At 32.6% G+C, this 288358-nt stretch overlaps 3 protein-coding genes and 3 long non-coding RNA genes across 19 annotated transcripts in view; 3 read left to right on the top strand and 3 right to left on the bottom strand.

The window, feature by feature from the left end:
- Positions 1–11477: 11477 nt before the first annotated feature.
- Positions 11478–185533, bottom strand: LOC143056552 (rap1 GTPase-activating protein 1-like). Of its 13 annotated transcripts, none has more exons than XM_076229645.1 (20): positions 185515–185533; positions 177945–178142; positions 158759–159095; positions 77622–77654; positions 31052–31136; positions 30074–30160; positions 25310–25393; positions 22929–22985; positions 22507–22686; positions 21965–22147; positions 21103–21471; positions 19940–20167; positions 19476–19562; positions 18224–18454; positions 17325–17410; positions 16724–16828; positions 16357–16474; positions 15763–15850; positions 14914–14990; positions 11478–13350 (listed from the first exon to the last, which is right to left on the bottom strand). In XM_076229645.1, the coding sequence occupies exons 2-20, from the start codon at positions 178123–178125 to the stop codon at positions 13213–13215; spliced, it is 2754 nt and encodes a 917-aa protein (XP_076085760.1). In that variant the 5' UTR covers positions 178126–178142; positions 185515–185533; the 3' UTR covers positions 11478–13212. The 13 variants fall into 13 exon arrangements, with proteins under 13 accessions (XP_076085760.1, XP_076085761.1, XP_076085762.1 ...); XM_076229646.1 differs by having other exon boundaries at positions 15763–15838; positions 185515–185531; XM_076229647.1 differs by lacking the exon at positions 77622–77654.
- On the top strand, positions 37486–38521 carry LOC143056554 (uncharacterized). The gene is made up of 2 exons (XR_012972398.1): positions 37486–37924; positions 38450–38521. It is a non-coding gene; the product is annotated as an uncharacterized LOC143056554 (long non-coding RNA).
- A 28569-nt stretch (positions 185534–214102) lies between the features above and the next one.
- LOC143055981 (uncharacterized) lies at positions 214103–217778 on the top strand. Its single transcript, XR_012972190.1, has 2 exons — positions 214103–214237; positions 215065–217778. It is a non-coding gene; the product is annotated as an uncharacterized LOC143055981 (long non-coding RNA).
- A 20111-nt stretch (positions 217779–237889) lies between these two features.
- Positions 237890–257295, top strand: LOC143056622 (uncharacterized). The gene is made up of 10 exons (XM_076229778.1): positions 237890–238043; positions 244012–244095; positions 245010–245155; positions 245926–246054; positions 251329–251509; positions 252389–252556; positions 253180–253299; positions 253736–253870; positions 255117–255266; positions 256892–257295. The coding sequence occupies exons 1-10, from the start codon at positions 238010–238012 to the stop codon at positions 257059–257061; spliced, it is 1317 nt and encodes a 438-aa protein (XP_076085893.1). The 5' UTR covers positions 237890–238009; the 3' UTR covers positions 257062–257295.
- Positions 257296–262223: 4928 nt separating this feature from the next.
- On the bottom strand, positions 262224–273795 carry LOC143056624 (cation-dependent mannose-6-phosphate receptor-like). Its single transcript, XM_076229780.1, has 6 exons — positions 273568–273795; positions 271023–271198; positions 269119–269231; positions 267684–267826; positions 265763–265889; positions 262224–264797 (listed from the first exon to the last, which is right to left on the bottom strand). Exons 1-6 carry the CDS (start codon positions 273726–273728, stop codon positions 264678–264680), a joined length of 840 nt encoding a protein of 279 aa, XP_076085895.1. The 5' UTR covers positions 273729–273795; the 3' UTR covers positions 262224–264677.
- Positions 273796–279746: 5951 nt separating this feature from the next.
- LOC143056625 (uncharacterized) overlaps positions 279747–288358 on the bottom strand; it is a 13040-nt gene continuing 4428 nt past the window's right edge. The window contains exons 3-5 of one of the 2 annotated variants that reach the window (XR_012972426.1): positions 282489–282603; positions 281648–281760; positions 279747–280706 (exon numbers count right to left, since the gene is read on the bottom strand). This is a non-coding gene — a long non-coding RNA (uncharacterized LOC143056625). The remainder of the gene's footprint in view (positions 280707–281647; positions 281761–282488; positions 282604–288358) is intronic. The other variant, XR_012972425.1, reaches the window with a different exon arrangement.

Consider the following 288358-nt stretch of genomic DNA (forward strand, 5'->3'; position numbering starts at 1 on the left):
ATGAAGAATTGATCAACTGTATCCTACATCCTTTTCAATGGTCAAGATTGTATTCTATCGTTACAATTAATTAATATTTGATAAACTCAATCAAATCTTTCATTTGTATTTCCAGTGTAACGCTTGTATCAATCGTATACAAAAGAGGGACGAAAGATACCAAAGGGACAATCAAACTCATAAATCTAGAATAAACTGCCAACGCCATGGCTAAAAATGAAAAAGACAAACAGACAAACAATAGTACACATGACACAACATACAAAACTAAAGAATAAACAACACGAACCCCACCAAAAACTAGGGGTGATCTCAGGTGCTCCGGAAGGGTAAGCAGATCCTGATCCACATGTGGCACCCGTCGTGTTGCTTATGTGATAATAAATCCGGTAAATAGTTTAATTCGGTAGGTCACATTCATGAAAGGGAAGGTGATTGTAGTTACGACGTAAGGAACATATCTGAAATCATTTGTGAAACGGTTATTCCATAACGGTCAACCAACTCGTGATGGCGTCCGTAAAATTTACGAAGGGATGAGTTCAACTTCACGATTTGGAACTCTTGGTTTAATAGCTACCTTGTGAGCAGCAACCCTCTATCAAGAAAATCATGATAGGAAATGCAAGCACGGGAATATCGTACCAATTGGTAGATATATACCCCGTATGCAGGTGCTGCTGGAATGTTGCTACTTAGAAATGGAAAGTTCACAATTGGAAAGCTGAAATCATCTCTTTTGTCGTAAAGTTTTGTTTTCAACCGACCCTCATTGTCAATTTCTAGATGTAAGTCAAGATATGAGGCCGACTTAACTGTATCTGTTGCTACTAGCAATTGTTACGATCGATTAAGAGTTGCAATATCATTTCCTTTTCAGGAGTCATGATCGTATCGATCATATTTAATCGTTATTATCGATTAGTAGTCAATCAATTCAATCAATATCTTTTGTATTCCAAGGGTCACGATCATATTAATCGTGTTCAATCGTTACGATCGAACTCAGTCAACTCTTTTTTTTTCAAGGGTCACTTTCATCAGTGATCGTATTCAATCGATACGATCGATTTAAAGTTTAACAACTCAATCAGCAACATTTGCAAGGGTAACGATCGATTACGTTAATTGTATACCAGAGGTCACAATCGTATCGATTGGGTTCAATTGTTACGATTGATAAAGAGTGACGAACTTAATCAACTCACAGTTTCAACTGTTTTGTAATTGTCATGATCTATTAATCGAGTTCAATCATTATGATCGATTGAGAGTTGATCAAACCAATCATTTTTACACATTTGTTTTACAGGGGTCGCGATCGTATCGCTCGTATTCAAATGTGTATGCATCTGTTCTTTGTTTAGACTTGCTACAATTCCCTTTCTATTATTTCACTCTTACTAATTTATATGTTTACTGATAAGTGCCAGCCTATTGATTGCCCTTGTCCTCCTGCAGATGTCAGTATAATTGTAATCTCCTAGTTATAGCAGTAAAATTATTAAAGGGGCAAAATTGAAAAAAAAAAGAAAAAAACATAATTAGGAAGGGACATGTAGCAAGCCTATCCTTTGTTAGAAACACGCAGTTTGTTGGTATGGTTCATAATTGTTTCTCATTTTTATTTTGTATATAGATTAGACCGTTGGTTTTTCTGTTTTAATTGTTTTACACACTATAAGTCATTTCTGGTCCCTTTATAGCTTACTGTTTAATGTGAATCAATTAAGGCTAAGTTTCGAAGGCCGTCTCATTGGCTCTAATACAACATCTTTTTATCTATATTTATACATTAAAACTAACAAATCCTTGAAAAAATGCGTACGCCTTATAAAAATGTGAAATAAATGAAACAGAATGCAGTAAGGTTTATTAAATCAATTGGTTTGAATCTGGTCTGGATTAAGCTCTCTTGACATAAACGGCGAGGACATCAGCTTGACCATACTCTGAAAGTAAAAATAATAGGTAATATCAAGGGCGGATCCAGTCATTTAAAAAGGGGGGTCCCAACCCAAGACAAAAAAAGGGGGGTTGGGGTTCCAACTATATGTCCCCATTAAATTGCATTGATCGGCAAAAATGGGGGTCCAACCACCGGACCCCTACTGGATCCGCCAATGAATATCAGCTTGACCATACTCTGCGGACAGTAAAAATGATAGGTGGTATACCGCCAAAGTTGACATTTATGTATATACCTGACTGCAGACTGATGTGTTTCGCTTTGGTAATTATTATTCATAAGAATCGATCTCTATTTGATTCCCATATTTAGCAAAAATAATCAAAATTTACTCTTTTTTTCATTTTAAAGGAAGGTGCGTTTGATAAAAATATCATGTATACTAACAAATACTTCAAGTAAAATTTAAACAAGAAAACATCATGATTTTTTCCGACCATTAAATATTACCCGTGACAAATTGTAAAAGTTGTTGCATTGTAGAGACACCATTTATATCATCATATCTTACAATATGTTAACCCAAACATGTCAGCTTTAAGGGTTTTTTGTTTTATTTGAATGTATTACATTAATGTATGTGTCCTACCGCTAAGGAACTTCGTGGTATTCCTCTTTTACTGAACCTATAGTATTGCAGCATACAGATATGTAATGGTTTATACATTTATGGATGTTTCATAATATATATTGAAAACTTACGTTTTTTATACCACCTTGTTTTGTGGTTGTTCTTAGCATACAAGAAGATTGGATAACTGCCTAGTCTCATTTGAGAACAGGTGCTTGCGTAGCTATAGGAACTACTGTAGAGTGCATCCGTGACTGAGAACCAACCACGTGCCGAGGTGTCACACGCGTGACCGTCTTGTTGGGTGATGAAGGAGTATTGGTACCAACTGTAAAAGTCAAGACATTGATGCTTATATACTCTCATTAAAATGTAGGATCACAAAAACGTTTTGTACTAAAACTTAAAGGTAAGGGTCGAAATTAATTTGCTCACACTAACGGTTTTACGAATTTGACTACATAACTATATAGTCTGGAAAATTAAATAAGACTAGCACAATTAAATACCATAAGAAACGAATAAAGTTGAAATATGAACCATATATAATCTATACGGAAAGATCACTAACAAAGCGATAAAGTACTCTTTTCCTCGATTAACCAAAATATCTGAGAAACCTTAATTTTCCCTAAACCATATGACAAATCTATGGCCTTTATAATAAATCCAAACGTCAAGCCTGCAAAGTAATTCTGTATGATATATAGTTGGATTTGGTTACAGACAAGTGCCTGTGTTTGGCTATTAATTGGAGGTCCTGATAGGAAGAAAAGCGATTCGGACGATGCCTATAAGTAAGTTAAAGGTCCCTTTGAACGTACTTGCTGAACTGGAACTTGTAGAAACAGCCATCAGTGTATAGATCATCATAGTTACTCTCTAGAAATTTTGAGTAAGAAAACCAGCTCAAATAGTTTGTGTTCTTTCCATCAAAGATCATATACATCACTGATTTACCATTGTCAAAGAGTTCCAGTTTTACCTGCAATGTAAGGAATCAAATTAATTGTGATAAAAAAATTCTTCTCCAAATTTTATTTCAAAGTATGCCACACTCCTAAACAGAAAATAAGTCATTCAGGTGTACTTTTGAAAAAATAAAATATACCATACAGACTTATGATATGGATTCTGAAATTGTGCACGTATGTAAAAATTATCGGACGATTCCAAAAACGGTGAACAGAATATGTTAAAGAATTCATTGAAAAAAATCATAATTCAAAGAAAAATGGACAACACTATGGCAAAATATGAATAGAAAAGCTTCATCCTGCATGGAAAACAGAATTTAGAAGAAAAAAAACATGAACCCCCACAAAACCGGATACTCCGGAAGAGTAAGCAGATATACAAATGTATGGCAAAGGTCGGGTTGATCACTGTAAGCAGGAACATATATATATTGACATACGCCAGCTGAAGGACGCCTCCGGGTTCGGGATTTTCTCGCTACATTGAAGACCCATTGGTGGCCTTTGGCTGCTGTCTGATCTATGGTCGGGTTGTTGTCGCTTTGACACATTCCCTATTTCTTTTCTCAATTTGTTATACTGTTTCCAGCTTTAAGTACACAAAGTCGATGTAAGTATCTTTCGGTTACGTCATAATTTTAATATTTCAAACTTTCAGAGCACTGCAGGCACTTGATAACAGAAAGATCCCAAATTCCGTCAGGAGAAATTTCACTGAACCAGATTCACATATGCAGCCAGTTCAAAAACGATCGATACTATATTATGGTACAATACCTGTTTTATATTTGAAGATGACCATTTGCCTATTATAGGGCTTCGGAGATGTTTATTGGTTGGTATTTTCATCATTGCGAGGTCGACATTTTCGGGAAGACATCCTGATGAGACCACACAGGTGCTTGGAGAGCTCCGCCGCCATTCGTTATATACACCCTGTCCATTTCCTTGCTGTGCTCGGAAAACTAACTGCCATTCTAAGAAAAAAAGCTGTGCGTTTAAATTTATACAATTAAAATCCTATATAACAAAATCGAAACAAACCATTTTTTCTATCCCTTTAGAGATCTTTATATAGAAACAAGTTTGTGTTCAAGAAACTTCGATTTAAACCGTGTTCATTTATCTAACCCGTAGTCCCCATCCCATAAAAAAGGTCACAGATTATAATGAAAAATTCTATCAATTAATTGTTGACTATGTTCCCCACCATGGAAACTTTTATTCAAAAATAAGTTAAATGCGCCAAGCTTTTCGAATCGAGAAAATAGATGCAAAAAAAAAAACGTTACCGTCATCACAATCCGCTGTGGCATTCCATGCGCCATTGACGCTGACTAAACCATGCGCCAACAGGAAAACAGAGATGATAAGGGACATCATTGTAGAATAGGTACAAGTCAGACAAGGCAAACAGCACCAACTGTTCACTATGACATTTATGTAATTTAAAACATAATATTAATGTAACGACCACATCGCATGACACATACATGTACATGTACTGTGATGGAATATATCAATACTCAAAATGGTCAGGTGCCAATTTTACTTTTTTCTGAATACATTTGAAGATGGATATACTGAATAATCTGACTCTAGCTCAAAATCACACAAATTTTAGCGACAGACATTTACTTGTGATCAACTCAATCAATTATATCCTTTCCTTTCCAGAATATGATCTTTTACATTTTAAATGATACACAAATAATAAAAGTATACTTATAATAATGATAATAATTATATTAAATATTAGAAAAAAAAACCGAGAAAGGGAAAGCATATCATGCTATCCTCTCTAAATTAATTAAATGTGAAGTTTTATGAATTCTATCTAATACTATTTATGGAAAAATTCGACAGAAAGAGGAGCACAACTGGTTTCCATACGAATTCCTACAGTCTTTTGAAAAACACGTCCACCAAACTTAACAAATACTTTGCCCATAAAAAAATCTAGCATCCTGATGGTCAATGTCAGAGAAAATGTTCTTTATGAAAGTTTTTTCTCAATAAAGTATGATGCATCTTTCCTACTGAGTTATTTGTATCTTCGTTATCTATTCATTTTCACACTCTGAGTTGTTATGTGTATATTGAAGAATGTTAAGGGATACGGAGACACATAGTGTTCATATAATAATAATAATCTTTATTTGTCATATAAGTAACATTATACTTGTGACATAAACAAAAGTAACAACAACAATAAAATAACTGAGTTGAACACACACATATCTATATATATACAAGTAAAACTAACTAAGAGTCCCCTGTCCTCAGCTCTAAAGACTGTTTTATAAAGGAACCTGTTTTTTTCACTTGGTTTATATTAGAAGGATTTAGTAGGACTACTAGTTTTTCAGTGTCAGATAGATTTGGAAACATAGGATTATCTATTGCCATGTCATTAAAAAGTTTTATACGTAAAACATAATTAATTTGACAGTGGAGGAGAAAGTGATTTTCATCTTCTAAGGTTTTACAAGTTGGACATGTTCTATTGTCTCGAGGTATTTTTAGATATCTGCCCTTCTCAATGAGCAAATTATGGTCACTAATTCTAATTTTTGTAAATAAACGTCTAGTTTCAAAATTGTGATATTTTAGATAAAATTCTTGGTCTTGTTTGACTTTAATATTTTTGTAAAGAAAAAGTTTGTTATTTTCGTTCAAACTATTAATTTTATTTTCCAGTAGTTCTGAATAAAATTTACTTGTAATATCCTTAATCCAAGTCTTTAGTTTGTTAACTTGTTCCATATTTTGACAGGACATTACTTTTTGTATATCAATATTCATTTCTTGTGTTGAATCTTTTATAAAAGTGGACCAAGTATAAACTCCTTGTGAATCAAGGTGTTTACTTAATGTATAACTTTCTTTTAGCAATGGGTTTATGTTTTCAGTATTTAATCTATATATAAATCATAATAATGACTTTATGTTACATATCAACATCTGATACAAACCACACTATTCACTGTTCATCTGAAGACCCATTTTGATTTCATAGAAGATTTTTGCAAACACAGTAATATAACGTCTGTGTTAAGATAGATAGTTATGTAAATTGCCTATACTGTATAATGAAAAAGACAGAGTTCTTTTCCTGGAATTTATAAAACAGACAATTTTACTCATCAGGATATTATTCCTTAGGATAAGTATAATGATCTATAATGTTGAAGTATTTTTTATGATGATGTCATCATAATAAATAAATTTTCATTTTTTATCACGGACGTATTATACAATCATTTTAAATATGTAAATAAATTAATCATAGATACCAGGACTAAATTTAGTATATACGCCAGACGCGTGTTTCGTCTACAAAAGACTCATCAGTGACGCTCGAATCCAAAAAAGTTAAAAAGGCCAAATAAAGTACGAAGTTGAAGAGCACAGAGAACCAAAATTCCTAAAAGTTTTGCCAAATACAGCTAAGGTTATCTATGCCTGATGTAGAAAAGCCTTAGTATTTCAAAAAATTCAAAAATTTGTAAACATTAAATTTATAAATATAACCTTATCAATGACAATTCATGTCAGCACAAAAAGTGCTGACTACTGGGCTTGTGATACCCTCGGGGAAATAAAATCTCCTCCAGGAATGGCATCGACCCAGTGGTTGTAAATAAACTCACCATAGATACCAGGACTAAAATTAGTATATACGCCAGACGCGCGTTTCGTCTACAAAAGACTCATAAGTGACGCTCGAATCCAAAAAAGTTAAAAAGGCCAAAATAAAGTACGAAGTTGAAGAGAATAGAGAACGAAAATTCCTAAAAGTTTTGCCAAATACAGCTTAGGTAATCTATGCCTGACGTAGAAAAGCCTTAGTATTTCAAAAAATTTGTAAACAGTAAATTTATAAATATAACCATATCAATGACAATTCACGTCAGCGCAAAAAGTGCTGTAAAAAAGAATCTATAGGTTTAAGAATTATGGAAAAAGTAAAATGATAAAAATACCGAACTCCCAGGAATATTCAATACGGAAAGTCAGTAATCAAATGGCAAAATCAAATGATAAAACAGATCAAACGAATCGACAACTGTCACATTCCTGACTTGGTACAGGCATTTTCAAAAGTAGAAAATGGTGGATTGAACCAGGTTTTATAGCGCCAAACCTCTCACTTGTACAACAGTCGCAAAAGATGCGTGAACAAAATGTCACAAATGTGGCACAACAACAAAGTTTTTGTGTTTTGTTTGTTTTCATTATACTGTATGAACTAGATCAACTATATTTAGTGTATGAAAATATTTTATGATGTATATGTCAGTCAGGCATGTTTTATTTAAAATTCGTGTTTTCATGATCCTTGCTAAAAAATGTAATTATTAAGTATTAAATGCTTCTTTTTGTAACTTTATTGGGGTGTAAAAGCGTTGACCGAAGTACATTTTGTATGAAGCGCGGAAGCGCTCCATTCTAGAAATGTGCGCACGGTCAACGCTTTTACAACCATATGAAGTTACAAAAAGAAGCATTTAATACTTAATAATTACATTTTTTTTAGCAAGGATCATGAAAACACGATTTACATCAAGTTTTTATTAAATTTACCTGTGCACTTTATTTAAGAATTGAATGCTTCTTTTTGTAACTTCATTGGGGTGTAAAAGCGTTGACCGAAGTACATTGAGCGCTTCATACTAAAAATGTGCGCACGGTCAACGCTTTTACAACCCTATGAAGTTACAAAAGAAAAAGCATTCAATACTTATAATTACATTTTTTAGCAATGATCATGAAAACACGAATTTTATTATTGTTTTATTTAATTCACCTGTGCACTTTATTGTGGGACCACGTGTTATCATGAATGAAAAGTTTTATTGAGCAATGCAATTGCTTACGGAATAACATGTGATGTGCAGTTAACCAATCATAATAAAGTATCATAATGAAACATACATCTAATGTAATTATTATGGGACCTCGTGTTATCATGAATGATAAGTTTTATTGAGAAATGCAACTTCTTACGGAATAACATGTGATGTGCAGTTAGCCAATCAGAATAACATATTATAATGAAACATACATCTAATGTAATTATATGACCTTGACCTCATGTTTACGGTTCATTGCCCAGTGTTAAGTTTGTGGGTTTTTAGAGATAGGAAGATATGGTATGAGTGCCAATGAGACAACTCTCCATCAATTAACAATTTATGAAAGTAAATCACTATAGGACAAGGTACGGCCTTCAACACGGAACCTTAATTGGCTCACAACGAACATCAAGCTATTATGTCTATTTTTCTAATACTCTAAGCAATAGGTTACCTATTTTTGGTGTATACAAATATTGTAAGGTATACAGGTCTGTTTGGCAGGATTCATCTGACCTTGACCTCATTTTCATAGATCATTGATCAATGTTAGGGTTTCCTGTTTAAGTTTGTTTCTTAGATATTCAACAGGTAAAATGTAAAATGTAAAGCATATTTGGTGTATGGAATGATTGTAGGTGTACACGTATTTCCAGTTTAATTCATCTGACTTTTGACCTAATATTTTTATTATGTTAAGTTTAAATGATAGTTGTAGTAGGTATGTTTTATGTGACCGTGGCCTTATTTTAACGGTTCATTGCCCAGTGTTAAGTTTGTGGATTTTTGTCTATTTTTCTAATACTTTAAGCAATAGGTCACCTATTTTTGGTGTATGGAATGATTGTAAGATATACATGTCTGTCTGGCAGGATTCATCTGACCTTGACCTCATTTTCATGGTTCATTGATCAATGTTAAGTTTAATTGATAGTTGTAGTAAAGCTTTATATTCATAACTACCAATATAATTTCAATGGTTAGTAAAGGAGGCAAGACATTTCAGCGTGTGCACTCATGTTCTTTTACAAATTGTGACTTGGGTGAAGAGTTGTCTCATTGGCACTCATACCACATCTTCTTATATCTATATACACACTGGGTATATAATATTGATTAATTGTTATTTCCTAAATGTCCAGTGGCAAATATTGCATGCATGTTAAGCACGAGACACTGTCTCAATATGCCTCTGGTTTACATAAAGTAATCATAGGATGTTCTCTTGGCATATTTTAATGAAATATCCCTGATTGATCCACGTCCTTATGTTTAAGATACTAGATAAAATTGAAGAAAAAAACGATTTTGACCCTTTACACATTACTAATTCTTACATGCATGTTTCCAAAGGAGGATAAACAAAAATTTAAAAATCACTAATAATTTTTGAGTCGAAGTATTTCCTAAATTTCTATCATGTCATTATTGATAATATCAAGGCCTCACCTACCATATCATTTAGGACAAGGTCAATTAACAACCTTAATCTGATAATGTGAAACCATTTTAATTGCCCAGATATAAATATCAAAACAATTATTTGTAGCTTCGAATTTACATTGGTTAAATGTGTGTGTGTGTGTGTGTGTGTGTGTGTGATGGAGGGGTGTTTTCAGGAGTAATTTACTATGTGATTGTTTCATAGTGTTCTGTTTATAGCATGGAGACAGATTGTGTACATATTTTCAGTCAATCCATAGTTGTCAGCATTTGTATAGAAATGTCAAGACACCAACATTGAAATAAATCTTGTGGTCCAAGAGAATATAAAATTTGACAACGATTACATCAACTGTCCATATTATTTAGCATCATGAAACCTGTATTCAATAGTATATATTTGCTAATTTGTTTGCTGGTATTTAATGCTACTTTTATCATATATGTGTAGTCTTCTTTTGGTGGGAATACCACTGTCACCCTAATTTAATTATTGTAAGTTTATTGTCTCATTTTTTTTCTATACTGTATGCCATAAACATTTAATGTAAATGTGTTTGTGCAAATAAACATTGTCTTTGATCTACTTTGGCCAGAGTTGAATGGTGGACGACCAGAGAAAACCAGAGTGGCCAGAGTTGAATGGTGGACGACCAGAGAAAACCAGAGACAACAACCATAACCTTAGAAGACACCAAGAGTGTGGCCAAAAGAGCACAACTTCAGAGTTGACAGTGATAGATGAACAACTGGTTCATAGAGAATTGGTATAACAATGCTGATGATCTTCCTTAACTCATACATACAACATGTTGAGGACTATACAACATTCCAGGAACAAATGATTTGGTGATCAAACTACTGAAAAATCTATATGATACAGATATATGTATCTGATATCAGAATTAGAGTTCTTATTGATGTGAATCTCACTTATTCTCGTTATTTTCTTCAATTAAATTGAAGAATTGAATGTCAATGGCAGATCTTTTTATTAAGGCCTATAATGTTTAATTTATTTACAACTTTTTTAGGCTCTAGATGATTTAGAGCTTGATACATTGTATAGACAGTCTATTATTGAGTACAATTAATTGACATCTCCTAGTTTATTTATCATTGATTTGCCATCTTAATCAGTTGCAATCCAGGATTTTGAAAATAAGGAGGAAGCAGCTTCACAATCCATAGCTTGGAGTGATAATTATAGGTCTATGCATTAATTCATTTTAAAATATGAAGCTCAACAAAAACAGGGGCATGCCCCCTTTCAATCTGCCTCTGTTAATGATGTGTCCACACACCTCCTTCTGTTCAGTTTAAACAAGAATGTGTTCCAAGTACACAGGTGCCCCATCCACACTATCATTTTCTATGTTTACTGGACCGTTAAAATGGGATAAAATCTCTAATTTGGCATTAAAATTAGTAAGATCATATCATAGGGAACATGTTTACTAAGTTTCAAGCTGATTGGACTTCAACTTCATCAAAAACTACCTCGACCAAAAACTTTAACCTGACAGTTGAATGGATGAACAGACGGAGGAATGAATGGACGAACTAACGGACGGATGCACGCATAGACCAGAAAACATAATGCCCATAAATGGGGCATAAAAATATATGGTAGTTGCTTATTTCAATAAAAATACACATTGTAAGAGACTAGATTTATTTATCATTGAGAAACAAATATAATAATAATATATACAACAATATTAAATTATTCAATACTATATACATATATATTGCACGGTCAGACAATATACATTGATATTGCACTTTCAGGCAGTCTTAGCACCTTCTACTCAAAATATCTGAGCAAACATAAAATCTGTACAAGCTGTTATATAAATATATTATATTACCAGTTTCCATAGAGATAGCCTTACTTCACATGACATGAAACCTTATATAGAATTGATTTCTTTTAAAAATTTGACAATTTTGAAATTTTTGAATCTGTAAGCAGGAATTAAGTCACCAAAGCTTTATATATTAGAAAATATTGTTTTTTTATAAATATATTAACGCAATGTGTTCATTGATTTAAATTACACATTATAAAATAAACAAATGTTAATCCTGCGATTAATTCAAGATATGTAAACCATCTTACACCAGATTTTGAAAAAATATGCAAATTTGAACATTTTTTAGACTTGCATTAACAACTGTCATTTTTTATTATTAACATCCAAGATACAGATGATATTTTGGTGCAGTGAAAAACAGCTTTGCAGATCATAAAATAGAAATATCTATTCTTGAAGATGTTATTTATTAATGATTTCAATTAGAAGTGTATTTATGATTTTATTGAAAAAGACTTGATTTGCGTTATTATTCTTTTCACTACTTTCAAGAATTATTTAGATTTCCATGATATTTTAGTAAAATATAAAAAATAGTACTGGCTACCATTTTCATCAATAACATTATTTTTTCCCCGGTTTTGGAAGTTGATTTTCCATAGAACTAATTATTCAGCAAAATTTATATGTTTGAAATTCTGAAACAATTAGATACATTGTACACATAAAACATAGCACTTATTTATAATAACAATCAGTATAAATGAAAACTTTCTTTAAAATTCACATCACTTGTCTTGTAAAACGAAGGACAAATGGAATTTTCCGAAATAGGAATGATAAAATAATATCAAATCTATGGATAAAAGAAGATTTTGACACAAAAACAATTTCATCATATTTGTATTTCACTGTGGAATTCCCACATTTGTCATGCTGTAACAAAGACACATACCTGCCAACATTTCAAAATGCCCATGGGGGTTTTACATGTAAGATGGTTGTAATAGTCCTACAAAACTTTTAAAGGGGCCTTCACATTTATTTTAATATTTCTTCCTACTTTTACAATACTATACCCATGGTAAAATTGTTTGTTTTGTTGTAAATTGTGGACAAAATTGCTCCTTCAAAATTGGGAGCCTCCATGGGAGAAATTAAAGGCAAATTAAGTGAGAATTGGCAGGTATGAAGACATGAACAAAGACGCAATCATATATATTTCACCATTCATTCATATGGAAGCATCTGGCAGGCAAGTTTTGTTGATCAGTTATTCCAACAGACAACAGAATCAGACATTTTGAAGCTGACAGTTTGGATTTCAAGAACAGAATCTTAGTAACCAATCAGATTGTATTTGACAAAATGGATGGAATTGTCACACTAAACAACATCTAATCAGAACACATTTAACAAATAAATGCTTTGGTGTCAGTATCGCCATGTTTCAGGGGAATGAAACATTTCATAGAAACAAAAATCTGATCTCTCTTCATAAGTTCTTGTTATTACAGATTCTGCCAATCAGAAAATGCCATTATATAAGCCAATCAGAAAAGATTTTACAGAAATGTTACACAGTAGCCTCTGAACTGATTTCAATGTTTGTTGTCTGTGTTGACAGTCGTCTGTTTTCCAGTTGAAATATCATGAGTTGTGACATTAAACCCTTCTCTCTGTCTTTATAATCTTTTAAATCTCTCTGTAATGCCTGGAAAAAAAATGTGTGATTATCATCTTAAGATTCATTATTATATACTTTAACATTTTAAAATGTTTCATTGGTAATGATGTAGTTCTCAAAAATGAAAATATATGGAGAATGCGTCCATAAGACACAGATTTGCATACAACTATATATAGGACATACCTCATGAACAGTATTGTCTATAGCATCTGAGAAACCGACATTAAATGTTGAGACCTGTATCTTGGTATTGCACAAGGTCATGTTTTTTCTCAGACTGTTTATAATGTCTTTACACCAAATCTATTGGATGTTGGATGTGTACTGATTGATCATTTAGTATTAAATGCATGATTTGTTTTTAGTTGTTATAAGTGACTTTGAACTAGCTGTCAGTAACTGTGAGTACTATCAGATCAGTACTTATTGTCTTTTTGTTGTTGGGATATACAAGTACCCGGCCACGTCCACTCTGTAGTATTTCTATTTGTATCCATCTGATGAGTTAAGCGTTTTTCAACTGATTTTTATAGTTTGTTCTTTACACCACTGTCCCAACTAGGAGTAGGGTTGGGATCCCGCTAACATGTTTTACCTTGCTACATTCTGTATGTACAATGTATGTACCTGTCCCAAGTCAGGAGCCTATAATTCAGTTGTTGATGTATTACATATTTTAATTTTTTTTAATTTTTTGTACATAAATTTGTTAGTTTTCTTGTTTTACATTTGTCATTTCAGGGCCTTTTATAGCTGACTATGCAGTATGGGCTTGGCTCATTGTTGAAGGCTGTACAGTGACCTATAGTTGTTACTTTCTGTGTCATGTGGTCTCCTGTGAAGAGTCGTCTCATTGGCAATTATACCACATCTTCTTTTTTATTATTACCTCGAAAAATGAGACATTAACAAATGGATTCATTGAGGTCAAGGTCAGTTGAAACCTATCAGTTCAGTTTTCATATTGCTCAATGTATCTCATACTTGTCTACGAAAAGTGATCCATGCTATAAGCTCAAAGTCAAGTGAACTCTGTATGATGACATGTAGACATGCAAGGATCCCATACACCAAATTCTATAACTCATACTACTTTGCTCATTGTTGAAGGCTGTACAGTGACCTATAGTTGTTACTTTCTGTGTCATTTGGTCTCTTGTGAAGAGTCGTCTCATTGGCAATTATACCACATCTTCTTTTTTATTATTACCTCGAAAAATGAAACATTGACAAATGGATTCATTGAGGTCAAGGTCAGTTGAAACCTATCAGTTCAGTTTTCATATTGCTCAATGTATCTCATACTTGTCTATGAAAAGTGATCCATGCTATAAGCTCAGTCAAGTGAACTCTGTATGATGACATGTAGACATGCAAGGATCCCATACACCAAATTCTATAACTCATACTACTTTGCTCATTGTTGAAGGCTGTACAGTGACCTATAGTTGTTACTTTCTGTGTCATTTGGTCTCTTGTGAAGAGTCGTCTCATTGGCAATCATACCACATCTTCGTTTTGTATATACACATCAGCAATTAATGTGATAACTAAACTATAGATAATACATGTATACAAAGTGTTTACCTTATTATGTTTCAATATTTCTAACCTCTCAGCTTTTAGTTTGTGTATTTCATATCGTAGGTTATGTTGAGTATTGCCTGAAATATAAATAAAAAATAAACTCCTCTGAAATTGAGCACAAGAATAGTTTCCTTTGACTACTAATGTGAATACAGAAGTATAAATCATGTATAAGATCAATTTAATGATTCAGATCTAATGCTTTCTGGGTAAAAAGTTTCAAAATATAATAATTGTCTACTAGGTTAAATCAAATAGAGCACAAAGATGCTCAAATGTAAACATCAGAGGATAAATATAAAATTTTTCGTTCTTCAGAAAAGGACCACTTTAGATATAAGGAAAACAGTGACTTCTAGATTTATTTCTTATGCAGCAAACATACTGCAATCTGATTGGTTAATTACCCCGGTGTAAATAACACCCTACCCTGGTTAACCCTGGGATAAATAAAATTTTGCCAAAAATTTCAGAAATTTTCACAAATTTTTTCTGATTTTTTCCAAAAATTAAGTAAAAAGTATTTTACAATGCGCAGCAACATGGACATTGAAAAAACGTTACACTGTAAATTTTTCATTATCATTTTTTTCAGTTTTACATCCTGGTTTCAAAATGAGTAAAGGAATTGTTCATAAGAAATAAATTCATTATCTTGGTGTAATCAGGGGTGTACGGAATTTTACACCGTTGTTGAAAATTTATACACCCTGAGGCGCACCCCTAATTACACCAAGATAACTAATATTATTTGACCAGCTCTATGTTATTTGGTTGATGTTAATTTGTAATGATCTGCTTTAATTTGAAGAACAAATGTAGAAAACAATATAATTTAAAAGTACTCACCATCTAAATCTGAGTACAGTCCATCTTCTGATCGAATATAATTATTGTTTGGGGTACCAGCAGACGACAGACTCTCCTGAAATAAACACTGTACATTATCCAGTGATGCAAAAGTTACTTCCCTTTCCCACACCATGTAGATAATAAACACTGTACCATAATCCAGTAATGCAATAGTTACTTCCCTTTCCCATGTCATGTAGACCAGACAATTGTCTAATTTTACATTATTAAATCACCTGACCTCTAAATGTAGCCCTGACCTCTGAATGTTTGTGCGAAAACCACAACCCTCTAAATATGTGTGAAAAGCCTTGACCTCTTAATGTCTGTGTGAAAGCCTTGACCTCTTAATGTCTGTGTGAAAGCCTTGACCTCTTAATGTCTGTGTGAAAGCCTTGACCTCTTAATGTCTGTGTGATAGCCTTGATCTCTAGATGTCTGTGTAAAAGCCTTGACCTCTAGATGTCTGTTTTTGTGTGGTTGGTATTATATTTTACTGATGAACCAGTATACCCCACAAATCATTTATTCAATTTGAACATTTAAAGTACATTTGTTTTCTGTGAAATTTTAAAATAATATAATATTTACCATTCCCGTGTCTGAGTCTTCATGGAAATGAGTGACATGGGTAGGAGCGTAGTCGTCTATACTGTTAAAGGAACTCTCAGAATTTGAAGGTGAGATCTGGATATTGTTACCACTGACTCTGAAAATATAACGTTATATCATTGGCATGTTTCCAAATAAATACAGGTACTCTGAAGTATCATAATGATTGTATTTGGCGAAGAAATCTTTGGAAAGCAATATTTTGGATTCATCTATTCTCTTGGGTACCAGTTTGTGTGGAAGAAAAGCTGTATTTTTGTTAACTGTTTGGTTGGCATTCAGTTTGATACTATTAGTTTATCATTACGTAGCCTTGACGACATAGCAGACATATTATGGACCTTACCTCTGAGCTGATGCTGTACTACTTGGACTAGATTGGGGACTAGATGGAGCACTACACGTTTTGTAGGAGGACTGTGTACTCTGACTGTCTATACTTCTTTGGACCCTGTAAAAAAATTAAAACATTTCTTACTGAAACTTCTGTCATCATCAGCATATATTATCAAACAACACACATATTGCAGGGGCAGATCCAGCTAAATTTGGAGGGGTGTTGGTGTTCCAACTATGTGTCCTCATTTAAATGCACTGATCATCCCAAAAAAAATGGGGGATTCCAATCCAAAGAATCCCCCTTCTAAATTAATATGTAAGCACACTTTGAAATTAATTCCTTTTAAATAAAAAAAAATATTAAATGCTCTTAATTATCGCTGTAATATGCGTAAAAATTGAAATTGTATAGATCATAAATTATGAACATTATTTTGAACACAAAGGGGATATGTTGATATCAAATTTAAGGTCTCCCTATATTAACAGGAAATACAAAAAGATAAGAAAAAAAGTAGATTGCAGAATTTTAGAAATTCAGTAGACAAAATGTTGAAAATGTGTAATTAAAATAATACATTTTGATAATATGATTGGTATAAACTTACACAGTGGTTTTGTCTCTTTGTTGCTTCTCTAAGCTATTACTTGTCTGTCGATTATATTTCTTTCTAGATGCTGGGGATCTCTTTGGCTGTAATAAACATTCCCAAAATATTAATCTATGAATTGTATATTAGATTTTTTTTTTATATAAAGGAGAGTGAACTAATAGCTATGTGGGTTCTAATTAGCTCAACAGATTGATAAGTATTTCTCTCAGATTTTAAAAACAGCCATTGAGGTAGGTGAGCAGAAAAAATCTTAAGTCCATACAAAAAATTATATATATATATATATATACAGTAATATAATCTGTGACTGGTATTAAACACATTTTTATTAAAAAAAACCTAACTAATAGCCCTAATTGATGAAACAAACAAAACCATAATGTTAGTGCCTTTTATAGCTTTATATACGGTTATTCTATGTTTTTATTATCATTATTGTTGAATGGATGTATAGTGGCCTATAATTTCTGACATAGATATTTTTTTTTTTAATTTTATCAATATTTTAATGTTTAAACCCTTTGTTATATGATATTTAGAAGTATTTATGTATCTATTTCATACATCATGTTAAATATCTGTGTAACAGATGTTTTCAGAAACAAACAGATTTTTCTCACAAAAACATCAAACATTATTTATTTTTATAGGATCAATTTATGATTTTTTTTTATCCAAAAGCTAAATCAGTAATAAATATCATTTTTTATGTTTCAAAATGAAATCAATTAAAAATATCTAGGTGAAAATATCTTATAGTATTCACATACAAAAACAGTTAAATGTTGATATTAAAAACTAGAATAAATTATTTCAAAATCAATTTCAAATTCCAGTCAATTTAAGTCTGAGCTACTGAGGTCCTACAGTTTTAAATTTGTCAATGAACTCACACTAGAAGATTTTTCTTCTTCTCCGACTGTTGTTAACGACGAACCATTAGACTTTCTATTTGCTGCTGCCTCATTCTGGGTACGACCCATACTTAATACCCGTTTAAACGAACCAATCAACTTGCTGCTCTCTTGTTTAAATCCTGGCATCATGGTCAGTCCAAATAATTCTATATTCTTTTTGTGTAGTTCTGTGTGTAGACATTCTAACAGAGCCCCTCGAGTTCTCTCCTGGAAACAAACAACAACATATAATATTTTTTACAGCTCTTCTGTAAAACCATGCAAAGCAATCCTTTGATCATCTTGTTTGCTATGTTTTTTGGATGTTTGCAAACAATAGGTAGGTGGAGTTTTAGTGTGTTATATATACAGTATATAGTAAACAAACTCATCATAGATAGCAGAACTAAATTTTGTATATACGCCAGACGCGAGTGTCGTCTACAAAAGTATCAGTGACATTCGAATCCACAAAAGTTAAAAAGGCCAAATAAAGTACGAAGATGAAGAGCGTTGAGGACCAAAATTCCTGAAAGTTTTGCCAAATCCAGCTAAGTTAATCTATGCCTGAGGTAGAAAAGCCTTAGTATTTCATAAATTCTAAACTTGTAAACAGTTAATTTATAAATATAACCATATCAATGATAATTCATGTCAGCACAAAATGTGCTGACTACTGGGCTGGTGATACCCTCGGGGAAATAAATCTCCACCAGTAACAGACTATCTACCTGTTGTTTACAAACATCCAAACAAACATAGCAAGCAAGTCAATCAAAGGTTTGCTTTGCATTATTTTGAGAAAAGCTGTAAATATATAGACTACTTTGACCATACTTTGATCTATAATTGTTTAATTTTACAAAATATGACTTTGATTGAGAGTTGTCTCATTGGCACTGCTCATACCACATCTTTTTATATCTAATATTTTTATCTATATTTTAACAAGCACTGATCACCAAAAATTGAAAAAAAAACTGTTTTACAAATTTTACGCCAGTTTTTCCCCTTTGCAACAAAACTTTTTAAAAGGTGTTTCTTTTTTCCCCTGTGTTCTAGTGTATTGAAGATGTCTATCACACACAAAAAATCTTTTAAAAAATCACAGTGTAACCATGGTTTCAGGTGTTGCATGAAATGTCTGTTTGTGCTTGAATATTTGAATGTTATACAACGGTTTCAGAAACTCAGTAAAAATTATATAATTCATGGTTGCTATGAAAGTATCCATGGTTTCTATTCTTACCTCCAGTTTTGAAAACTGATCACTTTTGTAACTAGCCTTTTCTGCATTAATTATCTTTGTCAACAGAAAGTCTCTAAACTCTGGTCCCTGAAAAAACAAAATAAAAGTAAAATAAATATCAAATATAAATTGAAGTATAAATTATTAGTCAAACTTTCAAATGAGAACTATAGATACAAGAATAAGAAGATGTGGTATGAATGTCATTGAGATAACTATCTAATAGAGATCAAAGAACAAGGATGTTAAATCTTTTTGTCCTTCTTTGTGTAATTGTCTCCCCTGATTTTCTTGATCAAGATTAGCACTTCATTGATCATTAAATACATGGTTCACATATTGCTCACAAAAAATTGGTATCCAACAAATTAAACTTTCTCAAATAATTGTTTTTCATTTGAAAGCATGATATTTCATATATTCATAAAAAATAAATAAAATACCAATAGTTCTAAATAACTTACCTTATCAAATATTGCTGAGTTAGGAATACTTGGTCCAAACTGTGGAACATCACTCCTTGCTGCTACGGACACTTTGTACTTGGTATGGTCCGTGTTAGGGTCAATGGGTTGTATTACTATGAAGGAATGGAGGAAGTGTGAGGCGATCATATTTGGCACAAATGGAGTATTTTCTTCTTGGAACACAATCACTACTATATCATTGCCTATGTGTCGTTTTCTTTGTAACTGTAAAATAAATATATTATAATTAGTAAGAGGATACAATAAACAATTTAGTAACATGTTATGAAGTTAACATGGTATTCAAAATGAAGAGTATGGCTTATCTTGATTCAAAGTTTTGTGCATCGGATATTTTTATTACTATCAGTTCTTGCAGACTTCATCATACCAAAGACCAAATACTGTGGATTCATTTATTTTGTGGTTATTAATTTTGGTTGATTGAGGAAACTTTGCAAATTCAAGGATATAAAATTTTGTGGTTTTGGCAAATTTTGGTTGATTGAGGAAACTTTGCAAATTCAAGGATATAAAATTTTGTGGTTTTGGCAAAGTTTACATACATCCCTTTAGAAAATTTGTGATTAGTTGAACATTTGAATTGGTGGTTCGCCTGTACCAAGAAAATCCACAAAAATTAGTATCCAATGAATATAAATGAATCCACAGTAACATATTTTTAGTAGCTGTATCTGTAAAGGTTCTAAGAAGTATTAAGGAGAGTTGTCTCATTAGCAATCATACCACATCTTCTTTTTCATATTTCCTCAAAGTGATGTGACTCACATTTTTAAGTGCAGATTTCAATGTCAAGGGGGATAACGAAAAGTTACTGGGTACATGAACATATGTTTTATTTTAACTAAGGAATACAGTCCTAAATTGTAATCTTTAATTCAAATAAGGTTTCACCTGTTTTCCTGTTTGAAGCTTTTTTCTGACTATGTTTTGTGATGATTAGTTTAAAAGCAACATAAAAGCAATTTTCATTTTTGGTTCATTAAAAAATTAACACCGACTAATTTATAGAATATTTGACTACACATGTGTGCGTTTTTTTTTATTGTTTTTAAGTGGTTGTATCTTTCAAAAAATTGAACCCCATACACACATTTCAGTCTACTATAATACCTCTGGCCTGTATACCTAATACATACCTGTTGTGGATCCCCGTCTGTGAAGGGTAACAGTGTTGACACATGAAACATAATTTCTCTTTCTTTGAATTGAGTATATACTGATTCCTCTCCTGTCTGGCTCTGAACATTGTCTAAACCTCCACGGAATCCTTGAAAGTCTTTTAATTTCACTCGATCACCGATTGTTAGTAAGAATTCTTCCATTGCAGGACTGTGATTTACATTACTAAATAATTCCTCCTCTTTTGTTTGGTGGAATTTTTGGTATATTATTCCAATTTTATAATTATTAGTTATATTATGTTCATCATAGCCCACTATTAACTGTGATCCTTTTGTAGAAAGAACTGGATTAAATCGTTCTGTGGAAATTTCTTCACACAAACACTGAAAGACAACAGTGCAACATTTAATTAATAAACTGTACTTTTATTATTTTTTCTCCGTGGCCATGTCAATATTTACGATATGGTTTGGGAAGGATTTTCAAAAATTTCTATTCTCGTAAATTTGTTCAGGTTGTAAATACTTCTCCTTTTAGACATAATGAATTCAACTGCATTCAGATTTCTTTCCTTTGATATGGATTTATTCAATATATCATTGATATAACCCCATAATAAACAATTTTATTTTTGGTGTTGAGAGTAATTCCCCCTAACTTTAACAACCTCATAATTGACCCCCTGTATTGAAACCATTGTTTGTTATTAAATGATTTATTTCCCCTTTATTTTGCTTTGGTTTATAATTGACCTCCTTCATGGAAATCAGTGTTTACCTCATTCATGGAAATCAGTGTTTACCTCCTTCATGGAAATCAGTGTTTACCTCATTCATAGAAATCAGTGTTTTTTCTGTACAGAGTTATTTCCCCTACCTTAGCAACTTTAACAGGATTTGGTATATAATCGACTTCCTCCATGGTAACTAGTTTTTGTTTTGTCCAAGCTTTAGTCCTCAAAATAACTCTAAGTTGTTCTTCGTCTGTTGTGCTTTCATCTTTAATCGACATAACAATTGGTCCAACGTTCTCATCAAGGTAAAAATAGTCAAAATGTTCCTGTAAAAGAAAATACAAAAATTTGTAATATCAAGTTAAAATTTTAAGTAATATTTATCTGGAGCTGTTGGAAATATACTTTTGGATTATCTTTCTGTACAACGTTTATAATTCTCAAACACAGATGATCTTGATTTAAACATTACAGTAACCCTGAATTTGTAAAATGACCATCACCTTAAACGTAGCAATATACATGTATTTGTCATCATTTTATTTGCACACATCACTTTACCATTCTCTTTTTTGGAAGGACTCAAATGTTTCTTTGATTCAATGGTGAATAAATTTCCTGATTCTAAACTTTCCATTTATATGTATGAACTAAGGTCTGAAAATGTTTCCTTGTATTGACTTACCTTTTTAAGAAAATGGTCCCTATAGCAATGAGCCACATCATTTTGTTCTATCAGGACTGCCGACAGATTTGGATCTGAGCCCATTTCATTGGTGGGACTCTTTTGATCATGGCCCTCAATCCAGTATCCCCCATTCTCTGGCAGGACTATCATTGGGTAAGGACCAGGCTTCCTTAGTACCTACAAAATAATCAGATTTAATTTGAAGGTCAAGGTTTCCTTATTACCTACACATTTAATTTTGCAAGTTCACATGTACTTGTAAGCAAAGCTAATAAGCTAAGAGTTTCCAGAGATGTCTTCAAAACATAAAGTAGAATAGAGCTTTTTAAGTTATGTATAAGCAAAGCTAATAAGCTAGAGTTTCAAAAGATTACAAAGAATGAAGAATAATTAATTCACAAATTATTGTAAAACCATACCTCTTCAAGAGTTTCAAAAGATTTCCTCTGTTCAGTTGGAGTCACACATGGTGTGGTCTGCAAGTAAAGAAACATTATTATCTTAAAAGTGAAAGAAAACTTAATCATAATTTTAACTCATTCAATATTTTTATTAGACTATGACATCCTGAGTCCTTTTAATCCCCACCCCTTGTCCTTGGTTTGTCCTTTTAATCCCCCACCCCTAGTCCTTGGTTTGTCCTTTAAACAGGAAAGGATTATCCTTCTATTACACCTAACAATGAGTATCCATTATTCTTCTAAAAGCTAGTTGTATGTAATAAATTAAACTTAGTTATTTCCCCTTGATACAAGAGTATTCCAATAAGACAATTGTAGCATTTCAGAATCAGATTTATAGCTCAGAAAACTTATTTAAATGGTCAGTAATCTATCTGTATAAAACAGCATTTAACTTACATTTGTGAACTTATGAGTTTTTTATAACATTTTTCTTCAGGCAGACTGTGATTGGTTATTAATTCATGAATAAAACATTTTGTTGGTGTTATTGACCTGTAGTATAAGACCAGGATTAATGTTTTACCTTATTTAATAGGTTTTGACAGGGTTCTGTACTTTAATTAATAAAGTAGTACAATATCAGAGAAATTACACCTTGTTGAAGACCTGAAGGTGACTTTAAGATGAAGAACAGTAATACAAGCACTATTCCTTTGCTCCTTGTTGAAGACCTTACTGTGACTTTGAGATAAAGAACAGCAATAAAAAGCAATGTTCCTTTGCTCCTTGTTGAAGACCTTAAGGTGACTTTAGGATGAAGAACAGTAATACAAGCACTATTCCTTTGCTCCTTGTTGAAGACCTTACTGTGACTTTGAGATAAAGAACAGCAATAAAAAGCAATGTTCCTTTGCTCCTTGTTGAAGACCTTAAGGTGACTTTAGGATGAAGAACAGTAATACAAGCACTATTCCTTTGCTCCTTGTTGAAGACCTTATTGTGACTTTGAGATGAAGAACATCAATAAAAGCACTGTTTGCGAGGGTATTTTACTTTCCAAGTGTGTGTAGGGATTTTTTAGTGTCATGAATGGAAACACCATACTTTATCTGTCCTATAATATCATTATTTAGTTTAAGTATCAGAGTGTAGGAGCTTAATAATCATTACAGATATCTGTTTTCACTTAGATTATCGTTCTGAAGATCTCTCGTACGAGATACAATTCTCTGAAGCATTATATAAATGGAGACAATGGTCTAAGATAGCTTTTGGTAATATATAAATAATGGGATTTTAATATGAGAAGATTTTAATAGACAATCAGATTTTGTTTTCAATGAATACTGATATTACCAACGGCAAGATCGACCAATGATAAAGGCTGATTTCGATAGCAAAGGATGATTAACCAATGATAAAGGCTGATTTGTATAGCAAGAGGCAAGATTAGCAAATGATCAAGGCTGATTCTGATAGCAAAGAATGATTATATTAATGTCCACATTATTGGAATAGTTCTGGAATAGAAATGTCCTGTAATTTTTTATTGTTTACCTAGAAAAATTAAATATGAAGAATAATTTAATCTTTGTTGATTTGACTGATAAGCATACATGTTCTTAACACCATTCATCTTTGAGGTAACTGTCCTGAAAACACCTCTGTACAACATTTTTACAAAATAAAACTAATAAAGACAGACCAAGTAATTTGAAGTTTTGTAATTATCGACTGAAGTTTTTTATCACTTGCTGTTTGGAATGTTATTGAAATTCAATTGAGTTCTATCTTTATTGCTTGAAACGTTCATTGAACTTGTTTGGGAACTTTGTGCTTGTTAAACTTGGTTGGAAATGAAACGCTCATTAAACTTGAGTTTTTGAAGAACAAAAACAACAACACACATAGTACTAAATAACAATATCAATTAAAACTACAGTATTTCTAGGCTAGGAAGGACAAAACATACTCCTGTTTCAACAAATAGAAAAAAAACTAAAAAACTTTCTTTTAATATATATAATGTTCATATTTACCAAACCTTATACTAAATTTGTAACAATATACTATCCACACAAACCTACCGTCACCAGAGTTTTCTCCATTTTAATTTAACAATGTGTTAAAAAAAATCTATTTCTGTGAAGTTATTGTCATACTCATACTAAAGTGTTAAAACCCGAGAAAAACAACAACATTAAACCAAACAACACAGGTGTAATCTACTACACTCCTCTCAATTAATAGTCGGCAAAAATTTAAATTAATTTGTCAAAAATACTTTAGGTTTTCACTGTTAAGGGGAGACAATAAATAAACATGCAATGAGTGAAGGGGAGATAACACTTAATCATGCTTTGAAGGGGAGATAACACACTTAATCATGCTCAGACCTGCAATGGTACTGGCAGAGCACAACGCTGGTCTTCAAGTCGACGACTCTGATATTTAAGTAGTAGTTCATAGAAATCAGCTCCCTAAAACAGTATGTATGTACATTCACAATTAACAAGCTTTAAAGGGAGGTAATCAACTGTCAGGGAAGGTAAGTCATGAAAGCTTAAGCAGTGAAAGTGTTGAAGGTGTGATAAAGCAGTGTTAACGGTATACTACACATATAAACCTGTCCTGAAAGTACTAAATTAGGTTCAAGTCTGCATTTTGATTCTGAATTTTATCCTGCAGTTCTTAATCTTTTTTATTTCATTATTATCAAATGAGGCCTTAAGTCATGTCATATAATTAAAAGAGAACACAATAAAATATTGATAGCTTTTTAAAGTATAAATCCTTACAAGATATCTATGTATAAAGGTTGTGCAGACAGATATAGCTACCAATGATCAAATCTTCAAGAAACTATAATAAAATCTTACAATTTCTGTCTGACCTTATGAAGTAAAGAACAAGAAAACCATCAACTTACAAGCTCAACATCTGAATCTGTACCATTATTACTTTACAGCTACATATATGAGGGTCTGAGTGGGGTCTTCATTTATTTAGTCATTATATTTAAGACATTTTTCTGTATTCATTGTCATTTTACGCTTCTTTTTTTTTCTTTAAATTTTTGTCCATAATTATTTATTACTTATATTTAAGCACTTGTTATTGTTCTTTTCTTATATTTATTGCTCCCTTTTCTTTTCTTTATGCACATTTATCAATAATTTAGTAAACCCCATTCAGACCTGCCTATATGGTAAAATGGAAACCTTAAAATATTCCTTGAAAAAAAGCCAATTTGGTATCTACATTTTTATAGATTTTCCTATTAATCAAAGCCACTGCTAAATTAAAGACACTTATATATCTGTTTGGATATAATGTCTACATACTCTGTCCTAATTTACTAACCAAAATTCATTTTTGATACAGACAATTTAAAATTTCACATAGATTTAATAGCTAGCATTAAAAGTACACATATATAAGGTATAATTTGATTTTTTGGGTCCAATTATTCAATCTTTTGGAAACCATGTGACAAAAACCCTCTCTAGCAATGCAAATTCATAGTGTCTCTGCATTGCAAAGAATTAAATTAAAGTTTCACAAATGATTTAGTCGGATGTTGGGGAAGTCAACAGAATTGCATTACAGCAAGTATTTCGTTAAGTGATGACAGGATTTCGCTGAGTTAGCATAAACAATTTTAAAAGTCAGTCTTTTGTGAAGTCTACAGGATTGCAATTACTGTAAGTTATTCCTAATGCGTCACACAGAATTTGATTAATTATGGTTAAAAGGGAAAATAGAAAAATTCAATTACCAAAGAATAATTCAAAGTGTAAACAAAATATCTATTTCTTCATTAATTTACTACAAATATTTTTGTTGAGGGTGGATTCCCAATAGAATCTTAATAACAGGCTATTCTTGGAGAGTTCTCAAATTAACCAAAGACTCAGAATATAAGATTAAAAACACTTCAAAACATGGGAAAATATCCTAGAAATAACACTCAAGTACGAAGGTAGGAAGAAACAAATTGATAAACAGACAGAAATAGTCGCAACAATTAAGGAGACCACTTCATTTTTTCTCATAACAGTTTTAAACCAAAACTTATTAAAATCTGTGTCCACTACCTCCAGGTAAACACTGGCCCTAGAGACAGGATAAGATAAACTCACTAAGGAGGAACTATGTTTTTATGTAATCTTATATGCCTACATCATGTAAATTTCCCTGAGGGGCCTGATGACCATCTAGTTCCTACTTTTTTAATGTAACAGGAAATTATTCATTGTTTTGATATATACTGTAAATTCAGATATTTATTCATTCAATTATTATTAAAAATCACTGATACTCAGGTAAAAATGTGATTGCAAAATTTTTGTGAAGGAAATTTTATGTAAATTTTTATATTATTGGCTGCACATGATTTGCATTTATAAAATATTGCAAAAATTTATGATCTTTTCTAAAACTTTAAAAAAAAAACCATTCACATTTTCAGTAATTATTATCTTGGGTTTTAATTCTTGAATTTCTATATGAAATCTGTAATTATAGACGTTTTCAGGCATAAAAAGACTCCACAGATAATTATATAATGAAAGTATTGAGCTTTGGCCTAGTTGTTGTCCTCAAAGGCAAGAAATTTAAAAGCAGTGGCAGATCCAGCCATTTTAAAGGGGGGTTCCAAACCCAGGATAAAAGGGGTGGGGTGGGGTGTTACAACCACATGTCCATATTCAAATGCATTGATCGTCCATAAAAGGGGGGTTCCAACTTTTGTAGTACATGTACTTGTATCTAATATTACAATAATTTTAGTTTAATTTAATACTTATACATGTAAAAAGATATTAAAATCTAATCTTGAATTAGAAACTATGACTGTATCACATTAATCATATGAGGTTAAATGGTATTTTGTTATTTTATAGATTAGTAAACTGTCAAACATTTAACTAGTCTGTAATCTGTCAAATCTTTCTGGTCCTTTAACAAGAAGCTCATTCACAAGTCATGATTCATGCACTATTACCAAAATATTTACATCGGAAGTTATGTCAATGGTTAGTCCTATTTCTACTTTGTGTCAATTTTTCCGTAAGACTTTCGTCCTTGAGAAAGAGACATTCATAATGATAACTTTATCTTGAGATAGTGTTTCCACTTACTATAGTCATCGGGCAGAATAAATTCTTTTCTAATTTAAAAAAAAAATCTTTAAAATTAAAAAAAAAATCTTTAAAATTTCTTAAATGTTTAAATCTACGAAATCTTTGAATGTGACATTTTTTTTTGCAAAACTAATTTTAGCATATTCAACATAATTTACACATTCTTCTTAATTTAACATTGGAAAACAATAATAATAATATAATAATAATAATAAATTCTTTATTTAAAGAGGGTAAACAAAAATGACAGCTAGATGCTGCTATCTGCACACCAATTGCAATAAGAGTTTGAACAAAAGTTGTAATCTGGTCAGAGATTTTGGAATAGATTTTATGATACCTTCAAAAGGTTAATTCAATAAAACAGAACATAGTAAACTCTTTTATTTTAAATTCTTAAAATCCAGATTTTTTTTTATGTATCAACACCTTGACACATTCTAATGACCCCCCTTAAATTTTCGATTTTAGTGAATCTTAAACTATTGATATTGATTGGTAAATAAATCAATAAACTTTTTTCTACAAGAAAAAAAAACCCACCCTAGAATGCATTAAGACACTTACCCTATTTTTAGATGTAGAAATCATTTTTGATTTTGTCCATTTAAGAGTTATATGAATGTACATGTTTAATGGTGATACATTAACTAATCATGCGTGTCCCTGATCTGGTGACATTTTTCAGCCTAGATCTACACTTTACTATAGTAACATTACATAGTGTGAACTTAGGTTACCTAATCCCAACACTTTAAACTGACCATGAACACACATGATGTGAGAAAATTATTCAATTTATTATTTAATCGTCTTCCCCTTAATTCACTTGCATTTAATTCAACCATTAAAAATTGTCTTTGTTATAAGCCTAACAATAAAAACAAAACAAAATTGAAATGACGTAATTTATTTTTCAAATAAAATTTCAAAGTTGAGATGCTGATCTTTCCCTTATTACATTATTTATTTTTATGTATTTCTGACATTTTTATGTGTAAAATATGTCACCTAAAACTGCCCAAGATAACTATGTCATATAAAACTTTAATAACAAATCAATTAATGAATTAATAATTTAACATCATTTCATATTCATATTCTCAAACAAACCATAAATTGACATTTTCATTTGAAATTTCAATAATAGGACCTATTTATAGAAAGGATATCAATAAATATTTGACAATTCAAGGCCAGGAAACCTCCACCCACTCGAAATTATGTCTCATAAATGTTACACAGAGAGTTTTACATTAAATTAAAACTGTTTGTTTAAAAAAATGAGCTTATAAACAAGGGGGAATTAATTTTATAACAAGTCAGAAATACGGGAAAAAGAGTATGTTGTCTTTAATATTGCAACTGCAGACAAATGAGGACAATCTAACAAGAACAAATTAGGGAGCTACCATTGATTTTTATGGGGGGGGGGGCTAGGATGAAAAATTTTGTCCTGCATTTTTTTTTAGCTGTAATCTCTATCCTGCCTTTTTATTTTTCACTCTGTTCGGTCCTGCCTTTTTTTTTTTATAGTTTATCCTGACTTTTTTTTACCTAAATTGTCGTCCTGACTTTTTTTTTTGCAAGTGTCTCATCCTGCCTTTTTTTTTAACTCAAAACTCCTGTCCTGCCTATTTTTTTCAAATTTCATCCTAGCCCCCCCTAAAAATCGAATGGTAGCTCCCTTATTACTACTGCAATTTAACTTCCAAGCCTCCTAGGGTAGAACTAATCAATTGTACTTTTAACCATATGGTCAATTTTACCTATTTCAAAAAATTTAGGTATTTCTAAACATAACTTAAACAGACTGTTAACATGAGAAATTCAAAAATGAGGAAATCTTTTTTATCTGCAGACATTTCTGTGGTTCTCTTGCAAAAAAGCCAAGCTGAAGTTGAATAAATTCGTTCCATATAATTAGAATAATGTAATAAATATATATATTCCAATATAAAGTTTATTTTTCCCATTCAAATGCAGCATGCTAATGTCCCAGGGGAGATAACTCACCTTTATTAAATTTGACATGTCACATCTTTGATCATCTATCCTGCCCTTCTCCTGAATCTGTATCAGCATCTCAAACAAGGCTTGAGTCTGTAATAAACAAATAACAAGGTTTTACACTACCATGTTATAATACAAAGACAGGTTTAATGTGATACAAATGTAGATGTCTCAGATAAGTATAAAAAATAAAGAAAAGAATCAGGTTTCCAACAAAAAGAGCTTATGTTCAGTAGTTTCATGTTTCTCTTTTTTTGTTTTTTATATAGATTAGATTGTTGGTTTTCCCGTTTGAATGGTTTTACACTTGTAATTATTTGGGCCCTAAATTATAGCTTACTGTTCAGTAAGAGCCAATGCTCTGCATTGAAGACTTTGACAAATTGTGACTTGGATGGAGAGTTGTCTTATTGGCACTCATACCATTACCACATCTTCTTATATCTATAAACACATAGGCTGAAAGATTCAGTACTCAAGTGATGTATTTGCTAATGAACTGCTAAAAGCTCTGTGATGCAAAGTAACTTGGTGGCTTCATATAACTGTATGATATTTTCATTAGATAAAAGAGCCTTAAGGGCCAAGTGGTCAAGGTAGTTCATTCACTGTGGTTACAAGTTGCTGTCACCTACGCGGTGGCAAGGTTCATTCTACTCTGATGATTGAGGACTGCCAGCTGTCATGCTGAAGGGTTTAGTTCTCCTTGGGTTCTTTGGCTTCCTCCACCAATAATAAACTGTGGTTCAAAAGTTTGTCATTTTTCATTTTTTATATAGATTGAACCGTTGGTTTTCTTTTTAAATTGTTTTACAAGGCCGTACTTTGAACTAAATATAATCGTTAACTTTTTTTTTGGATGGAGAGTTGTCTCATTGGTACTCCTACCACATCTTATTTATATTGATGCCATATATGGTATAGTTAAGTGTTCAATTTGTGGCCTTAAATACCATTTATCAATAAATAGTATATCGTTACCTTGTCATCTGTTTCTGGACTGAGTGGGGGCTTTGTGATGGGGACATGTGACTCACAGTACAACTGCCCGTCCATATTCTGCTTCCTGAAAAAAAAAAAAGTTTTTAACTTCAAGAAAATAAACTTTAGTGAAGATAAAATTAAATTCACATACATACATTTCTAATCTAAAAAAAAACATGTTGCTTTTACAAATACATGATTGACTTTAAGATTAAGTAGACACCAAAGATTGTATAGGTTTCTTTGTTTTTGCAGCTTTTTTCATTTGTGTAAATCGTCTGCTTGTGAATCTGTCACAAAGATCAATCTCAAATCTCCTCTTTACCAGATAAAATTTTGGAAAAACATGTTTTACAAATATTTATATAAGAATAAACTAACTTAAATCCCCAATAATCTCAAGTAGTTTGTCCAATTATAGATAAATGAAATAATATCCGATTAGGAAAGTACTTCAATATATTATACATATTAAACTGCATACGAATCTACTTAGATATGATAAGGAGTCAATTTTATACAAACAAATGTCTAGTTATTTATTCATATCTATTTACCAGGAAATGACATACATATCTAAAATTGTCCCCTCCCATTTGTATCAAATAGTCAATTTTCTTTTTTAGTTGCATCATTTCTATGTAAAATACTTTATGCATTAGGTGATTATATAATATGGCCACTGTGAGAAACGCCTCATTGTTTGTGGTTGTCTTTGGCCACATCAACGCCTAATTTGTAGTTGTTTTTAGCCACAACAACACATTTGTTTGTGGTTGTCTTTGACCACAACGCCTTTTTGTTTATGGTTTTTAAATAAGTAGCAGATGATCACAAAACAAACAGTCAGATCTTTATTATGTCATTTTTTATTAAGTCTGATTTCTTCGGTAAGTCTGAACATAAAAAATGACCACAAACAAAAACCCAAAACACTAATGCCAATTTAACTAAACAGACCTTACAAAATATGAAAAGGTATAAACCTCACACTCCTGTGTGTAACTCTTATGATAATGATGACAGCCTTGTCATCTTCCTGCCATAAAATACATAGCGTAATAAATAAACAAAATTCCTCGTTGTCAGGTTCCATCTTACATGATAAACATGGTGCTAATACTTCCTTATGTTAACTAAATACCATACATAAAGCTCTTATATAATCAGGTCAATACAAAAATGTCCAACATATCTGTTCAAAATTAAAAATTTCGGAATTTTCTACCAGCAAATGATTATTTCCTGAAAAATTATTCTTGCTTCTTGAAGTCACAGATCACAATATAGCATAGATCTCTTACATAATCACATCAATACATACAAGAATGTGCTACATATCTTTTCAAAATTAATGTGAATAAAATTTCTGAATTTTTTAACAGCAAAAGATTTTTCCTGAAAATTTATCCTTGCTGCCTTGTGAAGTCAGGGATCATGCAGTCTTCAAAAGATTTTTTCATATACAAGGGCTGAAAAAAGTATTTTCTGTTCACAGATTTTCCAGATAAAGCCCACGGTTTCCTGGTCCTCAGGATATGTCATACATATACCGCATGGATTTATCAGGTTAACCAAGTGTTTTATAGTCCAACATCTCAAGTACAGATGTGATGTAAATAATTCTCATGGGAACAATTAATAAATCACTACAAATTCCTGTTAATTTACAAGTATTTTACCAATTTCATACAAACTACAAGATTTCAGAGGAAAAATTCTGGGATTGTTTATATACAAATGAAAGGTCCATTTTTCCAAAATTGGTAGGTGAGGTGTTAAAATTGCCCTCTTGAGTTATCATCCCTGAGGCCTCAGACTTCTGAATTTATAAAATTAAAGGTCCAACTGAATTTGAAATTAAAGATCAGGACCTCAGAGTCTGACATCCATTCATTTGAACCTCTGATATTATTTATAAATTTTGTTTTCAATAATTCAACAATAAAGTATTAATTTCTTCCCAAGTTACCACTGTACCATTCAGGATGGCAGGAGTACCCTCAACTAGCACAGCTAATTTGAGAGTCACCCAGGAGTACTCCACTAGCACAGCTATAACTTTATAATTGAATAAAAAATGATAAAAAGCAAAAGTATAATTTTTTTTTTAAAATTTAATGCTATCATTTCTACCTATCCAACATTTTCAGTAATCATCTCTTAGAGAATAAGTTAAAAATAATCATGTTACGATCACAAGCTAATTAGTAAAATCATCTTACTTTCTCTGTTTCATGGCGGGATCAAAACAACGGTCAGATTTACTTAGTGTATCCTTCACTTTACTTTCCAAGTTTAAATGGGCTCTCACTTTTTGTAAATCAGTGTATCCTTCACAACTTTCAAGTTAAAATGATCACTCACTTTTTATGAATTACAAATTATATCCTTTTTATATAATTATCTAACAGCTTTGACTAATAATCATCTTATTGTTTAAAAATTTCCAAATCTTGTGATCTACTACAAAATGTTAACAGACCTCCACCCAAATTACTTGTAAATTAAAATACTATCTTTTTAAGTAGGCGGTACTTAAAATTCACATTAAATTTAGAATGTTAAAACTGATTGTCATTATTTGCCGACAGTGGTAGTATATCCGTTTACTTTTACGATTTCTCTCGCTGTATCTTTTACAATCGTAACGTTCTAGCTCGGAGGTATGATAAAGTCACCTGAGCGTTTGACAATAAACTGTTACTGTCCTTTACCATGTTGTCACACAAACAGAAAAGTTTAACCTAAGTGTTTATCATACACTGATCAACTTATACCCATCTTTATGACTTTAAAATGACCTTTAGTGGATCAAATCAAAGCTTTAGACATACTGACCGTGACAGGGCCTTTAGTGGATAAAATCAAAGCTTTAGACGTTCTGACCATGACATATTTGATATCCATCTTTAGGGATTAAACACATTTAGCCAATGTAGACATTAAAGTGAAACATTTAAAAATAGAAAACAAGATGTGAGGTAACTGTCCATTAGACAGCAACTCAACAACAAAAATAACCATAACATCTGTATACATGTGTACATGTATGTACAACAATATATCCTTTAAATTTAGGATTTAATATAAATATTGGATATATTTCAATGATTCCAAACACACCCCAAAACACAATAAAGTCAATGAGATATTTATAGTTTAAATAAGAAGATGTGGTATAAAAATGTGTGTTTCCTGGTTGTTTTTGTTTTTTTTTATTATTACACATGTTACACATCCATTGTCTGTGTATTGCATAGTCTATTTTTTATAATAATATTGTTAGAATGATGTAATGCACTCCTTTGATCCTAATTTGGTGAATAAAATTATTCTATTTTATTCTATTCTGTTTAATTGCAGATTGCATATGATTCATACAGCATTGTGCAACAATTAACAATCCAACTGAGTGGAAATGACATCGATTTAAGAAATTATAGATCACTGTACCTCTAAAAACCACTGCAACAATTAGCTAAACACATACCATATAGTCACCTATAAAAAGCCTATATGTGACAAAATGGGAAATTAAAAAAAACAAACTAAAGGCCTCAATAAACGAAAAAAACAAATGTGACATCCTACCAAAGACAACCACCAAATTACAGGCTCCTGACTAAATAGGACGGAATATAGCTGTTGAGTTTATTCCTTCCCGTACCTCAGGGGACGGACTTTAATAATACTCTGAATATATTTTATTTACCTCTAAAAGTCTTACTTATATTATCTCGGAGGCAAAAATGTTAACCAACAAATAATAACAAGCCTTGGAAATTTTATTAAATATTAACTTCAAGTAGTTTTTTAATTTTGTAAAAACATAACATTTTCTAAATATATTGGTATTGAAACTACAGATTTTTTTTCATATTAATAACCTAATTTGACAGTCTCTTGACCTTACACATCAAATTAGTAGCCATGTGAAAAATATGACATGACTTAACCACAAATTTTACATTTTTGTCATTTGAACAGAAAATTTTCTTTAATAAATGTCAGCGGAAATAAAAAATTTGGATGTCAGCGGAAATTTCAAAGTTTGGTTTTATTTGTCGTTGACAACGAGACTACATGAAAGTTGTGACCTCTGTAATTATTTTTATGTAAAAATTTTTCTTCATTTAAATTCGTGTCTAGTATCTAAGACTGTACCTTTGTTATACTTTTTTGCATCATGATTTTATAAGAACATGATATGATATGTCACTTCAGTATATATAAGTGGCCTTCAAATTGACATCTTATTGTGGGCCGCTTATTGTTTTATATTTGAAATAAAGGCAGACATTAGTTTATAAAGTTCAGTCTATTCAAAGTTTCTAAAAATTAAAAGTGCTTTTCAATTCATAGGAAAAAAAATTAATATCTAGGAAAAAGATATCTAAAAACCGTTTTTAAACTGTTTATTAAAGATTGACACAGAATGTTTCAAAGAAATCATCCTGGTTTTCATTTTTTTCCTTTTTTCCAAGAAATCATTTAAGTTTTCATAATCTCGTATTGTACCAATTTAAAAAACATACTTCAATCAAAATCTTTCCTTTTTTTTTTAAATGTAGCTATGGTATCACAATGACCCTTAATAATAATCTAAATGTCAGAGGTGGATTAAGAGGGTTTTTCCGGGGGCCAGGCCCCCTCTTTTCAGTTTTGTGAGAAAAATTTGGTTAATAATATAGGGATTCACTGAAGTGTCCCCCCCTCTTAGGCAGTCAGTTGGCTCCCTCTTATGAAAATTTCTGGATCTGCCACATGGTTGTACATGTATTGTAAAATATCTACTACATGTTGGACATTATAAGTACTTTTTGGTATTCTTCCAAAATCGAAAATATGACAAAAAGTATATACATACTATGCAAAATTTATAATAGTTTACTCATTAATTATACTCTTTAATTATTAATTCCAAGTGCGACACCACAGGTGTGTTGCATGTAATCTGTTGTTTCACTTTGATTAATATACAGTCATGTGACAGGGTTACGGTCAAATCTATAAGTCTTACTATAATTCAGGTCCAACACTCAAGCTAAGGTCACAGTTTACAAGCTAATTATCAAAACCAGCCAATTTTTCTTGCTTCTATATTCAAAAGTGCAAAAATTGACATAGTTTTATCACCATGTATACAGGTAGTTAAAAATCTTGGAAACATCATTGAGAACATTATTTTAAAACGTAATAATAACATAATAAATTTGTAGGTATATTCCACATATATCATAATTCTCTGTAACAAATAAACAGCCTGACATTTTATATATATTACAATGTGTGTTTTGAAGGTTTTAGAAAAAATATTAATATGTACTTTTGATTATATTTTGAAGTTAGTTTAACTGTCTTCAAACTTTCCACAAAAGCCTTCAACGAAAATAAAATTTTTCTAAAGACATAATGCTTTAATAAAGTTTGGTTGTTTTATTGATGCTTGTTTAATGTCACGTGGAAAATTTTTCATGTATATCTAGAACATAATTAGAGTGCTTAAACGATTTCAAGTCTTCTGTTAAACGTGACATAAGAATTAAGAAAATTATTTTTTTTCACTCTTCAGGGAAAATGGTGAATTTAAAAATATTTTGTAATGGTGAATTTGGTATCATCAATGACAAAATATCATGTTCATAACAATGATATACCTAGTCAACATACACATATGGGAGATAACTCTTGTAACAGGTATGGGAGATAACTCTAATAACAGAACCTTTCCATTATATAATTAGGACAAACGAAAAGAAAACTGTTAACTAATAATAAGCTTACTAAATCATTATACTCTATTTAAAAATATGATGACAACTACCGGTGTCCAACAGAGACCAAATGACACATAAAATATGAAGATGTGGTATAATTTCCAATAGGACCAAATAGCATTGCCAAATCTATAAAAGCAACTATAGGTTACTGTACTGCACTTCAACAATGAGCAAAACCAAACCATACAGTCAGCTATAAAAGACCCCCCCCCCCCACCCAACATAATATAATATAACAAAATTGAATAATTTAAATGAGAACTGTTTGTAAGATATGGTTTGCTGCATTTAAAACCACAAAAAAAAAATCATCATAAAATATTAAATCAAGAAGATTATATTAAATTTTCATGGAACTTATTTTGGACAATTTTTTTCAGAAAATTTGTGAATTTGAGACATACATGTATAATACATGTTGTATTATATGTCTCTGGTGAAAATAAGGTGTCTTGACTCTTTTGTAGACATGGCAAAATCAATGTTTTGTTTTAAATAGTGACAATGGACAAATTAATGGACTGACAAATTAATAAGAAAGTCTATAATTTTCTGTCATTGAGTATAAGTGGGGGGGTTGTGTGGTAGAGTGGATTTTCTGCCATTTACCCTGGATCGATGTGTAAATGTATGAAGTATGAATCCTGATTATGATATTTCATTAACATGCAAGGTAAAAGTAAGTTTCCCCAATGTCCAAGTGAGTGTGAGATTTTAGTTTGAGAGATGATTATGTGATTTGGTTGTTTTGAGAGCTTTTGTGTATTCGCTGTACGGGTGAGTTTGATTTATTTTAACAGTGACCTTGACCTATGTTATGGTATGGTATCGTCAATAATGACGTAGACATTTAAATGTAAACAAGTCAGATGATATTATGTTTGTTTATAATTGAAAGTACCTTTTTGTAAAGATTTATTTGTTTAATAGAATCTTGTACTTATAATTGTATTATTGATTTCAGATAATGATATTATGTATTGACCATAGATCCATGATATATTGATCTGTATGAGGACACTATGATAGAAGTTAAATAGTGTAGCTGTTGATGTTATATATTGTACAAACTCAGTTCCACAAATTGGTGAGTTTACTTAACTGTGTAAATCGATTGCATTTGTATTTTATTTATGTTTACCTGTATAACTTGACTATGACAAATATTTCATTGTCACTTTGGAAATATTACACTGGGATTATCTTCCCTGATTATGAACATTCAAGCTAGATTCACATGAAGTTAAATATTTATATTTGTATTGGTTATAAATGATTATTCATTTATATTATATTATAAAGACATTATATACGAAGCTCAAATTATCTGTAATGATAATTTGCATGAAGTTATTGTTTATTGTTTGTAAATTTACATTTTGATATTTCCAAACCGTATACCGTTTGTATAGAATTTATTATGTTTGTACGTACTCAGTCGGATCGATGAAGAGAAACGGTTAAGAGTTCAAAGGTTAAAATATAGGATGTTTTAACTATATAAGAACATGTGAACTGACATGATAATAGAAGTGTAATAGACTAGTACTTTAAGCTATTGAATTGTATCGTTTATTTTATCATCTTTACCATTGTTTAATTGTTATTCCAGGGTTAGTGTATGTAATTGTAAGATGAATGCATGTGATGTACAATTGATGAATAAAGAACCCTATGACTCAGATGACTTAGTTATATTTGATGAAGCAGAAAATTAGACTTTTACAGTTGTTCTATATAAGAGTTGTGATATATGGCATATTGTCACTTACCCCTTATTTTTGTTAATGGTATTCAACAATGCTACTAAGTTCTTCCATCTAAAACTAGATCTGCTTTTTTGTTTTGTAAATATCCTTTTGTTTTCCATCGTATTAACATTCATCGCACACTAGGTATATATCCTTTTCACTCAGATAAATTTTACTTTGAAATTTCATTCAATTAAAGAAAATTGTAAACTCTTCCAGACGATCTTTTTAAAACTCATAAATATTTAATTCACAATCCCTTTTTACTATCATAAAATATTTAACACTTGATTTTTTACATAAGATATAATCCTAGTCATGCACGTTTAATTTTTTTTCTTTATTTGAATGCAGCTATTAACATCCGGTGATAAGGTATGCTTTCATTTGACGATTAAACTATCAGTCATACCTTTATGCAAATAAAACTTCGTTGACAGACAATCCATTCATAAATTCATGTGACTTAATACAAGGCCTAACAATGGGGACTTAGGTCTTATAATAATAAAGTCTATTTTGAGTGGATTAAGTCAGAAGGAAGTGACAATAGCCATTTTACGATATTTGACCTTTATTTCCTGAAGATATTATTATAAGACAACGTAATCTAGCTGTATAAAGGTGTTATTATTCGTCCCTTCCAGGTGTTATAAACAAACAAATAACAGAATTAATTTGTTACTTTTTAAATATATGTAATTGTTTGTACGTGCCTCAAGTTAAAATCATCATTAGAAATGAAGAATTAAACGTTACTTATGTCTAGTGCCTCTGGTTATCTTACACACATGCATTCATTAGTTAATAATAAGTAATTATTGTTGGTATATTTAGTACACTGACTCTGTATAACTTACAACTGACCTACATGTATATATTGTCACTTAGGGAAGAAATCTTATAACTTTCCCTAGTTTAACAATTTTAATTTTGAATTTTGCTAAAATTATATATTTTCATATTGGACATTTATTTTAGTTATAAAAAAAGAAGTAATTCCTTTAGATTTAATTTAAAATCATGATATTTTAACACTCAAAAACCAATCCATGATCCTTTATTGTATGTAAATTTAAGCCTTATAAATAAACTGACAATGAATAAGAAACAGTCTATAATACACTGTCGATTCAGGATAAGTGACTTTGTGTGTATTTGATATAATATATGTAGTGCAATATATGGCATATTGACTTAAGTCAAACAAGCCAGGAATCTTGAGACTTCATATGATTCCAAAATCAGGTTATTTTTCTTCTATGTTACGAAAGTACATAAAATATACAATGAAGAAGTATCCAAGCCTGAGATCATCCTACATCTATAGGGGGTCTTTAATGACCTTGACTCCCGATGGGGGTTGTGTACAAATGGTAATTTCTTGGAGATCCTAGGAAACTCATTCAGGTTTTACTGGATAAATGACCATGACCCTGGATGGGGGTCATGTTCAATCAATAATGTTGGTGAGATCCTGGGAAATTCATTGGTCTTACTGGATAAATAACCTTGAATCCCCATGATATTCTGGCACTGTCAGTAAAGCCCAGATCCTGGGAAATTCATTGCTCTTACTGGATAAATAACCTTGAATCCCCATGATATTCTGGCACTGTCAGTAAAGCCCAGATCCTGGGAAATTCATTGGTCTTACTGGATAAATGCCCTTGACTAACCCATGAGGTTCTTGCACTGTCCGTAAAGCCTAGATCCTGGGAAATTCATTGGTCTTACTGGATAAATGACCTTAACTAACCCATGGGGTTCTTACTTGTAGATAGAGCCAAGATCCTGGGAAATTCATTTGTCTTACTGAATAAATGACCTTGACTCCCCATGATGTTCTGGCACTGTCAGTAAAGCCCAGATTCTGGAAAATTCATTGGTTTTACTGGATAAATGACCTTGACTCCCCATGATGTTCTGGCACTGTCAGTAAAGCCCAGATTCTGGAAAATTCATTGGTCTTACTGGATAAATGACCTTGACTAACCTATGAGGTTCTTGCACTGTCAGTAAAAGCCCAGATTCTGAGTAAATGACATTGAATAACCAATGAGGTTCTTTTACTGTTGGTCAAGTCCAGATCCTTGAGAATTCATTGTTTTTTCTGGGTAAATGACCTTGACTTAATTAACCCATGAGGTTCTTGCACTGTTGGTTAAAGCCCAGATCCTGGGAAATTATTGTTTTTCTGGGTATACAATATAATCAGTTTGCCACAAGTTTTACATTCTTGTATTAAAATATAATCCAGATAGAAAGCCATTAAATTGTAATTTCAATAAAGTTTTTCACTTTTTTTAATATCTTACATGTACCCTAAGGATTTTATAAAACCATTAACTGCCATCAGTAACCTTTTATACAAATTCTGATAAAAATAACAATCAGTTTCTAATTTCTTCCTTAGAGGCTAAAAAATTACAAATCTACTGGATTAATATCTGATTCTGGACCTATTAACATTTGTCATTTACAATCGTATGTTTCCCAGTAATATATGTTTCTGGAACTTATAGTACTATGTGAAAAATTTAATTAAATTTTATTATCATATGTTACAATTAGAGAGTCAATAACTTCTGATTTACATCCTGGTTATAGACCCTGAGCTACTAAAATTAAATTTGAAACAAATTAAAATATTTTGATGGAAAGATAATGGCCATTAGGGCAATGTAAGCCTAAAGATTCATATTTTATTACATATTCACAAGGTTTATGTAAGTATTCTGATAATCTATTTTGATTTGTTTTAAGCATTAAACAGATCTCAATGGCATTATATATGTATTTATTTATCAAAATAAGATTTTTTTTTTTTGAAGTTTACAATTATTTAAACAGATAATAAAACGTTACAAATCCCCTTTAACTTTCTTTGATTTTTAATCATTGATAAATTTGAAAAAAAATAAATGTGTATATATTTTGTCCTTTTGAATAAATACGTTTGAAAGTTAGGTAACTTTCTATAGTAAAGTATCTATTTACACAAGTATTTAAAAGGTAATATATATGACTTCAATACAAAGATATAATCACATTAGAGGGTAAACTCATATGTAATAATAATATTTTCTCAGGCTAAATTCCTGACACTTGAGGACAGCTATAGAAAAAATTTACCAATTTAAAATTCTTTTGTCATATAGATAACAGCTTTAATTAAATCTTAAAGACTTTTTGTATAAAGAACAACTACAAATGAATCATACATTTCAAATTCATTGCAAAATAGTCCACAGTTCTTATTAATATTCTTTTCCAACATGTGTTAACTGTGAAAACTAAAATTTAAAATGCAAAGCTTACGTATTTTTGTTCACGACTACTGCCATTTTGCAGACTGTGGATTCATTTATTTTCATGGGTACCAATTTTTTCCCCTTTATGCCAGTTGTTGCCAGAATAAAAACTGCCAAACTGTTATGTTTACTTTTTAACTCAGATCTCAAAAGCTATGAGTACACATTTCTTACAGAGCACAGGCCATGCAAATAGCTCGGTAACTCTTTGGACTATAATGGCACATTTGTAAATAAGAGATTAATTCTGTCTTAACTACACCACAGTGACCATGTTAATAGGTTCAATCGATTAACATATTTCATCAATGAACCTTCAATAAAATCTTGATTTCTTGGAACAGTAAGATATTTCCCTCTCACACCTAAATTCCTTGGGAATGATAATAAACCTAAGTAACATTTCCTACAGATTGATATCAATAAACAGATATACGGAATCAATAAGAAGCAATTATATATCAGATTTATATTGTTTATATAATTATCCTATGATTTGTCCGATTACCATATAAATATACATAATCATCAATGAAGGATCGTAAATGTCCGTCTGTTCACACGATTTATATATATACGTGACAATCTATGACATTCCACTTATTAATTGTAATCCCCATTCTCAGGATACAACTTGGTTTTTAAGACGACATGATACATGTATATGTAGGACATTTACTCATGTTGTTTATATATGACTATCGTGCTATTAACATGATAATCTTGTGAAATTAAAACTTAAAACCAAAAAAATATTTAGATTTATCAGATGTTTTACATCAGCCTCATTTTCATTTGTAAGACACTAGTATTTATAATAGTCACAGATATTGTGGGTATAGATATCATTAAAACCACACATTTAAATGTTCAAAAAATACATGTAGCACTTGCTAAATAGAACCAAATCATTTAAAACCTGGAAAAAGGGTCTTCCAATTTTATATTTCTATCGGACATTCAAAAGCAAAAGTTACAGCCAAAGAAACAATATTTCTTTAAAGGTTCTTATTTACATCTTTGTAAAAGAACAACATAATATACCTAGAAACATCATTTTCAAATGTCACAAATCATACTCAACCCACACAGAATCCAGAAATTCTGAGTTGAAATGTCACGGATAAGGGTGAAAATATCCTATACACCCATCTATTATACTTCATTCAGAAAGATTTCAATTATATACAACATATCAAGAGTATTTAACATGCTCATAAAAACTTTATTTCACTTTCTGTTTCAAAAGATAAAATTATATTTTCCCACAATTTAATCTCGGGACATTACAACCCTCCATTGATAAACGTAAGCATTATGCCATTCACAAATATGATAAATATTTTAAACGTTTCCTAAGTATACAATCTACATTGAGCTCATAATACTTCCATTATATTCACTGATTTTCTAAATTTGGTATGCAAAGTACTTGTACAATACTGTCAAACATGCATTTTATGAATTCCTGAACGTCTGTATTACTGGGAGGGAAAGTTATAACAAGAATGTGTTGATCCATAGTACACCGATATCTCACTTGCACTATCATTTTCTGTGTTCAGTGAAATTGGGGTCAACACTACCTTGACCAAAAACTGAAGTGAGACAGACAAACAGATGAACAAACAGATGCAAAGGGACAAACAAATGGACGCACACACAAAAAACATATTGCCCCTAAGTGGGGCATAAAAATAAGGGGATGTTGTATGACTCGATACACCAGAGACCAGATTATGTTTGGCTCTGAGAATGAGACAAGCACATAAAGAATGTGGCTGCTGGATAAGTTTGTTGCATTAATTATGCTTTACATGATTTGTATCTCTGATAGATATTTTTTTGTTCTTGGTGCTATTATTATCTATGGCAAAACTTGAAAGTTTTAAGTCTAGCAGTAAAATGTTTGCAATAGAAATGACTATAAGTTGAAGTGTTAAAATAAAGTATGCTACTTCTGAAAGAGAAGTCCATGCCTGGGCAGTGACTTATGGGTCAGCCCAAATTGTGATAGGCTTGTGTATGTAGCATGATGTCATAATGTGTGAATCATAGTAAATAAAATATGGATCCTGTATGATGAATTATGTAATTGTCTTACATAATGATATCACCCTGGAAATAATAATTATTTTTGTTGGTTATTTTTTTATTTTTTTACTTAACCTCAAATTTTCAACAAAGTACAAGTTTTCAATGGGCTTGAATGTAGATTTTGACTAAAACCACACAAATTAGTTCCCACAGTAATATTATACATTCAAATTATAAAACTAAAACTTCTGTGTAACAGTAATGATACAGAGGGGAACATAATCAATTCTGGTCTGATTAAAAACCACAATATTGATAGATACTGGATTTTATAAGCCAATGGAAAAATACAAGAAAAAGATAGTAAAGTTCCCATTATAAAACATCTTTCAGCCTAAAACACAATGATGGTGTTATTTCCATGTGACTTTGTGGTATTTAGGTGTTTCACGATTAACAAGTCCTGGGTGACCACTATAATTTAAACAGGACATCCGAGTGACAAATTTGTGACATATTTATAAGTTTACAATTGTTTTAAGAACTATTCTTTACCTTCACATTAATCAATGACAACAAATGTATTATATATTTGACTTTTTGAATATCTTTAAAAGGAAACTACGTTTACGTTTTTACACCTTTTTTTTCAGAAATCGTTATACAAAATGCTCATATAATTTGAATGATGAAATAGATGTAGTTCATCACAAGATTAATTTACAACATGTACCATTTACCTGGACCAGGTAATTATCAGATGTGAAGGAATGAAAATATTAATTGTAGCGAACCAAAGTTTATGGGGAGTCAAATTTCTCTTTCGATCCCCTCAAGGCAAACCAAATCTTATATTAAGTCGTCAACTATAAATAAAAGGCACTGACAGAACAAATTAAAACAAAAAACATTAAATGTACATGTATATATTTCCTTGCAGGGGATGAAATTCACAACTCATTACATCCGTTTTAAAATTCAAATCTATTTGTCACTCAGAACTAAATAATCTTTATTACTTCTTACGATTTAAATTTTTAATAGGTTTTTGCCAAATTCATTTTTTTCCAAAAATTTCGATATCAGGAAAATATAAAATTTTGAATAGAATTGAACTTTGATCTCTTCTGACACTCCCTCCCTTTTTCATGCTTGGTTGCTGTCAGGGAGCAGAGACAAAGGATGAAAGCCAGCAGTAGATCTAACTTTAATCAGAAGAAACAAGCTCATTTCTTACAGGAATTTCCTCAAGACTGATTTGTTTATTACTAAGGGGTGTTCCTCTTCAAGCTCATGTAGAACTGAGATAAAACATATAGTTAAAACAATATCTCTTTAAAGTTTTAAATTAACTGAAGATCGTGACATGACAACGAGTCGCCTCCCTTTTATATAAATACCGGATCCGTCTAGACCTCTGACAATAATTATCTTGAAATGAGCAGTGGAATCTCCAACATAAATGACCATTGAAACAGAATCAAGTTAATCTCCAAGCCAGATCTCCATTGAAATGGAATAAAGCAAAACTTCAAAAGCTTAGGCATGTACATACAAGTACATATAAACAATTACTTATATCACTAATACACCCCCTAGTTATGTTCGTTTCCTGTCCCAGATACTATGAATACATGCGGTTGGACTCACAGAATAAAAATGCTCCCATGTTTAACATAATTACAGTATATTTTTGTTAATTGATAACTGGACCAAATTGTTTATACTGTTTAAATGCTGATGATCAAGTAACACATCCCAAAATTAATTTAGTTCAATTTACATATCATATACTAATTTACATATTATATATCAATTTACATATTATGTATTAATAAACATATTGTAGAGTTAATCTTGCAAACACATTGAACGGAATTTAGTTATTCAGAACCAAAGTTTGGGGGAGTCAAGTTTCTCTGAACCCCTCAAAGACAATTATATCTTTGAACAAGAAAATAAATAGTAATAAAGAAAAAAATTTCTCTTTTCCTAATATTTGCATTTATTAACTGACCACAAATGAGGATAAACTTTACCAATGAAACCACAAGGCAAATAAACAAATAATGTAAAACAAAGTTTAAACCTCTTATTACCTGTCTTTAAAATAATTATCCCATTCAAAGTATCATATAAAACCTAGCAGGGGTTAAAATTCACAAACTGTGGGGTCTCAGAAACAATTTTGATATTTTTGGTATTTATACTTAAAATGATTTTTTATGTTACAAAGTAGGACCAAATTTAATTACCCTTGTCAGATAATCTTTAAACCTAGATTCTGCATCTTTGACTGAACTGTTTCAACTTATTCAAATTCTTTATTTGTTCTTATAGGACGCTTGGCTCCATGTAAATTTTCACTCTAAATATGATAACTTGGTGACAACGATAAAATTCACACCTAAATCATATGAGTAGTTGACTAAAAATATTGAATAGCCTAAACTAGATTATTTTTCACTAACTTTATTTACAACTATAGAAAAGCATTTACTGAGTGGAAACCTTGAAATTAAATCACAATGAAATCTTATATCCAGCAAATTTTAAAAGCAAGGGTTCCAACCATATGTCCACATTTAAAAGCATTGATTGTCAAAAACGGGTGAAATTCCAACTCTCCAGAAATCCCCTCTCCCCCCAGCCCCCTGGATCAGCCACTGTAACTCCTTTACCAACAAACCATCCAATTGTAAATATTTCATTGCATATTGGTGAGCAGGAAGGGTATTGCTCTCTCATGTTCAACCACTCCATATTGGTGAGCAGGAAGGGTATTGCTCTCTCATGTTCAACCACTCCATATAGGTGAGCAGGAAGGATATTGCTCTCTCATGTTCAACCCCTCCATATAGGTGAGCAGGAAGGGTATTGCTCTCTCATGTTCAACCACTCCATATAGGTGAGCAGGAAGGATATTGCTCTCTCATGTTCAACCACTCAATATAGGTGAGCAGGAAGGGTATTGCTCTCTCATGTTCAACCACTCCATATAGGTGAGCAGAAAGGGTATTGCTCTCTCATGTTCAACCACTCCATATAGGTGAGCAGAAAGGGTATTGCTCTCTCATGTTCAACCACTCTATATAGGTGAGCAGGAAGGGTATTGCTCTCTCATGTTTAACCACTCCATATAGGTGAGCACGAAGGGTATTGCTCTCTCATGTTCAACCACTCAATATAGGTGAGCAGGAAGGGTATTGCTCTCTCATGTTCAACCACTCCATATAGGTGAGCAGGAAGGGTATTGCTCTCTCATGTTCAACCACAGCTCTATATAGGTGAGCAGGAAGGGTATTACTTTCTCATGTTCAACCACTCCATATAGGTGAGCAGGAAAGGTATTGCTCTCTCATGTTCAACCACTCTATATAGGTGAGCAGGAAGGGTATTGCTCTCTCGTGTTCAACCACTCCATATAGGTGAGCAGGAAGGGTATTGCTCTCTCATGTTCAACCACTCCATATAGGTGAGCACGAAGGGTATTGCTCTCTCATGTTCAACCACTCCATATAAATGGTGCGTTTGAGTTCTTTCACCTTTAAATAGTTTTAATTACATGTTACGTGACCTTGCAGGGTCTATAGATGTGAATATAATAAAGTTGATCGAAGCAGGGAAAATGCAATGAGACAACCATTTGACAATGCATAAAAACCAAAGCAACATTTAAGTGTGTTTGATTTCTTAACTTTTATGTTTAAATTTACATCATGTCATAATTGCACATATTGTGACAAGTGTTACTGTGTAATTACATTTAATATTTAAGGTGTGTTTGACTTGTTTCCTTTAATAGTTTAATTTACATTATGCCATAATTGCATATATTATGACATGGGTATGCATGATTTCATTTAATATTTAAGGTGTGTTTGACTTATTATCTTTAATGGTTTAATTTACATCATATCCTAATAGCACATATTGAGAAGTTAAGGTGTGTTTGACTTATTATCTTTAATGGTTTAATATACATCATATCCTAATAGCACATATTGAGAAGTTAAGGTGTGTTTGACTTATTATCTTTAATGGTTTAATATACATCATATCCTAATTGCACATATTGAGAAGTTAAGGTGTGTTTGATTCCTTACCTTTTATGGTTAACTCCATTCATTAAACTTCTACACTTGGAAGATAAGTGAGCAGGTAGTCCCATTTTTATACTGTTATACATTGTACATTCGTGGGATTAACAAATCCAACAATCGGATGTTACTTTCTGTACAATTTGTACCATATATATTTATGAATATTGGAACAATATTAAATCATCTAAACTATTTACACTTCAGGATATACAACTGTTCCATCAAAACTATTGATTTCATGTAAAATTCTCCAACAAAACAAAGAGTCAAATTACACACTGCTGTTGTCAATTTCTCAATAACCACTAGATATCAATGTCCACTAAAACATACAAATCTTACTTAATGTCCACTTAAACATACAAATCTTCCTTATAATGGTCTAAGATTTCAATGTTTCTTAAAGAAAGATTGCTGCTTAGATTGTCAACACAATAACTAGACCAGATACTGATATTAATATCCACTAAAACATACAAATCTTCCTTATTTATGTAATTGTCTTAGATTTCAATGTTTCTTGAAGAAAGATAGCTGCATAGACAAATTAACTAAACAGTAAATGTAATAAATTCCATAGAAATTCAATACAGATAAATCTCTTTACTTCACACCATTTACGGCCAATATCTGATTAGTCTGCAGAATGAAATCTTTACCTTATTCACTGGACACAGACTATATATGTTTTCAATCACTGAGGACATCCATTTGTTATTATGCAACAATAAAACAGGGTAATCCAATCTATTCAAACAATGTTAGAATGTAACCTAAAAACTTGATGGCGGAAACCTTATAAGCAATATTGGTCTAGGTTTACTAAATTATGTATATGTATGAAACTTTATAGTTTCATCAACAGTTTTAAGAAGAACACCTAGATATCTATTCTCTTTGTGTTTAAACATCTACAACAGTATAATATCTAATTTCTCTTAGTATCCATTTATTTTTTTCGGGCCGATTGTTTTTTTCATCAATATATTTCAAAACTATTTTCCACGGTCATCAAATGTAGCGATTATCTTCCTATTCAGCTGACAGGCAATAATAAATTTATTAAATTTTGATTGTTTTTATATGTCCCATATGTTACACCACATATAAGGTTATAAATTCTTCAGCTTCAGGTTATACATGTACCATATCTATAGCACTAAAAACACATCCACACAGTCTTGTTTGTTCTATATGAAATATCTTGTTTCTCAAGAATATTAAATTAAATTCAGATCACATCTAAAATCTTCTAATATTCCTCAAACCATATCATGCAATTATGAAATCAAATCTGCGTTTTTTCGTTTCTTCTTTGCATTTAAAACTCGTAAAACTACATATTGCTCAAGTAAACAATAGCTAGCTAGAATTCTATAGTGCACAAGTCTTTAAAAGCCTGAAATCCAATCCTGTTGCGAACAGACGGAATAATTGTAGGGTTATATATACAATGACATTTATGTAGATTTCACAGATAATTTAAAGTTACAATATAAGTCTTCTGACATTTCACTTTCTGATAAATTTACTGAACAGAAGCAAAATTTATTTCAATAAATTTTACTCCTCTTTTGTTTAAAATAATTCCATATTTATTTTACGTCTAATTCTAATGATTATTTGAGGTATAAAATCATCACATATGAATTACTATTCTTAAAATCCTCAGTATTACATCCATCACAAAACTATTGTCTAATAAAATCTTGCTGTTATCTATCAAATTCTTCAAGATATCTTTCAAGTTTATAAAATTCAAACGATTTATGTCACCATACTACTTATCAATATTCCACGTTTTTTTTTAGGAGATAGATCAAGTTGCCGATTTGTTAAATATTTACACAGGTCACAGATCACACAGAACATATCTGACTTTGGTGGTCATGGTTCATTGATTTTGTGATCAGTAATATCTCAGGGATCATTGACCATGAAATTGATGAGGTAATTAAATTATAAACAGGTATTTTGCAGGTAAATAATTATCCTGATCTAGAGATAATTGTTTCTTTTATATTTATATTTGTATAAAAGGCTAGTGATAATAAGATATTAAGTATGAGATGATATATATTATATATATTTATTCAGAAACTCCAGAATTGCATTTTTACATTAATTCACTTCCTACTATGAGATAATAGGTAAAAACCATATCTCATATTCTCATCAATGTCCTTTATAAATTACAAACACAGTTTTATGATAGGCACATGCTGTTCAGACCAGCAAAATGATAATACATTATACTTTAGAGATTCTTCACTGTTTCCTCTTAAATCCACTCTAGCATAATCCACTTATATATAAATTGCTTTCTTTTTACTGCAGGCCATCCCCCTTTATCAAACCCCTCTCCCAAAAATAATTTAAAAAAGAAAAGAAATAAAACACCATTATAAGAAATTGTAATTTATCTAGGATCAAATATGGCTTAAATAAATAATGAATACACATAATGTACATAAACTTTAATCTACACTGAGTTAAGGGACCTTGGATTATTAGATAGATATATTTATTTACTTTGGGGACACATATTGTACATAAATTACTTATTTGATTATGATAAGCTTAACCTTCAATTCTATTGTAAATACTAAAGTTTGATAACAAAGTTTAGAAACATAAAAAAGACTGATTATAACTTGGAGTGAATCAGGTACAACAATCATGTAATGTTAGGTCAAAATGACAAGGATCAGATCAAAGGAAAACTTGACCCTGAAGTAGAAATCATTTGACTTTTTCATGTAGTGCAACATGTAGCAATCTTACACCTGCTTATATTAACATTACATAAACATCCAATCTAACATATTTAAAATGAAGAAAAACTACACAAGGTTAACATGTTACCCTTCTGTAATGCACAAGACATGAGTGACCTTCTCTGTGACCTTCTTTTATAGGGTTATCCACCCTATTTTCAGGGTCACCACATTAAAAATACATGTATATGTGTTTGTTTTTTTAAATAAATTACCTTGTTAAAATAAAGTTATAATCTAGTTTACATTTCAGTTTTTAAGTCATTGTTTTAGTCTTGTGAAGATTCTAGACTGTAGAAGGTTACGGACTGCAGACATAAGTTTTGAAGAATTATTTTAATGTAAATATGAACATTTCTATGAACAAAAAGTTTTTCTTATTCACAACCCTATGTTTATCTTTTACTCAGACTGAGTACAAAATAAACAAAATATTTCCCTTTCTCAAAAACCTGAATAACATGAATATGGAAAGTTTATATCATTCAACATAAATGTGATAGAGTTATCTCCCTTCTTACAGTTTTCCCCAAGAGACAAACATTACAATGTTTTTATATTACCACGCTAATTACATTGTCAATCAGATTTATAGTTTCCTTATAAAATAGATAACCAAAAATCCATTGGAAGTGTGAATGAATAGGATTCATTAATTGGAATATTTACTGAGGTGTATGGAGGAGGTTGATATTGACAGGTCAAGGTCTGAAGGTCAATCTTCTTGTCTGTGTTCTGACAGACTTCTTAAATTATTATACAACCTATATAACCTTCTATTGCAGTTAAGATTCTATATGCATATAATTGGAACAAAATGAGACCTATAATCCAACACAATAAAACTCTTAATGATTCTTCAAATGTTTTTAGACAAAGGTCAAATATTTATGAAATAATGTTAAAATTCATAAAAGTAACTTTTATTAATTTTTTTGCAAATTTGATAAAAAAATCAGATATATAGGAAGAATTTTAAAAATACATAAAAAATAATTGTTGATACAGAGAGATATTTCTTTAGTTGACTTTATGATTTTTTTTAACAAAGAATTAGTGGAATCTAAATTCTCAGCTGAGATATACATGACATCCTTTTCTTAATAACATTTTTATTATTGTAGATTCAAATGATTTTTTTTAATACCAATTTACATGGATAGAGGAAAAATGGTTATTTCCTGGATATGATCATGTGGTTTGTCACTGGATATGATCATGTGGTTTGCCACTGGATACGATCATGTGGTTTGCCACCGGATACGATCATGTGGTTTGCCACCGGATACGATCATGTGGTTTGCCACCGGATACGATCATGTGGTTTGCCACCGGATACGATCATGTGGTTTGCCACCGATACCATTATGTGGTTTGCCACCGGATACGATCATGTGGTTTGCCACCGATACGATCATGTGGTTTGCCACCGGATACGATCATGTGGTTTGCCACCGGATACGATCATGTGGTTTGCCACCGATACGATCATGTGGTTTGCCACCGGATACGATCATGTGGTTTGCCACCAGATACGATCATGTGGTTTGCCACCGATACGATCATGTGGTTTGCCACCGGATACGAGCATGTGGTTTGCCACCGGATACGATCATGTGGTTTGCCCCTGGATACGATCATGTGGTTTGCCACCGGATACGATCATGTGGTTTGCCACTGGATATGATCATGTGGTTTGCCAAAGTCTGCAATACAAGCCTAAAGAAAATGCATACTTTATTTAACATACAGTAAGTACCTGGTTCCCCTTTACCCATGAAATCAACAAAAATTTGGAACACACTTCTTATAACTTTTCTCAATAAAAACTGTACTTTACCTTTATATGTATACTGTCAACTGCATGATAACAGTTTTTGACGAAAACTTTAATTTTTTAAATACAACACATAATAAATAACATGATGAGATAACAAATTTCAACAATAGATTGCAAAGATTTTTTTTTTTTTTTTTTTATAAAAAAACTGTAACTTTACTCTTATAACAAAAAAGCTTATACAGGAAGTATTTAGCCAAACAGAATAAACCTTACATCTTAAATGAAATGGGTCAATATCTAAGTTCTTTGTTGAGACAATAAACAAAAGAACAAGGAAAAAAATAAGTATAAAAAACACACAAATAGAATCTGGATTCAGGAAGAATTAAGAAAAGAAGAATGTGTTATAACTTACGACAGAATCAAGAAGCCACAAAATATTCTGATATGGTTTTATTGCTAATGAGACAACTATTCACCTGAGACCATATGGGATCATTTACTGCCTTCAACCATGAGCAAAATAAATACTGAAATGCTTAAGAACAGCCTCTAAAGATTCAGGCCCTGGCATGACAAAATGTGGAACAATTTAAAAGAGAAAACATTAAAAGCCCTGTTTTCTGTCATTCCATACGCACAAATTGAATAAACAGTGGTGGATCTAGAAATTTACATAAGTCAGGGCCCACTGACTGCCTAAGAGGGTCCTGCTCCCGTGACGCATGCTTCAGTGATTCCCTATATAATCAACCAAAATTTTTTCAGAAAAGGGGGGGCCCAGGTCCGAATACCTTTGCCCGCCCCCTAAATCCGCCTCTGATAAAGTTTATCATATCTTAAAACGTGAATAAACTGTGTTAACTCTGATATTGAAAAAGTGTACAGATGTTTCAATTGTAACTTTAGTTAAAAACACCTACTGAATATCTCTTACAAGGCAAAACATAAATTGATAATTAATGGATAAAGCTGCATGTGTGCTGCACATTTTAATATCTTTACAAGAAAATCTTTCTAATTTATGACAAAAGTATGAAAGTTTGGCTTTAAACTTCACATACAATACAGATGAGGATATCTCTTGTTTTTTTCTGAACCTGATTGCTCTTCAAAAACTGAACCATTTGATATATTATTTTGTTAGTTCATTTCTTCTTATTTGTGGTAGAAAATGTGGCATTTGTTTAACTGTAAACAGGGATGAACACATTCACAAATTGCATTTCAAAATTTAAATCAATTTTACTAGATCTTTTTCTTATCATACTAATGAAACGTTTATTATTTTAAAAATATATAAGATAGGACTTAACTTCCAACAAGTCACATCACCCTCATAAAGTTGAAAATGGCTGACTTTCAACATCATATATTTTAACGGAAAATCTCTCTTAAACTCAAGTGTAGATAAACTCTAACAAAATAACCACTAGATTGGGAATGGAGCTGTCAACAGCACCCATCTTAATTATCTAGTATTAATAACTGTATATATCATGGTGGCAGGAGTATGTCAAATACAAAGATTTCACCAAATTAAATATTGTCATCAACACAATGAAGTCTATCTGTCTGGTACCTTATCTCAATCAAATAATGATGTCTTAACAGGGAACAAGTAGTAGTAGACACAGCACTGACTGAGATTTCAATAAAAGAAGACCTTTAATTTATGCCAAACGTTAGAATGTGATGCCAGGCTTACATTGACACTTAAAAGACTTGTCTGGAGTTACAAAACACGTTAGAATGTGATCCCAGGCTTACATTAACACTTAAAGACTTGTCTGGAGTTACAAATCACATTAGAATGTGATGCCAGGCTTACATTGACACTTAAAGACTTGTCTGGAGTTACAAATCACATTAGAATGTGATGCCAGGCTTACATTGACACTTAAAGACTTGTCTGGAGTTACAAAACACATTAGAATGTGATGCCAGGCTTACATTGACACTTAAAGAATTGTCTAGAGTTACAAATCACATTATAATGTGATGCCAGGCTTACATTGACACTTAAAGAATTGTCTGGAGTTACAAATCACATTAGAATGTGATGCCAGGCTTACATTGACACTTAAAGACTTGTCTGGAGTTACAAATCACATTAGAATGTGATGCCAGGCTTACATTGACACTTAAAGACTTGTCTGGAGTTACAAATCACATTAGAATGTGATGCCAGGCTTACATTGACACTTAAAGACTTGTCTGGAGTTACAAATCACATTAGAATGTGATGCCAGGCTTACATTGACACTCAATAAAGACTTGTCTGGAGTTACAAATCGTTAGAATGTGATGCCAGGCTTACATTGACACTTAAAGACTTGTCTGGAGTTACAAATCACATTAGAATGTGATGTCAACCTTACATTGACACTTAAAGACTTGTCTGGAGTTACAAATCACATTAGAATGTGATGCCAGGCTTACATTGACACTTAAAGACTAATGTCTGGAGTTACAAATCACATTAGAATGTGATGCCAGGCTTACATTGACACTCAATAAAGACTTGTCTGGAGTTACAAATCGTTAGAATGTGATGCCAGGCTTACATTGACACTTAAAGACTTGTCTGGAGTTACAAAACGTCAGAATGTGATGCCAGGCTTACATTTACACTTAAAGACTTGTCTGGAGTTACAAATCACATTAGAATGTGATGCCAGGCTTACATTGACACTTAAAGACTTGTCTGGAGTTACAAATCACATTAGAATGTGATGCCAGGCTTACATTGACACTTAAAGACTAATGTCTGGAGTTACAAATCACATTATAATGTGATGCCAGGCTTACATTGACACTTAATAAAGACTTGTCTGGAGTTACAAATAGTTAGAATGTGATGCCAGACTTACATTGACACTTAAAGACTTGTCTGGAGTTACAAATTGTTAGAATGTGATGCCAGGCGTACATTGACACTTAAAGACTTGTCTGGAGTTACAAATCTTGTTAATAGTGAATATATGATGAAGTGTTATAAAGTTCAACCGAACGGTCAACCTATGCAGACTATATTTTTAAGCACTAAAAACTTCAGGTTTCTTGTTTTAATTCGAACAAGTTACATATTCAAAACTTAAAGTACAATAGCTTTAAGTTCATAAATAAGATGACTAATTATACCAAGATAATTTTTCGGTAGTAGATTCTAATCATATACCTTTACCGACATGATCACGGTTGACTGTTATGGAATTTCCTTTTCACAGATGACATATCTGTTGTTTCTCTTTTATTATGCTTATTTTCCCTGTGTAACTAATTTACATGATGAACATTTATTGAGTCTGATCACATCTATTGACAGTCTTATATAGTTAATCTTTTTTTTTTTTTTAAGACTTGAAATACATTTATTGAAAATCACCTGAATACAATTTTCCTTGTGTAACCCAGGGAAGAATACACAATATAGTTAATCTTAAATATCTTTAATCAAACCAAATAAACAGAATTATGCAGCACTCCTACAGCTACAAGCAAATTCTAAAATTTCCACACACTCAATAATTAATTATTACATCAACAGCATACGAATTACAGCCATTAAATCTAAGGACAAGGGAACTTATTATCTTCATCTTAAAATAAAATGAAGTTTCATAGATTGCATCACAAAGTTATAACTCAGTGGGCAATATTTTCCTTGATAATATCCTAGTACAATACTCCCTTTTACACACAGAGACGGGCAAGATTTCTTGTATTATCACATAGTTCTTCTAAGCTTCATACACAAAGGGCAATATCCTTGTTAGTATCAAACAATATTTCAAGCTACATACAAAGATGGGTAATATCCTTGTTAGCATCACATAATATTTTGACTTAACACACACCAAGGGCAATGTAGTTACATTTTCTTTTTTTACTATTCTTTTTTCTTTTAGCTTAGTGTTTATATATTGATTTTTAAATTTATAATCATTGAGTGAAAAATTTTCGATACCTAATTAATAAATTTCAATTATCAATCTTCTAATAATCTGAACATGACTACTTATTACAATCTTGGTATCAAATAATGTACTTCTAAATATTTACATCTTATCAATCTATTAATTATGAGTTTGAAACTAACTTACAGTTACTAATGAATTTGTTCAAAATCTTTATTGAAAGACGACAGAAGGTTTAGCAATATCTCTGCACACAGAAACATTTCCAATATTCAATTAAGACAACCAATTTAGTATTTTGTCAAACCTTGGCTATATAATTACAGCGGTGAAGTATGGTTTGTCGTTAATCACTTCTGTAAATGACTTTCTATACTCATCAAGCTTGTTATTATTTGTTCATCATTGAAGGTTATGATGACCAGGAAAACAACAATTTACAATACCTCTATATTAAACAAAAATTATTCAATAAAATTACTAGGATATAAAATAAGAAGATGTTGTATGGATGCCAATGTGACATTCTCTCCACATTAAAATACCCTACGACATAGATTAGTTAACATCTGTAGGTCACCTTACCGTGAGCCTTCATCAATAAGCAAAATCCATACTCCATATTTAGTCAGCTATAAAAGGGCCAGAAATGACAAATGTTAAACAATTCAAATGAGAAAACTAACTGGCCTGAAGAATGTGTGCAAGTCAACAAAAGAAAACTTAAGTATTGATATACAGAAACAAGCAACAACCCCTGATGCTCCTGACTTAGGACAGACATTTAGTATATTACTGACTTATAAATGCATCATAAATAGTGTCATTAGGAGATTAGTGAATAGTCAAAATATTGTCTATGTACATACATCTCAAAGAATCTATAACCCAATAATAAATTTCTTATAAAAAGTAGAAAACTAGGAAAATATGAGTGTTTTAGTCTATCTAAAATTTTGGTGGAAAATATATGAGTGATTTCTCTATAGTCAGACATCTGAGTTATATCATCCATTTCAGAGTTAAACACGCAACTTAACTAACATCACAAATTCTACAGTTATAATTTAATTTAAACTTGAAGAAAATTGAATTTCTTTAAATGAACGATTCACTGATTGCAATTTGCATCCAAGCTGAGAACCGTCTTCCATCAATCAACTTGACAAATTGTTCCGTAATTCTGCAAAATTCTGCTCTCAACAAATCAATAGAGACCATAAACAAAGACACATGCAACACCAAACATGTAATGCTCCATGTTTAATGGCTACCATTAGTGTTATTCAGCAAGAGATACATGCAAATAAGAAATCAAGCTTCAGGGCTCTTATCATCTGTAAAGGAATAATATTGATAATGAGATAGAAGCTGGAATGACATTGACAAGGTCGCAGATCTAGGTCATAAAATGTTGTGGTGAATTTGATGTTAAATACATATCTATACTGTAAATTCAGAAATTACGGGGAGCATTTATTGTTACGATTTTGTCATTTTAGACTTAAATGCTATTTTAATTTTTGTGATAATGAGAAAAATCCTGTTTAATTCAAAACAAAAATTTCAAAATTAAACTTTTTTGCGATTATGATCCTGTCACATTTTTCAGTTATTAAAACAACCATTTTTTTAAAATTTTATCCACTATAAAAATTTGTAGTTGCAAAAAAACAAGATTCTTTACTCAAAGATATCATGGTCATTTTCATTTGTTACAAATAAAAAGTTAAAATTTCTTGGTGTTTAAACTTTATTGCAATTTTCTTGTGACTTTTTCATGTAAATGATCGAGGTAATTGACAGCTTTGCACTCTAAATGGTATTATAACCTATGATTATCAAATAGGTATAGATAGAACAGTGATTGCCCTCTTTGATTGATTGTTGGACAAATGACAAAGTACTATTTGTGATCCTAATTTTCCTAATATGTTAACTTATATGACCCAGATGTTCTACAAGACACAAACTTATCACATTAATTTACTCTGCTTATTAAGGTTAAACAGGAACCTAATTCACCGTTTTTTTTTGTATATTAAATCACACTTTATGCGGGGTTCACACATTGCCGATTATTGCTCCCGTTTGAGATCAGACAGCGATACGAAACGAAAAGTGAAAAAGTCGGATTACTATCCTCAATTATCTGGAATGTCCTATCATTGTCTGAACGCAGTCGTTTAAGTTCGTAACAGATTCCTACTGGTCGGGAAGGGTCCGAATAGTTCGGCGAAGCACCCTGACAGCTAGGTGCGTCCCGTAACATTCGGGGAAACTCAGCCAATTTAGTCTAGTCGGATTACAATCGTGCCTATGTCGTGACAGATTCTGCTGTATCGGATCACAATCCTAACAATGTTCTGTGTATTCTGGACGTTGTCCTGTGGAACGGGAATGATCTTGAGAAATTTTTCATTGTTGGTTTTCTGCCGTTTGAGTCCAGATTGCATCCAGATCTTGTCGATTGCGAACCGTTTTTGCCAAAACCGTTCCGGAACAGTCCCGTTATTAATACGAAATTCATCAATAATACCCACGTCAGAGTCCCGACTATTACAAAATACAATACGACTGAGACCAGACAAAGCCGTTTGCAATGCGATAGAGCGGACTGTGATAGGTTTACGTTCCGACAGTACCTGCTGATCCCAATTATGCCGACAATTTTCGAACGGATAACTGCCGTCAGCATCGGTTCACTGTCTGGTCACAGTCTGATCTCTGTCGGATTACATTCGGTAGAATCGGGACGCAGTCGTAACAGACTCGGTCGAAATTTACCTGGTGAAAGATAAAAAAAGATATGGAATTTCAGCCATAAATCTTTACTAAGTTCTCAGAGTACATTATTTGTGCTAAGACCTGGCCTTGCAGTCATAACAATTTTTACACGATTATTATACTCCTAGTACTGACATAAATCAACCAATCATAATACTGGATTTGTTGTTTCAAGCAAAGATTTTGTAATCCAAGTTAACTGAGCTAAGTTTTATGGCCATATATATGGTCATAAAACTTTCGAGCATGATAATCATATTCAGAGTCAGAAATCAACCAATCAAACTACAAGATTTATTGATTCCAGCACAAATTTTGTATGTTATATTATATAACAGTTTCAACATTACTTAAAAGTAAAAAAAATACAATTATGGATATTATATCAAATCAACAGACATTTTCTACAAAAATCCTTCAAGTTCTACACAACACCTTTTTATAACAGAACTAAATAATTTGAACCATTTTGAAAATGGATAAAAAAAACTTTTCTATAAAAAAGGTGATATTGGATACATTCTCAATATAAACTTGTTGAATTATAATGTCAGCAATAAGATTCAAGTCATAGGCAGATCCAGGGGTCCCTGAGGGTCCCAGGCCAACACTTTCGTGTGACAAAATTAGTTGAGTATATAGGGAATCACTGAAACATGACTGGAGGTCCCCCTTAGGTCAGTCAGCTGCCCCTCCCCTTATGAAAAGTTCTGGTTAAACAACATGATGTAAATTTCTAGGACAGTGCATGCTATAAGTTCAAAGAGTGATGTATATTTCATCCTATAACTGAAGGAAAGTAAAATCTGTCACCACTCTCGGAGATGTAAGTACGTTTGCCCTATAACCTAAGGCAATATGGATCAGGAATGTGTTTTCTGACATGTAATATTATAATCTGCACTTGAAACTTCCTCTTGAATCATAGTTCCCGTCATTTAACGGTCAAGGTTGTCATTTTTCATGAGTGTTGGTGTCCTAATTTTCTTCTCAGTACTGAATAGGATGTGCATAGGGGTTTGACAACTGTATGTCCTATTATCGCTAATTTGTGCATTTTCCTTTGATCTTTTTTTTTGTCATAATTTTTCATATCATGCTACTCGCTTGAGATGGAAAAATATCGAAATATAATAGCGATAAACAGATTATCATTGGTCATCTCAACTCAACTGCTTATCGGAGACAAACAAAATCATGATCTTAATATTTTCTGGACGAAAAACCAAAAAGGAATAAATAATAAAATATTGGAAGTAACAAAACCTCATAATTTTCCAAATTTTAGCATGTTTTAGACTCCATTAATTTTTTTTTATAGTCAGTTATACTATTTAATTTTAAATTCTGAACCAGTGAATGGTTTACTATTTTTTTTGTCTTAATCGGAATGATCTCCAATTATTACATTTGCCATAATTTTGATAACATTTGATTTTTCCTTGCGACATATTCATTGTTTTAATCCTATACCAATCTCTGTATGATGTTGCTTTTAAAACCACAAAAGTTCAATATTAAAAGAATGAAGGTTGTATAATCTGATTCCCCCCTCCCTAGGCTATAAATCACACTCCTCCCCCAACTTCCATTATCTGCGTTGATATCAGCTATAATGACTGATGCCTCTGTAGGTTTCTCAGTTATTGGCATAATTCTCATCAAATTAAAATGTAACAATTTAATCAAATTTCACAGTATGGTTAAAATGTCAGCTCAATATCACAGTCAAGTAGAATTGATTTATAACAAACAATATTCAATATTCTATGTGTGAAGACAACGAATCCATTGATATTTTTTAGAGAGATTTGAAATCTGTTGCTTAGACCTTTATAGTTTTTAATGTTTTTTTCTTTTACCATGAAATACATATGGAAGTCAACAATAATCATAAAATTATTAGAATCTGGAATAATTCTGAATTCTAGAAAATGGATAAAGAACACAATTGTCAACCAGAAGTTATTTAGTAATCATGGTCATATAGAAATACATGACTATATTGAATAACTTATAACTAGTACTTGCCTCAGATGGCCATATATCCTTTGCATTTCGACAATGTAGATGTAGAAATCAAAAGAGAAGATATCTACAATCTGATGAAATGTTGGTAAATGACCTTGTATTAACTATTGAAGTCTTATATAAAAAGATAAATTGGTTTATCAAATATTTTACCCTATAATGTAGGAAATAACTAAAGGAATGGCACACACACATTTTCTAGACCTGACCAAAGTACTGTAAATTTAGAAATTATTGCAATGTTTTTAAAAACATAATAGAAAGGGATATAATAGCAATTAATAAATTAAGTACTATTGTTTTTCTGTTTGTCTTTTTCATTTTTAGCCATGGCGTTGTCAGTTTGTTTTAGATTTATGAGTTTGACTGTCCCTTTGGTATCTTTCGTCCCTCTTTTAAACTCGTATTTTTAAAAAAAAATTTTTCTCAATCACAAAAAATAAACATTGCATTTTTGTCTAAGAAGACAAAATCGCAATAATAAATGCATGCAATACTTTGTGAATTTACAGTACATCCTTTAAAGGCAGCTTTATATATGACCTCAGAGTGTCATTGAACTCCAGATGTACTAATCTGATGTCATCAAACATTACAGTACATCCTTTAAAGGCAGCTTTATATACGACCTCAGAGTGTCATTGAACTCCAGATGTACTAATCTGATGTCATCAAACATTACAGTACATCCTTTAAAGGCAGCTTTATATACGACCTCAGAGTGTCATTGAACTCCAGATGTACTAATCTGATGTCATCAAACATTACAGTACATCCTTAAGGCAGCTTTATATACGACCTCAGAGTGTCATTGAACTCCAGATGTACTAATCTGATGTCATCAAACATTACAGTACATCCTTAAGGCAGCTTTATATACGACCTCAGAGTGTCATTGAACTCCAGATGTACTAATCTAATGTCATCAAACATTACAGTACATCCTTTAAGGGCAGCTTTATATACGACCTCAGAGTGTCATTGAACTCCAGATGTACTAATCTGATGTCATCAAACATTACAGTACATCCTTTAAGGGCAGCTTTATATATGACCTCAGAGTGTCATTGAACTCCAGATGTACTAATCTGATGTCATCAAACATTACAGTACATCCTTTAAGGGCAGCTTTATATACGACCTCAGAGTGTCATTGAACTCCAGATGTACTAATCTAATGTCATCAAACATTACAGTACATCCTTTAAGGGCAGCTTTATATACGACCTCAGAGTGTCATTGAACTCCAGATGTACTAATCTGATGTCATCAAACATTACAGTACATCCTTTAAGGGCAGCTTTATATACGACCTCAGAGTGTCATTGAACTCCAGATGTACTAATCTGATGTCATCAAACATTACAGTACATCCTTTAAGGGCAGCTTTATATACGACCTCAGAGTGTCATTGAACTCCAGATGTACTAATCTAATGTCATCAAACATTACAGTACATCCTTTAAGGGCAGCTTTATATACGACCTCAGAGTGTCATTGAACTCCAGATGTACTAATCTAATGTCATCAAACATTACAGTACATCCTTTAAGGGCAGCTTTATATACGACCTCAGAGTGTCATTGAACTCCAGATGTACTAATCTGATGTCATCAAACATTACAGTACATCCTTAAGGGCAGCTTTATATACGACCTCAGAGTGTCATTGAACTCCAGATGTACTAATCTAATGTCATCAAACATTACAGTACATCCTTTAAGGGCAGCTTTATATACGACCTCAGAGTGTCATTGAACTCCAGATGTACTAATCTGATGTCATCAAACATTACAGTACATCCTTTAAGGGCAGCTTTATATACGACCTCAGAGTGTCATTGAACTCCAGATGTACTAATCTGATGTCATCAAACATTACAGTACATCCTTTAAAGGCAGCTTTATATACGACCTCAGAGTGTCATTGAACTCCAGATGTACTAATCTGATGTCATCAAACATTACAGTACATCCTTAAGGCAGCTTTATATACGACCTCAGAGTGTCATTGAACTCCAGATGTACTAATCTAATGTCATCAAACATTACAGTACATCCTTTAAGGGCAGCTTTATATATGACCTCAGAGTGTCATTGAACTCCAGATGTACTAATCTGATGTCATCAAACATTACAGTACATCCTTTAAGGGCAGCTTTATATACGACCTCAGAGTGTCATTGAACTCCAGATGTACTAATCTGATGTCATCAAACATTACAGTACATCCTTTAAGGGCAGCTTTATATACGACCTCAGAGTGTCATTGAACTCCAGATGTACTAATCTAATGTCATCAAACATTACAGTACATCCTTTAAGGGCAGCTTTATATACGACCTCAGAGTGTCATTGAACTCCAGATGTACTAATCTAATGTCATCAAACATTACAGTACATCCTTTAAGGGCAGCTTTATATACGACCTCAGAGTGTCATTGAACTCCAGATGTACTAATCTGATGTCATCAAACATTACAGTACATCCTGAAGGCAGCTTTATATACGACCTCAGAGTGTCATTGAACTCCAGATGTACTAATCTGATGTCATCAAACATTACAGTACATCCTTTAAGGGCAGCTTTATATACGACCTCAGAGTGTCATTGAACTCCAGATGTACTAATCTGATGTCATCAAACATTACAGTACATCCTTAAGGCAGCTTTATATACGACCTCAGAGTGTCATTGAACTCCAGATGTACTAATCTGATGTCATCAAACATTACAGTACATCCTTTAAAGGCAGCTTTATATATGACCTCAGAGTGTCATTGAACTCCAGATGTACTAATCTGATGTCATCAAACATTACAGTACATCCTTTAAGGGCAGCTTTATATACGACCTCAGAGTGTCATTGAACTCCAGATGTACTAATCTGATGTCATCAAACATTACAGTACATCCTTTAAGGGCAGCTTTATATACGACCTCAGAGTGTCATTGAACTCCAGATGTACTAATCTGATGTCATCAAACATTACAGTACATCCTTTAAAGGCAGCTTTATATACGACCTCAGAGTGTCATTGAACTCCAGATGTACTAATCTGATGTCATCAAACATTACAGTACATCCTTTAAGGGCAGCTTTATATACGACCTCAGAGTGTCATTGAACTCCAGATGTACTAATCTGATGTCATCAAACATTACAGTACATCCTTTAAGGGCAGCTTTATATACGACCTCAGAGTGTCATTGAACTCCAGATGTACTAATCTAATGTCATCAAACATTACAGTACATCCTTTAAGGGCAGCTTTATATACGACCTCAGAGTGTCATTGAACTCCAGATGTACTAATCTGATGTCATCAAACATTACAGTACATCCTTTAAGGGCAGCTTTATATACGACCTCAGAGTGTCATTGAACTCCAGATGTACTAATCTGATGTCATCAAACATTACAGTACATCCTTTAAGGGCAGCTTTATATACGACCTCAGAGTGTCATTGAACTCCAGATGTACTAATCTGATGTCATCAAACATTACAGTACATCCTTTAAGGGCAGCTTTATATACGACCTCAGAGTGTCATTGAACTCCAGATGTACTAATCTGATGTCATCAAACATTACAGTACATCCTTTAAGGGCAGCTTTATATACGACCTCAGAGTGTCATTGAACTCCAGATGTACTAATCTGATGTCATCAAACATTACAGTACATCCTTTAAGGGCAGCTTTATATACGACCTCAGAGTGTCATTGAACTCCAGATGTACTAATCTGATGTCATCAAACATTACAGTACATCCTTTAAGGGCAGCTTTATATACGACCTCAGAGTGTCATTGAACTCCAGATGTACTAATCTGATGTCATCAAACATTACAGTACATCCTTTAAGGGCAGCTTTATATACGACCTCAGAGTGTCATTGAACTCCAGATGTACTAATCTGATGTCATCAAACATTACAGTACATCCTTTAAGGGCAGCTTTATATACGACCTCAGAGTGTCATTGAACTCCAGATGTACTAATCTGATGTCATCAAACATTACAGTACATCCTTTAAGGGCAGCTTTATATACGACCTCAGAGTGTCATTGAACTCCAGATGTACTAATCTGATGTCATCAAACATTACAGTACATCCTTTAAGGGCAGCTTTATATACGACCTCAGAGTGTCATTGAACTCCAGATGTACTAATCTAATGTCATCAAACATTACAGTACATCCTTTAAGGGCAGCTTTATATACGACCTCAGAGTGTCATTGAACTCCAGATGTACTAATCTGATGTCATCAAACATTACAGTACATCCTTAAGGCAGCTTTATATACGACCTCAGAGTGTCATTGAACTCCAGATGTACTAATCTGATGTCATCAAACATTACAGTACATCCTTTAAGGGCAGCTTTATATACGACCTCAGAGTGTCATTGAACTCCAGATGTACTAATCTGATGTCATCAAACATTACAGTACATCCTTTAAGGGCAGCTTTATATACGACCTCAGAGTGTCATTGAACTCCAGATGTACTAATCTGATGTCATCAAACATTACAGTACATCCTTTAAAGGCAGCTTTATATACGACCTCAGAGTGTCATTGAACTCCAGATGTACTAATCTGATGTCATCAAACATTACAGTACATCCTTTAAAGGCAGCTTTATATACGACCTCAGAGTGTCATTGAACTCCAGATGTACTAATCTGATGTCATCAAACATTACAGTACATCCTTTAAGGGCAGCTTTATATACGACCTCAGAGTGTCATTGAACTCCAGATGTACTAATCTGATGTCATCAAACATTACAGTACATCCTTAAAGGGCAGCTTTATATACGACCTCAGAGTGTCATTGAACTCCAGATGTACTAATCTGATGTCATCAAACATTACAGTACATCCTTTAAGGGCAGCTTTATATACGACCTCAGAGTGTCATTGAACTCCAGATGTACTAATCTAATGTCATCAAACATTACAGTACATCCTTTAAGGGCAGCTTTATATACGACCTCAGAGTGTCATTGAACTCCAGATGTACTAATCTGATGTCATCAAACATTACAGTACATCCTTTAAGGGCAGCTTTATATACGACCTCAGAGTGTCATTGAACTCCAGATGTACTAATCTGATGTCATCAAACATTACAGTACATCCTTTAAGGGCAGCTTTATATACGACCTCAGAGTGTCATTGAACTCCAGATGTACTAATCTGATGTCATCAAACATTACAGTACATCCTTTAAGGGCAGCTTTATATACGACCTCAGAGTGTCATTGAACTCCAGATGTACTAATCTGATGTCATCAAACATTACAGTACATCCTTTAAGGGCAGCTTTATATACGACCTCAGAGTGTCATTGAACTCCAGATGTACTAATCTGATGTCATCAAACATTACAGTACATCCTTTAAGGGCAGCTTTATATACGACCTCAGAGTGTCATTGAACTCCAGATGTACTAATCTGATGTCATCAAACATTACAGTACATCCTTTAAGGGCAGCTTTATATACGACCTCAGAGTGTCATTGAACTCCAGATGTACTAATCTGATGTCATCAAACATTACAGTACATCCTTTAAGGGCAGCTTTATATACGACCTCAGAGTGTCATTGAACTCCAGATGTACTAATCTGATGTCATCAAACATTACAGTACATCCTTTAAGGGCAGCTTTATATACGACCTCAGAGTGTCATTGAACTCCAGATGTACTAATCTAATGTCATCAAACATTACAGTACATCCTTTAAGGGCAGCTTTATATACGACCTCAGAGTGTCATTGAACTCCAGATGTACTAATCTGATGTCATCAAACATTACAGTACATCCTTTAAGGGCAGCTTTATATACGACCTCAGAGTGTCATTGAACTCCAGATGTACTAATCTGATGTCATCAAACATTACAGTACATCCTTTAAGGGCAGCTTTATATACGACCTCAGAGTGTCATTGAACTCCAGATGTACTAATCTAATGTCATCAAACATTACAGTACATCCTTTAAGGGCAGCTTTATATACGACCTCAGAGTGTCATTGAACTCCAGATGTACTAATCTGATGTCATCAAACATTACAGTACATCCTTAAGGCAGCTTTATATACGACCTCAGAGTGTCATTGAACTCCAGATGTACTAATCTGATGTCATCAAACATTACAGTACATCCTTTAAAGGCAGCTTTATATACGACCTCAGAGTGTCATTGAACTCCAGATGTACTAATCTGATGTCATCAAACATTACAGTACATCCTTTAAGGGCAGCTTTATATACGACCTCAGAGTGTCATTGAACTCCAGATGTACTAATCTGATGTCATCAAACATTACAGTACATCCTTTAAAGGCAGCTTTATATACGACCTCAGAGTGTCATTGAACTCCAGATGTACTAATCTGATGTCATCAAACATTACAGTACATCCTTTAAAGGCAGCTTTATATACGACCTCAGAGTGTCATTGAACTCCAGATGTACTAATCTGATGTCATCAAACATTACAGTACATCCTTTAAGGGCAGCTTTATATACGACCTCAGAGTGTCATTGAACTCCAGATGTACTAATCTGATGTCATCAAACATTACAGTACATCCTTAAAGGGCAGCTTTATATACGACCTCAGAGTGTCATTGAACTCCAGATGTACTAATCTGATGTCATCAAACATTACAGTACATCCTTTAAGGGCAGCTTTATATACGACCTCAGAGTGTCATTGAACTCCAGATGTACTAATCTAATGTCATCAAACATTACAGTACATCCTTTAAGGGCAGCTTTATATACGACCTCAGAGTGTCATTGAACTCCAGATGTACTAATCTGATGTCATCAAACATTACAGTACATCCTGAAGGCAGCTTTATATACGACCTCAGAGTGTCATTGAACTCCAGATGTACTAATCTGATGTCATCAAACATTACAGTACATCCTTTAAGGGCAGCTTTATATACGACCTCAGAGTGTCATTGAACTCCAGATGTACTAATCTGATGTCATCAAACATTACAGTACATCCTTTAAGGGCAGCTTTATATACGACCTCAGAGTGTCATTGAACTCCAGATGTACTAATCTGATGTCATCAAACATTACAGTACATCCTTTAAAGGCAGCTTTATATACGACCTCAGAGTGTCATTGAACTCCAGATGTACTAATCTGATGTCATCAAACATTACAGTACATCCTTTAAGGGCAGCTTTATATACGACCTCAGAGTGTCATTGAACTCCAGATGTACTAATCTGATGTCATCAAACATTACAGTACATCCTTTAAGGGCAGCTTTATATACGACCTCAGAGTGTCATTGAACTCCAGATGTACTAATCTGATGTCATCAAACATTACAGTACATCCTTTAAGGGCAGCTTTATATACGACCTCAGAGTGTCATTGAACTCCAGATGTACTAATCTGATGTCATCAAACATTACAGTACATCCTTTAAAGGCAGCTTTATATACGACCTCAGAGTGTCATTGAACTCCAGATGTACTAATCTAATGTCATCAAACATTACAGTACATCCTTTAAGGGCAGCTTTATATACGACCTCAGAGTGTCATTGAACTCCAGATGTACTAATCTGATGTCATCAAACATTACAGTACATCCTTTAAGGGCAGCTTTATATACGACCTCAGAGTGTCATTGAACTCCAGATGTACTAATCTAATGTCATCAAACATTACAGTACATCCTTTAAGGGCAGCTTTATATACGACCTCAGAGTGTCATTGAACTCCAGATGTACTAATCTGATGTCATCAAACATTACAGTACATCCTTTAAGGGCAGCTTTATATACGACCTCAGAGTGTCATTGAACTCCAGATGTACTAATCTGATGTCATCAAACATTACAGTACATCCTTTAAGGGCAGCTTTATATATGACCTCAGAGTGTCATTGAACTCCAGATGTACTAATCTGATGTCATCAAACATTACAGTACATCCTTTAAGGGCAGCTTTATATACGACCTCAGAGTGTCATTGAACTCCAGATGTACTAATCTAATGTCATCAAACATTACAGTACATCCTTTAAGAGCAGCTTTATATACGACCTCAGAGTGTCATTGAACTCCAGATGTACTAATCTGATGTCATCAAACATTACAGTACATCCTTTAAAGGCAGCTTTATATACGACCTCAGAGTGTCATTGAACTCCAGATGTACTAATCTGATGTCATCAAACATTACAGTACATCCTTTAAGGGCAGCTTTATATACGACCTCAGAGTGTCATTGAACTCCAGATGTACTAATCTGATGTCATCAAACATTACAGTACATCCTTAAAGGGCAGCTTTATATACGACCTCAGAGTGTCATTGAACTCCAGATGTACTAATCTGATGTCATCAAACATTACAGTACATCCTTTAAGGGCAGCTTTATATACGACCTCAGAGTGTCATTGAACTCCAGATGTACTAATCTAATGTCATCAAACATTACAGTACATCCTTTAAGGGCAGCTTTATATACGACCTCAGAGTGTCATTGAACTCCAGATGTACTAATCTGATGTCATCAAACATTACAGTACATCCTGAAGGCAGCTTTATATACGACCTCAGAGTGTCATTGAACTCCAGATGTACTAATCTGATGTCATCAAACATTACAGTACATCCTTTAAGGGCAGCTTTATATACGACCTCAGAGTGTCATTGAACTCCAGATGTACTAATCTGATGTCATCAAACATTACAGTACATCCTTTAAGGGCAGCTTTATATACGACCTCAGAGTGTCATTGAACTCCAGATGTACTAATCTGATGTCATCAAACATTACAGTACATCCTTTAAAGGCAGCTTTATATACGACCTCAGAGTGTCATTGAACTCCAGATGTACTAATCTGATGTCATCAAACATTACAGTACATCCTTTAAGGGCAGCTTTATATACGACCTCAGAGTGTCATTGAACTCCAGATGTACTAATCTGATGTCATCAAACATTACAGTACATCCTTTAAGGGCAGCTTTATATACGACCTCAGAGTGTCATTGAACTCCAGATGTACTAATCTGATGTCATCAAACATTACAGTACATCCTTTAAGGGCAGCTTTATATACGACCTCAGAGTGTCATTGAACTCCAGATGTACTAATCTGATGTCATCAAACATTACAGTACATCCTTTAAAGGCAGCTTTATATACGACCTCAGAGTGTCATTGAACTCCAGATGTACTAATCTAATGTCATCAAACATTACAGTACATCCTTTAAGGGCAGCTTTATATACGACCTCAGAGTGTCATTGAACTCCAGATGTACTAATCTGATGTCATCAAACATTACAGTACATCCTTTAAGGGCAGCTTTATATACGACCTCAGAGTGTCATTGAACTCCAGATGTACTAATCTAATGTCATCAAACATTACAGTACATCCTTTAAGGGCAGCTTTATATACGACCTCAGAGTGTCATTGAACTCCAGATGTACTAATCTGATGTCATCAAACATTACAGTACATCCTTTAAGGGCAGCTTTATATACGACCTCAGAGTGTCATTGAACTCCAGATGTACTAATCTGATGTCATCAAACATTACAGTACATCCTTTAAGGGCAGCTTTATATATGACCTCAGAGTGTCATTGAACTCCAGATGTACTAATCTGATGTCATCAAACATTACAGTACATCCTTTAAGGGCAGCTTTATATACGACCTCAGAGTGTCATTGAACTCCAGATGTACTAATCTAATGTCATCAAACATTACAGTACATCCTTTAAGAGCAGCTTTATATACGACCTCAGAGTGTCATTGAACTCCAGATGTACTAATCTGATGTCATCAAACATTACAGTACATCCTGAAGGCAGCTTTATATACGACCTCAGAGTGTCATTGAACTCCAGATGTACTAATCTGATGTCATCAAACATTACAGTACATCCTTTAAGGGCAGCTTTATATACGACCTCAGAGTGTCATTGAACTCCAGATGTACTAATCTGATGTCATCAAACATTACAGTACATCCTTTAAGGGCAGCTTTATATACGACCTCAGAGTGTCATTGAACTCCAGATGTACTAATCTAATGTCATCAAACATTACAGTACATCCTTTAAGGGCAGCTTTATATACGACCTCAGAGTGTCATTGAACTCCAGATGTACTAATCTAATGTCATCAAACATTACAGTACATCCTTTAAGGGCAGCTTTATATACGACCTCAGAGTGTCATTGAACTCCAGATGTACTAATCTAATGTCATCAAACATTACAGTACATCCTTTAAGGGCAGCTTTATATACGACCTCAGAGTGTCATTGAACTCCAGATGTACTAATCTAATGTCATCAAACATTACAGTACATCCTTTAAGGGCAGCTTTATATACGACCTCAGAGTGTCATTGAACTCCAGATGTACTAATCTAATGTCATCAAACATTACAGTACATCCTTTAAGGGCAGCTTTATATACGACCTCAGAGTGTCATTGAACTCCAGATGTACTAATCTGATGTCATCAAACATTACAGTACATCCTTTAAGGGCAGCTTTATATACGACCTCAGAGTGTCATTGAACTCCAGATGTACTAATCTGATGTCATCAAACATTACAGTACATCCTTTAAGGGCAGCTTTATATACGACCTCAGAGTGTCATTGAACTCCAGATGTACTAATCTAATGTCATCAAACATTACAGTACATCCTTTAAGGGCAGCTTTATATACGACCTCAGAGTGTCATTGAACTCCAGATGTACTAATCTAATGTCATCAAACATTACAGTACATCCTTTAAGGGCAGCTTTATATACGACCTCAGAGTGTCATTGAACTCCAGATGTACTAATCTAATGTCATCAAACATTACAGTCAAATTAATTTCCTACAAATGAAATATTAACGCAAGCACTGATTAATCAAAATAATAAAGCTTTTGCAGAAAAAGGAAATGAAATATTATTGTAATTTATGGTACAGTACATGACCTTTAATGACCTTTCATGGGATAAAGAATATATCACTCCTTTCATCATAAGGATTATTCCTAGAAATTGCTAGAGCTATGTTCAGAGTCAGATTTAAGTAATGCAGAAAAAGGGGGGGGTTCAACAATTATTCCTAGATATTCCTGGAGCACTTAGATAAGGGTCAGATTTAGGTAGGGCAGACTGGGACCAGTGGCGGATCCAAGGGTGGGCTTCTGGATGGGCAGATTTAGGTAGGGTAGAAGGGGGGACACCCATTATCATCACAATTATTCCTAGATATTCCTGGAGCACTGTGATCAGAGGCATATTCAGGTAGGGCAGAGGGTCCGGTGGTAGATCCAGGTGTGGGCTTCTGGATGGACCCCCCCTTTTTTGAATATCAATGCATTTGAATGGCAACATATGGTTAGGATACCCCTTTATCCGGGGTTGGGAACCTAGGCCAAACCCCAATTATTGAGCTAATATAATAAATAGTACAATTCTACAACATTTAGAGTTACCCTTCTCCCCTGAGCCTATAAATAAATGCACCTTTTTTTTTAAATTTAAATCTCATTTACATATAAACTGGTACAATTACTTAATACTATTTCCCAGTTAAAATCAATATGATATCAATCTCATATTTATTTATGGTTTTGATGTAAAAAATAATCAATTGGCTTATATGTTTTTTAATTCAACTCTGCTGTTCTATTCTATTTCAACATCAATTTTAATGTCATACGTTTTATCAGATACTGAAAAATTTCTTCATCACAGAAGTTAAGTCATTGTATCATCTCTGACCTTATTTTCTGTACAATTTTCTGAGATAAATCTGATTCAATCTGTTTAAAGACAGAACTAATAAGTTTTAGACCTACACCATTGACATTGACAATTTATTTTAAGTCGGGTTACATGAAATACTACAAACATAAGCTCTGTAGAGCTTTTTTACCAAGTCAAAAGTAAAGTCTGGTAATGGAGATTGATAAAGAAACACATAATCTACCTTTATAATCAATCACATAGAATGCCAAGGAGAGGGTTATTCTTGTTTATTATTGGAAAAATCAACCTTCCAAGAATTATAACAAAATAACAAACTCAAAGGGAGATAATTACACATCTTACTCACAAGGGGAGATAATTATAACAAAATAACAAACTCAAAGGGAGATAATTATACATCTTGCTCACGATTCATTCTCAGTTTAATGGGTGACTATTTGGCTAGGATAGAGTACAGTCTTACATTGATTTTAAGAAAGTTTCTTCTATTTTAATCATTTCTTATGAATGAAGGTATCCACATAAAAAAAATATGCATTTGATCTTACATTTAATTTAATTTAAACATATTTATTTATAGTGGATTGGGAAACAAGTTTTGCAACTTATATTAATCCCTTTCCACTTTGCGGGTGCGAGTGCTGCCTTGTAGCGGCTTTAATTACATGATGGCCTTTTCTTCTTTAATATTTTGTACATAAATTAGGCCGTTTTAACTTTTCGCATTTGAATTCTTTTACATTTGTAATTTCCAGGTACATGTATTTTATAGCTGACTTTGCTGTTGAAGGCCATACAGTTACGTTGTTAATTTCTATGTCATATTCAATGTGGAGAGTTGTCTCATTGGCAATCATACCTCATCTACTTTTTTTATATGTATCTGCTTTCCTCATTGTTCAAGGTTGTTCAGTGACTTTGTTGTTAATTTTTGTGTTATTTAGTCTATTGTGGAGAATTGTGTCATTGGCAATCATATCACATCTTCTTTTTATATTGACACTCAGAAATGTTTGAGTACTGTATGGTTCCTAAAATAACTGTAAAGTCAAATATTTAACTAATAAATAAAAATAAACCAAGTGTCCATAAAAAAAATATAAAATGCTAAGTACAACATTAAGCAATTTCTGAACTTTAACCACATGACAACATTCTAAAAATTTCAAACAATTATAATTAAATAAGCATCTGAAATTGTACCATAAAAATCATTTAACGAAAAACAAAGTAGAAAATGGTTTGAAAGCTTTTAGTGTCAATTTGTATTAGAACGTGGTAACAGAAATTCAATATGTCTCGGTTCTATAAGAATTAACGGGAAAGTGACGGACATAACAAAGTTATCGATGATCGATAGAGGAAAAGACGTGTCGTCAAAAAGGTCAGTTTTCTAAAAATACTAAAATGTCACAAAGTGATTATTCAATACTTCGATCTTTCTTAATCAGTTCAGTATCTGATACTTATTCACAACAATTAACTCAGATATAAAGAAAAAGTCAAAGATTTAATTAACAAAACAAGAATGTATCCATAGTACACGGATGCCCCACTAGCACTATCATCATAAGGGTGGGGTTGGCTTGACGCAGTCCCAAAAGCCCCCCTCGCCCCCGAAAAAAACCACCCCAAAAACAAACAATTATCTGCAGGCTTCTTGTTAGATAAATGTAATGATTATAGTATTCAAACAGTTGTCATGGTTATAGTACTAATAAACGAAAGATTTTAGTACGACCTTGAAGTGATTTAATATAATAAATTAGATATTGATTGTCTAAAATCCCTCAATGCTCTAATATTAAACTACAGATATTCAAAACCTATATAACTCCTCTAATTAACTGACCCTCTAACCCTCCCATCACCTGACCTTTAACCTTCACATCACATGATCTTTAAGTTCAATGCCATAACTTACTATCTATCTCTTACCTTTCTTTTTTACTTCTTGAAAACATTTTCATAACACAGACTTTATCACATCCCTAATGTGTTTTATTCCAGTTTGTCAATTTAATGATTGGAAGAATTTCATCTTCACTGTAGAGTTATCCGATTCAATTAATTGCGATAATGTCTTCTGCAGGATTCCACATTTTTTGTTATCGTTACAAGATTACAATATATCATTGATATTGGTTTTTTACCTAACTTAGATGTCAGCTTTGATGAATACACAGATTTTAAATGAAATGAAGTCTAACAAGGAAATTCTATATTAAATGTTCTGGTCATTTTTAGCCATTTAACTTTGTTGTGTACTCTTATCTACCATCATCTTACTGTGTTAATCTAAAACTCAAACAGGACCTGTCTTCTGGGATCTTATTTTTCGGTTTAAGTCAAGGATTTGTTGTGTAAATTCATCTTCAATAACCACATATGTATATATATATACATAAGCATTAAGATTGCAAATCATTCTTTTTGTTTTTCTTGCCATGACATAAAACATGAAATGCCATAACAATCATGATCGCAGCAAATGTCCTTAATTCACTATCCAATTATCACTGATTATAATATGTTTACACCTACACATAGTATTAACAGGTTCAGTATTTAAACATTGAATTACTGCATGTTATCCACAAATATTCATCACACTTTTTACACTTAATTATGTTAAACCAACTAATTGAATAGCTTAGATCCTTTTTTTTTTTAACTGTTTATGATCCCCAATTAACACTACATCTCCCATTAAATGTATCAGCTTTCCAAATGACACACTACCATATTATACCCATAATATACTGTCAAACTTGTATTTCAGCAGCAGCATCATTTAAATTACAACAAAACAGACAACGTAAGATAGCTGATTGATTTTGTCAGAATATGAAATATATCCTGGTAAAATCAGCGGATCTAAACATAAAGAGTAAGTCCCAGCTGTTGATGTTGTGTCACATAGTTTTACACAGTACTGTGTTTAGTATATTAATTGTAGCCTTGGATAGTGTACTGCGTGTTTAGTATATTAATTGTAGCCTCCAAACATGTACTGCGATACGATTCCAGTCATTACTCACAATTTCCCATGCTCAATAGCCGTCTTCAGACGGGTTATTATACCGTTATTCAAAGGGTCAATACATTCACAGAAATTGCTTGTCAATTTTTCTTGAAACCATTGATTTGGTTCCCTTAGAAATATCGTGTATTACATTTAATTTAGCAGAATTTGTCAAGGAATCTGAGAGAATGAAATCAAAAGCTTGAGAGCGAACAACAATACAATAATCATACAGAATTATCCAGTCTAACAATCCCTACTAATAAACCTTGTATCATAGCAGTCTGAAATAATACAGAATTATCCAGTCTAACAATCCCTACTAATAAACCTTGTATCATAGCAGTCTGAAATAAGCTACTTTGTAAATCTCCTTTCCTAACGACCAGGTTATGTGGAATCAGTGACAATCAAAGACAAGTCATTCATACACACACGTCAAAACAAGAAAGTATTGTGATTTAACACACGTCAAACAAGAAAGTATTGTGATTTAACACACGTCAAACAAGAAAGTATTGTGATTTATTTTCTAGGAAATTTAAAGAAAGAGAATGTCTAGTTGAAGGAATGATAACCAGAACTGACCACTTGACCACTTAAAAGTCAAGGTTATTATAATTTAAGATAATTCACCATGATAATGGCTTATGTAAAATGAAATTTTTCTAATAATTTTACTTCATAGAGGTGGGGGTTTGAGAGATTAAGGGGTTCATCATTATATAGGTTTTTTTTGTGAACAAATTGTAATTTGAATAAACACCTTTAATATTTCTACAAAATGTATTCAGCTTCAATCTATATCTTCATATTGCAAATGTAGAAATTAAAAGGTTATACTGCCATACAATTTCAAACCAACTATAATTAATAGAAGAAACAAATAACCTTTGGATGATCTTGGATTATTTGTAGTAAAATCACATTTAAGCCTACATTTAATGAATAGTTCAAGAAAAAAGTTATTTTTCAAGTCCATTTTCTAATCCAATTTTAAGTCTTTCACTCATGCACTCATAAAATCACACTACTGTAAGTTAAATGTCTACAAACCTTGCAACATAACATTATAAACTTGATTGGGAGTTATATTGACTTAATAGATGGACCTTCCTTCTAAACATTTCTGGTCTATCATCTTAAATTAACTCAGACATTTTTAATATTTCCATGCCACCTGACACCCCTTGTTGGTTTTAGATTTCGAGGAATTGGTTGAATTTGTCAAAAAACACTAAAAAAAATACATTTTGAAATCTTATAAAAAAGTTAATTAGTTGTAATACATATGACAGTAATCTAAATATTTATGGTCAGGCTATGTTCTTACTTAGTCTTCTGTCTCTATTTGTTAGTTAGACGTCAACAAATAAAGACCAAACAATCTGCTTCACTGAAAAAGGAGTGTAGGATTTTTAACATATAACTAACTAATAAAAATAGAAACAAGAACTTACTTGTAACTTCTTAAACTCAGAGCAGTGTCACATCTGAAAAAGAAATCAAAATATAGATAACTTCCTCAGTGATTTACAGAAATATTCAAATTCAGCTTATGAGTTCAAACCAGCTGCAATAGAAGATGAAATTTGCAAGATTTTCTTATTATTAGGAAGCAATTAAACGAAGTTCTTTGTTTATAGTAGGAGCTCATCAAATAGGTGAAAAAAGACTAAGGGACCAGTTGAATATGCAGTGCAATTCTTATGTAAAGTATATAGACAGGAAAACATACTATTTTAAATATAATGATAATATTCAATCAAGTTTATTTTCATGAATTTTACAAACAATACTCAGATTTATTTTGTTATTATTTGCTATATTTATCAAATAGGAAATCTCAACTCAATAAATAACACAATGTAATATGTGTTTAACTGTGATTATATTGTTTCACAAGTGGTATAATTTCCTGGCTGAGTAAACTAGTATTTATCCACTTATAAAAACCTACAACTGTAAAAGATGACATATTTATGCTATGGGAGTCTACCATTGTCATTGAGACACACAGTGACTAAATTTCAAAGCATAATAGATTAACCCATCAATGTTAAAGTAAGTTCCACTATAATACACACAGATTTGATTTTTCAGTCATCTCTTGAAAACAATTTTGAACTTTTGAAGATGATTGGGCTGGCATGTCCAGACAGAGGTGCTGAAACCTTTTACATGCGTAAGAGTCAAAATTATGTCCCGTAGTCTCAATATCAACTTCAAGTGAACTGAGAGAATGACACAAACTAGAGACTTGTCACAGATTTGACTCTTAAATATTATAAAATACAACAAAACATACTGAATATCTCTAAAACTCTTTATTTTGATATCCTTTCAGAAGAAATATTTTTATTCAAAGAATCAATGAGTTTACCTTGTTCATATCTATATTCACAGGCTTTATAAACATCATTACCATTAAAATATTGCCATGTGATATCCTATTACTTTAAAGGAACTCTTTTGTGAGTAAAAAAAGACCCCAGGAATTAAGGTTTGACAGTCAATCAATGACAGATAAGGAAGCACTCTCCAGGAATAAAAAAAGCCCTTAGCATATTTCAACAGTCTTATCAGATACAGACAAGGGTGTATTTTTCATGAGTCAAAGGACCCCCAGCATTGGTCTGTCAGTCTATCAATTAAATACAATTCTTAGGAACACTTTCCAATGAGCCTAAAGATCCCTGAGCATGGATTTATCAATTAAAAATAATGGAAATCTTTCCATGAGCCAAAAGCCACAAGCATGGGTCTATCTATTAAAGCCAAGGAAAACATTTCCATGAGCCAAAGCCCCCTAGCATAATGGTCTATTAATTAAGGACAAGGATGCACTTTCTGTGAGTCACAATGTGACCCCCAGCTTCTGTCTGTCAGTCATTCAATTAAGGATAAATTGGGTTCTTTTCTACAGAACAAATATCCAGGAGTCCAGTTACTGTATATCGATCTAGACATTTTCTATGGTCATAAACTGTGATGTAAAGACGACATTCCAAGAAAGATCACTTAAAAGTCAGTATAATCTAGGTAAGGATCAATTTGACAAGAAGTGCTACTGATTTTAAGATATAATTGACAATTCTATTTAACCTATCACTGGTATATAAAGAGCTTATAATAAAGACAAATGACCTTGACACTTACTACTCAGGAAGTTATATAATCAGGATCTCAAGGTCAAGGTCATATTGGATTGATTTAATAAAATATTTACTTTGAATTATTGACAAAAATAATAAAATATAAAATGTTAAAAAATTTGAACCATACAATTTACAGAATTAATTTCATTGTAATATATTGGATAGAGACAAACACTTATATTGATGATTTCTCTTTACTATTAGTATTCGATTAAAACGATTAGCTGATTTATATTGATGATTTCTCTTTACTATTAGAATTCGATTAAAACGATTAGCTGATTTATAAAGAGTTTACTCCCTTAGGTGTTTAAAATTTGTCCCTTTAAATCTAAATTCTAATGCAACAACGTTTGTAACATTCATTTTGATTGGATAACGTCACTTTCTTACATAGCATCAATTGACAATTGATGCTATGGGACGTACGCGCAAGCGCAGACGGCATATGACAGATTTTAAATACATGTTTTAACGTTGTTTTCTGTCAGTTTCATTAGAATGGAGATAACAATATTGTATTTTAAGCTCCGACGGCATCAATTGGGGATTTGATGGTTGCTAACGCGTCGCCAGTAAACTTAATTTGCGACCATCAAATCCCCAATTGATGCCGTCGGAGCTTAAAATACAATACAGTTATCTCCTAATTGTATCAAACTCTCTTTGCAAGAGGCATCTCAGACACATATCAATATATGCAAATATTTTAAAATATAATTAAAATGAGACAGCAAGCTATCAACAACAACCAAAAGAAATGTAGAAGTGACAGCAAGGTAACAACAAGAACCTGCAAGACCCCTTATTGTAAGAGCGGGTGGTCTTACCTTATGTAAAATAATTAAAGAACCTTAGTGAGCACGCTCACATACCCCACGTCCCCACATTGTCATTGGAGAAATTAAATAAGTATAAGAAAAAAAAATTGTATCAGAAAAAATATTGAATAATAATTTCCTGTCAATATACATAGTATGTCCTATTATCTACAAAATTTCATGAAATTCTGTTGTGTATTTTCAGAGGAGTTGAGATGACAAACTGTTGCAGAAGTACATTGAAGCAAATAAGTTCAAAGGGGCATAACTCCTAGAAAAAAAATTGAACCGTAATTTCCCGTTGATATGCACATCTACATAGTATGTCCTTATTATCTACAAAGTTTCATGAAATTCTGTTGTGTGGTTTGAGAGAAGTTGCGATGACAAACTGTTGCAGTAGTACATTAAAGTAAATAAGTTCAAAGGGGCGTTACTCCTACAAAAAAAAATTGAATCGCAATTTCCCGTCGATATGCACAACTACATAGTATGTCCTTATTATCTGAAAAGGTTTCGTGAAATTCTGTTGTGTGGTTTGAGAGGAGTTGCGATGACAAACTGTTGCAGTAATACATTAAAGTAAATAAGTTCAAAGGGGCGTAACTCCTAGAAAAAAAATTGAATCGCAATTTCCCGTCGATATGCACAACTACATAGTATGTCCTTTTCATCTGAAAAGGTTTCGTGAAATTCTGTTGTGTGGTTTGAGAGGAGTTGCGATGACAAGAAACAGGACTGACGGACTGACGGACGGACGGACGGACGGACGGACTGACGGACGGACGGACGGACTGACGGGTCAAAACCATTATACCCTCCGCAACTTCGTTGCTTGGGGTATAAAAAATCATTGTTAAGCAAAACAGGAAGTGATTGCCTGGTATATGAGAAAAACACTCATATGTACAGTTCAACATAATAATTGGGCATCGGTGGCTGAGTGGTCTCAGTAGTTACTACTTTAGTCACTATTAAGTCAGTCTCAACACTGAGGTTGTGACTTCTTATAACCCTGCTAGTGCCGGTGCACAAGACTTTAATTTTTATTGACTAGGATTGCCAGTTTTCCTATCAAAGGTCATGGTTTTTCCAGGCAATCTGTCTTAAACTCCATCAATAATAACTGGCCACCACGAAATAGCCTAAATGCGGTGCTTAAAAGTGGCGTTAAAACACCAAAAATCAAATCAATCAAATCATCATAATAATACAGATCAAAACCATGAGGACTTTAAATAACAAATAATCTTTATTTATACAGAAGCTTTGTAATATGAAACATACAAGAATGCCCAATGTACAACATCTTTCTCATGCAAAAACTGCCTTATAAAATATTTTTCTCAAACTCTGCTATATGGAGAATATTTAATGATGAAAACAGCTACCAAGATCGGCCAGTAACCTCTAGAATGAACAGTACATTATAAACAACATCCAATTAATGGCTGATATTTTACATTGGCTTGTTATTTCGTGATCATAGGGACATTCAGCCATAGATTATCTTATTATACCATCAGTTTACACCAAATTAACTGCAGTCAAGGTTTTTTATGAAGTATGTGGTATGCAATATATAATTAATGGTTATGACTTTTCAAATGATTAAAAACATAAGGGGTGAATGTCTTTACAAATAACTTGTATATCTAAAATCACAACACTTTTATTGCTGTCCTTCATCTTGTGAATATATAAAATTTGATAATTCAACAATCTGACTGAAATTAAGATCCAGTTTGATCATTTTTTTCAATCAAACTATTAATGCTCTGCTACGATATTTGTAAATCCAAAATTTTTATACAATTTAAACCTATTGTTTAAATTTTCAAACATTTTTAGATATGAGTTTGACACATATATGTGCATCTGGACACACACTATTAACTATTCTTGAAAATCACATTTGAATAAGTACACAACGACAGCAGAGGGTTTTATTCACATGAAGTACATCACATTCTATAGGTAATTTAAATACTGTTTAAATAGTTGATAGATTTAAAAATTGAAATGTTTGTTTAAAAAACATATCATAAAAATAATTTCAGAAAAAATATCAAACTTAAAATCATAAACTGAATGTCTCAAGTTCAAACCAAATATGGATCGTAATATTTACCATTGAAAACTTATGAAACATTTCCAGACAAATTATTAAAATCAAAATGTAACATTCAATATAGAATATTAAATCAAAATCTTTCTTACCGACCAGAGTAGAACTGAGAGCAGTCTGTATACTAACGCAATATTGATAAACTTGGAGATACAATCGGGGATGACTGTTGTGGATGTGTCTACCGTTCATTACACCTACATACAAATCAATTAAACGACACAGATTTGAAACCAACACTAAATTAGCACTAATGTTTACTGCAACTATAGTAGTAGAATTATTATTCCCTTAATTAGAATATTATTATGCTGAATTTTTATATTGAAGCAGGTGAAACACAACTATGCATTCAGCATACTTTGGTGTTGAACATTATGAAACTCTCCTTTTGTTCAGGCCAGCAGTGGTTCTCCCATGGACTAAGGATAAAAATGAAGGCTGAATTCACACTGCCTTTTCAAAACCTATTTTGTGTACACTTAAGTTTCAGTCCACACCTGTAAAATAACATCTATTGTAATTCAAGACTGCTTTAAGTTTCCCTCTATATGTTTTTTGGGTACTCTTGAACACAATTTTTTTTTATCGCTTTTATTAATAAATTCCCAAAATATCAATGACCTAGCTATCATAGGTGGGATTCCCCTAAAATTGACTTTAAATCACAAAATTGAGTTAATTATTGATGCCTGGTCATGGTGATGGACATTGACCATGCAGTGCCAACAACAGCACCCAAAATCAGTGACTTTGTCCAGGCAAGACAGAGGGTGAAACACAAAGTATTAAAACTGTGAGAGTTAAGCCATATATTATATTTTAATTAACCTTACTTCACTTTTCCATTCCTGCAACTAATTAATTAATTATCTGCTTGTTATGGATTATGATGGCCACACTGTGGTGCTGAATAATTGCAATCATTACATGTTTAATGTAATCTTTTCATGTTTAAACATAGTTGAAACATTATCATATTTTGATCTTTTCATGCTTTTCTAAATGAAAAAAAATTTGATTAAATCGGAGTTTCATGTTTAATTTGAATGTTTTTGCCTCATTTTCAATTTTCTGCTCATTGTAAAAGCTAAATTATGCCAACACATTAATTTGGATGCACCAAAGTCAGCTAATTACTGCCATAGCGGTCCAACGATTTACAGAAAAGAGCGACGATTTACAGAAAAGAACCGAAAAGAACCGAAAAGGACCAAAAAGAACCGAAAAGGACCGAAAAGAACCGAAAAGAGCATACATATAAATTATTATTTAATATATAAACCAATTTTCCCCCGTCGTAATAAAGGAATGAATAGTTCAAATTTATTTTGAACATTTATAGGGATATGTAGACTTACAAAAAAAGTTAGATTTCCCTGTATTAGATTAAGGCATATAAATATTTAAAAAAAAAATCAAAGTGTCAATTCCTTGCTTTAGAAAATAGAATTGTAAAAAACATTTGAAGAAAATTTCAATTCCTGCTACATGTAAACCATGGCAAACTTTAAGATGTTCCTGGTTCGTTTCAATTTCTTAATTCAATTTACGGTATAAAACGTTGGGCTACATGTGAATAAAAGGAGATAAATCAATAAAAAAAATACATCATTAGGCCTAAAATAAAATTTCATTTGTTTGGCATTGCCGCCCGACCCACTAAAAAACTTGCCGCCCGAATAATTTTATTGGTGTTTCAAAATTTGTATTTTTTTTATATTAAAAAAATCGGAAAACCGCCGGAATTTTGATCATATCCGCGGAGTTTGTTTCCGGGCTTTACTTATTACAAATCATGATCTTTAAAGTGCTTGTTGTACACTGTATTCAGAGCAAGCGTTTGAATGACATAGATTCGATAAAAGTCTGCCAAAAATGTCCAAAAAAAAAAGTGTCATCCACTTATGCTCTAGTCAAGGGAGAGGAACATTTTTATTAAAAATAAGATGTTCACCTATTCTTTAGATGTAACATGGGTTGATGTTCTGAAAGGCCTTGTAGAGAACTCAAATGTCGTCTTTGGTAAAGCAGACAGTGACACTGTAAAATTGTTTGTTGATGTCTGCTTTGCATCCTCACATCATGAGATAGAAGCTTTTCACCCAGACATGACAGAACAAACATCTGTGGCTTTAACCTCTGAAAGATCTCTTAAAGATGTGAAATCCATCATTGACAAATTTTCCTTAAACCAGATAACAAAGCATGTTGCCATGTAAATTCCAAAACAATGTATTCTTTGACCTATAATTGTTTACTTTTACAAGTTGTGACTTGGATGGAGAGTTGTCTCCTTGACACTCATACCACATCTTCTTATATCTATTCAAGATGATGATGCATTGGCTTGATGGCTGAAAGGTGTACCTGCATAAAAGCACCAAAGCTAAAAGACCAATATGGTCCCAGATTTACAGGTTTATAGTAGTTTTGTACCAGTAGAGGTTAGCCTGGTACAAAACATACATATTTCAAAGACTAGCCCGCTTTTGTGTGTCAAGAATTTATGAATCCAAAGCCTCTCTTTCTTTTTAATATGAATAAGATAATTCTTAAAACAGAAAAGATATCCGACAGCAACATATTTATAGATATATCTATACTGGTAGTGTTCCATTGTTTTAAGCAAACCAAGGGCTCAAGAATTTAACTGTATTTATGTCATGCATGTCCAGAATCCTGTCAATTAAACAATCATAACAACCTAAAATTTATTTTAAATTATCTGTAAAAATTGTCTGTCCTACAGCATATTTATATTTTGAAATTATCATACTTTTATTGTGGTTATTACAAATGCAGTATACACATTACACCCTGCCAGGGTGAGGCATTCATGACTGTTCTTGTTGTGTCAACCTTCTAAATTTGTAATATTTTGCTATTCTCAAAGCTGATCAGGGCTGTAGTGGCTTTGACCATTTGGTAGTTCCGCAAAATTTGCACGTATCAAAGCTAGTCTTATCACCTCTAGGGATAAGTACAAAAAATGTACATGTATGCATTCACAAAATTAAGGTTAGATTGTCATGACATTTATAATAAGATTCCTCTGTGCACTACGCTTTCGTCCACCAATAAAACTGACACTATAATGAACTTCCCCATATGGTGTACTTTTTAATCCCATCAAACAAGCAAACAATCAAAGCTTTAAATCATCTATTTGTATAAGGAACTGTAGTGGTCGAACTGATTTAAATATGATAAGTTTACCAAACTGAAGGCAATTTCAAGATGCGACATTAAGCATTCAATTTTCATGTCTAACATGTTACATGGTTAATGTCAGTTCCCTACCACAGATATGTTTCTGCTGGGTACTTTGGTTTACTCCTCCAAAAAAACTGAATGTTTGACTTGAAATTATCCATGTGTTGTAGAATGTGACATTAACCCCTATCAAAGAAATCATAAGTTTGTACACACAACAATGCTGCACTGCTTTTGGCTGTGATCTAGAGTCATCATGGTTGTGATATATAAAGTTTTTAAATGTTAAAAAAAAAAAAAATCCCTGCCTACCTACCCACCTGCTGCTGGTGTGAGTCGGCAATGCCAAACAAACAATTTTTTAAGGGTGGCCTTATCTACATATTATAAATGTTGTGCACATCACAGTCATTTCATTTCGTCTTTCAGGAAATATAGATAAATGAATATCGCACCCGCTTTCGGTATAATTGATAACTGTTTACTCTTTTATAGGTATAGATTAAAGGGTGTGAAAAAGTTTGCTAATTTTCTTCAATTACAAAAAACGTTGATCTCCTTTTCGGTTCTTTTCGGTCCTTTTCGGTTCTTTTCGGTCCTTTTTGGTCCTTTTCGGTTCTTTTCTGTAAATCGTCGCTCTTTTCTGTAAGTCGTCGAACCCCTGCCATAGATTTCCAGAACTCAATTTCTGGTGAATATGTAAAAGAGAGCGAATTTTTTGTTATTATGGTTTTTCAAAATCTGACACAGTAATTAATAATAATAAATAAATTCAAAGGTTTAAGAGACGATCCCTTCTTCTTGTTAATTACAGTTTCATTATATAACCAATCCTTATTTATCTTCATGATTACAGAATTTTCTATAAACATCTTCAATTTCAAAAGACATTATATTTTGTTATCCTCTGAAAGACTTTACAATTAAACTACCTACATAAAAATACTAATTTAAAAATGAAGATGTGGTTTGAGTCACTGCCAATGAGACAATTCTCCACTAGAGATCAAATGACTACAGAAATTAACAACTATAGGTCTCCCTATGGCTTTCAACAATGAGCAAAGCCCATACCGTATTGTCAGCTATAAAAGGCCCCAAAATTTCAATGTTAAACAAATCAAAATAGAAAACGTAACGGCCTATAATTTATGTGGAAACAGTACAACATAAGAACCAACTATGATAATCAGTTGATCATTAAAAAGACTTAGCTCATCAGATGAATAACCAGATGCTTCGCAGGGCGCAGCTTTATATGACTGCAGAGGTCAAACCCTGAACGGTTGGGGCTAGTATGGACACAACATTCAAACTGGATACAGCTCTGAATTTGGATTGTGATTAAATAGTTGACACAGCATAGGTTTCTGACACAGAATGAATGTGGTCTAATGAACTTAAAATGTTTTTTTTTGCATTTGAGCAATTCACTATGCTGTTGAATATTAATCCTTTGATATTTGAAGAAATTTTCTTTTTCATTTCTGAAATCTGAAATAAGAAAAATTGAACCTCACCTATTTGTTTTCACCTCCCCCTTTCCCTTATTCCAAAAATGATCTCAATTCAAATTTCTAATGGAGTTTTCAACAATAACTACTCATTTAAATACATCATAAAATATAAAATGTCATACAGTCATGATTTAAGTTGATTTGACTACTATTCTGGACAAAGAAAGATAACTCCAATGCAACATTTTATATTGGCAAATTTCCAATGAAGATCATTAAACTAAAGATTTTGGCAAATTTCCAATGGAATTTATAAATAACAAAGTTTTTGCAAATTTCCAATATACATAATTTAAGAGCAGTTTAGGTGAGCTATTAAAATGAGTTGCAATTACCAACCTTACACTGCTTTTAAATTATGTTTTGTACTTAAGTAATTGTCCATTAACCTGGAAACCCTTTTCCCACCTTTTTTGCACCTTATTCCTTAATGGTTTGAGCCATAACTCCCAAAGACAATTCTTACCATCCCTTTGTGGTATTCCAATATCCAAAATCTAAATACATGGTTAGATTCATCATATCAAAGAACCCAAGTATTCAATTTTTGAAAACAAAGTTTAATTTTGGACCCCAATTTGGACCAACTTGAAAACTGGGCCCATAATCGAAAAACTGAGTACATGTATAGATTCAGCATATCAAAGACCCCCAAGAATTCAATTTTTGTAAAAAAATCAAAGTAAGTTTAATTTTGGACCCTTTGGACCTTAATGTAGACCAATTTGAAAACGGGACCAAAAATTAATAATCTTAATACACGGTTAGATTCGGTATATCAAAGAACCTGAATAGTTCAATTTTTGATGAAATCAAACAAAGTTTAATTTTGGACCCTTTTGTCCCCTAATTTGTTGGGAACAAAACTCCCAAAATCAATCCAACCTTCCTTTTGTGGTCATAAACCTTGTGTTAAAATTTCATAGATATCTATTAACTTATGTTTACTTATTCTAAAGTTATTGTGCAAAAACCAAGAAAAATGCTTATTTGGGCCCTTTTTGGCCCCTAATTCCTAAACAGTTGGGACCAAAACACCAAAAATCAATCCCAACCTTCCTTTTATGGTCATAAACCTTGTGTTTAATTTTCATAGATTTCTATTTTCTTTTACTAAAGTTAAGAGTGCGAAAACCAAATATCTTCGGACGACGAAGACTACGGAGGACAATGACGCCAACGCGATACCAATATACGACCAAAAATTTTTTAATTTTTGTGGTCGTATAAAAATACAAATATTACAAATACAAGTGGACGTGGCCATGTACTTTTACATAATGTCCAAAGAAATAATTTTGCCTGTATAAAGTTTAATTGGTGTTTGTTTTGTACACTTTGGAAAATGGTTGACAATTTGGATGACCCCTAAAGCAAAATCATATTTAAAATAACAAATTACATTGTTTCCGATGCCGAGGTTGGAAATTGTTTATATCAAATTGTCCATTCCAAGGCCATCACGTGGGATTGTTATGAACATCTTCAGGATAAGAGGGATATCTTCAGATCTTTAGTCATGTTACTTTCATCAAGAATCAATTTAATAAGATTCAATATAGATCCGTTTCCATCATTATCAGTTTGTCTTAAAATAGATTGTTGCAATCTATAGATATAAGAAGATGTGGTATGAGTCTCAATGAGACAATTTTCATCTAAGTCACAATTTTTAAAAGAACAAGAGTGCACACACTGAAATGTCTCGCCTTCTTTACAAATCATTGATATTATGTTGATAGTCCTAAGTATAAAGCTTTATTACAACTGTCACATAAACTTAACATCAACCAAGATAGCTACACAAAGACCAATGAACCATGAAAATGAGTTCAAGGTCAGATGAATCATGCCAGGCAGACATGTACAGCTAACAAAGCTTCCATACAACAAATATATTTGACCTATTACTTATAGTTTAAGAAAAATGGACCAAAACACAAAAACTTAACACTGTGCAATGAACTGTGCAATTGAGGTCATGGTAAAATAAACCTGCGGGACTGACATATAGATCATAATATATTTCCATACACCAAATACTAAAACCATTCAAACAGGAAAACCTATGGTCTAATCTATATAATCTATATAAAAAATGAGAAAGGAGAAACACTTATATTTTTTACCACATCAAGTTTTGATAACTGCCTTTCTTAGGAAATTGATTTTTACTAGCAGTATAAACAAATGTTGAAAGGTGTCGTTGATATATTTCTATATTCATAGTATTATATGTTGTCCATTACAGAACTTTACATAGTTATAAATTTTAATGATTTTTTTTTTACAAATAATATTTTTTCATACTGTATTCAAATTGTCTTTTTTTAACTATTGCAGTTTATAAAATTATACAATTGTGCTCAAACCAAAGCTAGACAAACATTCATTAATTTAATCTAATATAAAGAAGAAGATGTGATATGATTGCCAATGAGACAACTCTCCACAAGAGACCAAAATGACACAGAAATTAACAACTATAGGTCATTCAACTATATGCCTTTAAACAACAATGAGTAAAGCCCATACCACAAATTCAGCTATAATTTATTAAGGCTCCAAAATGACAAATGTAAAACAATTCAAACGAGAAAACAAAAAGCCTAATTTATGTACCAAAAATAAACGAAAAACAAATATGTAACACATCAAATGTAACAATTAACAACCACTGAATTACAGGCTCCCGACTTGGGACAGGCACATACATACAGAATGTGGCAGGATTTAAAACAGTATAAGCTTACCAATGACCACCAATATGCAGTACACTAAACGTCCAGAGCACCTTATAACAATAATTTTAAAATTGTATAATTTTTTATATTTCCTGGTCTATTTTAGACATTTAATAACTAACTTGACATTCAAAGATTAAATACAATAATTTTGCTTGTGAATAATTTAGATTATAATTGTATAATGATGCCTTTTATATTTATAAAACTCCTACATGTGTACTAGATTTGTGGGTTAATCACTTAACTTGCTAATGACATTGATTTTTCTACAGTAAATACTGTATGCAGCATTAAGCTTTAATTCGGCAAATGCAAAATTAATAATAAACAAAACACATTTGACATTCAGATCAAGCTTTTGTCTTATTGCGATGTAGGTTTCCTGTCCTTCAAAGATGAGCAGTGACTTAATTTCAATTTACCTATGAAATTATATTTCCAGACCCATTGATTGGCAAATGCAAAATTAATAATAAACAAAACACATTGACTTTTAGATTATCTTGAAGCTTTTGTCTTATTGCGTTTTAGGGTTCCTGTCCCTCAAGGATGAGCAATGACTTTCAATTTACCAACAAAATAATATTTCCAGACCCATTGAATGGAGTTATCCTAAATATGCAACAGGTACTAACCAATTATCAAAATTTTACTTAAAAACCATTATTTCAGTTACTGTAAACTCAGCAATTATTGCGAAAGTTTGCGACATAGTTGTAAATCAGGCCCGTAGCCAGGAATTTCCAAGGGGCGGGGGGTTATTTGGACTATTGAAATCGACTTTAACAGTCACAATTTAAACTTGCATCTTGAAATATTTTATTTGATTTAACCAGGATTTCTCAAAATCATAACAATTACAATCACATTTAAGTCTAAAATGATTAAATCGCAATAATAAATGCACGCAATAATTTCTGAATTTAATACAGTACCTGACAATTATGTACCTTTTTTTAAATTTAGAACAATTTCATTCTTGTTAATAAATCATCTTACCTTGCATAAAGGTATTCCTAATAGTCTTGTTTCTCATCAAAATTTCTACTTAATTCCGTCTCAGATGGAGTCTTACTTTACAATCTGCCAGAAACAGGCTAAACTTTGATGTTTATAAATTTGCAGGGTTATATATCAGTTATGCACATTATAGCAATTAAGAGGCCACTTTGATGTAAAGAAACACCACTGAACTACTGAAGGAAGACACACTTTTATCAAGGACTTTGTAATTCTTTTAATAGGGTTCTTCCAGGATTTTTACCATTTTTTGTGCCATCTGAATTATTTCCGGAAGAGAAGCATCAATAGACAGATAAATATTTTGTACTTAACTCAAGTAGTTTAAAAGGTGAATTTATCAATTAAATCAATTTGGTTTCAGCTGCTTGATTTTGAACAAAAATTTAAAGACTATGCCAATTATATCTATGTATATGAAAGCAGCAACTCACAGTTCTGTTGGTGTAATGACGGCAGTCATGTATACATGGCCCTAGACAAAATAACTTTCATGTAAGCTTTACATATTAGTAGCAATGGCTTTATAAGTTTCTTAAAAGGGAGAATTAAAAGTGCAGTGTGAATTAGATGGGCAATATCAAATATAAATTGTGATATAAGATTGTTGAAATCTATATAGATATAAGAAGATGTGGTAAGAGTGCCAATGAGACAACTCTCAGCTATCCTAGTCACAATTTGAAAAAGTAAACAATTATAGGTCAAAGTTCGGTCTTCAACACAGAGCTTTGGCTCACACAGAACAGCAAGTTATAATGGGTATGAATCTCCTATTCCAACATTTATCCCACAGAGTCAAAATAAAAGGAATTTCAGCAATGATAAGTCATCCTACGGCTAATCAGAGGACCAGCAGATTTTCTTATTTGACCACCAGATAATTTTTATTAAGAGAATTCTGCAATAAATGGTTTCCTTTAATTTAATTGCATTCAATCTTGAGAAATTAACAAAGAACTCAAAATTTACTATTTTGGACTAACTTCTTTTCTAAATCAAATTGTAATGACTCTGAAATACCATCAAAGATTGACAGAGAGGCAATAAGTTATTTAGTCTTCCAACAAACTTCAACCTAGAATGAAGCAAGTTTAAAATGTAGGTCCATGTAAGTCATCTGCAAAGCAAATCTTGATCATATTTGCATGAAAACAATGTGCTATAATGTTCTGACTCCTGCCACCAAAAGTAATGTCACAAATTATTACTATATTTTTCACAAGAAATTTCACCAATTTCACCCACTAAGAACCTCAGATGTGGTAAAGTTAAGATCACTGAAGATTCTTAAAAAATAGTTAAAACTTTCCATCAATTTACTTTGGAAAGCATCTTGAAGGATAAATAAAGCATTATCCCTCCAATAGCAATTTATTATTCCCAAAGACATCCTAACATTCCATTAAGCTTATATTGATATACAACATTATCTGATAATTCAGAGATTATGAAGGAAAAACAACAATTATTCCATTAACCTGTAATAATCAAAGAACAGCTACTTAGTATCATGCAATATATGCTCTCTTGTATTTCAGACAAGTCCAATCCATTATTTGTTGTCTCATGCTTTTTGACTCATAGTAAATGTGGAGATGTGGTTTGATTACAAATGTGACTATCCCTCAGGACTATCCACCAGATATCAAAGGTCAAGGACAAGAAACAAAAGGTCACAATGTGGTATAATTGCCAATGAGACAACTTTCAACCAGAGACCAAATGACATAGAGATTATAACAACTATATATCAGCGTACAGCCTTCAACATTAGCAAAACCCATACAGCATACACTGCTATTATAATGCCCTAAAAATTGACAATGGTTAAGGCATAAGAATTCAAACGAAAAACTAACCACTTGATTAATGTAAGAAACAATAAACAAAATACAAGTATGATATACAGCAACAAATAACAATCACTGAAATACTGTCCCTTGATTTGGGACAAACACATACAGAATGTAACAGATCTAAACCTGTAAGCAGCTGACAATCCTCCCCTAACCATGGAGCAGAGATGTTACAGGACAACATATGAACAAACTGACATATTTGTTTTTCATTAATTTTTTATATAAATAAGGCCATTAATCTTGTTTGAATTGTTTTACATTGTCTTATCGGGGCCTTTTATAGCTGACTATGCAGTATGGGCTTTGCTCATTGTTGAAGGCTGTACGGTGACCTATAGTTGTTAATGTTTGTGTCATTTTGGTCTCTTGTGGACAGTTGTCTCATTGGCAATCATACCACATCTTCTTTTTTATATGTATAAACCAGATCAACCAATGGTTAATATTTGTTCTTTATGTATAGCTTAAAAATATTACTCATTTATTTTTTATTTGGGTTTCTTTCTGGATGACAAATTGTTTTTAAAAAAATGTTTGAAAAAGCTAAATATTGTAAGTTGTTTACCACTTTTAATTTACCCTTTACATTTTACAGAAATTGGCAAGTACATTCCTAATTAAGGTAGTGCTGACGAATTTATAAAAGACAGACCTAATGAAGATCTAACACTAACATCAAATTGGGCTTAGAAATTTGATTTTGGCGTTAAATGTGATTCGTATATCTCTAAACATTTCCTTAATTTAGAAAAAAAGGGGGGGAATCTAAACATTTTCTTAGTTTGAGAAAAGGGATGTTAGAAATTTGATGTTGGCATCAGATCTTCAGCAGCTTCAATCTAGACCTTTCCTCACATTGAAATAAAAAAATATACCTAAATTCTTTAGAGTGACAAGAGTGACAAGAATGACAAAGGCTGTCAGGGTTAATACTAAATATAAGGACATTTCTCTTTTCTTTATGTTTATATTCTCTTTTCAATCTTAAGTTTACACTTCTTAACCACTACTAACTAATTCTATAATGAATGAAGATTCTGGAGGCATTATAGTTGACCTTACTTTGGCACCAACTTGTAACAACTTAATTAAGCATTATAACCACAGGCATGGTAAACTATAATGGCCATCAGCTGTTGTCTATCTATAATAGGTAGATGATTTTTTTCATCTTTAACTAATTGAGATGACTAATTGCTTTGTCCATCTCATCCATATGGCCATCTGACTCCCACCGATTTATAAGAGTCTGTAAATCATGTTCTCTTTGTACACAGGATATTATATATAAAATATCTATAATTAGATCATTTTTCACTTCAGTGATTAAAAAATTGTATTTATACTTTTAATAACAAAGCAAGGAAACTTCTTGCACAGGTACATTATTTCACAGCACTCTAAAAGATGATATTCTATTTCTTACGAATCTCCTGTGATGAAACTTCAACAGTCCAAAAATTTATGAGGAGTTGAAAGGTCGCAGGAAGGCATCACAGCACAAAATCAACACCAGAGGGGATCCAGGGGGGGGGGATGTTCTGGGGGTTGGAACCCCCTTTTTTGGACAATCAATGCATTTGAATTGGAGAATTATAGTTGGAACCCCCTCCCCCTTTACTCTAGGTTGGGAACCCCTCCTTTTTTAAATAGCTGGATCCGCCCCTGAACACCGAACTTACCTGACAAGACACTTGAGATCTCTAAGAGAATGTTTGAATGACATCTTATAAAATCAAATTATTTCACTTTTTCAGATTAGGAACATACCCATAAAACCACTTAATTAATTTAACACACCACAAAAGGATTAGGAAAACCACATAGTTTCATAATAAATTAAAATTTAATCAAATCTCAATGCATGAATTAAAAGTATCTATTGTATGCAGTTTTTTTAATTTGTTTTATTCTAATCCAACTATTTTAATTTGTTTTATTCTAATCCAGCTATTTTAATCTCTTATTAAAGGATTGACATACCTTCCTATTTAGATTGTGTATAGTATTCTTATGAACTGAGAGCTGAGCTTAAAAGAGTTCATACATTTGTTATATACAATTGAGAGGACCACCATTTGTATATCATTGGGGCAGGAGGAATTTTGGCTCTTCTACACAAAAATTCATTTAGTTGTTTGTTAAAACAAATGGTTTCCTGTATTTCGTGGGTGGTCCTATGTTAAACTAAGTCCCTTGCTGGCAGCCCTCTTGGATGATGGATCGGCTACAGAGTAACAACACTTGGTTAGCACCTCATAAGGAACATTCATGCAACGTTTGATTTCATTCCATTCAGTCAGGTTTTCATAAAGAAGACCTTTGTATGTATTTCCCTTAGGGTCCTATGTTAAACTAAGTATCCCGCTGGCAGCCATATTGGATGATAGATTGGCTTAAAAGTAACAACGCTTGGTCAAAACCTCATAAGGAACATTCATGCTATATTTGGTTTCATTCCATCAGTAGTTCTCTAAAAGTAGACATTTGTATATATTTCCCATAGGGTCCTATGATAAACTAAGCCCCTCGCTGGTGGCCATCTTGGATTATGGATTGGCTTCAAAGTAACAACATTTGGTCAGCACCTCATAAGGAACCATATGTTTGGTTTCATTCCATTCAGTGGTTCTCTAGAAGAAGTTCAAAATATAAAAAGTTAAGACGACATACGCCAAGTATGGGGAAAAGTTCACTTGGCCCTGTGTGCCAGGTGAGCTAGTAAAAGCTGTATAGCAATGAGACAGAAACCAGATAATAAAAGACAGTTATAAATGGACCAATTGTCCTTAGGCAACAGCAACTAGATATGTAGTCAAACTTGGAGTATTGAATAAAACAGATATTTTAAAAGATATTTTTTTTTGTTTTAATTTTATGGACATAAGTAGAGTTTTAACAGAAACACATAACAAGAACTCACCTTTTCAAAACATCAGCATGATTAATTCATATTACAAAATAGAGTAATTTTGTCCAAACAAATATTTCAAGATATAACAGAAATGCTATCTGATGCATATAATGGGAGATAACTCAAATTCTAAAACAATGTTTGTTGTACATAGTCCATAGAAAACTTCAATAAATCTTAAATACGTCATTTGTATTATATTTAAAAAGTTAAGACATTCCTTTAATAATATATCCCATTCAATATATTTTAATCAAGATTATTGTACAATTTTCTTCAGTTTAAAAGTCAAGGACATTACAAGGTATCTATCATGTTTAAATACTGATCTCTATTTGTCATTTATAATTTTTAATAACTTAAGGTAGCAAATTTCCTTACTAGATATTTATCAGAACTCTGCCTAAATCAACTCTAAGACTTAATTGCAAACCTAAGGGTTTCAATTAAGTCTTTGTAATCTTCCCTGATAATTTCTAGGTAAGACCTAACAATCCACCAGAGATATGTAAGCAATAATAGGTCACCTTACTGCCTTCAACAAAGAGTAAAACCCAAACTGTATATTCAGCTATAACTGACTTCAACAATGAGCAAATTAAAGAAAGATTGAACTCCATATTCAAACAACATGACAGATATTCAATCACTATTGTCATCTTTTAAAGGAAAATTTCTTCAGTACTTTATATATCATCCTTTATACTTGACTATGCTGTATTGGTTTATCACATTGTTGAAGGCAGTGTGGGGATCTATAGTTGTTAATTTCTGAGTCAATTTGGTATCTTGTGGAGTTTTCTCATTGGCAATCAAACCACATCTTCTTATTTAATTATAATATGGCTATTATTAACAACATGCTGCAGCCTTTACCAGTTTCAACAAGTTTAGAACACAGTTAAAAACTTAATTTGAACTTTGTGCATATGAAATTTTGGGATAACAAAGAATTAGTCTTAGAAATGAAAATATAATTGAATGAATATGAAAAAAATCATTAAAGTTATTGAAATCTGTAAAGATTGTCTATAGGTACTGTTGTCCTGAATATGCATGACATATTTGCCACTGGAAATTAAGCAACCAACAATCAATCAAACAGATATTTACTGATAACAGTTTTACTATTTTTTCAAAAATTAATTTTCAAATCAAATTCTAAAATCAATAGAATACAGCCGTATAATTCAAACTCATGTTATCATACATGTGAACCTCCCGACGGGAGAACAAAACTCCCGTTTTCAGGGGTCCCCTCCCGTCCTCCCGTTGAAGAGGAAAATCTCCTGTGCAGAAAAAATTTTATGAATGAAAATTTTCAGTCGCCATTTTTACTATTTTGTTTACAAAATTTATTATTGAGATCGTAAAAACCAGAGATTTTTTAAGTCGTAAAAACACGAGGTTTATCGAACGTATCCGGTGTAACCTGATTACGCAACATTTTAATCCTTGCTTAAGGCTAATTAACAGTGATAATAATTTGATTGAACAATCATAAGGTGTTGGATTATCAATTACTCTATGTGGCTTCTGTTTATGGCACACGCCAAGGATGATTAAAGGTAAATACCGATAAATACCGGCACTGATAGAAAATGGAATGTTGTTGTCTAAACATTTATCGGAAGTTTTTTGATGCCGAGAAAAACATTTATTTTATATGAAAATAATGGAAACAGGAATGGTTTCAGCTCAATGAGAGCTGTTTGCAACACAAGCTGACTGAAAAATTTTATAAGCGAAATGATTATTTTTTACACCATTTTGTGTTCAAAATGCCAAAACGACAGTTATCTCCGTCTTCAAAGACACCAGTTTCAAAACAACAGAAATATTTGACAAAGTTCAACAATGCCTGGAAAGCTGACTTCAAATGGTGCTTTGAGACATTAGTGTGAAATAATGTAAAATAGACAGTGCTTTAACTTATTTATGTGAAAGAGACTTAGAGTTTAAACAATGACAATGATCAGTTTTCTGTCATCATATTAATGCTTTTAACCATGCATACCCATTGTTATTAATTGTTATTTTTTGATTAATTTATTATGAAATAAATGCATAGCATATATCTCTCTTATATCTCAAGCCAATGCCAATGAAAAAACAAGAGTGCACACGCTGAAATGTCTCGCCTTCTATACTAATCATTGATATTATGTTGATAGTCCTAAGTAAAAAGCTAAGCTTTAAAACAACTGTACCATAAACTTAACATTAACCAAGATAACTAAACAAAGACCAATGAACCTTGAAAATGAGGTCAAGGTCAGATGAACCATGCCAGGCAGACATGTACAGCTAACAATGCTTCTATACAACATATATAGTTGACCTATTACTTATAGTTTGGAAAAATAGACCAAAACACAAAAACTTAACACTGTGCAATGAACCGTGAAAATGAGGTCACGGTCAAATAAAACCTGCGCGACTGACATAAAGATCATTAAATATTTCCATACACCAAATATAGTTGACCTATGGCATAGAGTATTAGATAAAAAGACCAAAACTCAAAAACTTAACTTTGACCACTGAACCATGAAAATGAGGTCAAGGTCACATGACATCTGCCCGCTAGACATGTACACCTTACAATCATTCCATACAACAAATATAGTAGACCTATTGCATATAGTATGAGAACAACAGACCAAAACACAAAAATTGAACTATAACCACTGAACCATGAAAATGAGGTCAAGGTCAGATGACACCTGCCAGTTAGACATGTACACCTTACAGTCCTTCCATACACCGAATATACTAGCCCTATTGCTCATAGTATCTGAGATATGGACTTGACCACCAAAACTTAACCTTGTTCACTGATCCATGAAATGAGGTCGAGGTCAAGTGAAAACTGTCTGACAGACATGAGGACCTTGCAAGGTACGCACATATCAAATATAGTTATCCTATTACTTATAATAAGAGAGAATTCAACATTACAAAAAATTTGAACTTTTTTTTCAAGTGGTCACTGAACCATGAAAATGAGGTCAAGGACATTGGACATGTGACTGACGGAAACTTCGTAACATGAGGCATCTATATACAAAGTATGAAGCATCCAGGTCTTCCATCTTCTAAAATATAAAGCTTTTAAGAAGTTAGCTAACGCCGCCGCCGTAGCCGCCGCCGTAGCCGCCGCCGCCGCCGCCGGATCACTATCCCTATGTCGAGCTTTCTGCAACAAAAGTTGCAGGCTCGACAAAAAATTAAAAAAAATCATCATCAGCAATCAACAAGGTGAAACAAAAGAAAAAAAGATTCTCATCAGCAATCAACAAGGTGAAAAAAAAGAAAAAAAGATTCTCATCAGCAATCAACAAGGTGAAACAAAAGAAAAAAAGATTCTCATCAGCAATCAACAAGGTGAAAAAAAAGAAAAAAAGATTCTCATCAGCAATCAACAAGGTGAAAAAAAAGAAAAAAAGATTCTCATCAGCAATCAACAAGGTGAAACAAAAGAAAAAAAGATTCTCATCAGCAATCAACAAGGTGAAAAAAAAGAAAAAAAGATTCTTCTCAATTATTCCTTAATATATGCAGACTTTAACTTTTGCCATTCAGAAGGAAAATCGAAGAAAAAAACACAAAAAACACAGATTTTTGCATCATATGGTTAGTTTTACGTTGAAAAAATATGTCGATAAAAAACCTCCTGATTTGAGGTTCAAACTCCTGAGCAAAATTTCCAAATCTCCTGATCTGAATTTTACAGTCCATCACATGTATGTGTTATCATTAACACATTAAATAAATGTATAGAAAGGTCCTAGCATAAGCTGATTTTTTTATATTATATTATATCATATTTTATCCTTATGTGTAAGGGAAATCATTAGAATCCAGAATTAAGTTAAACTCATATAGTTTGTTTTCTACTTCGTTCTTCACTAACACATCCTATATAGATATAGTTCCTTAGGTATACAGAGCAAGGGAAATCTTTAGAATCAAGAATAGTTTAACTCATAAAGTTTGGCCTTAAAAGTGTCTGGACTTTCTTTTGGACTAACACATCCTATAAATATAGTTCCTTAGGTATACAGAGCAAGGGAAATCTTTAGAATCTAGAATAGTTTAACTCATAAAGTTTGGCCTTAGAAGTGTCTGGACTTTCTTTTGGACTAACACATCCTATAAATATAGTTCCTGATGTAGATAGAGCAAGGGAGTATGGACCTAAGATCCCTATGTCACGGAGGTTGTAGTAGGTAATGCTTTGTCCTTGGTCAGTCAGAATATGTAATAAATGATTGTCAACATCTGTAACAATGATATTATCTAATGGTGTGGTTAGTATTCTTACAGGTGTAAATTGATTCTCCTCAGTGTTGACATCAGGGTGACCAGTATAAGTCCCTAGAATGTCTCCTCCTGGTGATAATACTACCACTCTACCTCTTCGATCATAATCTAACATATCCACCACACAGATGTTACCATTACTGGTACAAGTCACACATATAGGGAAGGAAAATAATGGTTTTGTAATGGAACTTTTTCGAAATCTTGGCAAACTAAATAATTGTTTCTTATGATGGACATGTTCATATTCCTTCAGTTGTTTTCCTTCCTGATCCATCACAATAACTACACCTTGTCTTGTGATAGGTAATAACTCTTCCACATGATTGGCTCCTATGATGACTCTGTGATCACTGGTCACATGGACACTGATTGGATACAATGGTTTAACATCAAACCTAGAATTAGTTATCTCCCCTGTCATGGTGTTGATTAGTTTGAGTTTAGTCTCATCTGTTGTTATAAGAATGTTATTTGAATGAGTTTTTGCCATTCCATAAATCTGAGTGTTTAGACTTGTTATTACTTTAGTTCTATTCTCCCTTAGTTTGACATGTTGTAACTTTGATTTGACATTATCCCCTATCCACAGAGAACCATCAGAACATACGGCTATAAAGTGAATATTGTTAAGATCTGTTTTATAAACTTTGGATATTTCTAACTTAATTTTACTCTTCTGTTTTTGAGTCAATTGTACTGTGCCTTTATTATAGTCTTCTTCTTCAATTAACTCATGTCCATTATGTACTTTAGTGGTGATACACTTTGGACAGATAAACTTATTACAAGTTTTACAGAATAGACAGCAAGCTTGGTTAGAATGTTCATCACATTTGACTTCACTGAATTTTATTGTGTCCTTTGACCCTTCAGATTTGCCTATTTCATTTATATTAAGAATTTTATGATCTTTCCCAATCTTTAGATGGACCCCATTCTTACACTTGTCACACATGAGCGATTTACATGTAATACATTTCCATTGAATTTTATTTCCACCTTCACATAACTGACATCCAACTGGAATTTGACCTTTTTGTATTGAACTTGAAAAGGCCATTTCAAAATTTAAAGATGTCTGACTTTATATAAACTTCCTTGTCTCTATATATATATTTAAATATCTATTTAAATCTACTATTTTGACATGTGTAGAGCTATAACATGACCATATCAAGGGTATTTAAATTTTAGTTATTGAGGGATTAATACACTTTGTTTAAATTTTTAAGATTGAATTGAAATTTCTTTTCAAAGAATAATGTATATTAATAAAGAATGGTACCCCCTCAGGTACCCCATGCAAACATCTGTGATGTAATGATACCTGTGGAAGCTGATGGTATTCATACCGAACCACCAACTATGGTCAGCAATGGCCATATCTCCCAGAAGGTTGGGTGGGGGGGGGGGGGGGGTAGTCATACATTTATGGTTTTGATGTCCTTATAATTTCCTGCTACTTCCCTTCTTTCTCTTATTAAGTAATTAACTCGAATATTTTAAAACAAGCCTACCTGTTTTTCCCTGATATTCCAGCTGCCATAATGAGTTAATGAATAATGAACAAGATCCGGATATCACCCTTCACATCCCCTTCATAACTCTCAACAATGTAAAATTTCTCATAGTTGGAATTTCCAATTGTTTTAAAAAAAATAATGAATTCAAACAATCAAAAGGAAATGAACACAGATAAACACAATCACAAATTGTATACAGCTATCTTATCCCTTGTTAATTCATTACTTGTTAATACTCTAAATGAAATGAACTTAAAAGCACTCTACCATTCAACTTTTTTGAACATCTGATTTCTATTTCACTTTTATTTACCTATTTTTTGGCAGAATGTTCATTCATCAAAGTAAAAAGTCAACAAGATTAGCTATAAGTTGATTAACCTGTGCAAGAATATTATCATGACCCCCCTTTTTAACATATGCTCTAACTTAGGTGATTATCACCAATATATCCCAGTGACTAATTGATTTTAGTTAAATTAAGATGTAACTTTTAATCCATTTCTATACATTATATCATTTTAATCCAAAGTATATTAACTAAGTATTTAAAAGTCAATAAGATTATTATCTGTAATAAAACATTGACAATGTAATTTGTAAACACATACATCAAAGAGTAAAATTGAGAATGGTATATCAATGTAATTGGGTGTACCAACATGACAATAAAATTGGTATATTTATGGTATTGCGTATACCAACATGACAACAATAATAATTTAATAGATATAAATATAAAATAAAACTCATTAAAAATTAGAAAGTTTGATTGATTGATTGGTGTTTAATGCCCCTTTTTATTTCTTTGTGCCATTTAGAGGCAGTCATTTTTTTTTAAAGTTCAGTTTTAAAAAAAATACAAATAAATGAAAATAAATTTGTACTGAACACCAATTCTTCTTTACAAATACTGAAGCCAACCTTTTAGAATTTTATTCCTATTCATTACAGCAGCGATTTAAACTATGCATCATAGCACAGTCAAATTAATAGTAGAAATTTGACTATAAAAACTGTTATTAACTCAACAGATAACAAAAAGAATTCCACAAGAAAAATGTTGAAAAACAACTCTTCTATATAATTTGAGGTAAGTAATATTTATAAATTCCAAGAAAGACATCAACACCAATCAGAATTTCATTATAAGACATATCTACATGTATAAAGGGACATAACTGGAGTAGTCTTGGATGTACAATGGGAGATAACTCTGACAAATCTGCATGTATAAAGGGAGATAACTGGAGTAGTCTTGGATGTACAATGGGAGATAACTCTGACAAATCTGTATGTATAAAGGGAGATAACTGGAGTAGTCTTGGATGTACAATGGGAGATAACTCTGACAAATCTGCATGTATAAAGGGAGATAACTAGAGTAGTCTTGGGCATACAATTTTTCAGTAACTTTGTTCAACATGATCAATTCTTCTTACAAAATAATTTAAATTTCAATTTAACGAATATAATTGGCGATAACTCAATATATAGACAAAAGCTTGATGTAGCCCATAGAAAACTTAAATAAATTGTAAATACTTCATTTTAATTCATTTTAATAGCTAAGACATTCCATTAGTAATGAACCCCATTCAATTAAACCTTTAAAAAGATATATTATTTTCTTGACTGTATCATAAAGTGAAGGACAAATTGTATACAAGGTATCCTAACGTGTTTAAATCTTAATTTTCCATTCATAATTTTAATAACTAGATAGCGCTTTTCTAAATGGATATTTTTAAGAAACCTGCCTGAATCAACTCTTAGACCTTAATGTTTTAAAAGTCTCTGTTGTTTTCCCATCTACTTTCTTGAACCAATAATCCAGTGACATTTCTGCCTCTAACAATGAACAAAACCCATACTGTATAATCAGCTATGTTACTGCCTTCCACAATGAACAAAACCCATACTGTATAATCAGTTACATAACTGCCTTCCACAATGAACAAAACCCATACTGTATAATCAGTTACATAACTGCCTTCAACAACAAACAAAGCCCATACTGTATAATCAGTTACACAACTGCCTTCAACAACGAACAAAAACCATTATGTTTAAAGTTATCTATTCAAAAGCCCATCAGTTATTATAAATCTATACTTTTTTTAGGGTTTTTGTAGTTTTCAATGTGAATTCCTCAAAGTCCTTGTACTCACTGGGTCTATCTTACCACAATCAGTATTATACTAATCCTAGTACATTTTTTTTCATATATGAGACTAGTAGTTTTCTCGTTTGAATTGTTTTAGTTATTTCTGGGCCTTTTATAGCTGACTATGCGGTAAGGGATTTGCTCATTGTTGAAGGCTGTACAGTTACCTATAGTTGTTAATTTCTGTCATTTTGGTCTTTTGTGGAGAGTTGTCTCATTGGCAATCATACCACATCTTCTTTTTTTTATTTTATAGAAGTAAAACACACAGCCATATCATACAAAATATAAACCCTTTATTGCTCATTCATTAAACTTGCATTTCTTTGTCCTTTAAATATTCCTCTGAAAGTTAAACATTTTAAACACGTTCAGTGTTATTATAAAAGAGGAACGAAAGATACCAAAGGGACAGTCAAACTTGTAAATCTAAAACAAACTGACAACGCCATGGCTAAAAATGAAAAAGACAAACAGAAACAATAGTACACATGGCACAACATAGAAAACTAAAGAATAAACAACACGAACCCCACCAAAAACTAGGGGTGATCTCAGGTGCTCTGGAAGGGTAAGCAGATCCTGCTCCACAGTGTTATTATAACAGTCACAATATTCTTGATAAACATTTTGGTTATTTTTGTTGTTGGATTGCTGTACCAATGAAGTACATACAAATCATCTCCATTATGCATACTTAATATTGAACATATTCTAAGATAGGACATTTGAAAATAATAAAGTTAAGTTCTCTTTCCCAATGATTATCTTTTAACTTAATTAAATCAATAATACATCAGTTATTATGCTTAAGGTGTAACACCACTAATTCAGGCCCAGCCAGAAAGCACATACCAGAAAGTAGTACATATTTAACACAAAATAGTTCCTACGCATGAGTGTAACTTTCAAAATATGTAGAATATTTAGGTATTTTTGGTATCAAATGAAAGCTGAAGGACTGGTGATCATTGTAGAACACTTTTGGACTTTTGATTTTGGATATTAAAAAAAATGCACCAAATTTTAAAAAGAGGGTACATTTTGTCTGTTTGTCAGATCTGAAGTACCTGTTTTGGTACATCCAAAGTTCCGGGAACCAGTTCTTTCTTATATGCAATTAAAGGTATGTTGATTTTTTCAGTACAAGACACCATAAAGTGTTGCTTTGAAATGCAATGATTGCCACTTTATTTGAACTTAAAACAAAAGAGGTGTGCCTACTTGAAACGGAGGAATTTAACATAGAAAGCAATGGGACCATGAATTAGTGGTGTACTTCCTTAAAGAGGGGGGTAAAAGGGGGGTGCTTGCACAAAAAAAAAGTGAAATAAGACATAATTTCACATTGAACTAGAAATAATTTCAAATATTTTTTTCATTGACATTTTACAGAAAGGTGTTTTATCAGGACTAAAAATTTAAATAAAAGTTTGAAATGCAGATTCAGTCATCCTTCGATATCACAAACTAATCAAAACATTTACTAAATTTTATCATCGGTATAAAGACATCATTCGTAAATATAGCTCAACATGCAGACTTCATATACGTTCAGGTATTTCACATCCAATTTTTTATGGAAATATTCTTTATAAAGCACAAAGGTGTCAGTATTCACCTCATAAACTTACAAAACCTTTGAATAGACTTATTAAGAAGGGATATAATTACGATACTGTTGTCAAGTCATTAAAGATTGCATATTTCGGCGTTAATATTGAGTCACTGATAAGGTCTTTGCGTCGGAACTAAACACATTTATTCTAAAAACAGTTGTTGGCATGACACGGGTTATGTTCTTTTCATATATGTTATGATGGTATGATACTAAACCCCTAATTGTGCCTGATGTTCATATGATGAAATCATAATCTTTCAGTCAGTTTAATTGAAGTCTGGAGCTGGCATGTCAATTAACTGCTAGTAGTCTGTTGTTATCTATATTATTGTCATTTTGTTTATTTTCTTTGGTTACATCTTCTGACATCAGACTCGGACTTCTCTTGAACTGAATTTTAATGTGCGTATTGTTATACTTTTACTTTTCTACATTGGTTAGAGGTATAGGGGGAGGGTTGAGATCTCACAAACATGTTTAACCCCGCCGCATTTTTGCGCCTGTCCCAAGTCGGGAGCCTCTGGCCTTTGTTAGTCTTGTATTATTTTAATTTTAGTTTCTTGTGTACAATTTGGAAATTAGTATGGCGTTCATTATCACTGAACTAGTATATATTTGTTTAGGGGCCAGCTGAAGGACGCCTTCGGGTGCGGGAATTTCTCGCTACATTGAAGACCTGTTGGTGACCTTCTGCTGTTGTTTTTTTATTTGGTCGGGTTGTTGTCTCTTTGACACATTCCCCATTTCCATTCTCAATTTTATTCAAAAGGAAATTTCCTTTTGTATTCTATTATACTTTTATAATAGCTGACTTATAGTGCAGTTATTGTGGTATGGGTTTTATTCATTGTTGAAGGCACATAGTGATCTATAGTGGTACATTTCTGTGTCATTATTGGTCTTTTGAATAGAGTTGTGTCATTAGCTATCATACCACATCTTCTTATTTTTATGTGTATACTATCACTGTGTATCATCGCCACCGGAAATTGGGTACTAACGAAGCGGAGAGAAATTAAACTAGAGGCTCTCAAGAGCCTGTGTCGCTCACCTGTTACTGTATTTACTGATGTCGGTCATCTTGGTTTGTAGGTGGGGCCATTAGACACTTTTTTTAAATAGATACCCTAGTAATGATTGTGGCCAAGTTTGTTTAAATTTGGCCCATAGTTTTAGAAAAGAAGATTTTTGTACAAGTTACAAAAATGATGAAAAGTTGTTCAATATTGACCATAAAGGGCAATAACTCCTAAAGGGGTCAACTGACCATTTCTGTCATGTTGACTTATTTGTAGATCTTACTTTGCTGAACAGTATTGCTGTTTACAGTTTATCTCTATCTATAAAAGTATTCAAGATAATAACCAAAAACTGCAAAATTTCCTTAAAATTAACAATTTTAGGGCAGCAACCCAACAACGAGTTGTCGGATTCATCTGAAAATTTGTGAGGGGATAGATCTTATTCTGATGGACATTTAAATCTTGAAAGATTTGCCCTAAATGTCTTAGTTTCAAAGATATAAATCAAAAACTGCATTTTACCACTATGTTCTAATTTTAGCCATGTCAGCCATTTTGTTTGGTAGGCTGGGTCATCGGACACATTTCTTAAACTTTATACCACAATGATAATTGTGGTAAAGTTTGGTTAAATTTGGCGATGTAGTTTCAGAGAAGAAGATTTTTGTACAAGTTACAAAAAATGACGAAAAGTTGTTAAAAATTGACTATAAGGGGCAATAACTCCTTAAGGGGTTGACTGACAATTTTGGTCATGATGACTTATTTGTAGGTCTTACTTTGCTGAACATAATTGCTGTTTACATTTTATCTCTATCTATTATAGTATTCAAGATACTAGCCAAAAACTGCAAAATTTCCTTAAAATAACCAATTCAGGGGCAGCAACCCAACAACAGGTTGTCCGATTCGTCTGAAAATTTCAGGGCAGATAGATCTTGACCTGATCAACAATTTTACCCCATGTCAGATTTGCTCTAAATGTTTTGGTCCAAAGATATAAGCCAAAATATACATTTTACCCCTGTGTTCTATTTTTAGCCATGGTGGCCATCTTGGTTGGATGGCCAGGTCACCGGACACATTTTTAAAACAAGACACCCCAAGGATGATTGTGGCCAAGTTTGGTTAAATTTGGCCCAGTAGTTTCAGAGGAGAAGATTTTTGTAAAAGTTTACGGACGACGGACGCCAAGTGATGAGAAAAGCTCACTTGACCTTTCAGGTCAGGTGAGCTAAAAAAGTAAACTAGATAAGAATTCATTCAATTTAAAGCATTTCCATTTATTTTTCCAATTTGTATATTTGTAAGCCTGTAAAGCTTTGATATCAACAAAATATCGTCACTTGATTTTATTTAAACAGTGATTAATTTCCTCTTAACATTATGATAAATTGTAAGACACCGTACAGGCAAAAGTTGTTATTTTGCAATTCGCCGTACAACAAACAAACACTGTTTTTGTCCATATTCTTTTAAAAACATGTTTTTGACAACAAATTTCAGTAAATATAATGCCACACTATATTAATCTAAAAATGTGTCTGAAAAAATAATGAAAAACAGTTCAAATTCTTGAGAATGGGGCGACAGAGGACGATCGACATCAAAATTTTCCAGTACTAAGTGGCAAGTTTTGGAGTATTACACAAAATCTTGTATTAATTATGTACTTATCGGCCTAATAATGTAAAGAATTATAAATCAGAAAATCATTTCTTAAGCGGCACCCTCATCAAATGAATGAAAATGCTATAAATTGAATGAATTTTTAACTTGTTTACATTTTTTTTTTATTTCTCTCAGCTTCGTTAGTACCCAATTTCCAGTGGCGATGATACACAGTGACTATGGCTATTTTTATGTTATTCTAACTATTGTTTCAAAATATTCCATTATTAAATTTATTTCTAAATCAAATTCTAGAATCATTAGACATCAAGTTCATGCTATCATTAACACATTAATTACAAATAGTTCCTGTAATGTACGAGGGAAATCACTAGAATCCAGAATTAAGTTAAAAAGTTTGGTCTTTTTACTTTCTTCCTCAATAACACATAGATATACATGTATAGATAGTTCCTTATGTACAAAGGAAATCACTAGAATCCTAAATTTTGTTCAAATCATTAATTTTGGTCATTTTAGTTTCTTCTGCACATCCTATCAGGCTATATATATATAATTCCTGTTGTAGAGTGAACAACTGAAATTTTTAGAATCAAAAATAGTTTAACTTTTAAAGTTTGGCCTTTGTAATGTCTCAACTTCCTATCTCACTTACAAATCCTATATAATAGAAAAGAGCAAGGAAAATCTTTAGAATCCAAAATAGTTCAACTCATAAAGTTTGGCCTTTCGAGTGTCTGGACTTTTTTTCTTATTAACACACCCTATAAAGATATTTCCTGGTGTAGACAGAGCAAGGGAGTATGGACCTAAGATTCCCATGTCACTGAGATTGTAGTAGGTAATACTTTGTCCTTGGTCAGTCAGTATATGTAATGTATGATTGTTCATATCTGTAACAATGATTTTATCTGATGGTGTTGTTAGTATTCAACGAGGTTTAAATGGTTTCTCCTCAGTGTTGACCTCAGGATGCCCGGTGTAAGTTCCTAGTATATCTCCTCCAGGTGATAACACTACCACTCTACCTCTGAGATCATTATCTAACAAGTCAACCGCACATATGTAACCATTACTGGTACAGATGACACGTACAGGGTAGGTAAATAATCTTTTGGTACTGGTTAGAAATCTGGGCAAACTAAAAAATTGTTTCTTATGATTGTCATTTTCATATTCCTTGAGTTGTTTTCCTTCCTGATCCATTACCACCACTACACGTCTTCCTGTGACAGGGAATGCTTTACCTCCAGAATAGGCTCCTATGATGACTCTGTGATCACTGGTCACATGGATACAGGTTGGTGTCAATGGTTTTACATCATACCTGGAAATTTCAGTTATCTCCTCTGTCATGGTGTTGATTAGTTTGAGTTTAGTCTCATCTGTTATAACAAGAATGTTATTTGAATCAGTTTTTGCCATTCCCCAAATATCAGTGTTAAGACTTGTTATTACTTCAGTTCTATTCTCCATAAGTTGGACATGTTGTAACTTTGATCTGGTACCATCCCCCATCCACATAGAACCATCATAACATACTGCTATATAGTGAATATAAGTAAGATCTGTTGTATAATCTTTGGATATTTCTAACTTAATTTCACTCTTTTGTTTAGGCTTCAGTTCTACTTTGCCTTTGTTATAGTCTTCTTCTTCAATTAACTCATGTCCATTATGGATTTAAGTGGTACACTTGAGACATATAAACTTATTACACGTATTACAGAATAAACAGCAAGCTTGGTTAGAATGTTCCTCACATTTGACTTCTCTGAATAGGAGAGTGTCCTTTGACACCTCTTGTTTTCCTATGTCATTTATATTCAGAATTTTATGATCTTTCCCAATCTTTAGATGGACTCCATCCTTACACTTGTCACACATGAGCAAGTCACATGTGCTACATTTCCATTGAATCTTATTTCCATCTTCACATAACTGACATCCAACTGGAATTTGACCTTTTTGTATTGAACTTGCGAACGCCATTTCAAAATTTAAAGATGTGGTTCTTTGTTACTCCTGTGTCCTGTTATCTCTCTATATATCAATATCTATTCAAATCTACTTTTTTTTTTTTTTAATGTGTAGAGATATAACATGACCTCATCACAATTATCTTAATTATATTTATTAAGGGTAAATACACTGTAAAGTCCGATCTCTAAGATTAAATATGAAAGAGGGACGAAAGATACCAGAGGGATAATCAAACTCATAAATCGAAAATAAACTGACAACGCCTGGCTAAAAATGAAAAAAAGACAAACAGACAAACAATAAAACACATGACACAACATAGAAAACTAAAGAATAAGCAACACAAATCCCACCAAAAACTAGTGCTCTGAAAGGGTAAGCAGATGCTGCTCCACATGTGGCATCCGTCGTGTTGCTTAAGTTTTCTTCAAAGAACAATATGCTAGTATATCGATATTCATTTAAAACTACTGTTTTGACTTTGTAAAGCTCTAAAACTAAAGGTATCCAAATTTTATATATTGAGGGTATATTATACATACTGCAAGGATTTTTTAAGATCAAATATGGAGGTTTTCTTTCCAGAATAATATATTAATGAGAAATGGTACCCACAGAAAACATCTGTGATGTAATGAATAAGGGTCACAACATGAGGAAGCCAAAGGTTGTCATATCTAATCACCAACCATGGTCAGCCATAGCTGGATCTCCCAGAAGGATCGGGGGCTTGGGTGGGGTAGTCATACATTTATGGTTTTGATGTCCTTATAATTTCCTGCTTCTTCCGGGCATAATCTGAATGAGTAATTTTAATTTATTTGAGTTAAAACTAGAATATTTGTTTATAAGCCTACCTGTTTTTATGTTTAATTTTCCCTGATATTCCAGCTGCCATAATGCATTTATGAATAAACAACAATATCCTGATATTATCTTCACACCCCCTTCATTATACTCTCAACAATGTAACATTTCTCATAGTTATAATTTCCAAATGTTTAAAAAAAAAAATGATTTCAAACAATCAAAATGAAATAAACACAGATAAACACCATCACAAGTTGTATACAGCTATCTTATCCCTAGCTATGGTAAATTTTATCCCTAGTAAATTCATTACTGGTTAATACTCTAAATGAAATGAAGTTAAAAGCACTCTATGATTCCACTGTGAATTACATCTGATTTCTATTTCACTTTTATTTACCTATTTTTTGGCAGAATGTCCATACATCAAAGTAAAAAGTCAACAAGATTAGCTATAAGTTGATTAATCTGAGCCAGAATATTATAATGACCCCCCTTTTAACATATGACCTAACTTTGGTGATAATCACCAATATATCTCAGTGACTTATTGATTTCAGTTAAATTAAGATGTAACTTTTAATCCATTTCTATACATTATAACATTTCAATCCAAAGTATATTAACTAAGTATTTAAAAGTCAATAAGATTATCATCTGTAATAAAACATTGACAATGTAATTTGTAAACCCAATGATCAAAGGGAATGTGTATTCAGGTATAATGATGGTATGGCAAATTATCACCCCCATATATATATATATATAAAATTTGTCTTAACATCAGCACAACAAAGTTAGATCTGTAAATTTGCTTTCAATTTTTTTTGTCCTTCCCTCGCTGAGATTTGAACTCATGCTACTAAGATATTGTGGCATCAAATGGCCTGCACTGTATCGGATGCACTAGACCACTCGACCACCTAGGCTTCAAAATAAAGATTTCGGCGGCCTGGAGAAATACCTTTTCTTGTCAGTTTTCTATTATAAATGATCCTACAAATTAACATGATTTAAATGCAAGATGCAGTTGCAGAAATGATTATATTATTTATAAGTACGTCTGAATCAGTGACGAATGACTCTACAATATATATGGACTAAAAGGAAGGAATTAAATTAAAAATTATTCTGTTTTAAAATAATTCTGGTCTGCATTTAAAAAAAAAACATCTTCTAAAATTAATCCTATGTATACTCAACTTATTCAAGATTTACAACACATTTTAGTCATTTAGATTTGTTTGTAAAACTGATGCTTGGACCATTTACTTTTTCTATTTTCTATTTTCTTAATATAATTCTATAAAGTTTTATTTAAATCTGAGTAGTGTAAAATTTGATAAAAAGGTAATTATAACTTAAGATATAGAACTGGTATTAGAGGTCAGTCATTTAATGTATCAACCATATCATATACATTGATGTATACACCTCTGCAGATTTACAAATCATTATGTGATCCAGAACTTTAATTGATACTTTCAATAATGCAGGTGGGCAACTGATTAATTTCTAATGTTAGTATTTGATTGTGTAGCTGAATTAATTGTCTGAAAAGAGCAGCTAAGATACCATAGTGAAAGAGGGAAAATTTACCGAGTCAGGAATATGTCAGTTCTTGTCCATTCGTTTTTGATGTGTTTTGTTATTTGATTTTGCCATGTGATTATAGACTTTCGGATTGGATTTTCCTCTGAGTTCAGTATTTTTGTGATTTTTACTTTTTATAATATTCTTAATCACATAATATTTTTTGGTATATCTGCAATGGGTATATGTTAACGTTTATATGATACGGTTGATAAGTTTTTAAATGACAGACCTCTATTAATGAGTAATTTATATGTCCTACATCTTTTATACCTTGATAAATGAAGATGATAGATTGATTGGTGTTTAACCTCACTTTCAGCACTATAGGCTTTTTCGTCACAGTCAGTTTTTATTATAGTTTGTCAGAATATATAAAAGAAAACATATGTACTGAAGACCAACTGGAGCTGAATCTTTATTTTAAAAATCGTATTAATTTCATTACAACAGTTTTACTATCCATCAACTTAGTAGAATTTGAATTCAAGTATAATTAAATATGATTTAACACTGGATTGAAGCAGGGAACAGTCAATATATATGTTCCTGATTGAAGTAAGTTATCAAGAAAGTAATATTTACAAAAGCTTCAATCAGAACTCTGACTAATCTGCATGTACAATGGGAGATAACTCTGACTAATCTGAAATGGACAATGGGAGATAACTCTGACACATCTGCATGGACAATGGGAGATAACTCTGACACATCTGCATGGACAATGGGAGATAACTCTGACACATCTGCATGGACAATGGGAGATAACTCTGACACATCTGCATGGACAATGGGAGATAACTCTGACTTATCTAAATGGACAAAATTTAACAGCATTCTAAAAGATGATATTTTATTTCTTAAGGAATCCCCTAGATGAAACTATAACAGTCCAAAAATTTATTAGGACTTGAAAGGTTGCATGAAGGCATCACAACACAAAATCAAAATAGCCTTTCAAGCTGTTGTGAATGAAACCAGGAATCTTCAGCAGTCATCTTGTTTTATTCATTAATAGGTTTATTTTTCATTATTTTGCATCAGCAACTCCTTTACCTACGTATGGTTTTCAATGGAAATTTTAACTAAGAGACTGTCAAAATTTGTCATATAAAACAGAAGATGTGGTTTAATTCTTAATGAGACCACTCTTCCCAAGAGACCAAATTAACATCTGCTGGTCATCAGGTCATCACATGGCCTTCAATAATGAGCAAAGCCTATACCGCATAGTCAAACATAAAATGTCCTGTATGTTCAAGACATAACTTGGAGTGGAATAGGTAAAAAGTCTGACTTAACCATAAAAGTAGCTCCAAAAGGATAGAGGGTAGTCACACTGTCCCTTCTTTTAAAATCCACCTTTAATGTTGTCTTGGTGGGGTCACCTTTCACACACTCCTGGACTTGCAAACTAATTTTGAATTACTGCTAATAAGTAATATTGACTACCTTAGATAACAACACCAGAGGGGATGTTCTGGGGGTTGGAACCCCCTTTTTTGGACAATCAATGCATTTGAATTGGAGAATTATAGTTGGAATCCCCCCCCCCTTTCCCCCTTTACTCTGGGTTGAGAACCCCTCCTTTTTTAAATAGCTGGATCCGCCCCTGAACACTGAACTTACCTCACAAGACACTTTAGATCTCTGAGAGAATGTTTGAACGACATCTTATAAAATCAAATTATTTCACTTTTTCAGATTAGGAACATACCCATAAAACCACTTAATTAATTTAACACACCATAAAAGGATTAGGAAAACCACATAGTTTCATCATGAATTAAAATCTAATCAAATCTCAATGCATAAATTAAAGTTTCTATTGTTTTCAATTTTTTTTATTTTTTTTATTCTAATCAATCTATTTTAATTTGTTTTATTCTAATCCAGCTATTTTAATCTCTAATTATTAAAGGATTGACATACCTTCCTATTAAGATTATGTATAGTATTCTTATAAACTGACAGCTGAGCTTAAAAGAGTTCATACATTTGTAATATATACAATTGAGAGGACCACCATTTGTATAACATGAGGGCAGGAGGAATTTTGGCTCTACTGCAAGAAAATCCATTTAGATGTTTGTAAACAAATGATTTCCTGTATTTCGTGGGCGGTCCTATGTCAAACCAAGTGCCTAGCTGGCAGCCATCTTGGATGATGGATTGACTACAAAGTAACAACACCTGGTCAGCAACTCATAAGGAACATTCATGCTATGCTTGGCTTCATTCCATTCAGTGGTTCTCTTATAAAAGAAGACATTTGTATGTATTTCCCATAGGGTCCTATGTTTAACAAAATCCCCTACTGGCAGCCATCTTGGATGATGGATTGACTACAAAGTAACAACACTTGGTCAGCAACTCATAAGGAATATTCATGCAATGTTTGGTTTCATTCAATTCAGTGGTTCTCTCAAAGAAGACGTATTTATGTATTTCCCATAGGGTCCTATGATAAACTAAGTCCCTCTCTGGGGCCATCTTGGATGATGGATCTGCAACAAAGTAACAGCACTTTGTCAGCACATCATAAGGAACATTCATGCCATGTTTGGTTCCATTCCATTCAGTGGTTCTCTAGAAGAAGTTCAAAATGTAAAAAGTTAAGATGATGAGAAACGTTCACTTAGCCCTGTGTGCCAGGTGAGCTAATAAAAGCTGTATAGCAATGAGACAGAAACCAGATAATAAAAGACAATAATAAATGGACCAATTGTCCTTAGGCAACAGCAAATAGATATGTAGTCAAACTTTGAGTATTTAGTAAAACAGATATTTTAAAAGATTGATTGTTTGTTTTAATTTTATGGACATAAGTAGAGTATTAACAGAAACACATAACAAGAACTTACATTTTTAAAACATCAACACGATTAATTCATATTACAAAATAGAGTAATTTTGTCAGAATAATTATTTCAAGATATACCAGAAATTCTATCTGATGCATATAATGGGAGATAACTCAAATTCTAAAACAATGTTTGTTGTACGAAACTTTAATAAATCTTAAATACATCATTTGTATTCTATTTAAAAAGTTAAAACATTCCTTTAATAATATATCCCATTCAATAAATTGTAATCAAGATATTTGTACAATTTTCTTAAGTTTAAAAGTCAAGGACATATTATATACAAGGTATGTATCATGTTTAAATACTGATCTCTATTTGTCATTTATAATTTTTAATAACTAGGTAGCAAATTTACTTCCTACATATTTATCAGAACACTGCCTGAATCAACTCTTAGACTTGCAAACCTTCATGTTTTTAGTTTTCGTAAATTTCCCTGACAATGTTTAGGTATAAGACCTAATAATCCACCAGAGATATGTAAGCAATTATAGGTCACCATACTGCCGTCAACAAAGAGTAAAACCCAAACTGAATAGTAGTATGGGCTTTGCTCATTGTTGAAGGCCGTACGGTTACTTATAGTTGTTAATTTCTGTGTCATTTTGGTCTCTTGTGGAGAGCTGTCTCATTGGCAATCATACCACATCTTCTTTTTTTTTTTTATAGAAGTAAAACACACAGCCATATCATACTTAACAACCCTTTATTGCTCATTCATCAAACTTGCATTTATTTGTCTTTTAAATATTCCTCTGAAAGTTAAACATTAAACATCACGTTCAGTGTTATTATAACATTCAAATGATGAACATTTTGGTTATTTTTGTTGTTGTACCAATGAAGTTACATACCAATCATCTCCTTTATGCATACTTAATATTGAACATATTCTAAGATAGGACATTTGAAAATAATAGATGTTTAGTTCTCTTTCCCAATGCTTATCTTTTAACTTAAATCAATAATACATCAGTTATTATGCTTAAAGTATTTAAATGTTTTTTCATTGAAATTTTACAGACAGCCTGGTGTTTTATCAGGACTAAATTTTTTTAAAGAAGTTTGAAATGGAGATAAATCGTCCTTCAAAAGGAAATTTCCTTCAGTATTCTATTATACTTTTATAGCTGACTATGTCGTTATTGTGGTATGGGTTTTATTCATTGTTTAAGGCACATAGTGATCTCAAGTGGTTAATTTCTGTGTCATTATTGGTCTTTTGCATAGAGTGGTCTCATTGGATATATAACCTCTTCTTCTTATTTTTATGTACAGTGTGGGAAGTGCTATTTTGCAGGTTGCGGGTTGCGGGTTGCGGGTTGCAGGTTGCAGGTTGCGGGTTGCAGGTTGCATGCAGGTTTTTAATTGGATTGTGAAAATACATATATAAAATCTACCCCATGACTAATAAATTTAAAATCACTCATCCTGTAGTAATAAAGCTTAAAAGTAGGGTAGAAGTTTTGGTCAGTTATCAGTTATCAGTTGTCAGTATTTGATTTTGTCATTTCATTATAATTAAATTCACTAATCATAATTTTAGTACACATACATGTATCGTTTGATGCTTATCATACTGCTCAATTGCTATTAATAGTTCTAAACATTGATTCTAATTAAAGTAAAAGCAATGAAAACTTATTTACATGGGCTGAACAGGTTCTATCATAGAACACATTAATCTGTCTTTATCTAGTTACATAAACAATTAAATTCCTTTCAGTGGACATTTAACATCTTTGAGGCTAATATTATGAAATTATTAGGTTTAAATAATTGTATATGCCCTTTCTTGCATAAACATAAGTTAGTGCAAGAAGCAAACAAAATAACTTGCTTCCTTTGGCAGTCAGTTTTATTATGTAAAGACGCAAAATAAAAATTTAGACATTACAGAGACGCTTGAGAGTCAACATAAGTTTGCAGACCCAGCCAAAATAAGTGAGAAGGGTAAGTTTTCTTATTTCTGCTTTTTTTACTATCTTTTTTTTTTTTGGGGGGGGGGGGGGGGGGGTACTTGAGCCAGTTTGACTACAATTGTCCATTTACAATTTGACCAATGATTGAAAGTAAAAAGTAAAAAAAGTATTTATTATTTTCAAAAGATCCTTTAAGTATATATAAAGGTGTACATGTATGTATGGTTAAGGCTGATTTTGGCCTAAAATTTCATGTGAAAGATTTGAACAGATTGAGTGAATTAAGATCCTCAAATTCAAGCTGCAATCGGAAAAATCGATCAAATATGCCATACTATGTCACTTTTCAGATGTTTTTTTTTTGTAAAAAACAAAAGTAGCCACATACGTGATCACTCTCAACCTTTATATATGTAATGAACTATCATAAACTACAACTTACATTTAAATATTAAGAAATATAGATTCCACAAATGCAGCAAGTGTGTTACGATATTTCTCCACTCCCGACAGTTATTTTTTTAATATTTAAATACTTAAAATTTAATTGTTGAGAGTTGGGAAATATTGTAATACACGAGTTATAGTGGTGAAATCTGTTTCTCTAATGATTTTTGTCCTTCCTTTTTAAAGATTTGACGAAAGTTTTGTACCTTTTAAGTGACGTCATCAGACAGGGTCCCTATTTTATGACATCACAATAGGAAAATTCAGAGAAAAAAAACAAGAAAAGTGATCGTCACAACTATTATTATTATTATTATTATTATTATTATTATTATTATTACAATTTTTCTATAGCGCTAAATCTAAAACAATATTACTCAAAGCGCTTTACATCACATGTTAAACGAAATATACACACAGACAGTGATAAAAATATAGAACATGAACACACAAAATAAATATTTAAGTGTTAAAACTTTTCTAGATAAAAGGATTAATAATGTGGAATATATATATCAATGAATCAAAATAAAATTATACTGAATAAAGCTGGTAAAATAAAATAGCCAAAAAAGTCTAAAATAAGATTGCAATTAAAAATTATCAAATATAAGTTAAAAATTTGAAAACGTATTCAAAAGATGAAAAAGGAATATTACCATGTAAAAATATAATTACTAAACTTCGACCAATCATTTGCCTTTACACTGCTTACATTCTGTTTTCATTTTTTATTTGTACAGATTTAGGATAAAAGTAGTACTTAGAATTATTAAAAAGATTTGAAAGAAAAGAAAATGACTTCTGAAAGGTAAGAATTTCATTTAATGTTTTTTTCATCTCGATTTTTTTTAAAATAAAATCAAAAGTCTTTGCCTTTGGTTAAAATCTTTTTGGAACCTCTTCTTTTTGTGAACCAATTAAAATTAAATCTCCGCACTTGCTTCCGTTGTTTATATATCGCTAGCCTTATTAGTTAGTCCAAACTTAAACTGGCCTGAAGTTTCAAGATGCCAGGACACATTTGTTTCCAGACGATAACTTTAAGATTAAGTGAATGGATCTCTAAGAAATTTTACCAGAAGGTTCAATACAATAAAAAGAACGGTTGGGATTGAGTTTTGGGGGTAATGGTATTATGTAACTCTATAATTGATACATTATGGTATCAATAGTTTAGGAATTCGAGGCAGAATAGGGGCATTAAAAAAGCCTGTCCGTCAGTCCGTTGTCAACATGTTGGACAAACTTCAGTGAATTGTTAATAGCTATTGATGTGAGCTCCCTTTCATCTTTCATAAATTTCAGATTGTAAGTTTTTAGGTTTAATATCATGGTTTTTTGCATTAAAAAAGGGGTATTATAATTATTCTAGTTTTCGGTCCATACTAAGTCAAAAATGATTTCAGCAGTTTTCATAAAACTATGATGAATTGATCATATCTATTGATGTAAGCTCCCTTTCATTTTTTTTTTAATTTAAGGTTGTTATGTTTCCGAGTTTTGGGAATATTTTCATAAAAAAAGGTTGATTTTCAAGTATTAAGAAAACCTTCCTTTAGTATTTCCTGCATTTCGGAAATGACATTGAGAAGTCATTGAAAAAGCGACAGGCATAGCTGTTTATTGTAATTTCAGTATCTTGTATGAAAGTGTATGGATCTCACTTAAATTTGTACCAAAAGGTTCCATATCACAAGAGAAAGCCACGTATTAAGTTTGGGAGTAATTGCCATAAATGTTCAGGAAATATGAGCATTTTTGTAGTTTCCAGACGATAACTTATGTATGGGGTAATTACACCAAGAGGGAAAGGGGGTGTAGGTGATGAGCATAGTATTGTACAATAACAAGAAATCTTGTTGAATATTGGACCCCATTTTAAAATTGGCTTGTCTACATTGAGGTCAAAAGGGTCCAAAATTAAACTATACATGTATGAACATTTCGTTCTTAAATTATAAGTTTTCATCACTGTCCCATTTAATTGGGAGGGTTAGGATCCCGCTAACATGTTTAACCCTGCCACATTCTGTATGTATGTGCCTGTACCAAGACAGGAGTCAGTTGTTGATGTATTAGATTTTTGTTTAAAAATATTTTTTGTAAATGTTTTTAGGTCATTAGTTTTCTGATTTGAATCATTTCAAATTTGTTATTTTGGAACCGTTCATAGTTGGACTATGCGGTATGAGCTTTGCTCATTGTTGAAGGCCACACCGTGATCTATAGTTGTTAATTTCTGTGTCATTTGGTCTCTTGTGGAGAGTTGTCTCATTTGCAATTATACCACATCTTTTTAAACGACCGCAATTTTTTTTTTTTATCGTATATATATAATGGTATGATGTCGTCGTCTGCGTCGTCCGAAGACACATTTGGTGTCTGGACAATAACTTTAGTTTACGTGAACATGGTGAATGGATCTCTTTGAACTTAAATAAGGAGGTTCAACTACTACATTTTGGGATAATGAATAAAAATAGTAAAGACTAAATTTTAGAAACTTGCAGAAGTTATCTTCAAACGAATAATCAACTAAATCACGAACCACCAAAATAGTCCTGACAACTGATAGACTTACGAACAAAAGGACAAAATATGCACACATAAAAAAACAATATTTAATATTCTGTTATTTTGTTTCAGGGATACACTGATATTTGTGAAGTTTTTCGAAAATGGAAAAGTTATAGATGGTTCCTACTTTCAGAAGAAAACTAAGGCAACGGCCCTTTTTGAATTCATTGGGAGAGATGACATTTGTCTAGAAAGCAAGTTTGTATCCTTATCATTTGAAGTTGCCAATAGAAAATTGGAAGATGTTTATAAAAATTCATCTATAATTGTCAACCTGAATATAGTTGAGTATGATTTGCCTGAACTTGAAGAAACTGAAAACTCCATCCCAAAAGAGATAAGCTCTGATTAAACCCTATTGTCATATCGGATTCTCCAGAAAAAATCAGCAGCAATGTCATTGAAATAACATCCAGTCCACTACATTCACCCCCAGATAAATACAGATGTATATCTAGCTCCTCTGATGATGACCAAGATCACATGCCTGTCTTGACAACAAAAAGGAGAAGAAAATTTATTGAATTAAGCGATTCAAGTACACAAGATACTTCTGAAAATGGAAAGAGAACATATTCTTTGGGAAAAAGAAAACGACCTTACTCCAGGATGTTGGATTCGTCAGACAGCGAAATTGAAATAGAGGAAGATATTCCATGGAACATTGATGGGAATTGCACGTATAGAGTTTACTACAGTAAAAATGAAGGTCAAAGAATGAAGTCAACAAAAGATGGAAGAAATTGGACACGTTACAACAAATCGTTCACCAAAGAATTCCCTAAAACAATAGGTTTAAGACTGAGATCAAATTGTAAAGGTTCTTTCCAATGTCAATATAGAAAGTGTCCATTTAAAGAGTATTTTGGAAAGCCAAATAGTATCCATGTAGTTAACCGAGATGGGAAAGTCTTTTGTGAGGAGTGTAATAACTTAATGGATTTCATCCCTTGCAAAGCTGTCAAGATATGGGAATTTAAAAAGTGTGCTGAGTATGTTACTGTTCATCACCATGGATCTCATACATGCTTCCCAATGAAATTTAAAGACCAAAACTACCTAAAGAAAAAATAAAAGAAACTTTTGATATTATGCCAAATTTAAAACCCAGAGAACTGACAAACAGACTCATTATGAAAACCATAGAGACATCAACTTCCAGAGAAGAGGTAGAGGACATTGCCGAAAGTTTATCGGATCCAAGGAAAACTAGAAATTTGAAAAATCAAATTTTCAATAAAGATCCTCTGTCAGAAAAATTATCAAAACTGCAGGAGAAATGTCTTCATCAATACAATGACCCTTTTCTTCTTTTTGAATATCAGATCAAAGAAGAACATGGAGACAAGTGGTTTATTTATCATTCCACAGTGGAAGGCAACACCATTGTAAAAAAAATAACAGAAACAAAAACTCCAGAAGACTTCCAAACTTATATAATAAAGTCATCAAAAAAAAAATTGGAGAAATTAGGAAACATGACAAACAAAGACCATTTTTTAGGAGAAGAGTGGGCTTTCATGGATTTTAAAGTCAATAGGGTCATAATCAACAAGGGGAAAAACTTGAAATGTTTTGGATTAAGTGTTTATCATACCCTACTTAAAAATGTCACATGGCTTGTTCGTATGGACTGTGAAAATGAGAATAAAAAGACTGTAGACCTTGCCATGTCTGTAGTTGATAAAATGTTACAATCATTCAGTGAAAATAAAATCCCAGAATTCCGACCATATTCAGGCATAATGTTAGATGAAGGAGGGGGGATGCACGCGTCACTTGAGAAACGATATGGCAAACAATATTATGATGAAAAAAATGTGACCTGTCAGTTTCATTTACGAACCTGTGGAAACCGTCATGCAGCAAGTGCATTTATTGGGGAGAGGTTTAAAGATACAGCTGTTACTGCTTTTAAAAAGCACATGAATAAATTAATAAACGCTGAAACACCACAGATGTACAATGCTGCGTACTCGCAGATGGAAAAATTTATCGAAACATCAGGTAAACCACAGTTAAAAAGGTGGTTGATATGGTGGGATAATCGGAGAAACCATGTAATGGAGGCATTCAGAGATACATATGCACCATCTACCAATTTGGCAGAGGCATCCCATGCGTCTATGTCGCTTTCAGGTGGTACAGGATTAAACATTTTACAAACTGCAATATTCGATATTTCCGAATGTTTTAAATTTGAGAAAAGTGTTGAAGGATACTGTTTTGGGTTTACCAAATCGGGTGGAGGTCCATCAAAGCATTCACGACAAGGCAAATGTAGAGAAAAGGAAGCAAAAAATGCTGAACAATTAATGAAAGAGTTAGACCAACAGTACAAAGGAGGCACTGCTCCAAAATTATAAAAAAACTTTGTGACTGGCAGACAAACAACAATCAACCTATGAACCTTCAACCATCTTCTTCACAAGGAAACACTTGTAGAGACTTAAAAGTGTCAACAGCATGTGTCACAGAACATAAAATTTATGAATTTACATTCCTGCAAGGTTTAATATCCAAATGTTACGGCTGTGAAAAAAGTTTTACTGCTACAGACAAACAAAAACCTAACGATGTTGTCATACGTCATCTCGAACTCAGACCATCTTACAATAAGGAAAACAATGAATGGTACATACGAAAGGATGGGAAAATGGCAAATGCATACTATCATGTAAACATTCAGTGTGTAAAACTTATTCACTCAAGTTTCTGTCCTGGTTCGGTTACTGTTACAGATAGAGTAAACCTCACAGAGTCTCACATAGATAAGTTGCATTCCGTGGGATTTTTACATGTTTAAAAACATAAAGTTACTGTAAAGACATTCCGGTTGTATAAGTTGTTCTCTTGGACTACCTCATGAATTTGTTTCATAAATAAGAATAAAGATAAATAAACAACTTTCCTTCTCTTACTTTCTGTCGAGCCTTCGACTTTTGTAGCAGAAAGCTCGACAAAGGCATGGATAGTGATCCGGCGTCGGCTTTAGCTAACTTCTTAAAAGCTTTATATTTTAGAAGATGGAAGACCTTGTGATTCATACTTTGTATATAGATGCCTCATGTTACGAAGTTTCCGTCAGTCACATGTCAAATGTCCTTGATCTCATTTTCATGGTTCAGTGACTACAGATCAGTACTTGAAAAAAAAAGTAAAGATTTTTTGTAATGTTAAATTACTCTTATTATAAGTAACTAGAACACACCCGCGAAATCGCGGGCATTCAGAGCGGAGTTAAAAGTATGTAAAGTGTTGTTAGAAGTTTTATACCTCCTCCTTCATTTCCAAAATTTCCAATTTTTGGTTTTCTATCAATTTCAATATGAACATACATTTAGTATGTTATGAACATTTAAGTAAGGAGCCTGTAGTTCAGTGGTTGTCGTTTGTTTGTGTGTTACATGTTTGTTTTTCGTTCCTTTTTTTGTACATAAATAAGGCCGCTAGTTTTCTCGTTTGAATTTTTTTACATCGTCATTTCGGGGCCTTTTAAAGCTGAGTATGCGGTATGGGCTTTGCTCGTTGTTAAAGGCCGTACGGTGACCTATAGTCGTAAATTTCTGTGTCATTTTGGTCTCTTGTGGAGAGTTGTCTCAACATGGCAATCATACCACATCTTTTTTTTTTGTTATCAATGAATTTTGTAAAATATTTAATGAATGGAGAATTTCAGAAAAGGTATCAAAAGTTCACATTAATAATTTTAGCACTTATCTGTATATTACTATATAAATAAAGTGTATTTACTTTCAATTCTTAATAGTTTAGTAATCGATCCATGGTGGTCAATTGACATAGTATACAGACCCTCTCCATTTAATAAACTCTGAACAGAATTAAATTACACTTTATTTGTACTATTTGTTTGTTCAAAGTATACAGAAAAACGCAAACCGGAAGTATAATCTGACTTAAAATTTCGTCCAATGACGGGACAATATCCGGATGCCTTTTTTCTCGTTTTTCTCCCAAAATAACTCAATCTGAATAATCATATGAATGGATGACAAATGCGACTATGCACTGTACATATAGGACACAGAGTCGTGTTGATTAATTTATTGTGGAAAGAAGAGAAGCGACACCAAAAATGAGGTCCTCTCGTTTAATAGTATAGATAGGATAATATATTTGGTATGTGCGTAGAGTACCTTGCAAGGTCCTCATGCCCGTCAGACAGTTTTCACTTGACCTCGACCTCATTTCATGGAACAGTGAACAAAGTTAAAATTTGGTGGTCAATTGCATATCTCAGGTACCATAAGCAATAGGTCTAGTTATATTCGGTTTATGAATAGACTGTAAGGTGTACATGTCCAACTGGCAGGTGTCATCTGACCTTGGCCTCATTTTCATGGTTCAGTGGTTATAGTAAAGTTTTTGTGTTTTGATCTATTTTTCTTCTACTGTATGCAATAGGACTGCTATAATTCATTAATAATTGTAAAGTTTATATGTCTAGACCTTGACCTCATTTTCATGGTTCAGTTGTCAAACTTAAGTTTTGGAGTTTTGGTCTTTTTTTTCTTATACTATATGCAATAGGTCAACTATATTTGGTGTATGGAAATATTTTATGATCTATGTCGTGACGTGATATGATGTCAGTCGCGCAGGTTTTATTTGCCCATGACCTCATTTTCACGGTTCATTGCTCAGTGTCAAGTTTTGGTGTTTTGGTCTGTTTTTTAAAATTTATAAGTAAATAGGTCAACTATATTTGTTGTACGGAAGAATTGTTAGCTGTACATGTCTGTCTGTCTGGCATGGTGCATTGGTCAATGTTTAGTTTTCTTGGTAAATGTTAAATTTATGTGACAGTTGTAATAAATAATAATAAAGTTGAAAACTATAGGTTAGTAGACATATAACCCTGATACAAAAACAACATGGGTACAAAACTAGTACACAAATAAGAAGATGTGGTACGAGTGCCAATGAGACAACTCTCCATCCAAGACAATAAGGTTAAAGTAAGCAGTATTATTTTACAATACAGCCTTCAACACAGAACGGTCAAGTTGGCTCATTTTTGCGTCCTGATGAAAATTGGAAGTGCAATTCTTATATATATACATGTAAATTAATATTTTGACAATACATGAAAGACAAGACCGAATACAGAAATTTTGAAATGGGAAGACATGTCCAAGTAATCATCCAGAAAATCCTGGAGGCTCTACAGAGTATTTCAAATGTTTTCCGAAATATTGAGATTTGTTTTGGCAGAAGGGACAGCTCTGTTTGATGGTCTATATTCAGTGATTCAGAATGTTTGCTTGTCTTTTGCAATTATCATAGTTTCTCAACTCTCAAGTCAAACTAAAACGTTGTTTCTTTGAAACTTTACTCAAGGACAGCAACGAAAAAAACCCCAGAGATAAGTGTATATGTTCAGCTCACAGAATATTTTCGAAACATAAATAAACTTCTTAGGGGCATAACTCTTTTTAATACGTCAACCTTTTAAGAACTTTTCATAGATGTCACTGACATTAACCCATTATAACCTATTTATAGAATAGTTTTATGAAAAAAAATGGCAAGAGTTGTACACGTGGGAGCGATAACAAAAGCCAGATAGACCGGCGAAGAAAGGACTAACAGACACTCTGTATTTCTATTTTCCCTGCAACACGTTACTAAAAAGAATGCTTTTCATAGCCTATTTATAAACCAGTAAAAATTTAGAAGGAGCATCAAGCGAGAAAAAAAAGACTTCGAATAGGTAAACTTTTGAGAAGAATCCTTGCTAAGAATGCAATTGAACTTAGCTAAAGAATCCAGAAACACTGTTAATCAAAAATATATACAATGATGTACATATATATCTACATGTAGTTTACACATGTTAAAGGCAAAAAGTCTTTAATTTACCACTTAAAATAAAAACCGTGTCAAGTCTTGATGCCTATCAAGATATTGTAATTAATGTAAATTGATAGATTTCAATTTTAAGGTGTAAGTTTATTTACACAAGAATGATGTCATTGATCATAAAATTGTTATAACAAGTGAAGCAAGTAAAATTATGTAGATTACACCATCCCATGCTTATCCCCTTGTGGCAACCTGCAACCCGCAACCTGCATTTTAGACAATTTCGTACAGTGTATACCATGGCTCTTTTTAACGACATACTGCAGCCTTAACCAGTTTCAACAAGTTAATCAAAGAGCTGAAAGCTCTGAAGAAACATGACGCCACTGTCTCTAATATTGGGATAGTTTTTATGCAAGTCTTGATTTTCACATACCGTAATTAGTTTAACAATGCAACATGTCTCGTAAGCATATAATTGATATTCATATATATATGTGTGTGTGTGTGAAGTGAAGATGACAACTGGCTGTTTTTTTTAAAGACAAATGAATAGGTCAAGACTACCTGAATTGTACAAATAAATACCGTAGAAAGGCTTGTATATTTCTCACTTGTACATAGTCTGAATCTGGGTCCGTTCGCTTCCATTCACATTTGCGCCAACTCATGTTCACCCCCTTTCACTTTCACACCCTACATGTTCGCACCCAATCTTAATTGGTTTTGTGTTTAATAACTCTATAAGCAAGTGTTTTCTTATAAGTATAATTGTTGTCATTGTCTCAAAATAAAGTGAGGCAGCATTATTTTGTGTAGAATAAATCTTAATCATGTTTTGGATAGCGTATTGTTAAAAATAATAATAATCCTTTCTAAATAAAGTGGTATTTTGTCAACGTTTTATTTTGAGTTGAATAACTCTTAATCATGTTTTGGTAAGTGTATTGCTATAACTTTGTTTCATTGACTTGTTTCAAAATGAAGTGAGATTCTGACTATGTTTTTTTTTGTGTGTTGAATAAATTTTATCATGTTTTGGTTATATTAGTGGATTGCTATATTTTGGTTTCTATGTTTTATTGTTTCGTTGTTTCAGATCAAAGGGACCAAGCTGTTAAAAACAATTATCTTTTGTGTTTTTCCTTTAAAATCTTCAATGTTTTACTCATACCAAGCTATAAATACATTCAGTATTTACACCAAAGCAATTTAAAACAACAACCATGATTTTCCAATTATTCAACTTGAATTTGAATTAAAATTGGGCGCCAATGAGTAGATTAGAGATAATTTCAAACATTTGTCAAAGAATTCTAGTCAAACCGGCACCTAGTTAAATTGGCACCTGGACAAATCAGCACCTGATTAAAATCGACACCTGATATAGTCAATTCGTCACCCATGTTAAATATATTTTTTTAACAGTATTTTTAGCAAAAAGAGTAAAAATAAGAAAGGGGTTGCCGGATTTTCAAAAAGAGTTAAATAATAACTTTCACATTTCTGGGTGTTCTAAATGACTTTTTTGGTGTATTTTTAATGATATATATATATGAGTAGTCCAAATAATTATAACGTCTGGCAAGGCTTTTTAAATTTTATTCTGGAACACCTTGCTATGACCGCAAGTCTATGTCAATTTTTTTCTGGGACGCCTTCCTACAAACGTTGTAGGAAGGCATCCCAGAAAAAATTAAAATAGCCTTGCCAGACGTCATAATTATTTGGACTAATACATGAGATATTGGATATTTTTCTGCATTATTTTAACCAGTTGAGCATTTTACAGGATTGTTGGTTTAATGCTGTTTAAACTTTACTGAAAAAAACACCTTAAATTTGCTAATTATTTGGCATGAAAGTTTGATTTATTGAAAGGGACTCATAGTTTTCCATTTTTTTAAATAATTGTCTAATTGTTAAAACAACAGCTTTGGTAAGGGCTTCATTGTTTACCTTTATACACAACAACATATTCACTATGTACTTGGTAACAGTTATTAATTAATTGAATAGAAAATATTATAACAAATATTATTGGATGCCGAATTGACGTCAAATAGGTGACGATTTGACTAGATGCCAATTTAACCAGGTGCCGACTTGACTTGTACGTTTCAATTCCTCTGTGATCGTTTGCGGTATTTTCTTGAGAAAACCTATTTTCCATCATCAAAGAGAAGAAGAAACTGCTTTAAACTGATTCTGGAATGCTTCATGATTGTTAACATAAGTTTAACTCACTCAAAAAACAATTTTAAAACTTGCGATGTTTAAACAGGAAGTTTCAAAAGCACATGTAAAAGAAGAAATTAACCGGTGAGTGGAAATTCGTACAGGACAGATATCACTATAGTACGACTTTAAAGTTCAATCCTTTTGTAAAACAGTCTTTAATATACCTATCACATTAATGTTTGAAGGGTCGTAAGCTTATTCAAACCATATAAGTCGGTATGAAACACCAAAACGGAATGAACAATAACCGATTACGTTTTGTAGTTTACAAATTCTAAACTGGTTTCCGTCAAACTACAACACTTTGTTCGAGTGTAGTGGAATACAAGCAGAAACCAGTTAGTTTGTAAAATAGTAAATATGAAACCGAGTGTAAACTGGTTCCTGGCTGATAATACTACACAATGATCATGCATAATGATAACACAAGCAGATTCCAGTTTGTATGGAAAATAGTAAATACGAAACCAAGCGCGGTAGGCAGAGAAATGTAATGAAGTTCAGGTCGGCAGTAATGGAACAATGACTGCATCATTTTCCAAAAACACAGTAGAAAATTCAATAAGAACTTGATGCATTAGGAATTTTGGGAGAACCATGAATTAGTTTCAGCTAGAAAATATAATTTAATGACTATGAAAACAATCCTTACTGGTATTGAAATATGTAGAGATTGTCTATAGGAACTGATGTCCTGAATATGCATGAAATATTTGCCACTGGACATTGAGCAACAACTTTGAGTATTTAATAAAACAGATATTTTAAAAGATTGATTTTTTGTTTTAATTTCAAGGTCATTAGTAGAGTATTAACAGAAACACAGAACAAGAACTTTCATTTAACATCAACATGATTAATTCAATATTACAAAATAGAGTATTTTTGTCAGAATAATTATTTCAAGATATAACAGAAATGCTATCTGATGCATATAATGGGAGATAACTCAAATTCTAAACCAATGTTTGTTGTACATAGTCCATAGAAAACTTCAATAAATCTTAAATACGTCATTTATAATTTTTAATAACTAGGTAGCAAATTTCCTTACTAGATATTTATCAGAACTTTGCCTAAATCAATTCTTAGACTTAATTGCAAACCTAAGGGTTTCAATTAATCTTTGTAATTTTCCCTGATAATTTCTAGGTAAGACCTAACAATCCACCAGAGATATGTAAGCAATAATAGGTCACCATACCGCCTTCAACAAAGAGTAAAACCCAAACTGTATATTCAGCTATAACTGACTTCAACAATGAGCAAATTAAAGAGAGATTTAACTCCATATTCAAACAACATGACAGATATTCAATCACTATTGTCATATTTTAAAGGAAAATTATTTCAGTACTTTATATATCATCCTTTTATACTTGACTATGCTGTATTGGTTTATCACATTGTTGAAGGCAGTGTGGGGATCTATAGTTGTTAATTTCTGAGTCAATTTGGTATCTTGTGGAGTTTTCTCATTGGCAATCATACCACATCTTCTTATTTAATTATAATATGGCTATTATTAACAACATGCTGCAGCCTTTACCAGTTTCAACAAGTTTAGAACACAGTTAAAAACTTAATTTGAACTTTGTGCATATGAAATTTTGGGATAACAAAGAATTAGTCTTAGAAATGAAAATATAATTTAATGAATATGAAAAAAATCATTAAAGTTATTGAAATCTGTAAAGATTGTCTATAGGTACTGTTGTCCTGAATATGCATGAAATATTTGGCACTGGAAATTAAGCAACCAACAATCAATCAAACAGATATTTACTGATAACAGTTTTACTATTTTTTCAAAAATTAATTTTCAAATCAAATTCTAAAATCAATAGAATACAGCCGTATAATTCAAACCCATGTTATCATACATGTGAACCTCCCGATGGGAGTACAATACTCCCGTTTTCAGGGGTCCCCTCCCGTGTTCCCGTCGAAGAGGAAAAACTCCTGTGCAGAAAAAATTTTATGAATGAAAATTTTCAGTCGCCATTTTTACTATTTTGTTTACAAAATTTATTATTGAGATCGTAAAAACCAGAGATTTTTTAAGTCGTAAAAACACGAGGTTTATCGAACGTATCCGGTGTATCCTGATTACGCAACATGTAGAGATTTAAATCCTTGCTTAGGCTAATTAACAGTGATAATAATTTGATTGAACAATCATAAGGTGTTGGATTATCAATTACTCTATGTGGCTTCTGTTTATGGCACACGCCAAGGATGATTAAAGGTAAATACCGATAAATACCGGCACTGATAGAAAATGGAATGTTGTTGTCTGAACATTTATCGGAAGTTTTTTGATGCAGAGAAAAACATTTATTTTATATGAAAATAGTGGAAACAGGAATGGTTTCAGCTCAATGGGAGCTGTTTGCTACACAAGCTGACTGAAAAATTATATAAGCGAAATGATTATTTTTTACACCATTATGTGTTCAAAATGCCAAAACGACAGTTATCTCCGTCTTCAAAGACACCAGTTTCAAAACAACAGAAATATTTGACAAAGTTCAACAATGCCTGGAAAGCTGACTTCAAATGGTGCTTTGAGACATTAGTGTGAAATAATGTAAAAGAGGGACGAAAGATACCAAAGGGACAGTCAAACTCATAAATCCAAATCAAACTGACAACGCCATGGCTAAAAATGAAAAAGACAAACAGAAAAACAATAGTACACACGACACAACATAGAAAACTAAAGAATAAACAACACGAACATAAATAGACAGTGCTTTAACTTATTTATCGTGAAAGAGACTTAGAGTTTAAACAATGACAATGATCAGTTTTCTGTCATCATATTAATGCTTTTAACCATGCATACCCATTGTTATTGTTTGTTATTTTTTTATTAATTTATTATGAAATAAATGCATAGCATATATCTCTCTTATATCTCAAGCCAATGCCAATGAAAAACAAATAGAAAAAGATCATCATCAGCAATCAACAAGGTGAAACAAAAGAAAAAAAGATTCTCATCAGCAATCAACAAGGTGAAACAAAAGAAAAAAAGATTCTCATCAGCAATCAACAAGGTGAAACAAAAGAAAAAAATATTCTCATCAGCAATCAACAAGGTGAAACAAAAGAAAAAAAGATTCTCATCAGCAATCAACAAGGTGAAACAAAAGAAAAAAAGATTCTCAGCAATCAACAAGGTGAAACAAAAGAAAAAAAGATTCTCATCAGCAATCAATAAGGTGAAACAAAAGAAAAAAAGATTCTCATCAGCAATCAACAAGGTGAAACAAAAGAAAAAAAGATTCTTCTCAATTATTCCTTAATATATGCAGACTTTAACTAATGCCATTCACAAGGAAAATCGAAGAAAAAAACACAAAATACACAAAAAACACAGATTTTTGCATCATATGGTTAGTTTTACGTTGAAAAAATATGTCGATAAAAAACCTCCTGATTGAGGTTCAAACTCCTGACCAAAATTTCCAAATCTCCTGATCTGAATTTTACAGTCCATCACATGTATGTGTTATCATTAACACATTAAATAAATGTATAGAAAGGTCCTAGCATTTAAGCGGATTTTTTTATATTATATTATATCATATTTTATCCTTATGTGTAAGGGAAATCATTAGAATCCAGAATTAAGTTAAACTCATATAGTTTGTTTTTTTACTTCGTTCTTCACTAACACATCCTATATAGATATAGTTCCTTAGGTATACAGAGCAAGGGAAATCTTTAGAATCCAGAATAGTTTAACTCATAAAGTTTGGCCTTAGAAGTGTCTGGACTTTCTTTTGGACTAACACATCCTATAAATATAGTTCCTGATGTAGATAGAGCAAGGGAGTATGGATATAAGATCCCTATGTCACGTAGGTTGTAGTAGGTAATGCTTTGTCCTTGGTCAGTCAGAATATGTAATAAATGATTTTCCATATCAGTAACAATGATATTATCTAATGGTGTGGTTAGTATTCTTACAGGTGTAAATGGTTTGTCCTCAGTGTTGACATCAGGATGACCAGTGTAAGTTCCTAGTACGTCTCCTCCTGGTGATAACACTACCACTCTACCTCTGCCATCATTATCTAACATATCCACCACACAGATGTTACCATTACTGGTACAAGTCACACATATAGGGAAGGAAAATAATGGTTTTGTAATGGAACTTTTTCGAAATCTTGGCAAACTAAATAATTGTTTCTTATGATTGACATGTTCATATTCCTTTAGTTGTTTTCCTTCCTGATCCATCACAATAACTACACCTTGTCTTGTTATAGGTAATAACTCTTCCACATGATTGGCTCCTATGATGACTCTGTGATCACTGGTCACATGGACACTGATTGGATACAATGGTTTTACATCATACCTGGAATCAGTTATCTCCCCTGTCATGGTGTTGATTAGTTGGAGTTTAGCCTCATCTGTTGTAACAAGAATGTTATTTGAATCAGTTTTTGCCATTCCATAAATCTGAGTATTAAGACTTGTTATTACTTCAGTTCTATTCTCCCTAAGTTTGACATGTTGTAACTTTGATCTTTCATTATCCCCCATCCACATAGAACCATCAGAACATACTGCTATAAACTGAATATGAGTAAGATCTGTTGTATGAACTTTGGATATTTCTAACTTAATTTCATTCTTCTGTTTTGGCTTCAGTTCTACTTTGCCTTTGTTATAGTCTTCTTCTTCAATTAACTCATGTCCATTATGAACTTTAGTGGTGATACACTTTGGACAGATAAACTTATTACAAGTATTGCAGTACAGACAGCAAGCTTGGTTAGAGTGGTCATCACATAGGACTTCACTGAATATAATTGTGTCTTCCTGTTTTCCAATGTCATTAATGTTAAGAATTTTATGGTCTTTCCCAATTTTTAGATGGACCCCATCCTTACATTTATCACACATGAGCGACTCACATGTGCTACATTTCCATTGAATCTTATTTCCACCTTCACATAACTGACATCCAACAGGAATCTGTCCTTTTTGTATTGAACTTGCAAATGCCATTTAAAAATTTAAAGATGGCGTACTTTGTTACTCCAGTGTCCTGTTATCTCTCTAATATCAATATCAATTCAAATCTGATTTTTTTTTCACATGTGTAGAGATATAACATCACCTCATTACAATTATCTAAATTATGTTTATTTAGGGTAAATACACACTGTCAGATCTTTTTAAGATTGATTATAAAAGTTTTCTTCAAAGAATAATATACAATATCCATTTAAAACTACTGTTTTGACCTTAGTAAAGCTCTAAAACTACCTCATCATAGGTTTTAAAATTTTATATATTGAGGGTATATACTGTATGATTTTTTAGGATCGAATATGAAGGTTTCCTTTAAAGAATAATATATTAATATGAAATGGTACCCCCAGAAAACATCTGTGATGTAATGAATAAGGGTCATTACCTGAGGAAGCCAATGAGAGTCATACCTAATCACCAACCATGGTCAGTCATGGCGGTATATCTCCCCGAGGAGGGTGGGGGTGGATTGGGGAAGTCACTTATGGTTTTGAGTGAGGAAGCCAAGGGAAGTCATACCTTGAATCACCAACCAAGAGGGTGCGTTGGGGTGGGGTTGTCATTCATTCATGGTTTTAATGTACTTTACAGCTATTTCCCTGGTTTATCTGAGGAAGTAATTATAATTAGTTTGAGTTAAAACTAGAATATTTTAATATAAGCCTACCTGTTTTTATGTTTAATATAAGCCTACCTGTTTTTATGTTTAATTTTCCCTGATATTCCAGCTGCCATAATGCATTTATGAATGAAACAACACTATCCTGATATTATCTTCACACCCCTTTTATAACTCTCAACAATGTAACAATTCTCATAGTTATAATTTACAAATGTTTAAAAAAAAAAAAAATGATTTCAAACAATCAAAATGAAATAAACACAGATAAACACCATCACAAGTTGTATACAGCTATCTTATCCCTAGCTATGGTAAATTTTATCCCTAGTAAATTAATTACTGGTTTACTCTGAATGAAATGAACTTGAAAGCACTCTATGATTCCACTGTGAATAACATCTGATTTCTGTTTCACTTTTATTTACCTATTTTTTGGCAGAATGTCCATACATCAAAGTTAAAAGTCAACAAGATTAGCTATAAGTTGATTAACCTGAGCTAGAATATTATAATGACCCCCCCCCCCCCTTTTAACATATGATCTAACTTTGGTGATTATCACCAATATATCCCAGTGACTAATTGATTTTAGTTAAATTAAGATGTAACTTTTTAATCCATTTCTATACATTATAACATTTTAATCCAAAGTATGTTAACTAAGTATTTAAAAGTCAATAAGATTATCATCTGTAATAATTTATATAATGTAATTTATAAACACAATTATCAAAGGGAATGTGTATTCAGGTATAATTATGGTATGGCAAATTATCACCCCTACATATATATATATACAAAATTTGTTAGATCTGTAAATTTGCTTTCACAAATTTTATGTTCTTCCCTCGTTGAGAATCGAACTCAAGGTTAGTGAGATATTGTGGCACCAAATTGCCTGCATGATAACTGATGTGCTAGACCACTCGAACTCCTAGGCTTCAAAATAAAGCTTTCGGTGGCCTGGAGTTACCTTTCCTTGTCAGTTTTAATCTAGCATCGTAACATAGTACATGATGTATAAGGCATGAAGATGGAATTGTTACAGATCAGCTGAGTTATCTAACTGTAAAGGATCCTACAAACTAATGCAAGATGCAGTAGCAAAAACAATTATATCATAAGTACATATGAACCAGTGACGACTCTACAATATATATTGACTAAAAGGAAAGAAATTTATTAAAAATTATTCTGTTTTATAATAATTCTGGCCTGCATTTAAAAAAAAAATCTTCTGTCTAGAAATAATCCTATGTATACACAGCTACTTTTGCATAGGTACGCACTACTGATTTCTGTACCAAAAATCTGTAGTACTGGAAATCTACTTTTAATATTCATTACTATTTTGTTACTTTAAAATCATTGTAATATTTAGGTACCTGTATATTATAGTACTTGATTTGTACTTGAAATTTAAGTACTACAGATTTTTGGTTACACCGTTGCATTTTCAGCATTTTGAAAGTTTGTCTTTTTCAAATCACATAAATTTATGATGTTCAAACATGGAAAACTGTGATCATTATTGGTATTATTTTTGTACCAATATTTTAGGTACAAATCATTAGTACTGGAAAATACAACAATACATTTTAGTCAAGAAGATTTGTTTGTAAAACTCAGGCTTGGACCATGTGATGTTATAGTTGTTGTTTATAACTCTATTTTCTTAAAGGAGTATAATTATTTAATTTTATAAAGTTTTATTTACATCTGAGTTGTAAAATTGGATAATAAGGTATATAACGTAATGGATTGGTCACATGAGATGAATATTTAATTGAATATTAAGATATAGAACTCAGGTATTAATGAACATTTGATATGGTCAGAGACCACAATTATTTACAGTGTAATTTCACCCCCTACTTGCAGTTTGAGGCATTAAACATGGAGAAATAAATTTGGAAGGGGTAAAAAAATTAATGGCAAGTATTAAACCTGCTGTCAACACTAGGGACTATATTTGTGGTCAACAAAAAACAAGGGACAACAATTATGGTCTGGGATGATATGTCCTACGTCTTTCATAATTTGATAAAAGAAGGAGATTGATTGATTGGTGTTTAATGCCACTTTCAGCACTATAGGCTATTTAATAACAATCAGTTTTTATTTTAGATTGAAATAAGATACATATATAAAAGAAAACATATGTACAGAAGACCAACTTATCTTTACATATACTGGACCTGAATCTTTATTTCAAAGTTCCTATCATATTCATTACAACAGTTATGTATACATGTACTATGCATCATTACATGGTCAACTTAGTAGAATTTGAATCCAAAACCGTAAATTTAACTAAATATGATTTAGCACCAGATTAATCAAGTAATCAAGAAAAATGACACTTTGAAATAATTTGAGGAAAGTAATATTTACAAATGACATTTGAGAAAGACCAATCAGAATTTCATAGTAAGATAACTTAGCATGTACAATGGGAGATAACTCTGGGTAGTCTTGCAGTCAAAGTTTTTCAGAAACTTTTTAACCAACTACAACATACTCATATTCAAAGTATTTAAAAGATATATAGAAAGTTATTTTTGTTTACATGTATGAATAAAATGAGATGTGGGGGTATACATCAAAGAGACAGCAACCTTACACAAATAACCAAAAGACATTCTAAGGGTGATATCACAGTCTACATGAAGAATTTAAATGCTACAATTCACTGATTTGGTATATAAAAGGCTTATATGATTTATTGGACTTTATAGTTATTGGCTAATTATTATATCAAGGTCAAATGTTCGCTTCCAATGTCAAAGACAACTGTAAATTAAGAAAGATAGGAATTTTTTCAATGCAGTCTGTGGGAATTTAGCCTATAAGAAGCATGGGAGAAAATATTATAATAACTTTATTATTAGTTGGAACAGAGCACTGTGCAAAGCATTTTAAAAATTATCTGTTTAATTGATGCCCTAACTATTTTCATATACAAACCTTACTTTGTACTTGATCTGAAAGTTTATTTTTTAGCTAAAAAGTAGACAGATGTTTATATTTCATAAGGTATAGAGTGCATTTGTTTCAAACCCGAAATTTTGTCATCGATGACTATCGTTAAGTAAACGTTAAGCTGCTAGAAACAAATACATCGTTTAATAATCTTCATCGACCCCACGTAGTCGGACAGAAATAGATTACACTCACGCACTGTAAACAAACAGGTAAAAGTGCGGGAAATAATTAACCAGGACTTTGCGAAAACAACACGTGCTCGTAATTATTTAAACGACAGATGCAGAAACAAATTTATCGTTTACACATCTCAACGATAAACGATCAACGACTACGCGACTATTTTGCGCGTACATCGTTTATGTGAACGATGTCAACGTTGACCAAAAAATGTAAGAAACAAATGGATTAAAAGACTACGCGTGTAATCGTTTACATCGTTTAGATTAGAAACAAATGCGCTCATAATCTTGTTCTGTAAGTGAGATGGGTATTGTTTATGTTGATGTACTTTCTGTTGTTTATGTTGTTTTTTGTTTTTTTTAAACTTGGATGTGGTCTTATTTATTTTTGGTGAGAAAGGGCTAAATATTTTTTTTTTATAAATGAACCCATAAATTCTTTTGTCTTCTGGCTTTTCAAAATATGCAATAACATGAAAATAATGTTGACATTAAAATATTTCAGCATTTTACATGTCTTGAATATTCCCAAATATTTGTCACTGAAAATGAAGCAAATAGCAATCAATTGATAGTTTTGGTACAAGCCTGTTTTACAAAAAAAATTAATCAAATGGTGATACAAAATAGAAATAATAAAAACAACAATTAATTCATAAAAAGAATTTTCAAATATTAAATAGAAAGAACTTACATGTACAGAGTTTGTTTTGATTTTGTTGCTGATACACATCCTACTACTTGTTAAACTTCCTGTATTATTATCTCGACAATACAGAGAGCTATTACTTATCATTTATGTAATTAACACGGAAATCTTAAAACACATCGATTATTTATAGAACATTTAACTTGTACTCATGAGTGTGGTTCAATCAGTGTAATCAGAAATAGGTTTAGTCTGACAGGCTGACAGGTTTCTCAATATGTCAGACCCAGTGGCGGATACAGGGGGGGGGGGGGTTCCGGGTTTGGAATCCCCCCTTTTTTTGGCTGATCAATGCATTTGAATGGGGATATATAGTTGGAACCCCCCCTTTGTCCTGGGTTATGGGACCCCCCCCCCCCCCCCCCCCTTTTTAAATGGCTGGATCCGCCCCTGATACCAAATGATACCAAATGTCCAACAGAAATGGTCCAATAACTATTAAGAAGATGTGGTATGATTGCCAATGAGACAATATTCCACCAAAATTTAACTTAATAACTATTGGTCCCTTTATAATAGGGCCTTCAACCATGAGCAAAACCTTTACTCCATTTCAAACTAGTAAATGCCCCTAAAGGACAATTGTTTGAAACAATGAAAGTCAACTTATGAGTAAATAGCTTATAGCTAGAGGAATAAAAAATCCATCAGTTAGATTACATTTTAAGTTAATTTCCACAGAGATTTAAAAAAAAAACATGGCTTTAGTAGGATTAGTTTCTATAACACTGATTCTAGATTAGCTTCTATTGAAGACTCAATTTATAGATAAATAGCTTCTTTTTGATGACTATTTATTGAAAAGTTATATATAAGACTTACTATTTTATATGTTTGTAAATAATGAAAACACTCATGTATATTAGTAGGACAGTAACCTTTAAACACAACAAAAAGAAGAAAAGATAGTCAGAGGGCAGAACTAGAGTAAATATTTTTAGACAAGAGTTGCTTCCCTTTAGCTGATGCATTATTAACTTCAATCAAATTTTAAATTTCTTAACGTGTATTAAGACTATAAATAGCCTCTCAGAAAGAAATGACTGATTCCTCATCAATTTGAAGGTCGTCTAATATTCTTGCTAAACAAAATCTAGTTGATGAAACTTTTCTTTAAAAAGCCTTTATCTAGATTACTTAATGAATTTCATCTTAACTGAGCATACACCTGAAACTCATGATTTTAGCAATAAAATCTATTGAATTTTTTTCATTTGATATATTCTTACAACTTTTCAAAGCAATGGACTTTAATCTTTTTTTTTATTCAGATATTAATTAATTTTTCATCCCCCCTTTTCCATCTGTATTTATAACACCTGGTGTTGATCAATACTATATGACATTTACCACTGTCTGGCCAACTTCTCTGACACCATGATGTAATTAACCTTGACCTCACTAATTAATTACAGATCATACATCTGGTATCAGTTATCTCCATTTCCAGACTTTTATCCTTTTTCTGGACACAACCTCTGTATAAATTTCTTATTCCTTCTTGCTTGGTATTTGGATTCATGAACTCGACTTTAACAGTCACAATTTGAACAGAACGTTGACTTTAACAGTGCTTATTTGGTTTCAAGGGGGGGGGGGATTCGTCCCCACCCCCGAACCCCCTGGCTACGGGTATGTAAACATAAGAACACATAACTTGTCTGAAGGCTATGAACAATGACTGATATTTTCTTTTCTTTATAACCTTCAACAATGAGGAAAACCATAGAGTTTAAGCAACGAAAATAACATTTTGATAAAAAATGTACTAAAAAGTGGCTATTAATTAAATTATGGGTACAGCAGTCATCGCTGTGTTAAAATCTCAAAACATTTTAACAAATATCTAACAATAAGAAAGACAAAAAGGATTTATGTAATTTGTTTTATCATCAATCAATACTGGTCAGCTGTAAGTTCACACAAGTTCAACCTTTTCATAACAATGGCAAGGAAATAACCTGTAGCCAAAATTAGTTTGAACTCAGGTAAAGACAAACTCATGTCTTTAAAACAAGCCCTTTAAAATCATAATTCTGAAGTTTGACTTTTAAAAGTCTGAGCTTCGAGACCTAAAATATACTCGCCCCATAACATCTTAGTTACAGCCCTTATAAACTCATCATAGTTACCAGGATAAAATGTTGTACACCAGACACACATTTTGTCTACAAAAGACTCATCATTGATGCTTAATTCAAAAAAAAATAAAATGCTCAATAAAGTTTGAAGTCTGGGAGTATTTGGTAACTTTTCCAATTACCGAAGGGAAAAGCAGTGACATAATATTAAATAATTCTCAAGAGTAATGACAACCTGTCTACACAGAACTGTCCACTATATACAGGTAAACTACTTACTGTTCTTGAGTATCTTGCACGGACCAGCAGCATAAACTTTTCCAATATTTGGAATTATTTTCAACTTCATATTTCCTTCCCGGCATGTTGAGGTTGTACGATCCTTTTCTTTGCTTCATTTTACAGTTAATATTTTGTTTTTCTTTACAACGGACAAATTAAAATGACCACTAAAGTGTCACAGATAAGATGCTTAACTATCTCTCAAAATAAGATTTTACTCTGTTTTCAGTCAAATACAATATATTAGTTCCACTGGGACTTTCCACAAAGCTAGTCTATTGTTTGAAGTCCAGAGTCTATTACAGCATGGTAACTCTTCCTTCTACTATGTCATCAAAGTACATAAGACTTACGGAGAAATCACAACACAGCACATCACAATTCATTATATCCTCATTCTAATTCTTAAAACAATTAAAACTACTTTTTCCTTACAACAAATTTTTTTCCTCACGATATTATCCCAACTTCCCTTTACGTGCAGTTTGTGCACAGTCGTATCATCGTATCATATAGGGAATTTATTGTTTTTTAACTTTTATACTTAAATTTTTGGTAATATTGTTAAAATGGCCGTTAAGATGCCTTTCTGTTATACAAATAAACTCCTCAAATATGGAATCATCAACATGTAATATATTCTCTCCAAGATTATACAACAAGACTGTGTAAATCTTTATAAATTCTCTTTAAAGTCCATAAAATGTAAGATAAAAGTTAATTGACTTTATAAATTCTGTTTGTTTTTCTAAACACAGGTGTATTACCTTTAAACAAAAAACAATAAATTGTGAATGCTGCAGTATTTTTAATAACACATATATGTTTGTACCTGTAATTTGCAGAATTATAAATTACTTTTTGAAATGACCATCACAAATCTTAGTCAAGCACACCTGTAAATTATGCCAGGTAAAACCTCCAATAAACTAACAGGTAGTTAGTTACATTGCCATCTTAAACAAAGGTATTAGTGTTGTCTGCACCTTATCAAAATTAATAGGTTCAAAACAAAAAAGATAATTATTAAATAAAATAATTTTAAAGTGTTTTGATATTTACTTATGATGAACTATATTTATTTAAAAAAATAAAATTGAAAGTTTAAAAAGTGTCTTCCTTACCAATAAAATATTTTTCTCACAACTATATTCCAACATCAAAACTAATTTCTCTAATTTGCACTTTTCAAATCCTTAAATTCCCAGGAATATATGTAAACTAACACTAACCACATGACGGTAGAAACTTCATAAAATAAACAAATCCTCTTGAAACTGATATTATGAGTAACAAATTTTAATCCTTTCTCATCAATCTATATGATATTCTAAGCAAAACACATCCTCTAAAGTTCAATGCTATTCCCTAATATTTATTCCCCAATACACATTCTTCAATGCTCAATTCCCCAATACACAGACTCTTCAATGTTTTCCCCAATACACATCTCTTCAATGTTATTATATACAATACATATCACTATCTTTTCAGTCAAAGAAGATGATTCATAACCTTGTCAACTGTAGCAGAAAATTATAAACATCTGAAGGTCATAATCTAGGATGTAATATGGTACCAGCTGATCCCACAGAAGCAGGTTATTCTAATCAAATATACAATATATATGATCAATAAGTTCTGTGGCATCTTAGTGTACACTTTTAACAGTCATATCTTACAAATATAATATGACAACAGGTTCTGTGGCATTTTAAAGTGCACTTTTAACTGGCATATTCTACAAATATTCGATCGACAGGTTCCGAGGCATCTTAAAGTACACTTTTAACTGGTTTGTTACCTACAAATATTCTTATGATCAATATTGAATAAGTTCTGTGGCATCTTAAAGTACACTTTTAACTGGTATATTCTACAAATATTCTTAAGATCGACACAGGTACTGTGGCATCTTAAAGTACACTTTTAACAGGCATATTCTACAAATATTCTTAAGATCGACACAGGTACTGTGGCATCTTAAAGTACACTTTTAACAGGCATATTCTACAAATATTTAAGATCAACACAGGTACTCACTCACGGTGGCATCTTAAAGTACACTTTTAACAGGCATATTCTACAAATATTTAAGATCAACACAGGTACTCACTCACGGTGGCATCTTAAAGTACACTTTTAACAGGCATATTCTACAAATATTCTTAAGATCAACACAGGTACTCACTCACGGTGGCATCTTAAAGTACACTTTTAACAGGCATATTCTACAAATATTTAAGATCAACACAGGTACTCACTCACGGTGGCATCTTAAAGTACACTTTTAACAGGCATATTCTACAAATATTCTTAAGATCGACACAGGTACTCACTCACGGTGGCATCTTAAAGTACACTTTTAACAGGCATATTCTACAAATATTCTTAAGATCGACACAGGTACTCACTCACGGTGGCATCTTAAAGTACACTTTTAACAGGCATATTCTACAAATATTCTTAAGATCGACACAGGTACTCACTCACGGTGGCATCTTAAAGTACACTTTTAACAGGCATATTCTACAAATATTCTTAAGATCGACACAGGTACTCACTCACGGTGGCATCTTAAAGTACACTTTTAACAGGCATATTCTACAAATATTCTTAAGATCGACACAGGTACTCACTCACGGTGGCATCTTAAAGTCATTTTTCACTGATTTAACAGGTACATAACGTACTTAAAGCCTCCGACAGATATAAATTCTAATAATTCCCAAGACACTCCACCTACTACTTCCAGTTTGTCTGAAAGGTGATATTATGTATTGAATTAAACAGCCAATATCAATAGTTAATTCTAAAAGTTCAATGGTTTCTAATTTTGTCCAATTTATTCATGAGACTGCTGCCTCATAATTACTTATTTGGTCAATATATGATACCATCCTCCAATATGTAACTTTATAGCTTAAATGGTAAATACCGTGACTTTCCCTTATTTTCAGATTTATTCATGAGTTCTTATCCAAGAAAGCTGAGTCTTGATAGATTCATGTGAGAAATTCCATTCACCCTAAACTCTAGAGATACTGCAAAATCAATGCACCATATAATGGCATTGATTTCTTTGCTTTAATTGTTGCTAAATAATTTATGATTTAAAACACTAGGTTTAAATTCCACATATCAAAATTTATTGGATGAGATCAATATCCTTAAATGCTTTACACAGGATAGATGGCTCAAGTAAAACCTGTAGATTTCCCCAACTTAGTTGACTTTTTTACTGTTTTGACAATAAAATAAATTCTCACAGCATTTTAACAGTCTACCCCTTTATTTGATTGATAGACTGAAACCCTTTTATCAAAAGTAATGTATTATCTCCCTTTATCAAAAGTAATGTATTATCTACAGAAGGTGATAATTGAGGAAGACTTAGGGGGGGGGGGGGGGGGGGGGTGCGGGAGAGGGTAGATTACATCCAATAATTATTCAGTAATTGGTCTAACTTGATCTCAGACTATTGTTCAATATATATTTATGTTGTACCTGACACAATTGTAACAGGAGAGCTGATTTGTCTTACAAAATCACCTTTGTCTCCACTTTGACTAGATAGCATTGTGTGATGGGGCGTAACTCCTAGAAAAAACAGGTTTCATGAAGTTATGTTGTGGTTTCAGAGGAGTTGCGATGACAAGAACAGGACTGACAGACAAACAGTCAGACGGACGGAGGGGTCAAAATTGAAAAGCATCATACCCCACGCAATGAAATAATTAGTCTTTGAACAACAGCATCTACTGTAGGATAACCTTGAACAAAACATTTGTAAATTATAACACAATAACTCTCAACACCAATGCTTAAAAAAAGTCTTTTATTCTTCCCTACAGAATAATTTTATTCCATCCTAATATGCTGTTAAGCCTTATAACTAGGTCAATATGACATCACTGTTGTAATGTGTTTTCTCTGGTGAGACTAAGTTCTGGCTATAGGAATGACTTTTGCTTCATTTTCTCAGTGATATATTTGTTCTAAACCTTCAGATTACTTTTCTTGTGTTACATGCTAATTTAACTCCCTTCTCTTGTGTTACATGTTTTTAATCATTAGGATATAAATTGATCTCTGATAGGTTAATTAGTTACTGGTCCCAGTTCCATTCGCCTTACCATCAATATCAAATATCAGAGTAAAAATCAAGATGGAAACAGAGAAGTAAAATCCAAGAAAAAAACTGCACTACATATAGACAAAAGAAAATGATAAAAAAATACCAGACCTGAGACACAGCACACTGAAAATCTAGTTCAAGACCTGTCAATGAAGATCTTGAAAACTATGTACTGGACATGAAAAGAAAGAGTACATAAACTTAATGCTATATCTGCCTCTGAATTTCTGTCCAGAATAAAAATTTTACAGGATTGATTGATTGATTAATTGTTGGTTGCTTAACATCCAGTGGCAAATATTTCATGCATATGGTCCGAGACCACTATTGTCGTCCCTTGATTTTCGTTGTCCACAAATATATAGTCCCTAGTGTTGACAGTGGGTTACTTGCCAATATTTTTTATACCCCTACCAAATTTATTTCTCCATGTTTTATGCCTCAAATTGTAAGTAGGGGGTGAAATTACACTGTAAAAAAAGTTGGGTTCAGAGTTTTAAAGGAAAGTGGTGATTTGGTCCAGCTGAAAAAAGTTAAAAATTAGGACTTCGGAAGCTGTCAAAAGATTTCAAGACGCCCTAAACATAAAATTGTCCATATTTTGAGTTAGACCCGAAGAAGTTTTCTATAATTTTTATATAATTTGTCCCAAAAGTAGTACAACACACTGTAAAAATTTCATTGAGAAACCGCAGGTGGGATTTTTTTAATTTTCATTTATGTTCTAAAAGAAATGCACTACGAATTCATTGTGGTCTCGGACCATATTCAGGACGAAATTTTTACAGGAACACTGACTTAGATTTTCACTTTTCCCATTCTACAGAACAGTAATTATAAGAGAAAAATTGACACAGATTTCCACTTTTTCCATTTAGTCAATGTCAGTCTTAATTGTTGGCTAGAAATGTATCTTTGATTCAATTATTTCACTTTACAAATTGACTGTTACATTTTAAATCCCCTAGAGAAATAAACAATCCATTGTTCAAGTAAACACATCTGAAGTTTTATATTAGTAAAACCACAAAAATCTAACTCCTGCAAGATGCCAGTGGAAAACTGTTAACATCATTCAAAATTCCATATTACTGATTGTAAAACTCCAATAGCAGAATGGAAAATTAAAATTTCTTGAAAAATTGTATCAACTGTAAAAAAATCCATATTCTTAATAGTGAAACTCCAGAATACAATAGCTAGATGCTAATTTATTTTAGAAATATATACATTAGCAGTTTAAGCTTTGAATCCACAGTCCTTACCAGTGGCATTTCCAGGGGGAGGGTTTCTTGGGTTGGACCCCCTGTTTTTCTAATAATCAATGCATTTGAATGGGGACATATAGTTGGAACCCCCTTTTTATCCTAGGTTTAGCCCCCCCCCCCTTTTTTTTTAAATGGCTGGATTCGCCCCTGTTTACACAATCCATTGGTAATCTCCTACTCAGACTTCAGAAACCTATCCAACATAGATCAATTGCTTTCTTAACCATATAATAACATAAATCATTCACATTTACCATTAAACGTACACCTTCAAACCACTACACAACTTTATGGACAAAAAACGTAATGGAATAAGTACCAACAAAATATTACTACTTGAAAAAACATGTTTATCAGCACACAAACATCATTGAAGAATAAAACGTTTATTTTATGAATGAACATCATACAATTCAATAGAATACTGTATAGGTAATCTTGAACAGGATGAAAGAAGTCCTCTAATTCCTTGATATAGGAAAGTATTACCTTGGAAACAAGCTAACAAAACTTCCTATTAAAAATAAATGTCCATTACAGAAAAATGTCATTAAGCTACCTGAACATTTATAAACCTATATAAATATTACCTTGGAAACAGATCATATGTATATATAAATTTAAGGCTTTCTTTCTGAAAATCTTGCTTTATGGTAATGAATCTCATAAAAGTTTTTCTTTTTTGTTTGCTGTAAAAGTAAACAAGTGACAACTTGATTCTATCAATACAAACTGCAATCAATATCCATAATGTTAACTTCAAGTAGTCACTGCTTAAAACTTAGAAACAGCTTAAAATGGCAGATTTTTTTTTCTTCAGATGATGGAACTTTTTAAATATTTCATAAAATTCTAATAAAATAATTATCATTAAAATGCAAATGTTTGAAAGTTTATATTTTCCTACATCTCAATGAACATGAAATTGGAACATTATTCAATTCTAAATAAAAAGTTAGGTAAACTAAAGCATTAAAAAGTACCGGTATCATTCCGCCTTAAGACTGAAATAGATCTTAGTAGAAAATAAACAACATTCTGGGAAATTATGTAATTACTAAGTAAGCAGCAATGAATACATATTTTATATACTTTTATTACTGCTTTATAACTAATTCAGGAAGCCCCCCCTCCCCAATGTAATAAAGGTAAAATAACAACCAATCCTGTTTCAAAATAAGGTCTTCTAATTCCTAAGACTTAGGAGGTATTTATTGCAGGTTGCACAGTATTGTAATAATTAGTTATTTGTTACAAGTTAACAAGTACTAACATTACAAACTTTATGTAAGACACAAAGTCGTTCACAGCAGTCAAACAAAATCTAGAAGTTTTCTCCCCATCATTCAATTATACACAAGATGCATCAAGAAGACATTTATGGCTTTTGTCTTTTTAATCTTTTTGGTACATAAATAATCAACTTACAAAAAAAGCATAACAAAATGATCTTCTATGCATGTACACTTTTAACACTGAAGAAGCAATGAGTATGAAAATTTCATTGTATATAAAAGGCCATTGGAAAAATATACCTTTATAGCTTGTTGTTCGGTGTGAGCCAAGGCTCCGTGTTGAAGGCCGTACTTTAACCTATATTGGTTTACTTTTTTAAATTGTTATTTGGATGGAGAGTTGTCTCATTGGCACTCACACCACATCTGCCTTTATCTATACATTTTTAAAAAAAGTAAATCTATTTCTATGGAAATTGAAAAAAATTAATTTAAAGTCACCACAAATCGATGGAAATCATTCATCCTAAAAGTAATTAAATTCAACTAAGTTACAAAGCAATAAATAGGAACTTTTATTGTTTTATTGAAGTAAATACTTAAAGCAAGGCAGGGACTCTGATTTCCATTTAAATTGACTTAAAGGTATGTAAATACGTTTAATTTGGAACTGGTGTCAAATTTCTTATAATTCACTACTAATTCAGAGTTAAAACTTGACTTTTCTACTGATTTATGTCTGTTTCCCTTTTAAATCAATAATTTAGGTCTGATTAAGTCTCCATCAGTTTATTGAACTGTAAACATCACTTCACAAACAACAAGACATATTTATATTTATTCTTCCAATTTGTAATCTCAATTATTAAATTTAAATGTTGACATACTATCCCTCATTTATGAAATAACAACCTTAAATGTGAATTCAATAATTGTAATTTTATAAATTTATTACTTTATTTATTTATCTTTCCTCATAAACAATGTGTAAATTGATGAAATCAAAGATACTTATAACCATCACTATGTTAAGAGTATTAATACTATGAAGATAACCATGACTATGTTAAGAGTATTAATAGGTTCTACATAGATTATAAATTTATTTCGTAATTTGAATATCAGTGTTTATAATTCTTACAAGTATCCTAAATACATTTGTACTTGAATCATATTTGATGATCCAATACCACTTTTTTTTTCTCCAGGTGACACAATTTATTATTTTTTTCTCCAGTTGACACAATTTTTTTTTTTCTCAGTTCCTACATTTTACTTCCCTTAATTTTCTTATTATTTCCTTCACTTTCTTGAGGGGGATAGGACTGTGTTTATCGGCACTCTGTGATCGGGTGTTTTTAAGCTCGGGATTTCAGGATTGACCCTTTCAGATCAGGGAATTCTCTCCTTTGGATTTTTGGACCTCAGGATTTCATGTTTTTAAGCCCGGGGTTTCGGGATCAGGACCCCTCCTATCCCCCCCTTTCTTGTTTACATTCCCTCATTTGATTCTACTCTCTACAGTTTCTATTATAAATTTTCCAAAAGAAATAATTTCCAAATAGATAGAGCATGTCTTACCTACCGTGGCTGTTTTTTTTTAAATTTAAATCTTATTGATATGAGTAACTTTTTTTTTTCTTTTTTTTTTAAATATTAGCCTAAAAGGCAGTTTGACCCCTATGATGATCTTTTTTTTTTTTAGCCAAAGTGGCAATGTCAGTTGATTAAATCTGGACAAACTTTATTTTATAGTAACATCCATTTCTTATAGACAAAGCTGACAAATTTTAGTTTTAAAGTCCATGGTTTAAAAGAGGAGAATACTTTAAAGATAAAATTATACCCTTTAAAGGTCAACTGATGGTATCTGAAGTGATGACACTCACTGTGGCTCAGTGTGAGGTTTTGGACTTAAATGTGAGATAAAAAAGGGTTGAATCTGAAAGCCATTCTCTCAACCATAGATCTATGTCTCAAATTATATATTATTAAAATAGAAAATCAATTTCTACAGAATTATTTTACGTAATAAAATTTAATTTGCAAAAGCCTCTTAATATGTCATCATAGGGGACTTTTGTCATGGTCTTCTCAAGTATGTCTCACCAATGTTTAATATTCCTAGAATATACAGAGTGCATTGGTTTCTAACCCAAATTTTGTCATCGATGACTATTATTTAGTAAACGTTAAGCTGCTAGAAACAAATACATCGTTTAATAAACTTTATCTACCCCGCGTAGTCAGACAGAAATAGATTACACTCACGAACTGTAAACAAACAGGTAAAAGTGGAGGAAATAAATAACCAGGACTTTGCGAAAACAACACGTGCTCGTAATTATTTAAAGGACAGATGCAGAAACAAATTTATCGTTTACACGTCTCAACGATAAACGATCAACGACTTCGCGACTAGTTTGCGCGTACATCGTTTATGTGAAGGATGTCAACGTTGACCAAAAAATGTATGAAACAAATGGATTAAACGACTACGCGCATAATCGTTTACATCGTTTTGGTTAGAAACAAATGGATTAAACGACTACGCGCATAATCGTTTACATCGTTTAGGTTAGAAACAAATGCGCTCACTGTCATGGTCTTCTCAACCATGTCTAACCAATGTTTAATATTCCTAGGATATAACACGACTTTTGTGACAAATCTTAAATTAAACTACTATATTTACATGAAATAATTAGATTTGTCATTGAATGAGAGAGGAAACAAAAGCCATCTTTAAATGAATTATATGGAAGAATTTATAAATTTACTTAAATGTTGCAGGTCTCAAGTTACTAAAGGACAAGAATTTAACACAATTTGTAATAGAAAACAACAATGTTCATGGCCACAGCTCTCATGTTACTAAAGGACAATTAGAAAACTAAAATCTATCAGAATTTATACAGGAAAAATGTTATTTCAAATGTCAGAATCTCCATATACTGTAATTTCAGAAACTATTGAGTGTCTATTACTGCGATTTTGTTTTTTTAGACTAAAATGTGATTTTAACTTTTGCGATATTGAGAAAAATCCTATTTGTCCCATATCAAAAGGCGAGTTTAAATTATTGCGATTATAACCCTGATGCAATTTTCACAATAATCAAAACATTGCAATAATTTCTGAATTTACAGTATATTGATGAGAATTTGACATAAAATCATAATCAGAAAACAGCTTATAATTGTTAAAAGTGGATTTAAGGGTGTTGGGGTTTGGCAAACCTTTTACAAATGTCCTACTCCGAATTTTCCTAGTTAGGACCACTCCCCCTTTTTTCAAAATCCTGGAATCATATCTGGATTAGGTCACCTACTTTTAAAAGGAGATATCTAAAAGGGGAAACAGATGCTGGTATATTTGTTTTATTTGGCCTTTAAGCTCTCATTTCAGTCCTGGCAACCTGAGACAGATTTGCAGATTATTTGTTTTGGTGGGAGAGGGGTGCAGCTGAGGCCACCTTTATAGACCTAATTCTGCCATGAACAAACACACAACAATAATATATCATGCAAATAACTGTCACTAAATACAGATATTTTTTTTTCTATAACAAGTGCTTCATACAAGGCTTAAAAGTTTATAAGCTATAGTCAAATCATAGTAATATTGTATAAATCTTGTGATGACATACAGGAGCCCAAAGATTGTCAATCTTAGCAGGTTTATTTGGTGTCAAGACGTTTTGACTTTAACAGTTATTTTTCCATAGTCTGAACCCTGAGACTACACATTCCCACTGGCTATGGGTGTAATCATGCATGATAAAAAGGACCAAATTTTTTTTAATCAAATTTTGCTAAATGAGTTATGGTTTTAAATGTACATTTGTACTATACAAAGTTATCTAGTCCTGGATAAGGACAGTAAGGTATATTAGTATTGGAAGTACTTTAATTTAATCTTTTGATCACTACCATCCCAACCTGCCTGCTGCAAGTCTCATTGGATCAAATGTCTACCGTAAATTCAGAAATTATTGCGAGGTTTTGATCAATGCAAATAATGCGACTGGCTGAGTTTAGCAATATTTAGAACTCACATTCTGAAATCTGATACATATATGCAGAATAATTGCAGATCGATGTCTCTGAAATCGCAATAATTAATGTTGCGTTTTTGTCCATTCCTCCAAAATTGCAATAATAAATGCTGATTTTACAGTATGTGATTTTTTAGTTTATAGATACTTCCTATTGACAATACATATAACTGATACATTTCACAAGTTGGCAAAAAATAATGTAGAAATCCATTTATTATTGATGGATTTTCTTCTTCTGTGTCAAATTACTGACTAAGTCATCTTTCATATTCATTCTCCAATATTAAGTTGTCACTATATATTATACGTTTTAAACTCTCATACCTGCTATAATATCCCAAAATGCCCATCATATTTTGTATGCAAGATGGTTCTTATAGTACTACAAATTGCCTTCAAGGGGGTCTCCAAATGAATTTTAATGGGTTTTTTTGTTGTTGTTTTTTCCCCATCTTTTTACAATCCTATAGCAATGATAAAATTGATCATTTTGTTTTAAATTGTGGACAAAATTTTCATATGGGAGCTCTCATGTCAGGGGGAAATCCACCGCAATAATGACAGTTGGTATGATCTCTCTTTGAAGCTATTAAATGCTACCACTATGAAACTCAACATTTTACACTGAATTAGTTAGCGCATTCACTGAGTTCAAAATATGGATTTGAGTTGCATTTTTAACCATGACAATCCGACCTTCATTTCTGAATAAGTGAGATGGAGAGAGTTTAATTTGTTGTCTGATGAAAACTATTATGTTCTCTGTCAATTTGCTAAGGGGGACAAAACAACAAAATGATAACAAAACAAGAATGTGTCTAAATATATGTACATATGTCCCACTCACTAGTATAATTTTTCTATGTTCAGTGGACCATGAAAGTGGGATCAAAACTCTAATTTGGCATGAGAATTAGACAGATCATATCATAGGGAAAATGTGTACTAAGTTTCATGTTGAATAACATTCAACTTCATCAAAAACTACCTTGACTAAAAACTTTAACCTGAAGCAGGACAGACGGAAGGACAAACACAGACAACTATTTCATTACTTTATCTCCAGTGTCAGCTGATTTGTTTAACATTAGTTGCTTCAATGCCATAAAAACTAATATGATATTCTCTTTTTCAATACAGAATTATTTTATTTGGCTATTACTGTAACAATTTAGTAGATTAATAAAACTAATGCCACAGAATTTATACCATTTGAAATTTATTTTCTATGTAGAAGTTTTCTTAATGTTCCAATAAAGCGAAGAACATAATAAGGAAATATCTTTCCAAAGCCTCGTCATGTTTTGACTGTATTTCTATATTTCTAATGTCTAGCAATAAAAACTTATAGGATTTTCCCAAGAGTTCTAGCAATTGTAAGGAAATGAAGAAAAATGACATTGACAGTAAAAAATGATTAATTATACCATTATTAAGAATTTAGGATTTCTCTAGCTATAATATGATTTTCTATATAGAAAACTGATTAAGATAAGTCTTCAGAACAATCATTCTGTCAGATCATGTGAGATATTGGTGTGCTCCTAGTTAGATATGTTACATGAAGAACCAGTGGAACCTGTTACAGACTGAAATTATATACCAACCTAACCAGTATTATTTGACTAATCTTCTTGAATTTCTAACTTCTGTACAAATGGATGCAGACAATTGATTATTCAAATAATTGATTGGTGTTGAATTGTTAAATGCCACTTTCAGCACTATGCTTTTTCATGGCTGTCAGCTTCTAAGTGAACCAACAGGGGTGGATCCAGCCATTTAAAAAAAGGGGGGGTCCCAACCCAGGACAAAGGGGGGGTTCCAACTATATATCCCCATTTAAATGCATTGATCTTAAAAAAAAAAGGGGGTTCCAACCCCCAGAACCCTCCCCCTGGATCGTCCACTGAACACAGAGTGTTGAATACTAACAATAATCAATTTAAAGTTTGAAATTCAAAATAATATTTTCACAAATAATTGAATTCATCTATTGGATTTAAAGCTTTCTTCCATTATTGTGACTAGATATTTTTTTGAATCTTTCTCAGGATGAGAGTTTTCTCATCATTAAGAGCATGCAAGACTTTTTAGATAAAAATTTGCTACTTTTTTCACTTTTAAGATTAATATTAGATTTTCTTCAATTTATTCTTCTCAGTGTTGTCCACAACATCAATTACTCTGTTTTCTTATTTCTTTTTCAAACTCAAGATTCACGCTATATGTCACTTTCTGAAATACTCAATCACTATACACAAATAAATAAACAACTTATCATTTAACCAGATAATTATATTAAAACGTGATTCATAAAACCAGATATTTTTCTTCCAGTTCATTTATCACAACCTATATCAAACACCTACAATATAAATACTATTAGTCAGCAGTGTTCCCTAGATTTATTTTTTTCTTTCTATCTCCCATCAGAACCATCTTTCATCAAGGTAATCAAGGTAATAGAAGAAGTCAGTGCATCTGTTATGGAAGATTGTATGACACAAACTGATCAAAAGATTGCAGCATCATGCCCATCATTACAAAAGATTGCAGCATCATGCCCATCACTACAAAAGATTGCAGCATCATGCCCATCACTACAAATGATTGCAGCATCATGCCCATCACTACAAAAGATTGCAGCATCATGCCCATCATTACAAAAGATTGCAGCATCATGCCCATCACTACAAAAGATTGCAGCATCATGCCCATCACTACAAAAGATTGCAGCATCATGCCCATCACTACAAAAGATTGCAGCATCATGCCCATCACTACAAAAGATTGCAGCATCATGCCCATCACTACAAAAGATTGCAGCATCTGATGCCCATCATTACAAAAGATTGCAGCATCATGCCCATCATTACAAAAGATTGCAGCATCTGATGCCCATCATTACAAAAGATTGCAGCATCATGCCCATCATTACAAAAGATTGCAGCATCATGCCCATCATTACAAAAGCATACTGTGAACCTACTTTATTTTGCATTATACATGTTATATAACAGTGGCGGATCCAGAACTTTGCCTAAGGGGGGGGCCCGCTCCAGTCATGCTTCAGTGATTCCCTATATAATCAACCAAATTTTCCCCATGAAATGGGGGCCCGGGCCCCCCAGGGCCCCCCTGGATCTATGTATAAGCTGTTTTCACAGGCCTTAGAAGCAACTACAATTTCATAACACTGCAGTATGCACCAAAAACATTTCCGACTACTAGTCCAAAGACCAAAATTCAGACATTTTTGTTAGGTGTTTACAAGTCCTAATAAAATTTTACTGGTGGGACTAGTGGCTTATGATGCAGATTGTAACAGACTCATTTTAAAGACAGTATGAATATTATTATTGCAAATCATTATACAGATTATGCCCATTCATACTCTATAAAGTAAATTGATTGATTAATTGATAGGTGTTTAACACCACTTCATTCACTGCTAGCTATTTCATGGCAGCAAGTTTTAACAAGTGGAGGTATAGCCAGAAACTATCCCTGGAGAAAAACCAGCACCCTTAGGTGGTAGGAAAACTGACATTATTCAAGTCAATTAAGATTGGAGTCAAATGCACCTGCCATGTGCAGATCTAAATAAACTCATAATCTCAGAGTTGACAGGCTTAGAAAGATACAGTAGTTGGACTACTTAAACAATTTGGCCCAGAGGCCCCTAATCTGGGCCCCTATATTGAATATACAATTTAAGTTATTTATCATCTTGTTTAAATCCGTCAAAGATACTAATATTTAATGAACAGTAAAATTGAGAATGGAAATTGGGAATGTGTCAAAGAGACAACAACCCAACCATAGAAAAAACAACATCGGAAGGTCACCAACAGAAATTCCCGCACCCGGAGGCGTCCTTCAGTGTTTTCTGATATTTAGTGAAGTCAAGACATTTGTTTTGCTTTGAACGTCCATTAAGTCTCAAAAACCTTTACCACTATTTACAAATTATATTATCATCAACCCATATGCTTTTTCACTATTCATTACTCCTTCTTTTTCATTTTGTTTACATTTGTACTAAAGTACTGAATCAAACAGATATGTAATATTTAGCAATAATTCTCCATTATAACGACTTGTAACACTCTAACACCAAAACACTTTATCTTAAGTTCATAAAATATTGCTGAGAACAACTCATTAATATTCAATATTAGATACCAGGTTAAACATGTGAAACTAATTACAGGTAGATGAAGGTCACATCTGGGAACAATCTCACCAGTCTTCATGTTCAATAATACTATCATAACATAATAGTAGCCTTAGAGGATGGCAATCAGCATCCAGATTGTTACTGTTAAGGACAAGTTTGACATGCAGAATGAGATTAATACATGGTGTGATTGCTGACAACTTTTTATCTAAGAAAACATCACAAATGTTTATCATATCAGACAAAATACAATTACCCAAGTACCATATGATATTACTAGAAATGTTCATACTGTTTAGAAAATAAACTCTCTCTATTCACACACAGTGTCAGGCCTGAGACACATTACCAGTTCTCAATATCTTTATATCAGTTTCAGTTTTTACTTTAATAATAAAAGAACAGAGTCTCAATGTCTATCCAGGGTCAATAACTAAAACAATTCATAAATAACAAGAATGTGTCCATAGTACACGGATGCCCAACTGGCATTATCATTTTCTGTGTTCAGTGGACAGTGAAATTGGGGTCAAAAGTCTAATTTGGCAATTAAATTAGGAAGATCATATCATAGGGAACATGTGTACTAAGTTTGAAGTTGATTGGACTTCAACTTCATCAAAAACTACCTTGACCAAAAACTTTAACCTGAAACTTGCACTATTATTTTCTATGTTCAGTGGACCATGAAATTGGGGTCAAAAGTCTAATTTGGCAATTAAATTAGAAAGATTATATCATAGGGAACATGTGTACTAAGTTTGAAGTTGATTGGACTTCAACTTCATCAAAAACTACCTTGACCAAAAACTTAATTTAACCCGAACGAACGGACGGAAGGACAGACGGACGGACGGAAGGATGGATGGACGGACGGACCGACGCACAGACCAGAAAACATAATGCCCCTCTACTGTCGTAGGTGGGGCATAAAAAGCCTGCGCAGAGGGACATTGTTTTTCCATTATGAATACTAAATATTTCAAACAGACCTTTAGGGCATTACTTAAAGTATACTATATGTTTTATAGATAAATTGTACCTGTGAGAGCCATTTTTCTTAAAATTAATGTTTCTATGGGTAATAATTCTTTTTAAAAAAGTCAATTAAGACATAGAACTTTTCTAAGATACTGCTGACATTATCCTATTAAATATCAGTTTTATAAAAAATATGTCAAGAATTATAACAGTGAGAGTGCTAATGAGGTCATTTTTCAGCCATCATTATATAATTTGTCCTTGATATAGCTGACATTAACGTTTAGTGTTTCCATGTCCCTCTCAACATGTGAAGAAAACCATTTACAAAAGGGTCAACTATATAAAACTCACAATCCTGTGTCGTAAACACCATATAAACTCAAATATTATTTCAACAGTGCAAAATACAGATTCTAAATTGGCTGTTTCAGAATCTAAAGCAGCATGGGAAATTTCTCTGTTCGTACCCCAAATGAAAATAACGTTACAGCATTGGTTAAATATGCATTGTTTATGACATTTTTTACAATTCCGGACGTTTTGGTGAACACTTTTAAAAATATTACCCATGATGCATTAGATTCTGAAACGGCGAATTGAAGATGTTTAATTCCAAACAAATGCATTCTAGGAAATCCCTCTTGATCTGCAAACTATTCATTGATCAAATATCCTGTACAAACATAAGGAGGAAGGAGTTATCTCCCATGTACTAACATAAGGAGGAAGGAGTTATCTCCCATGTACTAACATAAGGAGGAAGGAGTTATCTCCCATATCATGCATACAACAAAGTTAAGTATATAATCTAATACATTGTGGGCAAGATTTTGACATTTGCTTATGATTCCTTTCACATTAAAAAAATCCTATTACATGCAAAAGATTGGCTCTTTAATTTTTCATTTAAGTTGTTTAAAAAGCTATCAAGACTTTATTTTTTTATTTTCTTATGCCTTCACAATATATATTATTTATTTTACACTATTAGTACATGCACACTGTTTACGATTGGCAATGTTTCCTTTTAAATGTTTAAAAACCTTACAGCTACTACATTGGTTCTGTAATTGTGTATAAAAAATGTGTAATAAGCTTTTAAAGCACTTTTTCTAAAATTTTTTATGCTTCCATAACTGAATTGAATATGAAGAAATATTTTTTTTAAACTAAGTCCATATATATATGCTTTTAATATCCTATACATTTAGATATGAGAGTTTTTTCCTAAAAAATTTATTACAATGTATTAACAACATTTATCATTGACTGAAAGCTTTAAAAGATCTGTGATGACCTTTTCTGAAGGTAATTTGTAAAATTTGACATATAAATATTCATCTTTAAAATAGCTTTAATCAAAAGATTTATCCCTATAAAAAAAACTATAAGAGAACTCTTGTTTCCACATAATGTTTCTTGTTGGTTATATCATTTCCAGCATATTTTAAAAGATATTGAATCTGTATGTATCTATATTTAAGGCAAAAATGTATGTCATTGTGACCATGTATATGATACTAGACAATTAGACATTTCCTGTAACTAGACATAGTTAATAGTAGAAATTGAGGTCAAAACTCTATTTGGCATTTAAGATCATTTCCCAGGGAGCATGAATACTAAGTTGAATGGACTTTAACTTCATCAAAAAATACCTCGACCCTAATCTTTGACCTGAAGTGGACGGACAGATGGCTGAATGGACGAACAACAATAGAACGCACAGACCCACGCTATAATGCCCGTAGGTGAGGCATTAAAGTGTTGAAAACACATACTGAGATTTCAATAAGGATTTTATATCATAACATAAGTAATGCATTCCTTGCTAAAAAATTAAATAATTCTCTACTTTTAATTTTATCTTGAAAGTATATTGGAATAAATCTAAACGTCATATCACCTATTTCATTGAGTGATGCCATGATAATGTTTAGAAGTCATATCACCTGATTTCATTGAGTGATGCCATGATAATGTTTAGAAGTCATATCACCTGATTTCATTGAGTGATGCCATGATAATGTTTAGAAGTGAACAAACAGAGAATACTCCAGCTCCTCAATACTGTAAACACATTAAAGTAGGGAAATCTGATTATCTCCCCTTAAATAATTTGGACAAGAATTATATATGTCAGAGTTGCCCCTAAGAAAGTCTGTAACCACATATTGCTGTATCTTTGTAAATTCAATTATCTCCCTTTATTCCACCCATGATGCATTAGATTTTATTCCATTAGGTACATCAACAGGTCAAGGTGTAACACCACTGATTCAGTCCCGGCCAGAAAGCACATACCAGAAAGTAGTACATATTTAACACAATATAGTTCCTTCGCATTAGTGTAAATTCAAAATATGTAGAATATATACAGGTATTTTTGGTATCAAATGAAAGCTGAACAACTGGTAATCATTATAGAACACTTCCTCAACAACTGGTTAAAGTTCCATCAATATCTGATTGGTTGTTTAGGAGGAGTTGCACTTACCATGAACATTGACAGAGGGACAAACAGGGCATACAGTGCTTTACATTTGTTGAAAGTTAAATATTCATCCAGCAGATTATGAGGAGTTGCTCTTCAAAGAGGCTGGTACCACATCTTTGCAATATCTCAGTAAATTCCATTTTCTCACTTTATTTCACCCATAATGCATCATACTACATTCCTTTAGGTCAACAGGTCTACATCTGTGTTAAGTTTCATCAATCTCTGACTTGCTGTTTAGGAGGAGTTGGACAGACATATGGAATGGGGATTGAAGAATGATGATTCTTTTATACACCTAAAACTTTAGTTGAGTAAAAATGGACACCATTATCTATTGTATAAATATAGATTAAGTACTTACATAGAACATTTGAAGCACATGGGATGGTACACATCTCTTATATCACCGGCACGCTTCATAGAGATCCTCTTCTCGTCTTTGATTGGAAACCCACATCCTGAACATTTCTCCTCCGTCTGAGAACGATTAAAGATACTACGTCTTAATAAAGACGGGGAGAAACTCTTCCTTGGGAGTCCGGGAGATCGTGATTTCTGAGGTGTTGTTGGTGAACTATGGGACTTTTCACTTGGTATTTTAGGATCATCATAAAGAGACAATGGTCTATGGCTGAATGTTCGTTTCACCGATCTAAGCGACACATTAGAAGTTTCTGAGTCTGGGTCATATACATCCCCTGAAAAAGAAAGAATTTGTACATCTTATGATCTCAGAGACACAATATAGATATCAGAGATCCCCTGAAAAAGAGTCAGTTTATACATCTTATGATCTCAAAGACACAATATAGATATCAGAGTCTGGGTCATATACATCACCTGAAAAAGAAATTTTTTTTACATCTTATGGTCTCAGAGACACATTAGAGATATCAGAGTCTGGGTCATATACATCACCTGAAAAAGAACAAATTTATACATCTCTCAATCACTTAGCTGTGGAACCGTACTCTCATTCTTCTGATACACAGGCTCATTCTTCTGATACACAGGTAAAATAGCTAACCTGAGGGTACCCAAATTGCACCTATTTTGACATTTTTTTCACCCACGTTTATTTATGATCAAGACAAAAGTTCCCAATTTGTGTTTATTTTGTAGATGTATTATTATTCACTATATGGGCCCCCTAATTTAATTTTGAATCTATATTGAATCATAAAAAAAAATGGTTTGAAAAGACCTCCAAACGATCCTTAATTCTGTAATGAGGAGTTCCCAAATTGAATCCATGCTTAAATTTACATCCTTAAAAATCAATAACAAATTACTGGTATTTGTTTCTTTTCTTTTAATATTGAGAACAATTTGACATATATATATACATATATATATGCTCGCTATTCATTTCTGAAGAAACGTAGGCTTGTAACATATTTTATTTGCTCATTTTTAACAAATGACATGTTTTTGGCGTCGCATGGCGACATTTTACATTTTCCAGTGATACTTCATCTGTTAATGTATACTGGGAATGTTTTGTGCATATTTATTTTCTTTGTTTTTGGACCCAAAGGTAATTGTTTTGAAATTGTTCACCATGTTTAAAGTGGATCTCATTGAGGTCTAAGTGTGACACCGGATTGGCCGATTTTTTTAAAGCATGAAAATGGGAAAACAAAGTCCAGGGGGAAATGGGAAATTACATACACTATCATGGAAACAGGAAGCCGGATCCAGGATTCTCACTAAACAATGTGGGATCAGGGATTAGACCCCCCAATGAGACCCCCTTTAAACAAAAGAATAACTATTTTATCATCTATAGTAAAAGGAAGTGACCTCTTTCCTTTATTCATAGTTTATTGTTACATTGTATTTTAGCTACTCAGTCAGTTTCCACATAGTTTTTCTGTTTTCTAATTGTTAAGATCAGTTTTCACCAAATAATTAATTATATATCCTTTAAAAAGAAATCTTTTTTATTTTATTTTTTATCTGCTTGGATCAACACCTTGAAATCTTTGATAAATCATTAATTATAACATTTCTTTCATAAATGAGTATATAAGTTGACCCAATAATTTTTAATTAAGCCTAACAAGTTGAAATTTTGAGGTAATGAGATATATAAATGGACCTAAAGGTACCTTATAATGAAGACTTAGAGGTCCATAAGTGAATTTATCTTCCTAGAGTCATCTTTTGTATCATATTTAACTGTTTGTAGGCATTTGAGATAAATATTTGATCATTTAGGGACCACATCAAAAGTTCAATGAAGGATAAAAAACTTAATTCACATAGTTTTTTCACTGACCCCTCCCCCCCCCCCCCCCCCTTCTTAACTTAATTTTGGAAAAATTGATTGACTAAAATATATATATATAATAATCAATGTCGGATAAACAAAACTTGCAGCAGTTTACCTCCCCCCCCCCCCTCTTTCCCCAAACTATTTGATTTTAGTTTGTTTCTCCTACTTTGATCTTTTGGTGTTGTCCCTTATTGGTCCACACTATATTCTATCATGATGCAGCTTGATTTGGATTTTAAGAAGAAATTTTGCTCGAATTGCTGTCGATTACATTTTACTACATTTTTCTAAAATCTATTGAACTGATTATGACAAAACTTGACAGTATAATGCTTGAAATAACCAGAATTACAAGTTTATTCAGCAAGAGAGTCTTATTTAGGTGTTATACCTCCAAATCATAGTATGTCACATCCGGTTGAATACGAAAAAGGGTAGAAAAAAAATTCCCTTGAATTTGACAGTTGTAGGAAATGAATCTTTTCATTGAAGTTAAACATTTCTGAGTCATAAACATATATGTCTTAAGAGTTACAAAGCACCATTACATTTTTAATTTGGTATTTCTATACCAACAAGAATGATACATATAACAAGCATGTGTCTATAGAACATGGATGCCCCACTCCCACTATCATATTCATGTTAATTGGACCCTGAAATTGGGGTAAAAACTCTATTTTGGCAGTAACATTAGAAAGATCATTTCATAGGGAACATGTGAACTGAATTTCAAGTTGATTAGCCTCCAACTTCATCAAAAACTACCTTGACCAAAAACTTTAACCTGAAGCTAGATCGACAAACAGCTGACAGACCGATGGAAGAAAGGATGCACAGACCGTAAAACATATGTGGGTAATGATTGCCATAAAGAATATTTTGGAAACATGAAGTTACATGGTTACTAAAGCTTGTACATAGGAAAAGAAGAGTGAAATTTTGATTGGTTAACTTCCAGTAATGGTTATTTTATTATATGCAATGAGAAGTGAAATTCTGTTTATATTATTAAGTACTGGACAGGACAAAACTTTACTCATGTCAAGTATTTCTATATTTGAAACAAAGATGAATTCTGCACAATTTTTTAGAAAAGTGTAAATTTAACAAAGACTTATAGGGGAAATCAATGGCGGTATTACATATATTACAGGTTAACATTTTATAAATGTTGGGCTGTTATTATGTTAACAGGTTTAATTTTTTTTCTATTTCTAACAGATGTGTTGAATGTCTACAATGTACAGAGTTTACTGATGGATATTAATAATGTTTCAACAAGCAAATTGTCTAATGGGAAAGTACTTAAATATTCTGTTGTATACCGGTAAATAACTTAAGTCCGAGAGGAAAAGTCATACCAGTAAATATCTTAAGTCAGAGGAAAAACAACTTTCCTTTTTCTTGTTATCAGTATTTCATTTTTAATATATTCATTATATTTTTTTGAGTTTAGTATGACATTCATTTTCACTGAACTAGTACACAGTTTAATTAAGGGGCCAGCTAAGGCCTGCCTCTGGGTGCAGGATTTTCTGGCTGCGTTGAATACCTATTCATAGCCTTTGGCTGTTATCTGCTCTTTGATCTGGGTTCAAGCAAAAAAGTGGTCTCTAATAAGACAGGTGGTCTTTTATTACAGATTCAATCTATATAAAATGTACACCAGAGGGATCTAAAATTGGTGGTCTTATAGTACAGGTTTTTGCTTAATACATATTGCCTCTTAAGGCAGGTTTGACTGTATATATTAGTTTGTTAAAAGTAAATGTGACAAAAGACCAACAGCCCAATGGCAGAAAAGGTCCATGTGAGCTTAGTCACGCTATGAACAGACATAAATCTTAAAAAGAAGATGTGTGATGCTTGTCATCGTCAAATAAAGGTAGAAAGGTACATGTCTTAGTATGAGGGTGGTAATGGGGGTACCTTCATGACTAATAACGGTTAAAATTCTTGCCAAATGACAACGTTAAATGTTGGTGCATGACGATAACATATGCATTTTCTTTTAGAGAATAAAAAATTGAATGATTTTGACAAATTACATTTATTGTTTCCCAAAAATAATGGTAACGATAGTTATTTTAGACCTCTGAGGAATCAAGATAAGGATATTTTGACATATCACGTAAAATTTTAATCAATTTGACCCTAAAGTAGCCGAAAATGGCCGTTTGACGCCTCACGGTAAAGGGCATTACTACCCTCTGGTAATGCTAATTAACCCATAAAAATCAATCATTATCCCCTGAGTATAAAGCAAGTGCAGAAGAGTCTAGTGTGTTGATTGATTGATTGTAGTTAAATAAAATTGAGAATGGAAATGGGGAATGTGTCAAAGAGACAACAACCCGACCAAATTACACCACTTTCAACACTTATTGTGCTATTTTAGAGTGGTCAGTTTTTATTGGTAGAAAACCAGAAAGACTGAAGAGAACCACTGACCTTTGGTAGGGAAACTGACAGTACAAGAATCAATTAAGATTGGGGTCAATTGCAACCTGAAGAGTTGACAGGCTAGAGATACGGTATTTGGACTTCTTAGACTGCCAAAGAGTGTAAACAATAATACATGAGCACACACGCTGAGATGTCTCGTCTGCTTCATCAAGATTGAATAACTCGTTACTCTATAAATTTGATCTATAAATAACATACTAGAATATAAATGGAGAACGTGTCCATGAGACACAATTATCCCAGCTTGAAAATATACAGCCAATTCTCAAGAAAGGGGAAAGTCACATGCCACCCAAACTAAAACTTGATCTGAATGTTGTCGTAATAAACATTGTATATTATGTTTCATAACATTTGGTTGAGGCAAACTCAAAGCTAGAGAACTGAAACCAATTTCTGGATCACATGTATAGACAGGCTGTGAAGGGTAACCTTAATAGCCCCTCTCTTAAAGCTGGGACTAAAAAAAATCAGTATTCAAATCCTTGTATTGACGAAATTGAACAAAACTGACTGTTAATAGTGAAATATTATCTTTTTATTCCCTTTTTATACATGTTTGAAGTAAAAGTCATCGTCTTTCATTGTTCGTCAAATTAATGCCCATTTAAATCTGAACCAGACAAGCCACTATTTTCATATGAGAGACCCCAATAATCATTCCGATAAAAATAAAATAGCAGGTGCACTCCTCCTTGTCCTGTTGAAGAAGAATTTAGTGAATTTCATGGGTTAAAATCTGATTGGCAATTTTCAAAGAGTTATGGCTTAACTACAAGTGTCTCGTAGAACTGAGCCAAGTCTTATGTTGCTGATAACAGCTTAGCTTTTTTACATGATATAACCAAGATGTTCGGTATGCACCACGAAGAACCAATCCTATAGACACATTCATCCTTCATAATATAGCATACTGTGTATTCATTTATTTTCGAGGGTATAAATTTTTGTGCATTGAGAACATCTTGCATCTTCGTGGATGTTTGGTTTCGTGGTTCTGCCAATCTCTGCGTATAAAGCCTACAGAAAATTTGTAATTCTTTTAACATTTGAATTCTTGGTTCACCTCCTTCCGATGAAAATTGGTATCCAACAAACAATAATGAATCTACAGTATACCAAATGCGATTATATAAGTAATAGTTTTATTTCAGAACTTGCCTGTTAATGATGAAGTTTTCCGCAATGGAAATTTTGTGTTTTTAAACATTCCAAACAATGTAATAATTTACTAATAATCCATTTATCTCACAACAAATTTAACCTAGCCAACAAGTACTTTTAAATATTTCATTAAAATGTGTGAATTTTCATTAAATTATGACAAATATTTCCTACTTAAAAACCAATCCTTTAATTATCCAATGAAACAATCAAGTTTCATTTAAGGCTATCTCAAAGTAAATTGTAAAAAGGAAAAGATTTTCTCTTACACAGGATGCAATACCTCTTGAAGTAAAATAACTCATACTAAGGGAAATAACTCAGGTACATTTGATAAAAAAAAAAAAAAATACTACAAGAAAACTTCAGCATTTAAATTTTATAACGAATTCGAATTCTTATTAATTTCAGAATATTTGAAAAACAGGGAAAGATTCTAGATTATTTTAATTTTAAAGATTGTAAATTTACAAAAAAACAAATTTTTCATCAGTTTTTAATATATTAATTCAACAAATAATTGAGAGATATCCCTTATGTAAACTTTCATTCTTGAGACATGCCCCCTTTAAATTTTCCAAACCACTTAGTAATATTTCCTGTCAATGTCATCATTCCAGGATTAAAATCTATAAATTATACACACTAATTCAATCATTTTTCAATTAAATGATCTCCTAATATAAACATATTTAGAAATACAATTCATTTTTATGAAACAAATATCTCTTGTAATTCAGGATATTACCTTACAGTAGAGTTATACAACTTAAGGGCATACGATACAGTTTTGATCCCAGATACAGTTTTGATCCCGTATTTACAGTTTGATGAAAATTTCAATTAGGCGATTTTTTGCCTGATAAAAACAAATATGTAATAAAAAATATGCCTTATGTGCTACTTTTTGAGTTAAATGAGGTCGAAATTTTGTATAGTTGCTCAAAATTCGGATTTGTGGCCGTATTTTTTCTTTCAAAAGAAAGACATAACTTTTTTGTTTTAAAAGATAAACACAAATTGTTTTTTGTTAAATAATAAGTAATTTCTGTATTTTATAAGTATTCTCAAAATTTATGCTTTTTTTTTATACAGAAATAACTCATATGTCGAGAAAATAACATTTTACGTTAGCAACCTCATTACCTCCCCTGTAACTGTATCGTATGCCCTTAACTAGGTATATGGTCAATGAACGTCTATAGTTCATATCAAAACAGTTAAAAAGCCAAACAAGTACAAAGTTGAAGAGCATTGAGGACCCAAAATTCCAAAAAGTTGTGCCAAATACAACTGTTTTCTGGTTGTTTGGTCTAGTCTAATTAGATGATGCAACCTTAGGAACACATAATTTCATTTAGTCCAGTGTTATCATGCACTCCTAAGTATACAAAATTTGGCTTCATTCAGTCTATCTACCTTAGGAATTAATCATTTTGCTTGGTCAAGTAATTCCTCAGTGATTCCATATATACACAACCAAGTTTTTCCCACACAAAAAGGGGCGCACCCCCTCCCCCACCCCTATTTATGCCTGTGGTAATATGACAAGTAAGTAAGGATGATGTCAGATGTTTATGTAGACAAGTATTTATTTTGAAGTATTAATTTCCTGTAACATACAATTTCTTTCCTGAAAACCTCAGAGTTATTTCCCTTTTCATTGTATATATTTTGTTTTCTCAACCCATCATTGTAGGTTACAAGGCTAAATTGTATTTAATGTAAGATTTATCCCCCTTTTCATTGTATATATTTTGTTTTCTCAACCCATCATTGTAGGTTACAAGGCTAAATTGTATTTAATGTAAGATTTATCCCCCTTTTTATTGTATATATTTTGTTTTCTCAACCCATCATTGTAGGTTACAAGGCTAAATTGTATTTAATGTAAGATTTATCCCCCTTTTCATTGTATATATTTTGTTTTCTCAACCCATCATTGTAGGTTACAAGGCTAAATTGTATTCTATGTAAGATTTTCCCCCCTTTTCACTGTATATATTTTGTTTTCTCAACCCATCATTGTAGGTTACAAGGCTAAATTGTATTTTATGTAAGATTTATCCCCCTTTTCATTGTATATATTTTGTTTTCTCAACCCATCATTGTAGGTTACAAGGCTAAATTGTATTTAACTATTATGGCATCTGGAACTTAAGAGGAAATCAGTGGCGGATCCAGAACTTTTCATAAGGAGGGGCCTGATGACTGACCTAAGTGTGTGTGGGGGGGAAGGGGGGGGGGGCTCTAGTCATGCTTCAGTGATTCCCTATATAATCAACCAAATTTATCCCATAAAAGGGGGGCTCAACGGCCCCCTTGGATCCGCCTATGGAAATATCAGGGAAGACATGTTTAAACCATGACTTAGCTCCTGTGAGATGGTTAACCATGGTTGATGATTTGGTGCCGTGACCCTTAATGACTCATTTCGTCATACTTTTGGATCAGTTAACAAATGCAATATTCATTAATTTCATTCTCTAAAAAAACATTCAATTCAATCTTAAACAGGTCTGACAGTATATATATCCTAGAATAAATAAATGTTAAAGATGCATGATGAGGTTCTTCTGAAATCTTAAAGAATAAAAAAAAAGTATAAGTACATTGCAATTGTATTAAATGAAAAAGAAAGATATGAAGGTTAAAACGGAAGATTCAAATAACAACTGAACTTGATAAATAAGTCAAGTGGAAAAGGAAGAATAAAGTCAGCTGATATGAGACAAACAGAAACAGGAAGTGTTATTGTCAGACATCTTTGAATTTTTGAAATAGCGTTCGCAAGTTCAATACAAAAAGGATAAATACCTGTTGGATGTCAGTTATGTGAAGGTGGAAATAAGATTAAATGGAAATGTTGCACATGTGACTCGCTCATGTGTGACAATTGCAAAGATGGGGTCATCTAAAGATTGGGAAAGACCATAAAATACTTAATATTAATGACCTTGGAAAATCTGAAGGGTCAAAGGACACAATAATATTCAGTGAAGTCAAATGTGATGAACATTCTTACCAAGCTTGCTGTCTGTACTGCAATACTTGTAATAAGTTTGTCTGTCCAAAGTGTATCACTAAAGTTCATAATGGACATGAGTTAATCGAGGAAGAAACTAGATATCATTGAGATGGGAGCCATCTCTGTGGGCCCCGCTGTGAATAATGTGCATTAAAAAATTGTATCTTTACCATAGGACATGGGTTTGTCAACTGAAATCAAAGTTTTTGACCTTGACCTTTGACCTAGGAAGTTGTAAATAAATTATGACACACCCTTTGGTGTTGGTTTATATACATGTCAAGTATAAACTTTGAAATGATAACGGTTCTCAAGATATAGAGCGGACACGATCTTTACCATAGGACATGGGGTTGTCAACTGAAACCAAAGATTTTGACCTTTAACTTTGCCCTAGGCAGTCATTCATAAATTATGACACACCCTCTGGTGTTGGTTCATATACATGTCAAGTATAAACTTTGAAATCATAACGGTTCTCAAGATATAGAGCGGACACGATCTTCACCACAGAACACAGGGTTGTCAACTGAAACCAAAGTTTTTTTACCTTGACCTTTGACCTAGGAAGTTGTACATACATCATGACACGCCCTCTGGTGGTGGTTAATAAACATGTAAAGTATAAAGTATGAAATCATAATGGTTCTCTAGATTCGGACGGATGGACGGACGGACGGACAGACTGATCACTATAGGGCGACCCGCCTAAAGGCGGGGCCCTAATTATATTAAGAAAATAGTAAATAGAAAAAGTAAATGGTTCAAGCATCATAAAATTGAGAATGGAAATGGGGAATGTGCCAAAGAGACAACAACCCGACCATAGAAAAAAAACAACAGCAGAAGGTCACCAACAGGCCTTCAATGTAGCGAGAAATTCCCACACCCGGAGGCGTCCTTCAACTGGCCCCTAAACAAATATATACTAGTTCAGTGATAATGAACGCCATACTAATTTCCAAATTGTACACAAGAAACTAAAATTAAAATAATACAAGACTAACAAAGGCCAGAGGCTCCTGACTTGGGACAGGCGCAAAAATGCGGCGGGGTTAAACATGTTTGTGAGATCTCAACCCTCCCCTATACCTCTAGCCAATGTAGAAAAGTAAACGCATAACAATACGTACATTAAAATTCAGTTCAAGAGAAGTCCGTGTCTGATGTCAGAAGATGTAACCAAAGAAAATAAACAAAAAGACAATAATACATAAATAACAACAGACTACTAGCAGTTAACTGACATGTCAGCTCCAGACTTCAATTAAACTGACTGAAAGATTATGATTTCATCATATGAGCATCAGGCACAATCCTTCCCGTTAGGGGTTTAGTATCATACCATCATAACATATATGAGAAGAACATAACCTGTGTCATGCCAACAACTGGTTTTTGAATAAATGTGTTTAGTTACGATGCAAAGACCCTATAAGTGAATCAATATTAACGCCAAAATATGCAATCTTTAATGACCTGACAACAGTATCGTAACTATATCCCTTCTTAACCCTTTCCTCCATAATGACGCCTTTTGACGCCACCCCCTTTACTCCATAATGACGCCTTTTGACGCCTGTGTAGTACCTCAGTTGAAACGCTATGTCTCCAAAATGTCTGCATCAGACTTAAAAAAAATTGTATCCAATATGAAAAGGAGATTCATGAGAATATCTGACTTGAATTTCATTGATGAAATATTAGTTTTCACAATGCATTAACACTTTAAACCTGATGATTTTTTTTACGGAAAAAAATCCTATGCGAATCAAGTATTTAAAAATAAAATATCCATGGAGTAATGGGTTAATAAGTCTATTCAAAGGTTTTGTTAGTTTTTGAGGTGAATACTGACACCTTTGTGCTTTATAAAGAATATTTCCATAAAAAATTGGATGTGAAATACCTGAACGTATAAGAAGTCTGCATGTTGAGCTATATTTACTAATGATGTCCTTATACCGATGATAAAATTTAGTAAATGTTTTGACTAGTTTGTGATATCGAAAACCCTGGTGTAATAATTTTTCAGTGATACATAAATTTCTCTTGTTAAAATCTAAAACATTGTTACACAAGAGTGCACACACTGAAATGTCTCGCCTTCTTTACTAATCATTGATATTATGTTGATAGTCCTAAGTATAAAGCTTTAACAACTGCCACATAAACTTAACATAAACCAAGATAGCTAAACAAAGACAAATGAACCATGAAAATGAGGTCAAGGTCAGATGAACCATGCCAGGCAGACATGTACAGCTAACAATGCTTCCATACAATAAATATAGTTGACCTATTACTTATAGTTTAAGAAAAACAGACCAAAACACAAAAACTTAACACTGTGCAATGAACCGTGAAATTGAGGTCATGGTCAAATGAAACCTGTGGGACTTACATATAGATCATAAAATATTTCCATACACCAAATATAGTTGACCTTTGGCATATAATATTAGGTAAAAAGACCAAAACTCAAAAACTTAACTTTGACCACTGAACCATGAAAATGAGGTCAAGGTCAGATGACATCTGCCCGCTAGACATGTACACCTTACAATCATTCCATACAACAAATATAGTAGACTTATTGCACAAAGTATGGGAAAAATAGACCAAAACACAAAAACTTAACTATAACCACTGAACCATGAAAATGAGGTCAAGGTCAGATGACACCTGCCAGTTGGACATGTACACCTAACAGTCCTTCCATACACCGAATATACTAGCCCTATTGCTTATAGTATCTGAGATATGGACTTGACCACCAAAACTTAACCTTGTTCACTGATCCATGAAATGAGGTCGAGGTCAAGTGACAACTGTCTGACGGGCATGAGGACCTTGCAAGGTACGTACATACCAAATATAGTTATCCTATTACTTATAATAAGAGAGGATTCAACATTACAAAAATTCTGCACTTTTTTTTTCAAGTGGTCACTGAACCATGAAAATGAGGTCAAGGACATTGGACATGTGACTGACAGAAACTTCGTAACATGAGGCATCTATATACAAAGTATGAAGCATCCAGGTCTTCCACCTTCTAAAATATAAAGCTTTTAAGGAGTTAGCTAACGCCGCCGCCGCCGCCGCCACCATAGCCGCCGCCACCGGATCACTATCCCTATGTCGAGCTTTCTGCAACAAAAGTTGCAGGCTCGACAATACACGAGCGAATCGTACAAGTTGAGATATATAAACACCGTAAGATGGTGACAAGGGAACGTCACCATCTAAAAATGGATAATTAACGATAGGAAATGAAAAATCATCTCTTTTATCATAAATTTTAGTATTCAGCTTTCTGTTAGTGATATAGATATCAATATCGAGGAAAGGGCAGTGGTCATTGTTAGTATTAGGTTTATTTAAAGTAAGTTCAACAGGATAAATTTCTTTAATATACATACTGAAGTCGTCATTATTGAGAGCCAAAATATCATCCAAATATCTAAAAGTATAATTAAATTTGTTTATCAGATGTTGTTTCGATGGGTCTTTGCTTATTTTTGTCATAAATTGTAACTCATAGCAATACAAAAACAGGTCCGCAATAAGTGGTGCACAGTTAGTCCCCATTGGAATTCCGATAATCTGACGATATATGGAATCCCCAAAGCGAACAAAAATGTTATCTAGTAAAAATTCAAGGGCATATATCAGTTTTACAAACAAATCTTAATGACTAAAATGTATTGTAAATCTTGAATTAGTTTAGTATACATAGGATGAATTTTAGAAGATGTTTTTTTTTTAAATGCAGGCCAGAATTATTATAAAACAGAATGATTTTTAATTTATTTCTTTCCTTTTAGTCGATCTATACATATTGTAGAGTCATCACTGGTTATACTTATAATATAATTATTTCTGTGACTGCATCCTACATTAATTTGTAGGATCCTTTACAATAGATATCTCAGCTGATCTGTAATAATTCCATCTTCATGCTTTTTACATCATGTACTGTATAACAAAGGTAGATTAAAACTGACGAGGAAAGGTAACTCAAGGCCACTGAAAGCTTTATTTTGAGTGGTCTGGTTACAAGAGCGCAATTATTCGTAATGCATTTTCCATAGGGTACCACTAGTGTTCCGTATTTTTTTTCTCGAAAACTACACAAACTAGGGAAAAACGGGTAGCAGTTCCTGTTACTAGAAAGGCCAGTTTTGCATTACAATAAAAAAAATATATAAGGTCATGCAGCTCACATTGACTTAAAATGCAGTTGAAAAAGATCGTCTATTTTTTTTCGCTTAATGAAAAAGGCACATTTTTAATGGCTCCAACGTGCAGAAATGGAAGATATTTTCTATACCTCGTGAAATGTGGATATGATTTTCGGCAATTTTTACACCTAATTGGATAAGCTTTCGATTAAATGTAATTCCTATCCTGTATCATCCAATCAGAAGCCGTATAGGATTCTATTCTGAGTACCATCTTGGGGTAAAAAACTTGCCGGTAAAATGTAAACAAATAATTGCGCTCTTGTAACCATTTAGTGCAGGCGATTTGGTGCCACAATATCTTAGTAGCATGAGTTCAAATCTCAGCAGTGATAACTTGCCATACCATAATTATACCTGAATACACATTCTGTTTATAAATTACATTGTCAATGTTTTATTACAGATACATTGTAATAATCTTATTGACTTTTTAATATATATATATATAAATATGTTGTTAACATACTTTGGATTAAAATATTATAATGTATAGAAATTGATTAAAAGTAACATCTTAATTTAACTAAATTCAATTAGTCACTAAGATACATTAGTGATAATCACCTAAGTTAAATCATATATTAAAGGGGGGGGTGGGGGTGGTCACTATAATATTCTGGCACAGGTTAATCAACTTATAGATAATCTTGTTGACTTTTTATTTTGATGTAAAAACATTCTGCCGTAATGATAGGTAAATAAAAGTGAAATAGAAATCAGATGAAATTCACAGTAGAATGGTAGAGTGCTTTCAAGTTCATTTCATTTAGAGTAAACAAGTGATAAATTTACTAGGGATAAGATAGCTATATACAACTTGTGATTGTGTTTATGTGTTTACTTTTTTTTTGATTGACTGAATTCATTTTATTTTTTAAACATTTGGAATTTATAACTATGAGAAATGTTACATTGTTGAGAATTATGAAGGGGGTGAGAAGGGATATATCGGGATATTGTTGTTTATTCATATCAGGAAATTATAAGGTTATTAAAACCATGAATGAATGACATCCCCACCCCACCCTACCCCACCCTCATGGTTGGTGCTTCAAGGTATGACTTCCCTAGGTTTCCTCACTCGAAACCATAAATGAATGACTACCCCAGTTCACCCCCACCCTCCTGATGAGGTATGATTATCCTTGGCTTCCTCAGGTAATGACCCTTATTCATTACATTTTATTAATAAATTATTCTTTAAAGAAAACCTTCAACTTCAATCTTAAAAAATCCTTACAGTATGTATATACCCCCAATATATAAAATTTAAATACCTTTGATACCGTTATATTACATGTCAAAATAGTAGATTTAAATAGATATTTAAAAATATATATAGAGACAAGGAAGTTATATAAAGTCAGACATCTTTAAATTTTGAAATGGCATTTGCAAGTTCAATACAAAAAAGTCAAATTCCAGTTGGATGTCAGTTATGTGAAGGTGGAAATAAGATTCAATGGAAATGTATTACATGTGAATCGCTCATGTGTGACAAGTGTAAGGATGGGGTCCATCTAAAGATTGGGAAAGATCATAAAATAATTAACATTAATGATATTGGAAAACCTGAAGGACAAAAGAACACAATTATATTCAGTGAAGTCAAATGTGAAGAACATTCTAACCAAGCTTGCTGTCTATTCTGTAAAACTTGTAATAAGTTTATCTGTCCAAAGTGTATCACTAAAGTTCATAATGGACATGAGTTAATTGAAGAAGAAGACTATAATAATGGAAAAGTAGAACTGACTCCAAAACAGAAGAGTGAAATTAAGTTAGAAATATCCAAAGAATATACAACAGATCTTACTTATATTCACTTTATAGCAGTATGTTCTGATGGTTCTATGTGGATGGGGGATGGTACCAGATCAAAGTTACAACATGTCAAACTTAGGGAGAATAGAACTGAAGTAATAACAAGTCTAAACACTAAGATTTGGGGAATGGCTAAAACTGATTCAAATAACATTCTTGTTATAACAAAAGGTGAGACTAAACTCAAACTAATCAACACCTTGACAGGGGAGATAACTGATTCCAGGTGTGATGTAAAACCATTGTATCCAATCAGTATCCATGTGACCAGTGATCACAGAGTTATCATAGGAGCCAAGTCTGGAGGTTATCCATTCCCTGCCACAGGAAGACGTGTAGTGGTGGTCATGGATCAGGAAGGGAAACAACTCAAGGTATATGAACATGAGAAACATAACAAACGATTATTTACCCTCCCTGTAAATGTCACCTGTATCAGTGATAGTAACATCTGTGTGGTGGACAGGTTAGATGATGATAGCAGAGGTAGAGTGGTAGTGTTATCACCAGGAGGAGACATTCTAGGCACTTACACTGGTCACCCTGATGTCAACACTGAGGAGAAACTATTTAAACCTCGTCGAATACTTACAACACCATCAGATAATATCATTGTTACAGATACTAACAATCATTTATTACATATACTGACTGATCAAGGACAAATTATTACCTACTACAATCTGCATGAAATGGGGATCTTACTTCCAGTATCCCTTGCTCTGTCTACACCAGGAACTATCTATATAGGATGTGTTAGTAAGAGAGGAAGTCCAGACACAAAGGCCAAACTTTATCAGTTAAACTATTCTGGATTCTAGTGATTTCCCTTGCTGTCTACATCAGGAACTATCTTAATAGGATGTCTTAGTGAGATAGGAAGTCCAGACACTACTTTTCTGGATTCTAAAGATTCCCTTGCTCAGTCTAAATCAGGAACTTTTTATAAAGGATGCATTTATAAAAAAGAAAGACCAGCTACCAGAAAAAACAAACTTTATGAGAATAATCAGGATTAAGAAGATGATCATTGTTTAAAAAGAACTATCCATATAGGATAACATGAGTTAGAATTCTTTGGATTTTATTGATTCAGGAACTAGATACAGAAATTAGTTATATGGATTTGGATTTGAACAATAATTTGAATAATATAACATTTCGATTGAAAACTTATAAATTTCTGGTTTTTTTTTAACATTGATACATGACAAACAAAGCCAGACAATCTCTGCTGATTTTTAACTGATTTTGTGTTTTCATTATGAACCATAAAAACAAATTTCTACAAAGTATCAAGTCTTTAACTTTTATATTAAATGGTACAGGTTGCAGCATATTTGTTAACAATAGATGCAAATATTTTTTTTAAATATTTTTTTTAATAAATTTTACATGGTTTCGATATAGGACAAGAGTCTGGAAAAGGTCATGACCGTTTTTGAAAGGCCAGACACTGAAATGACGTATCTTGGATAAATACCCTTTTCCAGTTCAGGAGTCATTGGCTTGAATGATCCCCATTATGACAAGCTGCTTTTATTTGTTTTCCATTGTCAAGATATCTTTTAAAGTTAAGTAAGATATATAACAAATAATATATAAAGGACAAGGTACGATAAGGTCCCTTTTTGGCCCCTTATTTTCTCATTTTTAAAATGATCTGTTTTTGAAAGCTACTTATTATGTTAAAATATTCCCTGATGCTTGAAGTTAGTTTGGATGAACTTCAAAATCATGAATTTTAACAACTGGGTGAGGTGAGGGGGGTAATCTTTCATTTATTATTCAAATATTGTAATTTTTATTCCTTTTTCAGGTGTTTCTTAAAACTATTTTTTAGTTTTTAAGTGCCTGCACCAACGTGACTCAAGAATTTTTTATTCTGATGTCAATAGCACTGATTTTGCTGTCTAAATCGCCCTAATTTCTTCTGGGTCACGTAGGCACACCCTATTAAATTTTAAGAAACAATGACCAAAAATCATTATTTTTCCTTCTTTTAACCTTTCTGATGCCCTTTTATCCCCATAATCTCACTAAGTTTCTAAAATTAATAGTTTAGAAGTTAATCCAAACAAACTTCAAAACTAAGGGAATATTTTAATGTGATAAGTAGCTTTCCAAAGCAGAATTCAAAAAATGAGAAAATAGGGGGGTCAAAACAAGCCTTATCGTGCCTTGTCCTTTAATGAATTAACACATTATTTGGATACAAAAAATCATTTGAATTGCAATTTAAATCAATTTTTTCCCTGTTTCCTGTTTTATGATTTCATCTTTAGAAACTGCAGAGATTATCAAAGAAATATTTTTAAAAGGACAGGCGAAAGATACCAATGGGACATTCGAACTCATAATTTGAAATAAACTGACAATGCCTCACAAGGCTAAAAAAGTAAAAGACAAGGGAACAAACAACAGTACACAAAACACAAAATAGAAATAAACTGACAATGCCTTGGATAAAAATGAAAAAGACAAGGAACAAACAACAGTACACAAAACACAAAAAACAAAAGACAATTTACCCCTCAAGAGTACTTAGTTGGTTGGGTTGTGACATAGCAACAGGAACCCAACTCAGTACTCTTGAAGGGTAAGCAGCTCCTGCTCCACATGTGGCACCTGTTGTGTTGCTCATGTTAGTACAAACCCAGTTTTTGGATTGTATTGGTGAGATTTGGAGCATATCCTCTATCATCTGAAGTTTATGCAAGTTGAAACCTAGGTATATATCATATTTATATGTGATCATCATAAAGGTGCTCTTCGATTGGATGCAGCCAGTGGCTGATCCAAAAATTTTTATAAGGGGGCCGCTCCAGTCATGCTTCAGTGATTTCCTGCACCCAGCCCCCACTGGATCAGCCTATGGCAGCAAGTTACAACTGCATCAAATAGAAATTATTACCTTGTGTCTCCAAAACTCTTCCTCAAGCTACCAAGGGTTGAGAGGAGGGGAATGGATTGAAACCCTTAGGTAGAGAGGATGTATTCCTCAATCTACCAAGGGTTGAGAGGAGGGGAATGGATTGAAACCCTTAGCTAGAAAGGATGTATTCAACTAATCTACCAAGGGTTGAGAGGAGGGGAATGGATCGAAACCCTTAGCTAGAGAGGATGTATTCCTCAATCTACCAAGGGTTGAGAGGAGGGGAATGGATCGAAACCCTTAGCTAGAGAGGATGTATTCTACCAAGGGTTGAGAGGAGGGGAATGTATCGAAACCCTTAGCTAGAGAGGATGTTGAGAGGAGGGGAATGGATCGAAACACTTAGCTAGAGAGGATGTATTCCTCAATCTACCAAGGGTTGAGAGGAGGGGAATGGATCGAAACCCTTAGCTAGAGAGGATGTATTCTACCAAGGGTTGGGAGGAGGGGAATGGATCGAAACACTTAGCTAGAGAGGATGTATTCTACCAAGGGTTGAGAGGAGGGGAATGGATCGAAACCCTTAGCTAGAGAGGATGTATTCCTCAATCTACCAAGGGTTGAGAGGAGGGGAATGGATCGAAACCCTTAGCTAGAGAGGATGTATTCTACCAAGGGTTGAGAGGAGGGGAATGGATCGAAACCCTTAGCTAGAGAGGATGTATTCGACCAAGGGTTGAGAGGAGGGGAATGGATCGAAACCCTTAGCTAGAGAGGATGTATTCTACCAAGGGTTGAGAGGAGGGGAATGGATCGAAACCCTTAGCTAGAGAGGATGTATTCAACCAAGGGTTGAGAGGAGGGGAATGGATCGAAACACTTAGCTAGAGAGGATGTATTCTACCAAGGGTTGAGAGGAGGGAAATGGATCGAAACCCTTAGCTAGAGAGGATGTATTCAACCAAGGGTTGAGAGGAGGGGAATGGATCGAAACCCTTAGCTAGAGAGGATGTATTCAACCAAGGGTTGAGAGGAGGGGAATGGATCGAAACCCTTAGCTAGAGAGGATGTATTCAACTAATCTAGAAATATTTAAACTACTTTTACTGGTCCTAGATCATATGATCATTTGAGATATAAAGGTCTGGTTCCCTGTGCAAATGAACATCTAACAGAAAAATGATGTTAACCCACACAGATTCTTTTATAATAAGCAGATTATGTGTTTCAGTTACAGCTGATTTCCTAATGCTTGTAGAGGAAAACTTTGGTTGGCTTGCTTGCTTTGTTTGTATTATTATTTATACAAGCTTTGTAATTAAGTTTGACATTTCCAAACAATAAATATGAAATAGTTAAACCTGTATATATCATATTTAAATTTAATTGGACATCATCCTAATATAATTGTACAATATACAAACAAAGCAAGCAAGCTATAGACCAAAGTCTTTCTGTACATGCATTAGGAAATTAGCTGTAACTGATCTATCGTTTAGTGACACCTGCCAGGTATATTGGTGAACACTGTATATCACCATCTCATTATGTCTTTTGGTTGTTTATAGGCCATTAGGTTGCTGTTTCCAAGTGACATATACCCCATATCTACAAACCATTTGCTAATTTTAAACTGCTTTTTAAAAATTAAATACTTACAGACATCAATTAAAGCTGAACTTTGATCATCTTCTCTGTAGGGTGGTAAATCATAATGATGCCACAGTGGCACATCTCTAATTTGATAGTAGCCATGATTATCTGGCACCCTTGGAATGGATGGTGAAATCCTGTAGCAGTCTGTCCAATGACCAACTTGTCCTTCATAATGTGCAGGCATCCTTCATTGCGGTCTACCTTAAAAAAAAAAAGGGGGAGGTTTTAGAAGCCACAACTATACCAGATATAAGTCCTTCATAATGTGCAGGCATCCATCATTGCAGTCTACCTAAAAATAAAAAGGAAGGTTTTAGAAGTCACAACTATACCAGCAACTCCATATCTCCATCTTTTTCATTGGGAATGAGAAATCTTTTTAACTGAAAAATAAACCAATCAAAATTAAGTACTGTATATATACATATTCAGAAATTAATTATTGCATTTATTATTATGAATGCTTGCACTTCAACTCTAACAAGAATGCAAAATCTAATCAATGAAATTGCAAGTTTTTTTATTGTGAATCTGATATTGTCGCATTTTTTCACTAGGATGTAAGCTGATGACTGTAATTCTGTTCAAGGTCATTCTAAGATTGCGGATGCAGAATTACGTCAGAATCTATATTGTCTGTTAAAGTGTTTCTATGAAATATTCTATATTTTAAAGCATATATTGGTATGATATATACTTAATTTAAAGCTTCACACGAAAAGTCACAAATTACTACCGAGAAATGAATATGAAACAGGAAATTTGATTTGAAAATATAGGTTTTTTTTAATCTATAAATAACTACAAAGAAAAACGTTTTCATTCTTCAAATATTAAATTTTGAAACATCAAACTTAACTTTTATTATAAACATGAGAAGGCAGTAAAAATACCAAGAAATTTTGTCATTTAATCATATAGACCATAAGTGTTTTTCTAAATATATCTCTAAATATTTTAAACCCTTGACTTTGTCAAGAGGAGTATAAACACTCTATAATGTGACATTTTATTATTATAAAGTCTTGTATAAAATAATAATACTCTTAAAATTGATTCATTGATTTTTGGTGTTTTAACGCCACTTTTAAGCGCCACATTTAGGCTATTTCGTGGAGGCCAGTTTTTATTGGTCGAAGAAGCCAGAGTGCCGGAGAAAACCACAGACCTTTGATAGAAAAACTGAAAATCCTAGTCAATTAAGATTGGAGTTGAGTGCACCAGAACGAGCCATGTTCCACCTCACGACCTCAGTGTTGACTGACTAGTGATTACAGTAGTAACTACTGAGACCACTCGGCCACAGAGGCCCCTAATACTCTTACAACAATCCCATCCAAATTGAATATATTTTACTAATAATTCAATATAAGGAATTATACTGTATAATCATCTGCAAACCAATCACTAAAATTATGAAATAAAATAAAACGATCCCATCCAAATTGGTTACAGTTCACTAATCATTCAAAAAGGAATTATACTGTATAAGTCTGCAAACCAATAAGTATAATCATGGAATAAAACAACTCATTAATTCTGTGTTAGATGGCTATATAGGACCTCCATTATATACAGGAGAAATCAATAGGATCAAGCCATTAGTTATCTGTCAGGAAAGGATGGTACTTCAACATGCTATATCTTTCCTGTAGTTACATCTGATCAAGTGCACTTACATAAAACCATCTTCAGAGATCAAGTTTAAACTCATTACAAACTAATAATGTGTATGTGACAGATAATATCTGATGTCAAGTGGGAATCATATGTAATCAACAGGTATTGATGGTGATCCAGATTAAGGTTGACAGAGGATAACAATGTAATAGTCAATGCATTTTCTTTATTGAAGCATCCCCCCTTTTTTCTCTACTTTGAGTCTAAAGAAATAACTAGAATGCATATGATATCCTGTTAATTAAAGCATACCCAAACTAGTAATTCAAAATATCTGGAAAACAGGAAGCTGATGTTAACGTTAAACAGATCCATAAATGGTTTTATAATGATTATGCAAAATGGGTTTTTTCATTTCTTCATTTTCATGACATTCAAAAAATAATTTGTTCATTAGAAGATTTGAATGATGAATATCAAACATGCAATATGATTGTTCTTCATAAATATCAGTTCTTTTACATGCTATGTATGTCCTCTAGGAATTAAAATTTGATATGCACAGCAGAAAGGAGAACCACTGGGGATAGGAATCATAACTTATAATCATCATTAATTTCATGTCAGTAAACATTATGTATCAAAGGACAGAAGACCATCAAAAGAGAAACTAATTAATGACTAACAGAGAAGTATTATATTACATCACAGTTGATTTTTGAAAAGCTGGAGCATAAAATGTTCCAATGCGAATATATCTCTAGCTTTCATTATTTTCCATGCATTGAAAGTTGAAAATATTAAAAACTGACCTGTGAACAACTAAAGCTTGATATTGAGGCCAGTATCATTGAGATCAAATATAACACCAGGTGTATTCCACTACTGGTCAATCAATTAGTTAAAACAAGATAAATAACACTATAATTACAAAACTGATTAACTTAATCTGATATTGTAAACAAAGGGGTAACCTCAGATCTAAATATATATAGACCATGTGGGGAGATGCCCCTAAATAACTTCTGTGGGATGACTTATCTGATAATTGTAAACAAAGGGGTAACCTCAGATCTAAATATATAGACCATGTGAGGAGATGCCCCTAATTTACTTCTGTGGGATGACTTGTCTGATAATGTAAACAAAGGGGCTACCTCAGATATAAATATATATAGAGCCTGTGATGAAATGCACCTATACCTTTTGGGGATAACTACCCTCCTAGATTTGAACAGGGAAAGGGGGTAGTCTCTGTGCCCTTGGGTGATAAAAACCCTCCTAAACTGCCAGATAAAAAAAGGTGATTGCAGTAGAGCACCCAGTCTGTGGCGTGGGTGATATAAAGGTACAAATACCTTAACAGAGGGTTTACTCTTCAGTCAAGAGATCATGAATTTTGGTCATGATGATTAACAATACAAGGGTCAAACCAATGTCAATAGTTATCCTTAGGAATGAGTATCTTATAGTAATTTCCTCCCTTTATAGAGAGATTAGTTTGAATTATCTCCCTTTATAGAGGGGGATTAGCTTTAATACATTGTAATGCTTTATTATCTCCTCAGTAATTTGCTCTTTTTCTTATCACATTCCCAGTACTTGAAGGAGAAAATCAAAAACAGATGGCAGGTTGTAGTCGGTAACAATTTGTTGATATTTTTTGTCCTTTTGTCATAACCACACTTTTATTTTTTTACAAACTCTTGACATAAATGTTGAGGACCAACACAAATACAAAAACATCACAGTTACTTGATACTCTCTAACTTTTGTCTTTGTAAAACTATAAAAAATTGTGAAGAATAAATTGGGAAATTTGCAAATTAAGGGGGAGGGGGCAAGTTGCTAGGGCCTTGCCTCCCTTATGGAGCACATTTATGGTTAATCTAGAATATTTTTTGCCTATTCCACTTTAAAATGTGTCTTAAGTCTCAAAGTCCTGAATCCGCATCTGATTAATTAGAAATTAAAAATTTCACCATAAAAATACTGATGCAATCCTTTGATAAAAGGATGAACTATTTTTAGCTTCCAATGACATGTGATGCATGTGATCAGAAGTTGTGTTGACAGTTTAGTCAACAAAGCATATGGAGTCAGAAGAATCACAAGAACTAGTTGACCACTCAGACACAGAGGCCATAAATTAATGACAGGATTTCGTACAGATCTGGAAACCCTAAAGAATATTGTAAGCAGTCTAAATTTTGATTTTGACTACTCCAATAAAAAAATATGAATTAGGACTAGGGCTAGGCTAGTGTGACAGCAACCTTACAAAATGATGCAAAACAATTTAAATTAATTATACAATCTGTTGTAAAATAAGGTTTATTTTTGGGTTTCTCATTGTTAAAGGCCATACGGTTGCCTATAATTGCTAAAATCCCCTTCATTTAATCTTTGGTGGATTATAAGTTGACTCATTGGCAATCAATACCATATCTCCTTATTTTCATAAAAATAAAAAATAAAACATCTTCTAATTACAATGAACTTGCTCTGACTATTGCTATGTACTTTTCATGTCCACCAAATTCTGTAAAAGTAAAAGCTTAATTAAGGACAATGGAAATTATTTATGATCAATAAAAAAACTTAAAGTTGTAAACAGTGTAACCTGCCTAATCAGACATCCGAATTTTCCAACATCCTGCTTTAACTGACACATTTTCATTGTTCAAAAATACAACTATCCTTGCAGAAAAAAACTGAGTATAACGACACCCTGCTTAATTTGGCATTTTTAGCTCACCTGGCCCGAAGGGCCAAGTGAGCTTTTCCCATCACTTGGCGTCCGTCGTCCGTCGTCGTCGTCGTTAACTTTTACAAAAATCTTCTCCTCTGAAACTACTGGGCCAAATTAAACCAAACTTGGCCACAATCATCATTGGGGTATCTAGTTTAAAGAATGTGTGGCGTGACCCGGCAAACCAACCAAGATGGCCGCCATGGCTAAAAATAGAACATAGGGGTAAAATGCAGTTTTTGGCTTATAACTCAAAAACCAAAGCATTTAAAGCAAATCTGACAGGGGTAAAATTGTTTATCAGGTCAATTTCTATCTGCCCTCAAATTTTCAGATGAATCCGACAACCCGTTATTGGGTTGCTGCCCCTGAACTGGTAATTTTAGGTTATTTTTGCTGTTTTTGGCTATTATCTTGAATATTATTATAGAGATAAACTGTAAACAGCAATAATGTTCAGCAAAGTAAGATTTACAAATAAGTCAACATGACCAAAATGGTCAGTTGACCCCTTTAGGAGTTATTGACCTTTATAGTCAATTTTTAACCATTTTTCCTAAATCTTAGTAATCTTTTACAAAAATCTTCTCTGAAACTACTGGGCCAAATTAATCCAAACTTGGCCACAATCATCTTTGGGATATCTAGTTTAAAAAATGTGTGGCGTGACCCGGTCAACCAACCAAGATGGCCGCCATGGCTAAAAATAGAACATAGGGGTAAAATGCAGTTTTTGGCTTATAACTCAAAAACCAAAGCATTTAGAGCAAATCTGACAGCGAAAAGTGTTTATCAGGTCAAGATCTATCTGTCCTGAAAAATTTCAGATGAATCAGACAACCTGTTGTTGGGTTGCTGCCCCTGAATTGGTAATTTTAAGGAAATTTTGCTGTTTTTGGTTATTATCTTGAATATTATTATAGATAGAGATAAACTGTAAACTGCAATTATAGTCAGCAAAGTAAGATTTACAAATTAGTCAGCATGACCAAAATGGTCAGTTGACCCCTGAAGGAGTTATTGTCCTTTATAGTCAATTTTTAACCATTTTTTCGTAAATCTTAGTAATCTTTTACAAAAATCTTCTTCTCTGAAACTACTGGGCCAAATTAAACTAAACTTGGCCACAGTCATCATTGGTGTAACTTGTTTAAAAAATGTGTGGCGTGACCTGGCCAATCAACCAAAATGGCTGCCACGGCTAATAATAGAACATAGGGGTAAAATGCAGTTTTTGGCTTATAACTCAAAAACCGAAGCATTAAGAGAAAATCTGACAGGGTTTAATTGTTTATCAGGTCAAGATCTATCTGCCCTGATGTTTTCACATGGATTGGATAACCCGTTGTTAGGTTACTGTCCTGAATTGGTAATTTTAAGGAAATTTTGCCGTTTTTTGTTATTATCTTGAATATTATCATAGATAGAGATAAACTGTATACAGTAATAACGTTCAGCAAAATAAGATCTACAAATAACTTTACATGACCAAAATAGTCAATTGACCCCTTAAGGAGTTATTGCCCTTTATAGTTAATTTTTAACATTTTTCATAAATTTTTGTTAATTTTTAGAAAATATTTTCCACTGTAATTACTGGGCCAAGTTCATTATAGATAAAGATAATTGTAGCAACAAGAATGTTCAGTAAAGTAAGATCTACAAACACATCACTATCACCAAAACACAATTATGTCATGAATTTATCCGTGTCCATTGTTTAATATGCACAAGACCAAGGTGAGCGACACAGGCTCTTTAGAGCCTCTAGTTTTCTGGTCCCCCAGCGTGTCGGATAAGACAGGTTACACTGTATATGTTTTTTTTAGAGGAAGAAGGTATTTAGGACAATTGTTTAGCTTACTCCTAAAGTTTGACAACTTTTTTTTAATCTATTATGGACATCTATCAAATAGTTAGCCTTCCTCTAGGTTGGATGCTTAAAACCAGGAAATTACTTCAGTTATAAATAACATGGACTTTTTAACCATGTCCTGTTGATAACGTTTCCCTGATCTTAATTTCTATACTTCAAATATCATTAAATGGAGGTACCCAACACTTTGGCTTAAACAGATTTGGCTTGTTTAATTTTCTTAAAGTTTTGACAAAATATTTACTTTGACCTGTTTACCTAAATATGAAAATTTCTAAAAATTTGACCCACACAATTCACAGGAATAATTTGGTATGCTATATAGCAGTTTGACAAATACTAATTTTGATTGTTGTAAAGCTTGATTTCACCGGACTAATAGAACGTGATGAAAACGCTAATTTTTTAGAGTTATCTCCCATAGGTGTTCTGTACCCCCTTCAATCATAATAATGATTCTCTTTAAATAAATCAAATTCTAATGGTTTTAAATTGGAATTTTGTATAAATTTTAATTATCAAAGTCACCATATTTCTGAAATATAACACTGTGGATTAATTTATTTTCGGATGTACCAATTTTTGTGGATTTTTAATTTGTGGTTTTGCCAAAGTCTGCATACATGAGAAATATGCCATTTGCTAAACATTTATATTTAGTGGTTCACATATATACTCACAAAAAACATGAAAATTGCTACCCAAGGAATATTAATGAATCCACATGTAAGGGGGGGGATAGGAGGGGTCCTGATCCCGAAATCCCGGACTTAAAAAAACGAAATACCGAGGTCCCGATTTAAATAAAATAAATCCTGACGTCCTGAAATCCCAAAAAAAGGATTTCCGGATCCCGAAATCCCGAGCTTAAAAACACCCGATCCCGGAGTCCCGATAAAGGTCCTATCCCCCCTCACATGTACAGTATATAGATGTCCTTTGGTTATTTGTGTCTTTGTCAAAGAGTTCTGTCTTGATGGTTGATTTTTAATTTAATCTTTATACTATATTCAAATCTATATTTAAGTAGTTCCAGACTGTCGATTGCACTTGTATTCTTTTGTCAGATGATTGAAAAATTTACTTTGTTTTTTTGTATCAACTGCTGTCCATTTAATATATACTAGTAGTAATAGCAATATTCTATACAGTATCACAAAAATACTAAACTCTATGAAAACTCATAAAGGAAAGTCCCTTATCAAATGTCAAAAATCAAAAGCTTATAAACACATCAAAAGAAGGGATTCCTTTTCTAAAGAATCTAATATATATAATACATGTATTGATAATATGAGTCTAATTAGAAGAAAATGACAACTTACATGAACTTTGAGATGTTTTTTTCTGTATCCTCTATGTTAAAACCATCATCTATATATCCTATAAACCAAAACAAAGACATAAATTAGACAAGCTAATTTTCTTGTGCAGTTTTCCTCATTAAAACTTTAAATAACCTACTACCAGCATACCACTGTGTTATCTATTATCTAATCTAGTTACTGGCGACATTCATTTCACATAATACACTTTATGCTGGTATAGTCATATTTTTTGAAACCTCTCTTTATTTCAATCAAAGCTGTTTTCTGGTGTTTGCCTATTTTGAAATCATGTGGAATACATTTTGTGGAATTTTAAAACAGTGCATTTTTATAAAAATTCAGTTTGATAAAAAAATGTTTACCTTCCCAGAACAATTTCTGTAATATTCTTTAATTTAGTACTGGTTTTCATACAAACATTAAAGGTCATCACTCAATCTATTTATCCAACAAAATGCATCTTCAAGATGCAGAAAATTGCAAAATCTATCACCTTAAATTGTGCAAGACTAAGAAATATTTTTGGCAGATCATGGTGTTTAAGGTTTAACATTTTTTGTAGAAAAATATTGTTACAGGTTAATTGATTGGATCAAAACACGGTTAGGCCAATGCAGCATAATATTGCATCGGAAAAGAAATAAAATAATGTTGAAACAGGATTTGATTATAGACTGCGCAGTTGTCCACTTTTTATTTGATTAAATTTTGGCTGTCATTGATGCCATCTCACGTCTCCTTTTCTCACAGCTCTTAAAAAATAGGTTTACAGGAAGCTTTAAAGTTCATAAATAATTCCATTATTACTTATAACATATCATTTTCCTTTGTCTGGTTTTCATAATAAATACTAATAACAATATATATGTTTATTGATATCATTAAATACTAAGATTTAAATCTAATATGCTTCCTGCATATACCAGTCCATATCAATGGATGCACATTTGTGACTAACAACAAGCTGTGCACAGTTTCAAATTCAAACGGGGCATAGAGCAAGTTCTCCTTTGATCAGAAATATTTATCTTTTAACAAAATCGTCCAAAAGATTTTTGAATGATCAGCTAAGCAATATATATTCTGTTACAACAAGCTATGTAGAGTTTTTTCGATTCAAAAGGAGTATTATAATAAGACTGGGTCAGTGAGTACTCCTTTGGTCAGACAAAAATATTCTTTTTTTGAATAAAATCATACATTCAGTTAACTGTCAAGTCATAACTGGAGTTTTAAAAATTTTCAGCTTAAGTCTGGGTCGCATATCTCGATTTATATTTCTTTAATCGCCCAAAAAATGAAAACAATTAACCAGGCACCATATTCTGTTTTTGTGGAATTACACAACCTTTTCAAAAATCCTGAATCCAACCCCTAGTGCATTCACAAAGACAATACAAGAAATATATATTAATAATTTGATGTACATCTAACATTGCCCCCAGCAGAGCTTCGTCTGATGTAACGAGTAGTCACCACAGTTAAGTTGTCTGACTCTATCACAAATTTTATCATCTTCAACCTTTCTCACCAAATTAAAGCAAATCCTCTTTTTCATATAAAGTTTTATTTTATTTAGAATTATGTTTAATGTTTTTACAAGTATTAATTTCATTGCTCTTAAAACCTGTTAGATAAAATGACCATGAACTAATTCACACAGAGAAATGAAATGTAGAATGTAAAATTAAAGTGGGACAGACTATAATGTTTAATCAATAAATAATAATTATAGTTTATTTACACTGGAATTGTACATAAGAATAATAAATGAATCTTTTTCTTACAACAAAAATTGTCTGAGCCAAATCTTAGTTTGCCATCTTCAATATGTCAATACAAATCCACTTTCCCTTGTAAATCTTTAAAGAACAAGAATAAATGTCCTTAGAACATTATCATTTTCTAGGATCACGGACCGTGACATTGTGTTCAAAACTCTAATTTGGCATTAAAATTAGAAAGGTCACATCATACCTAACATGTGTACTAAGTTTCAAGTTGTTTGGACTTCAACTTCATCCAAAACTACCTTAACCAAAAACTTCAACCTGAAGCAGGAGAGATTGACAGACAAGTGGACGAAAGGGACGTACCGACTTAAAAACATAATGCCCATAAATGGGGCATAAAAAATATATACAGTATTAACTTTGTTCTAAGTTGTAGTAAATGACAGACCTAATTTAAGCTAACACTTTTCAAACAAATTATACTTTCTGACGTGTACAATAATTAATTGACTAAATTGATCAATGTGACTAATTAATGCCTCATTCACACGAACATTTAATTCGAATTGAATTCGAATCCAATTCGCTAATTGCGTTCACACACTCTTCTTTTCTAATTCGAATTGATTTGAATCGGCTAATTCGAATTATCAAATTCGCATTAGAAATTCGCTTTTGTTAATATGAACTAAAAGTTAACGTCATTTGGACAGTAAGCGAATTTGATGCTCATTGTAATTCGAATTAGAATTGACGTTAGGACGTACAACGTTTCGAATGAGAGTTGACGTTAGGACTAACAACGTTTCGAATGCGAATTAAACTAATTCGAATTAGTTAACGCGAATCGAATTTGAATTACTTGTGAACTCAGCATTATTTACATAGACTCATGCCTTAGGGAACTATTTCTGCAACTGTTGATAATATGTCCCCAGTGATATAAGGTGATATAACAGCCCTCATTCTAACTTTCATAGCATATACCTTTTTAGACTAACCTAGACATAGTGAGTCACTGAAACCAAAAGTACTATAAATCAGTACTAATTAACTAATCATATAAAACTCCTGCCCCCTGGGTAATCATACAACCCAATACTTCTGACAGGATAGCAATGCATGCTGCTGCTCCCTGGGGATCCATCAACTACATACCAAACACAATGAGAGAGGGAAGTATAAAACATATGCTTATGTTTAGCTTTAATTATAAAGTAGGCTACTTCAGACAGTAATAATAATGGCATCATCTCATATTCAGAGAATCATTTAAAAAAAAAATAGATTCAAGGACAAGATTTATTTCATTTTTTGCATATTTTTTTTGCCAGAAGATTGAGGCTTTATTTACAGAGCATTTATAACAACTAGTTCATTTTAAGTGAACAGTGATCACAGTCATCAGCAATTGTAAATGTCTGGTTTTTTTCCCTAACAAAAATTTAAAAAAAAGCTAATGAGACCTGCACTTTACACAATCTGAAGGATTTCAAAGACATTTGAGGACCCTGTGCATTACTTATGCTTGTCATAACTGTTTTTTGTCAATTTCCCTACTGAAGGTCTGTGCTCTGGTTTTTGCTTAACCAATAAAAACTGATGACAACAATAGCCATTAAGAGTTTCCAGGGGGGGGGGGAGGTCTATACAATCATACTCAACTTTAACAGTTACAATTCTAACAGAACATTAACTTTAACAGTGATATTTGGTTTTGAGGGCACCCTGGCTAAAGGTGTGGGCATCCATGTCTTCTACCTTCTTAAATAAAAAAATTTCAAATAAATTAGTTAATGCTGCATGTAACAGTTGTATTGTAATCCCCATGTCTGGCATTCTGACTGATGAGACAAAAAAAGTTTGTATGTTTCATTTTGAAGCAAGATAAATTATTACAGTTCTCTGCAATGACCTTAAGCATTAAAAGAATTATCATCATAACTATCTGACATGCAAAAATATATCAAAGATATTTCCTTCTCAAAAACCTAATGCTGCTACTTACACAGCACATAAATACATCACAAGGGAATAACAGGTGTAAAACTTATCATTATAGTAACAACTGTTACCCTTACTCTGTGGGAAAATTACAAAAGCTTTCATTCATGAAAATAATTATAGTTTATGAATGAAAAATAAACTATAGTAATTTATTAATTTGATCTGCACTAAAATATTTAACATCTTACATAAACAAAATTATGATTAGACAAAGGAATAACTTGTTGTATCTTATCTGTTTAATAGATTAAAGATAATTATGTTCCTCAATCAGAATGTTTCTGAGGTTGAAATGAGAGAAGGTTAATGAGAAGTTAGAATATAGTAAAATATAAGTAATTTCTACTTGGGTTTATCAAGATTAATTTGTATAGACTTTTCCCAGCTGCCCCTTAAATATTAGCCTGCACCAATCTTTTGACAGATTGATCTAAATTCTGAATCAAAGAAAATTATTTTTAATTGATAACTTAACTAGAGGCTCTTGTGTCGCTCACCTTGGTCTATGTGCTTATCGAAGAAAGGACACTCTCCAACATTGAAGACAAGAATAGAATTCATGACAAAAATCTGTTTTTATTGATCTTGTATTGCTGAAGATTTGGTCTTTTTTTTCGTAACTCTTTAGTTTTTGCCTAAAACACAATGGGGGTAAAAGCACTCACTTCAGTCTTCTCACAGACTATATTCACAAAAGGCAAAAAACTTTAATAATAAGAAGTAGACTTATGATTTTGACCATACAGACCTATTTGAAGAACTTAATTGTCTTGCTGATCATTTTTGCAGTCTTAAGTTTATCGCAGGATCATTGGACACATTGACATAAGAGTGTACACACTGAAATGTCTCGCCTTCTTTACTTTTCATTGATATTATGTTGTTAATTAGTCTTAAATATAAAACTTTATTATAACTGTCACATAAACTTAACATTAACCAAGAAAACTAAACATTGACCAAAAAACCATGAAATGAGGTCAAGGTCAGATGAACCAAGCTAGGCAGGCATGTACAGCTAACAATTCTTCCATACAACAAATATAGATGACCTATTGCGCGACTAACAAAAAGATCATAAAATATTTCCATACACCAAATATAGTTGACCTATTGCATATAGTATTAGTAAAAAGACCCACAACTCAAAACCCTTCTAAAAGAGGGACGAAAGATACCAAAGGGACAGTCAAACTCATAAATCTAAAACAAACTGACAACGCCATGGCTAAAAATGTAAAAGACAAACAGAAAAACAATAGTACACATGACACAACATAGAAATATAAAATATAAATATATAAAATTTATGAAGGGATGATTTCAACTTCACCATTTGGAACTCTTGGTTTAATAGCTTCCTTGTGAGCAGTAACCCTCTATCAAGAAAATCATGATAGGAAATGCAAGCACGGGAATATCGTATCAATTGGGAGATATATACCCCGTATGCAGGTGCTGCTGGAATGTTGCTACTTAGAAATGGAAAGTTCACAATTGGAAAGCTGAAATCATCTCTTTTGTCGTAAAGTTTTGTTTTCAACCGACCCTCATTGTCAATTTCTAGATGTAAGTCAAAATATGAAGATATGATTCTAAAATATAATGCTTTTAAGAAGTTGGTTAATGCTGCTGTTACCGCATAACCTTCACCTCCGGATCACTAGCCCTATGTCAAGCTCTCTGCGACAAAACTCTCAGACTCAACAAAAACTAGATATCAATACCACAATTTTGATTGTGAATAAGTTGGTTAAATTTGGCCCAGTAGTTTCAGAAGAGATATTTTTTTGTAAAAGTTAACAGATGCTGTTGGACTATGGACACCAAGTGATGAGAAAAGCTCACTAGGCCAGATGAGCTAAAAATAAAAAGATGCTGTATGATTGCCAATGAGACAACTCTCTATCAGGATTCAGAAGACAGCAATTAACAATGAGCAAAACCCATACTGCATAGTAAATTTTGGTCACTCAACACAGGCCCATAGGCAGGAATTTCCAAAAGAGGGTATTTGGACTCACAAACTCAACTTTAACAGTCACAAGATGTCTTATGGTATATATTTCTGTGTTTCAGCCCTGGGCTGCTGTCTCATTGGAATTTATCTTATATTTATAATTTATTTCTTTATTCTGTGATATTTTGTTTCAATTTTCAATTTTCTACAAACATATATATCATTTAGTATAACTTTGACATAATTATTAATTTGCTGTAAAGAAATTGATATCAAAACATCATCATTCACATTGAACAGAAAATATATGCAATCATCTTACCTTGAGAAAAATAACATTGAACAGAAAATATATGCAATCATCTTACCTTGAGAAAAATAACATTGAACAGAAAATATATGCAATCATCTTACCTTGAGAAAAATAATCATGCAATATTCCAAACAGACAAACATGTGAATAATAGAATTCCAGTCTTACAGACAGATGGCATCACCATCAAAATTAAACAGCAGCAGTTAATGTTAAAAGCCATGATGAGAGGAAATCTTTAATGAAGAGGGAAGAAAGCTCCAAAATTATGATTTAATCACAGTGTAAAGTTATGGGAAAGTTTTCAGCATGTTGAATCAATTTTAAATATTTAGCAAACTCTTGAAAGTTGCCTCTGTGAAGTGATGGATGATATGAATGGATAGCTAACTGACTGATAGATCTCACAGCATAATTTCTGACAGCAACATGTTTTCTTATCTCGGTCTCTATTTAGATTAGGGAGAGGAAACTTTAAATGTTTCTTTCTCTCTCTCTATATAGATTAGGGAGAGGAAACTTTAAATGTTTCATTCTCTCTCTCTCTCTCTATAGATTAGGGAGAGGAAACTTTAAATGTTTCTTTCTCTCTCTCTCTATAGATCTTACAGCATATTAATTTCTGACAGCAACATGTACTCTTATCTCTCTCTCTCAATAGATTAGGGAGGGGGAACTTTAAATATTTCTTTCTCTCTCTCTCTATAGATCTTACAGCATATAGTTAATTTCTGACAGCAACATGTACTCTTATCTCTCTCTCTCTCTCAATAGATTAGGGAGGGGGAACTTTAAATGTGTCATTCTGTTTCATGATACATTTAAATGTCAAGATCATTGCATGCATATAATATTTTTTAGAATTATGTCTGAGGTTTATACATGTATCAGGTGATCAAATTAAGACAGCATTATACAGTGTATGTGATTCAATTCTTGTATACTTATTGAAATATATAGGAATCTGTATTGAAATTAGACATAAAAATTTTACTATAGTTGTATTTGTTTTATGAGTCCTCAAAATACATTTGTAAGGTGAATTCGAAATGTGGAAAAAAGATTTTGAAAAAAGGGGGCCCCCGAACTAAAGAAAGTTTAGAGTAGAACAAGTTAAAAGTCTGGATTCACCATAAATGTAGCTCCATAAAGAGGGGGGAGGTCTGCCACCCCTTAAATCTGTCTCTGTGTATTTCTCTAGTTATATAGAAAATGGGATACAAAAAATATGACGAAAATAATCAATAAAACATGCAACCTAAATGCATATGCATCTTATTTAAACTTATGATTCATATCAGGTTGTCCATCCCTAAAATTCCCCTAAAAAACAAAAAACATATATGTATAATGTGTCTTGAAACCAAAATTCAATGTATATGCAAAACCTATTTACCTTACATAAGAACAATAGTATCCTATACCAGACGATCATTAATCCAGAGTTTTATGTACACTGTTTACATCCTCGGGAAAGAATAATGTTCTATTTTAATCTTTGGATGACTGTCCCAGAATCAGAGAGTAAAATCAATTTTCTTTGTCAATACAATCATCAACATATAATAGATTGTTACAACTGGATTTTCAAAATTATCAAGAACTAAATTTGGCCCATCTTCTGAAAAAAAATCAAATTTGTGTAATCATTGATCTGATTCCTTAATTGAATTGTAAAGATTGCTCACGGACTGATTAATACCATGTTAATAGAAAATTAGATTTCCTTAAATGTTCAATGTTGGTGCATTTTTCTTTTTTCTGTGTTTGTTTCAATTTTTATATTTCAACGGCTGCTACATATACAGTATTGTCTATTATTTTGCTATTCTTAATTATTTAAAACTTCAAAACAAATTGTGTTCCATTAAATCTTCAACACCTTAGGGACCCTATCAAATGAAACTTAGAAACAATTATAGTTTCAAAATAGCTAATTATTTTATATCAATTAGCAAAAGCAAAATATTTTTTTTACCATAAAATCCTGTTTTTTACAATATTTTAAAACATAGACAACAGATTTTATGGTATCTACAAGTTTTCATTGTATTTCAATACAAAGATGAATAAAGTACAAAATAAATCAATAATACATTTCTACTTCAATTAAATGGTATTCAGACACATCCTGTTAACTTATTGAACTGTTTTTAGACAACAGGTTGGAAAATATCTTTTCTATATAAAGTGTAAATACAGGTTTAATGCTTATAAAAATATAGCAGTACTCATAATGGACAATATTATTTTATATTTCTATAGGTATAATTGAACTCTGGTCCCTCAAAAATAATGTAAAATAGTTCAGCAAAGGGCTCCACACTTTTAAAACTCCAAAACATACAAATGAACAAAATTCAAAAGAACCCACAAGACTAAAAATTTCAAAGTTTGGACAATATTATTAATATAAAATCAATTATTTCAAAATTAAAGTGCAAAAACTGACTATTCAGGACATTATCTGATGGTTAAGTGGACATTTCATCATTTGGACAATACAACATGTCAATGAAAACTGTTACAATAAAAATGTCTTTACTACACTTAAGTTTTATAAGAACTTTTTACGTTAATACCATACTGACTGCCAGGCATAACTGTTGCATTGAACTATAGTCAATATGTATAGGGTTATTAAGGCTGTCATCAACCAATATCATATATATAAGATGAATGATGAATAAATGGATATCCACAGTGAAACATCAACAAGATAGCCACCCAACAACATAAACTGACCAAAATAGACTTTTGTATTTTTTTGGCCTATTTTTCTGTATAATATTTATAGTTGTTGCTTTTATTCTGCACTTATTACTGATTATTCTGTTAACCCCATTCAGACCCTCTATCATGGTAGCACTTCTGTTAACCACATTCAGACCCTCTATCATAATAGCACTTCTGTCAACCCCATTCAGACCCTCTATCATGGTAGCACTTCTGTCAACCCCATTCAGACCCTCTTTCATGGTAGCACTTCTGTCAACCCCATTCAGACCCTCTTTCATGGTAGCACTTCTGTCAACCCCATTCAGACCCTCTTTCTTGGTAGCACTTCTGTCAACCCCATTCGGACCCTCTTTCTTGGAAGCACTTCTGTCAACCCCATTCGGACCCTCTTTCTTGGTAGCACTTCTGTCAACCCCATTCGGACCCTCTTTCATGGTAGCACTTCTGTCAACCCCATTCAGACCCTCTTTCATGGTAGCACTTCTATCAACCCGCACTTCTGTCAACCCCATTCAGACCCTCTTACATCATCCCCATTCATACCCTTTTTCATGGTAGCACTTCTGTCAACCCCATTCAGACCCTCTTTCATGGTAGCACTTCTGTCAACCCCATTCAGACCCTCTTTCTTGGTAGCACTTCTGTCAACTCCATTCAGACCCTCTTTCTTGGTAGCACTTCTGTCAACCCCATTCAGACCCTCTTTCATTGTAGCACTTCTGTCAACCCCATTCAGACCCTCTTTCTTGGAAGCACTTCTGTCAACCCCATTCAAACCCTCTTTCTTGGTAGCACTTCTGTCAACTCCATTCAGACCCTCTTTTTTGGTAGCACTTCTGTCAACCCCATTCAGACCCTCTTTCATGGTAGCACTTCTGTCACCCCATTCAGACCCTCTTTCCTGGTAGCACTTCTGTTATCCCCATTCAGAGCACATCTGTCAACCCCATTCAGACCCTCTTTCATGGTAGCACTTCTGTTATCCCCATTCAGAGCACATCTGTCAACCCCATTCAGACCCTCTTTCATGGTAGCACTTCTGTTATCCCCATTCAGACCCTCTTTCTTGATAGCACTTCTGTCAACCCCATTCAGACCCTCTTTCATGGTAGCACTTCTGTCAACCCCATTCAGACCCTCTTTCTTTGTAGCACTTCTGTCAACCCCATTCAGACCCTCTTTCATGGTATTCATGGTAGCACTTCTGTCAACCCCATTCAGACCCTCTTTCATGGTATTCATGGTAGCACTTCTGTCAACCCCATTCAGACCCTCTTTCTCAGACCCTCTTTCTTGGTAGCACTTCTGTCAACGCCATTCAGACCCTCTTTCTTGGTAGCACTTCTGTCAACCCCATTCAGACCCTCTTTCTTGGTAGCACTAAAACATCAAATGGGATTTCTATCTTTATTTGTAAAAAAACATATGTTGCATATTTTAAGAAAGAAGCTTATATAAGTTTTAACTTCAAAGCTTCTTAATTCTGTTTCAAGTTTCAAACCTTAAAAAGGATTCTACAATAAAATTAACATGCATGAAGCCTGTTAATTGTCCTGAACCTATAGCCATTAACAGTCTATAGGTTTATACTTTATACATTACAAATAAACAGAGTTCCCCCCCCCATGTAATCTGTTTTCTGAGTAACACATACAGTGTTCACTCGTCAAATTAGGATATATTTATTCCAACTAATCATTCCAATATGTTAAAAGAATTTCCTATATACTGAGTTGTTTTTGTTACAAAAAATCTCCATGAAAACCATTATAAATAATTATCAACGGTAGGGCAGAAGAAACAATCTATAATATACATAGTATGAATAGTTATATATGGTAAAAACTGAACAGAGGTGAGGCCTTTAGCTGACTATACGGCATGGGCATTGCTTATTGTTGAAGGCCATACAGTGACATGTCAATTTCTGTGTCATTTGGCCTCGTGTAAAGAGTTGTCTCATTGGCAATCCTATAACATCTTCTTTTTTTATATATATGATGTCAACCTCTCCGACTTCAATCATGGTGATTATGATGCCTCTATATATCTGCAATAATTGTCGCTCACCTTGGTCTAATAATTGTGCATCTTCAACCATGGGCACAATTATGGAGACTATAATACAATTCTTGACAAAGGTCTCTTTTTTTTGCAGATGATTGTTATTCATTCAGAGATATTCTCTATTCCTTCTTTTAGTTTTTGCCTAAAATACACAAAAAAAAAAAACAACAGGTTAAAATATTGTCAATTAAGAGCAACCATTCCTGTATAGTCTACTTAAAAATACTTATTTGTTGATCTAGTCTTAATGATTAACTATTTAAAGTTTATTTATAGCTATCTTTCATAGTTTGAAGGTTAGAAAGAACACTTAACTGAGTTAGAATTGTCATTAAAGGGCAACAACTTAAATAAGATGTTTACGGACCATTTTGAGCAAAAAAAATTGTAAACTATGTAGATCTTGTCTTTAAAATAATTTGTTTTAAATTAATTTCAAAAAATCTTTCTATATCTACAGTATTTTTATAGTTTTTACAAAAATAGGCAAAATGAAAAAAAAATTGAGAAAAAAAGCATATTTTCTCGTTTAAATTGTTTTACATTATCGGGGCCTATTATAGCTGACTATGCAGTATGGGCTTTGCTCATTGTTGAAGGCCGTACAGTGACCTATAGTTGTTAATGTTTGTGTCATTTTGGTCTTTTGTGGATAGTTGTCTCATTGGCAATCATACCACATCTTCTTTTTCATATGTACTCTGTATGCTTTATTTTACAATTAAAGACCATAGTTTAACAGCCTGTCATTTGTGGAAAATTTAAAAAAAAATAAAATTTAAAAATCGTGAATATGTGGACACCTTTAGTAATATGCACTATTACTGTACATAATACAGAAGTTCTGCTCGAAAACCATAAATATATTAAACCACTATAAAAAGTAGAATCATAAAAATACTGAACTTCAAGGAAAATTTAAAAAGGAAAGTCTCTAATCAAAAGCTCAAACACATCAAACGAATAGATACAACAACTGTCAAAATATGGATGTGTCACATGGTATGATTGTCGCCAAGACAACTATATATCCAACTTATTTCTGATGATGAAGATAAAACAATTATAGATCACTGTACAACCTTCAACTATGAGAAAAAAACCATACTGTATAGTTTTCTCTAAAAGGCCACTCTGATATGATAAATATGAAATAAATTGTTTGTATCTGATGAGTATAATGGGAGATAACTCTTTTTTTTCAACTTTAAATATTTTATTTCATTACTGGTTGTGAACAATGTCCCTTAGCGCTACAACAATGAAGCTAAGTTTCCTCCTTGTGTTGTTAATTGCTAATGAAACCAGGGGATTTGATTAGCAAAATATATCTTATATTTATATCTTGTGTTAGTTGCAAATTGTACTCATATTGTTTTTCAGGAAAAATTCAATGAAAATGGGTAAATTTCCATTGATTATTGGACAGGAAACATAGAGCGCATGTACTTCAACAACAAAGATCTTGTAAAATTATATTTGTGAAGACATTTCACATGTCTTATTTGAATATTAAGTTTGCCGACGCCTGCGCTCTATGTTTCCTGGTCCTTAATTTGGTTGAAATCCAGCTGATTTAGTCAAATTTCACCAAAATCCCTTATCTTGACCTTGGGTATATTCAGTGATATTGTTGCCTTTTTTCAAAACTACCTGTCTACCCTTTTTTATTGGGAAAATATGCACCATTTTTATCAAATTGGGAAATTTAGAATAAACCATGAATTTGACTGGAACTTCAATTTGCAGACCCCCTTTCAAGGTAAACCCTCATTTGAAATAAGACCCCTTATAGTCAGTGATGATACATAAATAGACCCTCAAATATGCACATATAGACATTTTAGGTATGAAAAATGTATAAATTGGTGTTTTTCAGTTTGTATCCATGTACAATTACTACTGAGAATGCACTGTTTGGGAAAAAAGTTGTCTTTTTGGGAATAATTTTAAGCCATTTTTTTTTCAAATTGGGATGTTTCTCCAGGGGAAAAAGCCTGTATTCTCCGGTAATATAAGGCAAACAATATCACTGTATAATATTTTGTTGTTGGATTGCTGTCCCATTATTTGAAGTACATACCCAAAGTCCCCTTTATTTTTACTTTCAAGATGAAACAAATTTTATATATAATCAATGATAACTACCATTGATTTTATTGGGTGAGGGCTAGGATGAAATTTGAAAAAAAAAGGCAGGACAGACGTTTTGAGGTAAAAAAAAAAAAAAAGGAATGACATCAATTTATGTAAAAAAATATACACTAATAAACTAGAGGCTCTTAAGAGCCTGTGTCGCTCACCTTGGTCTATGTGCATATTAAACAAAGGACACAGAAGGATTCATGACAAAATTGTGTTTTGGTGATGGTGATGTGTTGTAGATCTTTCTTTACTGAACATTCTTGCTTTTTACAATTATCTCAATTTATAATGAACTTGGCCAATTAGTCATGTTAGTTACAGAGGAAAATATTTTGTTAAAATTTACAAAAATTTACAAAATTTACGAAATTATAACTAGAGACTCTAAAGAGCCTGTGTCGCTCACCTTGGTCTATGGTTATATCATAAACGAATAAAAATTTACAAAATTTACAAAATTTACGTTTAAATTTTAACAACCCGATTTTTTACTTCAACATGATTTTATGTATTGTTTTTATCCTGATGACGGTGCCCTAGGCACCGAAACATGTCGATCAATAAATTTTCTGCAGCAGTCCTTAAAGTGTTGTTGTTATAAGACTCTCTACATTTTATGTTTTCATCATAACGACCCTGCATACCCTCGGGTATCCACTTTATGGACTCTACCGTACTACAGACTCACCAGGCGTTGGTTCACTTTCGTTTGTAATTTATGAAAATTGTTTAAAATTGACTATAAAGGGCAATAACTCCTTAAAGGGTCAACTGACCATTTTGATCAGGTTGACTTATTTGTAGGTCTTACTTTGCTGTACATTATTGCTGTTTACAGTTTATCTGTATCTATAATTATATTCAAGAAAATAACCAAAAGCTGTATAATTTCCTTAAAATTGCCAATGTGAACCCCCCAACCCTGAAAATTACAAATTCTGGGGCAGCAACCCAACAACGGGATGCCTGATTAGTCTGAAATTTTCTGAGCAAATAGACTTTGACCTAACGAACAAATTAATCTCGTCAGATTTGCTTTAAATGCTTTGGTTTCTGAGATTTTAGCCAAAAACTGCATTTTACCCTATGTACTATTTTTAGCCATGTCGGCCATCAGGCAGGGTCATCAGACACATTTTTAAAACTACATACCCTAATGATGATTGTGGACCAGTTTGGTTAAATTTGTCTCAGTAGTTTCAGAGGAGAAGATTTTTGTACAAGATAACAAAAAGTTACGAAAAATTGACAAAAATTGACTATAAAGGGCAATTACTCCTTAAGGGGTCAACTGACCATTTTGGTCATGTTGACTTATTTGTAGATCTTACTTTGCTGAACATTATTGCTGTTTACAGTTTATCTCTATCTATAGTAATATTCAAGATAATAGCGCAAAAACTGTATAATTTCCTTAAAATTGCCAATGTGAACCCCCCAACCCTGTTTTTTTTTTTACAAAAAACTAAATATCACTAAAATAAAATTTTGATTCAAAACCAAAAAGTATACAGATCTTTAGATTAATATAACAAAGAAGTGTGTAAAGTTTTAAGCAATAATCATAAATTATTTTTGAGATACGGCACGACATGTAAAAAAAACCTACCCTGTTTATCAAAATACTCAATAACTCCAAAATAAAGTTTTGAATCATCACCGAAAAGTATACAGATCTTTAGATTAATATAATAAAGAAGTGTGTAAAGTTTTAAGCAATAATCATAAATTGTTTTTGAGATAAGGCACAACATGTAAAAAAAACCTCCCCCTTTTTTACAAAATACTCAATAACTCAAAAATGAAATTTTGAATCATCACCAAAAAATATACAGATCTTTAGATTAATATAACAAAAACATGTGTAAAGTTTTAAGCAATAATCATAAATCGTTTTTGAGATATGGTGCGACATGTAAAAAACCCCTCCCCCTTTTTTACAAAATACTCAATAATTCAAAAATTAAATTTTGAATCATCACCAAAAATCATACAGATATTAAGATTAATATAACTAAGAAGTGTTTAAAGTTTTAAGCCATAATCAAGAATCGTTTTTGAGATACGGTGCGACATGTGAAAAAAACACACTCCTGTTTTAGTTACAAAGTGCCGTAACTCAAAAAGTTTTAATCTTATTTTCACCAAAAAGTATACAGATCATTTGACCATCATAAGAAACAACTATATTAAGTTTCATGAAATTTGGATAAGTCGTTCTCAAGTTACGGTGCGACATGTTTACGCCGGACAGACAGACTGACGGACGGACACGGGACATTTGTATACCATAATACGTCCCGTCAAAATTTTTACGGGCGTATAAAAACCCTCCCCCTTTTTTACAAAATACTCAATAACTCAAAAATGAATTTTTGAATCAGCACCAAAAAGTATACAGATATTGAGATTAATATAACTAAGAAGTGTTTAAAGTTTTAAGTCATAATCAAGAATCGTTTTTGAGATACAGTGTGACATGTGAAAATAAACAGCTGCGCCATGAGCGCATGATACGCCCGACATCTTGTGTGGAAGTTTTATGCAATAATCATAAATAGTTTCTTAGAAAGTTTTAAGCAATAACCATATATTGTTTTTGAGACACGGTGGGACATGTGAAACCCCCAACCCTGTTTTTTTTTACAAAAAACTAAATATTACTAAAATAAAATTTTGAATCAAAACCAAAAAGTATACAGATCTTTAGATTAATATAACAAAGAAGTGTGTAAAGTTTTAAGCAATAATCATAAATTATTTTTGAGATACGGTGCGACATTTAAAATAAACAGCTGCGCCATGAGCGCATGATATGCCCGACGTCTTGTGTGGAAGTTTTATGCAATAATCATAAATAGTTTCTGAGAAAGTTTTAAGCAATAACCATATATTGTTTTTGAGACACGGCGGGACATGTGAAACCCCCAACCCTGTTTTTTTTTTTACAAAAAACTAAATATCACTAAAATGAAATTTTGAATCAAAACCAAAAAGTATACAGATCTTTAGATTAATATAACAAAGAAGTGTGTAAAGTTTTAAGCATTCATAAATTGTTTTTGAGATACGGCACAACATGTAAAAAAAACCCTCCCCCTTTTCTACAAAATACTCAATAACTCAAAAAACGAAATTTTGAATCATCACCAAAAAGTATACAGATCTTTAGATTAATATAACAAAGACATGTGTAAAGTTTTAAGCAATAATCATAAATCGTTTATGAGATATGGTGCGACATGTAAAAAACCCCTCCCCCTTTTTTACAAAATACTCAATAACTCAAAAATAAAATTTTGAATCATCACCAAAAAGTATACAGATATTAAGATTAACATAACTAAGAACTGTTTAAAGTTTTAAGCCATAATCAAGAATCGTTTTTGAGATACGGTGCGACATGTGAAAAAAACACACCCCTGTTTTAGTTACAAAGTGCCGTAACTCAAAAAGTTTTAATCTTATTTTCACCAAAAAGTATACAGATCATTTGACCATCATAAGAAACAACTATGTTAAGTTTCATGAAATTTGGATAAGTCGTTCTCAAGTTACGGTGCGACATGTTTACGCCAGACAGACAGACGGACGGACGGACACTGGACATTTGTATACCATAATATGTCCCGTCAAAATTTTGACGGGCGTATAAAAACACACCCCTGTTTTAGTCATAAAGTGCCGTAACTCAAAAAGTTTAAATCTTATTTTCACCAAAAAGTATATAGATCATTTGACCATAATAAGAAACAACTATATTAAGTTTCATAAAATTTGGATAAGTCGTTCTCAAAATTACGGTGCGACATGTTTATGCCGGACAGACGGACAGACAGACGGACGGACACCGGACATTTGTATACTATAATACGTCCCGTCAAAATTTTGATGGGCGTATAAAAATGCTGTTTTTTGGCCCCTAATTCCTTAACTGTTGGTACCATAATCCCCAAAATCAATCCCAACCTTTCCTTTTGTGATATTGAAACTTATGGTAAATTTCATAGAGATTTATTCACTGAAACTAAAGTTCTTATGCGAAAACCAATGTGTCTTCGGACCACGACGACACCAACGTCATACCAATATATGACCGCAAATTTTTTTTGCAGTCGTATAAAAAGAAGATGTGGTATGATTGCAAATGAGACAACTCTCCACAAAAGACCAAAATGACACAGAAATTAACAACTATAGGTCACTGTACGGCCCATACAATGAGCAAAGCCCATACCGCATAGTCAGCTATAATTGGCCCTGAAATGACAATGTAAAACAATTAAAACGAGAAAACTAACAGCCTTATTTATGTACAAAAAATCAACGAAAAACAAATATGTAACACATAAACAAATGACAACCACTGAATTACATGCTCATACATACAGAATGTGGCGGGGTTAAACATGTAAGCGGGATCCCAACCCTCCCCCTAACCCGGGACAGGGGTATAACAGTACAACATAAGAAATTACTATAAAACTCAGTTGAAAAAGGTGTAACTCGTCAGATGGACAAAAATACTGTATAATATATATATAGCGTCACTGTATAATATATAGCTTCATTGTGTATATATAGCTTCATTGTGTATATATAGCTTCATATAGCTTCATTGTGTATATATATATATATATATATATATTACGGATTACAAATGTGTCGAGGTTTGTGATTGGATAACAACAAAGAGATGTCAGTATATATTCAGGAAACTGCCGGGGTATATACGACGTTTTTATCCCCAATTGGAACCTCAAAAACGTCATCATAACACCGGTTACTATGTGACGTAGTCAAAAGCTATCAGACTGTCAGAGGCTCACAGAGGGAAAATAATGACGTGCTTCAGTCAATAATACATTTTTGATACAAAATCACGCATTTTACACTTTTAATACTTAAATTTAATGTTAAAAGTGTTATTATAAATTATTACATACACGATAAAATTATGTTCACAGCAAATTAGAAAATCCTTCACGTATGCCGAACATATCAGGTTGGGTTTTTCAATATATATGTGTTGTCAACAAATACCTGCACTGGAAAATAACATTAAGTCAGGGGTAATCCGTAATATATGTGTAATTCAGGTCTCAGAAAGGGTATATACTGTGACATTCCCGGCTTAGGGCTTATATCCCCTTCGCCTTCGGCTCAGGGGATATAAACTCTAAGCCGGGAATGTCACAGTATATACCCTGTCTGAGACCTGAATAACATATAATATATATATATATAACTTGTCTAAACATCAACCCAACAATGTTAGATCTGTAAATTTGCTTTCGCAAATTTTTGGTTCTTCCCTCGCCGGGATTCGAACCCATGCTACTGTGATATCGTGACACCAAATCGCCTGCACTGCAGCTGTCCCGCTAGACCACAGGACCACCTGGGCTCTCAAAAAAAGAGCTTTCGCTGGCCGTGTGTTACCTTTCCTCGTCAGTTTTAATCTAGCGGCGTACTACAGTACATGATATATAAGTCATGAAGATGTTATTGTTACAGATCAGCTAAATTATCTATAGTAAAGGATCCTACAAATTAGTGTAATATACAGTCACAGAAAATAATTATATTTATAAGTACGTCTGAGTCAGTCACAACTCTACAACAGATGTATCCATCGGATCGCCATCAATATATATATTCATTTCATGTTACTTCATTGTGTATACATAGCTTCATGTTACTTCATTGTGTTTATATATAGCTTCATGTTACTTCATTGTGTTTATATATAGCTTCATGTTACTTCATTGTGTATACATAGCTTCATGTTACTTCATTGTGTGTATAGATAGCTTCATGTTACTTCATTGCATATACATAGCTTCATGTTTCTTCATTGTGTATATATAGCTTCGTGTTACTTCATTGTGTGTAAACATAGTTTCATGTTACTTCATTGTGTATACATAGTTTCATGTTTCTTCATTGTGTATACATAGCTTCATGTTACTGCATTGTGTATACATAGCTTCATGTTACTGCATTGTGTATACATAGCTTCATGTTACTTCATTGTGTATACATAGCTTCATGTTACTTCATTGTGTATACATAGCTTCATGTTACTTCATTGTGTATACATAGCTTCATGTTACTTCATTGTGTATACAAAGCTTCATGTTACTTCATTGTGTATAAATAGCTTAATTTTGTATAATACAAAGCTTCATTGTGTATAATACATAGCTCCATTGTGTATATTAATATATAGCTCCATTGTGTATATTATATAGCTTCATTGTGTATATATAACTTTGTACTTGTTTGGCTTTATAAATATTTCGAGTTGAGCGTCACTGATGAGTCTTATGTATACGAAATGCGCGTCTGGCGTACTAAATTATAATCTTGGTATTTTTGATAACTATTTAAACCACTGGGTCGATGCCACTGCTGGTGGACGTTTCGTCCCCGAGGGTATCACCAGCCCAGTAGTTAACATTTCGATGTTGACATGAATATCAATCATGTGGTCATTTTTATAAATTTCCTGTTTACAAAACTGAGTTTTTCGAAAAACTAAGGATTTTCTTATTCCAGGCATAGATTGAACATGTTGAACATACGGATTTTTTGTGTTATTAAAATTTGCTGTTACAAAATATTAGAAATTTTTATAAATTAAGGAATGTATCTCCCTCATGCAAAGCTCTGATTCCTTTCACGGATTTGGCTATACTTTTTGGACCTTTTGGATTATAGCTCTTCATCTTTTATATAAGCTTTGGATTTCAAATATTTTGGCCACGAGCATCACTGAAGAGACATGTATTGTCGAAATGCGCATCTGGTGCAAGAAGATTGGTACCGTTAATTTTATTACCTTAGCCGTATTTGGCACAACTTTTTGGAATTTTGGATCCTCACTGCTCTTCAACTTTGTACTTGTTTGGCTTTATAAATATTTCCATTTGAGCGTCACTGATGAGTCTTATGTAGACGAAACGCACGTCTGGCGTACTAAATTATAATCCTGGTACTTTTGATAACTATTCATTGTGTATAATACATAGCTTCATTGTGTATATTAAATATTATAGCTTCATTGTGTATAATATATAGCTTCATTGTGTATAATATAAAGCTTCATTGTTAACAGAGATTGAGGATTCTACAGAAGTCTGTAGTACTCTGTTCCAGTTTTGAAAATTAGTAAGACCTGACTTAAAGGGCTGAGTTTGATCTTTATGCTTTTGATGTTTGTGTATCATTAATAAGCGTTGGCTACGAAGATAGTCTAGAATTCAGTGTTTCATAAAGATAAATACAAATACAATTAAGGTAGTGGTTGTTTTAAAATTGTCTTAATTGATAAAATAAGAGTATATATAATAAATATATGTATATATATATGAACAAAACAAAAATTTACTACTTTTCACTTAGTAGAGTTATATTGTTCTAGTCAGTATTGTTTCCAAATATTCAATTGTTAAACGAATTCTGAATCTTATTCTTGAAGTAATATATTTGGTCTTTGTACAATTCTGAATCTTATTCTTGAATCAACTGTACTTAGGCAGTTTCAGCTTTACTAACAATATAGATGTAGTTCCTTACTATAATCACTAGAATCCAGAATATTCCAACTCATAAAGTTTGGCCTTTTTGTCTGAAATAACGAAAAATGCTTTCTTTTCAAGGCATCCTATTAAGATAGTTCCTGTTGAAGACAGAGTAAGTGAGTGTGGACGTAAGATCCCCATGTCACTTAGGTTGTAGTAGGTAATAATTTGTCCTTGGTCACTCAGTATATGTAATAAATGATTTTCTGTATCAGTAACAACAATATTATCTGATGGTGTTGTAAGTATTTCAAAAGCTTTAAATGGTTTCTTCTTAGTGTTGACCTCAGGATGACCAGTGTAAGTCCCTATAATGTCTCCTCCTGGCGATAACACGACCACTCTACCGTGGAAATCTCTATCAAATGTGTCCACCACACATATATTTCCATTACTGGTACTAGTTATATATCTAGGCAAAGTAAATAAACGTTTGTTATGTTTGTCATTTTCATATCTCTTTAGCTGTTTTCCTTCCTGATCCAGCACAATCACTACCCGGCTCAATGGAGAGGAGGCTCCTATGATGACTCTGTGATCGCTGGTTACATGGATACCGACTGGTTTCAATGGTTTTATATCATAAATGGAATCAGTTATCTCCCCTGTCACAGTGTTGATTTGTCTAAGTTTAGTTGGTGTTGAATCCTTAACGAGAATGTTATTTGAATTAGTAATTGCTATTCCATAAATGTTAGTGTTTAAACTTGTTATAACTTCAGTTTTATTTTCCGTTAGTTTGACATGTTGTAATTTTGATCTCGTATTATCCCCTATCCACACAGAACCATCAGAACATGCAACCATAAAGTTAATATTTTTGACATCTGATGAATATTCTTTAAATATTTCTAATTTAATGTTACTTTTCGCACTTGCGAACGCCATTGTATGAGATGATCCACTATCAAATTGTAGACACTTCGGCACATAGACAAATCGGCACCTTGAGTGTATCTGATTGACGAGTTCTTCTTCTATTGCATGGATATCCTTCCAGTTATGGAACACCACATACAATTGTGTATGTGTATTGTAATCTGTAAACTAAACTAAATCCTCCAGCGTTGGAATACACACAGCTAGCTGTGTTCCCTTTACGGATTAGTATAAACTGCTGACGTACTTACATAAAGTTATTCCAAATATTTGAAATGTTGAAAAGAAATCCTCCACCGGAACGTTGCACATTCAAAAAATTTATTACAGAAATGTACATTTTATATATACACGAAGAACTCGTACGTTCGCCAGGATGTAGATTCGATATTTAAAGCAAGGTCTAGCTTAATAAAATCTATGAACTAGTTTAACTGTTGAAGAAACGGCACACTTCCAAACTTCTTCTATGTGTATTTCCTTCCAATTATGGAACACCTCCTCAATGAATATTATCCAATTGGGGAGTTAACTAATAGTTATCAAAGGTACCAGGACTATAATTTAGTACGCCAGACGCGCGTTTCGTCTACATAAGACTCATCAGTGACGCTCATATCAAAACAGTTATAAACCAAACAAATACAAAGTTGAAGAGTATTGAGGATCCAAAATTCCAAAAAGTTCTGCCAAATACGGCTAAGGTAATCTATGCCTGGGATAAGAAAATCAAAACTTCATATGCCACTAAAACTTTCCCATAAGTAACTAAATTTTTTCAAAGAATCACTGTACACGGATATAATCTAAAAAATAGTTGAGGACTTATAAAACAACTTAAAGTTTGTAAAATCACCTTACATAATTAAAAGGTAATAATATCTCGGCCTATCAAATATGTATTTAAGATTCACTGTAAAAATATCAGGTGCTTTTTACAATAGAAAGCAGGACATTCCTGCCTCTACCTTTACACATATGTTCACAATGTTCATCTCATATCTTTCCTTTTTACACTGATTGTACGTTGAATAATATATTTTGCCACAGTTAGTATTTGACATTATAACTTTTCTTGTAATTTCCATACACGCTGGGTATGGAGTCTATAACACATGTCCGAAGCTAATCTGTGTATTTTCCAGTTCGGTCCTATTTTTAAGCAATGGCAACAAAAAAGTTGTCATTGATCAGTCTTATCACATCCTAATGTCCTTTAATCTAGAGATCTTCATACCATTCTCACGAGCCAATAACTGAGCTAGATTACGTAAAGACTTCTGTTTACTGAATGGTTCTTTTCTCTGCTGGTGTAAGGGCGTACACAATATCAGCAAATGGGCTAGATCTTCATCTGACGTTCCACAGCATTTACATGAGGCTGACTATCTGCCACTACTAAATTTTGATCTGTAAGATTTGAGTAAATAAGTTCCAGTTAGTAGCCGAATTTCTATTGCTCCCTTTTTAACATCCGAGATAGTTGAAGTTAGGCTGGTCCAGACATGATGTGTAGGTTTAATTTGTCATAAGGCTTTGTCCAAATGTATTAATGCAGATTGTTTTTATTTCTTTAATGAAGGAATTAGTTCAATAGTCCTGAATTGTTAATTTTACAGTTGCTTTCCATTTTAATTTTGACTAAGTGTAGTGATACTTGGAAGATGATATTAAGCTAGCATACCTGTTACCTTACAAAAGAAGCTTAAATGGTTATCAATTTTCATGATGATTTGTCTGTCTACTTATAAGCCTTGAAATGTCGAATTGTTGAAAGAAAGATCACTGTACAGAGTTGACAGTTGCCTTTTACGTATTTCTGCCTCAATTGTTTTAGCACCCAGCAGCAGAAGTACCAATCCTGTGGCTGTTCGTGTAGGCAAAGACTGAATATTACGCAATGTTTTCGTGTGGAATCGGGTCATTATATCTAGTTGGCTCTGGTTAAGAGGGAGTAATACTGTATCTCCATTCCATATAACAGACGAGGAATACTATAGCTCTGGTATATCTTAAGATGTCTGCGGATTTAGCCAATGTGTACGAGCATGAAGACAGGTATTAATCAGAGAGTATAGAGTTTTTCTCGCAACTCTGATGCGAGCATCAATATCTAGACTATTTTGTTTAAACTATGCTCTTATTTGCACAAGATGTGTTGTGTCTTCTGATGGACACACAGAGATATTGCCTAGTGTCCAATTTAAGTCGGACCTGTTTATGTTTTTCGGATTGTTTTGGTTTTGGTAGGATTGATTGTAACTCTAGACTGTTTGGCATATGATGAGCATAATGAAGCTATCACTGATGTTTCCCTTCCATTTGACTATTGCAACTAGACTTGAGTAAAGATTATTCACTATAAACCAAATAGGACGATTCTGAGTGTGGTTATGTAAAGCATCCAGTAAAATGATGTCATCTACCACGTCGAATGCCTTCTGACTGTCCACAGTAATGAGAAATAAAGGCTCCATTGTGACAGGTTTTACTTCTGCTCTAGCTTCAGGGATAATGAGACTGGCCATAAGCATTGGCAAACATTTTTGTAAAGCCGAATTTGAGTGTTAACTGATTAAAATTCACTGTTAGACGAGGAAGAATCACATTCGAAGAGTTTTAAGATGACATGACACGTGTTACTGTAGTTGTCCATTAGTATTATATTTTACCCTTTTTTTAATACAGGTGTTACAATACCAGATTTAAATATATCAGGTATATGTGTTGATTGTAAAATGTGTTATTTAAACAGTTTGTAAGAATTTGAGTTACCGTTGTAGGAAAATTCTTAAAGCAGCAACACGACCTTATTCATCTGTCGCCTTACCAGAATGTAACTGTTATATTGCATCACAGATATTCTTACAACTAAATTGTGGTCCATTGCTGTTTTGTTTGCAAAGCTCATCGAACATGTTATGTCGGAATTGCAGAGATCTAAGAATTCAGAAATCATATCCATTGTCTTTTGTTACAGCCAGATCTTCGAAGTATCTTGAGAAACTGTTTGTTCGGTCAGTTCATGAGTAGCAGTGCTCTCCATTTTCCATTATGCAGATTGCATCTTTGTTTCTGGAGCCTCTGTTTCGTGAGCTTATGAAAAATATCGTTGCTTGGATATTAATTCATTATAGAATTGAGCTCTATCCAAATACTGTGTTTGGGAAGACGTCGTTGAGCCAGTATTTTGTCTGTCTTGACGTCATCATTTTTGTTGCCATGAGATTCACCTAGTTGATATTTTGTTTGTTTATTTTGAGCAGCGTAAGAGTGGTTGGAGATACCTTGAATTTTGGACCTTTTAATTCGATAATCTTTGAAGGAGCAGCAACTCTTGTAGCTTTTTTAAAAGACAAGTGCAAAAGTAGTTCATGCTTTCATCTATTGATTCGTTCGTTTTGATTTAACATTGATATTTGCTCTCGCAGGAACATGACTTGAAATATTGTAGACATTGGTCGTGGATCCTATAGTCCGAAAGAAAGGTAATTGTGGCATTGTGAATAAATAAAGTAAAAAGATTCATTTCCTGACTGAAGTCTTGCAAAAGTCTATCGTGTTTGTTGTAGTTTCTGTGTGGCGTAAAGTGCCATTGCAGTCTCCAACGTTAACAATTCTATGAGATGTTGAGTATATTAAAAGAAGTGATAATAATATAAAGACATTCAGTGTTTTCTAAATATGAATCCCCACAGTTATTTGTAGGCATGTATACACAAATGATGCAAATCTTCATTGGTGATTTCAGTTCAATTGCTATTATCCTGTTGTTTACAGATGGAATTTAATTGACGGGTGGAGTAAGGAATATTTTCCAAGCTATTGCAACACCACCTTTCCCTCTTGTCCGATTAAAATTTTAAATATCAGATGACATTGTCAATCTTTCTTTCTAAAATTATGAACCGTCGTTTTATATATGCGCACTCCTACATTGTACAATAGCAAAGAAATGTTTGGAAACATGCAACCAGTCAATAAACCAGCTGATAGTTGATCCCACAGCAAGACATTGAAATGTTTGCCTAATTTAGCAGAAGCTGATAGTTGATCCCACAGCAAGACATTGAAATGTTTGCCTAATTTAGCACACAATACAAAAGCAACAAGTGAAATGTGCTTTGAAAATTACAGATTGAAATTGGAACTGGATGTTACGCTTCTAAATCCACTTTCTGTTACATACCAGTAGAATGGTATTAGTATAGCATTTGTACAAGGATGTTGAAAGTTTCGCTATTTGCTGAATAAAATGATTGACAGATATTTTGTCAGACAGTTATTCTAATGATCATTTCTGTATACGTTATATAACGGAGTAGAATTCATAGTGATAGACCTTTTGTGATTAATATTGCCTTATATGACTGCATCAAAAGCTAGTTACAAGATTTCCTGGTTTTCTTCATAAGATTGTATTATAATGTTGGATGTGGCAAAAATGTTCTGTTCCCTTTTACACTTTGCACATTGAAAGTTATTATAGTGATTTGCGACGTTTTTTTCTGTTCTTCGGGGCTATCTCTATAAAAAAAAATCTTTTTACCCTTTGATGGTCTCATGTTTGGTATAGTTGTTTTGACAATTGTAGTTGTTTGACAATCTTATCATTGTGTTCGATAGGTATCATTAATCTCCCTTTGACTAGGGTATTTTTAGTTATATTTTTGCATTGTTGACTATTTGAAAGATTCATGGATTGTGCAGCCCATCCAAGCTTCTGAAAGTGTTTGGGAACGAGTATTGATATACTGGAGTTCTGGCAAAAGGTATGAGGAATCGTCCTTTGTGTTCTCTTATTGTTGATGTGACTGGCTGTAAGTTTGTAAGATAGTATGACAGTATGAGGAATCGTCCTGTGTGTTTTCTTACTGTTGATGTGACTGGCTGTAAGTTTGTAAGATAGTATGACAGTATGATGAATCGTCCTTTGTGTTCTCTTACTGTTGATGTGACTGGCTGTAAGTTTGTAAGATAGTATGACAGTATGAGGAATCGTCCTTTGTGTTCTCTTGTTGATGTGACTGGCTGTAAGTTTGTAAGATAGTATAACAGTATGAGGAATCGTCCTGTGTGTTTTCTTACTGTTGATGTGACTGGCTGTAAGTTTGTAAGATAGTATGACAGTATGAGGAATCGTCCTTTGTGTTCTCTTACTGTTGATGTGACTGGCTGTTAGTTTGTAAGATAGTATGACAGTATGAGGAATCGTCCTTTGTGTTCTCTTACTGTTGATGTGACTGGCTGTTAGTTTGTAAGATAGTATGACAGTATGAGGAATCGTCCTTTGTGTTGTCTTACTGTTGATGTGACTGGCTGTTAGTTTGTAAGATAGTATGACAGTATGAGGAATCGTCCTTTGTGTTCTCTTACTGTTGATGTGACTGGCTGTAAGTTTGTAAGATAGTATGACAGTATGATGAATCGTCCTTTGTGTTCTCTTACTGTTGATGTGACTGGCTGTAAGTTTGTAAGATAGTATGACAGTATGAGGAATCGTCCTTTGTGTTCTCTTACTGTTGGTGTGACTGGCTGTAAGTTTGTAAGATAGTATGACAGTATGATGAATCGTCCTTTGTGTTCTCTTACTGTTGATGTGACTGGCTGTAAGTTTGTAAGATAGTATGACAGTATGATGAATCGTCCTTTGTGTTCTCTTACTGCTGATGTGACTGGCTGTAAGTTTGTAAGATAGTACGACAATCAGTTCGTGTACTACTCTATAAAACATGATGAATTCATTGAGTTGTATTATCCTACATAGTGTGGGGGCCTCGGTGGCCGAGTGGTCTAAGTAATTTCTACTGTAATCACTAGCCAGTCAACACTGAGGTTGTGAGTTCGAACCCCGCTCGTGCAGGTGCACTCGACTCCAATCTTAATTGAACAAGATTGTCAGTTTTCCTATCGAAGGACGGTGGTTTTCACCGGGCACTCCGGCTTCCTCCACCAATAAACTGGCCGTCACGAAATAGTGGTGCTTAAAAGTGGCGCTAAAACACCAAAAATCCGTTGAAATCAAATCCTACATAGTGTCTTCAAATTTAGTGCCTGTAGCATAATGTTACGCTGCTCTGTTCTTCTATAATCATTTAATACACATCTCGTGCGCATCGGCGTTGTATATTACTGCATGTTGTCCTTATGATCAGGATCCCAGTATTCCTTTGGTGGTCTTACAAACGTTTGATAACATAAGGATTTAGTTTAACTAGACTAATTTGTTTAATTGTGTTTCTTGTGAAATAAAGGTCGGGTAGATAAAGAAAGGCAACAGCAGTATACCGCTGTTCAAACTCATAAATCCATGGACAAAAAACAAAATCGGGGTAACAAACTAAAATTGAGAGAAACGCATTAAATATAAAAGGAGAACAACCACACAACACTACAATTTAACACACACAGAAACGGACCAAGCATCATCAAGGCTTGACATTTTGCGATGTTATCAATGTGTTTGTTTAAATTGAGTGTTTTCTGTATGGAGATGCAAAGATCTTTCGCCGAGTCAACCTCTTTTATGATATGACAGTGAATGCTGAACAAAGCTGGATGCAGCCTTATCTAGACAGAAGAAGGAGTAATAATTGTTTCTGAAATCGACCTGTAGCTAAGTTCCCAGGTCTTTGACAATAGCGCAAGTTCACAGTTTAGGCACCTCAAAAGACGCTACAAAATTGCGTCAGTCAGAATATATAGAGCCAAAGCAAAACACAAAAAAGACAAGGAGCGTGAGTAGCAGAGGACCAGCCCATACAACAGAATTAACGATTTCAGCAATGAAAATGTAATGCTGATCTTTTTCGTAGACCTGGCACATCATTTCAAAAGAGGCACTTAAAGACGGACCCTTTAACATTTCCCTGTAGTATACTCCCAGTCCGAATACTCTGGCGGAAAGAAGAGCAACAGTAGATGCAACACAAGCCTACCAGTGTCCAGAAATGACCTGTGCGTAACATACAATCAATGATCAATATGAGAAACTTTCTCTTAAGTTTAAAACTTTTACTTAAAATTAATCAAATTAAGATACTATGGATTCATTATTATTCGTTGGATACCAAATTTCGTGAATTTCGCGGTTACCTGCATGGGAACCACGAATTTCAATGTACAACGAATTACAAATGTTTTATAGAAATGTATGAACACAGTGTACAAGCGGACAGTGACACAAAACGGAAGTTGCTGATCTGTCCGACGGCGATCGGCTCGTTGTTTTTCAAAAAAATATAGAATATCAACACAAAGTGTCCCATAATGGATTGTTCAGCAGCTCAAGGTAAGTGAATAACTACAATGATGTATTTTTGACCATTTAAAGCTTATTTTATGCTTTTAGCATCAACCGTCTTTTTAAAATAACTCCTGATCATGAAGAGGGGTCAAAATTTTGCGATTTTTCGAGTCATAAATCTTAACAAAACTCCGAAAATTCAAACATTTTCAAGATTTTTAATCGATACATAGTTGAATAATCATATTCCGCATACACACACAAAAGTTTGGTTCATTTTTTTTTATTATATTGTCACAATTGAATCTTTTCTATTCAAAGTGTACTGTCCGCCTCGTTGCCACCGTATGTTTTCATACTGTCCGATTCGTTGGTCATATTCATGATCGATATCTTAAGCAAAAGTAAGATTGAAACATGCAATTTATCCACATTTAAACTTTATTCAACACAGATACTGTCTTTGATTATATATGGAAAATATTTAAAGATTATATATTCAGCTTGGATCTCGTGTCAATTAAAGGGGGACATTGGTCACTCTTCCAGAACCTTTACTCATGTCTGCTGCTCGTATTCATCGTTTGCGGACCTTGTTGTTAGATTCTCTACCGATATAATATTCTAATAAATGCATGGTGAATTCAGTACACATGTTCCCTATGACATGATCTTTCTAATTTAATGCAAAATTAGAGTTTTGATCCAATTTTACGGCCTAATGAACATAGAAAACGATAGTGCGAGTGGGGCATCCGTGTACTATGGTCACATTCTTGTTTAAAAGTTATTTTAAAACAACAGTAGATGATAGTGAGTGATGCAGCGCACTTAAGAACATCAATTAAATAATGTTTTGCTTATATTTTCAGATATACATGATGAGTACTAGTAATCCTTATAGTTGTACAACATGCTTGTTTTCGTGCAAAATATTTTCCGAAATAATAGACCACAATATAATTCGCCATCCGGAACAAACACTTAAAATAAAGGTTTATATTCAAAATAAATGCATTCTTCAGACGAAAAACTTTTGTGTTATACCAAACCAACTACAAAAGGATGGTTATTACATACATAGTGACAATTATAAGGAAACTCTTAATATAGGAAAAACATGTGATCTTTTGGAAACAGCAAGCACTCTTTTTGAAATTGAAAATGATAACTCGCATGAAATTGGAAGCCCAGTTGCAAAAAGACAAAAAATCTCCACATCAACACCCCGCAAATCTGATATTTCTCATGACCTCAAGGAACAGACAGACGAGGAAATGGAAACTGAAGGAGACAAGAATAAATCATTTTTCGATATCAATGCAGATCTGTCGAGAGAACTTTTGGATCTTTCTATATCGGATGACAATTACATTGACTCTGATATTGAAGAAATGCGGCAATTGCTGCCAATACTTTTTGAAAAAATGAAAACAGTAAATCAAAAATATAATTGACGGACGGACGGACGGAGTGAATGACGAAGTATAGCGGTTACGAGACTTTCTTTCAATTCGATGACGCAGGTTACAATCAAGATATAGATTTAGATATGGTCATAAAAGATTTACTTAAAGCATATGACCAATAAGAGGCGGATCCAGATTTTATAAAAATAAAAGGGGTCCCACTAATGTTTGCATCAAGAATGGAGGAGCGGACACAAAACAAGTTGACTCGCAATCTCTGTAAATTTTAAATGAAATTAAAACCGATAAGGATGGCCTGGGGGCCCACGCCCGTTTTTGTTCAGCTTATGCCATGTTGGTATACGGCGTGTAATGTTTAGAACATAATAATATTTGATAACTTCATTGATTTATATTTGATCAATCGTTCAGCATAATTATCAAAGCATTTATATATATTTTTATCACACATTTTGAACTGATATGTATGCTTTTGCATGGTCAGATAAAGCAGGAAGTTAAAGTTGGCTGTTTTCCAATATCCATATCAGCCCCCGAAAATCCATATCAGCCCCTGAAAATTGATATCAGCCCTTGAAATCGATATCAGCCTTTGAAAATCGATATCAGCCCTTGAGAATCGATATTAGCTTTTGAAAATCCATATCAGCCCCAGTAAACTTGGAAATATGTGATAAATAGATCATGACATGTCATTTTACATATCGGCCCTGGTTTCAGCCTTCGACCCATATCAAGCCCTCGGGCTAAAGCCCTCTGGCTTGATATGGAAGTCTAGGGCTGATACCAGGGTTGATATGGAAAATGCCATGTAATAATTTAAAATTATCGTGTCCTTTTCTTCACAGACATTTCAAAAGGAAAATACGCTCTTACTTTGCATCCGTGATCAGACTTTAACATTTCGATCATAATGTATACTATAACATAGATGTAATCGTAGGTACATGGGGACGGGTATTTTTTGCCCCATATTTTCCATATTTGTTAATTTCACTGATATTCGTGTTTTTTAAACTTACAAAAATATAATTCAGGAGCGGATCCAGAAATTGTTAAGAGAGAATTCATACCCAGATGAAAGATTAAAAAAAAAGTAACTAGGGTTCCCAACCCCGGACCCCCGACCGCCTGGATCCGCAACTGCCTAAGCGATTACAAATACATGTATTAAGTAACGTGAATGTATTCATATTAATTTATTTAATCGATGATTTGTACATATAAGAATTGAATAATAACTCATACAGAATAAATGCAAGTTATGATAAAAAATTTAACAAGAAAGGCTTCACCGCATACTTCATGTTAAATGTGTGTATATAAGTATTCTTACCTCTACTAAGGCAATAGGAAAACAAACTCATGGACCATTCAAGTACACCGTAACTTTTCAATTGATTCTTTTTGACTTGAATTCCAAGCCATGAGATTTGTTTGATTATTGGTGAAATAAGACGCAAACTGGGTGTAAAAAACTATTGTTTTGATTTTCTGTGTCAAACGTTTATAAATATAAAAAAGAAGATTTGGTGTAATTGCCAATGAGACAACTCTAAACAAGAGAACAAATTAAATGACACAGAAATGAACAACTATAGGTCACCGTACGGCCTTCAACAATGAGCAAAGCCCATACCGCATAGTCAGCTATAAAAGGCCTAGAAATAACTTTTGTTGCATGGTTGTATTTTTCATGAAAAGTTATTACCCCTATTTATGTTTTTAAGTGATAAAAATAACAATGTTCCACATGAATGTATGAATAAATATACCATAAAAATCACCTACGTGCCCCATTTTCCTAAAACAAACTAGAGAAACGTATATTAAATTTTCATGTGCATGCATTAACAATGCTTTTTATATGTAATAATCAGTAACATTTTATAAATGTTGATATTTCCTAGGAAATCGGTCATGAATGTGGATAAATTGCATGTTTCAATCTTACTTTTGCTTAAGATATCGATCATGAATATGACCAACGAATCGGACAGTATGAAAACATACGGTGGCAACGAGGCGGACAGTACACTTTGAATAGAAAAGATTCAATTGTGACAATATAATAAAAAAAAATGAACCAAACTTTTGTGTGTGTATGCGGAATATGATTATTCAACTATGTATCGATTAAAAATCTTGAAAATGTTTGAATTTTCGGAGTTTTGTTAAGATTTATGACTCGAAAAATCGCAAAATTTTGACCCCTCTTCATGATCAGGAGTTATTTTAAAAAGACGGTTGATGCTAAAAGCATAAAATAAGCTTTAAATGGTCAAAAATACATCATTGTAGTTATTCACTTACCTTGAGCTGCTGAACAATCCATTATGGGACACTTTGTGTTGATATTCTATATTTTTTTGAAAAACAACGAGCCGATCGCCGTCGGACAGATCAGCAACTTCCGTTTTGTGTCACTGTCCGCTTGTACACTGTGATGAAGACTTTGGAAAAACCACGAAATCAAATATCCACGAGTATGAAAATTTTCTTCAATCCAGGAAAATTGGTACCCACGAAAAACCAGATGCTCCGCAGGGCGTAGCTTTATACGACCGCAGAGGTTGAACCCTGAACGGTTAGGGCAAGTATGGACACAACATTCAAGCTGGATTCAGCTCTAAATTTGGATTGTGATTAAATAGTTGACACAGCATAGGTTTCTGACACAGAATGAATGTGTTCTAATGAACTTAAAATTTTTGTTTCTCTTAGAGCAATTCACTATGCTGTTGAATATTAATCCTCTCAAAAAAATGTTTGAAGAAATTTTCTTTTTTATTTATGAAATTTCAAATGAGAAAAATTGAACCCAATTTTTTTAATCACATCCCCCTTTCCCTTATTCCAAAACTAATCTCAATTAAAATTTCTAATGGAGTTTGCAACAATAACTACTCATTTAAATACATCATAAAATATTAAGATGTAAAAAAACTGCTTGTTATCACTGAATGGTAAAGATTATTTTAATTTATCAGTTGGTAGTAAAAAGTGAATATACATTGTATATTGTATATAACAAAGATTTAAGTTGATTCTGGACAAAGAAAGATAACTCCAATTAAAAAAAAATCTTGCTATTGCACAATATTTTGCAATTAGATATTTCTTGCTTACTATTCTGGACAAAGAAAGATAACTCTAATTTAAAAAAAATTTGATATTTCACAATATTGTGCAATTAGATATTTCTTGCCATTGCGCAATACTGTGCAATTGAAAAGACTTGCTATTACATAATACTTAATATAATAATTTTAGATCCTGATTTGGACCAACTTGAAAACTGGGCCCATAATAAAAAATCTAAGTACATTTTTGGATTCAGCATATCAAAGAACTTCAAGATTTCAATTTTTGTTAAAATCAGACTAAGTTTAATTTTGGACCCTTTGGACTTTAGTGTAGACCAATTTGAAAACAGGACCAAAAATGAAGAATCTACATACACAGTTAGATTTGGAATATCAAAGAACCCCATTTATTCAATTTTTGATGAAATCAAACAAAGTTTAATTTTGGACCCCGATTTGGACCAACTTGAAAACTGGGCCAATAATCAAGAATCTAAGTACATTTTTAGATTCAGCATATCAAAGAACCTAACTGATTCATTTTTTGTCAAAATCAAACTAAGTTTAATTTTGGACCCTTTGGACCTTAATGTAGACCAATTTGAAAACGGGACCAAAAGTTAAGAATCTACATACACAGTCATGACAGTTAGATTCAGCATATCAAAGAACCCCAATTATTCAATTTTGATGAAATCAAACAAAAGTTTAATTTTGGACCCTTTGGGCCCCTTATTATGTTGGGACCAAAACTCCCAAAATCAAACCCAACCTTTCTTTTATGGTCATAAACCTTGTGTTTAAATTTCATAGATTTCTATTTACTTATACTAACGTTATGGTGCGAAAACCAAGAAAAATGCTTATTTGGGTCCCTTTTTGGCCCCTAATTCCTAAACTGTTGGGACCTAAACTCCCAAAATCAATACCAACCTTCCTTTTGTAGTCATTAACATTGTGTTTAAATTTCATTGATTTCTATTTACTTAAACTAATGTTATTGTGCGAAAACCAAGAATAATGCTTATTTGGGCCCTTTTTTGGCCCCTAATTCCTAAACTGTTGAGACCAAAACTCCCAAAATCAATCCCAACCGTTCTTTTGTGGTCATAAACCTTGTGTCAAAATTTCATAGATTTCTATTAACTTAAACTAAAGTTATAGTGCGAAAACCAAGAAAATGCTTATTTGGGCCCTTTTTGGCCCCTAATTCCTAAAATGTTGGGACCAAAACTCCCAAAATCAATACCAACCTTCCTTTTGTGGTCATAAACCTTGTGTTAAAATTTCATAGATTTCCATTCACTTTTACTAAAGTTAGAGTGCGAAAACTAAAAGTATTCGGACGCTGGACAACGACGACGACGACGACGACGACGACGACGACGACGCAGACGCCAACGTGATAGCAATATACGACGAAAATTTTTTCAAAATTTGCGGTCGTATAAAAATTGAATCCATAGGGTCTTTGCATCGGAACTAAACACATTTATTCAACCAGGTGATCCGCAGGGCGCATCTTTATACGACCGCAGAGGTCGAACCCTGAACAGTTGGGGCAAGTATGGACAAAACATTCAAGCGTGATACAGCTCTGAATTTGGATTGTGATCAAATTTTTGACATTACATGTTTTTTTTTACACAAAACAAATGTCAAGATTTTACAAATCAATTAAAGATTTCTTCTTCAAACTTATTTAAATCTAAAATTAAATAATTGACACAGTATAGGTTTCTGACACAGAATGAATGTGGTCTAATGAACTTAAAACATTTTTTTTGCCTTTGAGCAATTCACTATGCTGTTGAATATTAATCCTCTCAAAAAAATGTTTGAAGAAATTTTCTTTTGCTTATGAAATCTGAAATGAGAAAAATTTAAACCCCTCCCCCTTTTTTTCACATCCCCGTTTCCCTTTTTCCAAAACTGATATCAATTCAAATTTCTAATGGAGTTTGCAACAATAACTACTCTTTTAAATACATCATAAAATATTAAAATGTAAAATAAAGTGCTTGTTATCACTGAATGGTAAAGATTGGTTGGTAGTAAAAGTGAATATACATTGTTTATTGTATAAAACAATAAAAAAAACTTCATCAGCAACATTTTATATTGGCAAATTTCCAATGAAGTTATTTACATAAAGTTATTGGCAAATAAAAATAGAAAATGACATCATAGTCATGTCTGGCAAATGTCCAACATACATTATCTAAAAACATTTTAGATAAGATAAAGAAAAAAAGCTTCATCAGCAACATTTTATATTGGCAAATTTCCAATGAAGTTATTTACATAAAGTTATTGGCAAATAAAAATAGAAAATGACATCATAGTCATGTCTGGCAAATTTCCAACATATATTATCAACTACTATTCTATACAAAGAAAGATAACTCCAATTGAAAATTAATTGCTATTGCACAATATTGTGCAATTAGATATTTCTTGCTATTGTGCAATACTGTGCAATTGAAAATCATTATTTCCCACTAGTTAGGTTGTAGTACGTACCATTGGTAATGACGGATTAGGTGATATCATCTGTAAAATTTGTCTACTACACTTTATATGATTTAACCAGAGTATATATGTCTCTTATTTAACAGATAACTGTCTATTTGTTCCACCAACTTTTCCAGGCTATTTATAAAGTATTTTCTAGTGTCAAACACTTTAATATAAAATGATCAATATCTTCTTCGCCATCATTACACAACAGACAAATTTGTTTATCTCTGTTTCCATAGAATTTGGACCTATATCCTTCTGTAATATAAATACTCCAGTATCAATTCTAGCTCTGCTACATGCCTTCTTGATCGAAACGGCTTCTAGACCTGCAGATATCCAAATGTTGTGAATTAAGTGTACCATGCATTGCAGTGCGATTCAGATATACCAAAATTGACATATTTGCTGCATCATTTTTCAATATTTTCTCCCAGTGCCATTTTTTTTACCATGTTCTTCGTTCCTGGTATCTAAGATGCGTTTATTTAGAACCACTGGGTCGATGCTACTGCTGGTGGAGTTTTAATTCCCCGAGGGTATCACCAGCCCTGTAGTCAGCACTTCTGTGTTGACATGAGTTATCATTGATATGGTCATAAATATAAATTAACTGTGAACAAAACTTTGAATTTTTGAAATACTAAGGCTTTTCTACCTCAGGAATAGATTACCTTAGCTGTATTTGGCAAAACGTTTAGGAATTTTTGGTCCTCAATACTCTTCAACTTTGTACTTTATTTGGCCTTTTAAAACTTTTTTGATTAGAGCGTCACTGCTTTTGTAGACGAAACACGCGTCTGGCGCAAATACTAAATTTCATTCCTGGTATCTATGATGAGTTTATTACCATACAGTTGGAGATGGCATATTTTCAATAAGTGTAAAAATGAATGTTAGATCATACTGGTCAAGTTACTTCTTTGCATGGATAATAAAATTGAGAATGGAAATGGGGAATGTGTCAAAGAGACATCAGCGGAAGGCCACCAATGGCCAACTATTCAAAGCAGCTTCTTTAAATAATATCTGTGGAGCGCAAATTTCCTTTTCAATGCAGTCATTTCTCAGGATACTGCTGAGTCGGATCAAAATTTGGTAATGTATTGTAGACTTAATTGTTAACTGCCTATATAGAATGTATATACTGCTGAATCTGCAGTTCAATCTGGAAGATTTTTTATATTCTTCAGAACTTTCTTTTTATATTGATTTAGCTTATCTTATCTTATCTTAGTCCTTTTTCTTTAGTACTACTGATTCAAGGCTAAAAAAATCAACCTTGGCAACACATATGTATTCCATTACTTGACACTAACGTTGAGATTTATTCCATTATAACCATGAAGTCTTACCCCCATTACTATACCAATGTGTGTATAACTTTCAACTTCTTCAAGCTGGCTGACATGCAGGTTTTAATTTACCCCATCGACCACCTTATATTTACTTTCATTATTGAAAGTCATAAACTTGCTCTTTGAATCAGATGAAATGTAAGGTATATTTGAGAAACTGGTGTTAGAATTTGAACACTAGGTCGGAATAACTTGGAATTTTTAAGATCGTCGCTGGATTTCAACCAACCAAGTAACCTACTAAGCACAGATAAACGGTCACTTTGAGATGATGTGCATTATTTTCCTAACATATATAGATGGGAATTTTACAATAGTCCTTTTAAGGCTACTAAACCTTTCAAAAAGAAACTTACTTGTAGTACATCAAAACTATTCCTTTTCAGAACTACAACAGGCTTATGGTTTAGGGGTATAAAGGTGTTGAGTTAAAGGGTTAGAGTTTAGGGAAGAAGGGTTCGCTCCCATTTTATAGGGTCTGTCATCTACTTTCAAGGGCATTCATCCATCTTAGAAGGTAGACTTGTCCAACTAGAAGGTATGACTATAAGCTTCCACCTAGGAGGATAGAATTGTAGAACTTAAGGGTATAACGTTATTATTGCGACCACTGTTGAGGGTATAACATTATTATTGCGACCACTTTTGAGGGTAAAGGGTATAACGTTATTATTGTGACCACTGTTGAGGGTAAAGGGTATAACGTTATTATTGCGACCACTGTTGAGGGTAAACTGGTCCAACATTATGGTGTCCTTGTAACATGTTTACTTTAGAAGGTCTAACGGTCCAAAAATAAGGTATGGCATCACTATTGGTGTCCATTTTTTTTTGGGGAGGGGGGGGGTAGATTTGTCCAGCTATAGTATGGCCTCCACGTCTGGTGTCAAGGTTTTTAGGGCTTCATTTGATCATATATAACTACTAGCATAAACATGTTAGAAATTGGACTGATAAATAATGCTCTAGATCATTCAATTCATGTTTAAATAAGAATGTATCCATATATAGTATATGGATGCCTATCTCACACTATCATTTTCTATGTTCAGTGGACCGTAAAACTGGGATCAACACTTTGATTTAGCATTAAAATTAGAAAAATCATATCATATGATACGGAACAATGGTTCTAAGTTTCAACTTCATCAAAAAATACCTTGACCAAAGATATCCTGAAGTGGGACAAAAGTAACGGACAGACCAAAAATCATAAAATGCCCCTAGGTGGGACATACAAATCTTTTTCTCAATAAACTGAATGAACTTCAGCTTCTTGTACATTAAATTGCTTTTCTGCTAGTAGAAATTAACAATAACAAAAACTGAATTGTTGTTACTCCTAAGACAAATTGCTAAAGTGTACTTCTGGTAACAATAATATCATTTTTATTGCTACCTGCAAAGTTTTTACATTTGCAATAAATAAATGCAACAGTAGTATACCGCTGTTTAAAATTCATAAATCGATTGAGAAAAAAACAAATCTGGGTTACATATGATAAAACTGACGGAAACAAATCAAATATAAGAGGAGAACAACAACACAACAGAAACACAACATTAAAATGTAACATACACAGAAACGAACTATAATATAACAATGGTTATATAACAAATTATGTCTTTTTTTGGTATGTTTGTTGAACTGTCTTCATGTCATTGCCTTGGATGCATTATTTTACATATTTTACAAGTCCATATGAATAGAAAACCATTTATTTAACATAGCAATGATAAATTGAAAGCTAATTCATACACATTTAAAATTATTAAAGCTTTGGTGGTACATCAAGGCCTGCTCATCCAGTATGTAGCTCATGGTGGCATTTTGAAACCAACACATTTCGGGTAATACCAATCCAAGACACCTGTCATAAACTATTGCTGCTTCTGGATATGTCTAAAATTCAAAAACTAGCATACATATAACTGATCATACAGTCAATAAACTCTCATTTGATTTGATCACACAGTCAATAAACTCTATTTGATCACACAGTCAATAAACTTTATTTGATCACAGTCAATAAACTCTATTTGATCACACAGTCAATAACTCTATATGATCACTAAGTCAATAAACTCTATTTGATCACACAGTCAATAAACTTTATTTGATCACAGTTAATAAACTCTATTTGATTTGATCACACAGTCAATAAACTCTATATGATCACACAGTCAATATACTCTATTTGATCACACAGTCAATAACTCTATTTGATCACAAAGTCAATATACTCTATTTGATCACACAGTCAATAACTCTATATGATCACACAGGCAATAAACTCTATTTGATCACACAGTCAATAACTCTATTTGATCACACAGTCAATAACTCTATTTGATCACACAGTCAATAAACTCTATTTGATCACAAAGTCAATATACTCTATTTGATCACACAGTCAATAAACTCTATTTGATCACACAGTCAATAACTCTATTTGATCACACAGTCAATAAACTCTATTTGATCACAAAGTCAATATACTCTATTTGATCACACAGTCAATAAACTCTATTTGATCACACAGTCAATAACTGTATTTGATCACACAGTCAATAACTCTATTTGATCACACAGTCAATAAATTCTATTAGATCACACAGTCAATAACTCTATTTGATCACAGTCAATAAACTCTATTTGATCACACAGTCAATAAACTCTATTTGATCACACAGTCAATAAACTTTATTTGATCATACAGTCAATAAACTTTATTTGATCACAGTCAATAAACTCTATTTGATCACACAGTCAATAACTCTATTTGATTTGATCACACAGTCAATAACTCTATTTGATTTGATCACACAGTCAATAAACTTTATTTGATCATACAGTCAATAAACTTTATTTGATCACAGTCAATAAACTCTATTTGATCACACAGTCAATAACTCTATATGATCACACAGTCAATAAACTCTATTTGATCACACAGTCAATAAACTCTATTTGATTTGATCACACAGTCAATAAACTCTATTTGATCACACAGTCAATAACTCTATATGATCACACAGTCAATAAACTCTATTTGATCACACGGTCAATAAACTCTATTTGATTTGATCACACAGTCAATAAACTTTATTTGATCACACAGTCAATAAACTCTATATGATTAAACAGTCAATAAACTCTATTTGATCACACAGTCAATAAACTCTATTTGATTTGATCACACAGTCAATAAACTTTATTTGATCATACAGTCAATAAACTTTATTTGATCACAGTCAATAAACTCTATTTGATCACACAGTCAATAACTCTATATGATCACACAGTCAATAAACTCTATTTGATCACACAGTCAATAAACTCTATTTGATTTGATCACACAGTCAATAAACTTTATTTGATCACACAGTCAATAAACTTTATTTGATCACAGTCAATAAACTCTATTTGATCACACAGTCAATAACTTTATTTGATCACACAGTCAATAAACTCTATTTGATCACACAGTCAATAACTCTATATGATCACACAGTCAATAAACTCTATTTGATCACACAGTCAATAAACTTTATTTGATCACAGTCAATAAACTCTATTTGATTTGATCACACAGTCAATAAACTCTATTTGATCACACAGTCAATATACTCTATTTGATCACACAGTCAACAACTCTATTTGATCACAAAGTCAATATACTCTATTTGATCACACAGTCAATAACTCTATATGATCACACAGTCAATAAACTCTATTTGATCACACAGTCAATAACTCTATTTGATCACACAGTCAATAACTCTATTTGATCACACAGTCAATAAACTCTATTTGATCACAAAGTCAATATACTCTATTTGATCACACAGTCAATAAACTCTATTTGATCACACAGTCAATAACTCTATTTGATCACACAGTCAATAACTCTATTTGATCACACTGTCAATAAACTCTATTTGATGACACAGTCAATAACTCTATTTGATCACAGTCAATAAACTCTATTTGATTTGATCACACAGTCAATAAACTCTATTTGATCACACAGTCAATAAACTTTAATCGATCACACAGTCAATCAACTTTATTTGATCACAGTCAATAAACTCTATTTGCTCACACAGTCAATAACTCTATTTGATCACACAGTCAATAAACTCTATTTGATCACACAGTCAATAACTCTATATGATCACACAGTCAATAAACTCTATTTGATCACACAGTCAATAAACTTTATTTGATCACAGTCAATAAACTCTATTTGATTTGATCACACAGTCAATAAACTCTATTTGATCACACAGTCAATATACTCTATTTGATCACACAGACTATAAACTCTATTTGATCACAAAGTCAATATACTCTATTTGATCACACAGTCAATAACTCTATATGATCACACAGTCAATAAACTCTATTTGATCACACAGTCAATAAAATCTATTTGATCACAAAGTCAATATACTCTATTTGATCACACAGTCAATAACTCTATATGATCACACAGTCAATAAACTCTATTTAATCACACAGTCAATAACTCTATTTGATCACACAGTCAATAACTCTATTTGATCACACAGTCAATAAACTCTATTTGATCACACAGTCAATAACTCTATTTGATCACACAGTCAATAAACTCTATTTGATCACACAGTCAATAAATTCTATTTTCAAGATCACATAGTTAATAAACTCTATTTGATTTGATCACACAGTCAATAAACTCTATTTGATCACACAGTCAATAAATTCTATTTTCAAGATCACATAGTCAATAAACTCTATTTGATTTGATCACACAGTCAATATACTCTATTTGATCACACAGTCAATAAACTCTATTTGATCACACAGTCAATAAACTCTATTTGATCACACAGTCAATAAACTCTATTTGATCACACAGTCAATAAATTCTATTTGATCACACAGTCAATAAACTCATCATAGACACCAGGATTAAAGTTTGTATTAATTTCCACTTTTCTTTGTAGATTGATTGATTGTTTGATTGGTGACTGCTTTACCCCCGCATTAGCGCAAAAAATGCTAAATTGGGGAAAGATTTTACAATTTCTTTTTTTGGTATGAAATATAGGGTAATTTTAACTAAAATAAGAAAATGGCATTCATTATCGCTGAACTAGTATATATTTGTTTAGGGGGAAGCTGAAGGACATCTCCAGGTGCTGGAATTTCTCGATTGTCTCTGATTGCCTAAAACTTTTATTATTGTGTAATGGCCATATATATATATATCAATCTTCTATGATCTCATTGTGGAAAGGGGCTTATCTATTTCACTTTACTTTTTCCCAGCAGAGTCCTGAATCCATATTACAAGATGTGGTATGAATAAAATCATGATAAAATAAACCAAATAACCTTTTACAGTTAGCCATTGAAATCAATATAATTTCATAACTTTGCCTGCCCATTGTGATCTTAGACCTGTCATAAAATAATATAAGCTTCATTTATTTAATTTTCCAGTGTACACTGAGTCTACCCTGTCCACTTACCTTTAAAAAACAAAGAATTCTACATATCTTGCTTTATTGCCTTGTCGTTGACTTCTGAAACAGATGTTATAATAAGTTAATCATTATCCCTTTCCTGCACATGTCATATTGCACATTTTACTTAAGAGTTATCTAATTGATTAAAGCATGCTGTGTGATAAATGTTTATAATGTATTATGATGATGTCTTTGATGGCAAAATATTTGTAAAGGAATTTGACTTACACATAGATGACATTTTTTCAGATTAGTTTTTGAAAAAAACATCATTTTTAAATTTAAGATAGAATTTTTCTGGTATCCTACTAAATTATTGGAAAACATATGATGAAAACTTTATTCATAATAAAGCAGCTACAGCTAGAATCATAATAATTATATGCCTATTGTCTACCTCTAAATAGAAGTACTTGTCTATTGTTGACCTCTTAATAGAAATACTTGTCTATTGTCGACCTCTAAATAGAAATACTTGTCTATTGTCGACCTCTAAATAGAAATACTTATCTATTGTCGACCTCTTAATAGAAATACTTGTCTATTTTCGACCTCTAAATAGAAATACTTGTCTATTGTCGACCTCTAAATAAAAATACTTGTCTATTGTCGACCTCTAAATAGAAATACTTGTCTATTGTCCACCTCTAAAAAGAAATACTTGTCTATTGTCGACCTCTAAATAGAAGTACTTGCCTATTGTCCACCTCTAAATAGAAATACTTGTCTATTGTCCACCTCTAAAAAGAAATACTTGCCTATTGTCGACCTCTAAAAAGTAATACGTGTCTATTGTCGACCTCTAAATAGAAATACTTGCCTATTGTCGACCTCTAAATAGAAATACTGGTCTATTGTCGACCTCTAAATAGAAATACTTGTCTATTGTCCACCTCTAAATAGAAATACTTGTCTATTGTCCACCTCTAAAAAGAAATACTTGCCTATTGTCGACCTCTAAAAAGTAATACGTGTCTATTGTCGACCTCTAAATAGAAATACTTGTCTATTGTCGACCTCTAAAAAGAAATACTTGTCTATTGTCGACCTCTAAATAGAAATACTGGTCTATTGTCGACCTCTAAATAGAAATACTTGTCTATTGTCGACCTCTAAATAGAAATACTTGCCTATTGTCGACCTCTAAATAGAAATACTTGTCTATTGTCCACCTCTAAATAGAAATACTTGTCTATTGTCGACCTCTAAATAGAAATACTGGTCTATTGTCGACCTCTAAATAGAAATACTTGTCTATTGTCGACCTCTAAATAGAAATACTTGTCTATTGTCGACCTCTAAATAGAAATACTTGTCTATTGTCGACCTCTTGATGTATTGTTGGGTTCAGACTCCAAAAAATATTTGAGACAGCCGGATATTTTATTTCTTATCCTGATTTTCATCCCTTAAAACTAAGTAACAAAAGTGAATTATGGTAATCAGTTGGCCATCATATAACCAATGATTGACATTAAAACGATATTAATACTTTGATACAAATTTGATATACTGACATAAGCTGTCTGGAAAATTTATAAATGTCCAGAATATATGACCGTTTTGAAAGGCCATGGTTGGGTTTCTGTTATTCTGACAAATAACCCTCATTTCCTTCTACTCATAGGCATGTAGCTCTCTCCTCTGATAGAAACTAAGACTCAAAATTGATTGCAAGGTCTGTTAACTCCCCCCCCCCCTTTTTTTCCTCAGACAACTGTGAAGTTACATAAGACTCATTCAATATTTAATTCAGAAAACATATTTACATTAGGTTCTCTTACTGTTGGTTCTTTATAAATGTCCATTACTAAAAGAGCTGCACTTGGGTTTTGTACATCAGTTTTCCATTCTTGTCATTCACTTCATTTCAGGTCTTTTCTTTCTATTTCCTATTTCTAATACATTGATCTGTTAAAAAAATAAAGAGTTATATTGGGTATTGGCATAATCCAAAACAATATCTATTTATTAAAGTATAATTAAGAGAGAAAATAAAAACTTAAAGCAAAGCATCAACAAAATTGCCCCGTTACCGCAGTTTGATTTTAAAAGATATGAACATTTTAAAGCTTAAAAAAAAACCAGAAAGGTTTCCACTGTTGGACAAAATTACCACTTAACTACTTGATTTAAAATGTGTGCACAAATAACAGGCTTGGGTGATAGCTGGAGCTGTACACATTTAAACAAGAGTTCACATGCTGATATGTCTCGCTTTCTTTACTAATCATTGATGTTATGTTGATAGTCCTAAATATAAAGCTTTATTACAACTGTTACATAAACTTAACATTAACCCAGAAAACTAAACATTGACCAATGAACCATGAAAATGAGGTCAAGGTCAGATGAGCCATGCCAGGCAGGCATGTACTACTAACAATTTTTCCATATGACATATATAGTTGACCTACTTATTGCTTAAAGTTCAAGAAAAACAGACAGAGACCCAAAATCTTAAGACTGAGCAATGAACTGTGAAAATGACACCAAGGTCAAATAAAACATGAGTGACTTTGACCACTGAACCATGAAATTGAGGTCAAGGTCAGATGACACCTGCCAGTTGGACATGCAAACCTTACAGTCCTTCCATACACCGAATATGGACCATAATTTGGTATTCCGCCTTTGGTTTCTTTTTGTATCCTTTTTTATAAGTTCTAAAACTTTAACTTTTATTCTGTGGGTTGTGTTGGTGTTAGAATAGTATTAATGGAACAATTGAGTTTTTTAAGAAAAAATTAATACATTTTGATTCACCGTTTACATGACAGGAAACCAAACAGGAAACCAATCTTTATTTTCTTTATTTTGCACAATATATTTCAAAAGACATAAATGAACACAATTACTAGTGTTACTTGCTTCATGTTAATATTTAAAATCTATTTTCAATGTTAAATTAAAGGTTTTTTTAAACGCGACAGGAAACCATAAGAAACCGAAAGCATTTTTTTAGTTTTATTTTATTGCAAAATCTGCTTAAAATAATCTGAACAGTATACTTTTTCTTAAAATCCATTTTAAATGTAACAGTATTATAAAACTCCTAAATATGTGCTTGTTTTGAAAACAATTAGTACAATTTATTCAGAAATTTCCATATTTTCTTCATTGATACAGGATACCATAATCGTTGTATCTTGATGTTTTAGCCAAAAAAATGTATTTATATTTGGTTTTGAAATTCCAGTTATATACAATTTATTCCAAATCATTTGCAATGTAAAATTCTTTAAATCCAGTAAAGAAAAAAACTTTAAACATGTAATTAAAACCTTTAAAATAGGCACCATGTGATATTTGTGACCTGTACACCATCTACATGGTTTACACATTTTAACCTACTTTAGTGGGCTAAAATCAATAAAGTACTTCCTTTCAAGTCATGCATGGTAAAAGTTTACTTCTCCTTTGACAAGTTTATTGCATTTCTGAAAAGTGTTTGCAGAACATGAATAAAAAAAAAATAATTAAAAATTGTGACAAAGATACCACTTTTGTACATTCCAAGTGCAACGGTATATTAACATGTATTTTTTATTAAATTATCTTTATTCACCTAAAACATTTAATCCAGTAATATTTACTGCTGAAGCAAAATCAATCCAACGAGCATCGGCACAATGATAAGAGACTTAATGTCGATTGAATTTTCCAAGGACCCTTTACATCGTTATCGGGAAACGAAGTGTGTTATAACGTCTGTCAAATCTGAAATCGATTTTGTCAAGTCATTGGGCATTTATTTTCACACAAGATCGTATGTAACATTATGCACATAGGAAAAATAATAGACCCCCGGTGCAATCTCTTTGAAAATTGTATTTTCCTTTTTTAAACAAGACGAAACAAGTCTACAGATTATGTTTGCTAACATCCCATTGGAAACAAAAACAACGTTTAGACCTAGTATTTCATATATCCGGCCGTAAGGGTGTGATCACATGTTAGTCACATGTTTCACGTATGACCGGAAATGATTAAAACTTAATGACAAAAACAATTTTAATAAAAAAAAGGAAATAACTGGACTTCTGTTTCGTGTGAAATGTAACGCATAACGACAACGTCATTTTCTAACTTAATTATTACGAAGAACAAAACTAGAATGTAAATCATCCCTGATTTACCTGTTTGAACATCTCGCGAGAGTTCATATTTGCATATTGTTATAAAGAATTCTATTACAACAAAGCAGATTACATCATCTAAAATTTGCGTTACAAAATCGGAAACCGAAGTAACGCTAGTGTTCTTACACCTGCTACAGAAATACTTATAGTTCTCAGCATTTTCTTCTGACTATTCTTATTGGTCGATGTTCTTTCTTATTTGAAAGCAAAAGTTACGAATTTGCCGGTGACGATTATCTATAAATCAGTCAGCGTTATGCACTTCGGAAGCGAAAAGTAAGGCGAGAAACGACACAAATATACGGTCGTATAATCTTTGAAATTTGTTAATTTCAATTTTTTTTTTCTAGGGAAGAGTAGCATACACTTGTATGTTGATAAAAATAAAGGCATCTTTAGATGTAGTTACAACTTTTCTTACAGTAATACACATTTTTATCACTTTTCTATCGTTATAGGAAACGAGCCCAATAGCAAATTATGGTCCATATACTAGTCCTATTGCTTATAGTATCTGAGATATGGACTTAACCTCCAAAACATAACCTTGTTCACTGATCCATGAAATGAGGTCGAGGTCAAGTGAAAACTGTCTGATGGGCACAAAGACCTTGCAAGGTACACACATACCAAATATAGTTTTCCTATTACTTATAATAATAGAGAATTTAACATTACAAAAAATGTTAACTTTTTTTTCAAGTAGTCATTGAACCATGAAAATGAGGTCATGGACATTGGACATGTGACTAATGGAAACTTCCTAACATGAGGCATCCATATACAAAGTATGAAGCATCCAGGTCTTCCACCTTCTAAAATATAAAGCTTTTCAGAAGTTAGCTAATGCTGTCCCCGCCCCCGCCGGATCATTATCACTATGTGGAGCTTTCTGCGACAAAAGTCGCAGGCTCGACAAAAATGATTGTACAATGACCATTTCATTAAGCTTTAGCACTATTTGACCAAGCTGTTTTAAAGAAGTCTAAACTTTCTCAGCCAATCATCAACACAATTGTAATACCTGATATCTTCAAATTTAGGATTGGCAGTATGTGTTACTTATGTTTTGTTCTGTATAATGCAGTCTGAGGGATTCTTTATAAGCAATTAAGTGATCAATATAATAAATGTTTTATTGGTTTATTGGGGGGGGGGGGGGAGGAATATGTTCTGGTTCTGTATAATGCAGTCTGAGGGATTATTTATAAGCAATACAGTGATCTATATAATAAATGTTTTATTGGTTTATTGAATTTCAGCATTCTCTTCCTGCTTTCAATTAACAAATTATGGAAATTTAATGGTCTTTTCAACCCTGATGATTATAACACATCATAAATATGAACACATCTTTCAGTAATTCTATTTCATGGTTAGTTTCCATTCTATGACCATTCATTTGTAAAACTGTCATAAAACTTATTGACCAAATAGAAATGGAAATGAGCCTTTTAATGCTGGTCAATTAACATGGTTAAGGCTGTTAATAACCCTCAACATAATTATATGTTTACAGCATTGCTTTTCTTCACAAAAATCTATCAAATAATCTTTGGTCACTTAAAAAGCTCTCTTTCATGAACTGTTAATCAAGCAAGATATCCCAAGTCAAAGTTAACAGCAGTTTTACAGCAGTCAACCTTGGGGGAAAGGAATATGTTTTGTGAGAGCTTGAAACCTGGCTTCCCTTTATTAATTATGCCTGTGACTGAAAAATATGAACAATAATGAATGCTCGATCAAAATCAGTTCTAAACAAGAATGTGTCCACAGTACACGGATGCCCCACTCACACTATCATTTTCTATGTTTAAAGGACTGTGAAATTGGAATAAATTCTCTAATTTGGCATTAAAATTAGAATGATCTTATCAAAGGGAACATGTATACTAAGTTTCAAGTTGATTGGACTTCTACTTTATCAAAAACTACCTTGACCAAAAACTTTAACCTGAAATTTGCACTATCATTTTCTATGTTCAGTGAACCGTAAAATTGGGGTCAAAACTCTAATTTGGCATTTAAATTAGAAAGATCATATCATAGGGCACATGTATACTAAGTTTCAAGTTGATTGGACTTCAACTTCATCAAAAACTACCTTGACCAAAAACTTTAACCTGAAGCCAAAAACTTTAACCTGAAATTTGCACTATCATTTTCTATCAGTGAACCGTAAAATTGGGGTAAAATCTCTAATTTGGCATTAAAATTAGAAAGATCATATCATAGGGAACATGTGTACCAAGTTTGAAGTCGATTGGACTTCAACTTCATCAAAAACTACCTCGACCAAAAACTTTAACCTGAAGCGGGACAGACGGACGAACGAACGGACGAACGAACGGACGAACGGACGCACAGACCAGAAAACATAATGCCCCTCTACTATCGTAGGTGGGGCATAAAAACAACTAATTAAATAAAAGTGATTACTACAGGTTTTGTATTAATTACTTTGATCCATTTAATTCTTATCTAACTAATTATTCTAAATACCAATAAGAGTACTACTAATATATCAATATTTATATTATATATTTGAATGTGGCCCAAGGACAACAGTTTTCTTCCTTTTCCTTTTTATATTTAAAAAAAATATTTTTCTTCTATTTAACATATTTCACAGACAAGGAACTTCTTTCACCAGGGGAGGAACAAATCTCACAAACCCAGAAATTATTTGACGAGGTAAGGAACAAATCTCATAAACCTGGAACTGGCCTAATGCAAAAGACCCCTTACCTTTACCATGTTTAAATATGAATTTACACCTAAGGTAAAAATTTAGAAGGTCCTTAAATTAGAAGGTCATATACAGCAAGGACCTCAAATCAAAAGATGCTTACAGTTGGTCTATTCATTTATGTGGTTAATGAGTTATATCACCATACAGCTTGTTTTAAATATATAAGAGGGGAGGAAACTCCTATATTTTCTGCAACATGTCGCAACTAACAATTTCATAAAATATTTTGTCGATATCTTATACAGTTTCTGAGATAAAGTCAAAACAAGTCAAAATAAAAATTTAGAACTTGACCTTGACCTTTGATCATTACCTTATTTTCGTTTTGGTGAACCAAGGACCTCAAATGAAAAGACCATAAGTTTCTATCACTTATGAATTATCAGCATGATCAGTTTTAAAAGCATTTCAATTATATATCAAATACAGATACTGTACATTGTACTCCCATATTGAGTCCTTCAGATGCTTAGGTCAATTCTATATAACGATATATAAAAGATATAATAAGCAATTTGAAACAAGAATGTGTCCATAGTATATGGATGCCTCAATTGTTCTTTCCTTTTCTATGTTCAGTTGACCCTGAAATTGGGATCAAAAATCTAATTTGACATTAAAATTAGAAAGATTATATCATAGGGAACATGTGTACTAAGTTTCAAGTTGATTGCACTTCAACTTTATCAAAAACTACCTTGACCAAAAACTTTAACCTGAAGTGGGACAGATGGAGGAACAAACGAACATACGTAAACAAATGGACGCACAGACCAGAAAACATAATGCCCATAAATAGGGCATAAAAATAAATATGGTTGCGAAGGAGAAGTGATTACAAGCAAAATGGTGTTAGGTGGGACAACTTAAACAAGGAAAGTGTTTGGTTAAACATTGTCAGTTTGAAAAGCGTGTAAACTGTTCGATATCATGTACCAAATATCTGTGACATCTGCGTAACAAAATCCTCTAGCAAGAAATAAAAGTGACAGAAAAAAATAATCATCGTACAAAAATCAATAGCAAACAATTGAAAAAAGTTCAAGAAATATACATTAAAGTCATATGAAACAAGTGACTGATGAAAAATAATGTTTATTCAATTTTTGAACCAATGCATGTATATATGTATCATAAACTTTGACTTCTGCGCACAATTTTATCATTTTTTATGCATCCATATCGTATTATCCTAAAAAAAAAAAAACTTCTCTGTTATGATATGAAAATATGGCAGCTAATGAATATTTGTGTTTTGATGCCTTAGTTTATAGAATGTCAACTTAGTAAACAATCAACAAAGAAGCATGGATATTGAGCAAGTGTATTACATGTACAATAAGGTAATTGTTTCTTTTAATGACAGGTCTAGATCCATGCGTATTGGGATTGCCAGATTTTTATGAGAAAGGTCACACTGAGTTCACTGCATACAGAAAACATATTGGTGAATTGTTAACTGGAAGCAAACAATTAAAAAAAAGTAAATTTTCTTTTAAATTTGGACAAATTATAGAATTTTCTTGAGAAAAAAGTATGAGAACATAAGTTTTATAACAAAAACTAGCCATTTGGTTATAAAAAAACATTTGACTTAGTAAACAATCAACAAAAAAGCATGGATATTGAGCAAGTGTATTACATGAACAATAAGGTAATTGTTTCTTTTAATGACGGATCTAGATCAATGCATATTGGGATCAACTGGAAGCAAACAATTAAAAAAGTAAATTTCTTTTAAATTTGGACAAATTATAGAATTTTCTCGAGAAAAAAGTATGAGAACATAAGTTTTATAACAAAAACTAGTCATTTGGTTATAAAAAACATATGCATAATTTTTTTTCAAATTTGAAGTTTCATCGTGTTCATATGACTTTAGCATAAATTCTATTAAACGTGATGAAACACTAGATGACTAGAATGAGGTTTGGAATGACCTTTAAGACGTCAAAAAAAATAATTCGGCTACTATTAATGTTTAATGTACACTCTTTTTATTATCGACTCCTAGGAGTCGAGATTAAGAATTGAACGATGGACAGTTAGTGCGTTGAATTTTTCTTGCTACCTGATTGGAAGATATTACGAGACGTGAATAATCAAAGTTTATTGATTGGTTAGGACAATCAAAACCTAGTAAATGTCCTTCAATCCCATAGAGTATCGGATTTGTCCTCTCTATTCTAGCAATTAGATTTTACACAGGTAACTTTCATCTATAAATATCGAATCTTCTGGAGTAAACAACAACGTTAAACGATATATTACTACTTCATAACGTGTGACCTCACGTGTGTGGTAAAATTTGTTGATTGATGCACGTGGCTATTCTAGTAAATGAATTAATCTACAAAGCGAGAGCTAAGAGTCGAATAGCCTTTTTGAAAGGCTAACGCTTGTCATTACTTCCGTCAAATCTTATTGTGTAGCTACTTAGTCTGTAGCGTCACATAGAGTAAAGTTATTGTTAACAAGAACTTTACAGTCTTTCATCATGTTGGGTACCTTTTAGTATTTCCTGTGATATATACAATATTGTTTGTTTTTTTTTTTAATTCAATATTTATTGGAAAGAGCACCTCTCTTTATTATATTCAATTTTTTTCTGTTCTTATATCTTAATGGCTATTAGACCTGTATAATAATTCAGAAGGGATTGACAACCTTGAACTTATTCTTTCATTTGTTCTTGAATGCACTTTTGTGTGTAGGATGTTCTTTTTTGGTGGGGGGAGGGGTGTGGTTATCTTTAAACCCTATTCTTTCCAATATCTGTCACCTTATATGAAACTGTATAATGTATTGTTGTTGTTGTTGAGATAGCTATATATATTCAGCATTAAATAAATGATAATTATTAAATGCACTATTAAATAAACTTTCTATGAACTTTACAGGGCTATTATGGCGGGAAATTAAAGGGCAATAATTCTGAATGAACATCCGGTATAGAGCGCCATCTTCTAAACATTGCAAAAATAAACGTACACACGCTGTTCGTTGTGTACGATGGCAGCAGGGCCTATTGCAGAAAGAAATCAAGGTAAAATATTGCAACAATGATATATTCAGTAGGTTTTCATAATACGATGTGAATGCCATAAAAGACAATTTCGCAATCAACCTTTTATTTGGAGATAAAAGAAAAAGGGGGAGGTTAACCTCGTCAACCTCAGAACCTATAATCCCTTCTCTAGTCTGTAAATTCCACCTTTGTGAGACAAACGACTTCGTGGTCACCATGAAAGAAAGTCACAATAAATGGTAAAAGTGTTACTTCAAATCTGCATTATCTGATTTATCATAAAAAAAAATGTAAAATTTTTTTGTTTACTATCACAAATTTGTTATATTTCACTGTATGTATATCTTCACAAAGCAATGCGCAGTACAAGTGACGTAAACTTCAACGTGTTGAAGGCAGTCATTATATAGTAGAAATAGAAGTAGAAGTATGAGACTACCGCTCTGACCCTGGCCTCGGTTGGTCAAAGTTGTCCCCTACTTTGACCTGGAGATCAATCTTCTGATATCTCTCTGGTTTGTCTGTTTCCAATGAGTGGCCTGGTGGTTCTCTCCGAGTACTTCGGCTTCCCCCACCATAACAGACTTCCTGGTGTCCTAGCACTCCCCTTGTGTTGGGTGGGGATTAATTGTCCTTTAGTCGAGATTACTCTGACGTCCAACGGCTGTTTTGCCAGACAAGCTGGGGCCGTTAGACGTCACTCACGTCAGAGTAGTCTCAGACTAATTGTCCTTGTAAATTGTCGTATAAATATACATTAGTGACACATCTCCATTAATCCCGATAGGGAGTGTACATGGATGCCACTGTACCAGTGTTTTCCCTAGGCTATTCATGCATGGCGGTACCGCTACACATAAAATTTCGGCCGCCATGCATTTATCATACCCACTATGCATCCCGCTATGTGTGAAATTTTTATTATCTTATAATATGAAGTGACAATTGACAAAACTCTACAGGTGTTTCAAACTCACTGGACTGATAATTGATCGTAATTCAGTGGCGGATCCAGGGGGGGGGGTTCGGGGGTGCGCACCCCCCTTTATTTTTGCCGATCAATGCATTTGTATCGGGACATGTTTTGCACCCCCCCTTTGCCCTGGGTGCCCTGGGTTAGCACCCCCCCCTTTCGAAAATTCCTGCATCCGCCCCTGTAATTAGATGCAACGCTCTGATTTTACAACCACGTTGATTAGAAAGAACAACATTCAAGACTTCGATTGCATAATAGAAATCGGGAGTTCAAATTGTTTTAATGATAAATATTATAGCCTGATACAGCTTCCAAATATCCTTCCGTGAAAAAATAAAAAGTAAAACTTTTGCAGTATAAATTTTACGTTTTGAAATTATAAGTCTGACATCGAAATATTTATATCAAACACAGTTGATTAGTTGTAATAGAGAATACACATCATTGGGTTGAAACATGATGTAACTTTGACCTCCGTAGCAGAGTTCAAAAAATGTATGGGTCACTAAATATTCACAATTCAAATCGTTTTTGTTTTGATGTTTTTATTTTTGAAACTGATCTTTCAAACAAGTTTTAATCCAGAAGAAAGTAAAAACATTGCTTGACTGTACCTTAAGTTGAATATCTATATCCAAATTAAATTAATTAAAACTGTAATCCATGATCACAAATTGAATGCTTTGTTTACAATTGTTGAAAGCCATGTGCATTCGGGAAACCCCTTATTAACAGGAAACAGTTACATTTCATTGTTATTTATAGACAGTAGGAATTTCATTTTGGAAATCATTTTGATTAACTGCTAAGATTTATTCATGAAAAATTAATAATTTCTTGGGGTGAAACTGATAATACTATTTTTATTAAAATAATTTACATCTAGGGGTATGGAAAGGGGGGCTGTTTTTTGGGGTTTTTTTTTCAATAATATTACAAATATATATAAAGTTCAACAGTCTGAAAATACATGGTTAAATGGATTTTAATTCTGAAAAACTCATGTTTATTTAATTCCTTTATTATTTCCATCATAATCAGAAACAAGCTACATGTATAAGGTATTTCAAACGTATATTTTTGGCTTTTATTCAAGAACATTCAAGACTATTAATATGTATGTGCCTGTAGTAAAAACAAACCTGGTAGAGCCTAAAAAAATTCTGCAGGGCCCTTGAAAAAACTTTTGGATCCAGGATGGCCTTGAGAGAAAATGTTCAGTATTGTTCCTGACTGTATTGCAGATTTATGTGAAGTTTTTAAACTGACATGCACAATTCATTTCACAAGTGTAATAAAAATAATTCTACAAAACAACGCCGCGCATCGCGTTGCAAATTCATCTTAGACCCACCATGCATCAAGAATTTTCTAGGGAAGACACTGTGTACCCTCTCAGCTTTTGAGGGGTTCTTTGGGTATCAGAGGCATTTACCAGTACATATTGTCTCTTCAAAGGGGGGGGAAAGATGTCACATATTTCCCCAAAATTTGGCTAAAATTAGAATTTCAATTGCTTGAAGTAATACCTTTTCTGAAACTGTGTACATACCGGTATATCATTCAACAAATCCAATGAAAATCATACGTCTTTTGTCTCATTTTTTGGGATACGATTGCTTTTAAGCAACCTGTAGACTTTTACCGTTGACTCAGGGCTCATTCCCTCACGTCAACCGTTTTATTCTAAACATTCAGCAACATCTCAGATTCTTATGATTGTCTTGCTTTAAAAGGTAAAAACAAGCAAAAGGATTGAACATAAACAACTTTCCTGTAATGTTCTTCTCATAATCTTCATGTTTGATTTTTCCCTTGACTTATATGCGTGTTTTTAACAACACAGAAAATCAGAATTAAGCAGTATTTATATTTAGTGTTTTTATAAATTTAGAAACACGTCAGAGGGAATTCCCCAGTTTTGATAAATGCGAGAGTTCTTTGAATTCCGTAATTCTATTTCTGTCATATAAGAACTGAAGTGGAGTTTTCTATATTTTACCGTTATGAAACTGATACTGTACTCTCATAAAGAAATTGAGACTCATTCATCATATCATAAATTAAATAAACGTTCTTGTTCCAAATCGCAAGTCACGGGTTTGTTTATGTATTAATGCGCATGCATATAGTTTTCTTGATTTCAAGGGGTATCAGATTGAGTGGTTGTTCTGGATTCCCCGCTTATTAATTAATTTGAAACTCATTGGATTCTTTCTATGTCTGCCTGCTATTGAGGGTTTAATATTGTTGTTGCATAATTTAAAATCATATGCATCATTTAAATTAAAATCAATGAAGTTTTACCTATAACACCCCTTTAGCCGAAATGGAGTCTTCCATATTATCGTTTCGAGTTGTCTCCCTTTCAGAAGTATTTCCCGTCAAAATCGTCAAGAAAAAAATAACTCGTTAGATGTCTATAAACGTCGTATTATATTAAAAACGATCTCAATTTAAACAGAGGAGTGTGTACGGAAGGATTCATGCCCACTGACCCAAGGGAAATTAATAATTAAAGAGTTAGAAATGGGGTTCCTCCTAGAATTAACGTTAAGATACGAAGTGAATTGTCCGAGATTACTGGGTACAAGTCAAATCGGCACCTGGTCAAATCGGCACCCATAGAAAAAGTCAAATCGGCACCTGGTTAAATCGGCACCTATTTAAAAGTCAATTCGGCATCCAATAATATTTGATATAATATATGGGACTGGGAAATGGGGTTCCTCCTAGAATTAACGGTGATAAGATACGAAGTGAATAGATCCGAGATTACTGCGTACAAGTCAAATCGGCACCTGGTCAAATCGGCACCCATAGAAAAAGTCAAATCGGCACCTGGTTAAATCGGCATCTAGTCAAATCGGCACCTATTTAAAATTCAATTCGGCATCCAATAATTCTTGATATAATATATGGGACTGGGACTATTTAAGTTTGTAATTTAAGTATACTAGCATAAAAGTCTGGCAAATCAGCCGTCGGACATCAGAGTAATCTCAAACTATGAATTGAAATACCTTCTCTCTCTCTCTCAGTGACTGCTGTGGAAAGTAAACTTGGAATTCATAGCACACAAATAAAACACAATAAGTACATTGCTCGTACACTTGTATCCGGGATTAGCTATTTTTAAAGTTGAGTGACTTTTCAGATTTATATTACCTTTGCATGTGCAGTTGAATTAGTTTTGAAAATAATACTATCCAGCTGTACCAGGCCTTGCGGTAATAAAACTTTCGAGTCAGTTTTTTTGTACTCATACTCGAAAATCAACCAATGAAATTGTTTGATTTCTTGTTTCGAGCATGATTTTTGTGCTCCAAGCACTGAGCAAAGTTTTATGCCTTCAAGGCCATAGTCCAAATAATTATGACGTCTTGGAAGGCTATTATATTTTTTTTCTTTGAAGCCTTACTTCGACATCGAAGTAAGGCGTCAAAGAAAAAAAAATATAGTAGCCTTTCAAGACGTCATAACTAAGGCTTCAAAGAAAAAAATATAATAGCCTTCCAAGACATCATAATTATTTGGACTATCAAGGCCAGGGCTACCAAAAATGCGTGAGACTCACGCATGTTCATGCTTTTTTGCAGCAGTATCCTTGGATCAATTTTTTCCTCTTTCATCTTTTCTATTTTGGCCAAATCTCACGAATTTGCTTAATGAAAAGTTGGCAGAACTGCTATACATGTGTCAATGAAATCTATATGGCAATCCTTTCCCTCAGAGCATTCTGCTCTTTGATTGGTAAAATTGCGTCAAAAACTTTGTGTACAGAAAAAGAGTGTTTGTAAACAGTACATTAATTTCTGGACCGATGGCTGGTCTAGCTATGAAAATACGGATTGTCAAACAGAAAACAGCCCATAAAACATGTAAAAAATAATCTTGATGCACTTATAAACCATCTTTGGAGGCTAAATTAGCACTCATCTGTCTAAAAGTGAATTTGATTACACAATAACTTTCCTATTTGAAAAATCCAATATGCCCTATTGATCATAATATTAATAGACAACATATTGACATTTAAAAGTGATGATGTAGCTCATTACCCCCTGCTTAAAAGTATCTATAATAATTATTGAGATACTATCTACCAAAGGTTGTGGAAGGCTGTTTCATATCTGTTTCCGTCTAGAAAAATGGAATGTCTGTATGCTGAATATCTGGCCACGGTGTCCTCTACAAAAATGTAGCTACTGATTATGCATAGGCGTAATGGTACAAGGCCATGTATTATTCTGTATTACTGCTTTATTTACATCTCAGCTTGTGATGCCACTGTATAGTTTTTAGCATTGATGATCATACACTATTGGTTTGTTGAAAGTCATTCATTACAATTAGGGCTGTTAGATGCTGTAGGTAGAAGTTGGCATTTGTTGGGGCGGAATTTGGTTTGCCAATTATATTCCCATCTAAGAAAGTTTTTCATGTCTTCTTGTAGTAGTTTTGAGTGCACTTCAGTTGCAATTAAACAAACCGTTGATTGTATTACATAGTCAGGTACAAATGTAGGTCGTTGATAAACAGAAGGAACATGAGTGGTCCAAGTACACTGCTCTGTGCTGCATGTACTCCTAATTGAATAGGTGCAGTGTGAGATGTTTTATTATCCACAATGACTCTGATTTCTGGAGTGCTTAGAAAGTTCCTGATCTAATTGGTGTGTTGGCCACCTGATACCATATAGTACTCAGCTTTATACAATAGTCATTCATCATGTTCATGAGGGAATTTATCGAATTCAAATGTATAGAAAAATCAACCAAGATAAGGCTAATTTTTTCATCAGGAACTACATGTATGTGGAGCATTATTTAGCATGCAGTGGGTATCAAGATGTTTAGCATAATGATAAGAAAAAAAATCTAATGAACAGAAATTAAACTTGATAAAGGACGGTTTTTAACAACTATATAATAATTATTGAAATTTTAGGTTTTCCTTAATTGTTCCAAAGATACTTGAGTTAAAATGATATAAAATTGAATATTTTAGATGCCACAGTATATGTAGGTGGATTAGATGATAAAGTAACAGAAGCCATACTATGGGAGTTGTTTCTTCAAGCAGGGCCTGTGGGTATGTAATAGAAACCATGTAGAAAAGACAAACACACATGTACAACAATACACATTGTAAAACTCAGTTTAAGAAAAGTACAAGTCCGATATCAGAATAGGTAACAAAAGAAATTAAACAAAATTACAATAATACATAAATTAACAAATTAAGGCTATCACAAGCATTAAATGCAATTTTATTAAGGCTGAGTGATATAGACAGTGATACGACTGTCCAGTTACTGACAGAGGTCATATGGGTAAGTTACATGAGGCCAAACTATGTGAGTTGTTTCTATAAGCATGGTCTTTTAGGTAAGAGTCTGTAAATTTAAATTTATACAGGCATGTCTTGTAGGTACATGATTGATAAAAAAGTAAAATAACAAAAATACTGAACTCCAAGAATTCAAACTCAAATTGGAAAGTCCCTTATCAAGTAAAGATAAGAAAATATAAAAAAGAAGATGTGGTATGATTGCCAATGAGACAACTATCCACAAGAGACCAAAATGACCCAGACATTAAGAAATATAGGTCACTGTATGGCCTTCAACAATGAGCAAAGCCCATACCACATAGTCAGCTATAAAATGCCCCGATATGTCAATGTAAAACAATTCAAAAAAGAAAACTAACGGCCTTATTTGTATAAAAAAATGAACTAAAAACAAATATGTAACATATAAACAACGACAACCACTGAATTACAGGCTCCTGAAGTAAGTTTTTACACATCAGGTACTCTGTTTTCAAGCAGTTTCTCTGGACAACTTAAACTTTCTTATCTTTTTGTGATTAATGGAATATCGCAAGTATGTGAAGAAAAAAACCCAGAATGGCTGGTTGATCGAGTATACAAGATTCATTTTCTTCTTGGGTTAGGGGATAGAAGATGTAATATTCTTACCTCTTTATTTTATTATTTTTCAGTGAATGTCCACATGCCCAAGGACCGTGTAACACAGAGTCATCAGGGATATGGTTTTGTGGAATTCATGGGAGAAGAAGATGCAGATTACGCTATAAAAATTATGAACATGATAAAATTATATGGTAAACCTGTCCGGGTTAATAAGGTAAACAATTGAAACAGTAGTATACCACCTTTCAAATTCATAAATTAAATGAGAAAAACAAATCTGGGTTACAAACTAAAACTGAGGGAAGCACATCAAACATGAGAGGAGAACAATAACACAATAGCAACACTAAAATGCAATACACACAGAAAAGAATAGTATAATATAACATAGGCTATTTTCCTGACTTGTTACAAAATTTGGTGGGTTGAACCTGGTTTTGTGACTATCCAAACCTCCCACTTTAATGGCAATGTTAAACATAACTTTGATGACAACATAACATGACAAGACTACAATACAAATAAATGGGAGAACACACAGGACAGAGAAACACACAAATAAACAATACAATAGAACATTACAACAAGCAAATAGTTATTAAAGATACCAGACTTTGATATGCCATATGAGTGTTTCTTCTACTTTAATATTGTAAATCTGTCTGGGTTAATAAAGTGAACTTTAGCTAGTGATCTTCATGAAAGATGTACGGTTGGGGCAGATTAGTCTTATAAAATAATAGGAAAATGTGGTATGATTGCAAATGAGACAACTCTCCACAAGAGACCAATTGTCATTGAAGTTAACCACTTAGTTTACCTCACAGCCTTCAATGAAAGTATAGCATCACATTTAAGAGATATAGTACATGAGGTATCACATTACCATGATGCTAAACGTCCCTGGGGGATAACACTGCAAGTCTCAATCAAACTTAAGTTGATTAAAATTTATTATACAAAATTCACTTTGACTATTTGTAGGCCTCTGCACATCAGAAGAACCTGGATGTAGGAGCCAACATATTTATCGGTAACTTGGACCCTGAAGTTGACGAGAAACTGTTATATGATACATTTAGTGCTTTTGGAGTCATATTACAAACACCAAAGGTACGAAACTTATATATCCCAGGCAGAAGATTTTATGCATAGTTATGGTCCTTAAACTTAGAAAATTCACTCAAATAAACAGCTTTCTGCACTTGATATTTGTTATGTATCTATAGTTAAAACCATGATCAGTTTTAGATGATAGATCAAATTAGCATTTTGTTTCAGTACAATTTATTTTTAACTGATAGAATGCTTGTTTTTATCATACGACCGCAAAAATTTTAATTTTTCGTCGTATATTGCTATCACATTGGCGACAATGTCCTGCTTCGTCGTCGTCCGAATACTTTTAGTTTTCGCACTCTAACTTTATTAAAAGTGAATAGAAATCTATGAAATTTTAACACAAGGTTTATAACCACAAAAGGAAGGTTGGGATTGATTTTAGGAGTTTTGGTCCCAAAATTTTAGGAATTAGGGGCCAAAAAGGGCCCAAATAAGCATTTTCTTGGTTTTCGCACTATAACTTTAGTTTAAGTAAATAGAAATCTATAAAATTTTGACACAAGGTTTATGACCACAAAAGGAAGGTTGGGATTGATTTTGGGAGTTTTAGTTCAAACAGTTTAGGAATTAGGGGCCAAAAAAGGGCCCAAATAAGCATTATTCTTGGTTTTCGCACAATAACTTAAATAAGTAAATAGAAATCAATGAAATTTAAACACAAGGTTTATGACCACAAAAGGAAGGTTGGGATTGATTTTGGGAGTTGAGGTCTGAACAGTTTAGGAATTACGGGCCAAAAAGGGGCCCAAGTAAGCATTATTCTTGGTTTTCGCACCATAACTTTAGTATAAGTAAATAGAAATCTTTGAAATTTAAACACAAGGTTTATGACCTTAAAAGGAAGGTTGGGTTTGATTTTGAGAGTTTTGGTCCCAACAGGTTTTTAGGAATAATGGGGCCCAAAGGGTCCAAAATTGAACTTTGTTTGATTTCATCAAAAATTGAATAATTGGGGTTCTTTGATATGCCGGATCTAACTGTGTATGTAGATTCTTAATTTTTGGTCCCGTTTTCCAATTGGTCTACATTAAGGTCCAAAGGGTCCAAAATTAAACTTAGTTTGATTTTAACAAAAATTGAATCCTTGGGGTTTTTTGATATGCTGGATCTAAAAATGTACTTAGGTAGCACTCCACAGTTAGGTGTGTAGTTTCGCATTTTGGCCCCTGTGGATTTTTAAAATATGAGAGCTAGTGTGCAATAAAAATCATTTTTAGATAGCTGAGTATTAAAATAGCCTTTGTATTGGATTTATATGAACAACAAGGTTATGTAATGTATGTAATATAGGCTGTTTTCTGTATGACAGTCCGTATTTGCATGTCCATACCATACATTGGTCCGGCAATTATTGTAATGTTATTTTCCAACTTTTTATCGCACGAACTTTGTGATTGGATTTTACGAAAAAATGAGGCGAAAGACACCCATTTTTTATTTGATCATTAGAAAGATTTATGAAAACAGTTTCTAAAAAGGTATCACTCAAAGGCATTGAAATTCTAGTTTGATCCAAATTTTGGGGGGATATGTGACATGTTCACCCCCCTTTTTGCAATATTTTATGGTAAATAAATGCAGAATGTTGCCATGGATACACATAAAAGGAATTAATTTTCACCCTTTTAACTTTTGAAAATCAAATCTATGGAAGATACTGATTACATACATATGCACATGTACAACACAAACAGTTAGGTTAATGTATTAGAAATCCAGGAATAGGAGATGATAAAACATTTTGGGGCTCATTTTTAATTTTATTTTCTAACTGTGGAGTGCTACCTTATGGCACATCAGAAAGTACAGAAATGCACTTTTTAAGATAAAATTTACCATAAATCTTTAGTCTTTTATGTTCTTGTTTTAGTTCTGAAGGTAAAAAATCTGCTAGGAATGCAATTTATGTTAATTTTATTGTTTACTGTCCTTAGCAACCAAATATACACATTTTGACACTTAGACATGTTGCGGTCTTAAATTTGTACTCCATTGGCTTTGCGCTTGTAACCAAAGATTGCGCTTTATTTGATAATCTCAGAATGTATCGCTTTTAATTTTTTAATGCGAATAAGTCAAATAAACATTTTTAGCAGGATTTTATATTATAATTTGGCATTAATTAAATTAAATGATGCCAGTACTGTTAGAAATTTATACCCAGCTTGAGAGCTTCTAAACCAAGGTTAGGTATGCTATTTACAGCAAAAATGACCTATAAGTGCTTTCAAACGCCTAAAACTTGTACAATTTGTCCTCTTTTAAGGTAATTTTATAATTTTAAATAAAAAAAAAGGGAAAAGTTTTAGAAATTTACCCCAAAAATGAGACAGACTTGAAGTTTTTCACTATGATCCAGTATTTATTTTTAAATCACTTTTTGTCGCGTTTCAACATCAACTGCTAACCTTCATAAAATCTTTATTACTGAACCAATTTTAAAAACTAAGGTACCATTTTCATCGTAACAGCTAGTAGAACACAGAAAACATAAAACAAATTGAGACAGGAGAGGAAAAATTTCACCTTAAGGCACATCAGAAAGTACAGAAATGCACTTTTTAAGATAAAATTTACCATAAATCTTTAGTCTTTTATGTTCTTGTTTTAGTTCTGAAGGTAAAAAATCTGCTAGGAATGCAATTTATGTTAATTTTATTGTTTACTGTCCTTAGCAACCAAATATACACATTTTGACACTTAGACATGTTGCGGTCTTAAATTTGTACTCCATTGGCTTTGCGCTTGTAACCAAAGATTGCGCTTTATTTGATAATCTCAGAATGTATCGCTTTTAATTTTTTAATGCGAATAAGTCAAATAAACATTTTTAGCAGGATTTTATATTATAATTTGGCATTAATTAAATTAAATGATGCCAGTACTGTTAGAAATTTATACCCAGCTTGAGAGCTTCTAAACCAAGGTTAGGTATGCTATTTACAGCAAAAATGACCTATAAGTGCTTTCAAACGCCTAAAACTTGTACAATTTGTCCTCTTTTAAGGTAATTTTATAATTTTAAATAAAAAAAAAGGGAAAAGTTTTAGAAATTTACCCCAAAAATGAGACAGACTTGAAGTTTTTCACTATGATCCAGTATTTATTTTTAAATCACTTTTTCTCGCGTTTCAACATCAACTGCTAACCTTCATAAAATCTTTATTACTGAACCAATTTTAAAAACTAAGGTACCATTTTCATCGTAACAGCTAGTAGAACACAGAAAACATAAAACAAATTGAGACAGGAGAGGAAAAATTTCACCTTAAGGTAGCACTCCACAGTTAGGTGTGTAGTTTCGCATTTTGGCCCCTGTGGATTTTTAAAATATGAGAGCTAGTGTGCAATAAAAATCATTTTTAGATAGCTGAGTATTAAAATAGCCTTTGTATTGGATTTATATGAACAACAAGGTTATGTAATGTATGTAATATAGGCTGTTTTCTGTATGACAGTCCGTATTTGCATGTCCATACCATACATTGGTCCGGCAATTATTGTAATGTTATTTTCCAACTTTTTATCGCACGAACTTTGTGATTGGATTTTACGAAAAATTGAGGCGAAAGACACCCATTTTTTATTTGATCATTAGAAAGATTTATGAAAACAGTTTCTAAAAAGGTATCACTCAAAGGCATTGAAATTCTAGTTTGATCCAAATTTTGGGGGGATATGTGACATGTTCACCCCCCTTTTTGCAATATTTTATGGTAAATAAATGCAGAATGTTGCCATGGATACACATAAAAGGAATTAATTTTCACCCTTTTAACTTTTGAAAATCAAATCTATGGAAGATACTGATTACATACATATGCACATGTACAACACAAACAGTTAGGTTAATGTATTAGAAATCCAGGAATAGGAGATGATAAAACATTTTGGGGCTCATTTTTAATTTTATTTTCTAACTGTGGAGTGCTACCTTAGATTTTTGATTATTGGCCCAGTTTTCAAGTTGGTCCAAATCGGGGTCCAAAATTAAACTTTGTTTGATTTCATCAAAAATTGAATAATTGGGGTTCTTTGATATGCCAAATCTAACTGTGTATGAAGATTCTTAATTTTAGTCCCGTTTTTAAATTGGTCTACATTAAATACCAAAGGGTCCAAAATTAAACTAAGTTTGATTTTAATAAAAATTGAATTCTTTGGCTTTTTTGATATGCTGAATTTAATCAAGTACTTAGATTTTTGATTATGGGCCCAGTTTTCAAGTTGGTTCAAATCAGGATCCAAAATTATTATATTAAGTATTGTGCAATAGCAAGAAATTTTCAGTTGCACAGTATTCAGCAATAGCAAGAAATCTTCAATTGCACAGTATTGTGCAATAGCAAAAAATGTTCAATTGCACAGTATTGTGCAATAGCAAGAAATCTTCAATTGCACAGTATTGTGCAATAGCAAATATTTTCAATTGCACAGTATTGCGCAATAGCAAGAAATATCTAATTGCACAATATTGTGCAATAGCAAGAAATTTTCAATTGATTGGAGTTATCTTTCTTTGTCCAGAATAGTAGTTGAATCAACTTAAATCATTGTTTTATACAATGCACAATGTATATTCACTTTTACTACCAACTGATAAATTAAAACACTCTTTACCATTCAGTGATAATAAGCACTTTTTGTTACATTTTAATATTTTATGATGTATTTAAATGAGTAGTCATTGTTGCAAACTCCATTAGAAATTTGAATTGAGATCAGTTTTGAAAAAAGGGAAAGGGGGATGTGAAAAAAAATGGTGGGGGGGGGGTTTAATTTTTTCTCATTTCAGATTTCATAAATAAAAAGAAAATTTCTTCAAACATTTTTTTGAGAGGATTAATATTCAACAGCATAGTGATTGCTCAAAGACAAAAAAATTGTTTTAAGTTCATTATACCACATTCATTCTGTGTTCAAAACCTATGCTGTGTCAACTATTTAATCACAATCCAAATTTAGAGCTGAATCCAGCTTGAATGTTGTGTCCATACTTGCTCCAACCGTTCAGGGTTCAACCTATGCGGTCGTATAAAGCTGCGCCCTGCGGAGCATCTGGTTATAGATTATGCGAGATCCAGATTCAGGAAACTCCAAAGTATATACCTTTATAAACTTTGCCAGTTTTTGTCATGGATTTCATCATCTTTATTTTTAATAAAGATCATGAGAAATCCAGATTTGGGGAACTCCAAAGGATATACCTTTATAAACTTTATGACTTCTTGTCCTGGATTTCATCATCTTTATTTTTATTTATAGATCATGAGAGATCCAGATTCAGGAAACTCTAAAGGATATGCCTTTATAAACTTTGCCAGTTTTGAAGCCTCTGATGCAGCCATAGAAGCTATGAACGGACAATATTTGTGCAATAGAGCTATAACGATCTCATATGCATTTAAAAAAGATTCAAAAGGAGAAAGACATGGATCAGCAGCAGGTATCAATACTTGGGTTCAGAAAAGGGGGGGGGGGGGGTAATCTTTGATTTATGGTAAAACTTTCAGATTGGTATTGGTTCATTATCTTTAATGTTAACTGACACCTTACCAGTCTGTTAGAGGTACTTTTCTACCTTATACTAGTTGTAATAACTGTATTTCTGTATTGGCCCTGTTATAGATTGGAGGTTAATAGGTATATTACCTCCTTAGAATCGAAGAGCCAATTGCCAATCCAGATGATCGAGAGTCTATAACAAAGCTAATACAGAAACAGCCAGTTCATAACACTTTAATTTAATGATTCTAATTCTTTGATTTAACTGAGAAACTTATCACAAAACGGGTACAGGAGTTCATATTTAGACTCTTAGTAGTCATGTTGAAATTTGGTCAATTTTGATGAAACTTCTGATCTCTCGTCCTAGTACTTAATCTTACCCTTTTTGAAACTCCAGTAAGGGTAGAATAAATCAGATATTTCAAACATTCTTACTATTCTGATTGATAAAAGGAAATGAAAGAGTGATATAAATCAAAAGTTATACTCAGAGTGCAGTGGAATATTTCAATTGTTTCAAAAACAGGGAACATGTTTTATATAACAACAATGAGATGTGGTATTATTGCCAATGAGACCGCTATCCACCAGAGTTCAAATGAAGTGGACATCGGTTATATATGTCAATTCAGGAAAATTTCATATTCGGTATGATTTACCCTTATTTAATTTCAAAAATGATTTCTCTAATGTTGATCTAAGTTTTTTGATCAATTTGATGCAAAGAATTTTTAGAAAAAAGACTTTTGTAATATTTCTCTGGACAGAATTTTTTTTTTTTACTTTATACTGTATTTTCTTGTTATTTTTATTTCAGAGAGACTATTGGCTGCCAAGAATCCCTTATCATTAACAGACAGACCCCATCAGTTGTTTGCAGATGCCCCACCCCCTCCACAGCAACCCCCAGGTCCAGGACCTTCATCATCCATGGCCCCTCCACCTCCTCCACCAATGGGAGGAATGATGTCATCAGGACAAGCAGGTTTGTCAAAAAAAAGGATAGATTTTATTTTGTAGAAAAGATATATTTTGAGCTTAAATTTTTACAAACATTATAAATAGACATTTAATAGACAACACAAAATAAATCAGGAGCCCTAACTTGAAAGTTACACATTGAGTTGAAAAGTGGTACTAGATTTTACCAAGGGACTACTAGAAGTGAACAAATTTAAAGGCTACAAAGGTCTCATAAGATCTCCTACATTAAACAACAAATTCTAGATGTCTTAGAAAGCAATTTCACAGAGGAAAAAGAATTTTTTTTTCAACTGTTTAACCAGAGTGAATTAAAGGCAAGAGGCATTATTTCAAATATACATGTATGCCTAAAAAACCATGAAAACAATAATGCAAAAAAAGAAAGATTTTCTCAAAGTACCCAATATGTGTAAAGATAATTGTACAAAACTAATCTCACAGAATGACAGAACAAAAGAAATAGGAATACACTTATGACTATGTAATTAACTGATTGGTCAAGCAAACATAACCTGATGAAAAGACCTGTAATCAAAAAATCTATTGGTCTAAAAAAACAATTATCGTCCTGAACAACTAGGATCTAACTGAAATCCAAAAAGTTTAATAAAATTTCTATTTCAGGTCCTCCAACATCGATGTCAAATATTCCCCCTCCTCCAGTGCCACCTCCCTCATCACAACATTTGCCACCACCACCTGTGCCACCCATGGGGATGCCACCATTTCCACCAGGACATCCAGGTATGTATTAGTGAGATAAGTTTGGTAAATATGTTGTGGTAACATATAAGTAATTTATTTTATATATGAGCAGTTAACGTTGCTCCACTGAAAACATATATGATATTAGATTATTGATTGTTTTTCTGTCAATACGGTTTGTGTTTTTCAGCTTTATCTCATAGAAAGGGTGACAGCTCTGAGATAAGATAAAGCTGAGGAACATCATTGATAATCAGTTTCCAAGATGATGTCAATGACTTTGGCTTATTAAGTTATTGTATTCTCACTCTACCGAACTAAGAAAACAATTCTCTGAATTGAAACATGAAATGAAAAATTATCACAAAAAAGATTAAGGGAAATTTAAGAAAAAAGTGATAATCAGTTTATTTGATAGTGATCCTATCAAATCCAGATTTACTGTTTATATTGAACAATTATGATTTAATTTTAGGACAGATGCCATTCATGCATCCCCCAATGCAGAGACCTCCACCACCTTCATCGATGCCAGGAACAACGGGGGCACAGGCATCACATGCCCCACCCCCTCCACATTACTCACAGCCAGGACCCCCAAGATATCCAGGTATGTATAATAACAAAATTATAGGTTAAGAAATAACAATACAGTAATTGAAGATTTGTTACTATCAATTGTTGATTTGAGGGTTGCAAATATGGGTTTACTGGAGAGGCAATGGAAGATGTTTATCGGCTACATTTTATCTCTATGAATGGGAATTCCATAATTGCTAGGTGTAGCCCAGAAAGAACAATAACTCTTTGACATACGAGATTCAATTTCAAGGCTTCTAGTGTGCATTTAGGCTGCCAATAAATTGGTTTTAAAAATAGAGTTTTGGGTATTGTTTACAGTTAGTCCTTAAATAAATATTCTTCCTCATAGTTAATGAAAGAAATATATTTTCTGCTGATATTTTCCTTGGAAATCATCCATGCAGATTGTTGTAACATTCATCTCATTTAACTTAGTAACATTTCTAGCTGTTGTCACATTATAATTGTTATTTTAAATATATTGCATTCAGATGAGATGTTTTCAGAAATGATACAAATATTTATGCAGTGTAATTATCTCCCTTGTCTAGTTGACTTTTTCTTATAAGTTTGAATTGTTTTATTTGAGAAAGAAATGCTAAACACAAACCCTTAGACACAAATAAAAGTATGGTACCCAGTTTATGTTTCTTTGAAGCAAAAGTCAGATTAATATATATTCATGGTTTTTTTTTAGTTTAAATGTACTTTAATCCTTTTACTCATTCTAATCATTCTCTGTGCTCGTTTTGTAATTCATTTGATTGTTTATCTCAAATTTTGGGCACCATGATTGGTTAATTAAATCTTATATAGAGTTGTTGTGCATTAAGTGCAGAAATTAGTGTAAGGATTGCATTTAAAGTATATGTATTCATCAAATATGACATACAAGGAAAAATAAGTGTACATTCACTTGCATACCTTTTCCTGTTTTATTGAATATGTTGGTAAATTCAGAAATAAGTTAGAATGACTATATCATTTGTTGCTTGTTTTATAATACTTTATCATCAACTGCAAAAGAGACCAAAAATCTGCGCTTGATTGGAAAATAGATTGGAGACTTTGGTAGAAGTTATTTAAACACAACTTTAATTCAGCTGAATTATAAACCAAAAAATACTTGCAGACAAAAATACTCCCTAATCTATAACAGCAAAATGTATACTGTTAGAGCATTCATACATTTTAGTCCACCCACACAGCTTCATGAATGAATGTCATAATTTAAAAAAAAAAGAATAAATTGATTTGTTTTTCACTAATTTCAGGACCTCCCCCTCCAGGATGGAATAACCAGCAGAGACCTCCATACCCAGGACAAGGAGGACCCCCACCCCCTCCTCCACCAGGGATGAGACCCCCTCCCCCTCCTGGATGGAACGGTCCACCACCACCAGGAATGAGACCACCACCATTCCGTAAGTAAATCAGAATGTTATTTTATTATCACTGTAGGAGTATGGTGAGGATTCATTATAAATTGTGGGTTCAAATTTTCATTAATTTCTTGGGCTAAAGATTATCCAGGATTTTTAATATATACAAAAAAGAAGATGTGGTATGATTGCCAATGAGACAACTATCCACAAGAGACCAAAATGACACAGACATTAACAACTATAGGTCACTGTACGCCCTTCAACTTTCAGTGAAGAACAAAATTTCAAAATAGAAATAAGAGGATGTGGTTCGAATGCCAATGAGAAAACTCTCATGGAATTTCATATTGTGTAAAATGTAAACAATCATAGGTCAAAGTCATCCTTCAAGTAAGGCTTAAAAATGCTCTTTTTTTTTTTAGACTTTGGCATCCTCAAAATCAAATGTCCCCACAAATTTTCCTCAATTCATGAAAACAAATGAATGCATAGTATTGGATATATTCTGTCTTGAAATGTCTGATTGTAAAAAGATATGTATAAATCATTTGAATGTCTTGACAGATACTATAAAACTTTATGATTGAATTGTTGCCATACAGAGGGAGACTTTAATATTACACATGCTTTTAAGGGTCTAAATCTTATTTCAGACTCAATTCTAGAACATCAGCTAGTTTCATTGAAATATTTTACCTGGAATACTGTAAATTCAGAACTAATTGCTTGAATTTATTATTGCCATTTTGTCATTTTAGACTAAAATGTGATTTTATTTTTATACGACTGCAAAATTGAAAAATTTGTGGTCATATATATTGGTATCACGTTGGCGTCGTCGTCATCAGAAGACATTTGGGTTTCGCACTCTAACTTTAGTAAACGTAAATAGAAATCTATGAAATTTAAACACAAGGTTTATGACCATAAAAGAAAGGTTGGGATTGATTTGGGGTGTTTTTTCCGAACAGTTTAGGAATAAGGGGCCAAAAAGGGCCCAAATAAGCATTTTTCTTGGGTTTTGCACAACAACTTTAGTATAAGTTAATAGAAATCTATGAAATTTTAACACAAGGTTTATGACCACAAAAGGAAGGTTTGGATTGATTTTGGGAGTTTTGGTCCCAACGAATTAAGGGCCAAAAGGGTCCAAAATTAAACTTTGTTAATTTTTTCTCATTTCAGATTTCATAAATAAAAAGAAAATTTCTTCAAACATTTTTTTGAGAGGATTAATATTCAACAGCATAGTGAATTGCTCAAAGGCAAAAAAAATTTTTAAATTCATTAGACCACATTCATTCTGTGTCAGAAACCTATGCTGTGTCAACTATTTAATCACAATCCAAATTTAAAGCTGAATCCAGCTTGAATGTTGTGTCCATACTTGCCCCAACTGTTCAGGGTTCAACCTTTGCGGTCGTATAAAGATGTGCCCTGCGGAGCATCTGGTTTTACTATAGTGAGAAAAATCCTGTTTAATTCATATCAAAAATTTCAAAATGCATAATTACATTATTGCAATTTTAACCGTTTTGCATTTTTCCCGATAATAAAAATATCCCAATTATTTTACAGAAGATAAAACTGTATTTTTATTTGTCTTCCTCAAGTTACAACACATTTGATAGGTTATAAGATAACATACTGATTATTGTTTTCAGCTGGTGGCAGACCCCCACCCCCAGGGATGAGAGGACCCCCACCACCAGGCATGGGAGGTCCACCAAGAGGTCCACCAGGGCCTGGACCACGTGGACCACCACCCCCCAGAGGTATGAGAGGTCCACCACCACCCGGTATGAGAGGACCACCACCACCTCCAAGAAACTGAAATTTCAGATAGAACATGTTGTGATGGAAGTTATAGGGTTGAAGTACGATCTGATTATGACTTATTGGACAATATGTAGTTAATATTGTAAAATCTGAGTAAAGTGGGACAATATTGACCTTTCTTTTTGTGATTCGAAAAAAGGAAAAAAATATTTTCCTCTGATAAAAACTCAAATTGATTAAGACTTGACTATCGTCAATTACTCAGTAAGTTTGAAAAACTTGAACAAATTGCTGAACCATGAAGCTACATAGAGAAATCGAATTAATATTCAGCACTTTGGTCAAAAATTTAAAATTATTTTTTTCTGTTTAATCATGTGACCATTTCATTTTAATGGTAGTATCTTTAAAAAGCTGATTAAATGTTGTTTATTTTTCACTTTGGGCTGCCCTCGAACATTTAGATCTAAAAAGTTTGAAAAAGGGTCCTATAAAAATGCACCTTTTCATTAGAATGGGTTTGTATGGTAAAGCAGTCCTGCATTCATGTCATTACATTCATAATACCATGTCATAAATGTTATGTTTATTATTAAAATGTAAATATTGACACCTGCTGTTTTTGAATTCTATACATGTACAAAATGACTTCACTACATGTGGTATGTAGATGTTTTAATTGTCCAAAATGTAAATTACCTGCCATTTTCAGGATGAGACTGGTCTCTGTCATTTTAATTGTTTGGGATCAAGACCAAGTATTCACTACCTTATTATTCCATGAGGATTCACATGTTGTGGAAAATGTGTTTTTAGCATAGCAATGTTTTATGCGGTCTGTTTGAAAGGAACTTTTATATAATTTGAATGTCTGCAGGGTTTTTGTCTTAATTCCTACACAAAACATGGCTTTTGAAAACTCCTAACATCACTAGTATTAAATTGGTCAAGGATGATAAGCAGTCTTTTTCATTGATATATGAATCATTATAAAAACAAGATGACGTATGATTGCCCAAGGGACATATCTCAAATAGTAATAAAATGATGTAGAAGCCAGAGATTTTTGGTCCCAGTTTAGCCTTTAACAATGAGCAAAATCATTAACATATAGTAAAGTATAAAAGGCCTCCTATAGACAAAGCTAAGACTTGTTCTATAAAGGGCAAGAAGAACAAGCATTCTGAGAGTATTGCATGGCAATACATAGTCCCTTACCGGTTAAAAATAAATTGTACTGGAACAAAATGCTAACCTGATCTATAACTCACCATGGTGTTAACTTTATAACAAATATCAAGTCAATATCTTCAAGGATGAGGGAAAAAAGTGGAAAAATGAATATTTGAGTGAATTTTTTAAGTCCAAGGACCATAACTCTGCACAAAATCATCATACCTGAACTCTTAACTTGTCATGATAAAATAATGTACAAATTACATGAATTGTTAAATCAGTATCCTCCAAGCATGAAGAAAAAAGTGTTGAAAACTGATTTGCCAGACGGACAGAGCGCAAAGGACTTAGTCGGTAGGGGACAAAAAATCAATAAATCCAAGACTGGCATACCAAAATGATTACAGTGAAAACCTGGAGATCAATATATCCCTTTCCTATTTGTTTACTCAAATCACAATGTACAATGCATGTTATAATCAAGTAAAATGCAAATTTCATTTTTTTACAAAAATAAGGCTGTTAGTTTTCTCATTTGAATTGTTTTACATTGTCTTATCTGGGCCTTTTATAGCTGACTGTGCGGTATGGGCTTTGCTCATTGTTGAAGGCCGTACGGTGACCTATAGTTGTTAATGTCTGTGTCATTTTGGTCTTTTTTGGATAGTTGTCTCATTGGCAATCATACCACATCTTCTTTTTTAAATGTTAAAATTAGAATAGCAATACTTTCCCATGTAAATTATCCCATATATTTAGTCACTGAACCATGATGACTAAAGGAACAGCATATTGCCTATGCCACTGGACGTTGAGCAACCAACAATCATTCAATCTTAATTGTTTGCAAGCTAACTGTATGAACAGTACTGAATTTTCTGCAGCGGATGTGCCTGAAAGACTGAAAATGTCTTTCTAATTTTCTTGTTCAGACTTTTACAGCAAAATGCATTTAGTGTGTAGGTAAAGGTAATATCTTTGACTAGCTTACTTGCTAGCTGATCTGTTAAGCCATTATTAGGTTAGGTACATTACCCTCCTTTTAGAGTAGACTAGTCCAACAGATAAACAATCTATCAGTCTGTATGACTTAGACAAAGGAGGGTAGTATACCTTAACTTATAATGACTTCATAGTATAGATAGCAAGCAAGCTAGTTGAAGACATTACTTTTGCCTACACACTCGCTGCATTTTGCTGTAAGAGCTGTTCAGATCAAAAATTACTTTGTGTTGTGTTTTTTTTTTTTATCTAAATAGGTTTATCAGTGTCTTGTAATTGTACAGGTAACAGAAACTTGAAACAATTAATTTTCTTATAATTTATTATCATAAAAATAATCAACACCAAAATCTGAATGAAAATCTGAATGAAAAAACAGGAAATAACAAGGAGAAAAAAGATGACAAGAAATATGGAATACTGTGGATTCATTGTTATTCCTGTGATACTAATTTTCATGGATTTCTTTGAATATATAAATCAAGAATTTAAAAATTCAACGAAATGTAAATTTACTGAAGGTATGAATGCAGAATCAGTCAAAACCACTTGATCAAATATCCATGAAAACTACAATTTTTTCACAATCCACAACCAGGTGCTCCGCAGGGCGCAGCTTTATACGACCGCAGAGGTCGAACCCTGAACAGTTGGGGCAAGTATGGACAAAACATTCAAGCATGATACAGCTCTGAATTTGAATTGTGATCAAATTTTTGACATTACATGTTTTTTTTTACACAAAACAAATGTCAAGATTTTACAAATCAATTAAAGATTTCTTCTTCAAACTTTTTAAATCTAAAATTAAATAGTTGACACAGCATAGGTTTCTGACACAGAATGAATGTGGTCTAATGAACTTAAAAGGTTTTTTTTGCCTTTGAGCAAATCACTATGCTGTTGAATATTAATCCTCTCAAAAAAATGTTTGAAGAAATTTTCTTTTTATTTATGAAATCTGAAATGAGAAAAATTTAACCCCCGCCCCCCCCCCTTTTTTTTCACATCCCCGTTTCCCTTTTTCAAAACTGATATCAATTCAAATTTCTAATGGAGTTTGCAACAATAACTACTCATTTAAATACATCATAAAATATTAAGATGTAAAAAAACTGCTTGTTATCACTGAATGGTAAAGATTATTTAAATTTATCAGTTGGTAGTCAAAAGTGTATATACATTGTATATTGTATATAACAAAGATTTAAGTTGATTCTGGACAAAGAAAGATAACTCCAATTAAAAAAAATTCTTGCTATTGCACAATATTGTGCAATAGGATATTTCTTGCTTACTATTCTGGACAAAGAAAGATAACTCTAATTAAAAAAAAAATTGCTATTTCACAATATTGTGCAATTAGATATTTCTTGCCATTGCACAATACTGTGCAATTGAAAAGACTTGCTATTGCACAATACTTAATATAATAATTTTAGATCCTGATTTGGACCAACTTGAAAACTGGGCCCATAATCAAAAATCTAAGTACATGTTTAGATTCAGCATATCAAAGAGGCCCAAGAATTCAATTTTTGTTAAAATCAAACTTAGTTTAATTTTGGACCCTTTGGACTTTAATGTAGAATTTGAAATTTGAAAACAGGACCAAAAATGAAGAATCTACATACACAGTTAGATTTGGCATATCAAAGAACCCCAAGGATTCAATTTTTGATGAAATCAAACAAAGTTTAATTTTGGACCCTTTGGACCTTAATGTAGACCAATTTGAAAACTGGACCAAAAAACTTCAATCAAGAATCTAAGTACATTTTTAGATTCAACATATCAAAGAACCCAACCGATTCATTTTTTGTCAAAATCAAACTAAGTTTAATTTTGGACCCTTTGGACCTTAATGTAGACCAATTTGAAAACGGGACCAAAAGTTGAGAATCTACATATACAGTTAGATTCGGCATATCAAAGAACCCCAATTATTCAATTTTGATGAAATCAAACAAAGTTTAATTTTGGACCCTTTGGGCCCCTTTTTCCTAAACTGTTGGGACCAAAACTCCCAAAATCAATACCAACCTTCCTTTTGTGGTCATAAACATTGTGTTTAAATTTCATAGATTTCTATTTACTTAACCTAAGGTTATTGTGCAAAAACCAAGAAAAATGCTTATTTGGGCCCTTTATTGGCCCCTTATTCCTAAACTATTGAAACCAAAACTCCCAAAATCAATCCCAATCTTTCTTTTGTGGTCATAAACCTTGTGTCAAAATTTCATAGATTTCTATTAACTTAAACTAAAGTTATGGTGCGAAAACCAAGAAAATGCTTATTTGGGCCCTTTTTGGCCCCTTATTCCTAAAATGTTGGGACCAAAACTCCCAAAATCAATACCAACCTTCCTTTTATGGTCATAAACCTTGTGTTAAAATTTTATAGATTTCTATTCACTTTTACTAAAGTTAGAGTGCGAAAACTAAAAGTATTCGGACGCCGGACGACGACGACGACGACGCCAACGTGATAGCAATATACGACGAAAATTTTTTCAAAATTTGCGGTCGTATAAAAAACTGGTATACACAAAAATAACTGAATACACAGTACTTGTAAAGCAAACATATATAAGAAATTAATTTAAAGTTGTCATTTCAGTATATTGAATGTGTCTTTTAATAGTCAGTAACTGAAATCTGAAAAAAAATTATACTGAAGCTTCAGAGTGTTTGCCACTTGGAGTTAAGCCGGCAACAAAGTGCCAGACTTTGTAAGAATCAGGCAATTAAGAAAAAAATCAAAACATGGCAAAAAAAACCACCAACCTAACCTCCATATTTTGAATGTACCCTCATCCTCAGTTTGAAATAGTAGGTAGGTATTTCCTTCTGCATGTCCGGTAATTAAAAAATATCAAGATAAATTTTGATAGAATGACGAGTTACCTTCCCAGACCACTTTAACCAAATTATATCTTGAATTATCAGAACAGGGAAAGGAAAAGAATGTTATATTCATGCACCATTATACATTCTGAAATTAATTGAGGGTCAAGTTTAGTGGGTTTTTGTTTGTCATGTTTTCACCTCTGCCTGATTCTTGGGCAGATTGGCACTTTAAAAAATAAAAATATTGGATGACTAAATTTAGTTGAAGGTTATCAAATCTTAACCCACTTTGAGATCTGTCTTTCAGGTATAAACAAAAGATATAAATTTCACAGTCAACAATTGTTTTTCTTTAAATACATAGAAATGTGCACAAATAAATCACAACATTTAATACACAAAACAGCACTATATAATGACAAATGAGTATTACACAATAAAAAGATGTAAACATTTCAAACTTTTGTGTAAAGTATAATGTCTGTCAACCATGTGATCCCTCTGTACAGTGCATGGAAACAAATGTATAGGAATACTTCGAAACCCTTTCCCACATTTTATAATAAAAATTAAACTTTGGAAAGGTATAAATAATAATGGAAAAATGGATTTCAATTCAATATTATGTAAAATGTAAACTTTCTGCAAACCATAAAATATGATAATAAAGCATTAAAACATAGATAGAAAGCACAATATTACTTTTTTTTTTATATCAATTGAATTAAAAAATAAAGATGAAAATTTAAAATTCAATTCTAATTCTTAACACTGGGAATAAAATTATTTATTATTACCAGGACTAAGAATAATTCAGCCATTTATCAAATAGGGTAGAAATTCTTAAAATGGTTAATATCAATCTTACTCTACATTATCATACAGAATAATCAATCAATTCAGAGTTATATATTTCGCACACCATTTAAAAATAAACTTGTTCAATGCACCATAACCCTAATGAAAATCATAGTTAAATGGTTTGCTTGTTAAATTGATTATACTAAATAATATATAAAGACACTTTTTAAAATAAAAGTCTTTAATTTTTAAATGTTTTCCCGATTGATATTAAATATTCAGAAAAATTCTGTGGTGTTTGTTTTTTGCAACAGGATACGTTTTACAAAAATTATAACTTGTTTTGTAAATGTATTATCATTACTTTTACACAGATTAACTGAAATCTCAATTATCAATCTCAATATATTTTGTCCATTTGGTAAAAAATCACATGAATAAAGATTTGCAAAAATTTGTGTATTTACAGTTGAAGAAGTATAAGCCGGGTCAATAGGTAAAGGTCAAAAGGTCAAATCAAAACTCATGTATATATGATTGTAACTTGACATGGTTATAGATTTGGAGAAGAAGAAAAAAAAGATTGAAAATATTCATTGTCACGAAAACTATTCATTGTCACACAATGTCAAAACAGAAATAACACAGTAGTAAATAAACCTTTATAGAGATATAAATTTGTATTGTCCCCACTAACACTTAAAACAATTTATTAAAATATCTATACAATGTGTATTTGTTCATTAATGAATATTTCTGTCATACATATCATCTCATAACATTCATTCATAATATTCTCAACATTGAAAAAAAAAACATACCTAAATTAGAACGGATACAACAGTATCATGTTTGATTCCGTAGATTCATTATTTTTCATGGGTACAATTTTTCGTGGACTTTGAGGATGTAAAAGAACCAAGTACACATACAAATTTACTATATGCTTGTATGCAGACTCTGGCAAAACTATGATCAAATCATATAAATAGAAAATACAACTTTTCCTCAATCCAAGAAAATTGGAAACCCTTAAATAAATGAATCCAGAGTACATGATATGATATACAATGACTTTCTCCCCACCCCCTGTTCTTTAAAAGCTTCATGTATGTCATGGTAATGTGGATTCTATATTGCCTAAAGGTGATAATATATGAAATGATTTACTTTCAAGTTCTGAACATGATCCTGTAATTTCTTGAAACAGGATGGTATTTCAAAATCTGTGAAACATTTGAATATCATTACTGCTCTCCCCACAAGTTCACAAACATACATGGTTGAAATACCATCCTGTTTCTAGAAATTACTAAAATACATCTGATATCTTAGGATCTATGATGATTAAAGAACAGAGATCTTGAAAAGTGGTTTGTTAGAATGTTTAAACCACCAAACTTGGCAAAGAACAGACATAATTGTGGTATTTTGCCATAGAAATAATTGTGAGGACCAGCAAACTTTCTTAAAGGACCACCTCAAAAAATAACTAGGACAGAAAATTTTGTATGAGATCTGATGACTGTTTTTGTAGCTATTTACACCCATTTTAGATTTAAAATTAAACATTTATTTACTTTGGAATGTTCAATCACCAAAACACATATTTTATCACAGTATATAACATTTCCTATATACCAGGCTCAGCAATTGGCCCAAACACTGGTTCCCTTCCATAGCTAGAATTGCTGAAGTTAACTTGGATCCAGTATGGGTCATTAGCTGTATCTTTAACGAATCTTTTCCTGAGCTGATCTGTTAACAGGTCTATAAATACTTTCCATGGCAGACAACTCTCAATTTAAATGTAGTTTCACAATCAAAGAAAACAACTGCATTTTACATCGGCAGTAAATGGTCATCCCGGTCATCTTCTTCCTGTAGTTGGTCATCACCTAAACCTTTGTATGGTTTAGATTCTGATCTGATTCCAGTACGACATAAATAATTACAACCATCCTGTAAATTAAAAGGAGAAAACAATCAGAAAACTATTTACACATACCATGCATTTCAAAAGATTGTTTTCACATACTGGGTTCATATTTTAAAAACCTATATTATATAAAAAAGAAGATGTGGTATGATTGCCAACTCTCCACAAGAGACCAAATAAGAAAGAAATTATTATTGAGTTGACACTTCTGTGTCAGGGCCACAGTAGCCAGGGAGTTTAAATAATAACTGTCTGTTCTAGATCTGGAGTCATTATCATTAGTGGGATACCAATTTACACAGATTGTGTGGTTAAAGAGTTACAAATTATTTAAATGTTAAACATCAAAATCATTACTGAAAGAAGATGATACTTCCTGCTAACTGATTTTTTTTAGTTTCTGATGTAAAATGCACTAGACAATTTCTGATAGTAAAACTGTTGTTTCTTTTTTTGAAAATGAGAATAGTTTGAAAAAAGCCTCCTTACCCCCAAAACATTTCAAATAAATTGCTTCGCTGAGCGCATCTGAATACAACCACATAGGTCCAACCCTGAACAGTTTGGGCTAAAATGGACACAATATTCACGCTTGATACAGGTCTGAATTTGGATTATAATTTACTATTTGACACATAATAGGTTTCTGTAAGAATTTAGAATTGGTTAATATGATTTGAATTTATATTCAATGTTTTGCTTTTGTGCAAAACACTATGCTGTTGTGAATTTAGTAACTGTTACTTATAAAAATAAATTGACAGCTAATTGTCTGAAGACAATACAACATTTTTATACCATTATTTACAAGTAGTGTAAGGAGGGTAAATCTAAACATACACATTTTACTTTGAATGTGTTTGGATTACCTCCCTTACACTTCTTTAAAAATTGTCTAAAAATGTTTTGCGGTCATATTAAAATGCCTCTGAAGATAACATTTTTTGAATGTTCTATTGTTTGTAGAGATATTAACAAAACTACATACAGCTTGTAAGTTGCCAAAGTCCTGCCAGAAACTGTAGTTAGGTATCTGTTCCTTTCCTTTAGCTCCAAGAACAAGTCTGTTATACAGAAATCCTAAGAGGATGTACAGGCACACAACAACAATGAATCTGTAAATAAAAATATATCTCCAAGTGCAGGAACACCACCACAAAATGATTATGTAAACAATGAGTTTATAGTACAATTCTGTTATACAGAAATCCTAAGAGGATATACACTGTTGCCTTCCCTTAACTGCTCTTGAAGGATTTTAGGAAAATGGTAGAAAAAGTCATGAAGTAAATGCGACGAAAGCAAAAGTAAAACAAGCTCATTGAGGCTACGAGTGTGAGCATACTCAGTAATGTGATTTTGACCATCTTTTTTGAAAAAGTGCACCAACTTTTAAGAAATCTCAAAATTAGGTGAAAAAATTTCCAGATCCTTGTCTCCTAGTGCAGGAACACGACCACAAAATAATTATGTAAACAAAGAGTTTAACGTACCAGTCTGTTATACAGAAGTCCTAAGAGGATGTACAGACACACAACCACTTTCTGTACAGATTTGTCAATCACAAATAGGTCAACAGATGTTTTAATATTCAGTTGTACAAGGTAGATTTCTATCCAAACAGCTCATATATTGAAAAATTTAAAGTATTCACAAACCATGATGAGATAATAGATCTAACTATATTTTTTTGCATGTAAATATCAACTAATAGGTAAATCTACTGTTTTATATAAACTGTTACCTACATAACTAATATGGAGCCAACACCAGTGATTTTGCTAGTGCTCGTCATTTTCGTAATTTACGAAAGGGTTTTTCGCATTGACGAAAGTATTTTAAATCAATTTCGTCAATTAAATTTTCAAAGTGTAAAAATATTTTCGCATTAAAATACTATAAATCTACCTGTCTTTATGATTTTGACAAGTTTATGACCCAAAGGTAATTAACATTTTCAACAGGTGTTACAAGTTGTGATTACAACTAATCTGCTTATTGCCATCCGATGGGTTACTAATCTGTTAATTATTAATAAACCTCACAATTGACCATCATAATTATTTCCCCAGGAAAATCAATCAATCAGTCGGAGTATAGTTCGTCATGTGTTCAAAATTGTAACACCCCCCCCCCCCCGGACAGTTCGCATTTAAAGCATTTCTATGACTATTTATAGACATTAAAAACGTTAAAATGAAATCGTTCAGAATCAATTAAACGAGAAAGACAAATATATATCTCTTACTAAAGGAATTTAGTCAAAAACTGATAATTTCATGATGAATCCTGACTCGTTTTTCATTTATTATTTACGTGTCACTTCCCGTTTTCGTTTCATTTTAGAATCGAAAGTAGTTAATGTGATCTATTCTTGTTTGTTTACAGCCTCCTTTCAGTTATTAAAATTGTTCCAAAAAGGATTTTATACAGTTCCAACTTAATAGAAATGATTTCCAAATATCTATTTAGACGTTTTATAAGGCATGTAAGGATAATGATTATGCAGTGATATAATCGTTGCAAGTTAATTTCTGCTGTGATTCCTTAATTTTTTATTTTTTTTTTAAATGAATCCAACTTTTGTTGATCAGGAATGTCCCCTGGAACAAACTGAAGAGAAATTCTGAATTAAGTTTCTGGATCCCATGTCAGAATCTTTCAAAATAAGGGTCAATACAGTCAAATCATACAATACTGACTGCCAATCATGCCTAAGTCCTTTAAAATCTGACAAAGTCAAAGATGAAGCTAGTAATATACATCCTTACTGTTACACAAAACAAGGTTGATTTTAATAATGCGCAAACGTGACTAAAGCCCCCAAAATCCTAGCTTAAACCTTGGCCAACAGTGAGACCTATTGTTATTGGTTGTTCTCAATTTACTGGTATATAACTGGTACTTACATGATAACTAATATGGAGCCAACACTGAGACTAATAGTTATTGGTGGTTCTTTTATACAAATGTCAGGTGTGGATATCTCAAACAAGTAATAACAATCCTGTGATTTGTCAGTCTCTTCTTCAAAGATTTTAACAGTTTCTTCCTTAAAATATAAAGTAACAAAATGAAACTACAAATAGTTCAAAGGCAATAACTCCCGACATGAGTCAACTGATGTTTAAGACAATATGTTCTTTTTGAAGACCTTGTACTGCTGATCATTATTGTGTTCATAGTACTAATCTTTGTCTATCTATTATACTTTAAGGAGTAATAATTTCCACAAAAAACTTCAAATGTGCAGTGAATCCCAAAAACAAAGAAATATATATGAGCATCCTTTGTCCAGGTAATTTGCTAACCTATCAAAATAAGGAATACACTTCTAATTTCTTCTTTGTAATATGTAAACAGTGATCCACGTGGTAATTATTAAATTCTATAAAACTCAAAAATTTTACTTTAAAAATTATGATACAGATTTTGATAAATAAACAGGTTTATATAACATAGACACAGTACAGAAGAGCTACTTGTGACGCCATTATCATACTCATGTTAAAACAGATTTGACATCATTAAAGAGGGGAGACAACTTCCTCCAGATTTGACATCATTAAAGAGGGGAGATAACTTACTCCAGATTTGACATCATTAAAGAGGGGAGATAACTTACTCAAGTTTGACATTATCTAAGAGGGGAGACACCTTACTCCAGATTTGACTGTATTAAAGAGGGGAGATAACTACTCCAGATTTGACATCATTAAAAAGGGGAGACAACTTCCTCCAGATTTGACATTATTAAAGAGGGGAGATAGCTACTCCAGATTTGACATCATTAAAGAGGGGAGATAACTTACTCAAGTTTGACATCATTAAAGAGGGGAGATAACTACTCCAGATTTGACATCATTAAAGAGGGGAGATAACTAACTCCAAATTTGACATTATTAAAGAGGGGAGATAACTACTCCAGATTTGACATCATTTAAGAGGGGAGACAACTTACTCAATATTTGACATCATTAAAGAGGGGAGACAACTTACTCCAGATTTGACATTATTAAAGAGGGTAGACAACTAACTCCAGATTTGACATCATAAAAGTGGACAACTTACTCCAGATTTGACATCATTAAAGTGGACAACTTACTCCAGATTTGACAGTATTAATGAGGGAAGATAACTTACTCTAGATTTGACATCATAAAACATTATTAAAGAGGGGAGATAACTTACTCCAAATTTGACATTACTAAAGAGGGGAGATAACTTACTCAAGATTTGACATTATTTAAGAGGGGAGACAACTTACTCCAGATTTGACATTATATTAAAGAGGGGAGACAACTAATCCAGATTTGACATTATTAAAGAGGGGAGACAACTTACTCCAGATTTGACACTACTATCACAAGTGATCATTATCCTGGCTTTCCTTGGTTCTTTCCCACAATGGGTACTATATGGCTTTCCATCTAAATATTCTAATATAACCCAGTCAGCTGAAATAAAACATTAACAATCATTAAATATCTTGTGTGAAAACATTTTTTTTCTCAGGAATTAGGGATGTATGGGTTTTCCCAATGTCTTAAGCTGTATAGTAGCCTTGATTTGTTTATATTTTGAATTTTACTCTCTAATGGTTTTTATAATACCATAAATCTGATTATTTTTAATAAAAATAGTTAAATAATCATTTAAACTAACTCCTGGTTTATAATTGTTTATCTATTCTTAAAATGAACAGTGTGAGTCGTGCGTGTTCTTACTTTAAAGATGCCACATATACGTAATACCAGCTTACCTCCCTTTGATAGATTTCATTGGTCAAATAGGATAATAATTTTGCTTACAAATATAATTCAAATTGACCAATCAGAAATGGTGTTTAATAGTGTTGGATAATCGGTTGGTAATTTCAACCGATTATCTATTACAATCGGTTGATAGCAACCGACTATCGGTTATAATCGTATCGTACCTTGCCCATTTTTTTTTAATGAAATCATGCATTTAGTCTCATTGTACATGTCTAATGTGTATATTCCATCTTATTGCAGAGTTTATATATTCATATTTGATCTTTTGCTTCCTTTTCATATTCTGGCGTACTAAATTATAATCCTAGTACCTTTGATAACTATTTATTTAGCAATTAAAACAATGAATTGATAAGAATCAAGATTCATATTGAACATATTTTATCTCATAGTTACAACATTAATTACCAACAGTGACACTAACATTTCTAAATTTCAATGGTGTAACTCACAAAACAATTTCAATAAAATAGCTGTATAAATATTTGAATGCTTCTAAATAAGAAAAGATATATAAAGTTTTTAACTTTAAGAAATTTGAGATTAACAGAAAAAAATAAAACAATACATTTGCATTATAATACATGTATATACAGTAAACAAAGGGGATTAAGCCAATGTCTGTTAATTCATGTAGAATGCTTTTTTTTCATTTTAGTGATCATTAAATTTTCTTTCAATTGTGTAATTCGTGCGTCTGAACTTATAATTGCAAGAATGCGGAATTATTACATAGTTGAACCGTATCCGATTTGTGATTCTTATATTTTTCAATATGGCGGACAAATTTCGGAAAATTTACAAAAATAAACGATGTTTGGCAAGCAATTTGGAAAGGAATATGACGTTTTTGATGCTACAAATGGATAAAACATTAATAAAAGGCAATTTGCAACACGTTCTAATGAAGCAAAGAAATTATTTTGCCTAAAATCATAATGATTTTATGTACACTTTCAAATAACAAGTACCGGTATTGAAAGAAAGTATTTCATACAAAGTTATTAATTTTAAATAACATTCCATCAATCTGCAAATGTTTATAGTCAATGCATTTGTCACGTTTATAAAGAAGGAAATTGGTTATGTCTTTAATTATAGGATGTTTGACTATTGTCACCGATCCTGATAATTTTTGTAATTATTTGTTTGACTGCGCATATTAAATGCAAATCACAAACAGACCGGAAATTGATAAGCTAAAAGTTCAGAAACTTTAACGACAATCGATTAAACAAAATCGCAATTGATTATCGACATTGCCAGGCCCAACCAACTGATTTCCTACTTATTCCGATCATCGGAACAACACTGGTGTTTAATTATCATGGAGATTATGATTAGGCAGAGAATGTGAAAAATAATTAATGAGAAGCGAAGTTGAATTTCTGAATCAACATTCTATGTAGCACATTGTAGGGCTGCTGTCTAATTTATAGTAAAATAGTTCATACATGTAGTATAACATGCTTCCTTCAATAAGCTGGGAGTTATTATAACAGCCAATGACCCAATGTCTAGGATCTTTATCTTTTATTTCATTTTGTACAACTCCAACATTTTCCCCAAACTTTTTTTCAGGGTCAGCATTTACACATATTCCAATATTATAGCTGTACTGGCCTCCATTGTCTGTTGTCTTAAATCTGAAAGAACAAGATTAAAACAATTACAGTCATGCGCTACATGTAGATGATCATATGGTCAATGAATTCACAAATCTGGAAATAACTGATAATTTTTGTGTCATGATGATCTTTCATTATAAAATTGGTGCCAGGTACGTGTAGCCTCATGACAAAGGCCAATTTGGCTTCGCGTACCATCAACTGATTTTATAATAAATTGTCATATGATCATGATGATCGGGAATGAAATGTGAAAGATAACACTTATTTATTCAAATTCAGTATAATTTTATCTTTTAACCTGCATTTTTAATATTCGTGTATCTTTCATGTTTGAGGGGGGATATGACCTTAATTGGGACTCTGGGATCAGATATTGTTTTTTTTAATTTTCATAATAACATATTCTTTCATATTTCAGTCTATATTTTAAGCTACTTTAGAATTTCACACTTTTCACATGCAGTACTTGAACGGTGCATGGTGTGCATTACCAAGGTGATGATGCAAGCACAGGAAGTGTCAACAATGTCAATGTTGTTTTATAATTGACATCCTTGAGTAAGTTGAAAGTTTCCATTAAAAGGACTATACTGCCCTTTTCTATAATATCTCTAGAATGGCTGCTAGGGTCATTGCTGGAAAATGCAGAGAAAAAGTTTTAATATACACCGGTTTCAAATACCAGAAAAACCGACAGAGAATTCATGCTATATTCTGGCGATGTTGGAGGAAAAAGTGCAGGGCCAATCTACAAACAAATGTATTCAACATAGATGGTCAAGCACCTAATATTGCTATTTTGCAGGCTTGTCCACATACACGTGAAGAAGACGATCTGGTTATTGGAACTGATACAACATTAGAAACTTTGCGGAGTGCAATTCAACAAGACCCAAGCGTCCCAATAAAGCGGGTATATAACAACTTTTCTAGAAATGTGGCACAAGAGGCGGAGATCGAAAACATATTCCTGAATTTCAGAGTTAGTTCCATAGTGACACGCACTCGACTACGTCTGCTTCTGCAAGATAATGAGTAAAATCAACGAACTGATTATACTGCCATGGTTTGGTGCGCATATAAGACCACCCCCTCCTCCCAAAATTTAGAAAAATTCAGCTTTATCATAGAGGTTTTAAAGGCCTCCACTGACGGTGCTGATACGACCCCAGGAGGAAGAGCGTTACAATCCCGGATGGTTCTTGGGAAGAATGAGTGTTTTCAATAATCACAGGATGCTGATGGTACTTGGATGGATTTATCATGCATGTTTCGTGTCAGTCTTTTCTGTGGTATTAGTTGACCTTCCTTTGATATGGTCACTTTGTTGTTTTCTATTTTGTAAAACATTGTGAGTCTCGCTTCTTTCCTACTTTGTTCTAAGGATGTCCATTTGAGAAGTTGTAGCATCAGGTTAACGCTGGAGTGGTTATGGTGTTTGTTAGACACTCCTCTTCTTTGTACTATCTCAATTCTGTCAGTCTCTGTCTGAAGGTATGGATCCTATACTGGACTAGCATATTCTACTATTGGACGTACCAATGTTTTATAGGCATTCTCCTTCACTGTAGTTGATCCTATATTTAACTAGCTTACATACATGTACCCACAGTACCTCATGATAATGACGAAGTTTCTATCCATGGGCATTGGAAAAGGACATGATTGGAAGATAGATTTCTGTTGTATAAAAACTTAGCAAAATATGGAACCATATACTTGGCAGCAATGGTCCTTGGTTGGTCCTGTTGAAATGAGTCCAAGAGGGCTGCCACAGTGAACTTAGTAATATTGGACCCTTTAGGAAATAACTTAAAGATTTTGTCGTCTGAAATCAAAGAGCCAATTTTAACTCTGCCTTAAAATGATGTCTTGAACATCTAAGAAACAACCATCTTAAAAATGAAATAGTGCAGCACTAGTCAGTCAAATGAGTACTGTGAATACGTGAAAACCATGTGTGACCAGAACTGACTTATAGAGGCCTAAAAAACCTCACAAGTGACCGGAAGTCATGTTCAGCTTTTCCACTAGTTGTTAGGTACGATCTTTTTACTTTTAAATCAGTTCATGATACTTTCATCATATATATATGCATGCAGTACTCAAATCCGGTACATGACTCCCGACTCACATACATAGTAGAAATACCATTAAACTGTCGGACTATCAAACTGTCAGACTATTGAACTGTCAGACCATCAAAACTGTCGGACTATCACTTCGGCCCCAATTGTAACAGATCAGCTGAATTATTTGATAAATGACTAACCAACAATGTTTGTGCTTCCCTGGTCGGGAGGATATTACAAATTAATGTAAAATGCAGTTACAAAAATAATTATGTATATGAAATCATAAACAAGTAATGGATTTTAACATACACTTTTCCCAGCAATGGTTGAAGCCTCTTGTGCATCTCAGATTGTGCTGTTTTATGGTTTATGAATGTACATAATGGGGCCGATTTTTGACCGTTTACTATTTTTAATATGAAAGTGAATAGAAAGATGAACAAAGAATTTTGAGGTTGTAGATATTTCATGCTTTAGCTTGTATTGTTTTCCGGGTCCTTCATGTGACACGGTGACAGGATATATTTCTGGTTCCCTGGGCGAATTGGGAAACCAGTGAACAACAAAAATAAAGAGCGTTGGATCCGGTCATAATTAATTGATATGTACTTTGTTTAACTTATCTTTTTATATACTTTTATATTATGTTTAAAATAATAATGTAATTGTTCTGCTCTTTTTGGGCGCCCTGATTGACAAATAAAATATTTGTTTGTTTTGTTTTGTTTTGTTTTGTTTTGTTTTGTTTTGTTTTGACAATTTTTGACAATTTTTGACCAGCTATGGTGTAATGAAGAAAGCAAGGCAGAATTTCTTATATTTTATAGTTTTAGCATATAAAAATGTCAGCAGAAAATATCGTAACATGAGGCATCTATATACGAAATCATGAATCATCCAGGTCTTCATACTTCTAAAATATAAAGCTTTTAAGAAGTTAGCTAACGCCGCCGCCGCCGGATCACTATCCCTATGTCGAGCTTTCTGCTACAAATGTCGCAGTCTCGACAAAAACTAAATTGATTGTTTTGTTCAATCATTAATTAAAGTGATAAAGTGAAATAATAATTCGCTTTTAAGAGCCAGTTTCAGCTGTTTGGTTAAATTTTGTCAAAATAAGCTAAGTAACATCGCTGATGAATTATTTGACCTTATTGAATCTGTATGCATGTAACCTCCGATTAAAAACCTTAGCTAGAGATAATATGCATGAATTAGGCGTGTTTAGTTACCAAAAGGAAAAGAATATCAACATCAGTGAAGGGAAATAAAGGTAAAACATTTGATTGACCACAATAACCCATTCTTGTTCAGATAAAAAACGATGATTAACATAATACTTTTAACCTATACTAGAAAATCAAACTAGACCTAGAAACGCACGACTTCGCTATCTATTTAATTGAATCTATATAGATGTTTATATCGGGTTATAATACCGTCGGCAAGTCTTCGGATGTCACATAGATGGTTTATTAGATGATGTCTAGACTAAACGTCAGCACCACCTGTTTTTCACCAGCCAATAACAACAACATCACCTGTTTTTTTTTATCTGCTATGTACAACGGAACCAGCTGTTTTTCACTAGTAATTCACAATAACACCACCTGTTTTTCACTAGCCATTAACAACAGCACCACCTGTTTTTCACTAGCCATTAACAACAGCACCACCTGTTTTTTCTCTAGCCATTAACAACAGCACCATCTATTTTTCACCAGTCAATAACAACGGTACCACCTGTTTTTCACCAGTCAATAACAACAGTACCAACTGTTTTCACCAGCCAACAACAATACCACCTGTTTTTCATCAGCCATTAACAACAGTATCACCTGTTTTTCACTAGCCATTAACAACAGCACCATCTATTTTTCACCAGTCAATAACAACGGTACCACCTGTTTTTTACCAGCCATTAACAACAGCATCACCTATTTTTTACCAGCCATTAACAACAGTACTATCTGTTTTTCACCAGTCATTAACAACGATACAACCTGTTTTTAACCAGCCATCGATAACAGTACCAACTGTTTTCCACCAGCCCATAACAACAGTACGACCTGTTTTTTACCAGCCATTAACAACAGTACCAGCTGTTGTTCGCCAGCCAATAACAACAGCACCAGCTGTTTTTCACCAGCCATATTTAACAGCACCACCTGTTTTTTACCATCCATTAACGGTACAACCTGTTTTTCACCACCTGTTTTTCTCCAACCAGTGACACCAGTACCATCTGTTTTTAACCAGCCATCGATAACAGTACCAACTGTTTTCCACCAGCCCATAACAACAGTACGACCTGTTTTTTTTACCAGCCATTAACAACAGTACTAGCTGTTGTTCACCAGCCATTAACAACAGCATCAGCTGTTTTTCACCAGCCATTTTTAACAGCACCACCTGCTTTTTACCATCCATTAACAACGGTACAACCTTTTTTTTCACCATGCAATAAGAACGGCACCACCTGTTTTTCACCAGCCATTAACAACAGTACCTCCTGTTTATCATCAGCCATTTACAGCGTCAACACCGAGACTACGCCATTAAACTACATCACAATTTGACTATATGGTGCATCGTCATGATGTGTCGCAACCAATACACATATTAGCAGGAAATTATCAAACATTGGCCAATGTGAAAAGTCAACAATATGGAAATGTTTTTTTCCAACCACAGGAAATTCGAAACTTATATTCATACAGTCAACAAAGTAGTCATCAGCAAGCAAATCAGACTGGAATCAATCAAAATCAGCGATTGTCAGCAACCACACACAACAAACTTACATTTTTGAAAAAGGCATCATACACTAAGCAATCAGAAACATGAACAGAATCACAAGGGACATAAAAGAAGCATATCTTAAGTACGACAAGATATTGTTGGCAAGTCGCCAATATTTGAAAAGGCCAAACTGCAGACTGGCAACTTAGATACATAAACCACTACTGTACTAAAAGATAGAGAATGAAATTGAGAATGGAGATGGGGAACGTACTACCAATTGGTCATCCGCACACGCGAGAAAATTACGCGCCCGAAGGCGGGCTTCAGCTGGACCCTAAAAAAAATGTGTACGGACGTCACACTAATCTCACAGGGCTCCAAGTCATATTGTGTGGTGACATGAACGCTCACCTCTTTAGGGACGATAGACTAAGAGAACACACTTAAAGAGATTTGTAGAGAAATAGTGACTAATGTTTCACAGACAATATTCTAAAGTACCAACATTCTATCAGCATAAAGGAATCATGTCTTCAAAGATTGATTATATCATACACATAGATTGTGGTGTCAACATTAAGTATACAGTTAAGACAGAAGATCGAAATCCTTTGAATGTGTCCGATCATACGCTTTTAATATGCATTATACCTGGGATAATAAAAGACACATACAGAAGTCCTGGTAAAATAAAAAATATTAAAAGGCTAAAATGGGCAAGATGCTATCAGAAGAAATATCAGGAGGCAATCAGAGAATCAGTGGCCAATATAGATATTGTCATCCATTTTAGTGTTTCTTTGTTACATAATTGTTTTTTTTTTGTGATTAATATTATAACACAATAGTGACTGTTGTATTTCTGACATTTTTAGTCCTGTCATGTAATATTGTCTTTTTAATGTTATATTTAACATTGTCATAAAAGCGGGAGGTTTGGCATACCCACAAAACCAGGTTCAACCCACCATTTTTTTTCTTAAAATGTCCTGTACAAAGTCAGGAAAATTGCCATTGTTATATTATAGTTCGTTTCTGTGTGTGTTACATTTAAATGTTGTGTTTCCGTTGTGTCGTAGTTCTCCTCTTATTTTGATGCGTTTCCCACAGTTTTAGTTTGTAACTCGGATTTTTTTTTATCGATTTATGAATTTTGAACAGCGGTATACTACTGTTGCCTTTATTTACCTATTATGTATTACAGTGTTTGTTTTGTTCACAAATCGTTGTCAGTATTGTAGATTTTGATGCGACTGTCATACAAGTGAGAGGTCTAGCAGGTTCTACATAAGAAACTGCCTGTACCGAGTCAGGAATATGACAGTTGTTATCCGTTCGTTTGATGTGTTTGAACTTTTAATTTTGCCATTTGATTAGAGGCTTTTCATTGGAGTTCAGTATTTTTGTGATTTTACTTTTTTCTTGTGAAATCTCTAAACTAGTAGATCTATGTTATACCACAAACATGAGGTGCAAAATTTCGTACACCATTTCCGGATTTCGACAATTAATGTCTCTTGAGTGATTTTAGGGATCAAAACGGTTTTTGGAAGGCCATATAATTTACCTCAATTTAGGATAGACCTTTGAATTTTTAAAGAGTCGAGATAGAATGAACGGATTATATTGTCCGGTAGGGGGAATATAATGCAAGCCCAAACGAAAAAATAAAACCAAGTCAAAATTGAAAACAACGTTCAAACCTATGATTGCGTTGAATAAAAACCGCAATTTTTATACATGTGGAGGTAAAACAAATTTCGTTCTAGAGGGGTCTCAATACAGCACAAACAACATTTTCCAAAATAACAAAAAAGTGAAAAAGTATATTTTAACAAAACGCATTTGACTAACAGGTTGTTGTCAGTTTGTTTTAGATTTATGAGGTTGACTGTCCCTTTGGTATCTTTCGTCCCTCTTTTTGAACAACTGATGTTCTTAAACCCTGCTGATTGCCATTTACGATTGCCAAATAAATTGATCACAAGATGTAACAAAATGGATCTTATAATCAATTTTAATACCAAACAGAAAGCAATTAACTTGTGGCAAAGATGTTATACCACAAACATGAGGTGCAAAATTTATATTTCTGTGTGACATGTTTTAGACTGAAACCATAAAAAAAATCCAAGAGCGACGGTGTTCTTTCAAAACAAAAGAAAAATATCTCGAGAATAAAACAACATTATATGAACTTGATATAGCAAAATCATAAAAACATTGCTAATACTATCATATTTTTTTTTAATTTTTAAATTGCCCACATAAAATCATGTGACGTTTACCGTAAGATAAATTAAGATTAATATTTAGATTAGTATACTGTATTTATCGTACAAAAAGTCTGCGGCATAAATCAGAATACTGGTTAGCCAATTTGGTGACCAAGTTCATCTTTTAGCCGCTTTGCTGCCTAAAATGTTGTAACATATTTTTTTAACCTCAACATGTAATGCTTAAAACTGTTCGGGACTTGAATTGTTTGTTTCTTTCTTATTTCCTTACTTTTCTTTGTTAACATGAAACCTTCATATATAAAACCCTATTCTCCTGCCTGCGAATCCATGTTGTATTTTGAAAACGTCATATTATGCAAACGTCATACACAAAACCATCGCACTTCAGAGAAAGGACCATCGTACTTCGGCCTGGACCATCGCACTTCAGCGTCCCCATCGCACCTCCGAGTCCTACATATATATTTGAAACGAGAACACAAAAATATATATTTTATCACAAAGATCGATTACCAGGTGAAACTTCTGATCTGTGTTTTTAAAGAATAGGTACAAATATATGTGTAATGTCGATAATGTTGATATACATCTATATTTGTGTACTCTTCATTCCAAAATACAGTACTTACAATAAAATTTCTTGTGAATTTATGTGTTTTTTTCCTCTCCTCTTCAAAACTGTCTTTTTGTGAATTTATTTAGCAACAAATTAAACTATTCATATTTCAATACCATACAATATTATATGTCTCTGTTTCAATTAAGGGAAATAGACAATGTGCAATGTGTTTACCCCCCCCCCTTTTTTTTCCATCGTTCCAGGAGAAGTGATTTGACATTTTCTTACAATTCATCATTAATAAAATGCTATTTTATTTTCATAAGATGTACTTTGTAACATAATCTGGGACTTTCACATTTTTCTAAAAGTCCAAGTATATATACAGTTATATTTTTTTTGTATTTTTCTTGTTTCAATTACTATATGTACATGTATGAGGTTAAAAATACGTCACCATTTATAAGGATATGAAGATGCTTTACAGATATTAGAATTATGTGCAAAAAGGTAAGCCTGGAAGCGAGGCCAAAAAATATAGATAAAAAATATAGAGGTGATGTTGTTGGTTGTTTAACGTCCAGTAGCAGATATTTGATGCAAGCTTATGACGAATATAATAAAGATCAATTGGTAGGAAAATTAAGTATAAAGTGAAATAGTGTAGTATAGAAATATAGAAACTATGATCTAACCCCCCCCCCCCCAACCCCCCCCCCCCCCCCCCCCGATAATAACCCCACTCACACTCGCATTTAAACATTTCCAAAAAAAAAAAATTTTGGTTTCATGGTGCCCCCCAGACATCAAGGTTCTGGATCCGCCCCTGCGATGTGTAATCAAGCATGTCGAGTAAGTGAGGAATGATACTTTATGATTAGGAAACAACTGATTATCCGATGGATACATTCTATGGGTAATTAAAGCAAAAAACAACAACAAAATACTTATAACATTTGAAAAAAGTTTAATATATAAACATTCTATTACATCACTACCATTTCATACAAAAAATATCTTTATTTGAATAGAAACACCAAATATGATGGAGTGTAATTTATAACACGAACAACACGACGGGTGCCACATGTCAGGAGCATGATCTGCTTACCCTTCCGGAGCACCTGAGATCATCCCCAGTTTTTGGTGGGGTTCATGTTGCTCAGTCTTAAGTTTTCTTGGTTGTGTCATGTGTTCTATTGTTTGTCTGTTTGTCTTTTTTATTTTTAGCCATGGCGTTGTCAGTTTATTTTCGATTTATGAGTTTTACTGTACCTCTGGTATCTTTCGTCCCCTTTTGAAATAAGTATTATGAAGAAAATCTTTATAAGAATAAAAAAATTAATAGAAACACCAATTGTAATATGAAATAATAAAGATCTTTTTTACATCATCAATATAGAAAATGATAAAATAATAAGTATTCTATAAAAAAAAACCCAATATAATTCAAGAGCGGGAGGAATATATATATATACATTCTTTTTTTTTTCTTTTTTTGTAAATTAATGTAGTAATACAAGTGTAAAGAATAGGCTAACAACACATTGATATAAGAATAAGGAGATGTGGTATGATTTTCAATTAGTCAAATATATGACCACATAACGTGAATGTTAGAAACTATAAAGGACTTCAACAATGAGCAAAGCCTCCCCCCCCCCCCCCGAAAAAAATGGGAAACAACTCAAACTTGAAAACCAACGGCATCATTTATAATACAAAATATAAACGAAAACAAGTATAACGGACATTAAACATTGTGGTATATGCACACTTTGTGAACCAGAGAACACATGGTAATATGGTTCTTTAATACAAATGTAAGGAGTTGATATCTCAAACAGGTAATAACAATCCTGTGTTCTGTCAGTTTCTTCTCGGATGATTTTAACTGTTTCTTCCTTAAAATATAAAATTAAAAAAAACTTGAGTTAGAAAATTAGTTCTTTTTTAGCGCCTATGTATATCATCTAATAAAAACTATGATAATTTTGTATTTATTGTTACATTTTTTCGCAATAACATAAGTCTTTTACTTTAGCGTAAATACAAAATTTAATCCTGGTATCTATGATGAGTGTATTTACAACCACTGGGTCGATGCCACTGCTGGTGGAGTTTTAATTTCCCCAAGGGTATAACCGGCCAAGTAGTCAGCACTTCTATGCTGTCATGAATTATCATTGATTTGGTCATATTTATAAGTTAACTGTTTACAAAACACTTGAAAACTTTTGCTATTAAAAATTTCTTTTAACAATAATGTATTCATGTTTTTTTCTTCAAGATAATAAGGAAAGACAGATATAAGCTACGATGACAGCTCATAAAAATTAAAAAAATAATATTCAAGCCTTTAAATAAAGGCAACAGTAGTATACCGCTGTTCAAACTCGTAAATCGATGGACAAAAATCAAAATCGGGGTAACAAACTAAAACTGAGTGAAACCCATTAAATATAAGAGGAGAACAACGACACAACATTAAAATGTAACACACACAGAAACGGACTTAGCATTAGACAAAATCCGACGAGAATAACAATTATAGTAACATCAAAACCAAATACATGAATTTGGGATAGAAAAGTACCGTGACACGTAAAAATTATGAAACATTTCTTGAAAAATACTTAGGTTTATGTAACCTGGACACGTTAGTACAGACGATCTACTTGTAACGTCACTATGGTGTCATAAACCTGTTAAAATTGTTGTACAATGAATTTGACCTTATTTGCCATTTTTATAAATAGTTGTTTGAGCAATAAAACATAAATCAAGCCCGAACCCAAACAGATAGTTAATACAAACATTATTAAAGCTAAGCAAGATAACTTACTCCAGGTTTGACATTTCTATCACATTTGATCATTATCTTTGCTTTCCTTGATTCTTGTGCACAATGGGTTCTATATGGCTCTCCATCTAAATATTCTAATATTAACCAGTCAGCTGAAATAAAAGATATGAGTGGCTTTGAATCACAGTGATTATCGTAACTTTAAGAATTTTAGATTGCAATATATTTTGCTTACCTTATACCAGACTTAAAAAAAAATGCAGTTAAAATCTAGTTATCTGAACATGCTGAACTTACTTTAAAATCTACAGTTAACTGCGCTAACTTTAAAAGGCATATAAAATACTTTTATCGGTCAGACATCTAGATATCTTGTCTTAACTAACAACATGAAGTTTGCTATCAATAACTGTAAAAACGTTTTTAATTGTTTTGTGCTTAGTACCATCTAACGATTCAATGCCTTGCCAACTGAATGTTACAGTTAGTTCATATTGTGTTGATACACCCGTTTCTTGGGTTAGGAAGAGAGCTGAGCATTCACAAACATATTTATTTCCGATATCATCTTTTCGTGCCTGTCACAATGATCGAGGAAGCTTCCAATCCAGTGGCTGTTGATGATTGTTAATTGTCATATAGTTTCTTTTTTTTTGTAGATTAAGTCAGGCCATTGTTTTTTTTTATTACGTGCATGTTGTTATCCTTGAGTATGTTATAGCTTTCTGTATGATTTCCCCCATTGTCACAGGCTGTACAGTGCCCTGTATTTCTTCATATTTCAGCCCTTTAGTCTTTATGGGTCTCATTCACAAGCATACCACACATCTCATATTTTTATATTTATTAATTAAAATAGTTAATTAGCTATTTAACCTACAAGCAAGTTTATCAATGTTTACATATTTTTTTTATGTACAGTGCTGGTAATGTGAGTTCTCCCTATACATAAATGTGTCCACTACCATAAGGATAAATACCACCACAAAAAATATCTAAAATGAAAAAAATCGATCAGCAGAAAAGGACCTCAAAGTTCTTTGAAAACAAGATTGTATAACCCTGTGTGTCTATGTAAGCTTTTAATAAAAACAAAACTTATTAACATTCCGAAATTAGCCTTTTCTTCTGTCCAAGTTATCAAGACTTGTCTTCTCTATGGTCGAGTTGTTGTCTCTTTGACACATTCCCCACTTCCATTTTCAATTGTTGCATATTGCTTATTATGCGGTTTATAGAGTAACTGTTTACATAAGTAACAGGTGCTCTCAAAAACATTTCTGTTTACATATATCTCCACCTAACAGAACGGATTGTTAATTAACTGTAAAAGATCAATCCATTGGGATGTATTGTCTCTTGTTAGAATTTGACTTCCAATTCTTACAATTTTTGAAAGCAGTGTTTTGGCTGATTTCTTATTACTTTTCACATAATTAAAATATTCAATTGATTCATCTGCTAAGTAACCCAATTTACAACTTGAGCTAAAAAAATTCTTTGTAAATAGTGGATAAAGATCCCAGTTGCAATCTTGAGACGTACTTGAACTTTTCTCATATCATTTAGATTTGCAATGACCGAAATTGCTAAAAAATTGAAAACAACACGTTTCATAATTTCATGCGTCCGAAGCGCTTTTCTTGATTTACCTTCATCAGGAACGTAGAGGGATGTACAGATCCAATCCTATATTTATAGTCCATGTATTTTTAAAAGGTTAAATATTATTTGGAGTCATCAATAATATTTAGTTTCCAATAAGTATAAATTTGCGACTTAACTAACTTTTCCCATTATGTCCGCAATGCCATGTTTTAATAAAATTAATAAAGGAAATGTGGAATGTGTCAAAGCGACAACAACCCGACCATAGAGCAGACAACAGCCGAAGTCCTCTAATAGGTCGTCTATGTAACTCCGAATTATACACAAGAAACTAAAATTAAAAATGTACAAATTTCTTTAATTTCAATAAACCAGCTATGGCTATTGTGATATTTTATATAATGTAGTTGTCTGCAGCCGCCAAACAATCAATGCACCAATGGTTCCCGTTATATATCAAAATAAATTGACAGCTTTAACGTGGATTTCAGCTTTAACAGGAAGTAGTCCACACAAAATATATCTGCAATCTACATTAGTATTCAAGGACAAAATTTGTTAAATCAATTGTATTGTATTGAATAGGATATTGTTCAGTATTCTTACCTGTCGGAAATTAAATTTCAAACCATAAGTTAAAATTGGCAATTATAGGTTCTTATTAGAGAAATTGATGTTTCACAGCATACACCATTTTCTATTTAGGCCTGGAATCCTTGGGCAATACATTGCTCTCGTGCTTTCTTTATGATTTCATTTACAGTAATGACTGCAGAGTCTTTATTTGATTTTTTAATTTCTATATAAGAGGTGTTAGGGACAATTGCCATGTTTTAGAATATTTCTGTTTATTTTCCAAAACCTATCGTCAATTTCAATAATAAAAAAAATCCGGTAAATCTTATACCGGGATGACGACTACGGACGCCTCCGGGTGCGGGAATTTCTCGCTACATTGAAGACCTGTTGGTGACCCTCTGCTGTTGTTTTTTATTTGGTCGGGTTGTTGTCTCTTTGACACATTCCCCATTTCCATTCTCAATTTTATTTAGTATACTTTTTGTAGATTTCAATTAATTACCTTCCCTTTTGCTGACGACTACGGCTATGCCAATCATGGTTTGTAAGTCAAGAGTGTTATAACAAGTGATTTGTGAGTCAGTCTAGAGGGTTATAAGAAAGTAATAACTGAGGTTGTTATGTCTGATATATGCCTTTTTTGTGCTTCTTTGTTAAATATTTTTTTGTTTTTATTGTTATTATGATACTTGTGGTACTTGTACGTCTTGTCATTATTGTTTATGATATTCTCGTATTCTTGTCTTCCATTTTTGCTAAATTAATGTGCTTTGTCTATATGGCTTTTGGTGACTAGTGTTACTTCGAAACTTGTTTGTTGCTTGTCTTTCATTTTTGCTATGTGCTTTGTCTATATGCCTTTTATGTTTGTACTTATACATCCCGTCATTGTATTACTGTACTTTGGTAAATTTGTGTATTTTTGTCTTTAATTTTTGCTCATATGATTGTTGTATATGCCATTTTGTGCTTCTTTGTTACATATCTGTAGGGTTATTTAGGGATTAAGATTATAACACACTGTTGACTGCTGTTTTTTTTTAAACATTTTTACCTATTATGTAAGTTTGTTTTGTTCACACATCGTTATCAATAAAATGGAATTTTATGCCATTGTCATACATGTGAGAGGTTTAACTAGCTATAAAACCAAGTTCAATCCACAATTTTTTACATAAGAAAACAGATGTACCAAGTCAGGAATATGACAGTTGTTTGATGTGAGCTTTTGATTTTGCCTTTTGATTAGGGACATTCCGTTTTGTATTTTGCTCGGAGTTCAATATTTTTGTGATTTAATTTTTGTAGTCAGTCTAGAGGGTTATAAGAAGAGACAAGTGCATCATCATCCGCACAGGTATTGTCACAGGTATTTGCACAACAGTTGAGGTTTCCGACTCTGCCGATGATGTACCAAAAATATTAAGCAGTGGATTAATGTAAATCTTGTATAAGTTAGTTTAATACATCTATTAGTACTGGAAGTTTAAGGATTTTGATTCCTCTTCCAAATTCCTTAATTAATAGTTCGCAGTTCAGTGGCGAAGAGTCCTCGGTGAAGCTTTCTTTAAGTGGATTTTGAGAATTTAGAAATTTAGAATTTTCTTTTCCTTTATTTTTTTTCTATTATTTTTGAGTAAATAATTAAATATACCACTCTTTATCTTTCGGCATTTGTTTTATTCCCCTTTATTGTGTAGACCGGAAATAAAATTCCAATTTTCAGTAAATCTGGTCTATAACCGAATTTTAAGCAAATATCTACCAATTGTTAGCAGTATAATAGTAGATATTCGATACCATGAATAATATTTTCTAGTAGTTTTCAGCCTTATATATTCAGTTGTGAAACATACTTTTATTTCTTCAATTGAAACGTCCTGGTGATTATACTTATCCATGCAAACCTGGATAATATGAGCATTCCTCTTCAACAGATTTTTTCAAAGTATTCAGTGTCAAAAGTAGTATTGCTAGATATTAGGGCAAGATCTCGAAGATGTTTATACCAACCCGTCATTATGTTCTCTTTAGATTGGCAGCTCTTTTTCGACAGTCAATTCTTCAATAAAACATGTTTTCTGCTTTGATTTTTTAAAAGGCTGTAAAAAGTTTTGAGTTTATTTGTCTTGCACCCTCGATTTTCTGACATTCTTGGATTCAATGGAGTGCACTTTCTATTCTGTATTGTTATCAGGGTCATTTTCAAAAAATGTCGAATTTTGAAATTGAAAAAATTATTAAAAGTTACTTATTCAAACAACACTCTACATAAGCAAATCAAAACAAACAGTACTTTAAGAACAACATATTAAAAGATGCAATCTTAATGATGTCTTACAAGAATATTTTGAAACATTTTTTGATCGGTGGTACATCATTTTGTCTATCCTGTTACCATTTTCAAAAGATATTTTGGGTTATTAAGAAAAGGTTTAGATAAACTGTTAAGCTTGTTTTACGTAGTCTATTAGATGGTTTTCAAGAGAAAAAACTTCTATTTATTCATTCTGTAATATAATAGATTATTTGCCAATTTTCCAGGTTGTACTGAAAAATGCCTCTAAAAATTGGTTTTCAAAGGTTGTAAAAATTACCACAAGTAATGCAAGTCTAAGATAGCAATTTATATTGTTCGGCATTTTTTCACCCTTTCAAATAAACCCAACATCAAGTAAGTCTTTCATAAGTTAGTTTACTTTTCTCTTTATTTCATTGGTAACAGGAACGTACGTTTCTGATATATCACTATACAAAAGTCTATCCTGTTACCTTTTTGTCTATCCTGTTACCGATATCAGTATTGCACCTGCGAATGCTTAATTGGTAAGATTAAGACGTTATAACCTTAAGATGAGTTCAAACAACGAAATATTTCGTTCGTTTTGCAGCTATATGTTAAGATAAAAAAATTAACGACGTTTTTGTCTACAATTGTCTATCCTGTTACTGTAACCATAGCAACCATAGTAACAGGATAGACATAACAGGATAGACAAATTTCTTCGTTTTTGATTGCTGTTGTGAAATCACTACTCCCTTTGGTGAAGTGATTATGTTTTTCTATTGTGAATTTGGTTTCCAGCACGTAATGGCACTTTTTACGAGTATAATGTTGGTGTAATTAATCAAAATTGGTGGTAACAGCATAGACATGAAAAAAAGTACGCTCTATTTTTTTTACTTAATGTCTTGAAATTTCTTTTCTCTACAATGTCGTTCAAGAAACGAGGGGTTTTAAATGTAAAGATTACTTTGCACTTTTGAGATCAACACTGACTGATTCAATATTCATAGGGAGAATAATTTAATGGCTGATTTAAGTAGCGGTAACAGGAAAGACATGAACCTCCTGTACGCTGATTCAATTTAGTTTGTAGATAATATGTTACATACAATGATAAAGAAGCTACGATTTTTCGTTAGTGTAATATTTAACGTTCTTAAAAAGTCCCTTTTGCAGATATCAAGGCGATCAGAAAATCGCAAAAAAATCATTTGAAATGTGTTTTTCTGACACTGTACGCAGACAAATACCCCTAAAATCGGTCTTAAATGCAGTTTAATCTTATCAAAATAGATGTAAGGTGTGTTTATTATTAATGTTCTGAATCACAAATCCGACAAGCTTTCATTTAAACCATTACAACTGAAATTTCCATTAGAAATAAAAAAATTAGCATGGGTGTACTGAAAATTCGACATTTTTTGAAAATGACCCATCAAGTGAATCGGGATACAAACAAACCATTCAAGAGAGTAAGGGTTATGATGATCAGATGGTCGACCATTTTGTTTCCATTTCATATTTATTTCCTGATGATGCCTGAACAATGTTCTCTGTCATGATTTGTTGTGTCTGTTCCTTTTTTTGGGACAACTGTTAGTGTAGCTTTAATTATTGTTTGATTGAAAGTCACGAATGCCGAATCAAGTTCAAATATGTTCATTGGGTGGGTCTCTTTTATTAAGGTATTACTATCCTCGATTGCTGCAGTTTTATGTCTTTTTTGATTTAGTTAAATGTGAGTTAATGACTGAGAGAGTTATTTTGAAGTGTTACATATTTGAATTTAGGTAAAACTGGAAAATTATCTCGTACGTTTGTGATAGTGTCAGCTTTTCAGTCTTAAGGAGGTTCGCTACTCAGTTTCAAATTAACAAGACTTTCTTAACACTGATATATATTGATAGGGAAATAATAAAGACACTAATAGATAAAAAAAACATAAATGTCATGTGCTTGTTTTCAAGATATTAGCCATTCAAATTTTGGCCGGAAAAAAAGTCTATCTTGATCTGTCATGGCTTTATCATTGACAAGTTGAAGTTTTCAAATACTTATAAAAATAACAAAGATTTTACAGGACTTTAACAGATTGCTTATACATATACCTGTAAAAGAGGGCCGAAAGATATCAGAGGAACAGTCAAATTCAAAAATCGAAAACAAACTGACAACGCCATGTCTTATTAAAAATAAATAAAGACAACAGTAGTATACCGTTGTTCGGAATTCATAAATCGACTGAGAAAAAAACCAAATATGGGCTACAAACTTAA

Source organism: Mytilus galloprovincialis, chromosome 13, assembly GCF_965363235.1.
Source record: "Mytilus galloprovincialis chromosome 13, xbMytGall1.hap1.1, whole genome shotgun sequence".
Classification (NCBI taxonomy): Eukaryota; Metazoa; Mollusca; class Bivalvia; order Mytilida; family Mytilidae; genus Mytilus; species Mytilus galloprovincialis.

Bases quoted from the DNA above. Each gene is read 5' to 3' on its own strand.
- LOC143056552 (XM_076229645.1), bottom strand. From the start codon at position 178,125: ATGCCTGCACATTATGAAGGACAAGTTGGTCATTGGACAGACTGCTAC. The intron at 159,096-177,944 runs GTAAGTATTTAA...TTTCTTTTTCAG, and splicing joins TTCAGCTTTAATTGATGTCT to GGGATGTATATGACCCAGAC. The intron at 22,148-22,506 runs GTAAGTCAATAC...TTTCTTTTACAG, and splicing joins GGGACCATTTTCTTAAAAAG to GAACATTTTGACTATTTTTA.
- LOC143056622 (XM_076229778.1), top strand. From the start codon at position 238,010: ATGGCAGCAGGGCCTATTGCAGAAAGAAATCAAG. The intron at 238,044-244,011 runs GTAAAATATTGC...TGAATATTTTAG, and splicing joins TATTGCAGAAAGAAATCAAG to ATGCCACAGTATATGTAGGT. The intron at 255,267-256,891 runs GTAAGTAAATCA...TATTGTTTTCAG, and splicing joins AATGAGACCACCACCATTCC to CTGGTGGCAGACCCCCACCC.
- LOC143056624 (XM_076229780.1), bottom strand. From the start codon at position 273,728: ATGAAATATCTACAACCTCAAAATTCTTTGTTCATCTTTCTATTCACT. The intron at 267,827-269,118 runs GTAAGTTGTCTC...TTATATTTTAAG, and splicing joins ATAGTAGTGTCAAATCTGGA to GAAGAAACTGTTAAAATCTT. The intron at 265,890-267,683 runs GTAAGTACCAGT...TTTTATTTACAG, and splicing joins GGCTCCATATTAGTTATCAT to ATTCATTGTTGTTGTGTGCC.